The 225,446-nt window shown below is 43.4% G+C and overlaps 9 protein-coding genes and 3 long non-coding RNA genes across 47 annotated transcripts; 8 read left to right on the plus strand and 4 right to left on the minus strand.

The window, feature by feature from the left end:
• The first annotated feature begins 3,936 nt into the window (after positions 1-3,936).
• Positions 3,937-61,788, plus strand: nhsa (Nance-Horan syndrome a (congenital cataracts and dental anomalies)). 5 transcript variants are annotated; one of them, XM_004068399.5, is made up of 9 exons: positions 3,937-4,412; positions 47,696-47,848; positions 48,093-48,187; positions 50,240-50,302; positions 51,708-51,900; positions 53,306-53,437; positions 54,673-57,396; positions 58,396-58,519; positions 58,592-61,788. In XM_004068399.5, the coding sequence occupies exons 1-9, from the start codon at positions 4,133-4,135 to the stop codon at positions 59,190-59,192; spliced, it is 4,365 nt and encodes a 1,454-aa protein (XP_004068447.1). In that variant the 5' UTR covers positions 3,937-4,132; the 3' UTR covers positions 59,193-61,788. The 5 variants fall into 5 exon arrangements, with proteins under 5 accessions (XP_004068447.1, XP_020558327.1, XP_078802803.1 ...); XM_020702668.3 differs by lacking the exon at positions 50,240-50,302 and adding an exon at positions 50,006-50,041 and having other exon boundaries at positions 3,938-4,412; XM_078946677.1 differs by lacking the exon at positions 50,240-50,302 and having other exon boundaries at positions 3,938-4,412.
• Positions 61,789-63,178: 1,390 nt separating this feature from the next.
• On the plus strand, positions 63,179-75,065 carry rai2 (retinoic acid induced 2). Of its 2 annotated transcripts, XM_078946680.1 has the most exons (3): positions 63,179-63,374; positions 66,187-66,351; positions 72,250-75,065. In XM_078946680.1, the coding sequence occupies exon 3, from the start codon at positions 72,325-72,327 to the stop codon at positions 73,918-73,920; it is 1,596 nt and encodes a 531-aa protein (XP_078802806.1). In that variant the 5' UTR covers positions 63,179-63,374; positions 66,187-66,351; positions 72,250-72,324; the 3' UTR covers positions 73,921-75,065. The 2 variants fall into 2 exon arrangements, with proteins under 2 accessions (XP_078802806.1, XP_004068448.1); XM_004068400.5 differs by lacking the exon at positions 63,179-63,374 and having other exon boundaries at positions 65,965-66,351.
• Positions 75,066-76,521: 1,456 nt separating this feature from the next.
• LOC101171821 (Scm polycomb group protein like 2) lies at positions 76,522-89,697 on the minus strand. 4 transcript variants are annotated; one of them, XM_078946679.1, is made up of 13 exons: positions 89,627-89,697; positions 88,505-88,575; positions 86,100-86,334; positions 83,489-83,577; positions 83,161-83,404; positions 80,649-80,917; positions 79,976-80,069; positions 79,690-79,893; positions 79,449-79,610; positions 79,182-79,310; positions 78,092-78,295; positions 77,856-78,013; positions 76,522-77,778 (listed from the first exon to the last, which is right to left on the minus strand). In XM_078946679.1, exons 3-13 carry the CDS (start codon positions 86,296-86,298, stop codon positions 77,653-77,655), a joined length of 1,878 nt encoding a protein of 625 aa, XP_078802805.1. In that variant the 5' UTR covers positions 86,299-86,334; positions 88,505-88,575; positions 89,627-89,697; the 3' UTR covers positions 76,522-77,652. The 4 variants fall into 4 exon arrangements, with proteins under 4 accessions (XP_078802805.1, XP_023810281.2, XP_023810280.2 ...); XM_023954513.2 differs by having other exon boundaries at positions 77,856-78,016; XM_023954512.2 differs by having other exon boundaries at positions 78,092-78,298.
• Positions 78,187-80,116, plus strand: LOC144992055 (uncharacterized). Its single transcript, XR_013655805.1, has 3 exons — positions 78,187-78,324; positions 78,614-79,852; positions 79,991-80,116. It is a non-coding gene; the product is annotated as an uncharacterized LOC144992055 (long non-coding RNA).
• A 1,458-nt stretch (positions 89,698-91,155) lies between the features above and the next one.
• Positions 91,156-93,305, minus strand: LOC144992054 (uncharacterized). Its single transcript, XR_013655804.1, has 2 exons — positions 92,934-93,305; positions 91,156-91,385 (listed from the first exon to the last, which is right to left on the minus strand). It is a non-coding gene; the product is annotated as an uncharacterized LOC144992054 (long non-coding RNA).
• Positions 93,306-97,562: 4,257 nt separating this feature from the next.
• On the plus strand, positions 97,563-144,968 carry LOC101173854 (cyclin-dependent kinase-like 5). 9 transcript variants are annotated; one of them, XR_013655806.1, is made up of 18 exons: positions 97,563-97,706; positions 101,139-101,355; positions 106,991-107,025; positions 128,486-128,531; positions 128,619-128,755; positions 128,845-128,965; positions 130,025-130,084; positions 131,607-131,697; positions 131,773-131,962; positions 134,027-134,107; positions 134,902-135,068; positions 136,493-137,537; positions 137,859-138,022; positions 138,307-138,412; positions 138,999-139,122; positions 139,229-139,334; positions 141,884-142,045; positions 142,125-144,968. XR_013655806.1 is itself a non-coding variant. In XM_011474466.4 (18 exons), the coding sequence occupies exons 2-18, from the start codon at positions 101,292-101,294 to the stop codon at positions 142,476-142,478; spliced, it is 2,991 nt and encodes a 996-aa protein (XP_011472768.1). In that variant the 5' UTR covers positions 97,563-97,706; positions 101,139-101,291; the 3' UTR covers positions 142,479-144,968. The 9 variants fall into 9 exon arrangements, 8 of the variants coding, with proteins under 8 accessions (XP_011472768.1, XP_011472769.1, XP_020558329.1 ...); XM_011474466.4 differs by having other exon boundaries at positions 137,859-137,960; XM_011474467.4 differs by having other exon boundaries at positions 137,859-137,960; positions 139,017-139,122.
• Positions 110,585-113,228, plus strand: LOC144992056 (uncharacterized). Its single transcript, XR_013655808.1, has 2 exons — positions 110,585-112,877; positions 112,926-113,228. It is a non-coding gene; the product is annotated as an uncharacterized LOC144992056 (long non-coding RNA).
• Positions 144,906-151,447, minus strand: LOC101172068 (retinoschisin). The gene is made up of 7 exons (XM_011474468.4): positions 151,342-151,447; positions 147,719-147,811; positions 147,483-147,508; positions 147,208-147,403; positions 146,504-146,645; positions 146,225-146,420; positions 144,906-146,056 (listed from the first exon to the last, which is right to left on the minus strand). Exons 2-7 carry the CDS (start codon positions 147,765-147,767, stop codon positions 145,904-145,906), a joined length of 762 nt encoding a protein of 253 aa, XP_011472770.1. The 5' UTR covers positions 147,768-147,811; positions 151,342-151,447; the 3' UTR covers positions 144,906-145,903.
• On the plus strand, positions 149,097-164,756 carry LOC101174095 (AP-1 complex subunit sigma-2). Of its 10 annotated transcripts, none has more exons than XM_004068330.4 (7): positions 149,097-149,218; positions 149,710-149,888; positions 151,706-151,814; positions 151,902-152,039; positions 155,041-155,071; positions 157,042-157,103; positions 157,484-158,380. In XM_004068330.4, the coding sequence occupies exons 2-6, from the start codon at positions 149,710-149,712 to the stop codon at positions 157,092-157,094; spliced, it is 510 nt and encodes a 169-aa protein (XP_004068378.1). In that variant the 5' UTR covers positions 149,097-149,218; the 3' UTR covers positions 157,095-157,103; positions 157,484-158,380. The 10 variants fall into 10 exon arrangements, 9 of the variants coding, with proteins under 9 accessions (XP_004068378.1, XP_023810287.1, XP_023810291.1 ...); XM_023954519.2 differs by having other exon boundaries at positions 157,336-157,495; XR_013655807.1 differs by lacking the exon at positions 155,041-155,071 and having other exon boundaries at positions 157,484-157,554.
• Positions 164,757-169,177: 4,421 nt separating this feature from the next.
• shroom2a (shroom family member 2a) lies at positions 169,178-201,077 on the plus strand. Of its 11 annotated transcripts, XM_020702677.3 has the most exons (13): positions 169,239-169,499; positions 171,663-171,873; positions 180,991-181,139; positions 189,448-189,549; positions 189,802-189,819; positions 190,286-190,408; positions 190,601-192,908; positions 193,247-193,332; positions 197,684-198,256; positions 198,701-199,315; positions 199,393-199,561; positions 199,650-199,922; positions 200,008-201,077. In XM_020702677.3, exons 2-13 carry the CDS (start codon positions 171,667-171,669, stop codon positions 200,278-200,280), a joined length of 4,896 nt encoding a protein of 1,631 aa, XP_020558336.1. In that variant the 5' UTR covers positions 169,239-169,499; positions 171,663-171,666; the 3' UTR covers positions 200,281-201,077. The 11 variants fall into 11 exon arrangements, with proteins under 11 accessions (XP_011472783.1, XP_020558336.1, XP_020558337.1 ...); XM_020702678.3 differs by lacking the exon at positions 189,802-189,819; XM_078946300.1 differs by lacking the exons at positions 169,239-169,499; positions 171,663-171,873 and adding an exon at positions 172,835-172,912.
• A 115-nt stretch (positions 201,078-201,192) lies between these two features.
• LOC101172570 (claudin-34) lies at positions 201,193-203,878 on the plus strand. The gene is made up of 2 exons (XM_004068404.4): positions 201,193-201,331; positions 202,187-203,878. The coding sequence occupies exon 2, from the start codon at positions 202,222-202,224 to the stop codon at positions 202,969-202,971; it is 750 nt and encodes a 249-aa protein (XP_004068452.1). The 5' UTR covers positions 201,193-201,331; positions 202,187-202,221; the 3' UTR covers positions 202,972-203,878.
• Positions 203,879-210,191: 6,313 nt separating this feature from the next.
• LOC101172805 (claudin-24-like) lies at positions 210,192-211,662 on the minus strand. Its single transcript, XM_004068405.5, has one exon. It carries the CDS (start codon positions 211,177-211,179, stop codon positions 210,496-210,498), a length of 684 nt encoding a protein of 227 aa, XP_004068453.1. The 5' UTR covers positions 211,180-211,662; the 3' UTR covers positions 210,192-210,495.
• Between the last annotated feature and the right edge of the window lie 13,784 nt (positions 211,663-225,446).

Consider the following 225,446-nt stretch of genomic DNA (forward strand, 5'->3'; position numbering starts at 1 on the left):
GTTAATTAGTGACTCTAAATCACATGTGTCAAACTCAAACCCCGCAGGCCAAATGTGGCCCACGTTATCATTTTATGTGGCCCGCGAGAGCATAAAGGTTATTAATTTCCTAAAAGAAAAACATTTTTTTTTGTTGATTACATATTATTAATGTGTAGCTGCTGTTGTAATTATTCAGTGATTGCAGGTCTTATGTGTGTGTGCAGACCATCAGTTGGATGCAAGGCTGTGTGCAGCATTTTTTAGTAAAATGTTACACGTGTAATACATGCTCTTTCTAGCTCAGTTTTATGTTATTTTTCTTTATTCACTTGGACAGTTTGATCCATCATTAATGGAGTTATATGGGTTTTAATAAGAATTTAAAATAATTTATGCTAAAGTAACGAGCAAACATATGTGTTCTGTGCAACTGTTATTGTCACTTTAAATAGTTATAATCAATAAATAATGAGTTATTTAACATTAAGGAGTAGTTACATTTATTGTTCATTACATTTAGTTACCTGTATAAGTTATATCTGGCCCTTTGAGGACAGCCCCTATGCTCGGTGAAAACGAGTTTGACACCCCTGCTCTAAATTGTCCCTAAGTGTGCATTTGAGTGTGTGTCCCTGCAACAGACTGGCAACCTGTTTAAGGTGTAGCCTGCCTTCACCCAATAGTAGTTGAGATAGACTCCAGCAACCACACGCCCCCAAAAGGGATGCAGCAGGTGTTAAAGATGGATGTGTCGTGGGCTTCTCTCAAGAAGTCCAGGAAAAACAGGAAAACAAAAACTGGTAGGCACGCCAGGAGAGATTTCATTGGGCTTTTCCCCATTTTAGAAGAGTCTTTTGGACATACAAAAAAATAAAGCAGGGATGAGGGCAAAAACAACGTACATATTTGTCTGACTTCAGATCACTTCACCTTCCTTGATCATTGGCTTCAAACTATCACTCCTTCTGCCATTGTGAGAATAAGGTGCCTCCTTATATACCTCTTTTTACCACTCCTACCTAAATAGGCATTCTACTCAGAAGAAACAATTATTTGCATATTTCATTTAACAGTATATTTCACATTTATTTCAACCACAATTAATTCCCCTAAACTATACCGTGGAATTTCAAGAAACAAAACCAAACGGGTTTAATTGGAAACAGCACTTTCAAAGACTGACAACATTATATAAACAGAAAAAAAACACAAATCCTTCGCTTTGGGTGTCAATGAAGGGGGGCGTGGCTAAGACGCCGCTGCTGCCGTTTGTAAACTTTAGTATGTGCCTGTATGGTGAAAACTATTGATGGCCAAGTGTGTACCCGAGGTCTAAACTGTGAAAAAAGAAGGGAAATTCGTAAGAAATTATGGTTTCACAACAGAAAAGTTTTTTTAACCAAATTATAAAGTACAATCTGCTAAAGTTACATCAGACAAGGTAAAAAACAATTGAATTGTCATTAAAACAGGTGCGGTAGTGTTTGTCACAAGAAAAAGCATCACGTTATGAGCTTTAAATTATGTCAGAGAAAGATTCCCCACACCATGATAGTACCACCTAAATTCTGCTCCCTGAGAAACATTAAGAAAGCCGGCCTTCCTCTTAAGTCAGAGACAAGCTCCCAGACAACAGCTGCATATTTGTGATTCCTTGTTCCCACAAACCAATATTTGATGTAGTCCGGTGAGTTTTAGTGTCTGCCATGTCACCTCACAATCTCCTCCCACAATGGAGGTGCTGCTTCATCGTATACACGTGTGGAGTAGGGTTTGCTTTGATGAAATGAGGAGACTTATCCAAGAGTCTTTCCCCTCCAATCGTAAATAACACTTTAAAGTTGTTTTGCATTTCAGGATGACGGCTGCTCCTTATGTGGAAACGACTGCATGTGAGCCCCGAGTATCTCTAAGTACATGTCTGTTCAGTGTAATTGCCATCCAGCCTCTTCGTCTGTTATTATGTATGTAATTATTACTATTATTTATGAGTATTAAATCTGATATTAAGAGATCCAGGTCTCTTGGTTCAGAAATCCTTAGGAACAGAGATGCTGCAGTTTGTTGAAACAAACTTAATCAAACCTGCATAAAGAACTCCACAATGATGTCATCATTGCATTGCAAAGCCTTCACACAGCAAAGATCACCAGCTTGCATCTGTTCAAGTTTGTCTCTTTGTAGTAGCAGCATTACTCAAAGATGACGGCATACGGCGTCCCCCTTTTGTCCTCGGCACGGCTTTGCAAAGGTTGCACTTCTGCTGTGGACGTTGGATGGGCAACAGGATGAGCCGTCAGGCCGCTGCTGTGTCTGCTCTGGCTGCCGGGATTTAACTAAACACTCATTCAGCAAATGTGAATGAAGCGGAGTTCAGGCTGTCACACCCACGCCCAGACGGGACAGCAAACACTGACCGGAGCAGAGACACCACACAGTCAGAGAGGAAGCCTTTACACCGTGTTGAATAGAACTCTGCATTTGATCAGTTCATAAAAGCACCAGCATTTTCATCTTTTAACACCTCTTCTCCTAATTTGTGCTTGGAACACACAACAGTGTCAACTTCACCCAAATGAATACTAACTTTGGCTGGCAACCAGTCCAGAGTGTACTCTGCTTTTGCCCTAGAGGAGCTGGGGTAGACTCAGCAAAACTGTGACCTTTACAAAAAATAAACGGGTTTAGAAGATGGAGTGATGCTGGAATTTGTATTTCCTAAAAAGATTATCATTACTCTTAAGTACTGTTGGAAGAAGGATTCTGTGGCTGTTCGCTCAGATAATCAGTCTGTTAATGGCTTCTTTTTAAGAAACTAGCTTTGTTTAAGTCACAAAAGTTTTCTTCAGCCTACAACAGAAGAAAAAATGTTAAAAGTAGTGATATACAATAAAATAATTACCTTAAAGATTTTTATTCAATCATGCATTGATAAAACATCCACATATTGAAATACGGGCAATGTTATGCATTATTTGTGTGTTCTTACTGATCAATGTATTGTAGTTGTGAGTCTTTGTCATTCCAAGAGTTCCAATGACATGGAGACAAAGTGTTTGTGTTGGCTGATGTCAGTGTGGGCAAATGCTTGAAATTAGCTTTTGACAAAAGCACATTAATGCGGAAATTCCATGCAGCCTGTGAATGCACCTCATGGGACTATTCAATCTGTGCAATAAAGTCAAAGATGAATGTTTGGACCAACTCTGGGATGGATGGTAAATGGTAAATAGCGTATACTTATATAGCACTTTCTACCTACAAGACCCAAAGTGCTTTACAGTCACAGACACATTCACACACTGGTGGCGGCTCCAGTGCCAAACACTGGCGTCAACCTCCCACCAGAGACAAGGTGGGGTTCATGTCTTGCCCAAGGACACTTCGACTCATGGGCGTGCAAGGCCGGAATCGAACCTGCAATATTACAATCGTGGGTGGACCGCCCTACCACTGCCCCACAGCCGCCCCCCAGGATGTTTATGGTAGCCAAGTGTGGAGGGAGGGAGACACTGAAACGTCATGGTTGTGAGTTTGAGCCCCTTGTCAGAGATGATGAACAATGCCTCGTCTGCAGTTTGGAAAGTTAGTCAAATATTAACAGCAGTATTTTTGGTTATTTGACCTGTTTAAGTGCATTTCTGTGTTTATAGTGTTTCAACTTAAAGAAGTTCTCTTCTTTTTTACATTGATGTTTTTCTATTTTGAATGTTTGACTTTGGATTTAATCTTTACATTTTCACGTGCAGTTCCAATATTTTTATTTTCATTTTTTTCCTGTAAATATGTTTTTATATAAGAAATTAAAATTGTGTTTGTGGTTGGCCCCCCAACCCTTGGGGCCCTTCAGTCGTTGCTGGTGACCGGGAAGAGTCCAGATCCATGGAGTTCCTAGAAATCCACTCCGGGTCTTGCAGGAGTCGGATTTTTTAAAAACCACCTCTCCTTTGGAGCAGAGAAAAGCAGATCAGCAGCGGGGCGGCAGATGACCCGGCGCAGCAGCGAGGCGCACCACAGCCCTCTAACAAATGAAAGGATGGGGGGCTTCAGCAGCAGCTGAGCGCACGGAGCCACACGCTGGGGCCTGAGGGGACACTTTCTGCTCACTCCGGCGGACTTTCACTGGATTTATTCCTCACTTCACAACAACATGCCATTTGCCAAACGAGTGGTGGAGCCGCAGTTTCTGTGCCGGTATCAAGTCCCAAATGAAGAGGGTCTGGTTTTCGAGGATCTGGTCTCCATCAGTAACGTGGCTCTGTCTCGGACCCTGCGGCAGCTGTCTGACTTGGCCAAACATGCCTGCTCCATTTTCCAGGAGCTGGAGGTCGAGCTCACCTCCACCAGGCAGCGGCTGGGCGGGCTGCACGGCAGGCTCAGCCTGCTCCAGCAAACCTGCTCCGGGCTGGACCCCAAAGAGGAGGCAGTGCGTAAGTACCGGGACCTCACTTCCTCACAGACACGAGCCGCTGCGCGCGCGCAACTTTCTTCAAAAAGTGTATGAGAAGGTTTGGTATAATGGAAACTTTCTGTTGATGAGGGGTGGGACAGACTGTGTGTGCGCATCCAGCAGCTCAGCTGTTATAACACAACAACAAACTGCAGTTCAGGCTGTTTGTTTGGAGTAACGTTGCTATGACGCACTTTTAGGCGCACGAGGAGCGCGTTATCCAAGACTCATGAGGTCAAGCGTCCCCGCGTGAGCGCAGCTTTCCCAATTTACGAGTATGAGTAAGCTGCCCCCCTTCCCCAGTCCCAATTCACCCTGATTCACCTGGGTCTGCACGGACCAGGCTCCCTCTGGTCAGGTCCATGGGGAGGGTGGTGTCATCAGATGGGTGGAGCCTTTTTCCCCCATTGATGCAGCTGTCTTTATTCATCAAGCCGCTGTGCTTGATAATGCTGTGCTGAATTATGAATGAAGAAGCCTCTGATGCATGCAGAAATATGGTCGCACGAGGCAGCCCAGGACGTCCTGCATGCAGGGTCACCAGTTCAAACCCTTTTGTCTGAAAACCTTAATTGTTTTAAATTATGCTTTTGAAATGAATGGTGTCTCTCTCATCTGAATGACAATCTGTGTAAATGGAGCTGCCTGAGGCGTGGGGATCTGTGTGTGTGTCTGTGGGGGGGGGGGGGGGGGGCAGGACCACTGCAACTTTTTTTTTGTCATCTTAAAAAAATGCAGATGCAGATGCTGACCTTTGCTGAGGTATTACTAGGTCTGTCCCCTGTGTGCACCCTTCTGGTTCCAGTTTGAGTGCATCAGAGTTGGGATGTGAAATCTGCATGTAAGCAAGTTTTGAAAACCTGGGAGAATTGTGAATCAGTTTTATAGCAGCGCCTTTTTTTTTACAGCACGTTGGTGCGTTATAGTTGACACTCACACGTGTTCCTACCCTGAAGAGAACTAGATTTTGAGCGATCCAAAGACAAATGTAGTATCCTGAACTTCTGTGTTTCTCACACACTGCAGCTCAGAAGCAGGCAGGCGCCTGGCATATGTTCCTGGGCTCTGTGTTTGGACAGCTCTCTCCTGACACCCCATCAGTGCCGGCTCTGGCTGACCATCAGTGCCTTCCAGGCCGTGTGCTGCAGAGCCGTGCTCCAGCACTGGGTTTAGAATTACACAGGCCCAGTGTGGAAGGAGCGCTGCAATACTTGTGGCGGCAAGTGGCTCTCTGGCTTTTCTGGTCCAAGAGCACATGGCTGGCAGTTTGAGCGCATTCCTTAAAGCAGCAGACGGAGGGAAAACGGTGGTCTCGCAGCGCTGGGCGAGTCCATACCAGCAGCTACTGGGGTGGACAAATTTACTCACCTCTCCATGAAGGACAGCACAGCTTTTTACACCAGTTTAAATCCATAATTCAGTCTCTGTCGCTCTATAAACATTTAATAAAACAAGAAAACCAAAAATCACACTTTAATAATTGTCATACTTTTATTAAACGGTTAGTCAGCCTGATGTTAAAGACGCACTCCAATCATCTTTTGATCTATTTTCTGCTTAACAAATAGGATCTTTTTCAGGCTGCATTATTTTGTCTGCTTCTGCAAATTGAACAAAGAAATACTCAGAAATGCTATTTTAATTTTCTTAACATGTCCTTCGTCAGGAGAAAAAATGCCACAAGAACATGTTAAAAACACCATTTTCATTGGAGTGGATCTTTGCAGACAAGTCTGCATCAAAGTCTTATCTTTCAGATAATCCACTTCACAGATATTGCTGCTGGAGTAGACAAGTGATTCTATTTTATTCTGAAAGGTTAACAATAAACCACAAAGTTGCGCAACAATTCTCCAGGACAGAGAGGAGGTCGTCTCGTGCAGCGCTGTGACACGGTGGTTTGATCGGCGTGCATTCGGCCTCCCCGTTCTCCGGTCCAAACTGTCAGGAGTTACAGCAACAAATCCGGTTCAGCTGAAAAGCACATTAGCTTTTTCCCCGTCTGCATTTCATTGACCCACTCCGTCCATTACTGTGACTTTGATCTACTAAGTGAGACCCGCATTGACGAGCCAATGTGCACTCCATCGCAGGTCAATATATGTGTCAGCGTTGGGAGCTTCCAGTTGAATGTCTGCTGTCGTGCTTCTGTTTTGAAATGAGGAAAGATGGAGTGATTTTCACAGAAACTCTGGGCCAAGAGCCTCTGCCTCTCTTCTCTTTCATTAGCAGAACTATAGGCATGCTTCTGCAGGTCCAGACATCCTGCTGTGATATAGTGCCTCTGCTAATTATAGTGCAGATTTCAAAGATTCCTGCACCCACCCACCCACCCACCCACCCACCCCCTCTCCTCCCCATCCCCTCTCCAGACAACCTTGAAGCTGCACTGCTTTTCACACAGCTGAATCTTTCTGGTTCCAGTTTTTTTTCTGAGTCGGAGGCTGAAAGAACCGGCTCTCTCATTACCTGTTTTCATCTCGACACTTCACCCCCCGACCTGCATGTGAAGTGGTTTCCGCTCAAACTTTGTGTCAAGCCGAGCATTCCAGAGCGCCAGGAAACCACAGCGCTGGCTTGTTTCTGAGACCTTGCACCCCACACATGCTCCCTAACACAGGAGCACAGTGCTGATGTCATTAGACGGGATGGGGGAAGGAACCAGAGGCTTGCATTTTTTTATGAAAGGAAAAGTTTTTTTGCTCAAATGAAGGACACTTGTGAGTTAGTTTTGTGGAGGAACCCCAGCCCTGAATCTCTGCCTTCTCCAGCTTAGTCTTCTGTGAGGACTCACGAGTAAACGATCTGGAACTGACGGCGTTTTTCTCACATGTTGGGTATGAGCGCTCCACACAGACACACCCCCTTATTAAATACATTTCCACAGCAGTCATTACTCTTTATGGAGTCCTGGTTGCCAAACGGGAGGACAATTAAAACCTCTTCTGAAGGAGAGCTGGTGGGGGGGTGGGCAAAGTCATCCACCCGTGACCTGAAAAGCCTGCTGACCTCCCTGCACGCACCCACCCCTACACGGACCATCAACACGCACAAGAGCAAACACATCCGCCCACATTGTGTCTTGTTTTTGTTCAGAGTGTCCAGTTAGAGCTGATTTAACAGTTTTCATAAATTCCTTTATTCCTAACGGTTCTTAGATTCTGTTGACTCACTATGCTGCGCGAAAAAGAACCTGCAGACCGGTTAGTCAGCCTGATGTTAAAGACGCACTCCAAACAAAGCTGCATTTTCACACCAGAGTTCAGCATGAAGTCCCACGCCGATCATCCTTTTCATTTGTTTTCAAATCGTTCCCAGTGGTCGTTTAATTCTAATTATGCCGTTATTGGCAAATAAAGAAAAACTGTTGTTTTTTAGGACATAGTTCTGCAGAGCGGCAGTAGTTCATCAAAAAATTACCTCTGAACTGTGGGCGAGATGGTTGGGGTGGAGTAAACCCGCCAACCTAACATTATGGACCTAGTCGTCTGCAAGTGGATGTCTTAGAATGGAGCGGAGCAGCGTACTTTCAGCGCCACAAAAACGATCATTTTTCAAGCTGCATTCTTTTGTCTGCTCCTGATTCACAACAATTTCATCATCATCATCATCATCATCATTTATTTATTTATAAAGCACCTTCCACCACCAGCCAAGGAGGCCCAAAGTACTGGACACATGGAGAACGAAACATACAAGAATTAAAAGAAAAAACCCAAATTAAGCATCGTAGAGACATAAATAGAATAAAATAAAAAGCATAAAAGCATATTAAAACTTTGTAAAGAGAAAAAAAAGAAAAGAATAAAAAGCATTAAGCACATTTCTTTGATTAAAGAAATACTCAGAAATTCAATTTTAAGTTTAATTTACTTTATATAGTACAAACCAAAAGTTTGGACACACCTTCTCATTCAAATGAATGAGGTGAGTCCAAACTTTTGGTCTGTACTGCATGTGTCCCTCTATCATGAGAAAAATGCCACAAGAACATGTTAAAAAACCCATTTGCATCGGGGTCATTCTTTAATTTATTGCAACACACATTTTACAACTCTTTATTGCATTCTTTTCCATGGCGACCTGGAGAAATATTGACAACCCGGAGGCTGTAAAACCTTTGTCGGCTGCTTTCTGTGTCACAGCCAGAAGCTTTTCCGGCCCTCCACACATTCAGACCATCGTTCCGAAATAAGAGATTCCACTCTGCTTCCGCTGCCACCACAAACACTGAGATCTAAGTGTTACGCAACAGCGTCAAGCCTGAGGCAAATATCTGGATCTTTAGAGAAGAAGAGAACGTCAGAGTTCTGCTGAACTCTGCTGATTTTGGAGCGTGTGAAAGTCGGATCACTTTAAGATGACAGAGGAGGAAAAGGTTCTGCAGATTTAGATTTGGCAGATCTGCCTTTACATTAAAAAATACATAGAGAGTGATGGTCTTTCTGCAGCTTTGCCTGATAATAACAATAAGAAAAAATCATCCTTCTTAGAGTGGGTTAGTTAGACAGAGTTTAGCACAGCCTCTGCCATGCAGGTGTTTAGACTGGGATCTGACAGGAATGTGAACTCCTCTCACCTTACCCCCATATGTTCACGCAGACCAGCCAGGTCGAGCCTTTAAAGTTAGAGAAGCTGTTTCCATCAATCATTTTGCCAGCACCCAAGCGATGCCAAAATAGGAAGCACCTGTTGGACAAAAGGCTCCATGGAAATTGTTATTATTATTTTTTAAGAAAATGAGACTACAACAAAATTTCTAACAGACAGGAAATATTTCCAAGAGACAATTTTGATTTCAGACTATGTTTATTTAAAGTTAAAAAATTTGCATCTGCTGGCCTCCAGTCTCTCCTGCACTAACAAGTTCAATCCAAATTTACTTTCAGTTCAGCTCGTCTCCACTGAGCTCTTTCTCTTTAAAAGGTTTTCCAAGGATTTTTTTTTCAGAAAAAAACCAAATGCGTTCTCCTAAAATGAAAAAGAATTAAAGACCAGGAAAATATCCAATAAAATTTCTTAGATTAATCCAATAAAAAAAAATCCATTTCACAGTTTTTTTTGTTATTTTCCAGTGCCAAACAAAGCCTTGCTAGGAAGCCTGGGTGTTTCCAAACAGTCTCACCATGAGTGAGTCTTAAAGCTTTATATTTTACTTACATTTTTAGATTTAGAACTTTTCTAAATGGATGACAACTTTCTGAAGTTAAGTCAAGCAAAAATCTCCAATTGATATCTGAAGATCAAACTTGCACTGAGGATAAAAAAGAACCAAAGATTACATAATTTCAGATTTTTTTAAATAACTAATCTACCTTAGATAGTTCTTTCTTTGCTTCATAAAACGGGTTTCTATGTGTTCTCAAAGACCTGCATGTTGCTGCATATTTAACTCCTGATGGATCAGGCATGTTCTGCCGGATAAGCCGTCCTCTGCTCTCCTCTCAGAGCTTCTGTCATTTCGGGGTCAACTCCCTTTCATGCTCTTATCTGCTTCCTGTACCATCTTCTTTGGCTCCTCGTGTCTCCGTGATTTGTGCCTCCAGTTCAAGTGGAAGACAGCAGACCATAAACGCCTGCTGGAGACCTGTTGAACCAGCACCAGTGACCTGGATACAGAGGTCCACGAGTTAGACTTGCTTTGCTTTGTCCTGTGACGCCCAGACCTCTGAGTGAAGCGTTGCTTCCAGACATTCCTCAGAGTTAAATTATTGCGCTGGACTTGTTTCTTGTACACCAGCAGTCCTGCTGCACGCTGTAAATAAAACATTTAACAAACACCTTATAGATGAAAATCAATTAGATCCACTGACATTTAAACTTTAATATGTTTTTTAGGTAAACAAGTCTGCAATTAAGGAACTTACTTAGACAAACTGTAATAAAGCCACCCTAGGACAGACTGGCGACCTGTCCAGGATGTCCCCTGCCTTCGCCGACAAGTGGCCGGGATAGGCTCCAGCAGCCCCGTGACCCCGAAAGGGACAAAACGGGTTTAGAAGATGAATGAATGAATGTACGGTAATAAAGCCTAAAAAAAGTAAGTGAAAAAAACAAGTGAGAAAGTCACTAAATGTCATGTTTTTGTTACGAGGCTCTGCTTTAATCTGCCTCTGAGCTTCACTTGTTTACCTGAGCTAATGTCCCTGTGAGATCCACAAACAGTGGAGGTAAAACCCTGAGAACCCCCAAAAACCCTTTTTCAGAGGAGTGTCACTGAGGTCCACACTTTCCTCCATCTTCTAATGCTCTTGAAGGGGATTTCCGTTAGCAATCCGACATTTTAAATGAGTTTGTTTTAGTTGTTAACTTGTGAAAAAGTATCAAAACCAACACTGATGACACCCCCCACCCCCCACCCCCAAAAAAGGAGTGGAATTCCAGCGGACGCACCATTTTTCGTCGTCAGCAGTATAGTTTCAGAGATCCCAATGCATTATGGTACATAGATACCAATGATAAATTAAAGTCTTAAGGTATCACCGTAAATGGTTGTATTGATGGATTTAGTCGACATGTAATGTTGATGGAAGCTCACGCCAGCAACAAAAACATGGCTTTTATTTATAAATATATGTATGTATATATATATATATCTCAGATGATCTGTGATCAATTTAGATCCTGCTTTTGTTCAGGTGACATTCTGCTTCAGGAAAACCTGACTTCGGACTTTCCTGGAGGGGGTGTTCTGCCACTTTCCTACACTGAGATACAGCCAGTCCCAGCTCCCAGTAGCCCCTCAGGGAGAAGCTTTTCACTTCTCAGCTGTCTGAATTAAACATTTACCGACCATCAATCAACCCGGAAATCAATTCTTTGTACTCTGAGTAAATCTCTTTGCTTTAATAATTTATGTCATTTGTTCGCACAGACTGTGGATTCAGTATTTGTTCATGAGGGAGCAGCTCTTTTCTTTCCAGCACCTCCCTGCCGTCACATGAGTCACCAGATGTGCCTTCGGCTCAGTTTATATTATTCATCTGATTTTCTGTAAACTCCTTTTCTTTCGTTTTTACCAAGAGCTGCCAATCCCAGGAGGTGTTAGTGTCTGGTTTGCACAGCTTTTATACTATACATTGGAGGAAGCAGGAAATTCCAGTTGATCATTAATCCATTTACGGCTTTCCTAAGAAAAAAGAAAATCTGATTACTGATGCAAAGGTTTCCCGCTCTCCTGGGACTGGAAGGGGAACTTCCACTGAAATCTGAGTGCAGGCTGCATGGGCTGAACATATTGTTGTGATGTAGAAGGTTTGGAAACGGTTAAACCTCTAGACTGCTCAGATTTTTACCATGGCAGTGGATTCAGGCTCTCCAGAGCAGAGTAACTCTGCCATAACCAGCTCCAGTCAGTTTACCAAACACTGCACGAGCCAAGAAACAGTACAGTCCATCGGTTGCGCAGCATCCGGTGGGGATGTGCTCTGCAACCTTTGATGGTGGTAGATGACAGAGTTATACCCTCCATAAAGCTGCGGACGGGCCTCTGGTTCTTTGTCATGGCCGTCAACAGGAGACCCTGTCAGTTGCAGAGATGCTAACAATTATGCTCAGCAATATCTTTTGTCATTTCTTATTTTTGTTCAAGAAAATAAAAGGCGGGAAAAAAATCGATCGTAACCTGAAACTGAATGTGGTGTGAAAGGCATTTTATTTTTAAGCCATATCGTTCAGTTCTATCTTAGGTCAAATGGTGACTTTAAATTGTCCGTTGGTGTTTTTGGATTGGTGACCCGTGCAGGGTGTACCCCACCTTCACCCAACAGTGACAACAACCCTGTGACTCCAAAATCTGACTGTTTTACTTTACTGCTTCGATGGAATTTACCTGGTTGAATGAGAATCTACACAGACGCATATTTCCAAGAACATTTCTGGGTCTGTAGGATGAACTGGTTCCAAAGAAACATAACGTGCAAACCTTTTTTCAAAAAGATGAATACCAATGAGTAAGGTGTATAAAGCCTTAGGTGATTAGCGAGGGATTTTCTAAATGTCTAAAAACTGCACAGTCGAGTATTTCCCTGGTTGAAACAGGATTTGCTGTCTGGGGCTTCAGAGTTTGGCTTTGACATGTCTGTGCTGTCGGACCCAGAAGGAACAGATCTAGAAATAGCTTTTATGGCCAGTCGTTCATGGGAAAATGAGGCCTGTTGGGCGTTGCTCCATCGTAGGCTTTGTGGAGCCGATCGATCGTTCACGTTATTACTCGCTCCCTCGGGCTGAGCCTTCAAACTACAATGGGAAGAAAGAAACAAGGAAGTACCCCGAAGGTGTGTTGTTTCCACCTGAAAGCCCGATCTGTTGGTCGGACTGATAGAAAATGTCCTTTATTGGAGGCATGGAGTTTAGCATTCCTGCAGGAATACTTCTGAACTCGGTCCAAACTGCAGTGTTTGCTTGTGTTTTTCAGTGTCTGCATAACATTTTTCTATTCCTGCATGGGAAACTAAGATACGCCCATGTTCCCCAACATTAGTTCTTGGTTGAATATTTACTAAAGCCTCCTACAGAGTTCCAGGCAATTTATTCTCATGCGTTCTGAGAGCCATGTCCTGCTATGTTGGCATTGCAGATTCAACTACAGCCTTTCTAAAAGTTCCCCGGTTTGCATTTGCATTCAAACTATTCCACATGTGTGGTGACATGGGCCTCTGCTCAAATGCTCACACCACTAAGTCCTCCATGTATTTTGCATGCAGTCACGCCTGTTTTTAGAGCTGCCATCCCATGTGAGAGCACGACCGAACTTCAGAGTTCCCACCGGCCAACAGATGGGAGTGAAGGGGAGGCCTTCCCAGTAAAGAACATAAACACAAGCACAGAAAGATGTCAGGCTTGGATGAAGACATTGAAGTCCTCGTGTGAATGAAGCAAGCATCCGGTCATCAGTGGCTGTCGTTCCTGCACAAAGCCCCATTTGGGGAAAGACCCAGGCAGGTCTCTTTGTGCAGGCTGACTGCACGCCAGCTGGTACGCTGCTAGGTTACCTCATTGATGGGCATAACGTTGGGGCACACTTTTGAGTCTGGCAGACTCCCTTTTCACCCCAACGCAAGGCCGGCATCCCGGCTCTTCTGCAAGGAGTTTTGCTCAGCAGCCAATCAGCAGCAGACACCCGGTCACGAGGTCGGTTTAAACGAGCCTGTCAGGACAAAGTCTCCTCATTCTGTTGATGTCTGTTGCCTTGGCAACACTTTGTGTAAGGGGAGTAATGTCAGTGGGACCCCGAGGCACATTAGTGACTTTTGATTGAAATACTTGCACTACATGTGTCCCTAAAGTGTTCTACTTTGCCGCTCTGTTTCTTCTCTATCAGGTTACAGGCCCCTGCAGCACCGGCCTGTCACACAACCGCTGATTCTGCCGTTCCCATCGGAAAGACATTATTTTTTTTGGGTCGATGAAGAAGTCTTGTTAGTTTGAACAGGTTGGACTTTCAGGTGGGAGAGTTTTTCAGAAAGGTGGATCAAAGTCAACTTCATTTTGATAGAAAAACACGTTGTAATGAAGAGCATATGTTGCCTGTGTCCGCACAGATCCAGGTTGCAGACTTGGAGCTGGGATGAAGGAGGACATACACTGTGAAAAATAGCTGCTTTGTTATTCTGGGCTTTAAAACATAATAAATACCCAACTGCATACTCAAGCAGATTATGAAGACTTAGCAAAAGCAACAGCAATTTCTCTGGGGGTTTTTTTTCTGGACCTGCATGTGTTTTTTTTTTGTTTTTTTTCAGTGGACTAGCCTATATCAGGTTAACTCTTCATATGAATGTGGGAACCTGGAAAACATGGCCTGGGCCATCTGTGACTCTGCAGATGGCCCTGCTTGTTAAAGTGGGCCACGTTGGGTTCCTGTTGTCTACCCGGGACGGGACAATGGAGATTACGGGTGTCTGATCTGTTGCTTGGAACACAGCTCCGGGTCTGCAGGACACAGGGAGGGGCCCTGATCTTTGAATGCCTCTGTTTTTGGTGTCAACATCAAGGGATTATAAGATGCAAAGTCACACAGAGAGATGGTGATCTCCAGGGAGCTGGGTTTTAGTCTCAACCAGGCTTTCTGTGATCTTAGGACAGTTTTTCTCAACTTTAAAATGCTGTTCTCCATTTGGTTTTGTTAGCTTTTCAAATTAGAAGCATTGAATCAGTAGTGGTTCTTGGTTTTTATAGATGTCCTCAGCGTGTCACACCAGCGTTTTGTGCTTAAAGGCCCACTCCGATGAAAATTGCGTTTTTTGTGTATGGAACGTATTCTTGGGACATTTTCTGATGATCGAGGACGAAGATGGAGTAAATTAAATTCTGAGTATTTCTTTATTCAGCTCATTATGAATCAGAATCAACAGCAGATGAAAAGCTTGTACACAAGCTTCCTGCACTGCTCCGTTCTGATGCATCCACCTTCAGACAAATAGATCCATGAACGTCTTTGTTTTCCTCGTCTGAACTGGAATCTGGATCAGAACTAAGAGTGTAAACAAGGATGATGGAAAGTGGGGGCAGGCTTACTCCACACCAACAGTCATGTCCACAACTCAAGACAGAATTTTTTGTTAATGAACTGCTTTGCAGAAACTACTGTATATCCTAGCAAACAACACAGACTTTTTGATTTTGGCTAAAAAACTGTATAATTAAAAGACCACTAGAAACACTTAAAATAGATCAAAAGATGATCAGAGTGAGACTTTAACCGGATGCAGGTCTGTTCTGGCAGGTAAAGAAAGGATTTAACGTTAGCTTTTTGTGTTCCTCAGAGAATTCGAATTCACAGATTTACAATGCTGGAGTTTAGTTTTAAGTTTGTCATCTTTTGGTTTATTTTTTTCCTAATTAATAGATTTTCTTGCCGATGCAGGCAGGCTTAAGGGTGATCCTCTATCTGATCTTTTTTTTTCTTCTTCAGTTTCTGTTGTTGCATGATCGGGCAGCACAGGTTCAACAGATTGTGTGGTATTGCACAACGCTCCTCTGCACACAGCTTTTGTTTTTATGGCCTTTGCCGCAGAAACATTCTGGCAATATGAGAGGCTGGGAAGCATCCAGGGCTAAGGTGTCACAGAACGATTTATGCCTTTGTTACGACGTCCTTATCCGTGAAGCAGCCCGGGACTTATGACTTCACCCGAGAGAGTCAAGCAGCCCGGGAGGTTCTGTTCTTTTACCTGCACTTTTGTGTTCAAACAATGGGGTTCATGTTGTGGGTCCCTTGAGGCGGATCCTCAGGGTATGAATCACAGATTCACTAGATAATCATTCCTGATGGTTATATCTGTCCATGTCATGGTAACAACCTGTAATGTCTTAACTGTAAAATATGAGCAGCCATAATTTTCTCAAGATGTGGGGGAATAGCTAACATATTTGACCCTGGCCTTTTCTTTTTCCTTTTTGTTTAGATTATGTTACACTAAAGGCCAGGTCGACTCAGATTCCAGGCCGTATGTTAGGAAGCTTGACTATAATTCCTACTCAGAGTCATTAATATTCCAGAGATATCCAAGGGTCCAGACTTCCAGTCATCCTCTTTGCTTTCTTTATGTTTCATGCTCAAGGGCGTCGCCCTCTTCCCTGCATGCAACAGTGCATTTCTGCTGCAATAATTGCAGGAATGCATGCCTTCCTAGTGATGTCACACACAGCCGGTCATGCCAATAAGGACGAACCACGCCGAGCCTCTGCCCTGGAAGGCGACGGGCAGCTGCGTCCTTCGTCCTCCATCTGTGAAATCTATATGTTCAGCGCGGGGCCTTTGTTGCTCCGCGCTGATGGACTTGACCTCGGGTCAGGTCCATGATTTACCACTGTGGCTACCCATTGTGAAAATATACACATATGCAGGTTCTAAATGCAATCTAATTAGAAGCAGGCTCCATTGTCTTTCAGCAGCTTGTTGAAAGAGTCAATAGTTATCCAAGGAGAGAATGGAATGTAGGTGCAAAATGTAGACGTGAAGGAAGTAGCATCCACACAGCCATCTGTCTATGTGACAGGGTGGAGACAGGCGTGTTGGGCACACAATCCCTGTTTTCACACTGTCTGCCGTGCTCTTTCACAAAAGCGTGTTGGTCCTTTTTCACCCCTGAAGCAGTTTGTATCCAGGCAGGACTTTTGCACATCAGTCTTGATTGATGATTACGTTTATTTCAGAAAATGATATCGGACTTCCACCAAACCTCTTCGTCTAAGCAAACCTAAAAAAAAAAACATCGTTTGACTCAGCTACCACGGAAATACATGAAATGATAAATAATGTCAGAAGAAAATAAGAAGAAAATTTACTTGTAATTTGCTGCTTGTACCATTGACTGTAAATGAGAACTGGATTGAGTGAGTGTGGTGTCACCCATAGATAATCGTTGACTTCCAGCTCCAACCAAATAAAGTTGATTCAGTCTCCATTTTTTCCCGGTACGGACGTCGTCAAGTTTGAACCAGACGACGTCAGTGATAAGCAGTGATTGGTCGGAGTCGGTCTGAATCAACGTTTCTATGGAAACCAGTCTCATCGATCAGGAGTGAGCTTGTTGGAAGCCCACGCCTTAACCACTGAAAGCCGGCTCAAGAAAACCAAACGCTTTTGCTGAAACATCCTATTGCTCAGTTTATAACTTGAATAACTTGCACTACAGAGAAAAATATCATGAATTATTAAGAACATTAAAAAAGGATATCAAAGCAAGAAAGATTATTCTGACAAATAAAATGACTGAGTAACAGCTGTCTATTTCTCCATAGAAGTCTATGGGATGAAACCAGTAGGTACTTCCTGTTTGGAACGTCAGTCCAGTTCTCTTATATAGTCAATGTTTTGTACCTACGTTTAAAAGCTGGGAGGGGCTAGATTTGACCGTCACCATGGTAGCAGCAAACTCTTGCAGTGAGACTTGGATGTCCAGCCGCTCACAGATGGATCTTCATATCTTTTAATCTTCTGTCTTTTGGCGGCCTTTATTGTTGTATTTTTGTTTGTCGCTCCTCTTCTTGTTTCCTCGCGTTTGTGTAACGTATAACGACGGCTGTAAAAGTGCAGCAAATTGATTAACATGTGTTTTGTAGTTGCTGTGGATTTAACTGGGAAGAGGCGGCGGGAAGCAGGTCTGCGGCGTCGCTCAGAGAAAAACTCCTTTCAGCAGCTTTTCACGCTGCGCTGAAAGATTTATGGCGAGACGTTAAAACGACGTTTGATCTTCAGGCAGAAAAAATTCACATACTCGTTTTTAGAACTAGAAGGATGAGAGTTATTGGAACAACATTTTTTTAGGCTCATGTGGGGAATTTTTACATAATCCACTGAATTATAATTTCTCTATTCTAAACAAAAAACCTGTTTGCTATTTCTATCTTTTGATCATCTTAAATCAATCAGATAGCAATATCCCTTTAATCTTGACATTCCTGAACCTCTCAGGGTTTTAGGGCTTTAAGGGGGGGGGGGGGGGGGGGGGGGCAGACGATGCATTCCTCTGAGGACATGTGCGATCTCCCCATCTGGACTTTTACTTTCTTCAGAGCCACAGTGACACAGAGGAGGAAACTGGAAGTGCGATTCTGGGATTTCCCTCATGCTCCTTGTCAGAAACGGCACCCCAGATATGCACTTTTCACACCAAAGAAAGTGACAAGCCTAAAACCACAATCCACTGAGACCTCATTTCCTTCCACAAACAAACCGAGGAGGGCCTTTACACAAACACGGAGAGGCGACGGTGCCTGTGTGCTCTTCAGCGCTGGAGGCTCGCCGTACAAAAACGCACACATGTAGATCCGATCTGGCCTTGTGTCAGGGGTTAGGCTGCGTAAACGTCACCGTGACCTACACGCTGTTTTGTCATCTGAGGGCCGTCCCTCCAGGCTGCACACAGTCAGGAAGAAAAAAGAAGCCTGAACGTGTCTCGCTGCAGCAGCTCCAGTTTATGGTGCTGAGTTATAAAGAGGGGGAAAAAAAACGTGAATAACTGATCTATCACAGACAGATCTATTAATCTGGGACAACGCTCGCCCCTAATCTTGTGCTGAAAGGTGTTGGCACACTTTTGTCCCTGTGAAGTTTGCTGTTGACCCGCTCAAAGATAAATCATCTGTTTCTTCTCATTAGTATTCAGTCCTAATCTGGAGCTCCGCCCCCGCTGGTGCCGGTGACATCTGCTGCGTCTCTGTTGGGGGGGGGGGGGGGGGGGCAGCATTTGAAATGTATTTTTTCAAAAATCTGCAGACTCAGAGGAAGGCCTGTTCCGCTTCAGATACCAGGTTATCTGACCTTTTTGTTGGCAGTGAAAGCGAGGCGGCACGAAACTGCTTGACTTTGACAGAACTTTGACGATTGTTTGCTTTTTACATTTAATACGTTTTTGGATTCCATTTGTATGTTTACAACTGTCTCCAAATCTGCTCGGTCCTGGTGGGCTGCTTGCACACTGGAACGTTCCCACGCTCCGGGTTCAAATGGGCAGTAAATGCTGATGAATTTCACACCATGGTTTGGTTGGCTTTCACTCTCAGGAGAGAACCAAACGCCGAGATGGAACAGATTTCCCGGAGATCTGCCATTTCAAAAGCTGCTTTTTAGAGGGTGTCATTGCCTGAAATTGGCTTTAACCACGACAAGAAAAAGTTGACCATTTCTCGCCAGTCTGCTGCTTACAATGAATTAATGTCCTTCTCACAACCTCTCACATTAGCTGCGTTTACATGGACAAAAGGAATCAGCAAGAACGCCTGATCGGAAGAAAAATGCGTCATGTAAACACGCCGTTCGGAATACTCTGCCCCGATCAGACTCGTTCGGATCAAAATTTCTTTCCGATCGGGAGAGGTGGGTAATGCCGATTGTTGATCTGATCGTTGTTCATGTAAACGGTTCATTCCGATCGTGTGTCACTACTGCTCTGGTTTAACCTCATGCATAGACGGTGTTTCGCTCCAGAGACGGCTTTGGAGCTCAAACAGGGCCGACCGGCTGCTCTGCGGACGCCCGGTGCAAAGCGTCGCCTCGCCCCGCTGGCTCTTCGCCTCTCCCCTCTCTTACACCCCTCTCAAGGGGGGTGCCGGGGAGGAGCGCATCGTGCCCCGTGACGTCTGGACCCTGCGCGGTCCGGCCTCGGATGCCGGTGAACCGAGCGAACTGTGTCTCTGAAGAGAGCAGTCGGATTTATAACTTTGTGTTTGAGGGGAGGGGAGGATGCTTTGTTACGTGTGCGTTTTGTTGTTTTGTTATGTGTGGGAAACTTCGGATTGCAATCCGTCCCGCCGCTCTGGGTTAGCGGCTGCCGGACGCAGGAGAACCGTGTCTCCGAGCAGAGCTTGGGCCACCTGCTCACACAGCGGCTTTGGGGCGGTGTGTGAGCTTCTTAAAGCAGAAATGCTGCTCAGTCCTTAGAAACTATTCAATCACGTGGATTTGTTCGTTATTCCGACATATTTACGTGCAGCAAAGATACAGATTATGACATTTCCCGCATGGATTTTGTGTTCATCAAACAAGGCTAATGTTGTTAGCACGTGTTAGCCTTCACAATATTCATAACATTAATAAAAGCACGTTTAGAAGATCGTCTCGCATATTACCGAGCTGCTGCATGAATGTATGTGGCAACTCTGTTTACTGTGGGACGCATTTCCTCTTCCGGTATTTTCAACACTACTGCGCATGCCCAAATGATTTATTCCAACCGAAAGTGTGACCATGTGAACGTTCGTTCTAATCGCAAAAACGTTTTCTGATCCCATGTACACGGTTTGATTTTTAATCCGACCATTGATCCGATCAAGATATTCTGCGCATGTAACCACGGCTATTGTCTCACTCCGGAAAAAGGCTCAGCAGAGGTTGTACTTCCTGCGACAACTCAAGAAGTTCAACCTGCCTCAGGAGCTGCTGACCATCTTCTATACTGCAATAATCCAATCTGTCCTGACCACATCCACCACGGTCTGGTTTGGATCAGCAACCAGACACGACAGGAACAGACGACGGAGAATCATCAGATCTGCTGAGAGGGTTCCAGCCTTCCCTCCCTCCAGGACCTGTGCCGATCCAGGGTCAGGAAGGCCTAAAAAAAACCCACTCATCCCCGACACTGCCTTTTCAGCCTCCTCCCGTCAGGGCGGCGCTTTAGGACAATGCGCATCAAAACCACTCGCCACAAAGACAGCTTCTTCCCCTGAGCTGTCAGTCTAATGAACTCCTGACTCCTGACCACTCAAGAACACGGAACAAAACCACAGAAACTGTCACACCGGAACTACTGCTGCATTTTGACTTAGTCATTGTTCTTATTGAGTTATGTTTATTTATTGCTATATCTACCTTATATTACTTTATTTTTTGTTATTTGTCCTTGTTTTTGTCTTACCCCCTCACACTTTTTTATACCTTGCTAGTTTGCGCGAGAGCACAAGACGCCAAAGACAAATTCCTTGGACATGTGAAGCTGATTCTGATTCTGATTCTTCTGCATCACTAATGAGAATTTTTAACTTCCATAAATTAGAATCATCAGTTATACAGTCATACAATGACGTATCAAACTTAAGATAATTTGACATAAAATGAAATATTGCTTGAAAGGGAGTGGAAGGAAGCGAAGTTAAACAATCCCACCCCTGTTCTACTGTAACCATTTTATAACATTATTTTTCATTATCCGGTTCATAACTTTTATTAGACTGAATTTAGAATACTTAGGTATCAATAAAGCACATGACAAAGATGAATCGCTTAATCATTATGTAAAAATAGACATAACTATTTTAGAAATCAACATGTCAAATACAGATCAGTTACCTGAAATATATGCAGATTATGTTCATTATAAAAAATCATGTATATGATTCATAATAATACTATATCAGTAAAACAGACATAACACTTTCAAAAATCTTCACAGCATTATCACATTATGGGCTTGGCTGGTAAATGCAAAGGTCGTTGTAACGACCTTTAACTCAAGGGCTGACCTACGGGGTGGCAAGTGGTGCAAGGGAAAAAGTTGCCCCCCCCCAGCAAAAAGCTTTGCCCCACACTTGCCCCCCCCCCCATTTTTGAGTCAATATTAGGATCATTATTGACAAAGGTTAATAAATAGTAGATTCAAGCTTCATTTTCCGCATTGCAAAATTAACCTCTGGTGTGTTGGCACTCACCCAAAGTCCCCCCCCCTACAAAATGTTCTGGCTCCGCCCTCTGCTTTGCCTCATAGGGTTGTACATGCAGAAACACCTTCCATACCTCTGCCTCTTTTACTGTCTTTAAGGTCCCACTTCAGTGGAAATGGTGTTCTTGTGGTTTTTCTCTGATGAAAGAGGACATATATAAAGAAAATCAAGCTTAAAATTGCATTTTATTCATTAAAAAAGCTTGTGACTTTCATGTAGGGCTTACAATCAGTGATCCACAATCTCCCTGCTCCCCTCCATTCTGATGCATCCACTTGCAGACAAACAGATCCATGTACATCTTTGATAGCTCCAATATTGCTCACCAGTTTTGTTTCACTGGTAATGTTAGGTTGGGAGGATGACGGGCTGTAAGCAAGCAGGAGAGCGTGTAAACACAGAGCTTTCAGTTATGGATGGCGGGAAGTGGCGTTACTCTGTGCCCACAACTCAGAGAAGACTGTGTCCTAGAAAAATTACACAAGTTTTTCTATGTTGGCTAAAACAAAAACAAAGATCTGGATGGAGTTTCTGAGTGACAAATTTGAAAGTATTTTTCTTACGTTGGTTTTAGCTCTGGAAAAGTTCTCTGCATTCACATTGAAGTGAACCGCACCAGAGTTTACTTGGTTGGTTCTCAGCAAAGCTTTTAAGCCCAAACAAAGAGATGAAAACCTGTTTTTTTTAGTTCCCATCATCACATATGCTTTTTGTTTGGTAATTATGATATATTATATGTACTGGTACATTATGTATATACAAATCCATGGGTTTTTATGTATTTCCTTTATTAATCAGCTCACTTTAGCTCAGTCTGGCTAAGTTCTTCCACACTTGGATCCTTCTCAGCCTCTTTTCCTGACAGTTACAAAAGATTTTCAGAAAGAGGGAAGAAACTCCATCCAGGCGCTCACTCAAAATTTAATATTCTTACACAATAAATCCTACAACTTCCTGAATTTCCTCGCTGACAAATTCAGAAGGACTTATTCATGATGTCACCATTCCCGTCCAGGAAACTGACTCAAATAATCCCCTGAAAAACATTCCCATGTGTGCAGCTCAAGTTCAAGGAGCTTATTCTTGAAGTAACCTCAGTTCCTAATAACCAGGATGTTCATCAGCAGGAATCGTCTGATCCGTCAGCTGCTTTTTAACATCCCTGGCACATGGCTTCTCATCTCACAACCCTCTGGTTCTCAGTACTGCAGAAAAAAGGCTCTAGAGCCTTAATGCGGCTGCTCGGTTTCCAGTGAGGCCTGCCAGGGAAGGATAACCTCAGCGCTCGGAATGATGACGCTCTGCCTCGGCCACATCGTTGATGTGATTACCATCTCAGACATCATTGGCCAAATTACCACTCCGGTTCCCCGAGCTTCTCTCTCCCTGTCTGTCTCAGATGATCAACGGCGGGCCGCTCAGGTCTCAGAGCGTCTTCGTCAAACCGGTGGAGCCAGGCTCACCCTGATGTGATGCCCACTGGAGCCAGACTAATCACAGTCACTCCCAAGTTACATTCCCACACTGTGTGAGCCTCTCATTCAGACATGGATGAGTCTCCTTCAATGTCATGAAGGGTTTGCCTCTTTCCTCCTCACACAGCTCCTCTTTTAGCCTTCGCTTCCACTCTGATCGGAAACAAATGAAATCCCTCTTTTTACTGTATGTTTTCTTCAAGGATAGCCCATTGTGCTTTTATAGGGCCACAGGAACTACACAAGTGGCTAAGTGGCTTGTGCACCAACGTTTGGTGTCTCTAAAAGCATTGTTGGCTTTTCAATGCACTCACATTCCTGCAGCTCTCTTTAGCCGCCTCCTGACCACACAAGAAGGCTAATGCAGTGGAGCCCAGGAGGAAGAAGAAGAACTTTTCGGTGATCAAATATATACTGTTTGCTCAATTATTCTTTGGAGAGTGAAGATCTGAGGCATCAGGAACAATATTTATGAGCCTCTGATAATGTTTTGACTCTCTGAAGTTGAGGAATTAGATTTAAAATCACGATTGCAATTGGCCAAGCCGAGAGAAATTGTTTGGAGTCTCGAAGGCAAAACCCACACAAACAAACCAAAGGAGTCCTCTGCGAGATAAAAGCTCATTTATGGGCGGGGATCATGCATAGCTCAGTGGCGGCTGCTGAGTCTGGGGTCTTTCACATGGGGAGAAAGGACATCTTTCCACCCCCCAACCCTGCCCAGGCACACACAGAAATGCAGACGTTTCTCCTCTCATTAGGTTTGAAGGAAGCCAAATACTTGACTTTCCACAGGCTCTGAAAGCTGCCACTTAAAAAATCCCTTTAAAATAAAAGGCTACAACCTTTGATTGCACGAAAATGCATTTAAAACCTCAGAATCATTCATTCCTTATAGCTTGGAGCCCGTACAGTAACTTTTATTGTCAGCCTTAAATCATTTTGGATTTGCTTGGGTTGTATTTTCAGGTTCTCAGGCAGAAACTTCATCTGCATATCCTGTATGACTGCCAGTTATCAAGATTTACAGCACTTTTGGATATATTTGGTGACACTTGAGTATGGCACGGCCTGAAGGGTGAGCTGCACGCCTCACTGAACCCGAGGGGAGACGTTATAACTCATTCTTTCAGTGTTTAAGCTGAAGTTTAAACACTAGAATTTCAAGAGTAAACAGAGACGTTTGCAATCATATCAAGCTTTAGGGTCAGTCAAAATTACATCTGTCCCTAAAAGAAGAAAAAAAACATTCATTATGAAATTAAAGTGGGTGTAATTGTGCCCAGATTGTACTGGCTGCTCCTTTGGAGAACCTGGCTTTAGTTTAGTCTGAAAGGTTTGTCCCTTTTGGAGATTTCATGTGGACGAAGAGGGAGGGAAATTCCGGTCAGGATCAGCCCAGAATGGAGTCAACAAACCTCCAGAGCTGTGTTGCCGGGCAGCGTGGACTAAAGCTGGCTGCTTGGATTTTCTCTGAGCCGTGTTTTGCTGATGGAGATCGTCTGTAGCTGCACTCAGACGAGGCCTGAACACAGAAAGTGGTTCAATCGGACCTGTGGGTCTGCTCCAGGCCCAAAAAAATGAGAAGAATGTGCTGATTCTGAGTATTTTTATGTCAGATTGGATCTGTTTAGGGTGCACATGTGCAGGCTGATGGATGCTTGCAGGTCAGGTCGGTGGAGAAAGTGATCATGTGCTGCATAGGCTGTGCTTTTCACAGATAATGTCCATGCACGGACAGCGAGAAGACAATGAAATCATCTTGCTTGGTTGGCTTGGTTATTGAGGTCGGCCCTCTTCTCTACACCCCCACCCCCCGCTCACACCGCAACAGAGGGGCCAAACACACACAAAGAGGAGCCACGCCATTGGCTAACAGACCACGCACTTCTATCCAATGGCGGCACGCAGATGCAAAGCCTTTTGGTTCCCAAAAGTGCGTGGTTACCTTTTGAGGGCCTTATTGAAGCTAGTGAAAAGCAGGAGTCAGGGGGCACAAAGCGTGCACGTGCAGAGCTGCACTTTGGTCCGAAGAACCCATTCAAATGAGAAAAAGGCAGTTTTATCTAAAAGCAATCAGCTGCAGGTGATCGGTCAGCTGATAACGGCCTGTCGGCTTGTTATTGATAACCTGCTGACATTTCACAGGAGGTCAGGCGGAGTGCCGGCTGCTGCATGTTTAAACTGACTTCTGCTTACATAACGTGGGAAGGGGGTGCCAGCTCTGACTTCATGTTCTCTTGGCAAAAGAGTTTTCTGCTGTATTTCCAAGCAGTAATGTGCTCATTTGAAACATGAGAGCGTCACAGAAGAGCAACCTCCGTGAACCGAGAAAAAGCTGAAAATTCACATCCTGTGTAAAAAGTGAAGCACATGACGTCAGAGAAGATGAATTGAAACCAAGGGGGTCTTTTCTGTGCAAACCTTAAAACATTCCCTTGAAGGGATTCCAAAACTCTTCAGGTGCATTTTTACGGAGTGACATCATTCAAGGAGAAGAAAAATAGCACAAGATAATTGCATAAAATTCACCTCTCAATCTCTAAAAACGGGCTGATTTCAAACAAACTGAGTGAATCCTAAAATTGCAGAAGCTGAACTTCAGCTGCTTATCTTCTCTTTATGAAATGTGAAACTGTAAAATTTGTCTGCTGCAATGTCTGTCCAGAGCAGATACGTGAACATGTCTGCACACGTTTAAAGGTAAAAAAACAGATGGGTGAAACCCTGAACTCTGCTGTAAAGCTGCAGCTTATGGAGCTTCTTCACTGTTTGTTTCCCCGGATAGTCTCCTGTGTTGTGACCCTGACTCTGGTGTTGACAAAACAACTGAAGAATGAGCGTCTCTGTTCAGCTGCAAATGAACTCTGGTCTGTTTCATGCCAGTGTGAATGCATGGACTGTTCTGCAATGAGTAAAGTGAATCAAATAGGCTAAATGATAGTATCTCTGAGAATTTGTTGAAGCACAAATAAGTTTAAAAAGTGATCAAATGTCTTCAGTATCCATGATTGAATGTTATTTAAAGTTTCACGTTTCTACTCCTTTTATAGTATTTTTTTCTATTTGTCTTTTTTCTATCCTTTGTCTTTTTGTCTGTTTAAATATGCCCTACAAAAATATTTTCTAATTGATTGAAAGTGTTGAAGGGAGAAGTTGCAGGCGTTGATCAATTTATGATGTGGTATTCCTTTATCAGCTTCCTGGTTGTGGTTTTTAGGGAATACTGCCCTCTAAGGAGCAGTGATTGTACCTGTGTGATCTTTTCCGGACTGTTTGTTGTTTTTCAGTCTTTGGTTTCCTGTGTAAACACCATTGCACATAGTCTGTGGAAGAACTTTGGTGTGTAAGCAGCCTGTAGAACTCTGCAAGATGGTGAAGAAAATGGTAATCAAGGTTTCAGACAATTGTCAAACATTTAACAAAACAGAAGAAACCTTAAATGATAATGAAGTCTTGTTCTATTCCAACACTGGCAGATTCCTCATGAACCTCTTCTTTGTGCTGTAGACCTTATTCAGTGTGACAATAGAAATGCAAAGACACTAGCTGTGGTTACATGGACAAAAGTAATCATAATTAAATGCCTGATCAGAATAAAAATTCAGAAGAAAGAAAAATTGTTACACAATAAAGGCTGATGTTATTCCCACATATTAACGTTCAGTCAAGATTCACAAATTTATTTTTGTGCATAGAAAACTTTCCTTGCAATATCAGGATATTAAGAACTGTATTTTCTGGTCTATATGATACCACACAGAATAAAACATTTTGAGTGTAAATGAAATGGCATTGCAATTTTGGAAGAATACCAGAAGCAGAACGCATCCCAGAATGTTTTTATAATTCCACAGTTAAAGAATTTGCACTGCAGTTGTAACTTGACTTCACCAAGATGGCGGTGCTCTTCTCCCATGAGAAACCACGTGATGTCTCCTCTAGTGATATAACTCATTGGAAGGACCCCCGAAGGACCCCGAGAACATCCGGCGGCCTGAAGGGCCTGAATTTAGAAAATTATAAGCGAACAAGCACTTCATAATAATCATAACTTATAATGAAAGCACGTTTAGAAGATCGTCTTTATGCTTCACCTTTAATTTGTTCGCAACAGAATTTAACATTTCTTCTTCTATGGCCCCTTCCGGTATTTTAGGGAGTTCTGCGCATGTCCAAAGGATTTTTTCCGACTGAAAGTGTGGAGTATGTGAACGTGTGTTATAATTGGATAACGTTTTTCTGGGCCCATGTACACAGTTCAATTCTAATCCGATCGTTGGTCCAATCAAATACATTTTTGCACATGTAATCGCAGCCAGTGATAAATAGGCCTGGTGTGACATGTGCACCTGCCATCATCAGTCTCAATTAAGCTCATTCATCTCACCTGTGTCTTCTGTCTCTGTCGTGTCTCGGTTGCTTCTGCCTTTGACATATTTATCTGACCAAGTCTTGGTCCTCTAAAAAGTGGACCCCCCCCCCGGTGTACGGATCCAGTTCCTGTCAGGTTTCCTCACTGTCCAGCCAGCTTCTTCATGTTCACCGGCTCCCTGTGCACCGCTGCTGCATACCTGTTAGACCACAAACTCCATGTTGAGCTACAACTTCCTCCTTGCCACCCTCTATCACTAAGAAATCTTTCATAGGGACTTGCCTTGTCCTGAGCCTTTTGGGTTGTCTGTTTTCTTTGCCACAGACGCTACATGCTGTGGATTATTTTTGCATGAATGATGCTGGAATAAATGTTTAATTATCCTTGCACCCAATAATGATCAGTAATGGCAGTTGGTGCTCGACCCTGTTATTCTTCCATTCCTGCCTGCCTGTTAGGATCTCTAAGGAATCCATTTATGAGCCAAACAACCGTGACTGTAAAACTGATAAATGAGGAGGGCGGAGAAAAGCACTGTACGGACAAATAAAAGACTTCAGGGGAAAAAAACAAGATCAACTGTGAGGACTGATAAGTCCTGATTTCATTTGAAGTTCTTAGGTATGGAAAAACATTCATGCTTAGACTCATCCGGTCACACATAAGTAACATCTGGAATTGGACACATTTTGGAAGGAATTCAAACGTTGACGACACCTAACATATACAACCTCTGTAACATAAAAACGCACTGATGTGTACTGTGACAGGACTGAACATCACCTTTCATTTGGGATTGATTCAAACATAAACCATTGTCCTTTTGGAAATAAGCATCCAGCATCTTTTGCTGTACCGAGGAAAATATTTAAGGACACCCCCCCACCCTGCCGGTAAAAGTCTTGGGTCCAATCCAAGCCCCCTCATGGCCAAAGGTCCCGCCGGATGACAGCTCCCCTCAAAACCCAGGAGTTCTGAGCAACCACCAACTCCCCAAGCTGGTCTGGAGTGGCCTGCAGATACCCACTCAATGCTCCATAGTCCCCCCAGCCATTATGCCCTCTTCTCAAGAGGGTGCCAGCGACGGCCAGAGACATGCAAAGACGGGCCAAGCTGTTATATTCATGAATGACATTGATTAACCTCACAAAGACCCCTGATGACCTATGTGCAGAGTGTGGATGTGTATCTTCTGCCTGCTGGATTTGAGTGTTTGTACTAAAAGCTGTACATAGAATTTGGTGGGCATCAGGTTTTCTGGCCTCCTCTTGTTGGATGACAGTGGTGCCCAAGACCCCCCCCCCCCCATCAAAGACTCCATATGTCTAATGTGCAATTGAAAGCAGAAGGTAGGGTTGGGGGGAATTCATGCAGAAGCCCAAAGAAGGTTGCCAAGTAGCCCAAACCATAATGTGGACTCCCCCTTACATTTTTATTTCTGTCAGGTTGTGAGACCTGCTGTAGACACGAGGATCGCCTTCAATAAATGCATGTTTTTTTCTCCCCCCTCACTTTTACAGTTTTCTACTCCAAAGCTTCATGTCTGTTTACAAAAACTATTTCTGAGACAGAAAACAGTGCAGAAGTCCAGCTCAGCAGGCCTGTAACAGGCCTGACTCCACTCCTGACTGTCTCAGCTGACTGACTGTGGGGTGCATGAAGTGGATTAAGTGGCTGCATAGTTAAAGTGTGACGCAGGATGGGACATGAGTAAAATAACAGAGGAAGTTTCTGACGCATGCATGCACATGAAGCATTTCGTCAGACAGGTTGCGTTCTGGGTTCTGGGCTGCAACAGTTATTTTTCTATTCATGTAACACAACTGGAAAAGTCAAAGACCTTTTGTGGGACGAGGACACGACGGCCTGAGATGTTTACAACTCCACTCTCATCTGTCGTTAAGCAGCATTTGCTGAATTGGTTTGCTCATTTTGGGTTTCACACGGACTTCCTGAAAGCCGTTTGCACTGAAAACGTCTGAGTACCGCGACACCGCCTCCTTTTCTTCTCGCTTTGAGCGCTGACTGGGATTACGCCGCAGCAACCTGTGGTTATGCAGCTGCTGAGCTGTGCAGGCTCTGCCCAACCGCCGTTAAATCCCGAGCTGTGGGATTCATTAAAACCCAGCGTGTCTTTGGTGGAGAATTTAGCTGTTAGTCAACAGAATTCTATGCGGTTGAAACATGTAAATTTGATGTGGCGGTTCACACATTTGGGTTCATGTTTGAACCGCCACACAAAGCCGCAGGGGAAAAAAAAGAGCAAACAGAGCTTTAGAAAGCCTAGGAGAGTAATGAAGAAATTCCACTCTCCCTGCTGATCCCTCCTCAGTTTTGCCTTTTGTAGATGCCCTCCTTCTCCCTTCATTGGCCCCCGAGCAGCTCATCCTAATGCCTGTGTTATGGGAAAGGACAGGCAGCACTCCTGGGAGAGTCCTCCAAGCCCCGGATCATGTGAAGGCGTGCAGAGAGCGGGCCGGTGTCTTATCTATATAAGGTAAAAAGATCCTGAGATCATTGAGAGAGACCGAGCGGCTGATTGGCAGATGAAACAGAAATGAAATCTAAACAGGAGTTGTGGGACGAGCCTTTGATGCGCACGGACATCAGGCTGCTGTCTTTTCTGAGAGTGAAGCCATCTGTGGAGAAGGAAACCGTCGAACTCCTCGGGGCAGCTTCCATTTTTCATATCCTTTCTCGCACATGTTGATTCCCCTCACACAAACACACCCCCTTCCCCTCTTTTTCAAACTCTTTCTGATCTACCTGCTCAAGGAAATGTGGTTGATTACCGTGGTGATAAGACCAAAACATTTCACTGAGAGTATCCAGCCTCTCCACTGCAGATCTGCTGTAATTGGAAGTCCGAGCTTCAAACTTCCTGTCAGCAACCGTCCAGACGTGTCAATTATGTGATCGGGAAACGTTTTGATTTAGACGCACTTCTGTGATTGACTCAAGTTCAAAATGCCACAAGCGTGAAAAGTGGGAAAAACCTGAATGAAATGCTACACCTGTGAGAAAAACCAGCAGAGGAAACTGGATATCCTGACTCTGTAAAACACAAAGCAGCTGCTGGGACTGGCTTCAGGAGGAACCTCAGGTTTCTCCCTGACTTGTGATGTTTCGGCAGGCCGCTGTCATTACTGCATAGAAGCGTAATCAGTTGTTACTGGGTGTGTTCAGGCGTGTAGTTTAATGAAAGCGCCTGAAACACGTCGGTTTGAGACGCTGTGGGTGATCACAGGCGCCCGGCATCTTTTCTGGATCCTCATCTGTGATGCATTCACGTCTCTCTGGAGCATTTTACAGCATCATGAAGCAGCAGGTGGAAACTCATACTGTCAGCACACTGACACTGTAAACAGAGAAGACTTGGAAAGGGGGGACTTTTGGGTGTTTTGTGATTTATGTCTGACTCTATGGATGTTGATTTCTTTGTTTTGTTGTTGCACTGCTCAAAAGGAGGGGTTCAGTGGCCCCCAAAAGCCGAATTCTGGGTTTGAAAGAGCACATTCAAAAGATAAAAGTCATTTTAAAGTCAGCACTCTGTTTAATTTCTGTTAATTGTACTGTTGCACTGGATGAAGCTCCTGAAGAAGACTCAAGACATGCTGGAGACACTATGTCTCTGGAGTGGGCTGGGAATGCCTCAGAGTCCCCCCAGAGGAACTAGAGGAAATGGTTGGGGAGAGGGAAGTGTGGGCATCTTTGCTAAGACCGCTGACTCCACAACCTGGTCCCGGAAAAACAGAAGGCGATGAACGGATAGACACTTCTATTCTGTTATTTCCCTGAGACCTACTCCAACAAAAAGGGTGTTTTTCACCTCTTCTTTTGGCATTTTCCTGATGATAGAGGACATAAATAAAGACAATGAAGCTTAAAATGGCATTTCTGAGTATTTCTTGATTCAAATTGTTGTGAATCGGGAGCAGATGAGAACATGTCATTGGAAAAAGATCATATTTGTGAAATACTGGATGGGTCACAGGCTCCCTGCTCCGCTCCATTCTGATGCATCCACTGTCAGACAAATAGATCCATGCTTGTCTTTTTTTTCCTCGTCTGAGCTGGAATCTGGATCAAAACTGTACGGCTGGATACCTCTGATATTGCTCACCCTTTTTGTTGCACCGCTAATGTTAGGCTGGAGATGCACTGAAACGCTTTTACAAAGATGATCGATGTGGGTCTTTAAATGATATTTATTTTTATTAAAAATGCAATGCCCATGCATTTTTCAAAATATGTTTAAAATCTTTTTAAGGTTTACAAACAACAACTAATGCAAGACACTGCACGGTGAGGAACCCAGTGCATCATGGGACAGCTTTCATGGCATGGCTGAGGTCAGATCTGGTTAGAAACAAGTTGCAAGTTTACTTTAACTTTAAGAAAAAAAATATTTCTTAAGAGTAATTTTACCGCAACATGCATTTTACTGAGCAGATTCTGAGAGGGACACAGATTTGTTGGCAAGATTCTGGAGCTTCTCTGAATGTTGTTTTTCTTCTTTGGTCCACCATTTCCTCTGCGTGTGACCTTTTTTTTTTTTTTTAACCCACATCATCCTCAGCTGTTTGGTTCCCAACATGCCTGGCAGCGTAGCATCTCGCGTTCCGAGCCGTGACTCAGGTTTCCCTTTACATCTGAAGTGACACGGTCATTGTGCGTGGAGTGTGTGAACCTGCCGGTTCTTTTGTGGATCTGGCGCGCTAAAATGTAGAAGGTCAGGTTGAGGCTCACCCCTGTAAGCACCAACTCCTGCCTGTCAGACAGACACGCCCACCTGCAGCGGCGTGTGCTGTTTGTTCAGCTGTGGCGGGAGAGTCTCCTCTGGAGGAGCCTTCCTATGTCGGGGGCATCCATGGCCGCTAAGCAAACACATGTCACATGTTCTGGTATTGAGAACTGCAACCTCGGGAGCAAAGCAGAGCAGATTTAAGGGCTTGTGTGTTTTTATTACTTGGCTGCAGCTCCCTCAGGCGCTTTACTCGCTTGTTGTGAATATGGGCCTAATCATGGCCAGAAATGTTGGTGTTTTTTGTTTTTTTGGGCAAGCGGAGGCTCTGCGTTCAATTACAGGAAATGTAAGGAAGTATTTCCACTGGAGGCTCCGAAAATCCCTGATAACGGCTCAGGGTCATTTGTTATCTTTAGCGTGTTCGCTTTGCCTCACAGAAACTATTTCTGCTGCTGTGGAAAAATGTTTTTGTGAAGTTCAACATTTGTGCTGACATTTTCAGGCTGTGAATGGAAAATAGATAAAAACTTGGGTTCCTTATGCAGAGTTAACCTCATAGGGGTCTGCACTGTTCCCCCACCCCCCACCCCACTGTCATTTGTTGAGAGAAGCCATGAGGAGGCCTTATCATCAGAACGATAACGTTTTCTGCTGAACACCGGGGGTCCGACTGCAGACGACCGGAAAGGAAGAAAGGAAGTTTTCTTACTTTCAGAAAGTAAAATAAATCCCTCACCTCTACTGGATTCATCTTTCCTTTCAAAAGGCAATATTTATTCGTCAGGTGTACTAACTGATTGTCCTTTAAAAGTAAATTATTGTTTGTGTTTCAGGTAAAAAGTACTTTCATTTAGTTTTTAACTTAAAAATCAACAAATTAAGTCACCTTTTTTCACTTTATATCACTTGTTTTGTGAAATTTGCCGCTTAAATCCCCCAAAATTAGGCTAAAGAATTTGAAGAATTAAAATGTTTTGTGAAATCAAGCTGATACTCCCTTTTGGCACTAATATCCAGTTCTTAAAAATATTCATGAAGAAGATTTTTTTCAGGTTCACTAAATAAAAGAGGGGTTACTTCTGCACAAAGCAAAAATATTGCAGCAATCCTGTGTTACTTCACCTTTGTTTGTCCTCCACCCATAACACAACAAGCAGCATATAGATGTAACCTGTAATTTAGAGGTTATTTGCTCAGCTTCACTGTCAACACATTGAAAGAAAAGAAAGAGGTCTTTCAACTCACAGCTTTATACAACTTATTTTGACTGTAGAGGCAAAAAGGAAGAAACAGGAGACAAAAGACACGGTTGTGCAACAAAAGGCAAAACACAGATTCCTGAAACATATGGCGTCACAGCAACACAGAACCAAGAAGAGGGTCAGACTCCTCACCGTCAAAACATGAGACAAAGGAGGGAAACCTTGCAGCTTTAATGACAAAGGTAATGGTCAAGTGAAGGGGGGTTACAGTTTACATCATCCTTATATAGAACAGTAATTTTGATTTTCCCACCTTCAAAGATGTGAGGTCCTTTAGGTTAGCAGATGGGTGTACCCAACAGACTTGAACCCCCACTCAGAGGATCCTGTCTTTCTGCAGAATCTGCATTTGGTTCGTTTCCCCCAATAATCCAGGACAAATTTTCAGTCTGAATACACCCAAGCGGACCCTGATCCGGGACCAGGAACCGCTGCCGGACCCAGATTTCGCGGTGGTCTCGGTTAGTTTCCCATCAGGCTGAGATCCGGTTCCCTCTGAGTTTCTTCAGTCTGAAAAATCAATTTCATCATTTCCCAACGCCAGTATATCAGCTCTGTGTTCATCCAATCAGGACCAGGTTTCACGCTAAATAGTTAGAAATATGAAAGACCATAACTGACTTTTTTCTTTGTGTTTATGGGATTCTTATTCAATAATAATATTCAATAAAAAATAAATACATATTTTTAATACAGACTACAGGGTTTCTTCTTATTTTTTTTTTGACGTTTTCGGTTAGTGGTGGGCCTTGTAATTTTCTTTTGTCAGGGAAAAAGTGAACCGTGTCGTAAATAAGGTTGAAAAACGCTGCTTTTGAAGCACGCTGCTCTGTGTGGCACTGCAGGTCCAATGCCGTTAAAACTCCAAACAACTAGATCTAATCCTGTACGTTATTAAATTGGTGGCATTCTTCACCATCACAAAACACTTCTCTGCTGTGACGTCTGCCGATGCGTTGGTGTTTTCATTCAAATCCAGGTTCACGTCCAGACTTCAGTTATATATTGATGAGGGGTTTTTTTCTGCCTTTTCAGAAAGACTGAAGTGAGTAAAACAGTCCCCACATATCCAGCAGAGTGTGTCACGAGTGCCTTGTCTCCTGGAGCACCCACTAATTTGACATCCTGACATAACAGGACCTATCATTACTGAAGTGCTGCTGCTGCAGTTTAGCGGCTCAGTAGACGTCAGGCGAGAGGAGCTCAAACGTTCAAAGGAAGGGCAGGAGATCCAGAGGGCAGAGCTGCTCTTTAGCTTCCACCCCAAAATAATTTGCTCTTTCAGCTTCATGGCTCCAGTCTTTTGTTGCATGATGACTAGCGGCTGCTGCGATTTCAATGCTTATTGCCATCCGTTCTTTTGGCCTTGCTTTCACAAAGCACTTACAAGAACAAGCCCTGCAGGGGCGGCACGCTATTCAAGAGTCCGGCCTACTTTTCTCTTCTTAGCCATCGCCCAGGAACATTTCTTTATTTTCCCCATCAAATACCCCCCCCTCCCTCAGGACAGAGGCATTCAAAGCGGAGCTGACGGAGCGTGAGCCGTGACCTGTCAGAGCCCCAAGTCTGACATCTGTAAAGCTGTGTCAGAGTGGAGCTCTCCAGGAAAGTGTGTATGCTGAGATTAGAGGAGGTGGAGAGGTTTGGTTCCTGTTTGGGACGGCCTCCCGCGGCGGATGGTAAGATTTTATCTGGAAGCGGTGAAGTTTCGGAAAACAGCAGCGGGTCTCGGGACATTCCAGCTGTTTTCTGGAATCCTGCAGCAATCAGCTGATGAAGGGCTTCTCCCGCTGTTATCCCTGCTGATGACAAAGAGTGAAAGTTTGCAGCACATCTGGCACAAATCTTTTTGATTTGGATCTTACTATCAATTATTAATGCCATTTACTTCAGAACAGCAAAATAGTCACCCATACAGAAATCTAAAAAGAAAATACGGAGATTATTAACACATTTTTTTCCATATTTGCTATCCAGCTCAGTGGCCTTGTGATAGAGTGTCCGCCCTGTGACTGGAAGGTCATGAGTTCAAACCCAGGCAGAGTCATACCAAAGACTTTAAAAATGGGACCCTATGCCTCCCTGTTTGTCACTCAGCATTGGGGGGTTGAACCACCAAATGGTTCCTGAGCGTAGCTTGTCTGCAGCTCACCGCTACCCCAGGGGATGAGTCAAATGTGGAGAACAAATGTCACACACCTAGGTGTTTGACAGATAGTGGGACTTTTTATCTTTATCTGAGTTGTGTAGGTATAAGAAAAAATGGTGGTGCAGCGGTAGGGCAGTAGACCTCTGATTGGAAGATTGCAGGTTCGAATACCACCTTTCCCGCCCATGTGTCAAAGTGTCCTTGGCCAAGACACTGAACCCCACCAGCGGAAAAGCGGAACCACCACCAGTGTGTGAATGTGTGTGTGGGTGAATGGGAATTTGATTGTAAAAGCGCTATACAAGTATACACCGTTTACCTTTTGCATTTGGGCATTAATTGGCCTCAGACACAATCACAGATGCTGCATGGTTCACTGCTAGCCCCCCCCCCCCCCCCCCCCCCCATCTCCCCTCCTGCTGATGCCCTGATGCTAGCTTCCAGGAAGACGTGAAACTCGACAGACAGCCGTTCTTTCCTTTTTGTGTGGAGGTTTTGGATTCTGCCTGTGAAGACGGTCTGAAATGTGTTTTTCCATCAGGGATCTCGTCAAATTATGCCAGAACTTCTAATGAACAGCTTGGGCGTTGGAAGGCCATGTGGGTGTGGCGGGGAGGAGCCCCTAGGCGCTGTTCTTGGTCTGATCCTCCCCTTTGTTTCCCCTGAAAAGGCTGCTGGGTCGACTCCATCCTTTTCTCGCCAACTGTTGGTTTATGCTGGAGCAGCCCGGCAACCAGTTTACGCCACTGGGTCCCTCCAGACAGATGTGGGAGGAAAGCTCTGGCTCGGCCCAGATTGGTTCTGCTCTGTCTGCTCGGACTAATTCCATTTCCCACAGGTCACCTCCAAAGCTAACCTCAGGCCTGACCATGTTTGTTAATTAAAGAAAGGTTTAGCTTCCGAATCCTCTGTCACAAATTCTTCCCTCGCCCTCGCTGTCCAAACCACACCTTCCCCGTGTCTGGTCGCCCCTTGTGGTGTCCACTCCCCCCCCCCCCAATTCACAGTCTGTCATTCTGCTTGTTGTCTCCACGTGAGGCAGAGTGATGCCAGAAAACCGGAGAAACCAGAGTCTGGGGCTCACACGGCTCTTTGTTTACACAGAGAAACCTGTGGAGAAACCTCCTCCCCCCCCCCGCACTGAAGCACTCAGACTCTTATATAACAGTCTGCATATTCTTCAGCGAGCTAACCGGCCAGATGTGCTTGCGCTCTGGTGCCGCTCCGCCGTGGACAGACGCGTCTGTTTCCGTAACCTCTGCAGCCCCGTCCGTGACCCGGGACCGTTGTTCCACGCTCTCCTGTAGCGTCTGACCCCCCCCATCCTTTCACTGCCTGAATAACAAGTTGATGAATGAGTGGCTCCGTGAAACACAGTCATGCTCCTCTTGATAGGAGCTGGTTTTTGTTTAAAAAGGCAACAGGCTGCCACCCACATCAGACCAATCAGCTCTGCACAGACAGGCCTCTTTCTGAGGTCTGCCATTCCTTTCCGACAAACAAGTCAAAGGGTTATTTTAGGTCACAAAGGTGAAAACACAGCAGTTCCACTCCGTCTGTTTTCCTCTGGGTAATTAGCACTTTATTCAGCAAGGTGAAAATACGTCACAATGCAGGTTAGTCTAAATCTAAATCTAAATGTCATCATGTCGTCAATGCAAACTAACCTGGTTGGAACTAAAACAAAATAGTTTCCAGCCTGTCACAGGAGTTCATCTGCACGTTCCAAAAAAGGGTTGTTTTTGTCGTTATAGACTAAAAGTCCACATGGTGAATGACTGTTCCTTCTTTTTTAGGGTCCGTCTAAGCTGGAATTGCAGGCAAAGATTTGTATAATCTTGATTTTGATTCACACATTTTGTTTTTTTGAACGCATATTATTTCTCAAGTTTCTATTCCAAAACTTATTTGGTTTGGAAATCAGTTTTTAAAATCTGTATAATTATATTTCTTTACATAAATAAAAAAAAAAAGATTTTTTTCCAAGACCCACTCATTTGGATTAAAATGCGTGTCTGAGTATTTCCAATGCTTGTGGTTGTGACATAGAACCTAAAATGATCCACTTGCAGACAAATCTATGGACGTCTCTATTTTTGCTCGTCTAAACCGGAATCTGGATTAAAACTATACTGCTGGATAGCTTCGATATTTCCGGACATTTTGTTTGCACCACTAATGTTAGATTGGGGTTGTGGGGGCTGTAAACGAGTGGGAGAGAGTGTAAGCAGATGGATGATGGGATGTGGGGTTGGGCTTACTCTGTGCCAACGGTCCCACCCGCAACTCAGAGGTGAATTAAAAAAAAAAAAAAAACTCCAGTCGCTCTGCAGAAACTTTGTCCTTGAAAACGACACTGGTTTTTAGGTTTTTGGCTAGACACTTAATTAAAATATTAAAAGACCACTGGGAATATTTTCAAAAGAGATGATCAAAATGTGGGAGTGTCAGTAATCTTCTCCTTCACAGCTGCCTGGACTTTCTACCTTCTTAAATCCAGGATGATTTATCTCAAATTCTCTTGAATAGACCGCAGAGAAATATTTTACACTTTCATTGGGGGTGTCAAATTATCATCTTAATTGGGATTTATTAATTAGACACATTAGTAAGCGTTTGATGTTTTTTCAATATTGTTTATTAACAAATTTCATTTTTAATACATCACCTAAATGCATTTTAATTGACGTGTCTGTTTGATTTTAGATAAAAAATTTAATAAATTGATGCTCGATATCTGGATTATTATTTTTTTAATTGTTCGAGATTGAAAAAAATGTCCCTTGGCGGCATAAAAGTAAATGTTAGAAGTCTGTTATGAGAAGAAAACACTTTAAAAAGCCATTTTTTTATCATATTTTGATCTTTCACTGCACCAATATGTCATGAATTTAAATGAAAATACCTCAAAATGGGACTTTTCATAGCAATTTTTAGGTTAGAGAGATCAATTAGTCATAATTATTTAATCGCTCAAAAAGGTAATTTGCATTTCATTTCAATATTGTCATTTTTGTCATATTTATTTCATATTGCCTAACTGTTGTTTTCAAAAGTGCTAGTAAAACAAAAATGGACAAATATGAGTCATACTTGGGTCACTCTTGTCGACCCTTTTCTTGCTACCGTATTATTGTGAAGCTTTAACAGACACTTATAGTTAGGCAAACCTGCAGAAAGAAGATGCCTCTCTAAATGCATCCTGCAGTGTTGCAGCTAAAAAAAGACTCAGGAACAAAGGCAGGGACCAGAAACATCCTCCTTTTCTTTGTTTTCTGTGTCATAGAAAGGTAGATTTGCTCATCCTGTGTGGCCACAGCAAAAAAACCAACAACTTTTGTTTCACCTTTTAATGCTGCCACATTCCCGTAAGCTCTGCAGCTTTTGTTGACAGAGCTGACTGTGGTGAGCCCGCTCACATTACGCTCTCTTGTTCGTAGGTCGGGGTTTCTCCATCTGCTGCCATGTGGTTAACTCTACCTTTATTTCCAGTAAAGTCAGGAACTCGCTCTCTTTCTTTTCACTCCCGAAAATTCCCGCCTTTTCCTGAGGTGCCTGAGAAGGATGGGCGTGGCCAAGACGGGAGGAGGAGGAGGAGGAGGAGGAGGTCAAAGGACACTGGCTTTTTATTTGTGGGATTAAAAGGCTAGGTGTATCTGGAGGACATGGAGCTCCTGAGAGCCCAGCAGACACTCCCCTTCCTCCTGGAATGAGGCTGCCTGAAAAGCGAAGGAGAACTTCAAAGGTTTTTCAAAAGTAGGGACCCGGGCCAAGTTCGGTGGGAGAGCTATTACATCCCAAAAGGGTTCAGCAGTGACCTCCAATACAGCTAAACGCTGTGATATGAGAGGGGGGGCCACCAGAGGCCTCCGGGGCCAATCAGGACGGAGCCATAAAATAAGACACGTGTTGATTTAGGGGTTGCAGGAATTTTACGTTTTAACTGTTCCCTCATTTATTTTCATTAAGGTTCGCCCCCCTCCCTCCTCAAGGGACTGCCTGACGCTCTTCTTTTATGAAAGAAAATCAGCACCCAGTCATTTCCCCCCCTGATGATCTTTTTCACATTCAACACCTGCTAACTCAACACACTGCATGAGCTGATGATTTACACGCGTGTTTAAAGATGTGAGGCGACACCCCCCGGTCTAAATGCAGGTCCAATAATGAGGTCAAGAGGTAAAAGGTCACGCACGCTGGCCCTGCTGAGTGTGCACAGAAAAATGACATTGCTGTCTGTCTCTCAGTGCTGAGTGGCTATTCGGGTTTTCTGTTTTGCTGTTTCATTTGATCTCCCAGCAACGGCGAGTCAGAACAGCAAACTGGGACTAAGGGGGTGTTGGCTTTGGAGGGGGTCAGAGGAGATTCTAGGACCAATCAGAGAGCTTCTCTCTCCGGAGATCCAGCAGATTTGGTTTTTAGAATTAAATGTTTGAGCGTGGGGTTGGACATAGATGTCCATCCAGGCTGCTGTGTTGATCCATCACAAATACAGCAAAACCAAGGGCATTGAGTTTATTCTGAATATGACCAAAAAAAAAACAAAAGGAAATGAACTGCAAACATTTAGGACCCACTCCAATGAAAATCATGTTTTTGTGGCATTTTTTCTGACGACGGAGGACATATATAAAGGAAAGTAGGACTAAAGTTGCTTCTTTATTCTAAGTGTTGTGAATCAGGAGCAGACGCAAACATTTGGGATTAAATAAGGCGTACTCATGACATCGAAAAGACGCTGGGTGGGCTTCAAGCTCCACATTCTGATTCATCCACTTGCAGACAAATGGATACGTCTTCGTTTTCCACGTCTGAGCTTTGATTTGATTGATTTTTGATTGATTTATTTCAAACATTGTAGTCAAAGCAATAAAGAAATGTACACAGATTTGTCAAACTCATTACAGAAATGATAAAATGCATACATTGAAAAAAGCTGAAAATAAAACAAAAAAAACACTTAATCACATATGCTCAATTAAAAACAGTGATCATTACCTAAAGTAAAGCTTGATTCATTGCTTGGAAAGTGCTGGAATGTGTTTGTATAGCTCCGATATTGGTCGCCCTTTTTTGTTGCACAGCTAATGTTAGGTTGGGGTTGTCCTATTGGCAGATTTGTTTTTATTTTTGCTTATGAAAAAAAAATAACACTGCCAATGGGCTAAACATTTTTGACTTTTTTCAAAGCGGCTTGCTTTTGCTGTGCAAAAACCACATGCGTTTTAACGGAAAAGGGGAGCATGTTGTCTAATAATCGTTTCCTACCAAGATGGAGATGACCACAACGTTCAAACACAAGTTTGCTGTGAAGAACTGATCCCGGTTTTCCTTCACTTTTAATCAACATAAGGGGTTTGACCCTGGAAGGCCCAGTTCACAAAAAAAAACTATAAAGACATTTTTTTGTTCAAAAAAAAGTTTGTAACTGACTGATGTTGGGGATGTCGGTGTCTGTGACTTTCTACAAACCTTTAATCTGAACCCATGTCCAATCAGAAGACTGAGAACAGTGCACATTCCACGTCTCTGCTTTTGGTAACATTTCTATTGTTACACTGAAACTGTCAGGTTTAAAAAGAAAAAGATCCAAACAGATCAAGAGCTTTTCTGGTGAATGCATTCTGTTTTGAAGCAGATGGGAGACAAAACATCAGGAGTCGGGGGCGTTTGAATCAAACAGAGAAACATTTTCCCCTCATGCTGCAGCGCCACCATCCTACTGGACCTCAGATTATAGTCTCAGATAGCCAGGGATCCGCAAGCATCACCGCTTAAGCAGCCATTCGGGTCAATTTTCTCACTTTTAAAAATCTTCATTTTAAAAATCTTTAGAATGACTTGGCCTGGATTTGAACTCACAACCTCCAGTCTCAGGACCCTCTACCACACTCTGCCACTTCACCCTTTAGAAAAATAAAACACTGATTTGCATTTATGTTATTTTTACTACTATGAAAAGTATAAATGAACTGTTGTTTTTGGCACGAATAAAACATAAAGAGAAAATAGCTTCTTCTTTTTTCAAATTTGAAAGTTTTATATCTTTTGGCCAAGGTTCACGTGACTTCCTTTCAAAATAAAAGACATCCTGGGTCACAAAGGATCATTTCAATGTAGCATATGTAGTAATGTGTAGTGTAATGTCAGCAGTGATTTAAAAACACAGTTTATTTTACTGTTAGTGATGCATTTCAGTCAGAATTCCATAATCTAACAAACTCAAATTAATTCAGAGCTAAAGTGACCCTTGCCGTATTTTCATGAACGAGTTGTATAATTTAAGTATATTTGCTTAACTGTTTTTCTCTAAAAATAACCCTAACTTGTTATTTTTCTTTAATAGTAATCGAGCCACATGTGTCTCCAGAGCTCTGAACTCTCAAATCTGAGTTTGTCCACAAATTCTCCTATATCTCCTCTGTGTTCACCCCTCTCTCCGCCCCCCCAAGAGACTCTGTGAGACATGTAGCTCCTTCTCTTTTTCGTTTTTGCATTTAGTGCCAAAAACTTCAGTCAAAAGTCAACATTAATGTCTCATAAAACGCTTATGAAACCCTCACAAACTAGGCTGCTCATTACCGTGCCATAAACCCGCCACGCGCTCCTGTGAACATTACACAGTCTGGAAAACTTTTACGAGACAAATGCCCAGACGTGGAAACCTTCTTTTCACTCATCCTTTCTCTTCTCTTGAAAATCCTGCCTCCTCCTCCTCCTCATATGGGGAGATGTTCTGACTGGCATCGTGCCCTGCGATGTGGACCGAAAGTGAAGCTTCCAAATGAAAAGTTTTTTAAAGTTACCGCAGCTTACTGTCGGGCTCTGTAGCTGTAATATGAAGCAGCTGAGAAAGCAGGCCTCCTCCTCCTCCTCTTCATCTCTCAGCACTGGCATCTCTTCAGGAAGATTTCAGACTCAGGATTTATCCAAAATTGTTCTCCGTCAGAGTGTTATTAAACACTGCGTGTGTGTGTTTTAGAAATGTTTAAACATCTTTTAACTGTGTGTCTGTGAGTTCCTCCTCTGCTCGTTTGAACTTTTATGTGGTGGATATTTGTGAAGCAACAGCCGTCCTGTTCTTTGGCACAAACGTGCATGATGTTTATTGTGAGGTCATGCGTTCCCCTTGGTATTTTTAATGGAAAGTTGGATATCTGATGGGATTCCTGCCACGTCTCTTTGGTTTCCACCCTCCACCTCCCGGCACACGAGCAGTCAGACACTTGTGCGGTCCAGGCTGCGCTCCAGCCTTTGAGCTCCTGAAGCACACGCGTCATTTGCCCCCACCAGCAGATGCTCGTTCTTGTGTGGGCTTGCAGCTCTGCCAGGCGTCCTGACCTCAGCTTGGGAAATACAAGTCGACGTTGTGCGGATCAACAGGATCAAGGGCACACCTGCATTGTGTTGCAGCAGTGGTGCTATTCTTACTCCGTTTGAACGGCAAACCCAGAAAAACAGCTGAGTCCGTTTTTGGAAAAATGGAATGATGGGCCACTTCTTCACCTTTAATTAAGCGACTGCAGGTGGAGCACCTCAGGAAGTCTGATTACAGATCAGCAGACGTCTGCGGTGGGAGCTGCAGCGTCAGCCCAGGTGAGATGAGAGGCCTGATTGAAACGAGAAGACGAAGAGGAGAGGAGGCTTTTTTAGGAGCTCCCATAGTGAAGACACTCGACGATGTCAGAATGCAAACAAACCTTTTCCCTGTCATTTCTTTCACTTCACGTTGCAAGAAATTTAGCAATATTATGAAAACTGAAACAGGTAAATAACATAACAAAATTTTTTGTTATATTATTTATGAAGCTTATGTACTCAGAGTCAATCTACTAGCAATGTGTTCCACCGCAATGCGCAAAGACTGCATAAAAACTGGGCCAACGGCATCCACAAATCAGACCCCCCCCCCCAGGACAGAAGGTACCACATCCAGCTCAGTGGCCTTGTAGTAGAGTGTCCGCCCTGTGAATGGAAGGTTGTGAGTTCATACTGAGTCATACCAAAGACTCCCAAAACAGGACCCAATGCTTCCCTGCTTGACACTCAACATGAAGGGGTTGGATTGGGGGGGGTTCAACCACCAAATGGTTCCCGAGCACGGCTGTGTCTGCAGCTCACCGCTCCCCCAGGGGATGGGTCAAATGCGGAGAACAAATTTCACACCCCAGCTAATGGGACTTTGACTTTATATCCATTCAGTTTCACACTCAAGTGATTGCTCATTCATTTTCTAAACCTGTTTTTGTCCCTTTTCGGGGCTGCCGGACCCTAACCTGGCCACTCGTGGGCAAAGGCGGGGGACTTCCTGGACAGGTCACCAGTCTTTCACAAACCCATACACACACATTCACACCTATGAACAATTTAGAATAACCAATGAACCCATGAAACATGTTTTTGGATGGTGGGAGGAAGTCGGAGTCCCCGGAGAAAACCCACGCATGCACAGGGAGAATATGCAAACTCCACACAGGAAAAGGGTCCCCCACCCTGTATTTTTGTACCCTAAAATGACCAAAAATGGACATTAGAACCAAGCACTGAATGCACAAGCAGTAATGACACTACTGAAACTACTTCAGCAGCAGTGAGGCAAGTGCAGCCAGGCACCACGGCAACAAGCATAACAGCTCCAGATGACCTTGAAGTTGACAAACCCAAAGCAAGTCCGCCTGGAAAATTATCCAGCACAATATTTGTCTAGAATGCAACAGATTTTCTCTATTGGACCAACACAGACCTTATTATTCATGCAAAGTGACGCTGTTTTTTCTGCATCACAATTTGATTTGATCTCTGTGATGTTTGGGGAATTCTCCTGTAAGGTTTGATCAAGATTTGAGTTCCTATTGTGCCCCCCCCCCCAAAAAAAATAAATAAAAGAAAATTTAGAATAATATAAGAGCAACAGCTGCCCCAGCTAAACTCCCCTGGATACATTTCTTTACATTCAATATAAAGAAGAAAGAAAAAGGTTCTTGTTCAATTAGTCCAGAAAACAAGATAGTTATATTATATGGGATTAGTAGATAACAATGAAGCAGTACAGGAGAAAAATGAGGATCCGTGAGGCAGAGTTCATGTTTCTTTGGTTAAATCAGACAGCGGGTTGATTGTGCTGTATCCTTCCTCTAGCCGCATCATCAGTTGCGACTCCTCAGAGTTCTTGCTGAACGTAAATAATCTCACACTCCATCATCATCGTCATCATCATCATCTGGAGCGGCAGCCTCCATCAGCTGGGCGGATGAAGGCTCAGAGCGGATTACCAATCGGGAGTTATTGTGTGTTTACTGGACTCCTGTCTTTGTGCTTCTCTAGTCAGACGTCAGGGTCTCCAGCAGCCGGTGCTCGGCAGAGCGCCGCGGCTCTTTTTTTTCTTCTTCTCCGGACGCCGTTTCCTCTTTGACGGCAACATTTCCATCAGTGCCATCGGTTATGGTTTGTTTCTGTTTTGCTTCTTTGAGTTCTTTCCCCCTGGTGAAGAAAAAATCTGGATTTCTGCCTCTGAGTTGCTCACTGTGGAAATGAGTTGTAAATATTCCGAAGTGTGATTGTTCTCCAGCATTTTCTAGATGCTTTTATCGACGTTTGAATTTACTGTCAGCTGTTTTTGGCAGAAATGTGCATCCTCCCTCATCCTCCATTGTTGTGGCAGCAGTTGGGATTAGCGCTCTTCCTGTCCTGCAGCTCTCCGCGCACAGATTAGTGGTAGTCTGAGTCCGGTTCTGCCTGGACCATCTGTAAACTGGGTGTTGAGGGGGGGACTTAAGGGAGGATGTGAGCAGATGTTCCCGCTGAAGGGGCTGGGAGGAAGCCGAGGAGGCGTTTGTTAAGCTGGGGAGGGCGGATGATGAGAGAATGCTGCTTCAGTGGCATTTTAGGCTTCTCCACCTGCACCGACTGCCCTTAGGTGATGTTAGGTGAGCTGTGATCAACCCCCTCCAATGCTGCCTTCACCTCCGGTCTGAAGGTAACACGCCATCGAGCGGCTTAAAGACATTTTCCTAGACTCCTGTGTAATTGCAGCTGCAGCGGGGTTTGGACTGGACTCCTGTCTGGGACACCATCAGCTAAATTACAAGGCAGTGTGAGGAAACTCACCCCCCACCCCCCCATGGCTTCTACTGGCCTGCAGGGCTGATGACGGGGGGATATTCCTGTAATTCCTAAAGAGGGGGCTGCTGCTGATAAGTGATCTTCTGCTTCACCCCCTCCCGTAAAAGTCAGAGATTCCAGCAAAGAGAAGAAGTGTTTCTCTGAGCAGAAAAACAGAGAAAGTTGAATGAAAGTGCTGTCACAGAGCCCCCCCCCCCCACCTCCTGCTGTTGTTTTTAATGGATTTTAGTGTGCCGAAGACAACTCTGGGGGTGTCACGAGCAGGTCGAGAGTTCACGTCTCAGCAGGGAGCTGGAGAGGGGAGGCGAGGACAAACAGAGCGGCTGAGGGGCTCCTGAGGAGAAAAAAACATGTTAGTCACTGTTGAAATATGGTGGTTGGTTATTTGGGAGCGTGTCACTCCACACACACACACACACACAACACACACGACATCTGACAGAAGGAGGATCCTAAATAAAAGGCGTGCAGATGGATCTCCTCAGGAAACAGGGAGTTCCTGAAAGTCTTCATCAGCCTCACTGTAATAAGAATCATATGGATTGCACCACGTCGAAAGCCACTATTTCACAGGAAATGGTGATATATTGACAATAAAATAAGCGGTTGGAGGCATAAGTCAACCAAAGGGCTGAAATGAGTTAGACTGCAGGCTTAGTGTGACCGCAGGGAAGTCTGTTGTGAGTCAATTCTGATGCTTTTGTTCATTTGTGGGGACAAAAGTCGAGTTTCTCCCTAAAATGTCTGTTCAGATTTGCTTTTTCCATGTGATCAAACACCTTTCTGCAAAAAAATAAAAAAAAAATGCTATTGGTAGATAGATACTTTCACTTCTGTTGTCACTTTTCCACAAAAGTGGCTTCCTGTGCGTTCGATTAGTGTGCTCAGATCTTTAAAAACCGGGTCACTTATATGGCTGATGGATGATTCTGCACGGCGCTAGTCAAACAGCTGACGTGGAAACATCCACTCAACAAACTTTGCAGCATCTGCCCTGAGTTTTGTCAGCGTGACGGCACCCATAAAAAAAAAAAGGCTTTCTTCCAGCTCCAATGAAATGAAGTCAATTTAGTTGCCTTTGTTTCGCAATTTTGACCCCACCATATTGGATCCAGAAATCATTAGTGAGCAGTTGTTTGTTGGAATCAGTTTGGGTCGTCGTTTCCATGGAAACCCCTCTGACCAACGAGGAGTGAGCTTGTTGGAAGCTTGTTGGAAGTCCACATCGCTACTACTCTCAGACTCATCTCATCCACTGCTAAGCTACAGATGCAGGTCAGAGGTTTTGTGAGCTGGCGGGGTCACTTTTCTGGGCTTATGGCTCATTAAGGGTAAACTCAGGTTGTCTTTGGGGTAAATCCGTTCAGCAAGGTTGCTGTCCTTCCGCCGTTGCATCTGCAGACTCAGCTCCGGCTGCAGTCGGAGTCATGCCTGTCTTGACTGAATGAGACTAAAGTTAGCTCCTGGCTGCACTGCAATGGAAACTTGGAGCAGCTGAAGCTGCAGCCTGACAGGCATGGAGGCCAGACAGACAGTTTGGTCAAAGAGGTGCCCACTCTGCTAAAGACGAGTGACACAGGGGATGCAGACACATTTAATCCCTCACCTGCCAACCTCAGGTGTCATTTGAAATCTGTAACTCCAGGAGTCTTGATGGGGGGAGTGGGATTAGACTGGTCAGAATGACCCTCTCAGGTTGCATTAAGTCTATTGTTTGGCTGCAGCTGAAACCAGAGCTTTAGCGGATAGCATTGGTCGGTTGTCAGTTTAATACAGGTGTTCATTTATCTCCAGTTCACAATCTCACTTTCTATTCAATTCAGAGGCTCTTGAGTAAACCGAACACCCAGAGGCTGGGGTCTCCACGTCCATCACATCTGCAGCTCATTGCGTTTGCATGAAAGCCCTCATACCATGCTCTCCATCGGAGGATGGATGCTGAAGTCCTCTCTTCATTTCTCTGACAGCGGTGTCTAATCTGGACGTGGAGAGTAAGCTGACGGAACACTTCCGGTCTTCCTGGCTCCAGCAGAGGAACCTTCTCAACTCCTCCACGCGACCAGCATGCATAGAAGACCTCCACAGGCAAGCCAGCCTAAGCCTGTGGGCCCTAAACCGAGGTGAGCCCCCCTCCTGTTGTTGCAGCAAACCAACACATAAGGAAATTCTGGTGATTTTCCGCCCTCTAGTGGACGAATGATGCCAACACACCCTACCAGCATTAGAGCATTAGAATCATCTGGATGTTTTTGATTGTTTATTTATTTATTTTTCTATACATTTTCTGGGTTTCTTAATGCTCTTTTGTGGGTTTTGTCCTCATTTTTCCTAAATGTCTCTATAAATTCACTTTTTTTGCCCCAGATCGCCACAGAGCGTCAGGCAGCGGGGAGAGGCGAGTGACCATCTCGGCCTTGCCCCCCATGCCACTGCACCCCTCCCCCAGCACTGTCCGGACGGTGAGTCGAATCCCATTTCACCCCTTTGGGTTTGTCAAAAAGTTGCTCATGTCGCTAAACTGACCAAAAACATCAAGTTCTGCTCAATATTTAGTCACAGAAATGTTTGTCTGATTTCCTGTTTGTGTTACTTTGTGATGAAAAAACAAAAGTAGGTTGTAAAATCAGCTTTTTTCTGTTTCAGCCTTTCTGTTATATTTCTGTTATTACTCTGCTGGACTAAAAAAAAACTAAATCTTTTCTTAGGGTCAAAAACTGAAGTGTATTAGGATCACATCAGCTCTTTTTTTTACTTTTTATTGCTTTTTTTTACACTAAATGGTAAAAGTAATTTTCTGAACAATATTTGGTATTATATTTGTAATTTATTTTTTGCCTTTTTAGTCAGTGCATTATTTTTAGCCTTTAAATTTGTTGTCATTTGGTTCATTTCTGGGCATCCATGATAAAAATGTGTTTATTTAGCCTGGTTAGATTTGAGGACACCTCATATTAGCAGTTTTTGTGGTGTTAAACTCTTCCCAACAAATTAAGACTTTTGGTTATTTGAGTTTCTACCAGTTTAGCTTCTGGTGTTTTGCATAAATCATCTTTATTGGACTCTTTGGCTGTGATTACTTTAGTTAACTGAGTGAGTCACTTGAAAATAGTATTTCAACTGTTAATACAAACTTCAGCCTCTTCTGGGACAGTTTCAGTGTTCACACATTCTTTTTATTTTACAAAAAATGTACTTTTTTATGATGACATTTAAGATTAAACGAATTACCAGAATTCATCTCAAATTAAATGTTTTTTTTACATTTTATAAGTTTATTCCTTCTTTCTCTGGTTGATCATTTCTCTAAGATGTATTTCCACTGACTGAAATTGTTTAAATTCGATTTGCGATAAAAAATTTGCCTAATGGAAACCCAACAATTTCTAAAAACAAAAACAAAAACGCATTTATCGAAAAAAGTATTTCCGCTTGAAGGAGGTGGTTTTTGGGGGAAATTGACATATTTTGCAAAACTGCAATGGAAACACTTTTTGGAATTAAATGGGGCACGTGACCATAGCTAGCCAGTTCATGGCATTCCGCCTCTAGATAGGAATTGGTTGCTGGGCGCTGCCCAGCGGGCGCCACGAGAGGTCGGACAGCATCACACAAAAGTTGAGCGTGTCATTCAGAATTGTTGGATCCACGGCTCCTCTGTAAAATCACCAACATCGATTTCCCGAAATGCTTCATCTTTAGCTCCTCCCACGTGTTTGGAGCTCGCCGCTCCACGGCCTGAAGAAGATGCCGACGGCTCCTTTGACGGATGATGATGAGCTCTAGAGCCGCGGCAGAAATTTAAATGTATCTGCTGTCAATCAAAGTGTTGTTCACATCCGTCTCCGTGTTTTTGAATGACTACTCGCGTGAGTTGGTTGGTGTTTTATGATTTAATGGAAACAGAGTAATTGTAAAATTGTGTTTTTTTTTTTACATTTCTAGAATTTCAATAAGGTTTTTTGCATATGTGTAATGAAAACGCAGCTGTTGCATCCTTAATTCACTGTAACACACTTTTTGGACTACTTACTTTGCCTGTAAGATCTTTTTTTATTTTTATAAGCTAAGTCATTTCTTTGTTTTAAAGCTAAACCCGTAGTGTTATTTAGGGCTAATTCTCATAAAGCAATGTAACTACGTGAGAAATGAAGCCAGCCTTATCCTAACTTTGAGTTACAGAGCACCTTTGGAAGACTTCTTTTAGAGGGGAATGATGCTCTGAGTAATGTCTGACCTCTGAAGTGATGCTTGTGTCTCCTCTCACCCTGCATCCGCAGAGACTTTTTGCAGATGCAGCGACACAAATAACGCAGGTACAGAGGAAAATGTGTCTGTGTTCATGTGCAGGAAATGGAGGATTTCCCATCACACCACCATGAAATCATCTTTCACCAGGACGCGTTTAAATTTGTGGGGGGTTTTTTGGCCCAGAGTTGTTCCTACGTTGTTGTTTTCATGTGTGATTCTGTGTGTGTGTTCATTTGTTCCCTTGTCGTTTTGTCGCAACCCAGCTCCAACCCACACGCTCCTCCTCCCCCACCGAATGTTGCCGCCTCTCCCCCTGGAGCAGAAAGGTACCGGTCCTCCCCTCCCTCCCTCCCCGCCTCACCTGTCCTGTTTGCTTTCTGATCTGCATAATGAGGCTGTTTCAAATGCATGGCTGTGAGTTTCGCCCTGCTGGAGGAGCCGGGTCGCTGCAGGACGCTCCGTCCACGCCGGCCACGCCGGCTTCCTCCACGCCGCTGCAGACATGCGAGGAATGTTTGTGAGAAAGCCACGGTCTCAGCTGCCAGGGAGGTTTCTCTAATGACAGGGTGGACCTCTGGGAGCTCACGCCTGCAACTACCCATGATCCCTCCGTGCTGCGGTTGACTGACTGCACAGCCTCCTGTTCCCCCTTTCAGCTTCTTCTTCTGCAGACTAGCATGTCATTCTTGGGAGTGGACAGGAACAAACATGACTCCTTTCTTCTGCTTTCCATTCTTCTTCGTCTGGTCTCACTTTCAGCTTCTTCTGGTTCACCCCCCCCCCCCACACACACACACACACACACACACACCAGACACTCCTAAAACCGCTCCCCTGTCCTCAAAACAAATCAGCCTAAGTGCTCCCTCTTTGATTTTTTTTTCAACTAGTTGGGAGAAGTTTCCAAGGAAACAGGTTTCTTTTGTGGATGGGGTTTTGTCGGGGTCTCATTGGTCTGCCGGGAACAGAGAGCACAAAAGCTGGAGGGCTGCCTTTTCAGGGAGGGTGGGTGGGACAGGGTTCGGCGTGTTGTGGAAGGGGGGACACCAGTTCATCTTAAGTATCACTGCCAGCTTTCATGCGGAAAGATGAGGTAAGGTATGAGGTTTTGCCAGAAGAAGATGCAGCTTTAGTAGATTGTGGTGTGGGGGGGCTTTGGGTGCAGGGGGGGCTGTGAAGCTCTGAGGAACGCTGCGTGAAATTCCTTCATGAAGACATTTCCATGGAGTTGTCATTGCGAAGGGAATCGTAGGGTAAGCTGGGATTTCAGAGAGAAGGCGGGCTGGAGGTCCATCTCTCGCCGTTTTCTGGTTGTTTTTTCTTCCAAAACTGAATTATTGTTAGGCTGACAGTCCAGCCCAGATTAAAGCTCCAAAGTTTCTGCTGGTTTGGATGTTGATGTCTTCGAAACTCATTTCTGTCTTTGTGTTCTCTTTTGCATGACTTGATTCTTTCTGAAGCATGCTTTTCATTTCACTCAACATCAAACTCAGCAACTGCGAGCATTCATCTTTTGGTCTGCTTCTTTTTTCTGCAGCAGATTATAAAAAAGACAGTAATCTCTCTGTGTATTTAATCCGTTTCTTCTCAAACTCTGACAATCCCAGTTTAATCCCTGACTTCACTCAATTCCTCCATGAAGCAGAGTTTTTGCTGTCCCTTTCCACTCTCTTTCTGTTCACGTTCGCCTCACGTTAACCTTCTAACCATGCAAATATCCATCTGTTGCAGGCTGCACGCTCTGACCCCGACACCGACGGGGTGGCTCTAGGTCACCGGTCTAAGTTTCCCATCCCTAACACCCCCTCCACTCTGGACAAGCAGACTAACTGGTCTAGAGCTCTGCCGCTGCCCACCCCAGAGGAGAGAATGAAAAGCAGTTCCCAAGTCATCACCTCATGCATCATCCCTATTAATGTGACTGGTAAATGTCATGCTTTCCCTCTGATTCTCTTTACTGTAGATGTTTCAAGTTTTTTTTAGCTAAAATTGAGACACGTTGGAAAGATTCTGCCCTAACTTCTGCTGTGACTGTTTTCAAGAACTAAAGTCAAAATATAAGCACAACAAAAAAGATTTTGCAGGATTTCTGCAGCATATTAACAAGTCCAAAGCCTTGATTTTATCTATTTTTTGTGGTGTTGAGTAAACATGGAATCATTTCCACTCAAAAGATTTTCTATGCAAAAAGACTGAAAAATGATCGGATAATTTTCCAGAAGATTTTTAAAATGTGTTATCCTATAAAAAATTAGGATTTGATTAAAAAAATAATGTAGAATCTCTTTTTTTTATCTGAGGACAATTTAATAATTAAACACGTTTTCAGTTTGAAAAAGAGAAAGAGGTTATTTATGAGGTAGAAAATACGGCGGGCGGGCCAAAAGCTCCCTGCTCCGAGCTCTCAGCGACAGGGAGGGGAAGGGGGGGCGGGGTTGCTCTGGACCAACAGTCCTGCCCACAACTCCTGCCGCTCAGCAGAAAGTGTCCTAGAAACAGCTTTTTGGATTCTTGCTAAAAACGGCATAATAATTATTAAAGGAACACTTTTTAAATCGATCAGAAGGTGATCAGACTTTCAAAGTGAAGGTGGAAATGCTCCTTTCAGGAACAACTTAAAGCCACTTAGACCTGTTTCCGAGTTCATTTGTTTTGAAATAATTTAGATTTATTTCCAAAGTCAGATCATTATCATGTAAAACTGAGAATCTGTGGTTAAAAGTTTAAAAGTGAGAAGTGAGTGTGGTTTGTTAAAGAAAGAGTGATGCTGCTTCAAAGTGCAGCTCCAGTCAACTTTGTGTTTCACGCTGGGGAGCTGAGCTCCCGCGGCTGGGAAGAGGCCGAAGGACGCCGCAGGAATACCAATCAGCTGCGCTCACGACCCTGAATGGATCCGCTTGAAGTTATTTACTGTTGATGTGGCCGACTCGTGAGGAGAGAGGGACGCAGACGGAGCCAGCTGAGGATGAGGAGTGCACATTGTAGGAAAAGCCCTTCGAATGCTGTGGAGCTGGAAGCCCCGGCTTGCTGTCACATGATGGTCATGATGGGCTGGGGGAGCAGCAGAAGACCAAAGCAGGAACTTCACAGCAGCATTCATTTCTCAGAAAAAGTCATTCCTAGTAGCCAACGGTTTTCAGTTCCTGCTTTGTGTCTGCTTCATCACTTAACGCAGACGTTTCTCCTCATCCTCAGCGTCGTCTTCGTGCCGCCTCTCCTTCAGAGCTCTGACCACCTCTCCAGCTTTCGATTGGTCTTTGATGTTTTTACGTGACAGAGTTACAGAAAGAACCGCACAAAGATTCCTCACATGTCCGTCTCTGTGGCAGGGGTTGGCTTTGACAGAGATGCCAGTGTGCGCTGCTCGCTGGTCCACTCGCAGTCCGTGCTTCAGAGGAGACGGAAGCTGAGGAGACGCAGGACGGTGGCCGGCGTTCCCAGACAGCTGCAGCTGGATCCAGGTACGCCGTTTGAACCCTTTCTATGTGTCTGTCACAACGTCTGCGTGCCTCAACCTCCCTTTGAATGACTGCTGATGCAGAGGTAATGCTGGGAGTTTTCAGAAACATGTTTGGTACAGAGTCCTGCTTTCATGGGAGCGACTCACCTGCTCACTATCATGATGTGACATAGAAAACAGACGAAAGACCGAGGCTGAATAAATTAAGCTTGATTTTAAAAAATGTGCAAATATGCTCTGAGTTTGAACAGAAAAGTCTAAATTCTGTACAACCAAAAAGAAAGAAAGAAGGAAGAAAAACATTCAAGAATTCAAGTAAAGAAATGTGAGAATCAATGTCTTTACTGAAGTTCTGTCAATTATTTCATTCACTTGTTTCGTATGTTTCTTTCTTTTACTTCCAATCAGTTCCCAATTTCTTTCAGATGCTTTGAGTTTTCTTCTTTCTCAATTCAAATTTCAGTTTCTGACAGTTTCTAATAATTTCAATAATATACATTTTATTCTGTTCTATCATCTCCATCACGTCTCGGCTCCGCCTCATTTTCATCCTGCTGAACTTTTTTTAAGAATCTCGTAAACCTTAAAACTGCAGTGAGAAATCTCAGGAAAAAGTTCTGTCAGAACCAGACATTTATTTAGATTGATGTGTCTCGATTTACAGAAAATGTTCAGAAAAAGGATGAAATGCTATTAAAAAAAAATCCAAATAAATTGAATATTCTAACAGTAAGATGAGTTTGAAAGTAATGGAGAAGAAAACTTTGATGCAAATCTGTCAACAAAACAGGAATTTTGCAAATAAGGAAAGAAAACCAAAGCTCTTTTTTACAGTGCAAAAGTTATATAAACAAAACGTTCTAAAAAAAACAAAATCAGAGTTCTGTAGATAAATCTGATGCTCTGAAAACGAAGCCAGAATTCTGTAAACAAAATTTAGATTTATGTTAACAGAACCAAAAATTGTGTAAACAAAATCAAAGTAAATAAAAATGTATATCTGGGGAAAAACTCAAAACATTCTGAAAATAGACCCAGAAATTCTCCAGAGCAAAAAACCCCAGAGTTCTGAAATTCAAACTGGAATTCTGTCAACAGAACCAGGATTCTGTTGACAGAACAAAAGTTCAGCAAAACCAGAATTCTTGAATATGTAGGTGTTTGCATTCAAAGTCAAAGAGCTGTCACGCGTTCTCTCTGTCTCTGCTGTTGGTCTAAAATGGCGTTCTCTTACAGATTCTGACGAATCTCCTGGTTCCAGAGAGCGGACGGTGATCGTTCACGCCAGTCTGGGCCTCACTCCCTCCCGCGAGGAGTTTAGCACCCATCTAAGCACCAGAGACTCGGGCTGCCAGACAGAAGACTTCCTGATCTCAGGAGCGCCATCTCGGAGGAAGATCAGGAACCAGAGGGGTCCCGGAATCTCCCTATCGCTCTCCCACTCTGCAGGAAACATCTGCTCCCTGGCCGACGGCGGAGACGGCATGTTCCCTGCCTCTGGAGCTCAGCTGCGTTCTCGGAGTCTGCCCAGAGACTCCAGCCGGCTGACGGACGACGAGCAGAACAACAGCGACAACGAAGAGGAGCTCTCCCTGTTCAACACCGAGAGCTTCATGGCGGGACACCGGGAGAGGATTCTGAAGGAGGAAGAGGAGAGCACGGACGACCAGGCCGGACCGGAGCGCCGGACGTACAAGCAGCTGTCGGGCAGTCCGGAGCGCTGCTGGATGGAGCGAACCCAAAGCCAGCTGCCCCGGAGCAGCTGTGAGATCTCGTCCAGTTCGGACACCTTCAGCAGCCCGGTACACTCCGTCTCCGCCGCAGGGGGGCTGGGGGGGCAGATGGACCAAAAAGAGGACCACCAGTCCTCCAGTGGAAACTGGAGCGGGAGCAGCTCCACCTGCCCCTCCCAGACATCCGAAACGATCCCCCCCGCAGCCTCTCCGCCCCTAACGAGCTCCTCCCACTGTGACTCTGAGCTGTCTCTGAACGCCGCCCCTCACGCCACAGAGGATGGCGCCGGCTTCATGCTGGACCACTACCAGGGCCTCAGGACCCAGCGGGCGGGTTCCTTCTCCTCCACAGCCATGGACATTTTAGAGGAAGTGGGAGTTGGCACTCCCATCGAAGGGGAGTGGGGCTACCCCCACGCTGAGCTGCCCCATCCCCAGGGATTCAACCCCGAGCTGAGCAGGGAAGCCGACAGCAGCCTGGGCTGCCCCAGCTTCACCAGCATGGCCACCTGTGAGAGTAACCTCTCCGACAAACCCCCCTCCGAGAAAGCCGACACGGTCTCACACTACTCCGTGGACACGGAGGGCTACTACACCTCCATGCACTTTGACTGCGGCCTGAAGGGCAGCAGGAGCTTCACCTACAGCTATGCACCCTCCGGTTCAGACTGCGCCCTGTCTGACTCCAGCCCCCACCTGACCCTCGGGAGGCGCTGCCTGTCTCTACGGAAACCAAAGGTGAAGCCGTCTCCGCCAAAGAGGAGCTCCTCCTTAAGAAAAATATGCAGTGAGGGAAGCATCCCTGACCCGTCGGAACCAAAGATCCTCCAGAAACTCCCTCTGAGCTCAAAGGAGCGGAAGCTGCAGCTCCTGCTGTCTGGCTCCTACGAAAGCTCTTCACAAATCAAAGAGCCGCTTGAGGCCTGGGGGGCAGGGGGCTCACATCTAACCGGTTGCAGCCTCTATGGCTCCACTGATGCGCGTTTATTCAGAGATTGTGGGATGGCTCAGTCAGATGAGGTCGATCTGTGGCTCCTGAATGATTTCAAATCCAGCGATCCGTACCGGTCCCTGTCCAACTCCAGCACGGCGACCGGCACCACCGTCATCGAGTGTATGAAATCCCAGGAAGGCTCAGAGTCCCAGGCCTCCCAGTCTGGCTCCAGGTCCACCACACCCTCGCTTCCATCGGTGGAGGGGGAGTTCAAACTGACCTCTCCGGAGAAGCTGGCCGGCCTCGCCAGTCCATCAAGCGGCTACTCCAGCCAGTCCGAAACCCCCACCTCCTCTTTTCCCAATACCTTTTTTCCCGGTCCGCTGTCACCCGCAGGAGGAAAGAGGAAACCTAAAGTCCCAGAGAGGAAGTCCTCCCTGTCGTCTCTGTCTCTTCAGGCCCAATCCGGCAGGGAAGGAGCCAGCTCCAAGAGGGATCTGGAGCTGCCAGTGACGCCCCCCTCCCACCGCGACGTAAGTGCCCTTCACAGTGAAAACAAGGCCTTGGCCTGCAGGAGCATGGAGCAAAACCTTCATGAAAACAAACAAGACACTTCCAGTTCAGCAAAACCTCCAAACTCAGAGCAGATTAATGCCCACCCCCTGCTCATTACCCCCTCCGTGCTGAACTCAGTGCAGCTCCGAACCGTCAGCAAGGAGAACGAGGAGGGAGCGTTCATGAACTCCTCCAGTAAACTTTGCTCTAGTAGATCTTTTGAGCTCAAAAGTTCTTCACTAAACCACCCGCTTCATCCTTATTTACCCACAAAGACGTCATGTGAATCGACATTTACCTCAAATGAGGAGTTGCGGAACGAGACTCGCGTCAAATGGGACAAAGAGGTTCCTTTGGAGAGCAACGTCGCAGTCGGGCTGCAGCCAGAACCGAGCTTCGACCGGAGGGATGCAGAAATCCTTGAGGCATCCTGGAGCGATGAAGGAGAGATGTGCACAGAGTCTGCAGACACGTCCATCAGCTCTGCAGACTCCCACTCGGAGCCTCCACAGGAGCACGCCGAGCCCCCCGCAGGAGACCCGTGTCCATCTCCTCCGGTTCTGCACAGCTCCCCCAAGAGGTGCAGCAGTCTGGATAAAGTGCCTGCTGCAGACGGTCAGCTGGAGGCTTCACGGGACAGCGAAGCAGAAAACAGTTCATCGGGAGTTTCCGCCGAAAGTGCCTCACAGGACGGAGGAGAGGAGTCCACAGCCGAGAGAGAGGACTCTTTCAGTAAAGGTAACTCCACACACTCCTCGTTTTGATTTCTGTGCTGTTAATTTTCAACATTGCTTGATGTAGCTTCTCTAGTATTTTTAAACGGTTCAGGAGCCTGAATGGTGCTTCGAAAATAAAGAGGGGGGAAAAAAACACAAACTCTTTCCAAAAGCATTAAAGTGTGATGATGAGGCGACAAAGAAAGGGTGAAGGAGAGCGCTTTAATGTGGCTAAGATGCTTTATTTACATGCAGCTGCAGTTTTCTCACACGCGGAAGTAAACACATATTTCACCGCTCATCGTAATGACATTGGCCTTTTTTCAGAGCGTTGCACACATCACTCTGATCCGTCAGGTCGCTGTACTAGAAGTTATTGCTGTGAGGTTATGCAGAACTTTGGCCCGCTTTGCCGACAGTTTTTTGCTTGATGCGCCGAGTGAAGCACTGCAGCCGCTTGAGGGTTTTGTTGGTGGGATTTGAACTTCAGAGCCACCGTAGGAGACACAGCATGGAGGAGCTCGATTGACAATGCTCCACAGCCAATCGGGATGCAAAGCACAATGCCCTGTAACAATAAAAGCACAAAATAAATCTGCAACGCAACGAGACCACGAAAAGTGAGCGAGGGAGTCCTTACCTCTATTAGAGGGACGGAAAAAGGAAGTAAAAATGGCGTTAAGCCTGGTGCTTGAACTAAACACAGGCACTGAGCCTTTGATGAGGAGAGTTTATGATAAAAAAATTTTATTACCGGCACATTTTTAATAAAAAATACACAGAAGTATATATTGTAATTATGTATTCCTTAAGATTTAGAAACGACTCATTCAGTGATCATTAGACATTTGTTTTGGTTTCCCCTTATGTTTCAGAAAATTGATGGAAAAGCTCAAAATAGGATCTAAAAATGAGTGTTTTTTGGGTCCTATGAATTGTTTATTCTGTTTAAATCTCTTACGTTTGATGCTTGCTGAAGGTTTTCTACAGAAAAAAGACGCTTTTGTTGTTTTGTCTGCAGAGTTCTCCATCAGTGACAGCTCGGTGTCTCCACCACATGACGAGTCCAGACCTGAGGAGGACAGCGTGTTTGTGTCGCCCACCAAGTCCCGCACCACGGAGGACCTGTTTGCCATGATTCACAGGTGGGTGATGGGACAGCCGTCCGTGTGTGCCGGCGCCTACGGGGGTCCTCACCTGAGCTTCATCCTCCCCAGGTCCAAGAGGAAGGTGTTGGGGAAGAAGGACTCCTCCGAGCTGGGTGTGAGGGGCCGTCTCTGTGCCGCGTCGGGGAACACGCCACCCGGCAGCACTAGCGGCTCCTCACCCACTCTGGCATCGCCCCTTTCTGCTGTGACCCCACCAAGTCTCCATAAAGTGTCTAGTCCCATCTACAGGAGCGTCAAGAAGTCCAGCACCTCCAATGAGGAGTTCAAACTGCTGCTGCTGAGGAAGGGAAGTCGCTGCGATTCCAGCTACCGCATGTCGGCTGCGGAGATCCTCAAGAGCCCCGTGGCTCCTAAAGCCCCTGCAGATTTCCTCACAGAGTCCCCCAGGCAGGCAGAGGAGCCCGCCTCCCCGCTGCTGCCTCCTGCTCCGGATCAGGTCTCCAGCCCCTACCCCAAAGCCAACGCTGACAGCTTCTCCCCAAAACCCTTCTTCACGGCTGCCTCCTCCCGGCAGGGGCGCTCCAGGATCCCGCCGCCTGCCAGCAGCAGCCGCTACAGCGTGCGCAGCCGGATGTACTCCACCCCCATGCAGGCCATCTCCGAGGGCGAGGCGGAGAACTCCGACGGGAGCCCCCAGGGGTCCACGTAGAATTGGCAGCACGGCAGACATAGACAAACAGACCCGAGTGAAAGATGAAAGATTTCCGCGCTGCAGGCAGGAGGACTGAGAAACAACAACTAAAAAAGATTATTTAAAACCAAACAGAGGAATATTTTTGTTTTTTAAAGAGTTTTTGGCTTTTCCTAGTTGCCTTCCTACAACAGCACACTCACCTTTTTTCTGTAGATTCTTCCCAAAACAGAAAAGATTTCTTTCAGGACCTTCTCTTAGTTTATCAAATATATGTATTCTGTGAATACCTAAGACGAACACGTAGAGTCATACCAAATCTGTGATCCCTGCCTTCCCGGACGCCAGCACTGACTCGTTCATAGTTTTGGAAGATGGCGTTTCCGGCAGCGTGTTTCAGCGTCCCCCCTTTTTCAAAACAATTCCCCAATAGATCCCAAAAACGTCAAAATGGGGGAAGTACGTGAGATGCATTTTAGCTAAGGACTGCCTAACAAACACGACAACCTGTGGAGACAGAGAGGTGGCAGGTGTGGACATGGGGCTTTAGCAGGTGATCAAAGCAGACAAAAGGAACTCAGAAGGTCAGGTGTTTAAGGAACTTAGGTCATTTCCGGTTTGCTGACTTGGTGTGTTTGTGAGTTGTTGACAGAGGCGGGTGGAAAGTGCTCAGGAGGAGGTCTTACTTCACCAGCAGGAGACAAACTTGACAGTCAGGTTGTAAAAACTGAGCCAGGTCGTCACATCTGATGACAGTTTGGGCGTTTTATTTTTCAGTGCCAAACGCTTCTCCATGCTTTTCCCATCAAACACTTTCAAAGTTTTGATATTTATTTTTTTTATAACAAGCACAAACATTTGAGTATGCGAAAAACAAAAACATTATGCAATGAATTTCTGGTATTAATGATGAAATATTTTATACAGAAAATCCCACTTAAACTGTACAAAAGTATATTTGTCTAATTTTTAATCAGATCACATTCAATGCAATACTTTCACTGAGACAGAATGAATTATATCATTCTAAACGCTCTCTCTTATTCTATTTTCTGATTAATTTAGTCAACAGATTAAAATGTACCGTATCTCTGGAAAACCCACGGGGTCAAACACGGTCAAATTTGTGTTTTATTCCTATTTTAACTTTACATTTTTTGGCCGCTGTTACCCATCATGAACAAAGAAAACTTGTTAAATTAACTTTAAAAGCCCAGAAGGAAATTATTCTTGGGTTTTCCAAGAATATCTAAGGTTACTTTTGAAGATCTCTGTGAAATATGAGGTCAATTTAAGTGTAACAGTCATTTAAATAAGACTTTTGGGGGGGAGAATTTTTAAAAACAAAAACAAATGTTGTTTTCTTTGTAGGAAACACATTTTTGATCTTATCTTAGACGCTGTAGCTAAGACACAGAAGTAGACAAATGAGATGTGAATTATGAACAGCCATAAGCCACATGTGCGGGTTTGGTTATCACACGTGTGTGGGGTTTTTTTTTCCAGTCTTTTCACACATCTTTTTTGAAGACCGTATTCTTGTCATGTGGCCCAGCAGGATGCTAGAGAAACACTGCCAACAGAACTTTGTCCTTAACGGCTCTCCATAGGAACAGATAACAGGGTAGCGTCATTCCGGCTTTTTCTGTCCCGTTCGGTTGTGTTTGTGCAGTTTCGCCTGTTTCATTCTCATCATGATGACTTTTAGGAGTGGACCACATGGACACACGACTCGACTGAAATGTTCTGAAAAGCAGACAAAGCTGAACTCACGGTTCATGGTGGATTTGGTTTGAGCGTTGCGTCAACATTTACACAGTGGCTGTGGAAGAGCAACGTTTGGGCGGATGTTTGTTCCTCTGCTTATTGCAGGGCTGCTTCCTGAACCTTTTCTGAGGAACTTGCATGTGAAAGGAGAAACTGTTGACTTAAAATCTCATCACTTGAACAGCGAAATCCCATTTTTGAACAACTACATTGGTTTTCAATCATTAGAAGCAAGCACAATATAGGACAGACCGAAGACATTTCAGTCAGAATCCTTTGGATGAGTCTGTATTTATCCATACACTCCAGGTTAAGAGACAAATATTTCAGGTACGCTTTATTTGTAGCTGAAAGCGTGTTTGTTAAACATCAATTCACATTTTAGTGGAAATTTTCTTTATTGACAAAAACATATCATTGGTATGGCCAACAAGTTGCTAAGATTCTGGTTTTTTTCCTGCTTTTCTTAAGAAATCTGAGCTAGTTAGCTGGTCCGATTCTGAGTCTGATTCTTGTTTTTTTTTTTAACATGTTCGTCTGTTGCAGCATGCATCAATCACTGGGGGGGGGTACACCGTCAGCTATCATTTGCTCCTTCTTTTTTTGTACAAACCTGTAAATACACGAACTTCTCTGAAAATGCTGCAGAGGTTGTTGAATTGTTTCTAATGTAAAAAGAAATCATTTTTTGTTTTTTGTTTTTTTCCAAAGTTTACATTGATTTCACACCTTTGTACATTTCTGAGTTGTGGAACACGTTGTCTTGTATTTATTTTTCAGTAAACCTGGTGGAAATCCCATAATAAATCAAGCGTATGAACAGGTGAATAAATGTGACTGCTTTAAACATGGCTGCTTCTGTTCTTTCTCCTCTATAGTTTATTTCATTTTCAGGCATTTAAGCGTAATTATGCTTCTAATAATAATAATTAACCTGTTAGACATAAGTTCTTTGCTACAGCTAAACTAAATGAGCAGAGGAATAAATGAACTCACTGCACAATCTAAAATCTTTGAGTCATAATCTGTGTTGAAATGGAGAAAGTTTATCATAATCACAGCGGCTTCACAGATTGTGTGTCTGGATATCTCATAAGTCCAATCATATTTTGCTCTATTATAAAAATGTTCCCAGTGGTCCTTTGATTATAATTAAGATGTTGTTTTGTTTTACCTAAATCAATAAACATTTTCCAGGACATAGTTTCTGCAGAGCAGAAATTCCCCTCTGAGTTGTGGGGGGACTGTTGGCATGGGAGTAATCCCGCTCCCACTTCCCATCCGCCATCTGTTTGCACTCTCTCCCACTAGTTTACAGCCCCTCACACCTCTAATCTAACATCACCGGTGTATACTCAGAAATTCAATTTAGAACTTAATTTTCGTCGTACACGTCCTCCACCATCAGAAAAATGCCACACTATGATGTTAAAAACACCATTTTCAGTGGATCTTTCAGGCCGTTTTTTTTCCCCCTCAACTGCATGGTCAGAAAAAACGCATTTTAATCCTTGTTTAATTATTCTCTTTTACTTTCCTACATTTCCTGAATAAGCTTAATGTGTCTCTTAACGGTTTCTACTATCTTAGATGACCCCCCTCTTGCATTGACGTGTTCTCCCTACCATGACAAAGGTGGATAAAGGTGGAAAGATTTCATGTAATCCATGGACGCCAGTGAAGATCACAAATCATTGAAGAAAAAAGGTTCAGAGCACCGTCTAGTGGGTCTAGATGACCCAACTCCCAATGTTAAAGTGCCTAGGAGAGCACAAGGGCTAGTAAAATTCTGGGCTCATTTATTTATCTGCAGTTAGAGAAACATCTGAGCAAAGTGTACATTTGTTTGACTTTTTTCCCCTGTTAATTTTAGTTTCAATATAATAAAATGTGTAAAATTATTTTTCTACCTTCTGAAGCGTTTCATGTGCGATTCAGTAAAAAACACACAGGCACACACATGCACACCGTAACGGCACATTTGCCAAACCACCAAGGTCCAATGAAAACTGTCATTAATGCGTTCATAGAAATATCAAACGCTTGGAACATTTTAACTCCTTAAATGGGATTACCTTCAATCAAACAAAAAGGGGCCTTTGAGTTTTTGAAACACTCACTGACATGACATGAACACTAGAGGGAGCTGACAACTTTGGACTCACTGGATTCCAATGACAGAAAATGCAATATGGGCTATATGGGCAGGGCAAAAGGCCCTGGTTCAAATCCCAGCTGGGACCCCTGCAGAACATGCTTGGTCCTTCCATGCATGTGTGGGTTTTCTCCAGTCACCCCTCTTTCCCCCCACAGTCCCAAAACATGCTTCATGGGCTAATTGGTAACTGTGAATTGGCCCTATAGGTGTGTGTGTGGTCCAGCAACAGACTGCAAACCGGCTCAGGGTTTACCCTCCCCTCTCCCAGACTGCAGGTAAGTGGGCCCCAGCAACCCCATGACTCCAAAAGGGGCTCGGCACTTTCTGAAGATGCATGGAAGTGCAATATTTGGTTCAGGTGTGTCTTATTTTCTCTACTACTTGGTTGATGTTGATCTTCATGATGCACAAGTCACTTGGTGGATGTTTGTTCTCGGTCACGGGTCTTTCTATGATCACATTTAAAGGAATGTGTGAGCTTTTGTCCACTTTTGAGGGATTTAAACCAGAACAAACAGTAAGGAAGGATGTTTGCTGCTGATGAACTCAGAAGAACTGGATTTATCTTGGAGACAGAAAGTCTTGGCCTCAGGGCAGTGTTGTTGCTCTCAAACGTGTAGCCACTCAGAGTGTTCAGGCCCTCATGATGGCGGAAATCTCTTTCTGTCTTTGTGTTCTGCTCCCGGCTTTGTGTCAGTATTTGCCCTCCGACTGTGCCCTGTGAATACTGCATACGACCCTTTTGGCAGCCCAAAAGGACTTTGATCTGGATCGTGAAGCGGTAGGACAAAGGAGAGCAGACAGATTTTCAGATGTGAGGGAGTGGAGGCTGCTGAGCTGCTGCGAGTCAGAAAGCAGATGTGCTGCAGCGGAAGACGACATCGCTGTTTGCTTGGAGAGCGAAGACAAACAGAGCTGCGCAGCCTGCAGACTTTGCCTCATCATGGCTGTGGACGTCAGACTGAGACGTCCACTGCAGATGTGTTTCAACTGTTATTGTCACTGTTCACAACAAATTGTGTCAAACGCAGAAAAGTGTTCAGACTGTAAAAACCAGGTGTCACCTCATTCTCTTCTGTCTGAAGGAAAATCACATTTTATGGCATTTCACACTATTATTTTATAAAATGCCATCAGCTGTCTTTCACGGTGATTGTCAATCCCAAAAGGAGAGATTAGGGATCATTTTTTCCCATTTTATCCCCTTCCAACCACAGAGCAGCTTCTTGTCCAGTTTGTTTTTGTGACGGAGGAACTCTGCACGCAGATCCACAGAGCTGTGTTTTCTGGGTCGACCTTTGATCCATCTTCAGCTTTCAGATCTTTTTCTGGGCCTCCACTTCCATAACTACATGATGCCATAAGTGTAAAGTCCCTAAATGAGCTCATGAAATAAACATAAAAAGTGTAAATACCTGTCAGATATCAGCTGTTTAGAGACATTTTTCAACTCTGTTGGAGCCAAGGCATTGCTAAAAGTGGCTCTAAATGTTTTCTTTCAAATGTATGTGTGACGGCTGTATAGAAACATTTAACAAAAAACATTTGCATTTATGAATTTCCTTTAGTTTCATGATTTTAGGTCCAAGGAGTCAAAGCTCACATGTCCCATGTAGTGATAGTGGGTGAAGGCTAATCTCTAAAAACACGAAGAAGCATTGATTTTTTTTTGTGCTGCACATCATTTGCAGCTGTTTCTGTAATGAGAATGTTAGCAGAGAATAGTCCCAAAAAGATAAAAATAAAAAAAGAAACTGAAGAATTTTATCTAGACTTTAACAGCACAATCAGCCTTGAGCTCGCTGGATGGGGGGGGGGGGGGGGGGGCAGTGTGTGTGTATGGGAGGGGGTGCACTGTGGAGGTAACCACACCAAAGGTACAATCAAGCCATCAGGGTATAATGCAAGGCTCATTATGTAGCTTGAAACAGCATCCCTGAGGGACAATGAAAGGCCCTGAGGCAGAGCCGAGGCTGCCCGGGGCTGATACAGAGACCCTGGGGACTCCGCTCAGCCGGACCTGCCACCCTCCTCAGCTGCCAAACTCCATTCTCCTCTGCTTTTTTTCAACCACCAGCAAGGCCAGCCAAAAAGAAGCAAACTGCATCCAGATTCCCTTCTCCTTCACACAACCAAAACTCAGTCAGCTCCACCCACATTTGCTGTGTTCACCTTGATCTGTGTGGTTTAAAATCAAAGTTTATAAAACAGAAGCAGAATAAATCCCAAATTATTTCATTTCACAGTTCATAACCCCCTTAAATTTACTACCAGCTATGAAAAAAGAAAGTTCCTTTGTGTTTTTGTCTTCACGTATGCTAAATAAAGGTAATTTTGGAGTCATAGTGGTTTGGTGCATATTTGCATTTATAGACATTAGGGGGTTAATCCCCATAGGGATTGATTAATGTTAACCAAAAACAAAGCAAAAATGCTTAAAAAAAACAGACAAAACACAAACTCATCCTAATCAAAGCCTGGACTGGTTTGATTGTGTTCTGTCAAAATTCTGGATGCTCAAAAACATTGAAAAATTAAAAGACTGTCCAAATTAAAAGATAAACCATTAATAACAAAAAGATTTCTCATTTCATTTATTCATAACATTGCTCGAAAAATGTTTGAAGATCCATTTTGTCAGCAAAAGTCTAATATTAAATCCTAAATTAAGAGCAAAGGGATGTTTCTTTTTATTTAATTGAACCAAATTTTAATTGTAATACAGAACAGAAAATGTCAGAAATTCCACAAGTTTTTGAAATAAATATTTGCACCATTGATAACTGTTTTTTTACTTCTGCTTTTATATAACTTGAAGTGAAGATATTCTTAAAATTTTATATTCTCTAACCGTGAACATTCTCTAATATTCACAAGTATGTCCTCTTTCGGCTTCCATACCTTTAAACGGGGGTATAGATGAGTTAAAGATAATTCTCTGTACGACTCCTAAAAGTGAAGCAACGCTCAAACACGAATATGCAAAAATATTCAATTAAAAGTGAAGGTGTAGCTGTGTATAAATCCGGAAAAAAATGTCTTTTTGTTGAATTTTTCCATTGATCTCTGTTGTCTGTCTTTGTGGAGGAGGAGAGTCCCGCTGACGGAGCTGCGTGCGCAGCTTCGCTCCGAGCAGCTTCGACCGGACCGCAATGAGGAGATAAATAGCGACGGGATCCGTTTATGTCTGTCCTCCTCCGCTGCTCTGGTTTCGGTTTCATCTGGGAGGAAGGCGGCTTCTGTTGGAGAGGGGTGAGTTTATCCTGCGACCCCGGTGTTCCGGGTGAAACTGCTGCTTGACAGTTGTATTTTTTTCTGGCTAACACAGCTCGACGGAAGCGTTAATTGACGTGCGGGTTTAATGCCTCCTAAACCTCATTCTGAGTATGTCACGCGGGTTTTTCCCCCCCCCCACAGAGCTGGCTTATGGGCTAGTCTCTTTTTTTAGCTATCTCGTTTAACGCTAATAACACCGAGTGTTTGAGGCGACCTACCCCTGAACGTGTCATCAGAAAACACATTAAAAAATCGTTTTTATTATTATTTATTTATCTATAATATTTCTTCTTTTATTATTATTTTTTTCACAACGCGGACCCCCCCCCCCCTCCCCCCGGCCGTGTTTACTGCGCGTTTAGGGTCAGTCCTGGAGATGCGCGCATCCGCGGCGCGCAGCCTCCCTGTCTGTCTGCGGGCGCAGCAGCGACAGCCCCGGCCCTCAAACCCCGGCACATGCGCAGGAGAACGCAGCTCATATGCAATCCTGTAATTGCCTTGGTTACCACAGACAGGGGGCTCGGATGACAGGGACCCCCACCCCCCCCCAGACACACGCACTCACACCCGTTCGTGGGTCTTTCTGTGTGCGGACCGCTGGCTGTCCAAAGCTTCAGCAGCTGCTGGACCATCAGGACCGGATCAGCTGCTCCATGCGGTACATGGTCTCCATCAGCCGGGACTCCTCGTGGTTTCTATGGGATCAGCTGGCGGAGGCTCTGCTGAATAAAAGATGCGCATCATGAATGCAGCCTGATGGGAAGTAATTGTCTGGTGGAGCACGGGGGTGTCGATGGGGATGACCTTTAGATCCTCCTCTGGTGAAACTCCCTATCGTGGTTATGTTGGTCTGAAGAGAGAGTGTATTCCACCAATGAGGGAAGAAAAGAAGAGGAAATGTGGGAATGATTACAGACCCGTTTGGGTTCTGGTCCTGGCCCAGAACCCGGATCCCAGAAGATGAGGATTCTGGGAATTTGTTGAAGTCCTGCTTAGACCTGCAGAATATGTCTCAAAATCTATTGTTAGCACGACACCAAGCTGCGCAATGCTTTCCCGGTAGTTTACTGCCCCTCACACCCCCAACAATACGTGCAACAAAAATGGCGATCAATGTCGTAGCTAATCAGCCGTACAGTTCGGATCCAGATTCCAGCTCAGACAAGGAAAACAGAGACGCTCATGGATCCGTTTGTCTGCAAGTGGATGCATCAGAATGGAGCGGAGCAGGGAGCTTGCGGCCTGCCAATTGTAGTTTCTATGTAACAAGTACAAGCTTTTTCTAGCAGCATTTTTCTCGTCTGCTCCTGATTCTCAACGGTTTGAATGGAGAAATACTCCGAAATGTACGGAAGCCGAGAGCAACCAACCGTGCTTTTCTGCCTGTTTTCTTGTGATAAAGAGATAGTGGGTGTCTCTAATGTTCCTTTCCTTCTTTTACTACGAGCCACAGCAAAACAACACAGTTGATCAGAGATACATTTTAACATCAGAAGGACCGATCAATTTGTGATTGATGACTTTAATCGGGGTCTAACTATTGTGCTGATGCTGTTCATAAATAACGGCCAAATCAGTCATCGTCATTTAAGGAGAAGGTCGCCCGTCTACAGCTGTGAAGGCGGCTGCAGTTCACTTATTGTCTGGTTGTTGTTAATTGCGTCAGTGACCACATGAGATGACCATGACTGCCTGTATCGTTACGCAACGATGCATGAGAGGTGCAGGCTGGAAGGACCATGTGTCACTCGGGATTTGGTCTATAGACTTCACTCATCTCTTGTCCCAGAGGAAGCTCAGCAGCAGTTTAAAAAAAAAACTTGTTTTTGTGTGAAAACAAGAAAGTAGATGTCGTTATTACGAGAAAATGAGGGGGGAAAAAACGCATGGTAGGCTGGTGGTGGCTATCGTAGCTTAACTTTCTTTGTAGATGTCCTCCATCAAAAATATGCCACATGAACAAGTTTAAAAACACCAAAAACGCCATTTTCTTTGGAGTAGGTCTTGAAAGTAATCCGACTTCGGGTTTGTGAACACTTCTATCTGGTTCTGGACCTGCTGTTAGGGGTTTTGAGCATCCCATCCAACTGTAAATGAAGGTTCTCAGCTTTGGCTAGATCTTCTAGAATCCCAGGCTGTAGAGGCGATGCTGGTGGCCGTTTGACCTTCCCTCTCTGTGATAACACGGAGACAAAGCAAAGCCTCATGTTCCGATTGAGTAACAGGAACAAAAACACAGATGAGCCTTCTCTCTGTGTACTTTGGATCGCTCTGCGTGCGTGTGCTTCCTTTTTCTGCTCGTCTGCAGAGTTTGACATTGTTCTCACGTGATTCAAGCGAAGCGGTGACCTGTGAACTGCTGTCAGCCCAGCGGTGATTACCACTCAGCGCCGGGTCACCTGATCCGAGGGCCGCTTACGGTGTTTGAATTTTCTCCTGTAATGCGCTGGGAAGTGCAGTCGCCATGGCAGCCCCGACCATGAGCGTTATTGGACAACCGGCAGGACAAATTGAGAGTTTGTGACAACCAAGAAAGGCTTCTTTCATATTGGTCAGGGAGGCTTTATCAAGTTCTAGACCTCATGACCGTGTTATCAAGCAGGAAATATCTTGCCCCAAACTTCCTGGAATGCAAGTGAGACCACAACATCCAAAGAGGGAAAATCCAGATCTGTCATTCCGCCTTCCAGCCTCTTAAATTAGGTCGTCTGCACACTTTGGCCTTTGAGAGACCAAAACTTTGAAAACATGGAACCGGAAAAGAAATCCTCAAAACTGATGAGTGTACAGTCCATGACGATCTGTTGTTTGACTCATTGATCTGTCCGAGCCACTTCTGTGCTCCCGGGATCCCATGACTTCCAAAAGCACCCCTCTGTGTGCACAAAAGAGCAAGTGTGCCGCCAGGGCTCGCGTGTAGAGAGTCACAGCAAGCTGGTTCATCATTAATGGAGCTGTCGGCAGCGGTTTTGAACTCTTCAACACCAATCTGTAGAAGCAAGGAAGCTTGAAAAGCGCAGGGAAAGCTGTGAGGTCACATTCAGGACTGTTATCACGCAGGAGTCGTGTGCGCTCAGTCCCTGAATCTGCAGAGCCATGTGTGGCACATGACGTTGAAGGTACCATAACCGTTCGGCCTGGAACGTCCGTTCGGGGTCCTTCGGGGTCCTCAGACTAATGCTGACGTCACATCGTGTGATTGGCTGTACGTTGGTCCGATGACGTGTCAGATAGTGATTGGTCTGGACAAATTACGATACTACCATAGGAGAAGATATGATGAAGTCTGTTGTAAACAGACAGAGCTCTGTTACAGAGCGAGATTGTCTTCCAAACGTGCCTTTATTATTGTTATGATTATTATTGAATGCATGTTGGCTTATAGTTTTTTTTAATCCGTGCGCCCAGTGCTTTATTATTGGCAGAACGGACCCGGAAGAACAACATTTAGCCGTGCTGACAACATTTTTAGCCATGGCTGAACTTAAACTGGAATAACGAGCGGATTGTGGCAAAATCTCTTTATAAAAATTACAAAGAATATTGTCAGACACAATCTATGAGGGCAAATAACTTTAGGTTTCAATTCAATTCAGTTTTATAGCCCAAATTCACAACAAGTCGTCTCGATGGGCTTCCTATCGGTAATTGAAAAAGTTAAACATAAAATCAAAAGGATCATGAATACATAGAATCCAATAGGAAAATACTAAATTGAACTAACAAACTGACTAAGCTAAACTGGCATCCCAGCCCTTAGACCCCCCTCGCGGTAAGGAAAAACTCCGGAAAAAACGAAGAAACCTCAGGGGTGTCCACATGAAGGAGGGATCCTCCCCCTGGAAGGACAGGCGATGTACCAGAACTCTTAGAGAGAATTAGCTTATCTAACTCTACAACTACATATTTACAGTCCAGGTTACAAAAGGGAACGTGAAATGAAAATTTGTAGAGCCCAAGCAGATCTCAACGCTACGTAGTTTGTCCAAGTAGGGTTACCGTAGTGTGACGTTACCTTCAGTCGAAAGGACACAATGTGGACCCACCTGGGGTAGGTGGAGGTTTCCTCCTCACCGAAGCAACTAAACACCGTTTGAAAGCTGCTCCCAAATGCCTCCTGCTGTTTTTTTTTACAAATGAGTCAAAAGTGCCCCACCACTTCCAGGACATTGTTCTTATCGCGCAAGGCTGACACTATGAATAATTGACTGACTGATTGGATGTGTGTCTCCTGACACCCAAGGGGATGCTTTTATTGTGACGGGGTGGGCAGCCAGCGCAGGCAGGACATGTGTTGCGTGGAGGAGTCATATAGACTGCTGAACAGAAAGGAACTTTGTGGTCCTGATGGAAGGAGGAGCGCCAAACCTTCACCTGCATTTTCACCTTCTGATCACATCCAAAGGAATCTTCATAGAAGAATAAACTTTAAAAAAGTTAACTTTTAATTAAGGCTTCTTTTTGCAGTTACAAGGTCCAAATTTTGGCTTAAAGTCCCACTCCGATCATCTTTTGATCTGTTGTAAATAGTTACAAGTGGTCTTTTTTATCATTATTATAAAGTTTTTAGTAAATTTTTTTTAAGGCATTGTTTTTTTTAAAACTAGTTTCTGCAGAGCAGCAGTAGTTCATTAGAAATTCACCTCTGAGTTGTGAGTGGACTTTTTGACACGGAGCAATCCATTTGTGTACACACTCTCCTGCTAGCTTACAGCCCCTCACAACCCCAACCTAACAAAAATGGCGAGCATTATCGTAGCTATCCAGTCACAGAGTTTAGATCCAGGTTCCAGCTCAGACGAGGAAAACAAAGACGGATATGTTTTTCTGCAAGCGGATGCATCTGAATGGAGCGGAGCAGGGTATTTTCTACGTAATAATTATGCTCTCTTTCAAACAGCATTTTTTTCATCTGCTCCTGATTCACAATGATTTGAATAAAGACATACTCAGAATTTTAAGCTTAATTTTCCTAATATATGTCTTCCATCAGGGAAAAAAACACCAAAAATACAATTTTTATTGGATTGGGTCTTTAAATGGTTAAAGATGTTCAGGTTTCTTTGTGTTTGTTTATACAGAGAACGTTGTAGTTCAAACCGTGGACAGAAAGTGTGTGTGTGTGCTAGCCTGGGGGCGGGGCTGGCAGCACAGACTCTTCCTGGAAGGGGCGGTTCCTCACTTTGTGATGTTGCGATTGCGGTTTGGAGGGCCTGGTGCTCAGAGAGCAGGATTTTAGAGGATCAAAATACCACTTTTGGAGTTTTTCTTTTGAGGAATGAACATTATAAAACACTTAAAATCTCAAAAAGTTGATTTTGCGTTATATATCATTTCATGAAGATTTTTCCTGACAAGATGCAGTACAATCAACCCATCAAACCCATTTTCTTTCTATTTTTTATGGCCAACAGCTTTTCATTTGGCTTTTTATTTAAGAATTCATGAATGTATTCCTGAAAGTTACACTTCTGTTTCATTTTATTTGCTGGATCTGTGAACACGGGGCTGCATGGGGCGCAGTGGTTTGTGTTTTGGCCTCATAGCAAGAAGGTCCCAGTTCAAATAAAGTTTACATGTTCTCCCCGTACTCATGTCCTCCCACAGGCCAAAAAAGGCTTCATAGGTTGATTGATCTCTCCAAATTGTGCCTAGGAATGACTGAGTGTGTGGAATCTGCAGGGATTCAGCAGGTTTAGAAAATGAATGGATGGATGTAAACTCCGTTTTTTAACCAAACAAAATAGACTTTTGAAAAGAAATGTGCGAAAATGAATTCATATTTGATCCAATCCTGACTTTGACCGTGATGTCAGGGGCCACTTCTTAGTTTTGAGCTGCTTTCACCCTGAATCTCCGTCTCCTTGGTTTCAGGGCCTAACAGCAGGAGTGATGGATCAGCGGTCGCTCTGAAACCTGAGGTTCTGCGTTTCTTCGATGGTTTAAATCATGGACGACGACGCTCTGAACACAACGGCGGCGCAGGCCGAGGAAGTCGGTGAGCCACTTGGCAAAGCGGAGAACGGAGGAAACCCGCTGGCGGCGGATTCCTTCGACGACAGCATGGCGGGTCTCAACAAAGGGGGCCTCAGCAACAATGCCGACAACCCTGCACCGCCAGCCGGAAGCCCCAACCCAGAACCCCCAGGAGGAGTGGCGCTCAAAGTGGCAACAACTGTCATCCACCCCGTGTGTTTGGGAGACAGCCCACTGATGCTGCCCATCCACCTTCAGATGGCTGGAGCCTCCGCCCCTCAGCTCGGCCAGGTGGGGGGAGCGCCCTATCTGATCACAAGTCAAAGCCCAGTTTCACTTCCACTGGTTCTGGACCAGCAGGTCATCCAGCACATAAGTCACTCTGTGATCCCTCAGAGCCCCGGCTGTACGCAGTTGCCGCGCCAGAACAGCCTTCTGTGTCAGAACCCCTTGACCTTTGGCCTACCCGCAGCCGTGGACCCAAAGGCGGCGGGGCAGGCTCAGGACGCCAACCTTCTGTCCCTGCTGCAGAACCCGGCTTTCGCCTCCATCATCCAGGACCTCTTCCCTCCGCAGGTGGGTCCATCCACCTGTCAGTCGCCAGGCTCCTCCTTCTTCTCCCTGCCTCCCCTCACACCCCCCTATCCACCTGCTTTGGCCCCCCTGGTCCCACCAGCCACAATTTTAGTCCCTTACCCCGTCATCATTCCCCTGCCGGTGCCTCTACCCGTCCCTCTGCCCGTTCCCATTCCCATCCCGCAGACGGAGGACACAAAGGGGAACGTGCCAAAACCCGTTTGCACTGTGAATAAAAGCACCCAGACATCCGCCAAAGATGCTACCTCTCCTCCTCCACCCTCGAGGAAATGCCCGCCGTCCTTCCAGCCACAGAGCGCCACCGCCTCAGCTCAGGAAGAGGGCCAGGTTCTGGACCTTTCTGTCAGGCCTTGCCCTATTGAACCAAAACAGGAGTATCCCAGTCCACAACAGGAGAGCGTTCTGGACCTGTCAGTGCCAGGTCTGAGGAAAAAGTCTCTTCAAGCAGACCGGCAGGTGGGGTTGCAGGACCCAAGAGGAGCTGCTCTGTCTCTGGGTGTGGAATGCTCTCAGAGTTTAGACTCTAAACTCCTGGGGAGTCTGGCCTCCCTGGAGTTCAGCCGGCAGCACAAGTGGGTGGTAGACACCAGTGCCACCGGGTCCAGCTCCTTGGCGCAGGAGGCTTCTCTAAGCGGAGCCGGGAATCTCGAGATCGTCAGCGCCTCGCAGACGGCCAAGGTCATCGTCTCTGTGAAGGACGCCATCCCCGCCATCCTTTGCGGGAAAATCAAAGGCCTGTCCGGAGTCTCCACCAAAAACTTCTCCATCAAACGGGACGGCAGCCAGGGGCCGTCGCTGCAGCAGCTCTACGGGGTCCCGTCAGGGTCCCACAGGGAGCAGCAGGACCCAAACAACCCTCATAAAAAGGTTTCTAAAAGTCGAGCTATCAAACTGAAGAAGGTCAGCTCGCAGGAGATCCACTTCCTTCCCATCAAGAAGCAGAGACTGGCAGCTCTGCTTCCCAGAAAGTGATGCACTTCTGCTCCCAGCAGGAGATGTGGCACACATGGAGCCTTCAGCACTAAACCCGCGGACGTCCAGTCAGGTCTCCATTGTCAGTCAGAACACAAAGCTTCTCCTGGCTCAGTGTTTTTGAACCCAGGCCAAAGTTTTGAACCATCAGTGACGGTTCTGGACCATCATGGCAGCTTCTCTGGTTCTCCTGGTCTGAGGTTTGACTGTCCAGCATCAGCACAGACACGTAGGTTCTTCTCCTAATCCCCTTCCAGCTTCATGCACTGCACTGGAAACTGAAAATCAGAACTTCAAAGCTATGAAAATCGCTCTTTCCTTATTGGTAGCATGACTTAGCAAAACAGAAGCTGCAGCGTCCTCAAATATAAGTTGCTGCTGGCGTCCTGGCTGCTTCCTGTCTCATCAGGTGAATCCAGGCAGACGTCCCTGACGTCAGCCATGATCAGAAAATGAAGGGACCCGCTGTGGTGAAGAACTAAAGACTTTCTTTGCTTTATTGTGGAAAAAAAACGAGTGTTTTGTGTTTCGATTAGTGAGCTAGTAGAGTCCGTGTTGATCAGACTCCGCCCACTCCTGGGAGGCGGTTGTGGTTTCGTGTCTGTTCTGTTGAGCACTGAGTGTTGTTGTTATTTAATCCCATGGCGTGCACTTTTGTCTCTGTCCCAGAGTTTCCACGTCGGCTCCTGCCTCGGCCCCTCTGAGTGCAGCAGTCGTGTAAATCTGAGAGCTGCAGGCCAATAACTAACAGCAGCCACATACAGAGATGGAAAATAGTTTTTCCACTCCTTCCCGTGTGTTCTTAAGCAATCCCAGAACATCCCTGCTGTAAAAGGTCGCTCAGATTTGGACTGAAGCTCCTCTAATTTATTATCCGTACGGCTTTTATTTATGTTTCTGTTTTGGCTGAATGTGAGGACGGCTTCTTCATGTCGCTGATAAATCACCTGTTGAAGTGTGCTGCTGTTGGATATTTGCTTACTGTGCTGTGTGTGTGTTTTTTATACCTGTTAGCCTCTTTTTGACGCCGTTTTTGGAAACTCTGTGTTGTTTTTTGCCATGAAACTAAATGGGGGGGGAGATCCCTCAGTGAAGCAGGCGGATCTTTGTACTCATGCTTTGCATTAAAATGATTCAATCCCACAGCAACAAGACATTTCTTTAAGAACTAAAGTGTTCCAGATTTGTCTGCTTTTATTTTGAAAAGTTTGACTCTTTATAGCTGAAAAGTCACTGATATACTCAGAAACCATACAGATTTCTGCAGAGTTGTGTATCTTTCCCTCTCTCATGACATCATATGCATCTCAATACATTATTCATAAATCAATGCGATTCAATTAACTTTTTCTGCAACACCGTCCAATTCTTTTACCTAAATGGACACAATCTAGATATTTATCATTCACTTGGCATTTAAAGTCCCACTCCAATCCTTTTTTGATCTACTTTAAAAGTGTTCCCAGTGATCTTTAAATTATGATAATGCACATTTTTTTATCATTTTTTAGGACATAGGTTCTGCAGAGCAGCAGGAGTTCATTAAAAATTCACCTCCCAGTTGTGGGCGGGACCGTCGGCGCAGAGCAACCCCGTTACTACTTTCCCGCCCCATTGCAGAGAGTCCTGTTTTTGTGCTCTCCCTCTAGCTTACAGCCCCTCCCTAACACACCCGACCCAACATTAGCGGTGCAACAAAAACAGTGAGCAACATCGTAGCTATCCAGCCGTACAGTTCGGATCCAGATTCCAGCTCAGACGGGGACAAAAAAAAGACGTTCATGGATCGGTTTGTCTACAAGTGGATGCATCAGAATGGAGCAGAGCAAGGAGCTTAAGGCATTTTCTACGTCACAACTGAGAGCTAAAGAAATAAAATAATTTAAGCTTTAACTTTATAGACATATATATATATATATATATATATATATATATATACGGTATATATCTCCATCATCATAAGAAAACTGCTAAAAGAACATATTAAAATCATAATTTTTGAGGTGAGTCTTTAAAACAATATATGAAAGTGCCCTTTAACTATATTTTTTCTTTACATCAATTTTTTATTTTAATCAACAAAAAACAAAATGTCTTTCTGACAGCTTCAGTTCTAAAAGTTTTGGTTTTTTCAGACATCTTTGTTCTTTGTGGTTAAAACATGTCATTTTATTGTTTGCAGTACTGTGGGGAAGAAAAGGGTTATCCTGTATTTACTGTGGTTCACCTTCTGGCCATTGCAACTGACCCAGCTTAGTAGAAGCGAGCTTATGATTGGACGTCTTTTTGTTTGCATCACCTGTACATAAAAAGACAGACGGTAGAGACACAACAGAAAGAGAAACCGATTTTTATACCTTTTTACCAACAGAATCTGGTTTGAACTAGATCCAGTTTTCTAGACGTATCTGGACATCCCTGGATATTAAATGGTGTATACTTGTATACGACTTTCCTGCATTCACGGTCCCATTCACGCACAGCCGAACGCCGGCCCCGACCTGTAACCACCAGGAGCAACGTGGGGTTCAGTGTCCCCGGACACTGAGACACATGGGTGGCAACTGAACCTACGATCCTCCAATCAGAGGTCAACCGCTCTACCGTAGATGTCTTTTAATATTCTCCCTCAGATAAATGACAAGCAGACTGTTTTCCTTTAGTAGGTTATAGAAAAAAATACACATCATACCCACACCCTTTGTCGGGTGGGACTCCATGAACAAGGTACATTTTCCAACATAGTTTTCAAGTACTTTTTAAAAGGATGTATAAACAGCACTTCCATCCTGTGTCGAGTATAGTATGGCACATCTTAAGGTAAGGGGCGGGGTCACAGGACGATGCTGTGTTTTATATAAACATTATGCTACAAAAGCTTCTATCAACAAAGAGCACATCAACCTGAGAAATGTCAGAGGTGAAGCAAGGCAGGAGTCTAGTATTTCAACTAAAAGCACTGCGCGAATATTTAACAAAAAAACAAGAATGAAATACTTTCCCCTTGTCTTCACATTTCTATATGATTTTACCAAAAAAATATTCGTTTTTACAAAATGTACATTCTAGCGCAGGTGTTGATGGTTAAACCCATCAACACCTGCGCTTGTTGCTTACAGTGATTGTAAAAGTCAAAAGTGACAACACTCAGGCAGACCAACAAGGATCCAGAACTCAGAAGCCCTTAGAGATGTCACCTGGAGGCGGTGAAAGCGGGACTCCTGGCGTTTGATTCACCTTTGAGAGGCGATGTGAGGGCTGCGAAGACGGGACATCCTCCACGGCTCGCAGCGCTCGGTGGAATTTATAAAGTTCAGCTTTAGGAAGTCAGAATTCATGATTCCCGAACACATCGGAGGAACAGGAGCGTCCTGTGGGCAGGCGTTCCCAAAGAACACACACGTCCGTATCTCTTCAAGGAAGAAGGTTGAGGATCCTGGGGACTGGAGACTCAGCAGTCATTGATCAGAAGAAACCTTCTCCACCTTTGGGGATCCAGATCCCGGATCCCAACAACAGTGGCCACACGTGTTGCCATGCAGTGTAAACACTAGAGGGATTATTTTAGATTTGGGTGTTGTGAAATCGGAACAGCTTTTGTTTCGCCGATGCGGAGATGAGGTAATGCGCAGCCTCCACTCTGGAAGTTGTAACGTCTTGTGTGTCCCTCCAGGGGGAGTCCGGAGTAACATGTGGCTCCTGCGTGGCCCAGGTGGGCGTGGCAGGCTGCTGTTACAGCTTGCCTTGTTTGAGCCGCTCTATGTGGTGGCACAACTTGAGGGCCGGCCCCAGCTTCAGCCCCATGTACTTCATTATCATGTCGCTGCGCAGAAGCATCAAAGCTTTCCCGTCGATCTCCTGTGGAGGCAGAAGGCGAGGAGCTGTTAGAAGAAGCCGAGCTAGAAACAAACAGTTGTTTGTTTGTTTTTACGTACGTGTTTTCTAAACAGTTCTGCATGAGGCGCCAACGCCGTGGGGTCTGCATGTTTGACAAACTGCATCACTTCTTCGATGGTCCAGCAGGAGGGGTTTTTATTGGGCAGATGCAGAGGGTCGAGGTCTGACAGAGACTCGGGTCCTGTGGTGGAGCTTGCTGCTAAGCATGAAGCATCCGTGTGGTTAAATCTGTGGTGAGGAAAAGCTGAAATAACCTCCACAGTCTTATTCTTACCTTCTACTCGCCTCAGGGGCTGCGGCGAGCCGAGCTCTGCTGGGCTGGAGGAGAAGCTGCTGCTGTGGTGGTACAGGCTGCCGGTCTGGGAGTGGTACTCGGAAGAACTTCGCACAGTTTGGGGTCGAGGCGTCATGGAGTTGGAGGCAGAGTCCATGTATCGCTGCGCCTTCGTTAAACTATTCTCCTCATGAGGCAGAGTCTCTGCTGAAGACAACACAAGTCATGTCCAGGTGTTAGTCTGCAACTCCACAGGGAAACTGGAAATGAATCCTTGGTGCAGAAGCTCGCTGGTTCGATACCCAGCGCTGGCATTTTTCACAAAAATATATTTTTTGTTATTGTGCTGTTTTCACTTTATTTATGGTCAACTTTGATCATTTATTTATTTTTTTGCCAATTATTACCCTTTAAATGTAATTTTCATTCAGCAATACAGCATTCAACCCTGCATTTTCTTCTGGAAATGCAGCTCCTAGTTTTATTCTGATTTTTATTTTATCCTTCCTCTGACTAATGCAGGACAAGAAGCCGTCAAACTTGGTGACAGAGACGGAAGTAGCGCTGAAAGCGACCTTCATTCAGACGCAGCTCCTGCAGTCGACGTTGAAGCTCACCGTACTGGAAGAGTCCCTGAATGACGTCATGAACCCAGACGGGGAGCCGTGAAAACCAATGCTTTTGAAGAGCTCCTTAAAATACATAAAGCTGATCTCTCAACTTCATCCGTGTCTTTCATGATGTAGGGATGAGGCGGAAAACGTTCGACAGTGGCTCCTCCTTCACACAGTATTTATGCAGACTGGCAGTTTGATTGTTCAGACATCTTAACCCTTGTGCTATCTTGTGGGGTCCAAATGACCCGATCCTAACATTGACATGTTCTCCCTACCATGACAAAGGTGGAGAGCATTTCATGTAATCCATGGACACCAGTGAAGATCACCAATCATTGAAGAAAAAAGGTTCAGAGCACTGTCTAGTGGGTCCAGATGACCCAACTCCCAACGTTTAAGGGCCTTGGATAGCACAAGGGTTATTTGTGGGAGACTGCACAGCACTCCACCCACATCTGTGCAGTGAGAAGTACCTTCTGATGGGTGGGCTTCAGCGCGTAACTGTTTAGGAGACAGGGGGGCTGCGTACGGCGGGGAGACCCCAGACAGACTACGTTTACTGCCTCGGACCACAGAGGGGGCATCCATGGTCTCCTCCTTCACTGCAGCACAAAAACAGGAAAAAGAAAATGCTCCCAATCTTTACAACATAAAAGCATTGAGGACGCTTCAGATTCAGCTCTGGAGGGTTTCTGTTCAGTGTTTGTCCGTCCCTCTGACAGATATCAAGCAGGGTTCACCTGGTTTGTTCCTGTCGTAAGCAGTGCAGTGGCTGAACGGCTGGCTGCTGAACAGATTGTCACACTGAAGATGACGGCACATGCTTTCCAGGAAGCGCAGCACGAAGGAAGCACTGGAGGCTGACGGCAGTCTGATCACCCGGATGCCGCCGTCTGTTCTCACTGGAAAGACAGACGAGCGTTTTAAAGCCCGTTAAACCCGCTGGGCTCATTCTGAGCAGAACCAGACGACAGCTTGTACCTCTGACGATCTCTCCTCCTCCTGCGTCCGTCTGCAGGGCGCTGAGCAGGACTTTCGGCTGGTACGCGCAGTCGATGCACGACTGGACCACCTGCTGGAGCACGCGGTTCACCGGGCCCGGGCCAAAGTGGTCCGGCAAATGTTGCATCTCCTTCCTGTCCAGGTAGGGGCCACAGATTCCGTGCTTGTTCACATACACACACACTGAGGAGTTCCATTAAAAATCGCAGAAAGTCAGACGTGTCACTGCGGGACAGATCCCAAACCCAAATGACTCAACTTTTACCTGTTGACACCACAGAACCGTGACTGGGAGGGCTTTCTTGAGGAATCTGGATGCTGGGTAACGATCCCGGGCTTTGGAGAAACTTAGACTTTCTCTACCAACATAAAAGGTACATCAAGCATTCAGTTTGCTGTAAAGTCCCACTGTGATGGTAATGGTGGTTTTGGCATTTTTAACATTAACAAAAAGCTCTAAATAGTGATTAACAAGCTACAATTCCCTGCTCTGCTCCATTCCGATGCCCCGTGAGGGGGCTGTAACAGATGAGTGACATGAAGGGGGGCAGGGTTACTCGGCGTCAACAGTCCCGCCCACAACTCAGATTTTTTTTATTTTTCACCTTGTCCTGTCCAACGGCCAGGCACAGCCCCGAGCAGCCGGGGCACAGGCCGACCCCAGTCACACCCGGAGAACGAGGCAGCGCCCCTCCCCACCCCCCCCACCCCCAACCCAGAGACCCTAGAAGGACAACCCCCACCACATCCCAGGCAGTAACCCTGACCCGGATGATGGAGACCCAGGACCTCTGCCCCGGATAACCCCTGAGGCCAGAGGTGAATTTCTAATGAATTTCTAAAAATGACATAACTAAAAGACCACTGGAACAGTTTGAAAATAGATCAAGTGGGAATTTAAATCCTTCCTGGCTCGGGTCGGCTCTATTGAAGCTCACCTTGCTTCCAGGTTTGGGGCCCCTCTTCTTGTAGACCCGGGGCAGGACCTGTGTGTTTTCAGAGACGCCTCCGTTCTGGGCGGCGGCGGCGGCCTCTGCCACAGCTTTGAGCAGAGCCATGGTCTCGCTCTTGGGCCTCCGGCCCCGTACTCCTTTCCTGACGGGCAGAGCGGGCAGAGGCGTGGGGAATCTGTACGGGGACTGCATGGAACGTCTGCTGGGTTTGGAGGGCGATGATGGAAGAACCTGCAGGCTTTTGGGAAGAGTCACTGGAACAAGAAAACACAAAAACTGAATGAGAGGGACAAAGAACAACAGCAGCAGTAGTGCAAACTGGTTACTGTTAGTTTGTTTTATTTCTTTGGTCAAAAAACAACAGCATTGTGGTGCTTATACTTAAACCAAACAAAGCCCCTAAGCAGAACCTTCAGGCTTTTCCAAATTAAAGTAGCAGATAGAGACAGAAATGAGGAAGAACAAAATAAAATTGATGCTTGCTGAATAATGCAGATTTTGCTTATTTCAAGCTCGTAAAAAATAATTCTCCAAACAGTAAGTCATTCTGACAACAAGAGGGCAGATCCTGGCAAAGCAGAACTAAATCATGGCTAATTTTGCCCCCATTTTTGGCTGTCCTCGTTTCATTTTTGGTATCAAAGGTTACAGAGACAATCCGAAGCACAGCCTTGAGAGGATCAAATCTCACTCAACCAGAAGTCAAGGTTGTTCTGCAATTCTGATTATTTTGGAAAATGATAGAGAACAAAGTGAAGTTTAATCATGTGACACCATCCAACCAACCTCACCAAAGACTGGGCGGAGCCAAAACCCCAGTAGACTCTTTTCTGTCACTTTTCAATGTTTTCAAAAACATATTCTACTTTGAAAACGTTTTTTTCTGACGTTACATCTTGCAAAAAATCTGGACACTTTTGTGAAAGAAAAAAAAGAGTCACTTTTAATCGGAGAAACATTTACAACTGTCGGCTCAAATCTGCACGCTGCCTAGCAACCGCAGCGTTTTTGTCAACTGTCACCAGGACGACACACTTAATACATTACGCCTGATGACTGAGTTTGGTGCATCAAAGCACGGATGCCGATGAATAAAACAGCATTAACATACAGGCTAACAGTATATAATCTCCAATGCTGATGGGCGTCATGGCGACCTAGATGCAGACACAGTGCAAATCCCAGAACCTCCACATCTGTTAAACAGGTAAAGACATAACGGTGCTCTGCATTCTGGGTGAGGGTTGCTAGGTTACCTGGTGTGCTGCATTAATGAACGCAACACATGTGGGAAATAATATACCTACTTTAAATAAATCGAATATTTCCCATAGCATTCGTCTTTGTCGGTTATGTTTTTTATGTTTCAAAAGAGATGTTTTGGTTTTTTTTGTTTAAATAATTAAACAATACAAGTTCAAAAGAAATTGTAATAAAGTAAACGAAGATAAAATTACTTTATTTTTGCATTTTGTTTAAAGTACATAAATTGGTTTAATTTCTTAATCTTTTTAGGGATTTTAAAGGAAAAAATACTGCATTTTAGTTTTCCTGTCCTTCAAACTAGAGGGCTGCACCTACAGGACGAGATTTTCCAGCTGAGCATCTCCAGATTTATTTAAAACTCAGGATTTAACATCACAGAAAAGGTTTATTGATTGGAAAATAAAGTCAATATTTATAACCTAACAATTAACCTCTAAACTTTCAATTTCTAATGAATTATTTTACGTCAAAGAAGGAGTAACCGGTTTCAATAAAGGCTCATACATGCAGTCCTCACCTGTGGCAGAAAAAAACCCTATCAGGACAAAAAGGGAAACTAAATTAAGATCAATGAAAATGATAAACTATTGAGCTGCTCAAGATCAGTCCAGCTCAAAATGCTTCTCAATAATCAATCAGGAGCACCAAGTCCAAAGCTTCACCCTGTTACCTAGCAACCATTATCAGCAGTCCCGTGTGAGGCTTTACAATAACAAATGCATGCAGAGCATGCCAGCAGATCAATAGCAGCCCAAAATCAATACCATCTGATCAGAGGATTGTTAGAAGTCCTGCTTTCAGCCAAAGTCTGACTTAAGTTTGTTTCAGATAAAAGCATTTGCTAAATGACTGGATGGAAAAAATGCAGAGTGACTCGTTCCACAGGGCCAGACAAAATGAACATTGATGATCCGTACATTTTTTTCCGTACACGTTTTATGAAACTAAACAGCAAGAAGAACCAAGACCTTAAACCCAGACCCAGACCTCATATCTAAGTCATCACAGACTTCCAGCCTTTACTTGTTCAGGAAAACGTTGAATAAGACATTTTCACCCTAAAAAAAAAATCGATCAAATTTCCAAGGAAATCAAATTAAACACATGAACTTCCAGCACAAACGTAAGGAGACAATATTTGACACAAGCAGAACTAAATGTGTAAATGGATCAAGCTGGGGCTCAAACCTCCCACGGACAGCTCTGCTGCCACCTACAGCTTCCCACTTACCACTGTTTCCTGGGGGCTGCAGGCTGTGCTTGGTGAGGGAACACCAGCCCATGGGGAAGATGTCCCGGGAGTCATACTTGCACCAGTAGTCGAAGGCCCCCCGCCACCCATCGAACATGACAAACACCTCATCGCCCCTCACGTCTCCAATGGTGGCGGGGCAGATCAGGTAGGGGTTCTTCTTGTCCACGGCCTCCAGCTTCATGCCGGGCTTAAAAAGATTCTGGGGGGGTCTGAGAGGCTCCTGAAACGACACATCCAAACATTGGAATTAGGTCAAACGGAAAGACGGCAGTTGGAGGGAGACATTTGAAAGCGTAATGCAAACCTTTTTAAAGGCTGCGACTGGAGCCATCTCTGCTCCGTTCAAAGTTCTCAGGAGGAACATGGGCCAGGAGGAGGCGTTCATCCGGAACCCTAAAGAAGGAGGAGAGGAACGCGGATTCATATCTAAGGAACTGTTATCGCTTCTGATTAAACGGAGGCAGAATTTCCTGTTCCAGAACTCCTAGTTTGTTTTGATAACCTCAAGACTCCCTTTAGGAATTTCTGGAACATATTTTTCAAACATCTTCTCACAATCCAACATACTTACAACTACATGAGTCACAGTGAGAAGATGGGACAGCTATTAAATTCAATCCATTTACATAACCCCATTCTATTGTTTCATATGACCATGAAATGCTAAAGCCTCAGTCAGAACTGCCCTGGTGTCTGCAGGGTGAAACATGGGTAAATCTGTGCGGGGCACGCGGGTGGTCTGCAAGAAATAACGTCATAGATCGCTCGGTGAGCCTTTAGCGGGAAAACGTTGATCCACATTTTTTCTGTGGGCAACAGGTTGTGACGAACACTTATACAACACGTGTGGCTGCGTAGATGTGATGCAGGCCTGTCTGCCGATTTTTCATTCTTGAACTTTAGTAAGTTCAGCGTTTTAGTAAAACTGGCCTGCTGAGGAACAGCTTATGAGCCCTGAGTGCCATAGCAGGATGAAGCGCCGCTTTCGCACAGGCCTGTTAGCTGTTTAAAGAAGTCAAAAGCAAGAAACAGTCAGAAAACATCTTGTGAAAATGGCCCACAGAGGAGCAGCAACACCTATAAACTAGGGGGTTCTGCATTTACTGGCTGTTTCTCTTCATTTTGCTTCTGCTTCTATTTGAAGAAAAAGCCAAATGATGAGGGGTAGGAACATCTCTTATGGATCAGACCCCCACAGATGCTTCACTTTCTCAAAAACTGCAATGAAAAAGCAAATGAAGTCAGACATTTGTTATTCTCCACCCAATCAAACGAAGGGAGTCAGGCTGTGATGTGATGCTGGATTGCCCTTTTTTTGTCTTTTTTTTTTTTTACATTCATTGTAAAATTATATACCTTTTTACTGTGAAAATGAGTTGAATTTCCAACATTGGTATTTAAAATTGAATTTTTTTGATCACACTGTACAATCACAGAAACCCTTTTGTTTTTTTTTTACTTGTTTGCTTTCCAAAAGGATTCTGAGGTTTGAAGTAGAGCCCTGCGCGGGACTATTTTCTTCATCCCGCTCCCGCCCGCGCCCGCTGAATTTCTGACCAATCCCGCCCGCTCCCCCAACGTATGCGTTACACTCCCGCCCGCACCCGCAATACTCATAGAATTTATTCCCGCACAGTAATAGAGATGCTTTGATTTTGTATCGTCTCCCGTCCCGCAGGAAAAAAACACGTATTTGTATTGATATTATTAAAGAGATTCATGTCCCTCCTCCAGCCTCATCTTTTCATGCATTCCTCTTTTGTGTAATATGCAACTTAATTATTAAATATGTTTTCACAAATCCTGTTCGGTTAAAAGTGTGCGTGTGTGCGCGCGCAGACAGACGGCCTGAAGCGCGCACTTAGTAAGAGGTGGGGCGGGGCGTTGCACACCCCCAACAACAGGTTAGATGACAGAGGCCATTGGGCGTCTCTACCTGGTGCCTTCACGGAGCTTCAGTACATAAGAATCCAACAGCTGCACAGCCTAATGTAGTCCGCTAATATATATTCATGAGATATTCATGGCAGCACTGATCCCGCGGGGTTTTTTTTTGCCGCCCGCTCCCGCTGGGCGGTTTGAATTTGGCACAATTCAAACCGCCCAATCCCGCGAGATTTGTGTAGAGGGCTGCAATCCCAATGCAGCCCTCTAGTTTGAAGGACAGGAAAACTAAAGCTTTCAATTTAAAAGATGTTTACAGTTTTATACAGATACAAGGTCATTTCAAGGTTAGCCCATCACATTCAAACAAGTCTCCCTGCTGCAGAACAAAAATGAATGTACCTTAATTCATTTTTATTTAACAGACCTAATGCGCACGCTCACACACGGGGAAAACCACCACTGAATTGGCTTCATTTTGCTGGAGCCGGAGGTAAGGCCTTTTCTATGGCTGACGTCACCGCCGCCTTGTCCAGTGATGTCTATTTCTATATGTGGCAGCGCGTTTAAGCCCAAAACAGTCGTAAAAATGTGCGCAATGAGAGTTTTGAGGGCAGACGCCTGAAACCAACATTTACGTTGACTTTTCATTGGAAGTGACCATTTGAACAGCCGTTGCTAAGGGCGCTGTGAATGTAGCCTAACGTGTTTGTTTCTTCAAGAACCAGCTGGACTCTGAGGAGTTCAGGGACAGATGAAGATGAAAGACGTCAAGCTGTCCTACACTAACAAGAACAGAACCGGAGTAGAATTTAGCTGCGTGAAACTGAAAGATTCTTCGACAATCTTCTACTTTCATCTGCACACTTCCCTTTTTATCGTGTTTTAAAGAGAGTTTCTTGTATTGCTTTATTGTTTACACTGTAAGACTTGTAACTTCTGTATTTATTTTTTGTTTACAGTGCTTTGAATTCCCTTAGTGTGCAAAACAACTGAACATCCTGGCTTGGCTGTCTGTCTGTCGCTCTCACCCAGCGGCGGCTGCAGCATATCTCCATTCTTCTCGCAGGTGCCGATGGGTTGGATGTCAGACGAGTCGACCAGTCTCCAGAAGTCATTGCTGTTGTCGCTTCCATCCAGGCGCAGACGGAGACGAACTCCGGTCATCCCCATCACAGTGGCGATGCAAACTGAGGTGGAGTTACGGGGGTCGTGAGCTTCAAGCTTCATTCCCACTTTGAAGTCGTTGGACGGCGGGACTCTGGACTGTAGAAACAGATAAATGTGAAATACACGTTAAAGCTACAAATACATCAGCAGGTATCTAAGCTTATCAACACAAACTCCTTCTTTTACCATGTGCTAAAGTCTTTTTGTTATAAAATGTTTACAAAGAACCAATTTGCAAACAATATTAATAACAAGGAGTTTTCCCCTGTAGTATGTAACGACATGTTTCATTTCTCAAATGATGAGAACCTGAGGAAAAACTGTGAGTCCACTAATGAGGAATATATTCCAAGACCATAAAACCTCTCCTTGGAGATCTGATTCATGCATTTGAGGATCCAACTTCACCTAAAATGTCCCAGCGTGACCCAAAGCCCCCAAAAGGTCTGTTACTTCCCAAACGTATTTCCTTATGATGAAAACACTGGACAACGCCTATGGAGGGTTTACGGAAACAGGATTTGACCTAAAAGGTCTTCTAAGGACACTTTCTGTCAGCCTCCCTGCAGGAATCCTTTGGAATGTCAGGTTTATGTCATGGTTTATATAGGAAAACAAACAGCTAAAAAGTGGATTACGTTTCTTTAAACAATAGGTAATTGGAAAATCATTGTCACAAGAGTGAGCAGGGAGCCCAAGTGCCCCCTGGGTAACGTTCAGTTAGGAGTCCCTAAAAATGCTTTAAAAACAGCGATGTTAAGGGAATTCAACAGAAAAAACAGATACAGGGAAGCAATAAAATAAAAAGAAAACATTCACGTTTTTGGCCAAAAGCTGAAGTTTTAAAAGAGAAAGTTTAGTTGGTAAAAGTTTTTGGATTTTTCTGTAAGCAAAGAGTAGCAACCAGATGTAAACAGACACAAAGGTTTTGCTGTAAGAGTTGAGACTGAAGAAGTAATCTGTAATCTGAATGTGATCGAGTTTTGGGGTTTGTGGGAGATGAGGGTATTAGTAATGAAAGCCGTCAATGGTAAAAAACACAAACCGCCTTACACTCAGTCAAAGCACACATGCTTGTCAAAACCACATAATAGACAGCCAAAGCCACAGACAACCCCATAGATCAGTTGTGTTTGTTGTGATGTTGTGTGGCTTCGCAATCGTAACACTTACACAGCAACAAAGCTGACCCACTGCCCTTATAGAGAGAGCCCTTGTACATGACATCACAGCGGCGTGAACCGTTTTGGGAGTCAAACAAAGGGCCTTGCTGCCGTGGAACTTTGTTGTGTCGATCCTTTGTTGTGTCAACTCTGGTGTCTGTTTTTTGATCAGTGTTGTCAGCAAGACAAAATAAAGGGCTGCGAGGTTTGCTACCGATCAGAGCCACAACATCTGTGCCCCCCCCCCCACACACACACACACAACACAGAGCACCAAGGCCGTGAGAAAAGGCCTTCATATTCCAACAATGCAATAAGCATCAATAGCGTTAATATTACAATAATAATTGACTTTCCACATGGTGCGGGTGAGGTTAACTGAGACTGACAGAGAGAAACTAACAGCTCTGCAGGAACCTGTGATGGTGCTTCCTCACATTTACATGTTTTTGATCAAAGTTTGCGTGTTTTCCGTTTTTCGATCACCACGGCACCCTTTTCAAAACTAACGGATTGGCAGAGGCCCCGCATCAAACCCAAACAGTACCCATCCCTAAATATGTATCACTTTTAAGCCAAATAAAATCAGTAACCACACGCCAACCTGACGCAAAATGTTCCCTACAAAGTCAGCTGCGTTGGACTGCAGCGGTCCGTGGTTGATGCCTGTCTTCATCCCACAAAAATCGGTAAAATGAGATCCTTGAATGTAGAGTTTTTCTGTTGTAACAACCGACAGCAACCCATGTGCACCATGATGAGATTTGGTGGCAATTTCTCTACACCAAAGTTTCCAATGTTACCCATACCAAAATAATGTGTGCTTGAATCCTAAAATGACGGCAACGGTTCACACAAAACGTCACTGCAAGGGTTTATACTGCGCTTAAGCTCAGTGGGTCATGAATGTACTTTTATCTACAAGAAATACCTTCAAAAACAGTTTATCCTTCTACGGATGCTTCAAATAAAGATCAGCTTTAGTTTAGAAAAAATGTAAACCAACTGCATTGAGAATTCTGAGAAACTGCTGAAATACTGTACGAACAAAAGACATCACCAAACTAAGTGGCTGAGAGAAAGATGCTTAACTCTGAACGTACCTGCCGGAAGCAGCCGGGTGGAGCAGGTGTGGAAGATGTTTCTTTAAGGTACTGCTCCCAGCTGAAGGAGTCTAAACATCAGCAATAACAGAAAGTACCGACACACGTTATCAAACATAACATACTCTATAAAATCATATACATATCCAAAAGCAAAAAAAGTAGATTCTGAATATCCTGAGTCTAAACACTTGTAGTTAGAATACAGTAAGATGTATTCATGGATACAAACTCTTAATGGGATTATTTCTATTTAATTCCAATGATTTGATCAAAGTCATAACCTAAGAACTTCTAATTGAATTGGATTGGAATTGGTTGATTTCAGGCAATCAAAAGTAAAAATCTATCTATCTATCTATCTATCTATCTATCTATCTATCTATCTATCTATCTATCTATCTATCTATCTATCTATCTATCTATCTATCTATCTATCTATCTATCTATCTATCTATCTATCTATCTATCTATCTATCTATCTATCTATCTATCTATCTATCTATCTATCTATCTATCTATGACACAAAGAATCCATTATATGTGAGGTTTGTCGAAAAGGACAATGCCACAACTATTATGCTTTACTTCACTTTTTTATTTATGTTTTTACATAATTGTATCATAACCCGGTTTCTAACTTTTAATTTCAGTGATTTATTCTTTACCAGTCCAAATGCAGATCATTAATCAAATCCACGAGTATTAATAATAACAAATTACAAAGATGGAGAGCATGTTAATGACAACCTGATGTGTTTTATGTTCTTTTAAAAAAAAAAAGTTAACTGACCAGAACAAAATGTTTTAACATGCTCTCTACTTTTTTTGTATCTGAACTCCAGTTTCAACTTTGCTCCACTTGTACTTTCATAGCAAAACTCTCCCCCACAGCAGCCTAACCTTTATAAGGGGAATATCTGGGACAAAGCTGCTGCTACTGTGACACAGGTCAAGCCTCTTCTTATTACAGCAGACTGTTATTAAAGATCTGCAGACTGTCACATAAACACCCAGAGATAATTCAGATCATAATAACAGAAATATTCTTTTATTTTTTCATAAATCAGGTCAAAATCAAAAGCAAACCCATCATAAAGACAAACATAAATGAAGCATAACCTGTAGCAGTTGCAGGGCTGGCAGCAGGAGATGGAGCTGCTTTTCCCGCCTTTTCCTTTTTTTCATCCTTTTGATCTGAAAGGTAATGATAGAGAAAAATGTCAAGAATTTTCTCCAAAAACTCAGATAAATTAGTTTTTGTTGTTTACTATGTGTAAAATAAGACAAACAATCGGTCTTTTGTGTTTGTGTAACAACCCACTAGGCAACGACACCTCTGTTAGATATCTAAATCATGTCTATGTCAACATTTAAAGCTATAGATATGCGTTATGCATCTGATAGACATCAATTCATGAAGGGCTATTGCATATCAGGGTTTAGATCTTGGACTTCCCCGCAGCTAATTGAGTCACAGTCCCATCATGCCTTGCACTTTCTACAATATATAACTAATAGAAATAATGACATAATAGTAGACATCTACTGTAGATGTCTACTGGACATCTAAGACAACTGTATTTTGTTACTCTGCCAATAGTGTTCTGCACAAAGAAGCCAACTACACATCTAACTGTAGACATCTAATCTTTGGATATTGTTAGACGCCTATGAGAGTTCTATTTTAAACATTTACTAGATATTAAATAGAAAAGCCCAGGCAAACATGTTTCTATCAATGTAATTTTGGTGTGCTGTCTGTCATCCTTTTTCTCCATTTACTATCAAATATCAACATGACACCAACACTGGTGTAGAATCCACTTGTTTTCTTAATCTGTCCATGTAAATGCAAATCTATATTTATGGAACTTTGCCTCTGAACAGCTAATAGACTCCGTTGTGCGTCAGAAGACAAGAAAAAATGTGCCTTAAAGCCCATTCTAATAATATGAATCCACTCTACCATAATTGTGTTTACCTATATACATTGTTGTTTTGATGCAAGCTTCTGAGACCTTTAACCCCTGGTCAATTTCAGCAGAAATGGTTGCTACTTCTTGGAATGGAGAACTTTGTGATTACAAGTTGCCTGTCATCAAAAAGGCTGCACGGTGACGTTGTGGTTAGCTCTTTCACCTTACAGTCAAAGGAGTGAGGTTCAAATCCCAGCTGGGACCTTTCTGTGTGAAGTTTGCATGTTCTCCCTCTACAGCTGTCTACAGATGGCTCCTTAGTGACCTGATTAGGGTGTACTCCACCTTCAACAAACCTGTGACCCCCAAAAGGGATTCAGTGGGTTCGGAGGATGAATGGATGGATTTAAAAATGCAGTGTTTACCTTTTTTAAATAGTAAAGCTTTTTTTTTTTAAAGTATTCTAATAGGCGTCTAAAAATATCCCAAAGATGAGATGTCTGCAAATAGAGGACCTCTTTACACAGAAAACCTTCAGAACACTATTTGTAGACATCTAATAGAGTTGGTATCTAATAGACATCCTGTGCCTAGTGGGCAAAGCTAACTTAATTCAAATCACATTTAGATTACAGCCCAAAGTGGATGTACTTAATAAATGTTTCCTTTAAAACTGCATTTCAGATGGAACATTTGTGATGTCAAACAATCATTAAGTGAAGAAAGCTGTAAGAAAACCACAGCAGGTTTCATTTTCATAAAATGTCCTAACGATTCACACAGCATGTGTTTGTAACATCAACAGTCATTTCCATGAAAAATGTACTATCATACAGTAGTTTTCAACCAATCTGCTTGTAAAAGTGTCTTGCCTTTCAGTGGAGTTTTTCCCATGGCAACAGATAAGCTATGGTCCCACTTCAGGAGTGTAAAGAGACGCTAAGCCCGTATCTCTGTAGTCTCTGGGGAAAAAAACAAATAACTGAGTTTACATTTTATGCAAAATACAAGTCTTTATTCACTAGGCCCACACAATAAATCGTAAATTTATTGTTATCGCGATATCAAGCTCGCCTCCTATGTTGTAGACAAGGGTCATTAGGAGTTTCATTTAAGTTATGTTGACTCTTGTTTAAATTAAACTGTTGTAGTGAAATGGAAATGATATATTTAGTTGTTTGGGTATTTGTTTATGCATTGCAAGTTATATCGTCGACGCAATATTGATGACTAATATCGCAAATCGCAGGTTTTCTTCATACCTATAGTATTCAATCAAATGTAGGAGTTTCATAGTGTTTCTTTGTTTCAGTAATGCAGTGAAATGTAAGAAATACATCAGAATTTCAAAAGCAAGTGGGGGAAAACTGTATGGGAATTACACCCAAAACTCCTAGATGTCATCTGTTGACTATTTTTAATGAGGGGGGGGGGGTCTTTTAAAGGTTCTAATTATAACCACAAAAGCAGTTTTGTCTGCTTTGATGTTACTTGTTGTTAGAGCAGCATTTTAAGTTGTCATCCAACTCATTTGAAGCCAATCTGGCAGAAAAGAAAGTTCAAGAAACGAGAGGAAAAAACCGTCTGTAACATAAATGTAAGTGCCCCGTCACGTGTGGTGCGTGGTGTGATTTTTCCAGTAATCGCCTCCCACTGACTCAGACAAGAAGCCTGGGGGGTTTTGTTGTTTTTTGTTGTTTTGTTTTTTTTGGGGGGTTTTTTCGGGCACATGACACCATTCTTGATTCTAACTTTGTGTACATTTCCTCATCATGGCTTCAATATTTTTGGGTAGACTTTTAATATGAAAACCCCAAATCTGACAATTAAGCGGATGTTTTCGTAGATATTTTATCACTTTTGACGAAAACGTGATCACGTGCACTTTAGTAAAAAAATAAAGTAATCCTATAATAATTAGCAATAATACTAGACATAAACAATACGATGACGCTAACATTTGCAAAACAAAATACCGCTGATGGTTTCTTGAAGTCATTTTTGCTATAACTTCATGAACAAACTATTTATTTTTTATTTTTTAAGAGATATAAACTTACATCTTGTTTGTCGACTTTTTCATAATTTTTATCCGAATCGATGTTAGTCCGCGTTTACTGTTAGCTGGTTATAACACTTTACCCATCATCCCTTCACACTCACTCAGTACCTGCCAACGTAGCTAAATATCGAGGTAGATTTTCCTGTAAGTTCGAGGTTTTTCTAAACATTTTGAGGGGTATTAATGTTCATGCTAACCGTTTTTGAGGTTAACACGGATCACGTAAAGTAATAGTCGGGCCCAATGTTAACAACTGGAAGTGCGGGATTCGCTAGCCATCACTACTGGCTAATAACTAGGTTGGCTAACCTTAGCATTGACGTTACCCATCTGAGTTAGGTTTCTGTAGTACTACGAAGGACAAATAATATGCGCAACTACGGCGGACTACTTCAAACTGACATTTTTCCGTAACATTTTCTTATTAATTTTTTCAGACAGAACTTACGAGTGCGGTCGTTTTCCGAGCGAAGATCCACTTTTTTCTATTCGTCAGCTGCCATTTTTTTCACGAATGTAGTGAATGCTTACACGGATATAATATATGCCAAAGATCGTGCTCCGACTGTGAGCGAATACAAGTGAAGGCTGGCTGGATAGGCTGGATTCAGGAATGGAGGTCAGTTGGCCAACGAAATCGTGTGCTGGCCAAGTTTACAACCAATCAAAAGAGAGCTTAATCAAGTTAACCAATCAGGCTAACTACAAAGACTGCAATTTGTGACTTAAAAAAAAACAGTGGAGTGATCCATCTTTCTATTTTTGCTATCTCCGTTAGGTTTTCGGCGCATCGTTTGCTGTGGTTCAAAAACAGACGAATACTGGAAACGAGTTCATATAGAGGCGAGATGATTTAAGAGCTAAAAAAGAAAAGAATAAAAAACGATAACAAATCTGATTACAAAACGCTAATTAGCAAAACAGTGGAGACATGAGAAAGACAAATTTTTCAAAGTGTTCACATTTGAAGATAAGTTTAAAAAAACATATAAAAGTCAAAATAATCATTTAATAAAAATCAGTTCAAGTTCTGGTTAAGCACACTAAAAATGACTAAATATTAATATTAATAGTTATTATTATGACTACTAAATGGTTCTAAATCTTAAGCATTAACAATTGTATAATTATTATTGTAAATTATTATTGTTGTTGTTAATAATAACAATAATTATTATTATTATAGTACTAATATTATTATTATTACTGCTTAAGATTTACAACCATTTGCTGGTAGTTACAGTGACAGGATGAAAAATGCTTAGTGATAATGGAAACTCTACATACTAGTATTGTTTTTCTCTTTTACTGTAAAGTGCATTGGTACAGTAAATGTGCAGCACTAACATCAGGCTGTGCTATTAAAGCCTTTCTCTCAAGGGGGAAAGTTGGTTCTTCTAAATAGGTCATCATTCAGACAATTATAGAAGCTTTTTGTCCTGTTTTATCTGAAGTAAAGTCAGACCAGAGGAAATCTACATCATTTAAGTTATAAAAACACACACAATGTTTGCTTATCTGCCTCATTAACAGAAAAAGAGACTGAAAGGAAATTATTTGGGATCTCTGGGGGAATATTATGCCAGACTACACTTTTTTTTCCTTGCCGGGGATGAAAAGGCACAATTAACAACCATCTACCAGAACAGAAATGTTTTCGCCAGAAACTCAAAAAGATCACACTCAAATACGGCTGATTGAGACTTTTTGGACTGATAGATGTTGTAGACAATACAGCAGAGTTTTGAACATTTTTTAATCTTCTTTAAATTCTCCGCAGGGATGGGGTTCATGAAGTCCATCCTCACTGAAGCACTGTTGTTACAAAAGAATGTGATTCTAATAATTGAGACCAAGGTTTACGTCCTCCTCTTTTTAACAGCAGATAAAATTTTATGAACCAAATGTAAATTTACATCTGCAAATCTGCAATTACAACATTTTAAAAACAAGAATACAGTTGGCAAAAGTTACAATTTTTTCTTCCCAGTTCGTCCTCTCTGCTGTTTTAATGGGTCGTGTAAAATCAAATTTTTGAGCTTCAAAGTGTATTGTAAAGCCCCGTGGGACATGTTTAGTCGTAGTTTCTGTGATTTGGGCGTGTTCTCGACATGGTCTTGTCACATGCTTTGGACGTACAGAACCCACTCTCAATGCGTTGATTACTACAGTGGCGTTACCCGGCGGTGTTTTCACTTGAAGACATTTGTCATTTTTTAGCTGTGGACTTTTGTCACTGCAAAGTCTCACCATAGTAATTTATGGTAGTGATCAAGCATAGTGTTTAAATTGATTGGATCTATTACAACACTTTACACTTGTGTGATGTTCTGGATTGTATGACCTGTTTTCAGTTTTTATAAAAGTAAAAAAGTGAAACAATTATTTTAGCGTAAAATTCAGCGGCTTTGCTTCATTTCTTTCACATTTTCTGTGAAGAACATGAATAAAACCTCATTTTCAATGATTGTACACCCAGCATTGAAATGATAAAAGAACTGTGGAAAGCGTAGATCCTATCCTGTGTTTCCTATTTTCGGTTGTGGTGTTTTCTGCTGCCACACAAAGCACCAACACAATTGAAAACCCAACTCGCAACATTGTCTGCTCTTACATCATGTCTGAACATTTTAGCCTCTCCTCTGCGTGAACCAAACTTTGTATTCTCGTGCCCCGTCCCGCCTGCAAATGAAACAAAGTGGGTGAATTTCATGGTATCTGAAGGTTAGATAAATTAAGGGAAAAAAAAGTAACAAATGGTCAAACCATTGTTCAGATTAAACAAAAACAAGAGCACGGAAGCCACGTCTGAACATGTACCACAGGAATTTCCACATTCCTTACAAAAAACAACCCCAAAGCAGTGTTTTGATCCATTCGCACATTTCTGGGTTTTCTTCTAAAAACCTGCTTTCTGAGCCCCAGCACCTCCCAATCCACGAAAACAAGTTGGTCCTCACATTAGAGATGCCCCTGCAGGGGTAGTTGATGGGATTCAGTGCTGCCAGCCCCGCCCCCAGGCTAACGCACACACCCACTTTCTCCATGGAGCTAGCGGCGATCGGCTAAAATGCTTTCATTTTCCATGCACAATATGCAGATCCATCTTTGCAAAAGTTTGAATGTTGTTTGTTTTATGAGGGAGAAACCGAGGCCGACTATAGGTTGATGTCATGAAAGGGGCGGCACCCATGAGGAGAGAAAGGCGGAGCTTCCGAGATCGAGTCGTCTTACTTCCAGATGGGAAAATGAGCAGTGAAAATAACTGATATCACATTAAAAAAAAAACATTCTTTCGTGTGCCAAAGGTCATATGTTATCATATGTATGAATAAAGTTTACTCTGAAAGGATTAAGAATAGCAGGAAACAGGCCATTTAAACTCTCAGTGCATTTGTTTAGCCTCATCACCACTTTGTGAGGATGAAACTGCTCATAATTCTTATATAGTGTCATCAGAAGCAATGCAATTTTACTGCATGGATCATTAAGTCATTTGTTTGCTGACAATAAACTCTTTTATTCATCAAATAATGTTTTTAACTTAAGGTCAAGGAAAGAACTATCAAAATACAGTACGAAAAAACATTAAAAATTCACCAAATATATGCTTATTTAGGTTTACAGACAAAAACAATGAGTAAAAATAGTTTTTGATTGATAATTTTAACAGAGCAGTTCTAATGATCTGTGTTGACAAAGTGAAAACCGGTAGACGACATGTTTGAGAGTCGGAAGGCTGATTTGAACTCTCATACAGTTACATTTATGCTTTCTGTTGGGGCAGGTGAAATAGATGATCTACATTTTAATGAGTAATCTATTCTTCGAAACAATGTTTTTTTGTCCAAGGAGGACTTGCAAAACACAAAAGCTGAAAAAATAACAACCATTTTTAACCATTTTTCACCTAATTAAGTGTTTGAACTCACTCTTCCTTTCAAACAAAATCCTACGTTTTTGGAGAAATAAGGACAATCTAAAATGCAACAACCAGCAATTGAGTTCTGTTGAATTTCTTTAGTTTGGCCATCCCTCCTGGGGGTGGCAGCATTGGTAAGCAGATGTACTGAAGGTATTGCATCCTAGTTGGGACCATGGATAAATATATATGTGTATATATATATATATATATATATATATATATATATATATATATACATACATACATACATACATACATACATACATACATACATACATACATACATACATACATACATACATACATACATACATACATACATACATATATATATATATATATATATTTCACAGAAAATGTGAAAGAAATGAAGCAGGAATGTGGAAATTCCTGTGGTACATGTTCAGACGGGACTGTATATATATATATATATATATATATATATATATATATATATATATATATGTGTGTGTGTGCATCTGCAGACTACTGTCTGCAAAGGTAATAAACAAAGGTACATTTTACAAATAATCTGATTTTCTATGCAAATGTTTAAAAAAAATCATTGAAAACAATATTTTACGCTTACAGTAACACAATAAAAAATGTTTATCCTCTCTCCAAATATTTAGAAGACATTTACCAGTAAAATAATTTTAAAACGTAATAAAAGTTCTATAATAACTTTTGAACATAATATTCTGTCTTTGCACTTTCATAATATTGTTAACATTAAACAGTGAGGATGCAGGAGGGGTAAACTAGATGGAACAAGTGTTTAAAAGTCATTAATCCATTACTTTTACACCAACTCAATAACTGCATAGAACAGACAGAGCCCCTCTCCTTGCAGTCTTTTATTTAATAAAGTGGGTAGTTTTTCATTCTGATGCTTTTTTCCCACGGCCACACTCCCTTTGGATCGACCTTTAGATAAACTGTGTCAGCGTGCTGGAAACTGCGTGTGATTTTGTGAATTATGTAATTTGGGAAACTGGAAAAACAATATCCCACCTCACACGAAACACCCTTGGTCCGCAGCACAGTCCCCGCCCACTGGAAACTCAACTGATCTCTGATTGGTCCGAATGCCGGGGGGGCGTAGGCACCGACACGGGCCTGGAGGATTTTTGATTGGTCGCCGTTGCGTCACTCCAACTGTTGCCTGGTGATGCACTTGCAGCTTGTCAAGCGCACGATCCAGTTACTGGAGCTGCCTGCTGCAATGAAAACACCGTCGTCGGTGGGTCGATAAACGCGGGCCCACTTTCATCATTTCCCCCAAACACTGACTGAGTGAGTACTTTATTTATTCATTTTTCATTGGACTTGGCTAGAACGCTTCTGCTACAACACTAAATAGGGTTGTTTGGACACAATTTGCGGGCGTTTTCTGTCTAATGTTAGAAGAACATTAAAATCTCTATAAGGTTTATTTTTTTGGCTAACTTGGGGCTTTTTTTTTATGTAATGTGAATAGATGAACTGTAAATAGGGTTTGTTTTAGCTAATTTTGGGGATTGCTTTCTGTCTTGTGTGAATAAAAACACATTAAAATCTCTAAAAAGGGATTTTTTAAAGCTAATTTTTGGATTATTTTTCACTTTAATGTGAATAGAAACTCAGTTAAATCTCTAAAAAGGGATTTTTAAAGCTAATTTGGGGTATTTCTTTCTCTAATGTGAATAGCAACAAAGTAAAATCTCCAAATATGTTTTTTTAAAGCTAATTTTTGGGTTATTTTTCACTTTAATGTGAATAGAAACTCAGTTAAATCTCTAAAAAGGGATTTTTAAAGCTAATTTTTGGGGATTTCTTTCTCTAATGTGAATAGCAACAAAGTAAAATCTCCAAATATGTTTTTTTTAAAGCTAATTTTAGGAATTTGAATAGAACATAAATATTCTTATGGGGTTTCTTTTTTGCTAATCTGAGGGCTTTTTTTGGTCTAATATGAATAAAAGAAGCTGTACTTGATAAAAAAACAAAACAGCGTAGCTAAACAAGCGTTCAGAATTAAAACATTTCCTTCCAAGTTCAGTTAATGTGTGTTATTGCTGGATTTAATTCAATGCTTTTGCTAACATGCATACACATACAGCCACATGAACGGGTTTGGTTGCTGTCATGTGCAGAAAAGACTAAGGAAAAACAAACCAGCATCCATCTTCTTGGTAATGTGGTTCCTTGAAGGAGTGACAGAGAAAGCCCCCACGCCTGTGACGCTCCTGGCTGGGTTTCCAGCTCTGAAATTCCCTGTCTCCTGCTCAGTTTGGTGTAATCTGAAATCCATCTCAGCACCTCTAACTGTGGGCTGGTCACGTGACGAGCTTTTTCTTTTTCTCTGAGACTTCCACACCTTCAGCCCAACACCACCACGCATGAGTCACTCTGTTGATACAGACTAAATGCACGATCCGCAGTGGATCCCTGATCACATAAACCTTCAAGACGTGGGCCCTGCTGCCAGTGTTTGGCTGCAACAAAACAAAAGGCTGAAGATGTGCACAAGCACACTCCTGATACAAAGTCCCAGGCCGGTTCAGGTTCTTCTGGTTTCACTTCTGTGCTGGTTGGGGAAGATCAGACCACACAGCAGGTTTCAGTGTTCTGGGAGGCAGAGTTTATTCCAGTGCTGAGCTTTTGCATAGTGATGAGCGGCCCGCTATGCCCACTCCGCTGCAGTAAACTGGGAGTGTGAGTAGGCTACGCAAGTCCTTGATGTTCCCAGCTGGAGGAAATCGAGAAAATGGAATCTGGAGTCCTATCTAATTCAATAACGGTAAAGAGAGCGTAAATACCAGAGGACGTGCTTTCATCACGTTAACCATAAAAGTGGCGTTTTGGGATTCCAGAGAAAGAACATGAACAGTGTTCATGTTTGTTTGATAGAAAAATAATGTTTACATGGGGACTTTTCTTTTTTTTAGTTTGTGTTTAAGAGGTGGGCCTACTTTGCTGTATTTTTTGGTGAAGCAGAATAATTTCTGAAATCTGAAGAAGCTTTGTAAAAGCATAAATATGATGATGTAATGCTTGAGATTTAAAAGACCTATTGTGAAATTAAGCAAAGAAGAAATGCTGGATAAGAAAAACGGATACATAACAATGAGAAGACAAATGTTGATTTGAATGTTTTTTAATTGTTAGCTCCAGCTGCTCAACTTTGTTTTAACAATTTTTTCCACAGTCTTCACATAAAAATTACAAAAAAGTGATTTAAAACACACAAATAATTGACACGCAGACACGACTTATTTTATCTTTTCTTCTTCTTTCCTTTTTAATTACTGTATTACTTAAATCAGTGACCAGAGTAGGGGTGTGTATTGGCGATACGATACGTATCGCGATATTTCTACAGTGTCACTCGTTCTCATCTGGAGCCCACCACAAAGCACCACAGTCAGCGTTTTTTCGGGTCCTGGCAGCAAGTTTGGGTTCTGAAGGCATTGAGTTTGGCCGAATGAACATTTAGCATTTAACACAAGCCGATGCTCGCGGATCTTGTCGTCGTTTTGTGCGGCGTAGAGCTGCTCAAAGAGGCTCAGTGGGCGGTGCTGCCAACCAGGGGTCGGGTGTTTTAGTGGAAAACAAGAGTCAGATGCTGAAGGTCGCTCATAAATAATTAGATAAATGACTGATACAAGCACAAATGAAATATCGCGACATATCGCCAAATTGATTTTCCCTACACCCCCACTACAGTGCAGCTTATTCACTATTTGACTGACAACAGTTAAAGTGTGTTGTTTGAAGTTTTATTTCAACATTTTTCTTCTATTTTTACAAACTGCAGCATTGAAAAAGAATCACCTAAATTGCTATTATTGACTTACTTTTTCCTATAAAAGAAGTCTGTGCGCCGCTCCTTCTGAAGAAACACGTGGATAACCTGTTTGTAGACGTGTTCCCTTCTTATAAATCAGTTTTGAAAGTCTCTCTGTCTCATTGGAGATCACTGCCGGTGACATTTCTAAACAATCCTCCATTTAGAAAATGATGCCAAACAATTTATAAGAATAACTGGACGGCTGCACTTGACTTTCTATCGCTAATTCTATTCTCTTGGACGACCAGCGCCCTCTGCCTCGAGGCAGGGGTACTGCATGTCTCACCTAGAGTATTTCTAATGCGCATTTTTAGTGGATTAAAAAGACTAAATGGGTTACCAATGTAATCAGACAGTGGGCGAGAAATATAAAAACAGATATAATTAAAGATGAAGTGTCTTTTATGAAAGAAATACTGAAATAATAAAGTGCTTGCATCAGCTGCAGATCCAGTCAGTGTGTGCGGCGCAGGGAAGGCACGGGCGGCCGGTGCCTCACCTGCCGCTTTCTCGTGTAATTTAACAGGAAATTCATAAATTCTCTACATTTTCATCAAAGAAATGTTGAAAACAATCATTACTATCATTAACAAAACTATCATTAACAAAAAAGTAATGATAGAAAAGGCATGTTCAAAAAATGTTTTTGAAATATTATCCTTAAAACAAATATATGCATCCTATTTACTTCATGTATTTCTTAAGCCGTATTTTCCAGATGAGACAGCCTCACCTGCCTCCCTTGACTGCAGGTCACTGCTTGATACCTAAAAATGGGTTTGATAAATCTGTGTGTGTAGTACATTTTGGGAGCAATTATTCTGCATTATTAATGTTTGAAACGTCATACGTTTCGTTTTTAATGCAGAAGCATTCATTCTGGTGTTTTTCTGCAGGTGAAGACGCGTCACTGACGATCGGCATGTGGCGGATATTATGGCTCCCCGCAGACTTCTTGGAATCGGAGCGCTGGCTGCTCCTCGGCGTCCTGTAGCCGGAGCTCCACCTCTCGAGCTCCGTGCACAAAACACAGCTTACCTTTTAATTTCATGAAGATCTCTGGCCTCGGTGATGTAATGAATAAATTTGAAGTCCTTGGGATTGTGGGTGAAGGTAAGATTTTTTTCTTTTTCCCCCTCAGCTGTGTAACTTTGTTCTGCAAAATCTTTGCTCTCAAGCCTTTTTTCTGTTTCAATCTGTGAGAGGGCTTTTTAGTGAGCAATCATTTAATGGTTTTTACCCAATTTGCCTGCTGAGTAAAACCATTAAAAGCCTGATCAGAGCATCGCCACGAGACTGATGCTGTGACCTAAATTCATACTGTTTCAAATAAAGAGGAGTCAGTTTTTATAAAAGGAAAAAAAAACGTCTTGCTCTTAAGGGGTTTTAAACTAAAAATGCTGGAAAAAAGCATGTTTATAAAAAGAAAATCTATAAAAAAAACAATTCTGCACTTTTTGTATTTGTTTCAGTTATGATCAGAGCAAATTTCAGCTCCGCTCCTCCATGGTTAGTTCCCCTTTTCAAGAGAGGTTGTTGAAAGAATTGGGAAAGCTTCGGTTCAGAAAATGCTCTTAATTTTTTGTCCTGAAGCTAATTTATCTTCAGGACCACTACTGTCTCTGTTTGACACCTAAAACACAGAAAAGAGACATGTAATAAAAAAAAAGGCTAGAAAGAACTTATTTTATGCAATGAGGGTTCAAATGGTATAAACAGCCCAGAAGTAATACATTTAGAAAACTTCATTTTACAAGAATAAAATAAAAAAAGCAAAATATGAACAGCTGTTCTCCTTTCTGAATTAGGACATTTCTCCTTCACAGTCCTTTTTTCAAAGGTCTGTTTGTCTCTTCTGATACACCTTCACTCAAATGTGTTGAAGAAACTTCCTCAAAGTCAGAATCAAAGTCAGCTTTATTGTCAAAATCTTCAAACCAGTGAGAAGTCACCTTAAAAGTCAGATAGAAATGTTCTACATTTCTGCGTCCTGGGAGCTCATTCTTTTTCTGTAATGCTGCAAACACTCAGTTTTCATCCAGAACGCTCAGCAGGTCCTTTGATGCTAAGCTAGAGGAGCCAGTTTTGAATCCGGTTTACGTTGCTAAAAAACGAGCTAGATTTCCAGGAAAAGGCCTTTTGTTTTTGTTGCTCCTTTTTTAAATCTGTTTTTTTTAGATGATCTGTTTTGGTTTCTGTAGACACCTTCATTAAAAGAAACTTGACACCAAGATGATGTATCTGCAATAAAAAAATGACTATACTTTTCATAAGATGCTTATAATTGACGCTTTGTAAGAACTGGGTCTAAAACTGTGTACGCACAACAACTTATGTGGTCATTTTCATTTTATGGATGATCCATTTAGTCCTCAAATGATGTCAGACTTCACTGTATGACAGCTGTCCACTCTGGTGCTTCCTCAAAGAAAACAACACAGGTTCCTGGATTTGGGGTAAAAACGTCATCATCATAATTAAAAGACCACTGGGAACGCTTTGGAAACAGCAAACGATGACTGGAGTTAGACTTGAATGAAATCAGGCTCAGGGAAGGTGTCAACTTTTTTTCAAACTTCATGATGGAGAGATTTCATGAGGATTTATGGTGCATGATTCATTCCTTCACCGATTTCAAACACCAGTTGGAGTGAAGTGGTCGCATGAACATCACAGAACTCCAGTTTTTTCTTTCAGTCTTGTCTTTGGAGCCCAAAAATCCCATCATCCTCTTTTAACATCTTAAACTGGAGTAGAGGCGACGGACAGTTCGACTCTTCATCATTCTGAAATCGCTAGGATGCTTTTTTTTTTAAAGCCATACTCTGGTTCCTTAACAAACGTAAATACTTTTTGACCGTTTGCCGTCTTTCTGAAAGGTTATTTGTTCTTCTGTCAAACAATAGGTGACTTTTTTCTGAAAATCCAGTTTGTTGTAGCTTATTATGAAGTTCACTTTTCTTTGGCTTTGAGTCACTTGGTTAATGTAAATTAGCAGCAGCCCCAAGGTGAAGCCGCCCCCTTGTCCCAGTTTTTACACTCCCACATTTCTGCTGGCTGCGAGGAACAGGGGAACATCCAGCAGGTTTTTAAACGCTCGTCCAGTGCTGAGATGGCCTGGACGAAGGTCTGCCTTTTCAGGGGTAGAAACAAACCGAGTTTTATTTCCCCTTCATGCTCCTTCCAAATCCAGGCTCACATAATCCAGATTTATGGATTATTAGTCATCTTGAGGTTAGTTGTTAGAAAACATCTAGATTCACCCCAAGAATTAAACCACGTTATGTAATAATCCTTAGTCTCTTATTTGAATGTTGCATAAAATTGGGGGAAAAAAAGATCTGGAAGTACATTCTGTGCTAGTTCGATCCCTTTAATTTGAAAACATTTCACTTATCAAAGCTGCTGATTGACATCTGAATTTTAAGGATTATTTGTTTTTTAGTTTGGGGATTCAGTCAATGTTTTAAAGAGTCTAAAATAGATAGAAAGTGTTCTGCTTGCGGCGTCTGCAAAGCTATCTTTGCAACATTTATAACCTTTAGTGGCAATTTTGAATTCATGAGCACAGAAATAAGTGAAATGGTCCATGGCAACTTCAGAGAGCAGAGGAGCATCTGTGACGCCAAACACTAACTACTTACTGTGCACATGTAAGTCTAAACTCTTTCAAAGCCTTAGTCACATGCAGCCAACTGCCCTTACGGGTGGATAAAGGCTGTCTGTTGGTGAAAAATGGGTATGTATGTACGGGGCATGTGGGTAACTGGCAGGACATTTCAAAGTCATAGACTAAACATGTTTGACCACATAACACCTATCTTGGTCTCTTTGAACTGGCTGCCAGTGAAATATTTGTTTTTTTTTAATCAAAAATCTGGTCCTTACTTTTAAGTCCCTGGCAGGTACGGCTCCTTCTTACATCTCCAGTCCGCTTTCAAGATACTCTCCCCCTAAAGTCCTTAAGTTTCACCAACCAGCTTGTGTTAATGGTTCCCAGAACCAAACGTAGGGTAGGTTTCGGGGGGACCGTGTGTTTGCTGTGTCGGATCCTAAACTATGGAATCAGTTGCCACCAGCAATTAGAGAGGTCACACTCTTGGAAAGTTTAAAAAAAGAATTGTTCCTCCATTTCAGCGGTTTAGCATCAGCCTAGCCCTGGTTTTAATCTCTTTTAAATTGGTTTTATGCTTTTTATTCTTTTCTTTTGATGTCTCCACGATGTTTAATTTGGTTTTATGCTTGTAGTTAGTTCTTGTATGGTTTGTTCTCCATGTGTCCAGTACTTTGGGTCTTCTTGGCTGGTGGTGGAAGGTGCTTTATAAATAAATAAATAAATAAATGATGATGATGATGATGATGATGATGATGATGATGATGATGATGATGATGATGATGATGATGATGATAGACCACTCGGTTAGCCCGTAGAGCGAAAATGTTCATGCACATTTTTCTCTAATGTCATGCTGCGGGTGAGAGGTTGTAGCAAACACTTAAACAACACGTAAGGGTAAAGTTGGTGAGACGTGGCTTGTTGTGGCTTGTCATCTTTTTAACCCCTCCAACTCCTGAACACTATGTAAGGAGTTAGTGCTGAAAGGTGTGTGCTGTTTGTGTGTCCCTTAGTTGCTGTTAGTAATGACAACATTAGACAGAGTGTAGCTTGTGCAGACATCCTATTGGCATCCTGTGGGCACTTATGTATCACCTGCAGCGCACACTAAGGGGTTAAAGTCCTTTCTGTGGGTGTGACCCGTCCCCTGGGGGAGCGGTGAGCTGCAGACACAGCCGTGCTCGGGAGCCATTTGGTGGTTTAACCCCGCAATCCAATCCCTTAATGCTGAGTGTCAAGCAGGGAGGCATTGATTCCCAGTTTTAGTCTTTGGTTGACTTGGGCGGACAGTCGACCACAAGGCCACTGAGCTGCATGCAGCATTTGCGCGCGGTCAGTAAGGAGCCAGTGCACGCATTGAGTGGTGCATTAAGGCACGACAGTGGTATGTTTCATTTTCATGACGTCCCTTAAGGTGGCCATACGAGCCTGAAGGGAGCTATGAGACACACCTGCGCTCCCCTTAAGATGCAGCCATTCCTCTACAACCCCCATTGACATCCCAAAAATGGAAAGTACTATTGTCGTGTATGTGGTAAGTGTATGTAAAGTATATGTAAGGCGATTAGTAAATTGCACTTGCTTATGACGTACAGGTGATGCTGTGGTACGATCCCTTTACGCGGCACTCTTGTCAGAATTAAGGTGATGACTGTGGTCACACAGGACTAACATTAAGCGGTAGTGCACAGCTCCACTTGATGCGATTATTTGTGTATATTAATTGTTTGTTGTCGTGAGTTTTCATGTGGTGCTGTACCTGCCTGAGGTGGCCTAAGGATGGCGCCAAACTGAGAAGCTCTCAAAGAGGGTTTCACCACTACCTGGACTCCATGAATGGGTTTATCTGTTCTGCTTTTGTTGATGTTTTTTGTCAACCCTCCCCCCTCCCATTGTATCATTAGTAGTTCAACCCACTCAACTAAAAGTCCTCAGGTGTGTGGTAATGTTTGGTCAGTTATTTAAGTTCTTTCCTAAGTTATTTTGAGTTTATGAAGTTGACCTCTTTTATGGGCCCCTTTAAACTGTCTGTTCAGTTGGATTTTGTGAACTTTGACATTAAAAATGATTCATTTTTGGACTAAATACCTGCGCTCTTAGCCGTGATTGCCTGGTCCATCACAGTAAGGTACTGGCCCCTTACTGACCATGCATGAATGTGATATGTAAGAGTCCATGGGATGTCCACCAAACTGCGCTCAGATTGTCTAACTTCCTGATTTCTAACAGTCAGGCTGGACGCAAGGATTGGTCTATGCCCTGATCACACGAACAGAACTCATGGGGCTGTTGCACTTCACAGGATTTGGGAGGATTTGAAAAAAGAAAAACTACAGGTTTGCCCATGTTTCACCCACAGACAGCCTGTATCCACAGTTGTGACTAAGGCTTTCAGTTGTTTAATTGGTATTGCTTTCGAGTTTTCTGTATTTAGGTTTTGGATTTCTTCCTTTCATTCAGTTATGGTGAAGGTCACAGCAGCAACTTCACCCGCTTCACTCCGTGCATTTAAGATTATGGCCCGGTCAGATTCTCTGTCACCGTTTTCCTGTTGTTTTTGTCTCCTCAGGTATAGTTTTGGTTCAGTTCTTTGACTTTCACAGCCATGAGTTTGGTAGATCAATAAATGTGAGTGTCTCTGCTTTTCCTGGGTTGGGTGTTGGAGCAGCCTCTCATGGAGAAAACACAGCATTTTGTAACAGTGTTCTGCTTGTGCAGGAGCACAGAGAGGTTCATCATATGTCTTCCCGGTCCAAGAATTCCTCTGGAGCCCTCAGGGAATGTGTGTGTGTGTGTGCCCACGTGTGTGTGTGTGTGTGCCAGGGTCGATAACATCAGAGCTCCAGAAGCTCACCAGCTCCTCTGTCCTACTTTCTGAACCACCTGTCCTTTTATTGGGAGAGCAGCCTTTCTTTTCCTATTTTTTATAGCTCCTTTAAACAACTCAACATGTGTGTTTGTTTGCAGACTTGGTAAACTTGTTTTCAGTTTTTGTCACTCGTTTCGGATACTAAAAAAAAATAACACCGTACAGACAAAAAAAGTAAATGTAAAATTGAAGAACATTGTCATTTTCCATCTAGGAAGGAATGTGTCTTTTCTGCAGCTGATCTTGGTTTGTTTCTGTTGCAGGTGCTTACGGTGTTGTTCTGAAGTGTCGACATAAGGTAACCTTATTTTTGTTCCTATTTTTGTGTATTATTGTTGTTGAAAATTGGGTAAAAATCACCTCTGCTGAGTCCTTTCATCGTGTATCGTATCACTGAGAAAAGTCAGTGGATCATCACTGCAAAACCCTTGAAACTAATAAATAATTCTTACCCCATTAGCAGATTTTCTTTAAATAAGCAAAAAAAAAAATCTGCCAATGGGTTAAGAAAAATGGTCTGACCAAGAATTCTTAGTTCCAGAAAAAAAGTTCTGGTTGCAAAAATAAACGCAACGTGGGTCCCATTTATCATGAGATGAGCAAAAAGTTCAGTCTAAGGTCATTTTGCCACAGAAAACCTTCCTTTATAAAATGTTTTTTTGTTTTTATTTGCAAGACAGAAAAGAAGGCAATGTTTCTCAAATCAATTTTCTTTTTAATCTCTTCACTTTTTGCCACAATGAATGAGGGTTCAGAGCCAAGAAGAACCCATTCCTGCAATGATTATTCTTCAAAAAATATTGATGAGCTTCAGTCAAACCAAACTGTTCTTTGGATGGAAAACAAGACTTACAGAATTACTGTTCGCTTTTGAACAGTTTTATTAAAGGAGACTAAAGGCTTTTGGAAAAACGTCTACATTTTTGATATTTGACATGATTTCTAACTGCCTGTTGGATGAAAAAAGACCCAGCCAGCAAGGCCACGTGGTTTAAAAGTGGGCAGAAAATGTGGGCCCCGAATGGTGTTGTCCACAGTGTCCATGGTGGTGGGCACTCAGCGGGCTAACTCGCTACGCTAGCCGGGTTCCCGGTGTCCACCCGCTTTCCACCGGGCGGCTGGCTAGTGACTGCCCACTTAAGTCAATGTGGGCAAACAAAGGTGGACCACCAGACCCCCACATGTTCTGCCCACTCTCAAACCATATGGGACCCACTTGGCCTAGCTGGCTGGGGAAAATCTATAAAATCTACATCTCTCTCTTTCTAAATTGGTTCCTGTGCTATAATTAGTCTTTGTTGGGGTTTCTTTCTGCATCACTGCAATGCCTCTGATTGTAGCTTCCTGTGGTAAGAGAACAAGGGGAATAATGTAAACCTTTTTAGGTGTTTCCTAAAGATTCAAGGACACGTTTACTGACTCCTTTACCGTCTTTGTCAGCTAAAAGGACGTTTGCAGGCATTGCTTGCCGGAGTAGTTGCATAAAACTTAATACGGCACCTAATATCATGTCCCTAACTGCCTGTAAATGCTGCCCACTGACAAGCCAGCTCTGTGCTCAGATAATTATCAGCCTGCTACAGTGCTATAACAGCAGACTATACAAAGGTCTCTCATTCATGCACTGAACCCCACTGCGATGGTGGAGCCTTAAGATGTTCAAACGAAGCACTCGTGCAAACGAACAATGTTCATACGAGAATCCATGAAGCTGCAGTTACAAACACAATTCTTGTTGTAGTAGTTTTAAGCCTTTTGTTGGTGATTGTTGATCTTTCCGCTTGTTGTTGCTGTTAATGGTTCCACTTAAGAAAAACTTGTTATTTAGCAAATCTGTTAGGGCTTTCATGCATTGACTGTACATGAGAACTGGATTGAGTAGCTGCAGTTACATGGACAAAAGTAATCGGGATAAACGCCTGATCAGAGTAAAAATGTGTTGCGTTAACACAGAATAATCTGCCCCAATCAAACTCAAAATTTCTTTCCGATCGAGATAGGTGGGTTTGCCGAATGTTGATCTGATTGTGGTGAAAATAAACAGTTTATTCCGATTATGGGTCACTACTGCTCTGGTTTACGTCATGTGTAGACGGTTTGGTGCTCCAGAGAAAGCTTTGGGGCGCGAACAGTGTGGTTCTTTAAGTGGAGTAGTCGGACTTGTAGCTTTGTGTTTGCGGGCAGGGGAGGGTGCTTTGTTACGGCGTGCTTCAGACCGCAGTCCGTCCAGCCGCTCTGCGTGAGCGAGCTGCCGGACTCAGGACAACTGTGTCTCCAAGCAGAGGAGCGGCTTTGGGACGGTGTGTGAGCTGACGGCGGCGGCTTTTCAAAGCAGGAATGCCGCTCCGCACAGTCCTGGGAAACCGTGCAATCATGTGGATTTGTGTTTTCAGTCGTGTCCAGAAAAATAAAGGCTAATGTTATTCCCACATATTTACGTACAGCCAAGATGCAGATTGCAGCACAGACCACACAGATTATTTTAAATTCATCCACGACTAAATGTTGTCGTTGGCACGTATTAGCCTAATCCGAACCCTTCTTCTGGCTCTGTGCAGCCAAGAATAAAGCACTGGCCGCTCGGATTTAGAAAATTATGAGCAAACAGGCTTTAAATAATGATAATAACAAGATCATCTCTCTCTATGTCGCACCTCGGTTTGTTTACAACAAAACTCGATATTCCAAGAATCCAAAATCCCATAGACTTCTATTGAGAAATAAACAGCTTTTAATCTGTCATTCTATTGGTCAGAATAACCATTCTTGCTCTGATACCATTTTCTGCAGCCAAAGTTATTCAAGTTATAAACTGACCAATCAGAAGCCTTAATGAAAGAGTCTCACGTTGAGACGTTTGATTGACAGATTTCATGTAGCCCGCTTTCAATGATAGGGATTTGTTTAGAACCAAAGATATACCGGTAATGCAGCTAAAGTTTTTTGACAAAACTCTTTTAACAAGCGCTAACTGCCACTCGCCGCTATAGTTCTGCCTCAGTGTTCGTTAAAGTGTTTAAAGTAAAGCGATCCGTCCTTGTTGGTCCAGTGTGAAATGACCTCATCAGGCCGAACGGTTTCATCTTTATGGCTGTGCAAAAGTAGCTGCTCTTCGCTAAAGAAACCTAAGATTCAAACGTTTGCTTTTCACATAAACGTCAGGCGTGGATATAATTCAATATCAAGTCTGTACTTCATCTTTCTTATGCAGTTCAGCTTTTTTGGACCAAATGTGGCAAAACTGCTCTCCCACCCCCCAACACACTTGATGAAGAGCAACAGCACCTCTATTTTCCTCAAAGGTTTTGGTCATTTTTTAAAAATAAAAAAATGTATGTAAACTTGAGCCTAAGAACCGCATCCATTTAGCTAGACTCTTTTGAAGGAGGACTCATGAAACGTCTTTACGATCTTTATGACTTCTTGCTCTGGCTGGGTTCATCACCAGCCACAAACATCTGCCTTGAAAGTAGGAAAAACTGTCATCTTGATTTCCTCTTTCCTTTCTCTGATCCTTTCTCTGGTTTACTGCCTTGATACCATTCAGCTTACAGCACAAGAGAAAGCAAAGCAAAATGGCTACAAGAAAGAAAACAGCAGGACTGTGAAAAGTAGTCAGCCCACACTGCAGTCAAAGCCTTTCAGTCCACTGAAGGAACTGACAGAACTCCTGCGTGAATAGGAAAATCAAACTGCCTCCTACTTCCAGAACACGTCCTCGTCTTTAATCAAACTTCTTGGTGTTTATTCTTGTTGTGCATCTGCTGTCAGTACATTTTTCATTGCAGTAACCGTCAGAACACTCAGGTTTTTGATGCCAGGGGAGGATTTAACAGTGATTAAAAAAAAAACAAAAAAAAACGGGACTCTATTTTTCTGCAAACTCTCAGCAGTGGAGGACAGAAAAGCTGAAGAATAAAGAGGGTCGCCGCACTTTACAAGGGAAACACAGCCTGTAATGTTGGGCGTTATTATTCAAAGTGATTGATTACAGTGCTAAGCAGCTGCAAATGCCAATGTCTCAAGCTTAAACAACAGACTTTCATTTGCTTCAGATAAAAGAGTTTGTTTTGTGTCACGTTTTCCTTATTCATGCAAAAGTGACAATGTGTGAGCTTGAACCAGTCATTGGGCCTTGGGAAAGTAATAATATATGCTGCTGTGACGAAATGTCGTCAAGCGACCGCGGTGTGGGCGTGTGAAAGCACAGGACGATGAATTCTCTGGCCGCTGATCAATATGGAGCTCCGCCATCTGGAAAATCGTGCATTGTCGCCGTGAATGAACCTCTGCGTTTTTTTTCAAGGGCTAACAGCCGGATCTATGCCGCATAATTACGCGCGCATAAACAAGAGTGCTGGCACATTGTCAAGCACTGGCTCCATCCATGCAAACATGCACAATCAGCTGACACTTGCACTGCAGAGAAGGGTTACAAATGGTTTAATGGACAGGGAGGAGGCCATGGTTTGGAGCTCCTCGCAACTGCTGGCGTCTTTTCAAACATGGCTCATTTAATGCATACGTTAACCAGGACGATTAGATTTGATGAAACTTAAGACATGGATGCTAATCTGCACTTCACAACAACAGCTTCGGTGAAAACCATCATGCCTGCTGAGTTCTGGTATTTTTGCCCCTCTTTTAAACTATTGTTCTGCTTGGAAACACGTCAATCTTTTTAGGAGGAGGAGACTAAAAACCTAAGCGTTTTTTCCTACGAGTGTTAAAACACAAAAGAATTCACAAAAACGTTAAAATTCTAAAAATCAGACAATGTGATTTCCTGGATTTTTCCCCCCAATTTTGCTTCTCATAGTTGAGGTTTGGCCTGCACAATAAATCGCAAATTTATGGTTATCGTGTTATCAAGCTGTGCAAAATGCATATATTTGCAACTGATGGCAAAAATCGCAATAAATAGTTACTTTAAAAGTGCTAAAACAATCTTATGGTAGCTTGAAGTATTTAGCGAATCTGATGGAGCCCTTTTATGATGTTTGCCTCCTATGGAGACGAGGGTCATTTGGAGTATACCGTAATTTAAGTTGTGTTGACTCTTATTTAAATTAAACTGCAGTGAAATAAAAATTATGTATTTGGTTGTTTTGCTATTTGTTCATATATCGCAAATTATATCGTCATCGCAATATTGATCACTAATATTGCGTTTTCCTCATATCGTGCAGCCCTAGTTAAGGTATACATATGGTGAAAATGATAGGTCTCTCATCTTTTTAATTGGGAGAACTGGCACAATCGGTGGCTTTTTTTGCCCCACTGTGCGTGTAACTTACATTGCCTCTACAAATGCCTCACAATTCACTTACCACACACACTGAACGCTCCATTTCCACGACACCCATTGAAGTGGCCTTACAAGACATAGATGCAGCCCCTCATCTCTGCAACCCTACACGACCAGTAAAGTTCTGCAGACACTTTTCTTTCTTTGTGTTCTTGTGCATTAAAGCGACTCTTATCAAGCAAACTCCACTTTTTGAACTTTGAATTATAATATTCCATGAAAACGAGCCGGTTCTCACGAGCTGACGTAGACCAGGGAGAACAGCCCCTTCCAGGAAGAGTCTGCGCTGTCAGAACTGCTCCCAGGTTAGCACACACTTTCTCCACTGAGCTAGTGATGACTGGCTAAAAGCTTTCCTTTTCTATGCACAAGACGCAGTCACGATGCAGAGGCCATCGATGACGTCATGAAATGGGCGGCACCCACTAGGAGCAAAAGCCAGTGCCTCAGAGAACGAGTCGTTTTACTTATTGGTTGGAAAAAAGCTCAGGAAACTAACTAATATTTAAGAAAGAAAATTGTTCTGTGTGCCAAAGGTAATATATTATCATATACATGGATATTGTTTACTATCGGCCCTATCGGCCCTTAAAAGTATTCTAGTTTCTGCAGGAAACCTGGGTGTAGGAGAAATCCGTTTACAGGTTTATTCTGTTAAATGAGAAAAACATCACAGCAGACTCATTAAACAAAAAAAAAATTGCATGAAAAAAGCTTTTTCAGAACATAATGTTACTAAATAAGTCATAATACCTCCTCAACTCCCAATCACGCGAATGATTTTGGTCCTCCAGTTTTTGCTTCAGTCCTTTTTCATGTTAATGATAGATGGGTGAATGAACGTAGTTCGATTTTTTTCCTCTTTTTGTCAGCATGTCGACATCCTGTAGCTTAACATCCTGCGTGTAGTTTATGATAAAGAAACTACAAAAAATACATGTGAATAAGCAATTATTTACTGAGAGTTGCAGCAAAATTCTTGTTATTAAAGACATTAAAGCACAGGATGTTCAGACATTTGGCAAAAGCTTTTAACTCACTATGATTGCTTAAGAGGGGAAGTGCTTCATTTGCAAGCTCGGATCCTCTACCAGAGACCTGGGAGCTTGAGGGTCCTGCAGTATCTTAGCTGTTCCTGTTCTTTTCTGGACTGAGAGGTCTGAGGTCTTTCCAGGTATCTGTTGTAGCCACTCCTCCAGCTTGGGGGTTACTGCCCCGAGTGCTCCAATTACCACAGGCACCACTGTCACCTTCACTTTCCAGGCTTTCTCCAGTTCTTCTCTGAGTCCCTGGTATTTCTCCAGTTTCTCATGTTCCTTCTTCCTGATGTTCCCATCGCTTGGCACTGCCACATCCACCACAACGGCTTTCCTCTGTTCTTTGTCCACCACTACAATGTCTGGTTGGTTCGCCGTTATCATCCTATCAGTCTGGATCTGGAAGTCCCACAGGATCTTTGCCCTCTCATTCTCTACCACCCTCCAACTTGCTGTTGGAGTATCAATCATTTGTTTGAAATGTTGATGAAACTATTGAGAAAGGCTGAGAGTGAAACCCACCTTTCTGCTAGTTTCTGTTAACCCTGAGTTAATTGACTGAAGGTTTGTTTGCTTTGTGTGAGGAGGCCCTGTTCTGTCACAATGATCACCTTCTGCATGAACGTTCTGCTTCTCGTTTGTTTCAGTGTCCTGTTCCTGTGTCTCAACATCTTTAATCCAACATTTGTTTAATATCTTATGCAGCTAATCTAAATCCTGGGGGAAGTGGATCGTGGTGGCCCAGTGGTACGCAGATACCTTAAGCAGGGCTCCAGACTAACTTTTTTCACTAGGAGCACAGTGGCCCCTAACTGAAAATTTTAGGGGCACAACCAGAAAATTTAGGGGCGCATACCGTAAATCAACATGCTAACCAAATCTACTAATTTCCACTGTATTACTAATAAATACTTTAATAATAGATGCAGAAATTACAATGTGCTGTTTCTAATTCAGTGTCACATTTTAATCTCCACTTTTGAAAATGCAACAACAAGGTAAACTGACAGCAGCATCGCTGTCACGACAGTACAAATGAGTAAAGAAAACTGATGGAAATTTATCTTTGTGACACCAAATAGGTGCAGCCAAGATGCACAATAAGCGTGTTTGAGATCACCCAGGTGAACTCAACGCTGCGCAGATCACCTGGTGTGAGACATATATTTTTGTTTTTGCTCCAACATCAACTGTCAATCATCGTTGGTCTCCCCAACGATCCAGGCGAGGTGCTGGTTTTATCTCAAACACGTCTATCGTTGCATTTTCCCCACGTATTTTCAGTGTGTCTAAAACTAATGTCGTTTTTGCCCGCACGTGTTTAAAGTTCAATCCCCGTTAGCTGTCACGCATGTAGGTGTGGGACATTTATTCTCCTCAGCTGACCCGACTCCCGCGGGAGCGGTGTGCTGCCGTAACGGCCGTGCATAACTGTTTGATGCGCCGCCGTAACCGTAACCAAAACACTAAACCTTCCTCCGGGTCTGTGAGACCCAGAGAAAAGTTCAGCACGGACTGCATGTATTCAGAAAATTACGAGCAAATAGATACGTTCTAGAAAGGAAAGTAAGGAACTCCTTAGTGTGGTCCGGGGAGGGAGGGGGCTGTCAGGTGTCCTGCTTTCAAGCCCTGTCATTGTCCCGCCCCCAAGAGTAATTTACACCACTGTGATTGGTTGGTCATCTCCGTGCACGACAATGAAAAAGTGTCATTCATTAAAACTGGCGGGCTGCAGTTACATTAAATTTTCATATTAAGTCGGGGACCGCAAAATATCATCTTGGGGGCCGCAAATAGCCCGCGGGCCACGAATTTGAGACCCCTGCTTTACATTAGCCGCAGGTCGGAAGAATGAATCAATGGTTCGCTTGCTCATAGCTCAGACGCACATATCAGGTTGTGACTATATTTGTCTCCGTTTCCTTCCCACAGATGTTTACGCGCGCGCGAATATCTCTAGGCCCCGCCCCTCCACATATTTTAGCCACTTACAGTGACTTACTCTTCTCACACGCAGTGGCCGGCTCACAGACAGGTATCACGCGAGAGTGTGTCCTCGCGTTTCATGAGTATGTGCGCGAGTGTGTGTCTGCCTGCGTGTGTGTGCGCTCGCGTCTCAGATTATTTCATTGATCATTGACGTGCCCCTTCCACGTTTAATGTATAAAAAATATGGAGGGTGGGGGAGGCAAATTTACTGGTCGCACACTCTCAAATTTTGGTCGCAAAATGCGAGCAATTGGTCGCAGTCTGGAGCCCTGTTAAGTGTTTGTCATAGCCTGTGACAGCACTGGGGAAAGTGATCCAGACACAGATTCAACCCTGAATGGGTTTGTCATCCCATGAGCTGTTCTGCACACAGACAGGAAAACTCCTGACACCTTTAAAAATGGGAAGGTTTGACTTTCATTTTCTTATTAGGTAAAGGACATTTCCCAAAGCCAGAGGTATGGGTGCTGTATGTACGAGATACCATTAAATCCAAACTGAAAAAGTGAGAAAAATAAAACAACGAGAGATCAAAGGAACCAGAAAAGGGATGAGGAACATTAAGAACAAAGAAGGGACAAACCCCCATCTGCAAACCAACTTAAAGCAATAAAGAGAATAAAAAGAAAACAAAAAAAGAGATTAAAAAAAAAAGCCCTTCTTTAATGGTTGTGGATTAAAAAACTGTTTCACATTTCTAGTCACTTTAAAGTCTCCCTAAGTGTTGTGTGTATGTGGACTTTCTGCCTTTGTCCAGTGGAATTGCTTAAAAATGTTTTCCTTCACCAGCGGTGACGTAGCTTTGTCAATAGTCCAAATCTGAGTCGCCTGTTCTCAGAGGAAGAGAAAATTGCCTTAAAGGTTTGAGACTTTTTTTTTACCAAACACACGTTTTCCCAAACGAAATGGCAGGAATCACTGATATGGGTGGTTGCTAACAAATGAGACGCATAAAAGAGTGCATTTTTTTAATGATTCGGCACAAACCTGTCAGAGAAAATCCAAAATGTGGAGAATTTACAGAAATAGTTTTTGGTTGACTCATGGACATTAGTCAGTGAAAACTCATTTCATATTCCAGTACATTTGTGACAAAAGACTTCACATCAACCGAAAGAGATAAATCTGCAACTCACTTTCAAAGTCTAACTCCAAACATCTTTTGATCCATTGTAAAATAGTTTCCGGTGGTCTTTTAATGATGATTATATCGTTTATAGCCAAAATCTAAAAACCTGTGTCGTTTACTTTGGCATAGTTTCTGCAGAACGGCAGGAGTTCCTTAGACATTCACCTCTGACTATCGGTGCAATCTCAATTTTCTTTATATATGTCCTCCATCATGAGAAAAATGCCACTATTACACGTTAAAAACAGCATAAACACCCATTGGAGTCTTTAATCACTAAAGGGGAAGTTTGGACATTTAGAAGCTGAGCGGGGAAACCTGTTTGGTTTAAGTGGAATACATTTGGTTTTAAAAAGAAGTCAGTTTGATAGTATTCCAACCTACAAGCAGCAGACCGTGCATCAGCATGAGGCGTGTTTTGTGGGGGTCTCGCTTGATGAGTCCAAAGAAATAACAGGTTTGTTGCTAATACCAGGATGAGAAAACTGGGGGAGGAAGAGGCAGGCTGCTGCACGTGGTGTTCCTTCACGGCACAGGCCAACGATGTGCTGGCGTAGAAATCAGAAAGACAGACATTAGTTGTTGCTTATTTTAGACTTAAATGCCTTTTGACAGAGAAGTCTGTGCATAATTAGCATGCAAAAAAGGAAGTCCTTCACACAGGAAGTCGGCTCTTTAAGGTCCCCTCTCACTACCTACATTTTGCGCATTTTCCACAAATTTTATAAAGTTCATTCACAAAATATTATGTAAATCTTACGCAATTGTGCATGATTTTTGCGAGATGCATGCCCAAATTTGCGGCTTTCTTCGACCGTTCCACGTATGTCCACAAACGTCTAATGGACTTTTCACGCATGTACCTTAAATATATAACTTTTATGTTGCATGTACAGCCAGCGCACGTTAAAACTGACGCACAAATGACTAATAAATTGCATATAAACAGTGCAATAATCACGCACGGGTTGTGTTCTACGTTGATTTATGTTCTTTGCGTGGTTTATTTGTACTTCTTCCGTGGTTTTAACGTGGTTCATTTGTGATACATCTGGGAAAATTTCACTTAGAGAACCACAACTTTATGAGCAATTTTCATCCGTGCCATATGTGCAAAATGTACGTAGTGGCTGTGTTCTTGGGAATGGAACAAGAGCATATGTGGCGCACGCCAAAGCGCGTCCGCAGGCGCTCTGCTTGCTGCTCATGGTGCTGCTCCTGGCAGCGAGCAGCCTCCAACGTTTCTGACCCAGTTCAGACTCACAGAACAGAAAAATGTCTTCGTTTGAGAGCACCAATGGTGAGCCAGCTTTTTTCAGAAATATCCTCCTAGAGAGAAACCTTCCACACTCAAAGCTTAATCTGTAAAGGAGCAAATTACATCATGCTGGAGTTTTGGAATCATTTCTGTAATGAGATCAAGTCGCACCACTGTTTGCATAATTTCTCCCCATGATGTACTGCACTGAGCCTGAGGCATGTGACTAATCTACCCGCTAGCATCTTGAGTGCTCAAGCTATCAATCATGGCCTTTTTATCCTATTTATTGTATGTGTCTGCTCTACATTTTCTATTAAAGTGTACAATGGTCAGTAAAGGAAGACCATCTGGTTTTCTTCTTGACTTGCTAACAAGTTTCCAAGAAACAACCTTTCAAATCCTCATTTTTTTCCACAATTTTAGGAAATATGATCCGCGTTTTTGTAAAAGTTCTCCATTTCTTTGCTGAGGTCACGATTTTGCTTTTGCGTGGACTGAAAATGTTCCTAAAACAGAATCATTTGTCATTTTAACTGCTTTGGATTTGTCTGGCCCCATGACAGACCGGTCACCTGTCCAAGGTGCACCCCGCCTTCGCCCAACAGTAATCTAACATGGATAGATGCATGAATGGATGCAATTGTTCATGTTTACTTCTCATTCATCAAAAGGGAAGAAAAGCGGCAACAAAAACCAGAACCACAGTGGTCATACACCTCCACGGTCCAGTTGGATTCCAGCCAGCACTCAGAAGCACATGAAAAAAATGGCACTTGAAAAAGATCTTATTTGTGACAGAAAGTGAGAAAATACGCCACAACCTCCCTGCTCAGAGCTCTCAGCATAAGGGAGGGGAAAGGGGTGTGGGGGTTGCAACAGCAACAGTCAAAGGTGAATTTCTAACGAACTCCTGCTGCTCTGCAGAAACTATGTCCTAGAAAATGAAAGAAGTATAAGAAAGGGGCTTAATCATGATTTAAAGAGCACTGGGAACACTCAAAAAATGACGGAGAAGGACTTTAACTAAACTAAACATCAGTTTTATTGCACCTATAATGGCACTGAAAGGGCTCTGAAACAATTTAATAAAAAAATGTACAGACATTTTAAAATCTGAGTGGAACAAGTGAGTGAAATTGATAAGTGTGGCACTCTGCTTTTTCAAGGTGGTGACTGAGACTAAAGACTTAAGTACCTCTGTGCTTTTTTAATGCAGAAGCACCAAATGGCCCGATCCATAAAAAGTTGTTTCAAAGTTAAAAGACAATTTTTGACAAGAAATAACAAATTTTAAATACAGAAAAGGATTAAGAAATGAGGACAACCTGACCCATTCTTTCATTTAACCCTTGTGCTATCCTAGGCACTTTAACGTTGGGAGTTGGGTCAACTAGACCCACTAGTCAGTGCACTGAACCTTTTTTCTTCAATGATTTGTAAACCTCACTTTTGTCCATGGATTACATGAAATCTTTCTACCTTTATCCACCTTTGTCATCGTAGGGAGAACACGTCAATGTAAGGGTGGGGTCATCTAAGATAGCACAAGGGTTAAGTATACATCATTTATGTTGCCATGTCTCCCACAACTTTACATCTTTATCTCAGTCCAAAATATCCCATAATGTCTTTTCTTACAGCATTTATCAAACCTGTGGTTTTTTTTAAATTTTTCAACCAAATAGAAGTGGTGGAGTCTGCTGCGATATTATTTTTCCTAAATTAGCTGAGTGCCTGTTTATGAAAGCTACATTTATTTAGCAGAGGGGAAAAAATCATCTGCCCCCTTTGAAGGGAACAGTTATTTTTGCAGTCAGTGAACAGAAACTGGGACAGAAGAGGAAAAAAGGCCAGTGTTAAATAGGCCACCTTGATTTGAGCTCTGGAAGACGAGCTCCTATCAGGAGCCGCTGAGAGATAAATGAGAAAGGACGTTTGCTGTCATGAATTAGGAGTTTAGAGTGTTAAAGTTGTCCTCGTACCCTGAGGAATGACGGCTATTTCAAGCTCCAAATTAAAGCAGACTGTTAGCTGCAGCCCACTTGTTGATGAGGCCTTTGATAAAGCTTCACATGAGCTTTGTGCACGTCATTGACCGTCACTTCATAGACCCCTTGCAGTGACGTCTCGATGGCCGCCATTTTTACAGAGTGTGGTGTAGAAAAAAAGCCACTAAATCTCATAACGATAGATGGCTGATTCCAAATGCAGCTGGTTTATTAGTTTAGCTGAAAGTCCACAAAGCTAAATCAGGATCAGGCAGGCAGGAGTCGATAATGAGCATGGAAGCACAAGAGGCGTAGCAGGGGTAGTCAGGATCCAGGTGAGATTCGGGGGCAGCGGCAGGCAAACGGTATCAGAGACAAAACAGGGTCAGGAAATCAGAAGATCAGACGATAACGCTCTGTAAAGCAGGCAGAGTGGCACAAACAATACTTTGCACTGAGTGAGGCTCAGTACAGTGTTTAAGTAGACAGTGAGCGATTGCAAATGAAAGTCAGGTGTGTGGCATCCAGGAACTGTGCTCTGGGGTTGCTGGGAGATGAAGTGCACTCAAAACTCTGGAGACTGTTCCCGCTGGAGACCAGAGAGGGAGACAGAGCTTTGACTTCTGGAAGTTACAGATGGGTTGCTGGTAGTTGTCACAACATGAAAAACAAATGAATGCGTTTTACTTTACCAATTTCCACGGGATGAAGACAGAAAACAACTTGAATGTACTTGGAGCCTTGGACTTTGCATTGCAGCAGTCAAACGGGATGGATGGCCCTCTACAAATGCCAGCAGACTCCGTACTTCAAGAATTCAATGAGTTGATGCATTGTTTTTTAAATAGAAACTGTTTATTGAACAACAGAGAGCCATTTGACAAAAAAGCAAGGGCCATGAAACAAACCGAATACAGACCGGTCCTCAACGCCCCTCATCGATCCTTTTTCAATCACAAAAGGAAAAATGCAGCATCCCCACATTTCTGCAGATATGTCTCTCTGTCTTCAAGTTTCCCACGATGTCCAACAACTCCAGACTGTCTTCCTGTGACATCTTTGTGAGAACAGTTGACTGAACGCAACAAAGATAAAGTGACGCACCTTGTTTGACTCCCACAGTTAGACTCCCAATATGGCACTGTGATTTTGTCTTTGAAATGTCTTCTTCAAACCCCTTATTTTGACACTCTCGAAGCATTCCCTTCCCAGAAAATATGTGAGTCTTTGGACGAGGTTGAGGCGGCACTCTGATTCAAATCCCGGCTGCGATCTTTCATGTTCTCCCCGTGCATGCGTTGGTGCTCTCCAAGCACTCCGCCTTCCTCCCACAGTCTAAAGACAGGCTTCATCTGTTGATTGGAATCTCTAAATTGTCCCTTGGTGTGCATGTGAGTGTGTAGCTGGGTCGGCTCTAGCAATCCCGTGACCCTGAAAGGGATTCAGCTGGTTTAGAAAATGGATGGATGGATGGATGAACGAGGTTGAGAGGATTCAACTATACCATGGTTAAACTCACTTAGTCTAAAATTAGTCTCTGATAAATCAGCTTCACCATATTTTAACATCTGATAAATAGAATGTTGCATGTTGTTACAGTTAGAATACAATTTTTTTCACTTCTCTGCATTTCCCTTCAGGGGTCGCTACAGCAAATCAGCTTTCAGTGATTCACACAGGTGGTCTGGCAGAGATTTTTACGCCGGATGCTGTTTCTGACACAACCCTGTAGTTTATCCAGGCTAGGGACCAGCACAGGGGGACCTAGGTTGTGTCAGAATTCCTTCACTACTCACTATATAGGGCATTTGCCATTTTGCAGTGCTGTCTGAATCTACAATTCCAAAATCCAGTGCCCTAGAAATCTACCAGAAGTCTCTGTGAAAAACCAATGTGCATCGATGCTCACTAAATCGCCGAATATAGACCACAATGCATTGGGTCGTAACAAGTTTTGCCAAAAAATGTATTTAAATCTTTTTTTTTTATAAACCATCAACGTTTTCATCTCCAGAAGACAGTGGACTCATGTAATCGTTACAAAACGCTCGTATTAATTAGATTTTAACTTTGTGAAATCGATGACGCCATATCCGCTGTTTAAAAAATAAATAAAAGTAGTGAGCATGTTGTCCAAATTGCTTTTAAAATTCAGGGCACTACATAGTGCTGCACTATATAGTTTTTTAGTAGTTAGGGGTTAGGGTGGACACAGACCTGGCCTTGGGCCCCCCCTGTGGCTATATAGTTAGACAGTAGCTCAAAAGGTCTTACCCAAGGACCCACACTGGATGAAGCTCATCGTGCCCCCTGGGAATCGCACCCTCATTTCCTGCGCGCCAGTCCCGCACTTAACCAACCGAGCCTCCTGGCCACATATACAATTAGATTAAAATACAAAAAAAACCACACACGCAAAAAAGATGTGTATTTAAGGCAGAACTTTCTTTTCCTGGTTTCCTTCATTATGTTTTCATGTTCCACACTTTGACCTCAAAAGAAGAATCTTATTTTTCTGAAATAACAAGAATCATGAAACAATTTTATGGTTTCTATTACAGACTGTTATCATTGTGGCCTATTGTTCACTCCCTAAGTATAAGATGAAGCACATCAGAGAAGTCTTAATCCGTGGCCTACTGCTCTTTTTTACAAGACCTAATAATTGCACCCATTTGTTTTCACTCCCACATACAGCAGACGCACAGCTCATAGGAAAAATTCCAACAGAACATAAAGTTCAGCTAAACGCTCAAAGGTTCAGGAAATCTGGAATTCTGTACGCATGAATTAATGAATAAATAAATAAATACTTCTATTAGATAGTCGTAGGTTGAATCTAAGAAATGTGGGATGGGTGTGAATGCCACTTGTTCAACAGCATCTGCAGAGTATTTCACAGACTGCACTCAGAGCAGCCATGATGTAAAGGATGCATTCAGCTGGGAGTTCCAGCAAAGATCAGATGGAAAACATCTCCCTGTGAGGGTGGAGCCCCATGGAACATCTGAAGCTACCTATACACCATTGACAGTAAATGAGGACTGGACTGAAACAACCCCTCCCTGCGTTGCAAATAGGAAGTAGCCGCTGGTCCCAAAAAGACTTCTATTGAGAAATGAACAGCTCAGACATTATGTTCAAGTCTAAGTTTAAACCAGCTGCAAACATCTGAAAGAAAATGAAGATTCAATCAAAAGAGACACTGACTGCGTTTACAAGGACAAAAGTAATCGGAATAAACGCCTGCTCAGAATAAAGATACGTCATGTGAACACGCCGTTCGGAATACTCTACCCCCGATCAAACTCATCCCGCTTGTTGTTGCTGTTAATGATTCCACTTAAGAAAAACTTGTTATTTAGCAAATCTGTTAGGGCTTTCATCCATTGACTGTACATGAGAACTGGACTGAGTAGCTGCAGTTACATAGCCGCGTTTACATGGGCAAAAGTAATCGGAATGAACGCCTGATCGGAAAGAAAATGCGTCATGTAAACGCGCCATTCAGAATACTCTGCCCCGATCAGACTCGTTCGGATCAGAATTTCTTTCCGATCGAGATAGGTGGGTTATACCGATCGTTTATCCTATCGTGGAGCATGTAAACGGTCATTCCGATCGTGTGTCACTACTGCTCTGGTTTAAGTCACGCATAGACGGTGTTTCGCTGAGAGAAAAGCATTGGAGCGCATAGGGGACCGCTCTCGCCCCGCTGGCTCTCCCGTCTCTTTCACCCCTCACGAGGGAGGTACGGGGAAGGAGCTCTTCGTGCCCCCCGACGCTCACTCGGTCCACTGGCACCCGAGTGAGCAGAGGAGCTGGATTAATAACTCCGTGTCTGAGGGGAGGAGGATGCTTGTTCGGTGTGCGTTTTTTTTGTTTTGTTTTGTTATGTGTGGGAGAATTCAGACTGCGAGGCGTTCCGCCGCTCTGGGTTAGCGGCTGAAGGACTCAGGAGAGCCGCCAGCTCACGCAGCCAGTTTGGGGAAGCAGAAATAAATGTCGCTCAGTCCTTTTCAACACTACTGCGCATGCCCAAATGATTCATTCCGACCGAAAGTGTGAGCCATGGGAACGTTTGTTCTAATCGGAAAAAGGTTTTCTGATCCCATGTGAACGGGTGAATTTTAACCCGACCATTGATCCGATCAAGATATTCTCCCCATGTAACCGCGGCTATAGACAAAAGTAATCTGAATAAACCCCTGATCCGAATAAAAATGCGTCATGGAAACACAGAATATTTTGCCCCCATCAAACTCATTCATGTCAAAAGTTCTTTCTTGTCGAGATAGGTGGGTTTGCTGATTGTCGATCCGATCGTGGTGTAAATAAACAGCTTATTCCAATTGTAGGTCACTACTGCTCTGGTTTTACGTCATGCATAGACGGTGTGACGCTCCAGAGAAAGCTTTGGAGCGCGAACAGGTGCGGCCGGCTGTACGAGCGAGGCATGTCTCTGAGCAGAGCAGCTGGACTCGTAGCTTTGTGTTTGCTGGCAGGGGAGGGTGCTTTGTTACGGTGTCCGTCCGGCAGCTCGCTCACGCAGAGCGGCGGGATAACAAAGCACCCTCCACGCAGTCCTGAGAAACCGTGTAATCACGTGAAGTCGTGTTTCCAGTCGTGTCCAGACAAAATAAAGGCTGATGTTATTGTAACTTATTAACATGCAATCAGGATGCAGATTGCGGCATTGACCGCACGGATTTTTTAAGTACATCCACGCCTAAATGTTGTTGTTTGAACGTATTAGCCTAATCCTAATTATTATTACTTCTAAACCTAACCGTAATAACTATAAACATCCAGCAACTTGTTGCTCCTTGCTGCTACGGTACATGGTTTTACCCCCCCCCCCATTCTGTAATCACCCTCCTACCACCCCCCCCAACATCCCTCTCTCTTCTTACCTCCTTTTCTTTTCCGTCCGGAAAATATAATTAAGATGAATACATTTTGGCTTAATTTACAAAAGGGGTTTATTCAAATATACCTCTGCTGTGTCAGAAGATTCTTAACCCCTAATGTAACAGTAAAATATGTCCAACCCAAGAGGCCTTCAGCTCTTATCTGTTTGCTCAGCTGTTGGACAGGACTAGTAAAAAAAGCAAAACAAAAACATAACTATCAACATGCTGTCAATGGCCAGACGTTTGTAGAGCCCGTAAACAGTCACATGAACTAGCTATGCGTGAAATACGCGTTTACGAGCATTTCCATACACTTTTCATTGGAAGTGGTCGCTTGAATGCACATTGCCAAGGGCGGTGTGAAGGTATGTCCTTTATGTGTATTGCATCCACTTTTCTTTAGGTGAAGTAATTCAGGAAGAACTTCATGCAGCTAAGTCTATTTTTTGAACAGAAGCTGAGGATGTCAGTATGTAGATATTTGAAAAGGTTTACAAAATTTTTACAAATTTTGAAGCGTTTATTGGGTTAATTCAAATGTCATTTCAAATCTGGATAAACAATGTACAGAAAAAGACTGCTAAACAGATCTGCACACCTTTCCTCTAAATCCGGTTGTAAATTAACTCTTTTTTCCCCATTTCTTACAGTTTAATTGTTTAAAATGTTGCTTTTGTGCTTTTCTTTTGTATGTTTTCTCCAAAGCTCTTTGAATGGGCTTGTAGCATACAACAGAAGACCTGCTTTGTCCTTTGATCTGCCACAGTGGTCGGGGTGGAAGTGGACGGTGACACTAAAACAGCTCCATAAAAGCAGCCAAGAGCTGAGAACAGCATATTTGGAGATATGTCTGTAAAAACCTGTTAAAATAACTGACAGATCATTAGAAAACTCTGGGATCATGTCTTTGCTTAGAGCTTCTACAGGAGCTGCCCACTCTTTTCTTTGTAAAGACCAACACAATTTGTCCTTTTTATAGTCTTCTTTCATTTTGATGTATCATGATGACTCAGAAAACCCACATTCTGGCAGCATTCTTATAAAACGGTCACTTTTTTTTTTAGTGTTCACTTCATTTGCTTTATCAGACGTGCATAGTGGTGCAGTGGTTAACACTTTCACCTCATAGCAAGTAGGATTTGGTTTGATTCCCGGCTGTGTGGAGTTTGCATCGTCTCCCTGTGCATGAGTGGGTTTTTCAGTCGCTCCAGCTTCCTCTCAATGGTCAAAAAAACATGCTTCATAGGTTGACACGGTGACTCTAAGCTACACCTCAGGTAGGGTGTGACCTCAGGTAGGGTGTGACCTCAGGTACGGTGTGACCTCAGGTACGGTGTGACCTCAGGTAGGGTGTGACCTCAGGTAGGGTGTGACCTCAGGTACGGTGTGACCTCAGGTAGGGTGTGACCTCAGGTACGGTGTGACCTCAGGTAGGGTGTGACCTCAGGTACGGTGTGACCTCAGGTACGGTGTGACCTCAGGTAGGGTGTGACCTCAGGTAGGGTGTGACCTCAGGTACGGTGTGACCTCAGGTAGGGTGTGACCTCAGGTACGGTGTGACCTCAGGTAGGGTGTGACCTCAGGTACGGTGTGACCATGTGATGGACTGGTCAGTCAGAGGTGTTGCCCACCTTCACTCTGACGATGGCAGGATCCAGTGGAAAAAAAAATGATGGAGAAATGACTAAAATACATCAAAAATGATAAGAACACACAGTTTTTTGGTTGTGTTGTGCGCTCCATGATGGTGCCCCCACCACCATCACCACCCAGAGTGCAGTATATAAGCTGAGGTCTGGTAGCATCTGCTGGACGTCAGTGTCAGGGCTGATTGTAGATCAAATGTGGTCGTTTTAGATCAGGGGTCTGCAACGCCAGACTCTGGAGGCACATGCAGCTCTTTCATCTCTTTATTGTGACTCTGGCTTTGAGGAAAAATGCAAAGGGTTTCAATAAACAATGCATTTGTAGTTTGGGTTAACTTCTTTTTGTTAATGATGTTTTGTCATCTATGTTAAGAATTTTAAAGTGTCAGATAACTGAGCAAAACGATGGTAAAAGGTTAAAAAAAGCGCTTTCAACTGTCTTTGTACACGAAACGTGCTATACTAATAGACTTGCCTCATATATTTGTCACAGCATTTTATTATTAGAATAAGTCTACGGCACATATAAAAGTGTCCATTTGCTAATAATAATAATAACAAAATGTTAAGTTTGACCTTCTTGCATTTTTATTTCAAGTAAATCTGCTGCAACAGGAGGATTTATTTGACACAGGATGTGTTTTATTTTGAAAAAAAAAAACTTGTACGTGCTACAGTCAAAAGTTAAAGAATTTAAATGTGTTTGATGTAGAAAAATAAAACGCTGTCTTATTTCAATTATTGTAACTATTTCAAAGCTACATTAAAATGTCTTAACGGCCACAAACAAACAAACCCATCGTGCAGACTTTAAGGGTTTTCTCTGACTGACAGATGCCATGTCCATCCTATGGGATTTGGGATCTCCATCAGATGTCTGATGTGTAGCATTTGACTTGTAAAGCTGTTTTTCATTTTTTCCCTAGTAAGTTTGTTAAGGATTTCATCAAAGGGATGTTCTAAGTCAAAGAAAGTTAAAGGTAAAATGGTTTTGGAGGACTCAGAGAAGAAGGAGAATTGGTACAAGAAATATAAATAAATGGATAACCTGAAACACGACTAGAAAAGCAAAGGGTAGAACTGAAACAGGATAAAGGGCAAAAACATGTAAGCCTGACCCGAATCAGACCTGATTCCAGGTTTGAAATCCTCTTGAGACCTGACATTTACATATGAGGACATAACATTGTGGGTTTTATTTTATCTGTAGTTCATTCTGATTACCTGGGGCCTATGAAATTTAAAAAAGCATATCAAACAAGAGTTCAGGTCTAAAGAGGTTAAAAAATTTAAACTTTATGACTGAGGAAAGTTAAACACAGGAAATGGATGAATGAAATAAAAGAGGGGGGCCAAAAATCTCAACAAACTGAAGCCGAATACAAAGACCCTCTAAGGAAGTGTATGAATACCAGAAGAAGATCATCATCTGAAAATTGATGGACTACCTTAACTCATATTTGTAATATGGAATAAACAAATGAATCAAATATTTCCTGTGTGGCCCTGTGAAGGACTGGCAACCTGTTCAGCCTGCCTTCACCCAACAGTAGGAATAGGCTCCAGCAACTCCATGACCCATGGGCAGTCCAAAAACATGATTCACTGCTTAATTGGTATTTCTAAATTGTCCCTGTGTGTCCCTATGAGAGTGGATATTTACTGTAGCTCTGCAATGGGCTAGTAACCTGTTCAGGGTGTACCCCGCCTTCCCACAGTGGCTGGGATAGGCTCCAGCAATCCTGTGACCTCAAAAGGGATGGATGGATTAAGGGATTGAAAATGTGATTTATAAAATACATTTATTTTCCTTTTTAGTTGACTGTTGGCTGATTATGGATTAAGAGGTCAATATTTTTGTCAAGATTAGGATTGGGTTTATTTGGTCAACACTCAGTCTTAATTTATGCTGTCTGACATAAGAACCTGACTGTATGTCACCTTATGTCTGTTAGATGGTAGGAGGGCTCCATGCCGCCGTTGGCTGTCTACGGCGAGGGCTGGGGGGGGGGGGGGGGGTTGCAGGGTGGGGGCGGTGATTGAACTGGAGCACAGCTCTGAGCCATAAGCAGAAGTACAAGGCCTAAGTAGGACATGTAGAGAAACGGGGTTAGTGCTGGCCGAGCAACTCTCTCAGGAAACTTTGTGAAGAGATGACGGCACTGCTGACTTCTTAGTTTGGTCCGTAATATTCCTTCACGCCTGTCAAACCTTTAGGGAACTGACATTCGAAGTGAGCTCATGATTTGGAAAAATCATTTTCTGTTTTCCTGGACCTTCAATTTATTTTACGATTGTTGTATCAAGATAAATAGTTCTGGTTTTGTCTGCTTTTGTGGTTCAAAGATGTTTCTTGGTGGGTTTTTTAGAAAGTAAGTTGCATCTGTTTGCCCATTTGATAAATATTTTCAGTGGAATTTGTCACAATTTATGTTTTTGTCTTGTATTTTTCTTTGACAAATGCAATAAAAAGTGTTTTTGTTGCAGGATACCAATGAAATTGTGGCCATTAAGAAATTCAAGGACAGTGAAGGTAGGCAGAGTCTCTGTTGCCGTCAGGCTTTCTCCTCAGTGGACTTGTGTTTTATTGTTTTGTCGCTTTGGCCATCACCGTGTGCAGAAAATGAGGAGGTCAAAGAAACAACCCTGCGGGAGCTCAAAATGCTCCGCACCCTCAAGCAGGAGAACATCGTTGAACTGAAGGAGGCCTTTCGCAGAAGAGGCAAGCTGTACCTCGTCTTTGAGTATGTGGAGAAGGTAGGTCCCCTTTAAAGAGCATTGAGGCAAATCTAGTTTGCTCTCCTGGTTTATTTTTTTACTTGTGGATGACTTTGTTCCTTTATTAGAATATGCTGGAACTGCTTGAGGAGTTACCCACCGGTGTGCCGACGGAGAAAGTGCGCAGCTACATCTTCCAGTTGATTAAAGCTATTCACTGGTGCCACAAGCACGACATCGTACACAGAGGTAATAACTATTTCTCTTTGTTTCATGATTTAAAACAAAGAGAGGCATCGAAATTTGAGGAGGGAGGACCAACCGCAGCACAGAACCTGAGAAAGAGCTGCACATTATAAGTTTTTTTGTTATTCATATTCACGTTATAACTTGTATTTATTTGAACCAGTGGTCTCCAGCCCCCGGCCGGGCCACGAACCAGTACCAGTTTTTTGGCACTGTTGGCACTGGGCTGCAGAGAAAAGAAAACACGACCTACATTTTTTCCGTTTTATTTATAATCTACTTCCGAAGGAAGTTTTATTTTGGAAAACTCCTGGCTTCTCCCCACCACATCCGACTCATTCTTGATTCATTCTTGTCAAGGCGCTCGGTCGCATGTCCAAAACCCTACTTTCCTACAGTGGCTGTGCCGACCGCTAATTGAAACCTCGGAGCTAGCAAAGTTAACAAAAAAAAACTACAAGTTTGTATGTTTGTTTTTGCAGAAAAGAGCCGGCTGTCTATTGCTATAAGGATGCTGCAAATTGGGTGGATTCCCTTTTATGATTATATTTAACATACACCCGATTTAGTGACCTTTTATTTTTATGTATTTGTTAAATTAACTGTCACACTTCCTCTTTTGACAGTTTTGGTTGAAAACGGTTGGGGAGCACTCATTTAAAGTGCATTTAAGGTGTTTTAAAAGCTGTCCAGTGCGTAACGTCATAGCCTCGTATTGTTTGCATGAAAGGCCTTTGGTGAATCACTGGCAGCCAGTCAGGAGCCCAGATGGCCCATGTGAGCTTTTGGCACAATAGAAGCAGCAGAACAAGCAACCAAATGGCCTGTAGTATACCCGGGCACACACATGACACCACCTGCTGAAGAGTTTTTAGGTTTCTCTGGATCAATCTGTCAGCTTTTCCAAATGGATCTTGGATTTCTCCATTTTTGTGTCATTTCATAAGGAATAATGCCCCGATGAGATTAGCTCTTGGGGACGCAAGCTCTTGATGATGCAGCATTGATGTTATGACGCCGCCTCTGCTGAGCTTTCTTCTCATCTGTGTGCCTCCTCTCCAGACATAAAGCCAGAAAATCTTCTCATCAGTTCCGCTGACGTCCTGAAACTCTGCGACTTTGGTGAGCGCCATCGGTTGAACCCTTGATGTGTGACGTGCCTTTAGGGAAGAGTTTGGAAATGGAGACTATATTTAGCTGAAACCGGTGTTTCGGAGAGCAGCAGGGAATGGTTATTGAAATCCTCTCCACCACACTGTACCCTCACCTCAAAGATCAACTCTTGTTGGGGAAACACGAGTATAATCAGGCTTTGTTTCACTCTTGTGGCGCTCAAAACAGCGTAAAACGTGGCAGCAGCATGCAGACAATCTGTCCTGAGAGACTAAAGACCTGCTGCTCGTTCCGTGTCAGCCAAAGGCATTGAGACAACAGTCTCTGCTGCACAAATCTCCGTTTGGGGCGAGCAGCATTGGGAAACAGCAGTATTTAAGAACTTCTAAGATGTTCCTCATCACCTGTATGAGACGGGCGGGAGCTGCTGTGTAACCGATTAGAGCGTCTGTTAGGAACAATTACCTTTTATTTTTGAAAAGTTATTTTCAAAGTATTTTTGAAAGTTAATGAAATTTAAAAAACACATTTAGCTTTGAAAGTTGGCATATTTCTCGAAAAATGTGTGTCAATTAGTCATCTGTTTAATTATTAAACGTCTTATAGTTGTTAGTTTTCTGGTTTCTACATTTATTAACAGATGCCCACTGTTTTCACAAGTGTCATGCAAAAGTTTAGGCTTAGCTGGCTAACCTGTATTAAAAAAAAAATCAATTCACATAAACAAAACTCAGTTTTTGGCTGAGAATATCTAATTCAGTCTTTATAACTTTAAGTTAGGACTTTTTAATGACTTGATTGTTTTTCTTTTTTCTTTTAAACAACCACTGTGCAGTCTGAAAAAAACAAACAGTACAGGTGAGAGTGATGCAAACTGTTTTAATGAAGAAATACATTAAAATTAGAAAACAAATACTCCAAAAGGCAATTTTTAACTTAATTTTCTTTATATATGTTCTCCATCCAGAGAAAAATGCCACAAGAACATGTTCAAAACACCAAAAACACAATTTTTAACTGAGTGGGTCTTTAAATATCTTGGTTGACTTTTTGTATTATTTAATTTATGCTAAAATGTTGATATTCTCACATTACAAAACTGTCATTATTGCTTCAGTTTACAAATACAGGAATACAAAAATTAAACATTCTATTCACCCCATTTAAAAAAATTATAAAGACGTAGATAAAGTTGTCGGGGATTTCCCAAAATAAACCGTGAAAAGTACGATTATTTTTTGGTTCAAAAAAAGTATGACGTTTTGTTAAGTCGGCTTTCTCCTGCCTGCAGCAGATGCTGTTAATTTGCTTTTTGAATTATGGATTTGCTGCTGTGCTGGCCGTGTTCAATTAAATGTTTCCATTATCATAATTTAGTTCTAGTAATAAAATCATTTCATTAGGTCTGCGACAAGTGCAGCCTTGACGCAACTTATTCACTTTGTAACTAACACCCTGATGCCTAATGAGCTTCCTCAGATGTGTCTGTGCTCCTCATTATATCAAAATGCTCTCTGTCTTCTTTTGCCAGGTTTTGCTCGTAATCTCTCCGAGGGAACTGATGCCAATTACACGGAGTATGTGGCCACTAGGTGGTACCGCTCTCCGGAGCTGCTGCTCGGGTTCGTTTTGAGCTTTTTTCTGGACGGCAGTCATTAAACTGTGACGTTTCCTTCAAAGTTGACGTGTGACTGCAGGGCCCCCTACGGGAAGGCGGTGGACATGTGGTCAGTGGGCTGCATCTTAGGAGAGCTGAGTGATGGACAGCCTCTGTTCCCAGGAGAGAGTGAGCTGGACCAGCTCTTCACCATCCAGAAAGTGTTGGGACCACTGCCCCCGGAGCAGATGAAGCTCTTCTACAACAACCCCCGCTTCCATGGACTGAGGGTAGTGCCACTCCTTAAGTCCTCAGTCTGCCAGGCCTCTGCCTCCACCCTGGTTGATTTTTTCCCATCAATCTCCACTTCATCCTTCCTCGACATCTCTCCTCCTCCTCCTCTTCTTCTCCTCTCTTGTTTATTTTCTCTCCCTGCCATGTCTCCTCTCTCTGTGCTTTATTTATTTTTTTCCTGGCTGAGCTTTCTGTGCCGTGACTGATTGGATCACTCTGACTCATCGTGTATTATGTATCCTGTATGCATTATGAAGGAAGGTTGTGAGGCTGTAAGTCTTCCGTGAAAGGCTGGCAGTACATCAGACCTGCTTTATCCTTCCTTCCCTCCTTTATAACCTCCGACGTAAATATGGGTTTGAAAACTGCCTCTCTGACACAAAGTTCTCTTTAACAAACATCTTTTTTTTCTAAAGCAGAAACAGTTTATTTGTTAACTGGTTGAATAAACACTTTTCTCATTCAGCCTTCAATGGCAGAATTTCAGCTACTAAATGCACAAGTGTGTTTGTTAGACTGCAAAGGTGTCACCAGCAAAGCAGGCGTCTGTTGGACATTGAGGGCTATGATTAGGAAAATAAAAACTACCTCCACCGCATCTCTGTTTCTTTCTCCTATTAGAGCAGGTGAGCTTTAAACCAAAATGGACATTTGAACTTCTGTCACCATTAAGTTATTTCAGATCCTAACGAGAGGAGTTTAAATCGATAATTCCAGACGTAAGGAGCATATGAATACCGGATAAAAACAGAGGGTTGTGTTAGGAAGGGCATCCAACATAAAACCTTTGCCAAAACACACATGCGAATCAGACCTAAGATAGCCATACCAGATCGGTAGGTGAGAGTGTTTCCAGACAGCATAGGATGGTTGGTGTGTAGAACGACTGTGGTGATAAAGAAGATGAAGAAAGAAAGGCAGAGAAGAGGACAAACTGGTGAGCTGAAAAAGAAGGAACATGGATGACTTTTTAAGAAGCAGTGGAAACAAGCTCTGAGATCAGGAGGTACTTCCAGATGACTGTACAACTACGGCTAATGTTATCAGGAAGACGGATAGGAGCAGGGCTAATATCAAAATTAAATGGAGTGTAAGTTTAACCAGGAGCTGTTTATCAGAGTGTATGAATAAAGGTTTGGTGCAATAGATAAAAAACAATTCTACGGTAGGTTTGATCTTTGCTACTACAGATGGAGGCATTTGAGAGGGTGATTGACCTTTTTCCTCTCTACAGCTGTTCAGTTGGCTTATCAGCTGTAGTCTGACATCAAGGGTGGGGTCCAGATGACCCCACCCTTGCATTGACGTGTTCTCCCTACCATGATAAAGGTGGATAAAGGTGGAAAGATTTCATGTAATCCATGGACACCAGTGAAGATCACAAATCACTGAAGAAAAAGAAGAAGGCATTCAAGAACGCGCTGATCGCAGATTCTAGAATGCACTTTGGCATGTGGTGTTCACGCTGGACTGTCGATACCCAATACTAGTGCAAGTACTAACAGTTAGAGGATGCTCAACTTAAAAGGGACGTAATCCATACATTACTACCAAATTTACCTCCCTAATTGATCAAACTTGCAATGCATGGTCAATGGCCACACGTTTTGTACGTAGAGCCTGAAAACTGACTTAAAAAGTTGCGTAGCGATGCGTGAATTAAAGAGTTTTGTACGCTGAAGCCTGAATCACGTATATACATGCGTTTACATTGACTTTTTATTGGAAGTGGTCGCTTGAACGCCCGTCTCTGAGGGTTTTGTCTGAGTTTTGTCTTAAATGTTTTGTGTGCTGTGTGAAAGGATTGGACCCTTAACTCAGAGATTAATGTCTAATGAACTACTGCCGCTCTGCAGAAACTATGTCCTAGAAAACTATGTTTTAACTAAAAGAACACTTTTACAACAGATCAAAAAATAATCGGAGTGGTTCCACTTCCATTGACCCAAATGCATTTGATTGTCTGTTCTAATAGAGAGGGGTTGCTCATTTCTCTTGAAAAAATATTTATTCAGTCACACAGGCAATCCTAACATTATAATTATGTCTCAATGCTTCAGTTCCCTGCTGTGAATCATCCACAAACTTTGGAGCGGAGGTACCTGGGCATCATCGGTGTAGGCCTGCTCGATCTGCTGAAGGTAGGGATTGCAGCTCTGGCAGGGATAGAGGCTCCTTTGCAGGGAAGGATTATTTAGTATTTACTCGTTTGAAGTTGTCCCTGCACAGCATGTCACTTAATATAAAAAAGAAACAAATGTTCCCGACATTCAGAGCTAATTATGCATCTGTACCTAAGAAGTGTGTCCTCATTATGACATTTGTGACTTGATGATGCCTGTGACTCGCTGTGACTGCTTCAGCATCACTCAGCTCCTAGCAGCCACCCAGCACTGCTGTTATTTCTCCATCTGCAGTGCAAACAAGAGCTCCGTGTCAGGAATGTGGGCTATACTTGTGCTCTTGCACTTTTCACTGCAGATAATGACTCACTGCTGGCAAATGTCACCCTGGGACTCTTTTCAGAGATGACAAGCTTCACTCTTATTAATGGTCACGGTTGCTTAAGACCAGGCAGAGATTTGCCAAAATGTGTTTGTTAATTTCTGTTGCAATTCGGTATTCAGCCCATAAACCGATGTGACAGACGGATGACCCCTTCCCAGAGTGCACTGGGAGGCCTGAACAGGATGTAAGGAGTATACTCAAAGAAGGCAGAAATGTTGGTTATAATGAAGATTTATCCGACATTCGCATGTGGGAGAGGGGAAAAAATCAAATAACATCAATCACAATTCAGCTCATAATGAGCCTTGTTGAATTAACTGCAGCAGGAGCCTGACTTTCAGGATAATGGCGATTACTCATAAAAGCAGGGTTTGTCCCTGGCTGGTCTGCAGAGCTCATGGGTTCTGCTTGTGTGTTTGCGCCCCAGAACCTGCTGCTGCTCAACCCCACCGAGCGATTCCTCACAGAGCAGTGCCTGAACCACCACACCTTCCAGACCCTGCGGCTGGTGGAGCGGGCCGGCCCACCCACCCCCACACCGGCGCGCTCCTCCAAGAGAAAGCCTCACCATGGAGACAACAACACCCCCAGCAGGTCAGCACTTGGTTTGGAGCATGTCTGCGTTTCTCTTTTGTTTAGTCATGTGCCACTGTGATTATGATGCTTTTTCTTATGCAAATGTTGACCAGTGGAGTTCGGCTGAACGTCTGCTGTAACAACACCCGAGGATCATTATCCACATTATCTGCAGGAGTCACGGTCTCCTGACATTTTTGCAGAATGCCCTGCCCTTTGGTGGAACATTCCGGCTTTTACTCTTTGGTTTGTCACGACTCACAGTTTTGAGGATTTGAAATGTCACACAGTTTATTGCCGCTTTCTTTAAAAGTTTATAGTCATGTGAAGCCTGCAGTTCTCGTCTTTTAAAAGTTCTGTACAATGTTAAAATGAGATAGAAAGATTTTTTTTAAAAACTGGATGGTTTGAAAAACAGATATAGAAATTGATAATTGATGAGAATTCTCTCCATGATTTGTGTTTTGAAAGGTTTTGTGATTCAATTCTCCCCAATTTTTTTTATTTGGCTAAACAAAACACCTAATAATTTACTACAATACGTTGTGATCAACTATAACGATAATTAAATTATAATAATCAAATTGTGTTTTTGTTTTGAAGATTAAAAGAAAGTGCCCAAATTATGGCCTCGCCTCTGCTGTGCTCGACAGTCCGCACAAATAGTCTCTCCTGAAAAGCCGTTTTTCTTTTCTCTAAATATCATTCTACACTTTTTTCACAAGTTGTAATTTGTTCATCCTCACAACTTCACCAAACAAACTGAACCTTTTCCTCCTCCTGATACTGAACCATCTCTGATCGTAATATTCTGTCATGTTCATGTCAGGGTTGAATATTTGTGTTTTCCTGCAGAATTTTGAAACTAGACTTTAGATCAATGTTCCTGCTGAGTTTTATAAGGAAAAATTCTGGGAACAGCTGGTGCAATTTCTTTTTTACAAACGGTTACATTTAAGAAGAAAGGTCAATTAGGCGATTTCCAATATCTTGGTATTTATTTCCCCCAAACTTTCAGAGCTGGTGCAGCTAAACCAGTATTTTGTATTGGTTTTGAGATGAAAGCATGAACCTGTCTCTCTGGGTTTAGTTTAGACAGTATAACAGATTTTATAATAATAATAACCATCACCGGGATCATTCATGCCCATTCATGCTGGTAGGCAGCAGCGTTAAGGGTTATTGCCCCCAGCACCATTGTTGATTCCCCTCGAACCCTGGATTCCTGCGTTGCAGCATTTCACCTTACCAACCGAGCTACCCAGCTGTTTGTGTGACTTAAATTAACACAGCGAAAACATGATGTGATGCATTTAAAGTTGTATTTTCCACTACTGTCTGAAGTTTGCACACACAGGATTGAAGGAGTAAGTTCTGTCATCTGCACAGGAGTGTCCGCTTTGACATTGGCTAAAAAAGTTAAAGATGCTGTTTTCCTGCAGGAGCCATGGAGGGAAAAGCTCAGGAGGCCACCGCTCCAGCAGCAGAGAGTGCTCCAGCCTACCCAGACATGAAGACGTCCACTCCAGCAATGACGCCTTCCTCAACGGCAACATGTCTGCAGTCATGAACCTCAGCCCCACCCTGCATCCCAAGAACTACCAGCCTCAGATTTTCAACCACTCCACTGCGTGCAGCATGGACCTGGCCAGCAGCAACCTGCCGCATCTGCACAGCTCCAGTGAGGCCAAGAGCAAAGGCGACTTTGAGATGAACCTGGGGTCCAAGGTGTCCGATGGCCCTGGAGCCAAGTACCTGAAGTCCAACTTCCGCTCGCAGCAAAACAGGCACTCATTTGTTGAAGGGAAAACCAGCACGCTTCAGTCGGGGGAGAAGCACAGTCGACACAACTACATGGAGTCCCACAGCTCCATGCCTTCCTCCTCCAAGTTTGCGTACCTGAACTTGTCAAAGAGCTATGGCACGCTGAGTGATGCCAAGTCTGTGGGGAACCTAAACGATTTGCATCTGTATGCAGATGAGCCAACATCACGTTATTTTCCCTCCAGCTGTCTAGACCTCACCGCTCCGAGCAGCCCAGCATCCCGGAGAGTGGAAAGGCTGGGACTCGGCACAGGGGGTCGAGGCAGCATGCGCTCCGACAGGGAGAGCAACACGCTGGACTCCTCCTACAGGCGCTCCTCCACCCGCCACAAGAGCTCAGAGGAGGCAAAGTCACCAGACAGCCTGGATGCAGGGGAAGGTAGCACGGAGAGGAGCCACGCCCACTCTCTATCCGCCCCACACGACCCGCAGGTGTACGGCCAGGGGTACACCAGCCCTTTCTCCTCCCAGCAGCGGCCGCACCGCCACTCCATGTACGTACGGAGGGATCACCAGAGGACACACGGGGCGGACGACGGGCTGTCGGTCGGGCAGGGCCTGGCCACCAGAGCCAGCAGCCTGCAGCTCCTGTCTCCACAGCTGCAGCACCGCACGCTGCCGCGCCACTCCGGCAGCTCGTCCAGAGAAGAAGACATGAGCAGGGTCAGTGACCAGCCCACATCGAAGCTTGCATCACATGCCACACACCAAATCCTGTTTAAGAACTGCATTTGTGCTGCAGTGCAGCAGAGTTTGATTTGGAGTCCCACTTTAATAGAAATGCAGGATTAGTATCTGTGTAACTATTAAAACTGCATGTACTGAGATCCTGCTTTTCCTGCAGAAATGATGAATCATGCTATCTGTGTAAATACACACATATATATTCTATTTGTAGGTCAAATGGTGTGTGTTTGTGCCTATATGTATCTCTGTGCTGCGGTGCTGAGCTCTCTTCATGCTTCATCATGTCTTCATTAACAGAGTGAGCAGGCATCCACTGAGGTCACCCACAGCAGACCCGCAATAAGGGACTCCACAAGGGACAACACTGCATCTTTTCACACACAGCGGCAAAAAAGCGAGGTCCGACATTCTGCCTGCACCCACCATTCCCCGCCCACATACAGTCTTCCGAGAGAGCGGATGTGGGTGGATACTGCTGTCAGGAACTGCTTTCTGTCTCCCTGCATCAGATGCCTCTTCATTTTCTCTATGTGCTTTGCTTCCCTCTAATGTGACTTGTTATGATAGCACAGTGAAGCTCGCCATCACAGCAGATGTTAAAGTCTGCACAGTAGATAAGACATTAGTGATCAGCTGTTTTTTTCTTGTTCTAGTAGGAAAATGAAGGTAACATTTCAGACAGAGATGCATGCAAAGCATCCATCATCTGAACTGCTGTGTGATAAGATCTTTTACTGTGACTCAGGTTGGCTTATATCATGACCAGCAGGCTGAAGATGGGGGCTCCTCCAAGGAAAACCGCAACATCTACAGTGAATCCATGCCGAGGCGGGTGGGCAGCTTCTACAGAGGTTTGTTTAGTGTCTCTATGCCACTGCACTCAGACCAGGAGCTTAGAACAGTTCTGAAAACTCCAGTTTAGTCCCACTTAAATTCAAAATTCATGAATAAATCGTTTTGTTCTGATAAAGTCAAACAGGAAAAAGCTTCCTGTAACTGTTTTTGCACATTTTTCATAAAAATGTCAAGGGAAGCCAAAAACAAAAATTTTTTTACTTTACTCAAAGGAAAAGAAGACTAAGAATATGTAAACTTGACTTTTGTGGTGTGTTTTGGGCTTTTTTATTTATTTTTAATTTTTTGCAATACAGTATTACAATGACACGCAAAACAGTCATTGTTTTAGAAACATTAAAAAAAATCATCTGTAATGGCTGACTTTATTTCAATTTTGATTTGTTTTTTTTAAATATATAAACAGTCTCTCTTGCATCACCGTCAGTTTGTAACTAAGTGAAAAGGCAACAATACCAAAAACGTTTGGTAAGCGATGCCCAGTCGCTGCACAGAAAGAGCTCTCCCAAGCATGCCGGGTTTGACGCAGTCACTTTGTGAATGTAAACACAAGTGGACGGTATTTTTGTCTTTGTTGAACAGTCCCTTCTCCCCGGCCAGACAACGCCTTCCATGAGAGCAGGGCTCAGAGCCGACCCTCTGCTCTGTCCGGGGACGGCAGCAGTCTGACCAATCACACCAAACGTCAGCCTGCATTCGACCCCTGGTAAATACCACATTGAACGACCCAAAACATTTGTGTTTTTTACCCCAACGATGCCAGTAAAATGTCAACGGGACATCACACTGTGTCCCCTGTGCTCAATCGCCAGGACCGGTCCGGATACTGTCGTCCTGAACGCCTCTGAACCTTCCAAAGAAAAGGGGAAGCAGGGTTTCTTCAGAGCAATAAAAAAGAAAAAGAAAAAACCTCAAATGGTGAGTCCAAACTGAGAAGTAACTTACTTGTGTTGCTTTTATCTGTCCCACTGGGTCATAGCGACATCTTTACAGCAACAGAAGCACCTGATGCTGCTGCATCACACCTACATTCTCCAGCTGTCATGTGCCTTCTTAATATGGATTGCGATGAAGAGCCGTCCGTCAGCAATAAATGTTGTTTCCCCGTGTGTAGTCCAGGGGACACCATAAGAATTGTTCTTCTGTGAGAGTCCAACCTGTTCTGCCTGTTTTTCCGATCATTTTTTGACTTATGTTCCAAGCGTTCCCATTGATTATGCCGTTTTAGCCACAATCAGAAAACCCTGTCGTTTTGTAGAACATAGTTTCTGCAGAGAAGCAGTAGTTCATTAGAAATTCACCTCTAAGACTGTTTCTGCAGAGTAAGCCCTCCGCTTTCCCATCATCCCTTTGTTCACACTTTCTCCTGCTTGCTTACAGCCCCTCACACCCCCAACCTAATATTAGCGGTGCAACAAAAATGGCGAGCAATGTTGGAGGTATCCAGCTGTAAAGTTTGAGCTAGATTCCAGCTCAGATGAGGAAAACAGGCGTATATGGATCTATTTGTCTGCAAGGTTTATTTATTTACTTATCTGGTTATTGATCAGTTTTGTTATTTTATTCCTTTTACATTTTAACTGGAACTCCAGTGTTTTCCTCAGAGGGATCCTCCACATCAGTGACTGACCCTTCTCCAGGTCTGACTCTATGTTTACATCTGGGGGGTCCTGTGGTAGTGTATTCTGTGAACCTGAGTGGGGGGGGGGGGGGGGTCACTGATGTGGACAATGTCCCCAAAATATTGTATTGTTTCTACATTGAATTATTTTTCTTACCATGGTGTGTGTGTGTTTGGCGGTGGTGCTGGGAGGCATTGTATGGGTTTTAAACAAAATATTTGTTTAATGTTTGTGTTTAAAAACTTATAATGTATTTATGTAAAGCATTTTGAGCACCACAAGTAAAAAAGGTGCTTTACAAATAAAGTTTGATTTGATTTGATTTGATTTGATTTGATTTGATTTGAAGTGGGCGTATCAGATGCATTGTGGCTTGCCATGGTAGTTTCTACATCACAGCAATTTTTTTTGCCAGCTCCAGATCCACAACAATTTGAATGAAGAAATACTCAGAAATGCAAGCTCAATTTTCTTTATAGATTTCCTCCATCTTGAGGAAAAATGCCACAACAACGTGTTAAAAACAACAAAATACAATTTTTTAAAGTGGGTCTTTTGGCCCTTCACACCTGAGCATGTTTTAACAGCAACAATCTGTTCTTTTAGACAATAACTAACCAATGAAATTAGTTTGGACCATTGACTGTATAAGAGAACTTATAAAACAGGAAGTACTGTTTTGTGGAAAAATAAACAGCTGTGCTCAGTCATTGTATTTGTCAGAATAACCATTCTTACTCTGATACCTTTTCAAACATGTTTTTGTTTCATATTTTTTTTGTAGTGCAAGTTATCGAAGTTATAAACTGATCAATTAGATGGATCAATAAAAAAAGGCCTTATGTTGCGCAATCAAAACGTTTGATTCTCCCAAGCCCGCTTTCAGTGGAAGGGTTATGGCCTTCCAACAAGCTCACTCCTGATTGGCGATAGTGGTTGCCATTGAAATATAGACTCAGACTGACTCGGACCAGTTGCTGCTCCCTGACGTCATCTGACTCCAACATGGCGATGTTTGTGTTGCAAAAAAATGGAATTGACTTCATTTGGTTGAACCAGAAGTGAGGCATTTTCTTTGGGTGACGTCACACTCACTCAATCCAGTTCTCTTATAAAGTCAGTAGTTTGATGCACCTCTGTAGGACCTTTAAATATATAATTTTCCTCCAAATAAATTATTTGTTTTCCATTTTGTGCTTTAAACAGCATCGTCGTCTTCATTTTGCACATAAAGAGACGTTGCAGTGGGGTTCATGGACCTGACTGGTGACTGCAGATTGCAGGTTGCAGATTGATGTGAATGGAGTAAAGACGAAGGATAGGCTAATCATGTGACATTTGCTGCACATTCAATTTGATGTTCAGTGTCTTTAAAGCCTGGAGCTGACCACACTGTGAGAGTTAGCTGCAAAAACGTCTCCTGAACTGAGAAGCCACACACTCAGAAGTGTTGAACTGACTGTCATCTCTGTGCCTCAATGGCTCCTCACAAAGCTGGTGTCTGAGGCTATATTCATGTTTCTATTTATAAATGGCAGTTTGCTCAGATGCTGGGGGTGGGAGTAACTGCCAATGACGGCGCTCACACAGAAAACAATGTGGATGGGGCTGGAGAAAGCAGAGCTGTGGGTAGTTTGAAGAAAATGAACCGAGAGACTTCTCAGATAAGCAAATGTTGGGGTTTTGGCTTCCTTTTTTCAGGAGCACGGAGATCAGTTCTCTTTGTGAGGTTACAGGGAGAAGAGATAAAGAAGGTGGCGGATTTGAGGTGATTTGAGGTAGCTGGTGTTAGAGGCCAGGTTGTAGAAGAAGGGTTTAATTGAACTTTCTTCTCTTATGTGACAGGCTGCTAATGAAGGCATGGATTCAGCCATCCAGAAGTCCTCCAGGTCCTCCGGACACCAAAGCAGCCGCCACAGATCCCGGGACAAGAGCAGAGACCGGAACCAAGATAGAGACAGGGACAAGGACTGGCCACCCGAGAAGCCATCCGATTCACACTCTCCGGTGAGTTTCCTCTCTAATGTCCACCTTCTGGTTTGGTTTGATCAGCTTGATGATTCGGGATGTGCCACGTCTGCTGCAGAGTCAGCCGCTGAAGTCACTGCGGAAGCTCCTGCACCTCTCTTCCTCATCCTCCAATCAGACTGCGTCCTCTGACATGCGCTACCAGCCACTGACTAACTCCACTCAAGGCGGTTTCGCTGAAAACCGAGGTCACTCAGGGGTCAGCACCCCCCAGCTTAAGAGTCGACAGACAGGCTACCCTCTACCGGGACAGCTGGAGTCCGGCTGGCACTCGTCCGCACTGGGCCGCCCTGAGGGCAACCCGTACCCTGAGCAAATGGGCATCAAAGGAGGTCAGAACGGGCACGGCTTTGGACGCCCCTCCAGATCCCGGATGCCTAACCTCAACGACCTGAAAGAGACTGCTCTGTAATCTGGACCCTCACTCCGGCATCCTGCTTTCCTTCTGTGGCCCCCACATCCCCTCTGTGAACCTGTGCACCTGCTGAACACACACTCACACCAATTCCTGTCCTTCTATTGTAAACTCGGCTCGCAAAGAGGCCCAAGGCCTTTTCTGTCCGGATTTTTTAAAAGCTTCCATGTTTGATAGAGTTTCTATGGTGTAATTCTGATTTTATTTGTATTATAAAGTAAATATACGACAGATTCAGCACATATATATATATATAAATATGGATAGACAAAATGTAGATTTAAGTGTAAGTATTTTTTTGTTTTTATTAAATATAGAAATATAGTACATTTTACTGTGTAGTATTACCTTAAGAGTACTTTAAGGCATTTTCAACAAATAAAGTTCAATCCCTTGTTGCAATAGAGACTGGTAATGTCAGTAACGTGTGTCCATCACACCCCTCGATGGTAACTCTGTCCAAGCTGTCTTGCTTTTTGGGCGTCATTCTGCTCCAAACAGTCCAATGTGCCACACAATCATCAGAGCAGCCATGTTCTGCTTCTGCTGCTTGGGCCACTGACTACTAAACAGGTAAGCCTGACCCTTTTGTCTGTTTAGATAAGTGTCTCTTGATGAAATTCAGCCATGTTACAATGTGAGGTGGCATAAATTAGCAGATTCTCTGACCCACAGTGCCGTCTGTGGGGCACAGTGAAGCATTGCACATATTCTTTCCTGACAGAAACCTGTCACACATGCAGCCATGTGCAGAAAGCATCTGCTACACAAAAACTGCTAATGTACAATAGAAAAAAAGGATTACACTTTTATTTTAAAGTGCTTCTCTTAGTGTCCCAGTTGTTGCACCTTATTAAGAAAACTTCAATAATGTCCACGAATGCAGAATGTGGTGAGCAGCTTCTCCCCACTCTAACAAGCCGAACTGTCCCTCTATTGCACACAAGCTGCTTCCAAGTGGTTCTGCTTACCTCAGTCGCTGAAATGCACAAACGCTGCATAAACGTTTGCCGCTGCAAAAGAATTGGATCCACAGAACATTGTCGCTTCTCGCAGTCTAGCTTAGAATGTAATGTTTTTATTAGAGCCAGAGGAACATAAAAGCCATTCTGGGTGTTCTGGTGTAAAGACTCCAGCACCTTACCTTTCCCCCTTTATTAGACGCTCTTCTCTGTTTCCACCAACCTCTCTTTAGTTCTTGTGAGTTTAAAGCCAAATTTAAAAAAAAGAATCTTGTAGTGATCGTGATTCTTGGTTATTATTTTCAAAACTGAAGTCCTTTTGGACAACGTATTGTAGTTTTTTAAAATCACTCATGGTAGTTTACTAAATGCCATATTGTTAAATGTCCTTTTGTTCGCTTGTCCTTCCTTCTTCAGTCGCAAATTACGATTTCTTTTTAGGTCTGTCTGCAGAATGCAAATCTTACTAAAACGTTTTCCACTCAGACTTCTGCTAACATTTCCCTGCAAACAGTCTTAACTTTTTTTGTTTATTCAGATCCAAAACACTCTTTATTTCTGACTTTAATTGTTTTAAATTCGTCAATCTTATTTTATTTTTTTCATTATTCATCAGTTAGCCTGCTTAAGTTTCCACCAATTTATGTTTATGTTTAACCACTGATTTCTGCTACAGTTTTAGCTGTTAGATGCCTTTCTTTAAGTAGTCTCTTGCCTAATATTTTCACACATTACTCATGTTATATTACTATGATTTTGTTTTTATGCCTTTTCTTTGGTAATGTCTCAGCCTTTTACTTATTTTATTGGTTGTATTTTCATTCCAATGCCGGTTTGTCTTTGTGACATTTAGCGGGTCGGCCTGTCGGGCCTCACCGCACATCTGTGTTTGAACTGTTTGCTTGTAATGAACCACTTGGGAAGAGCTTAACAAAAACTCCCAGAGTGGAAAAAACTCATTTCTCTTCTGTTAAAAATAAAGTGCCATCAGAGCAGCTTGGCAAAAAAAAAAGAAGAAAAAATAAATACTATTTTCGTGCACTTTGAAGAGACTTGAGTCTTGGCAATATGTCCCTGATTGTAAATTCTTCTCCTCCTTTTGCTTGTGAGGTGTGTGAAACTGAGACTAAAAAACACTGAACCCAGACGTGACCAAACGTGTGTTTATGTCCATCGACGAGGACGCTGCATACTCTGTACTCGCCACAGTTTGTATTTCCGTTTGGATTCTTGTTTCTGGAGGAGCACTGTGTATTATATTAATACTGATGTGTGACTACTTGTTTGGTAATATTTATAACAGGAAATGTTTAAAACAATTGTTTAAATTGAACCAAGTATTAGGTTTGTGCTTTTGTAATACAGACACAAATGAGTAGCATAGTCCGTATTTATCAGCTTTTCTCCCAGCAGAGCATTTTCATGACAATATAAAACCCATCAATCAATGAATGCTTTACAGTTTAGAGTATACTTGTTTATTTGTGAAAGTTAATCTCCAATAAAACAGCCCATTTGATTTAAACGTTTAAACTGTTACTTCTTTTATATCGGCGCAGCAAAAACAAACCAATCTGCGGTCTGCCACAGATCTCTTGATGGTGATTTGGGCGATTTTTGGTGCAAAAATCTCCAAAGCACATGAGAAATTTAAGCCAATTGTTAATGGCGTTGTGCTGACATGTATATATGTTTAGCTTTAAGTCTCCCCAAAGACGTCCAGGCAGGTTTAAAGGGCCTATATCATGCTTTTCTTAAGCCTTTCAGAGTAAACTATATCCATATACAGTACGGACCAAAAGTTTGGACACACCTTCCCATTCATTTAAATGAATGGGAAGGTGTGTCCAAACTTTTCGTCTGTACTGTATATAATAGTAAATCACCTGTGGCACACTAAAGAACACATTCTGTATGAATAGTTATTTTTTCAGCTCATTTATCTACTGGGAAGTGATACGACTCGATCTTGGAGGCACCGGCTTTAGCTCCGCGTGTGTGCCGCCCATTTCATGACATCGACCTAGAGCTAACCATCTATCCTACCACGTGACGTTTTCCTGGCACAAAATGAAAGATATAGCTATCCAAATGTCCTACCTTGTCAGATAGTCCTACCTACTGGATATAAGAGCTGCAGCAGATCCATGCCTACAGTGCGGTTCAGCTCCAACGTAAATTGGTAGTCCAGACGCTTCCTGGAAGGGGCGGGTCCTCACTTTGTGACATCACAATGTGAGGTCCCGCTCATTTTCGTGGATTGGGAGGGACTGGTGCTCAGCTGGTTTTTAAGAGGAATACTCATCAAAACACTGCTTTGGGGTTGTTTTTTTAGAGGGATTAACATTATAATACGCTGAATAGCTCAAAATGTCGATTTTGCATGATGTAGGCCCTTTAAAGTAATCCTCTCCAGCCAAGCAAGTATCGGGGAGGCAGGAGTTGGATGGCTTTTGCTCTTCATGGGCACTTGTTCGTGCACATCAGCAGCTCCATCCTCATGGCAATGCGGGTGTGCCAGCCCAGCGGCAGCAGGCGGATGTAGCGAGCTATGATGGGAGGTCGGAGCAGGTTCTGCACCGTAGAGGAGCGATCAGAGTTCCCATAAAAGACCTGCGGAATGGAGATGCATGTGAAGGTGCTATACTTTTATTAATATGTTTCTCCATGAGCACTATACATTATTTTTAGGAGGGGTCGGTGGGGATAGAGGATGCATTAGCACTGATAAGAAGACCCAAACCCAGATGTAAAGGTTTGAGATTTAACTACGGTACCAACCCTGTTGTTTCCTGTCTGGTCTTTGTAGTAGACCCAGTTGAGAGATTCCACAGAGCGATACTGGATGCTGTATTTAGTAATCCACTCATCTGCATCGCAGCGGCCCTGCATGAGGATGCCGGACACCACGCTCACTTCCTTTAGGTCAACTTGGATCCACTGGTGCAGATCGTTGAACTTGGATAGCCACGCACACCTGCGAAAAACGAATGTGCCCCAACTGAAGCATGTGGAGAGCGTGGCATGAAACGCAAATACAAAAGGGTTGCTTGAACAAACCCAAATCCTTGATTGTTAAGGCGAGCCTTGTTGGGGATCCAGGAGGAGTACCAACCGGTGTACTGGTCCTGATTGGAGCAGCTGATCTGGTCGGAGTTCACAGATCCTGATTCGAAGCCGAGGGCTCTGTGGTACGGGCACTCTGGGAAAGATGAGGCGCATCTTTAGAAATGACTACAAATCAGTAGATCTACTCATTGAAATGGAAGCGGTCTTTTTCCGACACTGCTGGGAGTGATCTCCTGTGTCTTACAGTGAGCTTTGATGCTCCTGCGACTGACGTGATTAGATGAGGGAGCATGATCTGAGTATTAACTGATGTGTGCTATCATGCCAGACAGGGAAGGGCACACCCTATTTTCAGATTGCTAATCTTCTTGTCACCTCCCTGCACAGGTAATGAGATTTACCCAAACACTTCCAGGCTTCTTCAGCACAGAAGCTCATTTCCAAACCCCAAGCTGACATGCACTGCCAGGTTAAGGGTAGGTTGTGCTGCTCCTCCCCGCATATTTTGAACATACGATCATCAGCTGCGAGACCCACCGGATCCCGATCCAAATTGGATGACAAAAATCCATTTGCCCGTTTTCTATTCCTGCTTTGTTCAAACTGAAGTCCACCCCAGCTGTTGGGCAGTTTATAACCTCCAGAACAAGTGCAGCTTTCACCATTTGAGCGGACACAGCAGATGGAGTCCTCACCTGGCATGCAGCTCCACGGGTGACCTTGAGGCGGGGAGGGCGTTATCAGGAGCGGTGAGGCGGCAGTCGGGATGCGAGTGGTTGCATCCGCGGATTCACAGTCACAAGTGCAGGCTTTCACATTCTGCGTCCATGTCTCGATCACCTGCTGCTCCTCCTGGAGCTCCTCGTCATGGGCAACCTCCTCCTCCTCCTCCTGATGACCACGCACAGAGGACAGAGTCTGAGATTGCACCTGGAGTCCGTTAAAGTAATGATTAAACCCGTGTCCTCACCTCCTGTGAATGGACTGTGATCAGGGCTAAACCACAGCAATCGATGCAAAAAAATAAACATGTAAAGATTGAGTAACTTCACATACAACACAGTTTTCCCGTGGTTTACATCAATCAAGAAGTTGCCTCATGCTGCATATCATCAGCAACACAGTCACGAACATTCATGCTGGAGCTTTTTCCATTCCAAACACATCTTACTGTCTTTGCGTTCTGTATAAAAGGATCATATTTACCCAGAAGCAGGAGAAGCAGCACAGCAGCACGATGAGCTGGAACCTCCATCTCCTTCTTCAGCTGTACTGAAGTGACACGTGTGTGACACCCAACTGTAGTGGACAGGATTACTGTAATCCACTGCGATGGCCTTGTCTAATACTCTTTACAGGTCCTTACATACCTCACTTAGGCAGCTCTATTTTACTGCAGCTGCACCTCTGTGAATACCTTCACCTCAACGGTCAGTTACATGTTGAGGTCGTTCCAGCAGGAAGCTCACACTAACTTTAGAAACAAGGCAAAGTGAGGACAGCCCTTTTTCAGTCAGTCGTTCTTTTTTTGTGACACTTACGGGGTTTGGCTGGTTCAGGTTCACAGAGTTGGAGCACTGGTAAAATAAACTATGCTTCGAAACAACAAATGATGCTTTGCTGTGACCTACATTTGGGAAAGGAACGGACTCCACTCCTCCTCGTCATCTGCACTTGTCGCAATGTGCACAAAGCTAAGCTGGTTCGATTCTTTCCTCTTCATCCTCGACATAAATCATTATCCAACTAACTGATAATGCAAAAAGAGACTTTAGACATCTAGAAGCGGCTCCACAACCACCTGAGAGAATCTTCTCTTAAACAGAGCCGATTCTTACTCACGGAAGAAACCAGATCAGCCTCTCAAAGCTGAGACCCTTAGTATTTTTGAATGTCAACATTTGCTGTGATGAAAATCACAAACAGTGGGCGTTTGGATCTGCAGAGTGCAACTTGGGGCTTCTCTAAAAAAAAAAAAGAAATGGCAACATGATTACTGGCAACAACTACAAGCTTCTTCAACCAGTATTTTTTTGTCTGCTCCTGATTCACGGCGATTTCAATAAAAAACAAATACTCAGAAATGCAGTTTGAAGCTGAATTTTCTTTATCTTCTCCATCATCAAAAAAAATGCTACAAGAACATGTTAAAAAACAGAAAAAACACACGTTGGGGTGAGAGTTTTAATTCAAACTGTCTTGCAATGTGACAGTTCTACAAAATGAGTAAAAACATTACACAATGACTGGAAGGGAATATGAATATTCATGGGGAACGACGTCTTCTAAGGTCAATTGTCCAATAATGAATAGATTTATGAATCTAAAACATAAGCTTGATCTGTACCATGTCACTTCTGAATGAAACGATTATTAAATTGTACATTTTTATCATTTCTAAACGCAGTCAGAGGACAGCTTTCCTGTCTGCTTTCTGCCGCTATGGAACAGGTGCTCCGAGTCTTCCGGCTCTTCATTCGCTCCTCGGGCTCATCGTTTGATTGATTTCTAAAGTAACCAATGAGCTTTGAGATATTGAGTTGAAGCGTGAAAAGGGGCGGAGACCCGCTCGACCTGTCCAGCAATCACATTGAGTCGCGAGCGCCTCGGCAGCCAATCAAGAGCCAGACTTCAGCCGCCCGTCTACACGGTCGGTGTCGCTGACTGGGCAGCTCATTTCTGATCAGGGTGTCGGCGGGTTTAAAGGTTAGTACATTGATTTTTTATTCTTATTTATCGTTTACGTTCGAGGCTCTTCATTCGCTGGTTTAAAAAAAAAGATGTCTTTAAAGATAGCAGGTGCTAATGCTACTATTCGAGTAACGGTACTTTGTGGTACTTCCGCTGTCTTGTTGGGAACAGATTAGGGATTATTTAATTTTTGGGTCTAAATTTACTGTAAATTAAACCGTTTATAAATATTATTAAGGTGTTGTGTTCCTAATTAGCTTGTAATTGTTTGTTACAGATTGATTGTTCCTCCCAGAATTAAACCTGGAGTGAAGTATTGATGCACTTATCGCATAAAACAACTTATTCCCACACTCCCTACAGAAACCTAGCTTCCTAAGAACCATGTTATTATTATTGTTTGCTAACTTGAATACCCCTGCATCATATGTTCACCTCCTGTTTGGATGAATCTGCCCAGGATGCTGCTTCTCCTCCTGACCATCAGCATCACCTCCTCATTTCAGATGCAGTTCATGCTCCTGTTCAGTCGACAGGGCAAGCTCCGGCTCCAGAAGTGGTACGTGCCGCTGTCCGACAAGGAGAAGAAGAAGATCACCAGGGAGCTGGTGCAGACGGTCCTGGCTCGGAAGCCCAAAATGTGCAGCTTCCTGGAGTGGAGAGACCTGAAGATCGTTTATAAGAGGTGGGCGCCTGTTTGCGAAGAGTTCATAACCCACTCGGGTGAATTCTTCAACACAGAACCCCTTCGTAGATGTGTTCCCCTTCCACGGTAACACCAGGGGACAAAAAAAAAAAAAAGATCATTAGCTTTTCCTCATTTAAACCCTGTTGCCGTGCCAACAGACTAGCAGGCAGACTATGGGTGAACCCAGGTAACCCAGCAGGCTCAGGCAAACACAATCTGTGCAGCGGAAACAGAGGAAGGCTTGTTTAAAGGGAGGCAACGTAAAGTTATTCTTTGATCGGGCATTTATTTGGATCCTGCAGGAGATGTTAGGACCCAATGTGTTTTAAACATGTTCTTGTGGTGTTTCTCACATGAAGAAAAATTAAACTTAAAATTGCATATCTCAGTATTTTTTAGCCAAATATTTGTGAGCAGACGGAAAAACGAAGTTTAAAAAATAACATGTGTGACGTAGACAATACGGTGGGCGGGGCCACAAGCTCCCTGGTCCGCTCCATTCTGATGCATCCACTTCCGGACATTTAGATCCATGTTGGTCTTTGTTTTCCTCGTCTGAGCTGGATTCTGGATCAGAACTGTACGGCTGGATAGCTACGATATCTCTCATTGGTTTTGTTGCACCGCTCCTGTAACCTTGGGGTTCTGAGGGGCTGTAAGCTAGTGGGAGTCAGGGGGTGGCTTACACCACTCCAATGGTCCTGCCCAAAACTTAGAGGCGATTTTCTAATGAACTCCTGCCGCTCTACAGAAACTATGTCCTGGATAAAGATACAGGTTTTTAGATTTTGTCTGAGAACAACAACAAAAATTATAATGAAATGACCACTGGGAACCCTTTTACAACAGATCAAAAGATGATGGAAGTGAGTCTTTAAATAAAAGGCTTTTATCTTATTTTATTCATACAAAGAAATTTACATTCATCAGTAGAGTGAGGCTAATATGGCTTTCTGTGTACCAATGTGTACATGTATTGCTTGTGGCCAATATGAATTTCCATCTGTTTTTGTGTTTGGTTGCATGTAAATGCCTGCAAACAGCATCAACTTTGTTTGATCTAATGTCAAAATGACAATTATTTGTTTTTTTTTCTTCTTTTTGTTTACTGTAATGAGCGTACCGCCTCCACACAAATGGATACACCGTTGACAAAGCAAAGCTTGATGTTCCCATGATTCTTTACAGAGAAAGAAAAAAGGAAATTTTTATTTTAGCCCTTCACTTGATCTTTACAGAAATGATTAGCTGTTCCTTTCAGTATAACATAATATTAATGTTGCAGTTCTTTGCTTCCCTTTTCCACAACAATCCCTCGTTCTTCCTGCCTGCTTCGCTGCTAAGCAGCTGAACAGAACCCTTTGTGTTCCCTCAGCTTGGCTCCGGATCGCATCATTAGCACATTCAGCAGACAGCTATGAAGTGAACCATGAAAAATGTCACTATTTACCAGTTCCATCAGTGACACAGCGTGGATGCCGTCGCTGGCGCTCAGTTTGGTGCTGCCGTGCCTCGGATCCGCGCTCCACCTGCGAGGGACCGCCTTCCTTATTAACCAATCATCACATGCTTAAAGAATGCCTTTGGGATTATCGGGGATAAGTACGGGGCTTAACTGATTCAGCATTCTTCATCTGCTTTCAAGCTTTTAAACTAATACTTCCACACGGTAAACAGCGGCCTCCAATAATAACCGAGATGATAACCCTTTCTGCACCAGCACATAAAGAGTCATGGTCATTGTCTTTGTTTTCGCTGAGAGACGTGCGTTTTCTGCTGCGTCTTGATTGGAAGTGTGTGTTGTCTTGTTGCAGATATGCCAGTCTGTACTTCTGCTGTGCCATAGAGGACCAAGACAACGAGCTCATCACTCTGGAGATCATCCACAGATACGTGGAGCTGCTGGACAAATACTTCGGCAGCGTATGTGTGTGCTTTTCCGCCTCTGCGGGTTCGTCCGCTCACGCTGCGTCCGCATTGAGCAGAGGTGTTTTGGCTTCTGTTCCGTAGGTTTGCGAGTTAGATATTATTTTCAACTTTGAGAAAGCCTACTTCATCCTGGACGAGTTCTTGCTGGGCGGAGAGGCTCAGGAAACCTCCAAAAAGAATGTGCTGAAAGCCATCGAGCAGGCGGACCTGTTACAGGAGGTAAGATGGCAAACGGGTTCCTTTTTCCATCTGGTTTTTCAGCCTAAACATTCAAGAAAACATATTGATACTTAGGTGGAGGAGAAAGTTTTACATTTTCCTGTATTCTTCGGAGTATAAGTCACATTTTTTTGCATAGTTTGGGCTGGGGTGAGACTTATACTCAGGAGCAATTAATGCGTGATTTTTTTTTTCTTAACATAAGTGGGCTCATTATTAATTTTCCCACTAAGACCCTATCTATCTATCTATCTATCTATCTATCTATCTATCTATCTATCTATCTATCTATCTATCTATCTATCTATCTATCTATCTATCTATCTATCTATCTATCTATCTATCTATCTATCTATCTATCTATCCATCCATCCATCCATCCATCCATCCATCCATCCATCCATCCATCCATCCATCCATCCATCCATCCATCCATCCATCCATCCATCCATCCATCCATCCATCCATCCATCCATCCATCCATCCATCCATCCATCCATCCATCCATCCATCCATCCATCCATCCATCCATCCATCCATCCATCCATCCATCCATCCATCTATCTATCTATCTATCTATCTATCTATCTATCTATCTATCTATCTATCTATCTATCTATCTATCTATCTATCTATCTATCTATCTATCTATCTATCTATCTATCTATCTATCTATGTGTACACCTTTGGGAGAATCTCTGAATGATCTCATAAAACCCACACATGGAGACATGCTTACTGATTTTTTTCTAGAGCTCTGCAAAAAAACAAACCTGATCTCTCAACATCATCCGGGTCTTGCATTGACTGTAAATTCAGGAGGATTCGGGATACCTTTATTGTCATATTGTCATTCCACCACAGGGTTAAAACTAAATTTGTGCCTCTGGTCCCGGGCCAGCTGTTTACAATGCGATTATGACAGGAAGATAGAGACGCATCAGTGTGATTTTATTACGATTTCTATGGATTCTTTCACCGTTTCTATGATTATTGCACAGAAATTTAGTATAGAAGGAAAATAAACAACATAGCACAGAGCTCAGCAGTCTTGCTTCTGGGAATATGATATGAAATTCCCGCCATAACCCCTAACTACTAAAAAACTAGTGCGGGACTATGTAGTGCTATGAATTTTAAAAGCAATTCGGACTCAACGCTCACTACTTTTTTTTTTTTTTAAACGACGGATAAGACGTCTTCGATTGAACGAAGTTAAAAACTCACTGATTTGAGCGTATTGCAACGATTATTTATGAGTCCACTGTCTTCCGAAGATAAAAACGTTGATGGTTTATCAAAAAAAATACATTTAAACGCATTTTTGGCAGAAATTGTTCAGACGCATTGCATTGTGGTTTTGTGCTTTTTGCAGAGACTTCTGGGAAATTTCCAAGGCACTGGATTTTGAAATTGTAGATTTGGACAGCAATACAAAATGGCTAACGCCCTATATAGTACACTATATAGCGAGCAGTGAAGGAACCATACAGTCAATGCTTCCCTGTTAGCAATGAGGCTAAAACCTTTTAACAGTAGTTTCTGCCTTACACATCTGGAGGGTTTAGTTTATGAACAATTTTTTTAACCAGCGTCAAGCAGTAAATTTGACGCACGTCGACGTGAATGCGTACACACCGGGACGAATATTCGCCAGGCGTTATTTGCCAGCGTTTTTCGCCACGTTTTTTGTGTTCACACCCAGGCGATTTTTGCTGACGATGAGCCGAGCGAACATGCAATTTCATTCCCTGCCATTAGATGGCGCTTAATGTAAAACAGAAATGCTCCTGTACACAAGGTGGCGCTGCGCAACTTTACGCTTCTTAAAGTCGCTTTTCCCTCAGAAGAAGAGAGCAAGTATTTACGCGCTTGTCAGAATCAAACAAAGAAAACATGAATATTTCAAGCACCAGTAGCTCCAACTGGTGCTTGGTTCGGGGATATTTTAGAATGTCCGTCATTATTTCTTTGCAGCAGTGTAGACGCTACTTGGCGTCTATCTTCTTCGCTGGTATGTGTGCTCAGCAAGGCAGTTTTGTGTTTGAGCGCCCCCAAGTTGTGTTTCACTGTAACTTCAGAAGCTCCAGACACGTGTGCAAAAGCGCCATTCTCATTGGTCGTATAGTTTTTGACGCGGCGCGTCAAACCAAAAAAACGAACCCGAGGCGTTTTTTAAAAAGTGACGCTTTGACGCGTGGCATTTTTTCGCGTCGGTGTGCACACTCACATTGGTGCCCCTTTGTTTAGTCACGAGGCGTTAAACGTCGGTGAATATCGCGCGCGAAATTCTTCCCGGTGTGAACAGGCCTTGAATCGTGCTCTGTGTGAGCGTAAACACACGCCTGACTTAGCGGAGTCACGCTTTTCTCCCAAACGTGCGACTTATGTATGATTTTTTTTCTCCTCTTCTTTGTTATGCATTTTGTTTGCTGCTGCGACTTATACTCCAGAGTGACTTATACTCCGAAAAATACAGTTTCTTTGCTTTCTCAGGAAATGAAGGTAAGTTGGGAGAAAGTAGCAGAAAGGCCAGAGCATCACAACAAAGATGAGATGCTTCCGTGATGAGAGCAACAAAAGAGATACCTTAAATACAAAACAAACCTAAATGAGACAATTTAAGTTGACTTGGGGGGAGCGGTGAGCTGCAGACGAGCTGCACTTGGGCACCATTTGGTGGTTCAATCCCCCAATCCAACCCCCTTAATTAAGGGATCACATTGGGTCCCATTTTTAAGGTCTTTGGGATGACTCGGTCTGAATTAGAACCCAGGACCTTCCAGTTACAGGGGGGGACACTCTAACCACAAGGCCACTGAGCTGGTGTCAGCTGGGACTTCTCAGGGGAAGCCACAGCAATGACCAGCATAACATTTACGTCTATGCTTTCCCTGCTGTAAAGAGAAGGCTTTTCTCTTGGCTTTGGGTGGAGGATTGAATGCAATAGCTGACTCTTTTCCTGTCTCTCTCTCTTTTTCTTTACTGTTGTTCTCTGCAGAACATAGACTATCAGACGCGTCTGTTTGCAGGTACAGTCTGGACGCTGTAGATTCACTTCTGTAATTTTAGAAAATAGATTCCCCAAAAGTTGCTGTGCTTTTTCCCCACCATAACAATCCTCACAGCCCCTACCCCGACCCCCTAACCAGTAATTCACTCAAAGTTACCTCTACACTCAGGTTCCATGAGCTTAGCATTCAGTTGTAACTTAAGAGAAAGTTGCATAACGGTCATTAATGTCCCAGTAGACCTGCTGAAACAAAGAGTCGCTTGTCTTCTCGCATTGAGCTGCTTTTCTTTATTTGCATTTCAGGTCAAATTAAGGCTGTTTTTAAGCGGGTGTCATCTAAAAAGTCCTTTCATATGTTCGAAGAATGAATTGTACCTTTGAGTGTTCTTTACTTTGTGTTTTTTTTAACTAAACATCTGCAGATTTTACTGCATCAGAGGATCAGTCCAGGTCACAAAGAGAAAACAGCCCCATTCTGTTGATTATGTGAAAGACATAATTGCATACTTTGTACGATAAAGCAGTCAAACATACTTTAGATCTTTGCCGTTTGATCTAATCAGTCGGTTGACTCTACTTTTAGTTAGATGGAGCTCCTGGGGAAGAAGGAATCAGGGCGCCACTGAAAACCCACCAGAGGAGAAAGCAGTTATGCACAGAGTAGAAAGAAACCAGAGCACTATAGGAACAGTTTTCTTTATCATAAAAGGACGAGATATTGAATAATGTTAAGTAAATACCTTCTTCACATGGGACAAAAAGGTTTATCGTAGAAAACAATCTTCAGGAACAGTTTTCCATCAGCTGCTGTCCATCTGCATCCATAACAAACTGAAGGCCTGAAGGGCCTTTGGTTTGGAGCATCCGGTTTTCTGACACAAGGGAAGTGAAAACCACCAAACACAACCCAGGTTAGAGAGCAGTTGGGTCTCTGATTGGCCCACTCCCTGGAGTGAAGACCGGGGAGGTCTGTCAAATGAGGAGGAGTTGTGACTGCTAAGTAACTGCTGGTCATTACCGGCAGGCGTTCAGACCGGACAGCATGGGGTTGCAGCTCTGAACTCCAGCCTGCATGAACGTCGGTCTTTGTGACTTCCTGTTCCTGAGTGGAACAGACGCTCTGTGAGGCTGAGAGCAGCATGAACGCTGCCGCGGAGCACCTCACCGTTCTTCTGCAGCTATTTGTCACCTTCACTCAGTGGACTTTTAGGAAATTCCTCAACATACAAACAGATTTCTTTCGCCAGTGATGATGTTTTGCTGAATTTCACGAGAAAATCCGACCTTGAAATTCAGTTTCAGTCCATCTATAATGATAACGATAAATATTGTTAATCAATTGTTTGACTCTTTGTGATCCCAAAAAGCTGTTGCACAGGAATAGGTCCTGTCTGGTTTTGGTTAAGCTGCTGCTGCTGGTTCTTGGATCGTTGCAACGCAATACTTTGCATGGGTTAGTAGATCGGACAACAGCACCAACCAAACAGAAAAAGAAAGACGCCAGAGATAGGAATTATTCAAAACGTTGTCTTTATGATGGTTGCTTTCATAAATTGTGTTTTATACGCTCCGTTTGACAGACAGAGAGAGGTGCAGTAATGACACAGAGGTGGTACTGTAGACACTTAAGTATCCGTATCAGAAAATACCGGCTATCGGTCACAGTTGCAGGGTAAAAATTGGTTATCGGTATCAGCCGTAAAAATGAAATCGGCCCATCCCTAGCTGTAATTACAGCAGAGAGGCGTTCTGGACTGGATTCCTTTTTATAAGCCTTTCTAATGAAATTCCTGCTGGCCAGGCTGCCGCTGTGGCGGAGGCGGCAGCACGCAGGAAGAACAAAGCGTCCTCAGAAGGTTTGCGGCTCCGCTTCACGTCAGGGACGAGTTCAGGCGCTGCTCACCCGATTCTAAATGACCGTAGGTTGAGGGTTCGGTCTTCCATGTGCTGCATCATTCTGTTTGTTTTATGGAAATGTTTGCCTCACAGGTGTGATGGTCCCAAGTATGGCCTCAGAGTCCTCTGGTCTTTTCCAGAGTTAGGCCTCGAAGGTGAATACTCTGTGTGGAATTAGGCTGTTTGTGCCTGTAGAACCCAGTCGTGTCCGTCTCATCGTCTTTGTGTTTGCATTGTTTCATCCTGCTGACGGTCAAACACCACACTTTCCTGGTAGTCGGTCTTTGTTTTCCCGTGTTTGTTTGTGCTTGTGTGATCATGTTCAGGCTTTGTTTTACACCCCAGAAAGCCACTCCTGTTTAGTTTATGTCGTGTTTTCCTCCTTAGGTCACCTCTTCTATTTCTCAGGACTTTTCTGTGTCATTCAGTCTTACGGTTCAACCTGAAGAACCGCGGCATGTTAGCCTCCCGCCTGCTGCTCCTGCGTCCTGCATGACCCGAGGATGAAGTGGCTGTTCTGTTTTCTCTCCCCCAGCCCCGTCATGAATACTTTAATGTGCCTGTGTACTGATTGGCTGCCGCGGCCTCCGTCACTGCCTCCTCCGCTGCCGCCGCCGCTGTCCCCGCTGCCGCGGTCCGCCCTGCATGCTGAGCTGCTCAGTGCCTGGCACCTTTCTTTCCCTGAGCACCTGCCGCTGTCATTGGGCTTAAGCATGGCAGTCACGAGACGATTTTCTGCACTGTCAAGCTCCACGAGTGAAAGAGGCTCCAGCGGCTTCCTTCCTTCTGCCAACATCGTCACCTGTCTGCCATGAGTCGTGTCGTTTTTCCACAGTTTGTTTTTTAAGTGAAAATTATGAAGCAGAACGTTTGCACGTGTCTAAAAGCTGAAGCTCCAGTTTCACCTCTTGGATCTGCAGAATATTTGGTTGCATCCACTAAATCCTTGGAGGAAAAGTGTGAGGATATTTCCTGGTTTGTGTTGCTGTCAGGCTCAAAACGACAAATTGTTCAAATCCACTATTTCAAAACTCTGATTTCTGACAAATAGGACAATTCAGAGTTTATTTCTCCATTTTTGTGTATCTTATGGAGTGGGGAAAGTCTGCCCCCTGCTGTGGAGGAGGGAGTACAACATCCTGCAGCTACAACTCTGTTATATTTACCAGCCCACTCCTTCAAATCTATCACTTTTATAAGTATTTTATTGTAGTGTCATGGGTTAAATAAATATGTACACTTTTACTTATAAATGCAATAGATTTTAGCTTATTTTCACATGAAGAAAGTTTGGCATTTGTGGCTCTTTCTTTTCAAACTTCAATCATAAAAAAACTTTAATCAGTTATTATCTTTTGTAGTGTATTGAAGCATGTGATTAAAATAAAATCAGGAGTAATTCAAAGTCAATTATTAAAGAAATTGAACACGTGTTTTTGTATGACCTCATGTTCTGCCACATAAAAATGCATAATTTTCTGTTTCTCACCTGGGATGTCTTAACCTCCGATAATAATAATAATAGAGTCATATCAAACTAAATTTGTTTAAATTTCTGTGCAGGTTTTTTTTTTAAAACTTGGACACTGAGGAAAACCAAATTTATGTCAAGAAGTTGATCAAAAGTTTTTTTTGTTTAAGAAATTTCAACTAAAATGTGATTTAAAAGCACCTTTCCGTAAATTTTCAGAAAGCTCTTATTCTGAAAAATATTTAGAGGGTTATCACCCTCTACTAAAAATCAGAAACTAATGTCACATTTGAGGTGCTTTGGTCTGACGTGCTGGACGGTTATCTCCAGCTCAGTTTGAGGAAAGCAGGGAAAATCCCTGCGGAGCAGAAGTAAAGTGACGCCTGCAGTCTGCCTGAAAGCCCACCAGCAGCCTCCAGATAAGTAAATGTTCTGCAGAGATGGATGGATGCCAGCCACTCCATCATTCCTCGGAGGCTCTTTTGTTTGTGAACGTCCATCTGATCCTCTAATCGGAGCGTTTCCAGCCACAGAACATACCTGCTATCAACCAGCAGAATGCTTCAAAGAAGAAGCAGGAGGAAGTCTGGCAGTCCCACCACAGCAGCTCCGCCCTCTTTATTTCTTTGTCCCTCCACTTTATTTGGTGTAACCTCACTGTTGCTTCATGCTGTTTGTGTTGAGTTCAGGGTTACGCCTCCCTTTGTGCTCTCACAGCAAGGAGGAGGTCGAACTGAGGAGCAATGATTTTAAATGCAAATATATTCTGGCTCTTCATATTAATCATTGTTTTATCTTTAAAGGTTTATTTCATTGTTACATTTGTAGCTTCTAAAGTATCATATTTTACTAAAAAGAATCAGTCTTGTACATAAAATAACTTCCATCTAAAGGTATTTAACCTGAAATGAATACAATTGGCAATTACAAATCAATGTTGCGCTGCGTTTACGCCGAACATGATTCGTTTGCCAAATTCATGTCGACCGCCTCTCATTCGCCACGCTGCGAACTTGGTGCTTGACGCCTGTCCAAAAATGTGTTCATAGCTTGACGCCCCTGCCGCATGTGGGAGGAGCTTCCACCAGAAATTGCTAGCCTGATTGCTACATGTTGCATGGTCTGTGTTCTGCTCTTTTACAATCTATGGAAGTCCCAAAGGGACAAAAGATGAGAAACATAAGCAGTAGATCACTGGACAGCTAGACTCCTCCAAACTCACATTCCAAACAGGAAGTAGAGGTAAGGCATTTTCTATGGATGACGTCTCACCCGTTTTGTCCAGTGAAGAATGTCTATGGTACTCTTTTGTGTGTGTTTTTACTGATTACTAGCGCTTGTCCGCCACCTACAGTGAGATAAAACTTGATATGAAGAGTCAAAGTGGTGCACGGCCTGCAAATCTTGCTCCATAAATGCTCATCTTGGTGTCATATTAATCTGGCCGGGAATAAAACACAATTATTTGTTTGTCCATCATGATCATGTTTACAACGGTGGGTACTTCCGTGTTTTGAAACGCTGCATACACGAAATCCGAATCCCTGATTGATCACAACGCCACGTTGCCCTGATAAAGCATCAAAAAGGTAAATCCGTTGAACTTCCAGCGTGTGATCAATGAACGCCATAGTTGTATATGGAGTCCGCGCCCAAGCATGAAAATTGGCGTAGAGGTGCGCGATCACGAGTTTCCCCGATGCGGAAGTCCAAAATTCTGGTCTATTTGCATTTGCATGGGTTTTTCATTGAAAGTGGCCACTTGAACACGAGTCAACGCAGCCGGTGTGAACGCAGCATCAGGGCCGGTTTATACTTCAAAGCGATTTGGAATCGCTTAAGTCGCTCCAATGGACTCTTAATGCAACTCAAGTAATTTGCAATCGTAGGGCCAGACATTTTTTTGGCTGATGATGAAAACTTCAATGAAGAAGTTAAGAAATACCCAACTTCACACAGAGACAGAGAGAGCGGACATTTAGATCAGTTGCAGATCAACTTGAAGACCCTCTAGACTAGAGAGGCTAACAGGTTTGAAATCTGTGATAGGTTCTTATCAGTGTGCTGTCCTTTCATTCATTTAATGGGGCTTACTCACCCTAGTTTAACCCTTGTGCTATCTTAGATGACCCCACTCTTACATTGACATGTTCTCCCTACCATGACAAAGGGGGATAAAGGTGGAAAGATTTCATGTAATCCATGGACACCAGTGAAGATCACAAAACATTGAAGAAAAAAGGTTCAGAGTACTGTCTAGTGGGTCTAGATGACCCAACTCCCAATAGTAAAGTGCCTAGGATAGCACAAGGGTTACAAGGCAATTTACCCAGCAAGAATTTGCTGTTTGCACAGACAAGACAACATCATTTTGCCTTTATGCAAAGATTAAAAAAAATCATAAAACAATCAATATTTATGAGTAAAAAAAATTAGATTAGGCTCTGAAAGAAAATCCAAATAATCTGCCAGTTCCTCTGCTGTAAGGATGATCTGCATCAGAGAATCCTGTTGTTGTACTAAGGTTTGAGGTCATGATTGTATAAAATGAAGACATTCGTTATCGTGTGATTGCTGTAGAGAGCTGGTGTCTCACCTTAACACATTTTTTTGTGTTTTTCCTTCATATTTGATGCTTTTGAAGACAATTTACTGAGTTGAAATGTGTTAATTTCTTTCTGACTTTGTGCATTCAGATGTTTGAACCTCTCAAACCTCAACTTGGTTTTAATGTTTTCCTATATAAATCTGAAGGGGTGTTAGCTTCCTGGTTTATTCTTTTTTGTTTAATGATGTGTTTAACAGAAGAACATCATTTCAACAGCATACCTCTCTGATACAGGATGATAATTTACCTTTTTAAGGTTTTAGTCATGTTGAGATTCACATGACTATTGTTTTTTTTTCTTCTCTATAGTAGAACTAAAGATTTGTGTCTGCTTGCTCTGATCAATCCCATCTCTTTGTTTTTGTGCTGAACCTTTTCCCAGGATACCAAAGTAAGTTTTTCTCCTTCTTTTTTGATGGTGTGGTCTAGAAATGCAGCTGAAGTGAGAGACTCCTGTGGAGGATCTGAGCAGGCCAGTTGGGTTAAGACTGCATTTCTGCTGCTTGTTTCAACTGAAAGAAAATTCTGGATAACACTTAATAAAGACATGTTAAGGAAAATAAAGATGCAGGCGCCACTATAGACAGTTTATATATAAAAAGATCACACTTTGATTTTTTAAAATTAGCTTTAATTATTGTAAACATGATACTCGTAATGTTATGAATCAGATTTGTCAATAACTTATCCCTCCACGTGAAAATGAAAGCTCCCATGGGTAAACTGAGTGGACTCTACTGAGGTGACTCATAACACTGAAGCACAGAGGTGGCAGGATGATAATGTGGGACAGGATTAGTGCAAGAAAAGTCCCACTCCAATGAAAATTGTCATAGGTGTTTAACATGGTTTTTTGCGTCATTCTTTGGATGGTTAAGGACATCTATAAAGAAAATTAAGCTTAAAATTGTATTTCTAAGTATTTCTTAATATAAATGGTTGTGAATCAGGAGCAGATGAAAACATGAGAATGCTTTGACAATACATTAACAGAGTAAGTCTTTAAGTAGTTACATTTAAAATGTCATGTTTGTAAATGAATCAATAGTGGTTTCATCGTTGGACCGCAAAAAGAATACACATGAAAAATGAGTATCCACCTTAAAAAATAGTTTTTAATGAACAAAAGACAGATTAGGACAAACCAATTAGCAGATGTACACTAAATTTGAACATTTGAATCTGAACAGGAAACAACAGTCATTTAGATCAAAGAAATGCAGTCAATGATTTGAACAAAACTGAATAAAAATGTCCTCACTTCTGTTGTATTTCATAAGTGTTGTCTGTGTGGAATGTCTTTAAATTGTGCGTTTCACCTTGTTGGTGTTTGTGTGACACTTGAACAAATAGTTCTGCATCGGTTTTACATCAACTGATGAGGAGCCGGTTCTTCAGCACGTCCGTCAGCATGGAAGGTGCTGGTGACCCTGAAAGTGTTCAGGAGTCCTTGAACGTGTCACGATAAAGAGTGTGAACCCTGAGGAAGTCTTGTTTCCAAGCTGCACAGTTGTGAGCGTGTTGCCGTCATCGTTTGAGCCAAGCTGCGGGTCTGAGGAGTTTCACTGCGACTGTGGTTCCTCTTCCTGCAGGAAGCAGAGACTCCACGCAGTGTCCTGGAGGAAATCGGACTCACATAAGAATTAAAAGCCCCCCTGCCCTCCTCTTCTGCCTCATGGGTCTTCACTCGCGAGCTAGAAACATCACAGTCACTGTTTCCATCAGAGTTCCAGTGTTTATGTACAGCCATGTAGCACTTTTTACCTGCTTATGCTTCTATTGTTGAATCGCTTGCTAAAGCAAATGCAGCAGCGTTTTGAGCTGGTGGAGCTCTCTGGCTGAATCTGTATTGGATACATTTTTTTATGGAGTAAAGTCCGGATTTTAAAAGATCTTTGTCCAGGTCACTAAAAGGTCGTGTTTTAAGGTTAAAGCGAAAGTATGACATGATAAAAGCCAAAGAGTATTGTCTTATCTGCTGAATTCTTGATCATGTTTCAGGTGTTTACACACCTCTGCTGCAAAGTGGTTCTTAAGGTGGAATTTTCTATGTCTGTCATTCTGACAGCTGAACTTAACTGGATGCTGAACGCCTTAAACCGCCAATTGGTTCTAAAAAAAAACACGGTTGCATCGTCACACTGAAGCCAGTAAATAAATGCACCTTAATGATTTTATTGTTGTGATTATAGAAGCCGAGGAAACTGTTCATTAAAACTGTGATTTGTATTCATTTGTCTTAAAATCCTTTTAATTTAAAACCATTTTGTGACTGATAATAATCAAACATAAAAGCTACCTTTGAACACAAAACTCTCAGATTACAGACTGGAATCAATTTTCTTTTTTTTTTTTGTAAAATCTTTTGGTCAGGTTAATAAACAAGGTTTTCCTTCTTCCTATTCCTTTTATTATTATTTTCTTTAAATGAAGATTCAATAGAGTACAAAACTCTAAACAGACAGGAAGTTGATCACAGTTTTTTGTGAAGCAGATTTCACAATACCTTAAAGGATTCAAATTAAGAGACAAAACAAAAACATATTTTAATGTAATTTTATTTATTGTATTTTTATTTTATTTTGAAGATTTACAGGTACATATAGTACACTTAGCTTAGTAACTACACTATACAATGTTGGAAGTTTTGACTGTGACATGAGGTCCACTGTGATTCCTTAAAGTCTACATTTGATCAGACATAAAATCATATTTTCACATTAATATATGGAAGAAGACATAGATAAAGGGGATCCCCTGTACGATAAAAAAATGACCCCCAGTACTTCTCATGCATCAAACAGCATAGTCAGGGATAGATCTCCTCTTTTTGCAATGATGTTTAGAAGAAGGAAATGCTGTAAACAAAGAGAAAACTCCAAAAATAAAGTTACAAATCATTTATTTTCCCTAATAAACAAAATGCAAAAGAGAAATCTGAATACTTGGTCTTTCCACCCTTTGCCTTCAATACAGCATCAGTTCTTCTAGGTTCACTTGAACACAGTTTTTGAAGGGACTCAGCTGGTAGGTTGTTCCAAACATCTCGGAGAACTAAACTCAGATCTTCTGTGGAAGTAGGCGTCCTCACGTTCTTCTGTCTCTCCATGAAGTCCCAGAAACCCTCCATGATCCTTGGATTAGGGCTCGGTGGTCCATGCCGTCCCCTCCAGAACTTCTTCTTCACCTTTACACTGAAAACAGTCCTTAATGTCTTTGGCTTTATGTTTGGGGTTTCTGTCCCGCTGAATAATAAATATAGGGCCAGTTATACAAATCGCATGATGGGTAAGTATCTGCCTGGATCTCTCAGCATGGAAAACCTCATTAGTCCGGACCAAATTTCCAACTCAATTTGCTGAAGTGCAGCTCCAAAAAGTCCAAGAAACCTCCACCTTGTTTCACTGTTGTCTGATGACACTCAGTATTGTTCTCTGCCATTATTTCTCCACTTTCGTTTCTACATTTTCCTCCATATTTGAGTCGCTTGGTCTTGTTTCCATGTCAGAGGTTTGGTGTTTTGGCTGCGTCTCTTCCCTGAAGATCACTTCTAGCTGTGACGTGAGACCGTCTTGCTCAGCTCCATCTTGGTGAGGTTGAGAAAGTTTCTGTTTCACTTCATGACTGGATTTGAATGTATATGCCAGACAAAGGCAAAAGTAATAAACATTGAGAACTTTTGTTTGCTCGCTTTGCATTTTGTAAATGAATAAAAACAAACATTCTTTACATTTTGGAACAATTTTTCTGTTTCTGTGACAGCATGACAGAAGTATATGACATTGTATACAGTGTATACATTAGTTATACATGTCTTATAATCTGTTGATTAGTTTGTGAACAGTTAGTGGAAACACCATTATGGCCATATTTAGTTGTTATTTTGGTTTTTAAAAAAAAGATGATTCACTGAGATGAAGGTCCTGAGCTGTTTCCTGTTGTTCTGTCATCACTGTTTGACACTGAATCCCTCTTTTAGGATTCTTAAACTGGAGAATTAGGACACAGAAAACTTCTTGTTCCTTTGGTCAAAAATAAAAATAAACAAAAAAGAATTACAGACAATGCTCTTTTAGAATAAGGTCTTACATGCTGCAAAGTGGTTATTCTGACCTAACAACACAGAAACCCAGGTATACCTGACTTCAGCGAATCTTAATAAAAAACACACACAGATCTGAAGACATACCACATCCATCCATTCAGTTTTAAAACCCATTTTGTCCCTTTCGGGGTCACTTGGGTGCCGGAGCCTAACCACTCGTGGGCAAAGGCAGGGTACACCTTGGACAGGTCGCCAGTCTGTCGCAGTGCCACGATGACACACCCACACACACCAAGAGACAAAAACATCAGGTCCCCTGTTGGTGATTCCGTATCAGGTTCCCCAGCCAGCACCTGAAACAGGGCCCTCTTGATGTGAGGTACGAGCGCTAACCACTGCACCACTGCACCAAGACAAACCAGTCTTCTGAAAATGCAAACGCAGTGGGTTGGGGTTCACACTGGACAAGCAGGGAGGGACTTCTTTTCTTTCTTCTTCAACTGTGTACTAGCGCATGTACGCCACCTACAGTTGGAAATGTGAAATGATGACTTGGTGTAAATCTCGTGATTTTTCAGGTTTTTCTTTAACAGCTCTATACCGATTTATGAAAGGCTTGGTGTTGTATAATTCCAGCCGGACAGAAACCACAATTATTAATTTCTCCTCCATTTTTCATTTTCAAATGGTTGGCATTCTGTGATTTAAAAGGTACGTCATCCATTCATCACTGCTAAATCTGAGTCCCTGATTGGTCAACGGTGGAGGGTGGTGCTGACAAGAGGGTTTCAATGGCAACACCTGTGGGGGTCGTCTCCCTGGCGGATCTCCCAAGCCTGCCACCATCTTTCACACCCTTCCGACAGTTGACCTGGTTTTACATGCAACATGCGTGAATGTGAAAGTTTTTAATGCCAAAGCCCAAATTGCGCTTTTATGCACGTTTAAATAGAGTTTTCATTGGACGTGGCAGCATCTTATATCATGCAAAATGAACTTTTTGAGCTTTTAAGTGTATTATGATGTTTATTCCTCACAAAAACCAACCCCAAAGGGGTATTTTGATCCGTTCATGCATTTCTAAAAAATATGGTCTCTGAGTCCCAGCCCCTTCCAATCCACAACACCAGGTGGGTTCTCACATTGTGACATCACAAGGTGAAGAACCAATGAGTTATGTCGCTAGAGGAGACATCACGTAATTCCTCATTGGATGAGAGCACCGCCATCTTGGTGAGGTCAAGTCACTGCTGCAGTGCATGCATGTGAACACATTCTTTGCAAAATGCCAGTTCATTGTACAGGTTTCAAGAGGTCTAAAACTTCTAAATGTTTATAAATTATTTTTAACAATTCTTTGTAATGATTTTTTTATTTGTTAGGAGTCCTGCATCTATGCATGTTTCATTAAAGTTTGAGCTTTTAAGGCTGACAGTTTCTCTTATTTAATAACAGTAAATGATGTGTATACACAGTGGTGGACAAAATTGTTGGTACCCCTCAGTTAAAGAAAGAAAGTCCACAATGCTCACTGAAATGACTTGAAACGTCCAAAAGTAACGATAAATTTAAATTTATTGAAAATTAAATAATCAAAATCAGCCATTACTTTTGAGTTATTGAGTAACAGAATTATTTAAAAAACAAACTAATGAAATAGGGCTGGACAAAAATGATGTTACTCATAACTTAATATTTTGTTGCACAACCTTTTGAGGCAATCACTGCAAATCAACGGTTTGAAGCGATACAATATCGCTTCAATCTCAAGTTGTGATAGGTGTGATATATATATATATATATATATATATATATATATATATATATATATATATATATATATATATATATATATAAATTATATAATCATTCGTTTGAATGAGAAGGGATGTCCAAACTTTTGGTCTGTGCTGTGTATAGTTTACTCTGAAAGGCTTAGGAATGGCATAACATAATGGCCCTTTAACCAATAGCGGTGTGAACGTATACCTTCACACTAAACCAGTAAATGCAAAGGTTCACTGTCCACACGTGAGACTTGATGTAAATCAAAAACATCAGTTCTCCATGCATATCCAAGTGAACTGTTGTCAATTTGAAAAAACAAGATAGTTTTGCTCATCTTTGAATGAATTTAAAAAAGAAACTTAACATATCCATGAGTAAATGCACCTCACGCAAGCACCATCAGTGCTGCTTTTGTCCAAACATCACAGCTGTCTCCATCACTTTTTTCTTCTTCTGATCCGTCAAATTCTGCAGCTTCACAAATAAAAACTCACAGGGAGAAATCTAAAAAATGACCACGTTAAAATGAACTCAAAGGCTGATGTCAAACAAAGCATGAGGAAGAAGTAAGCTGGAATGTTCCCTCTGATCCAGAACCATCTGATCTTCTTTTCTGGAGTTTGTATATTTTGTACGAGTTTCACTCATAACCCTTTTGCTATCTTAGATGACCCCACCCTCACATTGACGTGTTCTCCCTACCATGACAAAGGTGGATAAAGGTGGAAAGATTTCATGTAATCCATGGACACCAGTGAGGTTCACAAATCATTGAAGAAAAAAGGTTCAGCACACTGTCTAGTGGGTCTAGATGACCCAACTCCCAATGGTAAAGTGCCTAGGATAGCACAAGGGTTAAATTCAGAGATCTGGGTGACCCAGTGTATCAGCAGCCAAAGCTGCACTAAATACAGAGTAAATAACCTCTTTTTTTCCTTAAATTACTAATCAATATGTTAATTCTTCATAAACATATTGTATGTTTCCCACCACTGCAATTATTAAGAATTCCAAAATGTTAGTTTGCCAAACTTTGAATAGAAATATAGAAACTATTTTTTATACCTGGTCTAAGAAGAAACAAAACTAAACAGCATGCGTTATTTTTGTGAAGGCTGAGGCTCTCCATTTTTCTTAGGTAATATTTCCACAGAGGAAATTTGCTCCAGAAGGTTTCATCTTTCACCCTAAAAGAAGAAATAAAAGAAGAGGTGAATTCTTAATAAGTACATGATGAAACCACAGAGCCACAATGGAAATATCAGAAGGAAACCACCCCACTGCAGGGACCAGATAGAAGCCATCTACCTCCAGCATCGCCATGGCAACTGTATACTTGGTCCAGATTTAAGTGAAAGTGCAAGCAGGAGGATGTTCATAAAAATGTTATTTTGTCCTGCCAGCAAATTAGATTTATCAGTAAAGTCATGATAGTGCCTTGTACAAAAAATGACCATCTAGTTGAGATTTTGTTTTCTTTTATATGTGATTTTGATGAAGGAGTTTTCCTGAAAGACAAATCTCAGGTTATGACTCTTAAAAATCAGAAATGACTGAGGCTCAAATGAAACCGGGACTTCTGTTCCCACCCAGTCCTGTGCGGGGTCACAATGGTCTCCTGTCCAAGCTGCTACTTAGAATTTCATTTCAAACTTTTCGTATAAAGTAAAAACAGACAAACAAACCGATCAGAAACATGTTTTAAACCATCATATCATGCCAGATGAGGAGTCTTCCCCCACACAATCATGTTTATACAGTTTATATTTGCTTTCAAATTTTTTTTATTTTTTATTTTTACAGTTTTAATACATAAATGTGCACTCAAAAATCTGGGGCTTACAAAAATAACTATTAGTTATCAAGAACATTGACAGTTAAAATGACAAAATAAAATAAAAAAAAGCAAATTTGACTTTTGAGATTTTCAAACAATGAACAAGTGTTTAAAAAGAGCACTTAACAAATGAATGAAGTTTTAAGTGTTCAATCAAATGTGGTTGGTTAAATGAATGTATTTTATACTTTGTCGAATAAAAACAAGGAAGAAATGCTTAACATAAATACATTTAGGAAATAGCATTTGAGTAAATATTTACTTGTATGAAAGAAAACTTCAAAAAAGCCTTTTTTACCATTTTTGAACATGGTATATTTCTATGGAGTCTTGATTGCACAAGGTCCTTTTTATTTATTTGATTGTGAACAGTTTGGGACTCCATCTATTTTTTTTAATGAGTTTTTAAAATACAGATAAGACAACTATCATTGTTGTTGAGTTTTACCGTTCCTTCATTTCCGCAAACCGGTTTATTTTGTTCCCTGCGCTGACCCGTATGTTGTCAAGGCAACGCACGCCAGCCTGCTAATCCCAAACTGAGGGTGGCGCTCGCGGAGCACTTGTTGCCCCTAACATCCAGGGATGGGGCTAGTTTAGCTTAGCTCATTTAAAGTGTCCGGGCTGAGGTGAGCTCCCGTTCCCGGTGTGGATCCTGACGGACGGCGGCTCGCTCGGAGCGGAAGCGAGTTTCCCAAAATAACGAACCTTTTCAGGAGAAACTAGCCTTTCCGAAAAATGGGATAAAAACTGCGCGACGAAGCCGGTGCTTATTTATTTAGAAGTTGAAATAAATTTCGAGGTAAGTTTTCCCCCCACCCCCCCTGATCTTTGAGGCGAAACATCTGACTTTTACGACAGAAAATGAGTAACTTATTCCAGTTTGCGGCTTGTTTGAGTGCGCTGTGTGAGTTACGACAGCCGGACGCGGCTTCTATTGTGCTGCTCGACGGTGATTTGTTTAATTCTTCCCACTAAGAGCATTAAACGAGTCATCCCGACTGAAGAACGGCGGCATGCGTTCACTTTGCCTTTCAGCTCGATTGTTAAGTCTCTGAAGTCATTTTTATTCGGTACAAACGTGGAAAGTCGGTGTCAGACCACATAGTCACTTTGTGTATTTAAGAGCTTTTCAAAGTAAAAGCTTCTGAAAGTGTTGAACTGCTAAATCACAAAAAAACAACCCTGAAATCTTTCAGTTTAAAACAGGATATGGTTTTAAAACCGAGCTCCTGAAGGCTTGAGTAGTAGTTTTGCTACCCTAAACCCATAGAAAGGGCCTTGTCATGCTTATTTGTATCTATTAGAAAAAGATCACTAACATCTAAAAGGCTGATGTAATTCGCATGTGTTTATGTGCCACCAAGCACAAGAAGGGATGGAAATTCATGTTGGCCACACGCATTACGTGCGGGCAAGATACACATTTGCGTGCACGTATTTAAAGTGGGTCAGAGGCTGAATGTTGTTGTTTGTCGCACGTGATTTAAAGTTCAAATTTAAGTGCCATCAGCTGTCACTCACCTAGGTGTGGGAAATCTGTTCTCTCAAGTTGACCTATCCCCTAAGGGGGGGCGGTGAGCTACAAACACAACAGCGTAATCATTTGGTGTTTTAACCCTAATCCTACAACCTAACCCCTAACCCTAACCCCTATTCATAATCCTTAAACCTAACCCATAACCCTAATTCTGACCCTAACCCTATCCCCTAACCCTAATTCTGACCCTAACCCCTATTCATTATCCTTACCTCAACCCCTAACCCTATCCCTTAATCCTAAAACTTAACCCCTATGCCTAATCCTAACCCTACGTTGGCCCTTCCTCCGAGTCCATTCGTTCGATAAAAAAGTTCTGCACTAGCTGCACGTATTTAGAAAATTATGTGCAAATGGTTAATTTCTTCCTAAAGAGGACATTTTCGTAAATAAAAATACTTTTTAAAGCTTTGATCGTTGGAATCCCTATTAAAAACGAGTTAATGTGAGGTTTTCTTTTGTGGTTCAAAACATTGTCATCTCCTTTTTTTAAACATTTTTACAATTTGACGGCAGAATTGAACATTTTGCCTACATCAAATGCATCCCAGATGCATGTTTATGGTATTACGTTGGAGCTTGACCTTTATATCTAAAGAAAATCTGCTAAAAAAATTCCCAAATCAGACCCTGTGGGGTGCAAAGGCATTAAATAATGTGTCTAATCTCCCTGTCACAAGGATATATCTTTCTTCTATAGTTTGAAGCCCCTCAAAACATTTTCTATTTGATATTATACGGATTCTCCTCTTCTATGCCCTAATTTATAGGATACAGAGAATTCCTGATGATTCCTCTTCCATTTTCCGTGCTCTTTATGGGTTAAATGGCTCTCCTGGAGTAAAGCATCTCTTCTTTTTTCTTTTTGTTTAGTATCTTGCTCCTTTTGATTGGACTGAGGACCCCGTTCACATTATATGAAGCTACCTTTATTTGACTGTTTTGTGTAACCGTACTGTACATCGCAAAGCTCTGCTCCGACCTCGCCGACCTACAACACAAGAACTCACTGAACAAGAACAGAAGAAAAAAACAAAGACAACCTGTACAAGGAGACTTAAAACCATGAGGTCTGAAACAGTCCATCACTCCAAGGGACAGACCCTTATCCCTAAGGTCAGGGGACCCTTTGGGCCTTTGTTGGCCCAAAAAAAAAAAAAAAAGGTGCCATCTAAACAGGATGAACAGATTACACTGAAAAATAATGTTATTTTAAAAACAAGAAATCTCTAAAATAAGAGCTTTTTGCCCCCTTTGTTCTGATAGAGCTCTGTCTGTTTCCGGTCTCTCCCACTGGCTGCTCGGCTGATCCTTTTGGGGTTTTAGGTTGAAGGCCAACACCATCCCCTCGCCTGGTTGGGGTGTCGGCAGAGTATCTGGGGAGCATATGGTGTCTAACTGCCCTCTCTGTCCTTGTGTCGGCAGTGAAATGGAGGCCGAGGCGTACGAGAGCGACGTTCACTCTGCAGACGCCGTGAGGTTTTGGCCGGTGATGCCCAAACACGGAGATCTGAATCAGAGGAGCAGAGAAGCTGAAGGCTGGAAGCTGGTCAACGTTTGTCTTTTAGGGGGCGCGCCATGGGGGTTCACCCTCAGAGGAGGACTGGAGCATCAGGAGCCGCTCGTCATAACCAAGGTAGACCAGTAATGAATGTTTGGGTCAAAGACGGCTGAGAACCTGGGTGCAGACCTTTGGTGACTGTTTAGAAATGCTTTCATGAAACCGCTTTGTTGTTTGGAGCGGATTCCTTTCTCCTGCTGCATTTGCTGTGACGAAGGCGTCATCTTGTCTCCTCGCCACCTGCGCCTTGCTTGGTTGAAGATGAGTCCACACAGTCAGATCTTATCTGAACTTCCAGCTGTGAGTTTTTTAAAGAGATAACTGCAATCAGTTTTATCTTTTACTACATTTATAATTGTTTTTTTTAATCTTAGAAGTAAAAACGAAAGTTTGACTTTCACTGAGATGGTTATAAAAGCCGTAAATGGTCCGATAAGAGCTCACAGGCCAAGCATGAAAAGGCCATCTTTCTTTTTTGTAGTAGCAGGAGGGCAGAAATGGTAGTTTTTCCTTCTCATGTTGTGTAACTGAGAGAAAACTCCTTACATGACACACTCTGAGTGACAGCCCCCCTCCTTACCTGGAAAATGAAGCTTGAACATAAACAGAAAGTCAGTTTCAGGCGAGACATCCTGAAGCTTCACAGAACTGCTCGTGTTTGGCTTTTAGCTCTTTTTATTTTAATAAAACAGCAAAAACACACGCATGAAGGAATCTCCTGGCAACATGAGCTGGATTTTAGCTCCGCCTTTTAATGTGGTTGAGTATTGAAGGTGCGGTGAATTAAGAGCATGCGGTCGGTCCACGTTCCTGTTTTCGTGCAGGCAGCACTTTAAAGCTCATGCGAGTCGTCCGTCTCCTCCGTCCCCTCAGCCCGTGTAATCATTCACTCCACCAGACCTTGATTAGTAAAGTGGCACAAGGCGACATGATCCCCCACTAGCTGGAGGCAGGTTCCCCTTCCTGCTTTTTGTGCGTTTTCCTTTTTGTGTACACAGGAGAGCGTCCAAAGTTCAGCCTTGCTATTCGGATCATTTTTAGGAGTTGTCAGGGTCACACAGGGGTGAGTCACCTCCCCAGCTTGGTGCGATCACAACAGAAGAATAATCAAATGGTGAGAGATTTAGCTTTTCTATTGGAAATTGACAGATTTGAAATAATAACGGAGTTCATTTCTGACTTTCGGGCTGTTTTGACCTGACGTGGACGCATGCCGTAGGTCTGAAGGGTTAGCCAGCAGTACCAGGAACCGCGCAGGAATGCAGTAAGATCTTTGTTTGATTCCTCTGCATGTAGGGAATTATCCATGACAGCCTGAAGCTTGCGGGAACAGCACCGTGAGATGGAGTACGTGAGGGACGGTGTTCTCAGGTTCTACCACTCCATCCGGCCCTGTTTGTCGAGTTCTTCTCTTCTGTATTTATCTGGCACATGAATATATTTCCATAATGTGGTCGGAGCAGCAGCCTGCTTTGAAAAAGTCGTGGGAACGGCCTGTAGGCTTTGTTTGCACTGTCCATTTAGGTGTGAAAAGAAAACCCAGAAAGTTCTGGACAGCAGCTGATGTCTGTTGGTGAGGTCTGATGAAGTTAATCATACGCAGCTTCAGCTTTGACAGTCATTTCTTTTTAAAAGAGTCATATTTGGGAACTCCAGTTTCAGTTTGAAATGTTGGCCCACCGTTTTTCTCCAGGCAACAACCTCCGATCCGTCTGCTTCAGTCCCCAACGCTGCTCTTCCCTCCTGGTAATCAAAAAGGAGCCACACTCTGATGACAGACTGGAGATATTTGCTTAAGAAATATCCTGGATCTTATTAAAATGCTTAGCATTCCTCTCGTGGCTCGGGTTCTGCTCACAGTGCTCTCGGGTTTGAAGTCTCAAGAAACTGAAATAATCCTGTTTTACATGAGACATCTGGGTATGAAGCACGTACATATGTTCCCTCTGCCAGGATCAAGCTTTTTATGGAGAAACATATTTTTAGCTCCTCGTGGGCCAGAACCAGACTCCCCGCTCAAACATCTCTGTTCTGGCTCGCCGCCACAGATCGCCTGTAGGTAAACGTGTTCTTAAAGGTTTATTTCTCCTTTGTGGGGCATCTGACGATGATTAGGTTTACTTCAGCGGGGTTGCTCAACCTGAACGAGCCAGGGAGTGCAGGATGCGGCAGGATGGCTCAAGCAAAGGATTGTGGGCTGTTTGGGTTTGGAATGACGTGGAGCCTGGGAGGATACGGCTGACGGGTGTCTGCATGAGGGTTGTGCACTTTTCCCCCATTATTGTGAGCCGAGGCCAAAAGGCAGGAGTAACCACAGCCTTGAGCGTCCACGAACGCAGAATCCCACGCAGCTCCAAGCCTCCAATTCCCGCTAAGACATCCACGGATGTGAACAGTTTTCATGTTCTGTGGATGAAACCATGCAAAGGAAGAAGCAGATGAGAGTGAGGCACCCGGACTGGAGAAGGCCAGAAAGGGGAGACCAGTTTACCATCAGTCTGCTTGTCTTTGAAGGAAGATGAATCTTTTCTAACTACTAAAAGAAGGCAAAATGACTGAACAATGAGCTAAAAAAAAAAAATAAGATAAGTGAACCTTGAAGGACATGATTAGAACAAAACAGTCTGTAGTTGGGTCATTGACATGGTTTCTGCTGGATCTTTTAGCATTAAAAGGCCGTAGACCCCTGGTCTAAAGTCTAAAGTCAGTCATGAGTTTGTTAAGAATAGCCGCAGGCTTTCCTCGCGTTGTGGTTGAGTGTTTTCTCTCGTTCATTTGATGTTGCTATCATTGCTGGTGTTTTTTGGGGAGGTGGGCTTTAAAGAGCTGCATACCACAGAAGGCAAAGTCAGCTGAACGCAGAGCTCAAGAACAACAAACCTATAAAACAAACAGGTTTGAAAGGCTTTAATGGCTGCTTGTTTGGGACTTTTCTTCCCCTAAATGGACTACAGATTCCTGACAGAAGCTGCCCAAAGCGTAGTCTGACTGAATATTATCAGTGGTGTGCAGGCGGGAGGCAAAACCCCACACACAGGCTGAATGCCCTGTCAACAGGCCGCACAGGACATCTGTCAGCAGAAAAGAGGCATTCTTTACCCCCACAGCCACCACATCCCCCCCCCCCCCCCCCCCCCATGACCCACACGGGGGACGTCAGGCTATTTTCTGGATGCTCAGGAATCCAGAGAGGCTGCAGATGAACTGATTACAGCCTGGAGGAAAGTGGAGAGGAGAGGACGTGGTATGGCTTCAGCCGATTAAGCCCAGAGTGTTGTGATGCAATGTTGCTTAAGCAGCAGCAGCAGTTTTACTGGGGCTTTTTGTGCAGCAGCACAGCAGCAGCAGCAGTCATTATTTACTGTCTTCACATGCAACAGGCTGTTCAGACACCTTGAGAGAAATGGGAGAGTTTTTCATGAGTCTTTCTGCTTCTCTGAACGGCTCGTGTTGATCTTGGAAACAGCAGCTGCTTGTGAGAACAGCCGGTGCGTCTCTGTCCTGTGAATGACACCTTTAGGGAACCTGAGTCACCGTAGCACGCTCTTTGTGACGCAGACGGGACGATTCGTGACTGCGCTTTCTGTCACCAACAACACTGGAAGGACATTTGATGTGCAGGTCTACCTCTAGGTTGGAAATCTCAAATCCAGTCCAAAATTCAATCTTAAAGTCCCGCTTCGATCATCGTTTGATGTATTGTAAAGTCTTCCCAGTGGTCTTTTAATTATAATAATGTCGCTTTTTTTTTTTTTTAGCCAAAATCAAAGCACTTGTGTTATTTCCTAGGACATAGTTTCTGCAGAGCGGCAGGAGTTCTTCAGAAATTCCCCTCCGGGACTGTTGGCATGGCTTAAGCCTGCCCCCATTTCCCATCATCCCTCTGTATTCACACTCTATCGTACAGCCCTTTACACCCCCAACTTAACATTAGCGGTGCAACTTTTAACCCGAGCAAGAACAGATATCCAGCCTTACGGTTCTGATCCAGACTCCAGCTCACACGAGCAAAACAAAGACCTTCATGGGTCTATTTGTCTGTAAGGAGACGCATCAGAATGGAGAGGAGCAGGAAGCTTGTGGCCCCCGCAGACTGTAGCACCTACGTTACTACTACAGGTGATTTTTTTCTGCTCTGCTTGATTAACAGCAATTTTGATAAAGAAAAACCCAGAAATAAAATTCTAAGCTTCACTTTCTTTATACAAAAAATGTCACAAGGACATTTTAAAAACACCAAGGACATCATTTTTCATTTGAATGGGTCTTTAAAAACCCAACCTTTTCATGGGGACTTCATAAGCTTTCATTAGAACAAACTAGAGCAAATTGGAGGCATGCTGCCGCAGAAATCCAGCACAAGCTCCTCAGACGGAGGAAGAGTGATGATTTGGGTTGACGTCATCTGTAGCAGTGCATTAAATCTGCAGCAATATGGACCGAAAAGTGAAGGAAATTATGAAGCTCCCAGTGTTGAAAAGAATATGTAAAAATCAGGATTAGAAATAAAAATAAACTTTAAATATCAAATGTTTGATGTAAAAACATTTTAAATATGTACATCAGGAACGAAGGCATAAATAATTTCATTTAGAAAAAGAATATTTCAGGTTCCTACTGCCAAAGAGTTTAATATGCTAGATTTTTACAAAGTCATTCATTCATTCCAGTCATTTATCGATCATCTGATGTGGTGAGGTGATCAAACCTCCTGATGAACTTTTATTAAAGTAGTTGTCTGCAGTGTTTATTTTATTCAAATAAAAGCACAGGTCAGGTTTTTGTTCCTTAAAAAGGTTTAAATCCGTCTAGATGATTTATTATTTATGGATCAAACAATTCAACGATTCTCAGAGGGCGTACTTTCATCGAGTTAGATGAGCTCATCTTTTTTACAATTTTGTTACATCTTACTGACTGTTTTGTTTTCTCGTGTCCCTTTCATTACTAATGTTTGCGCCGTGACTGACTGTAGGTGCCTCCTCTTCATCAGCTGCTCTCTCATCTGTCTTCGGCGCTCGCCACTTGCGCTCATCGTCACCCTTGTCCTGCAAGTTTAAAACATTTCTTTTCATCTTCCCCTGAAAGTATTTTCATCACATTCACCTCATTATTTAACACAGTTCCTTCAATCTTCTGAAGCCGCTGATTCCCTTGTAAGCCGTGTTCACACTGGACACGTGATGCACGTGTCAAAATATGCCATAAGAAAATTCTTAAACTCATGTTTAGCCTATGGTGTTCACAGTGCACAAGCAGGGAGGGGCTACTTCTTCTTTTTTTTTATTGTTTACTAGCTCATGTCCACCACCCACAGTTGGCTGACGCTTGATGCAAAATGTCAAAGTGAGGTAAATCAGGCTTTTTCTTTCACAGTTCTCTTCCAATATATAAAAGACGATATAATTCCAGCCCGGCACAAACGGCAGTTATTCACTTTCAATTTTTTCCTCTATGATCAATATTCAAACGGTTGAATTCCATGAATTAAAGGGGACGTCATCCATACGTCACAACCAAATCTGGATCCCTGATTGGTCAAAGCTCCACTGGTTTAACTTTCAACTCGTTTTGTGTGTAGAGGCTGAAAACGGTCGTAGAAACTTGTGTAAAAGCTTGAGTAGCGCTGTGTGAATGTGAGAGTTTGGAACGCGGAAGCCCGAAACGTATGTGCACGCGCCTTTACATGGTTTTCATGGAAAGTGGGCGCTTGAATGCGCATTGCAAACGGCGGTGAACGGGGATGCTGGAGCCTATCCCATACTCTTGGGCAGAGGTGGGGTCCAGTCTGTTGCAGGTCTATACAATCCCCCACATGTAGACTCTCCAACTGACCAATGAAGCATGATTTTGGACTGTGGGAGGGAACCAGAGAGAACCCACACATGCACAGGGCCTCCCAATGTGAGGCAAGAGTGCTAACCACTACACCACCATGCCGCCCTTTAAGCGCAGTAAAGAATATATAAAAATCCACCTAAAGGTGTATTCCTTAATGTTTCAATTGTTTTAGCAAGCTAGTACTCTAATGGTATGATTTATTTTCAGGTCCTTTCAGTCTTAATCTGTTTCAACATGAAGGTTTAAAGTTTGTATTAGTGTCATTTTTCATCCACATTTGTCCATTTGTCATAGAAAAATGCAGAGTAAGTCAGAACATGCTTGTAGACGGATCCGCTTTCCTTTTTTTGCAAACATGTTTTTAGGAACACTTATGATCGTAACTCCCAGAAGAGCAACAGTTCTGCTCAGTGCCCCCCCATATCAGGACGGCTTCAGGAATCCCGGCAGCCATCCTGAAAAAAAAAAATCTTTTTTATCTTCCATCACTGAGGAACAAAAAGAGGCTGGAGTGTTGTTCAGCTTCAGTTTCCAGCGCTGAAGGTAACACCCATACAAGACATAATAGTCTGTAAACGTACACATGCCTCTGCGGTTGAGTCACCCCCCCCAACCCCCCCGTCCCAGGTGGAACACAGAGCTGATAATCAGCTTCAGAGCCGGGCTTTAGGAAGCTAATGTATGGGCTGGCAGGACGCCTCCCACTGCTTGTCTTTCCATCATATCTGTCCTCCTCCACCAGCGCCGACCTGCACGGGCGACCTGCATGGGCCACCTGCACGGGCGACCTACACGCCTGCACGGGCGACCTGCACGGGCGACCTGCACGCCTGCACGGGCGACCTGCACGCCTGCACGGGCGACCTGCACGCCTGCACGGGCGACCTGCACGCCTGCACGGGCGACCTGCACGCCTGCACGGGCGACCTGCACGGGCGACCTGCACGCCTGCACGCCTGCACGGGCGACCTGCACGCCTGCACGGGCGACCTGCACGCCTGCATGGGCGACCTGCGCGGGCGGCCTGCACGGTGAATCCACCGTCACCTGAGCGTGTTTGCAGCAGCAGGAGCCGTCCCGACCCCACGCCTGTGTCCTTATCAGCAGCGAGTGTGGTTCCAGGTGTCTGCACTCAGACACAAACAGCAGCAACATTTCTGCTGCCTTTGATTTACGGCTCCCCGCTTTACTGAATGAACTGACGCGTGTTTCTGGTACAATATAACGCCGACTGCTGCATTTGTAGTAAACACTAAATGCATGAAAGGCAAAAGACTTGGATGACAAACTTCTTTGTTCAAAACGGTTCAGGCAAGATGGGAAAACGTTGAGTTTGTTTTTATTTATGAAGACTTTTTAAAGGTTCTTTGAAACATCATTTCTGACCTTTTTACGCTTTTTACAGTAACTTCTGTAGAGATCTTGATGTTGTTTATTTATTTGAAGTTGATCTTGTCCTCAGTCTGTCAGTTCATGCAGCCCCTCAGGGAAAAAGGCTTTAACAGTCACTTTGGGGAACAACAGTCCATCTGTCTACCATCAAACTGGTTTTTCTGCCTTGCCCAAAATCTTAAGACCCTTTCTCATCTTCATTCAAACTCCTTTTGAAACACTGAAGGTCTTAGTTTTTACAAAAAATGTCACATTATTGTGTAGAATTACAAAATGACAGAACATGTGAAAATGCTGTCAGGGAAACGATGCAGAGGAACACTTTCTTTCATCCTTTTTTGATCATTTTTTTACTAGCTCCTCTGGGATTTTTAGTATTCTGGGGCATTTTTGAGTTGTCTTTACTTTATAATTTGCCTTATTAATTTGTCTTTATAACATTGCTTTTTAGTACAACACCCAATAGAGCTGTACCATCTGAGGAAAACTAGTGATATGCAATAGTAGTGATCAGTGTTGCGATGACAATATAACTAAAACAACCAAATACATAATTTCCATTTCAATGCAACAGTTTAATTTAAATTGGAGTCAACATAACTTAAATTAGACTCCAAATGATCCTCGTCTACATAGGAGGCAAGCATCTAACATGAAAGGGTTCCATCCGATTGGTCAACATCATGAAGAGCTCCATCCGATTGGTCAACATCATGAAGAGCTCCATCCGATTGGTCAAATGCATAAATGGATTTCTTTAATTCGTTAAATACTTCAAGCTTCCATGAGAGTATTTTAGCACATTTAAGGTAACCATTTATTGTAATTTTTGCCGACTTTTGTGATATTGGTATTGCACAGCTTCATATCGCAATAAAGATAAATTTGCGATTTATTATGCAGGCCTAACGCCCAGTATATTATTGATTATATTGCACAATAATTCCACAATGAACCTGAAACTTTTTTAATTTTGTATTTTTCTTTACTGATGAAATCCCAATAATTGAGATCAAGCTGTATTTATGTTCTCTAACAAAGACCAAACATGTAGAGACAAAATAAAAATGTATAAATAGATAAACAAAGATAAAGTCAGAACAATTGTTAAAAATTTCTAAAAATAGCAGACGAAGCTCCACTAAACTATACAAAGATTTAGTTCAATATGCATCACAATTATCTGTCTTAAGTCTTGTTACGTTTGTTTTAACCAAAAATCTTGGAAGTTGAATTTTTATGAAACCTAAACGTTAAATTTTGATTGAAAATGTGATTGATGGGGGGTTGTTGTCATTCCTATGTCATGTGATTGGCTAATTCCCTGGTGAGGTCAGAGACTGCTGAGGGTTAATCCATGATGGTCTTCAGGGACCCCCTGTTGACATGGGAGCTTCCCAGTTCAACCAGAGATGGCATCTCAGAGCCACTGAGATGCATTATGGGTATTAGACTATATGGGGGGGGCTGCTCTGAAGCAATCTGAGTGCTTCCACTTGATGTTGCAGGAAAAAAATAACATTGTTTCAGTTTTTAGATCTTAAAAGTAAAAAAATAAGCAATCTGGAGGACAAAAGAACTACTTTTGACAGTTTCAAGTATAGAAATTGCCCCAAAAGGTCTTGTTGTGCGGTTACATTTTTTTAAAAATTCATTTTTACACTGTACCTCACGTTGATCTTATGTCGGTTTGTTTTGCAGCCTTGTTTTTTTTCTGGGTCATTGTGAGGTAAAAACAGCGACTGCCCTTCTTTGTGTACTGAACCTTCAGCAAGAATGCTTTGAGGGCAATAGCCCACCTTTGCGGAGGATAATTATGGTGTCGCGTTTCCTCCATTCATGAAGGGGCTTTTTAGCGGACGCTGGGACGTTTTCGAGGAAACGGGTCTGATGGAGCGCTCTGTGTGCCAACCAGAATCCCGTTTTCATGTATTTTCTTAAACCTGGTTTCTCTTGCAGGTGGAGGAGGGCAGCAAAGCAGCAGCCGTGAGTCTCCAAGTGGGAGACGAGCTCGTCAACATAAACCAGATTCCCCTGAGCGGCTACCGGCAGGAGGCCATCTGCCTGGTGAAGGGCTCCCACAAGACCCTGACTCTGGTAGTGAGAAGGTACGCCCCGCCCCCCTTTTCTCTTGTGTTGCCGCCATGGCTCGTCATGTCAAGCTCCCCGTGGTAACACTTCCAAACAAACCCCGCCGACGAGGGAGAAGAAGCCGAGATCCAGGTGTTATGTCTGCGTCCTTGTTGTTTGGGAGATTCTGTGTTCGTAGGGAAGCTGGACGGTCCTGTTTTTCCAGGTCGTAGCGTTTCACGCCCGACTTCCTGCTGCGTAGCAGTTAAAGAGGGAGCAGTGACATCACTACATCTGTCACAACCCACGCCGGCATGTGTTTGTACAAAAAAGAGGAAGTTATTATGCAAAGGAGGATTTTTTTTTCCTTCCCTCCTAGAGGTGCGTTTGTCTTCAAGCCCTTTGTGATCAGAAGTTTCTGATTTGTTTGGATGAGACATTTTCCCCCTAAACCAAACCACTAACCGCCTCAAAGCCTCTCTGGGACTAATTGGAACTAGCAGAAATTGTTTAGGTTTCAAATCTGGTTTGGCTACAAGTGATTCATCAGTCAGACAGAGTCACCCTCCTGTGAATGTCCTTGTGTGAAACACTGCTCCCATTGTTGGCATTTGCTGTTTGCACTTCTTTCTGCGTTGTGTCATATCACAGCATAAGCCCTGAACAATGCTATCGCACAAGGAAGGCCGCTCGCCATTTATCTCATCACAAGAGCTCACAATCTCACTTATTGTTTTTCTCTGCACAAATGTTTATTTAGGCAAGAAGCTGTCCATGTTTTAACCTGTACTGGGACACAGGTTTCTCTTGGTGGAACAGCTATAGTTTTATTTTTATTTTTTATTGAACAGAAAGCAAAATGGTGAAACCACAAATCTAAGTAAACTTCAAAATTAAAAATTATTTGTATTTGATATCATTTGAAGTCTTAAAAACCATCATTCTTAGCTTTATTGTAATTTTCATAGTTTAGTTTTGCATATTAATAATTTTCTGATCGTGTTATAAAATCAGTTTTAGGTCATGTGATGAAACTATCTATTCTGGAGCTCCTTCATCAATGTGAACCACCTAACTCCACCCACGCTTCCCAACAGAAAGGGAAGCTGTTTTAGGTTTATGACACCTCATTAACATTCTTTGTAAATCCAAATACAGAGATTTGCACCCTGAATCCTCTTAGAGGATCAACATTTTCAGAATTTTTAAAAATACAGCAAGTTTGAAACTCAGAAGCAGAAAAACTTTTGTCATCTCTGGATGCTTCTATACTGCAAAAAGACAGACCACCTAGAAATATGTAAAAAGCTCTTTAAATTTGAAAACAATTCTGTAAATTAGCCAGAAAATCTGCCAATAGAGTAAGAAAGGTTCTCTTGCAAATAAGCCTTTATATTTTAAGAAAAAAGTTCTAACCACAGAACGTATAAACATTTGTATCATAATTGATACATTTTTGAGACCCCTATCTATTTAGGATGATCCAAACCTTTCAAAAAAAAAACCAATGATAATAATGAAAATGTTAAAAATGTGTGGATTAAATTTGAGACAGCAGATAATAAAGTGCTTTTTTCCTGAACACTCATGTCAATATTTTTGCATCTAAAACTAATATTGTTCTGACCCAAAAAACTTTTCAAATCACCCAACATACCATGATTGACCCCATCGATATCTCTAGAAAAAAATTATAATGCAAAATTATAATTTTTTATTTCCTCAAAGGGTTAAATAATATTTTAGTTTTTAAAATATCAATTCTGTCAATTCTTTGATGTAGTGGGCTTTACAGCGTTAAAATTAAGATCATTTTGCACTTGAATAACTTTAAAATGTTTTTCTTAAAACAACCCCCCCCCCCCCCATACATTCATCCAACATACATTCACATGTGATGCAGATTCCAGAATGTTCTACATGCGCATTGTGGAATCTGCGTTTAGCACATGATGTTCACACTGGACGAGCAGGGAGGGGCTTCTTCTTCTGTTTACGGTTTACTAGTTCACGTCCGCCACCTACAGTTGGAAGAGGCTCAGTGCAAAATGTCACGGCAGCACAAATCTTGCTAATCTCGCTCCGGGCTGTTTCTTTCACAGCTCTATTCCGATATACGAAAGTATTTGGTGTCATAATTCCAGCCGGACACCTCCCATAATTATTGATTTCTTGCTTTATGATTAATTTCAAAAGGTTGAGGCTTCCATGAATTGAAAGAAACGCCATCCGTACGTCACTACCACCTCTGTCTCTGATTAGTCAAACTTTGACCAGGTTTAACTTGCAACACAAATGTAATGGACGCGCGTTTTGTACGTGGAGCCCGAACACGCTATTAGAAACTTGTGCACCGATGTGTGAACTCAAGAGTTTTAAACATGGAAGCCTGAAATGCGCATTTACACACGTTTACTTAGACTTTTCATTGGAAGTAGTCGTTTGAAAGCGCTTTGGCGAGGGTTAATGCAGGAAAACATCCGATTTTCTGTGGTTTTTATATTTATTACGTCAGCTAATACTGAGACTTAAAGAAACGTTGTTTTCTCCTTGCTGACTCGGTGCAGCATTTTTCTTGAGAAACTGAGCCCGTTGGTGAAAGTTTCCCAGCAAAGAAGCCAGGTACAGGATCTGGTTAAAGTCACTGCCGAGTTCTCATCCCTCTAAAGGAAGAAAGAGGCTTTTGCCCAAGAAGCAGGCTTGTTGTTTTTCCACGGCAGAGAATCCCCCAGGACTCTGAGCTGAGTCTGCTTTCCTGCGCCGAAGAATTTGCTTTGTTCTGCCGTCAAGACCAACGTCAGGTCCGTCATTTCCCAAGGCCACAATAACAGGTCTGTGTTTGTTTAAGAAGACAGTGGGAGCATCAAAGCGTCAGTTCTTTTCTTCCACCCTCTGGATGTTGGTTTGGAGTACAGCTCTCCCCTCTCACCTCCAAGGCAGGTGGAGCTGTGGTGTGGGGGTTTTCTCTTTGGGCTTCAGCCCCGCCTGTGCATGTGGAGGGTTATTTGCGAGGCACCTTGCTGTTTATCTAAGGGATCATGTTGGATGGCTGAAAAGCTGTCAGAACCCGTTCCGGTCAGAAGGTGTGGCACCGCCTCTTCCCGCCGCAGACGGGCAGAGCTTGAGTTGTGGTGACTAACATCGAAAGTGGGAGCAGTGGAGGAGCGTGTCGCACATAAGGGCGTGGTCCTGTGTGGGAAAACGGCCGGCGCGTTGCACATACCTCTCCAGCACGGGACGCGCTGTGATGCAACTTCAGCTCTGAAGAAAATGCATTGAAGATTAGTCAGCAAATTTCCGATTTTCTCTTTCAATAAAACATGATCAAGGCTTGAGTTGCGTCTAAATGCCGTTTGATCATCTCTCCAGTGATGACTGACAAACATGAATACTTCCTCAAATTGCATGTACATGCTCTTGTAATTGAGCATTTCTGTCTGATCCAGTCACCCTTAGGCTGTCAGCAGTGATCCTGCAGAAACTTTAGTGAATGTACTCAACTGTAGTTTTATTTTAGATGACGTCTTTCGGTGGTAGTGGGCGGGGTCAGCAGCTTGGTTTACATTCGGGATTGTTGTGTTCAAATTAGTCCATGCAACACATTATGAATGCGCTGCGCCTAATTCGTTCAGTAAGCAGATTTCTTAACATTTTTTGGAGTATCAAGCAAATACTGGAATATCTTCTAGTCTTAACGTCAGATTAATCTGGATTTTTGGAATTTTTCTTTATTTTCAAAAAACTATGTACATAATTGGTGGATTTTATTCAATTTATTGTTGTAAAAAACTGGCTTTTGAGAAGTATTTAAGTTTACAGAACGGTTTATAAAATTAGATTCCTTTATACTAAAATCATACGTTAACTGGACCATCTCTGTCATGGGACGGCTACATTGACTGGAATACTCCTAAAAACGGGTATTGAACAGGACAGGGTAAATGGGGAATTTAGATAAATTGAACACCGGGATGCACCCATCTTCCAGTAAACACATCTGAAACTATTCCTCTATTCAAGCTCTAAAATATTGTTGAAAAGTGAAAAATGTTTATGAAGCCAAACTGTACATTAGCTTGTTTTTGGTGTAAAATGCTTTAACCCTGGAACCCAACAACGGTATTTTTTTCTGGGATTTTCAAGTTAAATTGACCTTTTTTTGTGTGTTTGTTTTTTGTTTATTCTGGGTGGCAGCAATTAACAATGCTCAAAAGAATAAATAAAAAAACACTGGACAAATTTGGCCCGTGAGGTGCAAACCAGCCCCCAGTGGTTATTTTAGGAACTACAGCATTTGGTTGTTTGTAACTCAATTTAGAATCGGCATTGTTTGGTTTAAATAAAACAAACAGTATTGTTTAATGTAGATGGCTGGACATACTCCTCTATGTATGACAACAATTCTTTTTTTTTTTTAAGTTTAGCTGCTGGAATTGATCTTTTTTTTTTTGTCTTTTCATTCACGAACGATAAAACCATTTAGTCATCCTTAGGGGTGGGTGGGTGTAATCACGCAGTTCAGTTCATGGCTTTAACCATAAAAGTTATCTACTTAAAAGTCGCTTTATTGTATAGAAAGTTTTGCAGGTGTGAATTGGCCGGGTGCCAGCAACTCAGCTGCAGTTTTTGCATCTTTATCCTCAGTATTTTTCTCCAGTAAAATTGTTCACCTTGTGTCACTCTACCCTGCAGACCGACTCAACTGTTCAAATCTAATGTGTGCTCAAGAATGCACCCCTGTTTGCACTTGTGTCAATCACAGAGGGCCATAAGGGTGGGGAAAAGGACAAAATACCCGAGTCATGCTGAAGTCAAATCTCTGGACTTGGATGCTTCATTGGGCCACATGGTTCACGGTTTTGATGCGACGTCCACTTCCCACAGAAATGTATGGTGTCATAATCCAAAGCAAGAAGTGAGTTATTGCAAATGTGCCACCCATCACTAGTGAGCTGTCGTCAATGATTTAAACTCCAAATGTTTCCGCTCAGCTTGAACTCTTTAAGACAATTGTATTAATAAAACAGATTTAACCTCTTGACACCAACTGATGCAAATATGCATCAAACCACTTTGGCTCCAAATTTTCCTTAATTTAGCAAAAACGTACTCAAATTTATTTTTTCATGGCTGTAAAAACTTTTAGTACTACCCGTATTTTCCGGACTATAAGTCGCCCTTTTTTTCATAGTTTGGCAAGGGGTGCGACTTATACTCCGCAGCGACTTATATTAGAAACAAATGGAAATAAATACATTGTTAACCCTCCTGTTATGTTCATTTGTGAGGAACAGAGATGATGTTCCTGGGTCAATTTGATGTATGGGGTATGTTAAGTGTTAAGAGGATGTTAAGTGACTCAGAGAATCAGCAAACTTTTTCTTACAGTAAGATCTTGAAGGCTAACAACATAATATTCTATTTTCCAATGATTTCATAGATTCAGAAATGCAATAAAAATGACAACTGTTTCTACAAATACAGGATGAAAACAGAGTATTAGTTGGCCAATGATGCTTCATGAAAGGAATAAATAAATAAGTATGAGAAAGAATTACTGTGAAATTATGAGATAAACAGTCTGCTATGATTGTGTCATATGAGGTTGTGGAACTTATTAGTTCCACAACCTAATAAGTTCCAATTTATTTGACAGATTTTGTCAAATAAATTTCCCGTCAAAATGCGACTTATAGTCCAGTGCGACTTATCTGTGTTTTTTTCTACTTTATAATGCATTTTTGGGCTGGTGCGACTTATACTCCGCAGTCCGGAAAATACGGTATGTGTATTTGGGAAATCAGACCTAATTTGCTGTGAAAAGTCTTCTTTGCAGTTATTATCAAGTATAAGTGAGTTTGTTTCCATTTCTATCAGCCTATCTGTCAGCAGACCTCTAACAGAAGCCAGCTCTTATTCCCCCAAAAAAAATGATTTAAAAAAGGCAGCTTGGCTTTTATTGAGACATTTTTAGTAAATATTAACAACATGGATAAAGGCCGGTTTAGCTCATGCTGGTTTGCGGCGCCTTCCGTCCGTGAAACCAGGGTTCGACTCCGGGCTGCTCCCTGTTCCCTTCTCTACCTCTGTGCCGGTTCCAAGCCCGGCTTGAGAAGGTTGCGTCAGGAAGGGCATCCGGCGTAAAACATTGCCGAGTTTACCATGCGACTTGTTCGCTGTGGCAACCCCTGATGGGAGAAGCCGAAAGAGGAAGAAGATTAACAACATGGATAAAGGAGGTGCACTTTTAAACAAACCTGAATATGTTTTTCTCTGAAATAACTGTTGTCTTTACATAATGTTTGGAAATGTGTAAAAGAAACTGTCCATAAGACTTTTATAATCATGAATGAATTCTTGGTAATAAGCCTTCAAATACGATATGAAATTTTCTCAAGCAACAGGTCCGTCTTTTATGGACCCCAAACCCCCCTAAAGTGAGGGGTGGGGTGGGGCTTGTGCCTCTCAGAAATCAACTTGTTGGAATGTCAGACTTCCCGGTCCGGCTTTTCATCTCATCATTAGCATATTAGCTCCTTGGAGCCAATGAGGCGATACGAGAGCGCGGGAATCCAGGAGGTGGGCTGGCTGTGGCATGAGCCCTCCTCCTTGTTGGTGCACTTTTCTGCCGCCCCCCCTCCGTAATCCTGAAGGAAATCTCCGTCCTGTTCAGGTTCATTCAGGAACCCTTGCAGTGGTGGTTCTGCGTTGAGGGTCATGTAGACTTGGGTTGAGGTTGCTGGTCCTGAACGATGATGCTCCGGCCTCGGAGGCTGGCTGCTCCTTCATCCCGGCCTTTGGGGAAAGTGACGCCTGCCGGCAAACTCAGCTGAATATTAACGGATTGTGTCGAGGAGACCTGTTGCCTTTTTCTGCGCTCCTCCTTCATTCATATGTTTGGTGAGTTGGGCTGAACTCATAAACACATGAAACCCTCCACGTCGGTAGGATTTGTTTGGTCTCTTCAGTGAGCGATTGTGCGACAAATGAAGGTCTCTTGATTGTTTTTTGACCTTAATACTTTGTTGTTGTGAACATTTTTGCCCCATGATTCAGTCTGAGGTCCCCTTTCATTTAGGTTAAGCCACGATCAGCAAGGTTTAACATTTCTTTTAAACATTGTTAGAGTTCAGCTTTAAGGGGTTTGAGGATAAACAAAATTATTTGTGCACAAAGTTACCTGTTTTCTTTTAATTCTCTTGGATTTGAACGGGTTCCTCGGTTTTCTGCGCTCTGGATTTGATGAATCTGAACACATTTGGAGTGAAATAAGGCTCTGAAGCGATGGCCTCTCCCCCGCCCCCACTGCAGCCAAGTGTTTCCCCCTCCCGACATATCTGCGTCGGCCCAGCTGTAGCCCTGACGATAGGCCTAATAAAAGCAGCCTCATTTGCATCCCAATAGCCGGCGCCATGTGTGGTTGGCCGCTCCTGCCCCAGAAAAGGGCCTGCATGGAGGCAATGAAGACTGAGCTCAGTTCAGGCTTTGTCCTCTGAAACATACTTATGACATTAATCCATTATTTGTCCCATTTTACAGAGTTTAATCAGATCTCTGTCTCCGTCTGGGTAAATAATCGGATATGTGGATACCATTTTTTTTTTTACATGTTTTGCTCTTGGAGCTTCCACCTGAAGGAGTTTCTGTTGGGTTGTCATTAAAGGCACGTGATTGGTCAAATCTGTTGCTCAGAGTGCATGAATATAGCCACGCTTCAATGTTTTCACGGCTGCAGGAAAAAACATCATTTCAGCAGCGCTCAGCACATTACATTCTTTAAAAGTCCTTTTTTTTCTGTCAAAACCAGATTTGATTTCATCAGAAACACTGACTCCCACAGTGAAAAGATCCCACGCAGCAACATTTACAGTCAGCTGCAGGGAACAGCTTTGCGCCACAGTAATGTAAAGCTGTCCTGCGTCCCTCTCGGAGCTGTCTGGGAGGATTTCTGGGAGGCAGACGACAGCTTGGACAGAGCGCCGAGGTGACTAATCTGATTGTGAAAGATGTTCCCTAAATGCCAGTGGCCTCACGCTGGCCTCGTACCCCCCACCCCACCCCACCACGACCAAACAGGAAAGCAGAGCCAGCACGCCTGATGCTGCAAAGCTTTAGTTTTGCTGATTTTCTTTGAACCCTCTTTACCAGCAACTTTCCAAACTTTCCCGTGTTTCTGTCATTTGTGAATATTATTTCTGAACAGGAGGGGGAGCTCTAACACTGGAGTTTGGTCTCATCTTCTTTCTGCATCCCCACAGCGTCCACATGACAAATGCAACACTTTGACATGTAAAGTTTTTCCTGTCTGATGTCGCTGATCTCTTGGTGTGTGTTTGTGCTGCTCAGGAATTTGAAAATGGTGGATATTGTAGCTCTCAAAATGCCCTCAGAGAATGACGTTCACGTGGCGAGAAGCTTTCTCACCAAGATTTTGCGCAGTTCCATGAGGTACGCGTCCCACGCCGAATGCCGTCCTCTCCTCGCCCTCCCCTCCCGCTTAGCCTCCACCTGTAGACACCCAGCTCTCAGGTTCATGTCATTCCTCTGCCTCCATCAGCATGTCCGGCTCCGTCATCCTGTGGTTCACGTCAGTAGATGTTCTAGATGTGCAGCATGCAGTGTGTTGTCGTTCATGTTGTGTGTTCATCTCAATGGGAAAATAAAGTCACAAATATTTTTTTCTCTTCCATGCCGCCTCAGGAAGAACCGCTTTAAAGGGTACGTTTCCTCTGCTGTACTAAAAACTGTCACACGATCTGATTTGGGGGTGGGGTTGGGGGGACCAAAAGCTTACAAAATAAACTCCATTAAAGGCAAAGTTTTCTGTTTCTTCATCATTTTTAAAGTGGAGTGTGCAGCTTGGCACGTCTCCTGGTTCCTCAGGTTTCAGCCACAAGTGAACTGTGACTGCCATCACGACTGTTTGTCTCTGTGTGGTCCGGCGTGAACCCCACCTCCTTCCTAAACCTCAGAACCCCACAACGGGAGAGGAGCTGTTCAAAATAACACTCATCCACGTTTGTCTTCCTGTACCAGCTGTAGTTTCATCCCCATACATGGATGCGCACACACACACACACACACACACACCCACACACACACACACACACACACACACACACAGGTTTTCATCTGCTTCTGGGGTTTTTTGGATCTAGTCTGTGTTTTCTGCCCGTCTCTGCAGGAGGAACGAACCCGTAAGCAGGCCTCACTCCTGGCATTCAACCAAGTTTAATGAAAACCAATCGGAGTCCAGCAAGACGCAGTCTCCGCCCACAGCTGTCTGGCACTGCAAATATGATGCAAGGTAATTCTGGGGTCGGGAGGTTTCCGGACCTCCAGTCTGAATGTTTGGGCGAGAAGAACTTTTGCCCTTCATGTGAACACAAAATGTAAATTAAATCAAAGTTGACATTCCAGCTGGACTGTCCTTTGCCTTCAACCTAAAAGCAAGCTTTAGTTTGTGTTTGCTTGATTCTTCATTTTCCTCGTCCCGCAGCTCGTCCGATAATGATCTCTCTGGAGGCTGGGAGCAGACGAACCTGTGCAGAGCGTCCGACCAGTTCAGCTCTCTGGGGAGCATGGACAGTCTAGAGCATGTTTCTCAGTCTAACAACAGCATGGAGCACCTCGGAGGAGGAAAACGGGACTCGGCCTACAGCTCCTTCTCCACCAGCTCCAGCACGCCGGACTACACGCTGTCGAAAAGCAACGCCGCCTCCACCGAGAACATGCTTTACAAAGTGACTCAGTGGGATGCGGGAGGAAGGCGGGGCCAGGGAGCGGCTGCTGATGGAGTCAAACTTGAGGACAGGCTCCCGTACTTCCAGATGCCAGGGGTTGGTCCGGGTCACGACGGTCTGCCAACCGAGGACCCGGCCGGCTCCCGACATTCCACCTCGAGCAGAATCAGCTTTGGGCCGGTGTGGAACGTGCCTGAGAAAAAGAAGGCGGCGTCCACGTCTCCCCCGCCGCCTCCTCCGCCTGCACGCAGCAACAGCTTTGCAGCAGCTAAAGCTCACGAAAGGGGACTTGTCACAGCTCCCCCCGAAGGACTCGAGTCACACTGCAGGGCTCTGAAAAATCTGCGCAGCCACAGCATTTCCCTGAAGAACGATAGCAGAAACATTCTCACCTCCACCGATAAAAGCACCCACGCCGCGTTCAGCCCAAACAAGCCGTCTTCGCTCTCCGGCAGTGATGCTCACCATGGTCACGGGGCCAGCCAGCCCTTCCAGCAACCGCACCACAGTGACAAAAGCGCCTACTTCCCCCAGCCCTGGACCCCACCCGCCTCAAAGACGCAGAGTGTCGGCGGTTACCACAGCAGCCTGCAGGACCTGCCCACACACAGCTCCGCACAGCATCTAAGCCAGAACCAGAGATGGAGCCTGAGCAGCAACCTTTCCTCTGCAGCCACCGACCACGAGAGCGGAGGGCCGAGCCGCTACTACTGCATCACCACAAGCCACGGCACACATCCTAACCACCCGTCTCTGTCTGGAATACCGGAAGTCAGAGGAAGCGCCGCAGGTCTGCCACAGGAGCGGCGCTCCACCAGCCCGCAGGCAGCCCCCAAAGCCAGGCATCATCTGCCCCAACACTCCCCACGCTCTGAAGACAATGCTGCGCACGGAAAGCATCAGGTAACCGCTGCACCAGAACCCTCTGGACGGAAAATGAGCTGGGGGGATGGGGGGGTCCAAAGAGGGCCAAACACACAGACTGCAGAGCCGCAATATGCCCCTGAGCAGAGGAGGTCTCTCCCTCCTCAGCTCAGAGAAACGTCCCAGGAGGTCAGACAGCCCATCCCCGCCACCAACAAGATCTCCCCTCAGACGACCCCGATGCTTCACTCACTTTCCGTGTGCGCCACGGCCCGCCAGGACCACGCCGTGGGTGGCAGCTCTGAGGAGGCCCTTGAGACCCAGCAGATGGCGCGCAGCAACCGCTTCGCCACCACTTTGAGAAACGAAATACAGACAAGGAGGGCGAGGATGCAGAAGAGCCGGAGTGCGGCTGCCCTGCCGGATGCTGAACCGAAGGCCGAGCCTGAACCGCGGGCGGATCCAGAAGAGTGGAGGTCTGCGCAAAGCTCTACCTCTGCAGAGGGGTCCTTCTCTAACACATACAAGGATCATCTCAAGGAAGTACAAGAAAAGGTCCTTAAAGCCACCTCCTTCAGGAGGAGAGACCTGGAGCCTGTTTTACTGGAGCTCTCTAAAGAAGCCAACCATCCCTCCTCAGTGCATAAGAATGTCGACCCCGTTCTGAACCAGCAAGGAACCGGTAATTCTGGACTTTCCAGTGGTCAGGTCTCACGCATTGGAGGCCGGAAACGTTTCACTGCAGAAAAGAAGGTCCGATGTTTCTCTGAACCAGACAAAATCCATGAAGTTGGTGTTGACCAAGACCCCTCAGGAAACACAAGCTCTCCAGGGAACCAACAGGAGCTGACAAGCGCAGAACCCTTCTGCAAGCAGGTGCCCGTTCAAAGCCACGACAAGATCCGGGGCAGGAATGTTGCCCCTCACAGTGCAGCGGAGGACACTCTGAGAGGTGGAGCGCGCTCTGAAACGGCTGAAGGAGCTCCTCACCACGCACCGTCCGCCTACGACAATCAGAGACTGGGCACGTTTGCGGAGTACGAGGCCAGGTGGAGCAAACAGAGGAAAGCTCCAGAAAAGAAACCTTCTGGACGGTACCACTCAGCCGATAACATCGTAGATTCGACACCTGAGGACAGCGACAAGACATGCTTCCATGAGAGATCCCGATCGTCTCCTTCAGCACACATCTACGGTCAGGTGAGGCCCAAACTTTGTCTAACTTTTATCAACAAAGAAAACCAAAAAGCACTTTTTTTTTTGTTGGTAACTTTTGCCACTGCCTGTGGCTCCTCCTTTCATTAAGGAGTGCAATTAGAGTAACAAAGGGAATTGCCAAGACAAATATTAATCTAAATGTGTACATAAGGACACACCCTCAGCTTAACAAAGAGGGCAGCATCTTTTCAGCAGAGAGAAGAAACCAGGAAGCTGCCACCTGAGTCGGGCGGTGGAGACTCAGAGGCACTTTAGCTCCGGTCTCCGGCTGGAACCTTTTCACTTAAGTGCTTCTGTGTTTGCTCAACCTTGTTTTGCAGAAGATTCCAGTTCCTGCAGGACAGTCGGACGCAAGATATTATCAGACGGAAGGCGGAGCGGCCGAGGCGCTTCCTGCTGAGTCGGGGTGAGTGTTTCTGTGATGGGACAGACTGGAATAATAACAGGGACACGTCTTCCATTCAATACAAACGTCTTGTTTTTCTCTCTATTGAGTTTTTGTAATTTGATGAGAGGGCAGAAAGCAGTTATTAAATACAGTTTTTGGTCTTAATTGGTGCTCTCGCACCAACATCCTGGTCATGGACTCATTATGAGCTCTGGATGTGCTGTCAGGCGGCTCCTGCTCTGTAAGCGGAGCCTGCTGTGAGCCGGCGGAGGAACGCCGGGCACAGCGGCAGCTTCGTGTGGCCTGTTGCCGTGGGCGATGCCTCTGAACATGCGCTGCTCTGGGGAAGTGTTTCTCTCTTGGAATTCTGTGCACTCCCCCTCCCCGAGGTCATGAGGGCATCCTGTAGGCAGACAGTCTCCCCAATCAAATGTTTGTGTTTCTCACAGTTCCTCTCACATCTCTCCCTGACATTTGTATAAAATGTCTGAGGATGACCCTAAAATCTTACGCAGACATTCACGTCATCAGAGTTTAAACCGAAGTTTCTGTAGCTTCTGTTTTGCTTTTTTGTTTTGGGCACATTCCTCAAAAGGTAGGGGTGAGGCTTCACCTTCCTAAACATGCTGATGACTTCCCACATATACAGTAACAAGGCCCACAGTGTCTCCAAGAGCTGGGCTGATTTTGTCTTTGTGTGTGGAAAATGCCTGAAAGCATTCGTGAAACACTCGGCAGATCGCTCTAAGCCTAAATGACTGTTTGGGAGACGTTTGTTTTGGGTGTTTAAACGATCCGTCTTCAGGTGTGGGCTCCAACAGGTAAAAGAGGACTTCCCTGCCTCTGGAGCCCGCAAATCAAGAGAGCCAAAGGGTTTCAATGAAAGGATCTGATTCAAACATCCCTAGCAGCGAGTTGATAAAACCCCTCACCTCTTTGTAACATTTTAGAGAAGAATGAAGTTGTAGTTTGACGGATTTCTGAAGGTTTTTTAGAATCAGAATCAGAAGCTTTTTTTGTCACATGTGCAGCTTTTACACTGACACACGAAATCACATCCCAGTCCAACCCGAACAAGATCAGACAGCAGAAACTTTGTTGGCGACTAAAAAAAGTCCATACATTTAAACCATTTAAACACAAAAGCACATATTCACACGACAACACGGTACATGAGGTTCAGTGGGGGGGGGGGGTACACTCGGGACGCAGCTGATTTTAAGCAGATTTACTTTCTATTTTTTGCTCTTGAAAATGTTTACAATCTCATACTTACAGCCTAAATAATTGAAGCATAAATGGAGTCTCGCTGAAGCGTCAAAGCAGTCACGTCTGCTTCCTTTTCTGCATAGAACCACTGTGGGGTCGCTCTAATCAGAAGGTCAAAGGTCTTTCCATTCACATCCCGTGTTAAAGACCGTAGACACACATGGATCAAACCTCAAACATCTGACCTCTAATAGCTGCTAAACTCTGGCAACGTTTGAGATTTTTTTTGTTTCTTTCACTTCCAAAATGTACATGTTCAAAAAACAACAAAATGCTTTTATTATAAACATATTAAAAGCTAAACAATATAACTAATTAAAGGAAGTACAAAAACAATCGTTTTCTCTCATGATTTGCATGAATAAATGATCAGAAACTTTCAAATTAACTCCACATTGACAACATTTGTAAAATAAAAAAACAATCAAACGTGCACACGCCACGGCCAAACACATTTTGACGTCAAAGTGAGGCGTTGTCCATGGATTGGTAGATGATGGGTGGATCTTCAGTCTTACTGGGCGTGCTCCAACAGCTGTCAGGCTGGTCTGCTCATTTTTAAAGTGGGCAGGTTTAGGTGATGTCATATGCAGCCAGGAAGAGGTCGACCACGAGGCTGAAATTCAGATCCGCCCATTTCAGCCCCATGAGTCACGTCGGCCTCTTTCGCAGTCGCTGGTCTGGACTCTGACAGGAAGAGCCCAGGGCTGCCTGAAGCTCCGGGTTCGAATCCCGGTCGTCTTGTCGTGGCGTACGCCTGAAGCATTGCCGTTGATGGAAAAACCTGCTCCTTCAGAGCTTCCATGAAGCCAAATGACCTAATTATCTGTCGCTGAAACAGTTGGATCAGTGTGGTACTTTTCCAGCTCTGTTAGACTTATTTGACTTCCAGTAACACACAACTCACTCTCCATTCAACAGCTGATGTGTGTGCGTGTGAGCGTGGTGTGTGTCTTTGTGTGGCGTTTGTGGGTGCATGAGAGTAGGCATGCGTATGTTTGTGTCAGGGTGTTGGTTTATGTATGTGTATGTACGTATGTGCTTAGTTTTGTGTGTCCGGGGACGTGTGTGTTTATATATGTGTGAATGTGTGTGTTTTTATACCCTTGTGGGATCCATAATCTCAAATTTCACCCACCTTGAGTGTGTGTGTGTGAGAATGTTGGTGTGGGTGTGTATGCTTGTGTTCAGGTGAGTGTGCGTGGACGTTGGTGTGTGAGTGTGTGTTTATGCTCGTGTTTAGGTGTGTGTGCATGTTTAGGTGTGTGTGTGTATGCTTGTGTTTAGGTGTGTGCTTGGGTTTAAGTGTGTGTACATGTTTAGGTGTGTGTGCGTGCGTGTATGTTGGTGTGTGTGCGTGTGTGTATGTTTGTGTTTAGGTGTGTGCTTGTGTTTGGGTGTGTGTGTGCGTGTATGTTGGTGTGTGTGTGCGTGTGTGTATGTTTGTGTTTAGGTGTGTGCTTGTGTTTGGGTGTGTGTGTGCGTGTATGTTGGTGTGTGAGTGTGTGTGTGTGTATGTTTGTGTTTAGGTGTGTGCTTGTGTTTGGGTGTGTGTGCCTGTATGTTGGTGTGTGAGTGTGTGTGTATGTTTGTGGTTAGATGTGTGCTTGTGTTTAGGTGTGTGTGTGCGTGTATGCTGGTGTGTGAGTGTGTGTGTATGTTTGTGTTTAGGTGTGTGCTTGTGTTTGGGTGTGTGTGTGCGTGTATGTTGGTGAGTGAGTGTGTGTGTATGTTTGTGTTTAGGTGTGTGCTTGTGTTTGGGTGTGTGTGCGTGTATGTTGGTGAGTGAGTGTGTGTGTATGTTTGTGTTTAGGTGTGTGCTTGTGTTTGGGTGTGTGTGCCTGTATGTTGGTGTGTGAGTGTGTGTGTATGTTTGTGGTTAGATGTGTGCTTGTGTTTAGGTGTGTGTGTGCGTGTATGCTGGTGTGTGAGTGTGTGTGTATGTTTGTGTTTAGGTGTGTGCTTGTGTTTGGGTGTGTGTGTGCGTGTATGTTGGTGAGTGAGTGTGTGTGTGTATGTTTGTGTTTAGGTGTGTGCTTGTGTTTGGGTGTGTGTGTGCGTGTATGTTGGTGAGTGAGTGTGTGTGTGTATGTTTGTGTTTAGGTGTGTGCTTGTGTTTGGGTGTGTGTGTGCGTGTATGTTGGTGAGTGAGTGTGTGTGTATGTTTGTGTTTAGGTGTGTGCTTGTGTTTGGGTGTGTGTGCCTGTATGTTGGTGTGTGAGTGTGTGTGTATGTTTGTGGTTAGATGTGTGCTTGTGTTTAGGTGTGTGTGTGCGTGTATGCTGGTGTGTGAGTGTGTGTGTATGTTTGTGTTTAGGTGTGTGCTTGTGTTTGGGTGTGTGCGTGCGTGTATGTTGGTGAGTGAGTGTGTGTGTATGTTTGTGTTTAGGTGTGTGCTTGTGTTTGGGTGTGTGTGCCTGTATGTTGGTGTGTGAGTGTGTGTGTATGTTTGTGGTTAGATGTGTGCTTGTGTTTGGGTGTGTGTGCCTGTATGTTGGTGTGTGAGTGTGTGTGTATGTTTGTGGTTAGATGTGTGATTGTGTTTAAGTGTGTGTGCATGTTTAGGTGTGTCAGGTGTGTGCGTGTGGGGCATTCGAGCGTTTGCTTGTTTGTGTGTGTGTGTGTGTTGACTCTGCAAAGCGCATTAGTGCAGTGTGTGTCGTGCGTTGAGCATCATGGATCCTCCGCTGAGGAGCCGCTTGGCGGCTGGAGGTGTGAGTGTCGCTGCGTCTGCATCTCTTCGGCTGCAGCAGCGTTAAGCGAAGCTGCGTGACCTCTAAGTGAGTTAGGATCAGAGGATTCATGGACGCCCTCACAGGCTCCGCCTCCAGCAGCTCCTCATGACTCCTCTCCTCCAGACCTCCTCGTCTAACTTTGCAGTGAAAGAGTTCAGGCGGCTTCCCCCTCCCTTCAGACGGCCAGCCGAGCGCTGAGCAGGAGGGAGAGCCGCGGCAGACGTGGGTCTCGCCGAAGTGGCATAATCACAGTGGCTGCTGGGAAATGAAGGAGCCGCTGTGCTGCAGCGTGTTATTGGAGGAGCTGCAGATGATAGCCCCCGCTGCCCGGCCGTGTCATTAAAAGATTCTGTTGTCTTCCTCAGGTTTTCAGGTGACGGCGAAGAAAACCCAGCCGAGTTCAAAAACGACTCGCCGCCACTGGCCCCGCCCATGACAGGAGCCAATCTGGACAGCAGACAGGGAGCTGCTCCTGCCGCCCTCAGCCACAGACCCACGTCTTTCTCCCACAGCGCCGCCGAGTCCGGCCCCTCCCAGTCTGATGAGCGCAGCCACACAGCCGGGAGGAAGCCCTCTGCGCCGGAGACGCTCCCCCCTGCTGCAAGCCCAGAGCCGGCCTCCTGCGAGTCCCTCACAGGTTCTCTGAGTGAGGTCTCCTTCTGCCGATCTCCCACCGCCCAGCCCAGCTCCTCCCTCCACCCCACCCACGCTGTAAGGGGAGATTCTGAGCAGGGCAGAGGACTCGTGGACAAAGGACAAGGGGCAGTACATCATCCATCAAAACCCAGTCCCCCGCCCGCCTCCTCTCCTCCGGCTTCCTCCTACAGATCTTCGGGGCTGTCCGGCATGGAGAGGCGGCGCACTCCTTCTCCACAGTTCTCCCCGCAGAGACTCAGTGACAAGCCTCCCGTCCCGTTTCCCCAGGAGGACTCAGACAGGTAAAGCCTTTGTGTCTTCAGAGATTTGTTTGGGGTTTTTCTTGCTTCGTATTTGTGTCACATGGACAGAGGAGCTTATTGAGTCAGCGGCTCGGTGGAATCAACATGTGAGCGTTATCAAGCCTCTGTAATTTAGAGATCTTCTGCATTTCTAAACCACCAGCACCTCAGAGTTCTTCCAAATGTTTAAAAATGTGACTCAGAAAGGCCCGGCTCCTTTTTTTTCTCCACTGAAAAGGAATGGATATCATCTGTGAACTCTAGACGCTTCAGGAGGATTGTTACAGCTGGTCCAAACCAAAGGGTGGGAGGAGTCCAGATGGCTCTGATATTCCAGAAGACCGGGCATGGAAAAACTCTCCGCTGCCACCATGGAATGAAAAGGGAATTCTGCCTGGAAGGATCTATTCTGAACTGGATTTTCTGTGTTTTCTGCCGTTTCAGGTCGGTCCCCGTGATCCAGAACCAGAGCTCCGCGGCCAGACGAGTTCCCATCAGGATCGTCCACTCGGAGGGAACCGCGGAGAAGGAGCACTCCCCGTTTTTGCAGCAGAGTGAGCTCGTGCACGTCGAAGCTGGGGGGCCCGGCGCGGGCAGAGTTGGCAGCTTCGGAGCTCTGGCGGAGGACTCGGACTTCTGCGCTTTTAGCCGGCACTGCAATAAAACCCCGGAGACCCAGGTTCAGCAGAGACCCGAGACAGACGGATACATGACGACCATCGGAGATGACGTCCAGCTGCCGCCGCCGCCACCGATGGTCGCATACATGATGACCATCGGAGATGACGTTCAGCTGCCGCTGCCGCCGCCGCCGCCACCCGCAGATGAGCCAGTCGGAACCACAGCAGGAATCCAGGAGGAGCAGAAGAGAGAGGAGCTGGCCCGGGACATCATGGGGAAGGACAAATCCCTTGCTGAAATTCTGGATCAGAGCAAGATGAGGACTACCATGGACCTGATGGAGGGGCTCTTTCCCGAAGGCGAGCAGCTGGTGGAAGAAGCTCACATGCGCAGGAAGGTGCACAGCAAGCAGACAAACCCTCGACCCGCCGAGGAGAGGTAAGGTTTCCCCTCGAGGTCTGACGTGCGTCTACGCATACTTTCAGCTGAAGGACGCGCTCCAACTCTCATTTCAGGGAGAAGAAGGACGACGTGGCGGCAGCCGTCACCATGGTGACCAGCTCCACCTATTACAGCACATCTGCTCCCAAAGCCGAGCTCCTTATTAAGATGAAGGACATGCAGCAGCACGAGGAAGAGGAGGACTCCGAGGACGAGCTGGACATCGATTTAGCCAACAAGAAGGCACTGAAAACTTCTATCTTCCTCCTGCATCTCCAACAGACTGTTTTTTTGCCGCTTTCCTTTAACGGTTTTCCTGTTTGTCGCGCAGCAAGAGCTCATTGACAGCCTAAGCAAGAAGCTGCAGGTGCTGCGAGAAGCCAGGGAGAGCCTTCAGGAGGACATCCTGGACAACAACGCCCTGGGAGAGGAGGTGGAGGTCAGAGTCCAGCAGGTCTGCAAGCCCAACGAGCTGGACAAATTCCGGATGTTTGTCGGAGACTTGGACAAGGTGGTGAGCCTGCTGCTGTCACTGTCTGGGCGCCTAGCCAGAGTGGAAAACGCCCTCAACAGCCTGGAAGAGGACGCCACTGCGGAGGAGAGGGTGAGTGAGGAGCTCTCAGAACGCCCACAAATAACCTCCCTCGGGGGGGGTTCCTGTCAAACTGACGTTCTCCTCCTTCCCCCAGCGTACACTGATAGAGAAAAGGAAGCTGTTGATCCGGCAGCACGAGGATGCAAAGGAGCTGAAGGAGAACCTGGACCGCAGAGAGCGTGTGGTTTATGAGATCCTGGCGAATTACCTCGAGGACGACGGCCTCATGGACTATGAGCACTTTGTGAAGATGAAGTCCGCCCTGATCATCGAGCAGCGCAAACTGGAGGACAAGATCAAACTGGGGGAGGAGCAGCTGAAGTGCCTGATTGACAGCCTTCCCATCGAGCAGAGGCTGGCTTTGTGAAGACGCACCTGAGCTCTGTGACCAGCAGGGGGAGGCAGAGGGCCAGTGGAGGCGTTTTGTTTACTTGAACTGCCATCAAACACACTTTTCTAAACAGCATTTTTGAAGAAAAAAAACTCCCTTTTTCGTAAAAGAAAAAAGCAACCACTTTTTATTTTGTTCCACGTTTGTTTTCTAGTAATTTATTTTAGCCTTCTGAGTCCACTCAGAGGTGGACGGCGTGCGGACATGCGGCCTGACGTGCATCACGTGCCAACAGGCACAGCTATTTATCACTATTTTGCTTAATGATATCAACATTTATCATGTGGTCTGTAAAAATATTTCTTTGAGGAACGTAGAACCCGGTGGCCTTTTTCTGAGCGCGCTCTTGTCCTCGCCTCCTCACTGAAGAAACATTTTCTCTGCACTGAGGACTTAAAGGAGGCGTGCGGCCGCTCCAGCTGGGTGAGCATTTCTGTGGGCAGAGGAGGTGCAGGCTCCTTTTAAGAGCCCTTGATCAGCTTGACCGAACAGGAGGAGCTCTCCTCGTTCAGACCTGGAGGTCCAGGGGGATCTGAGGAGCTTCAGGAACCGCCCACACGACCAGCCTCGGCTCTCGCCCGTGTAGTTTCTCTTCAACGTCTTTGCTCGACTTTGCTCTCGTCATGTTTGACACAAAAACATTTCTGTACTTCAACTTGGGATCATTTCAACATTTTTGTTAGAAAGGCTGCAACTTTTATTTTCATTTTAAGCCCAAAAACGGTTTATTTTTGCTGCCAAATGTGATAATAAAACAAACAAATTGGATGAAATGGTGGCGTTCAGTTGGACTTCTTCCACTCCTCCTTCCCTTCCTGTTTACCACTCGAATGCAGTAAAGTTTGAAGGACTTTTCCTCGGGTTTGATCATTAACCCCGCCACACCCCCGATAACACAGCAGGTATGGACACCAGAAGAGGCAGGTACAGGTACAGGTGAGTTATGAAGAAAAGTCCACTGCTGCGCAAACATGCGTGAAGGAGCCGCTACTTTCTGAGGGAATCTGTGAATTCTACAAGTATTAAGGTCAGTCAAGCCTTTTAGTTATTCATTCAATTTTTCACACACGAAAAGATGGAAAAAAATAATCAGTTTAGAAGTGATTTGTAGGAAGTTCCTGCTTGAAATGAAAATGTATTTCCTGAAAAAAGCTTCCAACATTTAAACAAGAGCTCAACAGGAGTCCAGGTCCTGTTTCATGAAAGCAGATGAATCCATTTCATATTGTACTTTAAAAATCACATAAATAACATTTTGGGAAGATTTGTCAAACCTGATTTGTTGATAATATGCAGATCTAGATTTATATCAGATGATGAAAGCATTAGTTATACTTGAGAATGCGACATAATCACAGGACAGGAAGGATGATGACTCCTTCAGCCGTTGTGTTGTTGTTTCTGTACTCTAAAAGGAGATGATCTGTTGTACACTGAGGTCCAGCTTTGTACAAATCCCACTGTGATAAAAGAAAAAACCTGGTTCTCAAATATGTGTATTTATGTCAGAACAGCATGAAAAAATACCTCAGTTAACCCTTGTGCTATCCTATGGGGTAGAGATGACCATTCACGAGTTCTCCCTACCATGACAAAGGTGGATAAAGGTGGAAAGATTTCATGTAATCCATGGACACCAGTGAAGATCACAAATCATTGAAGAAAAAAGGTTCAGCTCACTGTCTAGTGGGTCTAGATGACCCAACTCCCAATGTTAAGTGCCTAGAATAGCACAAGGGTTATTAATGAATGTTCTGTTTGGAAGACAAACGTTAAAGCATTATTTCAATTGTAAGGCACGGGGGTGGCAGCATCATGCTGTGGGGCTGCTTTGCGAGAAACAACAATGTCGGTCTCTTTCCCGCTCCTGTGTCTCCTGCAGGGGGAGGGATGGCTCACTGCTGAGGGTTGACGGGAATGTTTCACCTCACACACACGGCTCACTGGCAGTTTCTGGGCCTGCTCACCGGGGTGGTGGCATGGATCCTCACCATGGCAACAGCCGGCCTGAACGAGTGGCGGCTCTGGTACGTGTCCGACACCTCCATCATCAACTCGGGTGTGGCCTGGGTGGGCATCTGGAGGGCGTGTTTCTACAGCCACGTCCTCTCCAGCACCGAGACCTGTCAGAGCATCCGCTTCTCCGACGGCTTCGTTCCCGCCGAGATCCCCGCGGCTCAGGTCCTCATGATCCTGGCTGCCATCTTCGGCCTGGCGGGGAACATAAGTGCTGCCGTGGCCATGAGGCGGGCCTACTTCTCTGTGGAGGAACCAGGCAACATCCGAGCCGTCTTTGTCCTAGCGGGGGCCTTGTATCTGCTCACAGCAACCACGTCCATGGTGCCACTGATGTGGAACATGAGCTCCGTGCTCAGAAACGACACCATAGAGTTCCCCCCTGACTTCTACCTCCCCGCTGCTCCCGTCAAGCAGAGCGTGGGTGCAGCCATCGGCGTGGGCATCATCGGCTCCGTCATGATGCTTTTAAGCGGGGTGCTGTTCCTCTGCTACCGGTATGCGTGGCAGGCCCCTGAGAAAGCCACAGACCCCCTTCATGGACCCTGGACGATGACCACACTCTCCCAAAGTCCGGGGTCATCAAGGGCGGTCAGCGAGGGCACAGACAATCCTGCTTTCATCACCGAAGAGGCCGATGAAGCCCTGTGATGCCTCTCTGCAGAACTCTTCATGGACGCCCCAACAGAAACTGGAGTTAGGAGCAAATTTAGGAAATGTCCGTTCCCTAATCCAAACTGTCTCAACGTAAGCAGAATGATGCTCTCTATCTGAAAAATAAAAATGATTCAAACCAGGATTTAAAAAATTGATTTATTTATTTTACGCTTTTAATTTTAAAAGCTTTTGTTCCTCAGGGCTAAAGACGAAAAAGTCCCACTCTGATCATCCCTTGATCTATTTTCAAAGCGTTCCCAGTGGTCTTTGAATGATGATTAACCCTTGAGCTATCTTAGATGACCCCACCTTTCCATTGACGTGTTATTCCTACCATGACAAAGGTGGATAAAGGTGGAAAGATTTCATGTAATCCATGGACACCAGTGAAGATCACAAATCATTGAAGAAAAAAGGTTCAGAGCACTGTCTAGTGGGTCTAGATGACCCAATTCCCAACGTTAAAGTACCTAGGATAGCACAAGGGTTATACCAGTTTTAGCCAAATTTGGAAGAAAAATAAACTACTGTTTTCTAGGACATAGTTTCTGCAGAGCGACAGTAAATCATGAGAAATCACCTCTGAGTTGTGGGCAGAACTATTGGTTCCCACCCTGTTGCTGAAAGCTCTCTGTTCACTTGCTCTCCTGCTAGCTTCCAGCCGCTCACACCACGCTAACGGTGGCGAGGAATGTCGGCGCCATCCAGCCGAACAGCTTAGATCCAGATTTCTGTTTGTCTGACAGTGGATGCATCAGAATGGAGCAGAGCAGGGAGCTTGTGGTCCACATGTTTTCTGCATCACAAATGTGTTTTTTTCTTGTTTTTTGTTTTTCAAACAGAATTTTTCGTCTGCTCCTGATTCACAATAATTTGAATAAAGAAATACTCAGAAATGCAATTTTAAGATTACTTTTCCTTATTTTCTCTATCATCAGAAAAACTTCACAAAAAGATGTTAAAAACACACAAAAAACTTTTTTTTTTAATCGGAGGGAGTCTGTAAAGAAACCTGTTGCTCAAAATCCACACTTTTACCTGGTCCGACCTTTATTGCCACGTGGGGGCGCCAGAAATACCCATGCGTGGAAAATGATGTTTGGCAGAAAAGGTCTAGTCTTACTAAAGTACGGTTGCCGAGAGGTGCAAGACACGCTTACATTTAAGATACAGCAACAGCAAATCCCAGTACAAATGAACAAATCACAAAACACAACAGCAAATCATGAAACACAACAGCAAATCACGAAACACAACTGCAAATCACGAAACACAACAGCAAATCATGAAACACAACAGCAAATCACGAAACACAACAGCAAATACTGAAACACAACAGCAAATACTGAAACACAACAGCAAATCATGAAACACAACAGCAAATACTGAAACACAACAGCAAATCATGAAACACAACAGCAAATACTGAAACACAACAGCAAATCATGAAACAGATCAACAAATACGGAAACACAACTGCAAATCACGAAACACAACAGCAAATCATGAAACAGATCAACAAATATGGAAACACAACAGCAAATCACGAAACACAACAGCAAATCATGAAACAGATCAACAAATATGGAAACACAACAGCAAATCACGAAACACAACAGCAAATCATGAAACAGATCAACAAATACGGAAACACAACAGCAAATCACGAAATACAACAGCAAATACTGAAACACAACAGCAAATACTGAAACACAACAGCAAATCATGAAACACAACAGCAAATACTGAAACACAACAGCAAATACTGAAACACAACAGCAAATCATGAAACAGATCAACAAATACGGAAACACAACTGCAAATCACGAAACACAACAGCAAATACTGAAACACAACAGCAAATCATGAAACAGATCAATAAATACGGAAACACAACTGCAAATCACGAAACACAACAGCAAATACTGAAACACAACAGCATATCATGAAACACAACAGCAAATACTGAAACACAACTGCAAATCACGAAACACAACAGCAAATACTGAAACACAACAGCAAATCACGAAACACAACAGCAAATCAAGAAACACAATAGCAAATACTGAAACACAACTGCAAATCACGAAACACAACAGCAAATCATGAAACAGATCAACACATACAGAAACACAACAGCAAATCACGAAACACAACAGCAAATCACGAAACACAACAGCAAATCATGAAACAGATCAACACATACTGAAACACAACAGCAAATCACGAAACACAACAGCAAATCAAGAAACACAATAGCAAATACTGAAACACAACTGCAAATCACGAAACACAACAGCAAATCATGAAACAGATCAACACATACAGAAACACAACTGCAAATCACGAAACACAACAGCAAATCATGAAACAGATCAACACATACAGAAACACAACTGCAAATCACGAAACACAACAGCAAATCATGAAACAGATCAACAAATCATGAAACAAATCAACAAATACGGAAACACAACAGCAAATCACGAAACACAACAGCAAATACTGAAACACAACAGCAAATCATGAAACACAACAGCAAATACTGAAACACAACAGCAAATCACGAAACACAACAGCAAATCAAGAAACACAATAGCAAATACTGAAACACAACAGCAAACCACGGAACAAATGACAGAGTCCTGAAACACAAAAGCAATTACGCGTGAAAACTAACAAATACTGAATTACAAAAACAATCTCGATACAAATGAACAAATCCAGAAACACAACAAGGAAAGCGGAGAAACGGCGTCTAACTGAAACGGAATGTCCTGAATCCCGGAAGTGACGTAATATAAAACTAATTGTGTATTATTTTTTACATTTACTTATTACTGTCTTTTTTATGTGGACATTTTCAATAAATGAGACAGTCCAAAAGCATTTCTTCAATTGTATTACTACAATAGAAATTACAACAACGTTTATCAAGGTAAAGTTTTTGCTTTTCCGGTATTAAGGGTATTCCCTCTCCGTTAAGACCACTCTAGCTCTCTCAGTATTTGCTGTTGTGTTTCGTGATTTGCTGTTGTGTCTCGTGATTTGCTGTTGTGTTTCAGTATTTGCTGTTGTGTTTCGTGATTTGCTGTTGTGTTTCATGATTTGCTGTTGTCTTTCAGTATTTGCTGTTGTGTTTCGTGATTTGTTGATCTGTTTCATGATTTGCTGTTGTGTTTCGTGATTTGATGTTGTGTTTCGTGATTTGTTGTTGTGTTTCAGTATTTGCTGTTGTGTTTCGTGATTTGCTGTTGTGTTTCATGATTTGATGTTGTGTTTCGTGATTTGATGTTGTGTTTCGTGATTTGCTGTTGTGTTTCATGATTTGATGTTGTGTTTCATGATTTGATGTTGTGTTTCATGATTTGATGTTGTGTTTCGTGATTTGTTCATTTGTACTGGGATTTGCTGTTGCTGTATCTTAAATGTAAGCATGTCTTGCACCTCTCGGCCACCGTACTAAAGCCTGTCAACCCTTGACATGGAGTCACAGTTCTGCTCTCCAGATTCAGCTGATGCTCCCTGAGGTTTTCACTGAAGGCCTTTTATTCTGAAGTTTCACTTTTATTCTCTGTAACTTCGGTTTTGGATAGATTTCCCCTTGAGAATAAAAGCTTTGCCACAAAGACACATTGTTACTTTTTTATGTTGTTTCTTAACAGCAATCGGTGGATGCAAAGTCTTTTTTCTTTAATGTTGATTCAGGGCATTTGACGTCTTTGTTTATGTGTCTTTGGGCTGTATTGGACTGAGGCTGTTTGGAAACAAATCTGCTGAAACTGTCTGCATGATCGTCATGAAAGGTGCCGAGGTGTGGCCTTCTGACGGGCTCATGTGTGGCGGGTGGGAGTGAGTCAGGTTCACCGAACATGTGACCAACGTAGGAGGCTGCAGAGAGCAGGCATGTGAGCATGGAGAGGGGGCCGCCTGCGCTGATTGTTGCTGAGGAAGGCATGCGCACACACACACGTTCTGCACCTCTCTGGAGGCGGCATGCAAAAACAAAAGGCCCTCAATGGAGTGTGCCCCTTTGCAAACACTCAGGTGTTTTCTCACATTCGTGAACAGAGCGTTGCCGTCACGCTGGGACGAGTCAACGTGAGCTTTGAGACAAAAGTGAACCGAAGTGCGTCTTGTGTTTTCATAGCTCAACTCAAGTCGTGCCCTGTTGTGCTCTGCACAATCTCTGGAACCGAGTCCCTTATCAGTTCTGAGTGCAGCACTGTTGATAAAGATAGCGCCACTTCCCAACAAAGCATTTCCAGTTTTCCTAACTTTCATCAAACCACACAGTTTATTTAACTCAATACATTTTAAACACGTTGAAAGAGGTTTGAAAAACCCAGGATCCCATGAGCCTTTGCACATGAAATGGTCCACTTTCATTTGCAGAGCTTAATGCCGTCATCATCATCCTCTGCAGTTATCAAGATCAGATAAGCTTCAGGACATGTGAGGCTCTCTCTGCATGTGCAGCCTTTCTGAAAACAGGAAGAAGTTTTTTCACATCTGCACCTAAACAGAAACGTTAATGTTCTTCCTGAAGTTTATGAACATTTCTGCAGGTGATGCAGCAGAGTAGTCAGTCCTCCAGTTTTAAAAATAGCTGTTTTTAACACCTACTTGTGGCATTCTTCTGATGATGGTGGACACATATTGACCACTTTACGCCTAAATGTTTTTCCGGCATTAAATGAAAAGATCCTTTGTTTGTTTTCCCTTTCATGTAGATGCCAAATTAGGGTAATTTAAGAGCAGAAGTGGTTTAATGCTCTTTTGGGCGTCAAGAGGGTTAAAAAAAATTAACCTCAAGATTACATTTCTGAGTATTTCTGTATTCAAATCGTTGTGAATCAGGAGCAGATGGAAACAAATGCTGCTTGAAAAAGATCCTGTTTGTGACATCACAGGCTCCCTGCTCTGCTCCATTCTGATGCATCCACTCGCAGATCAATGGATCCACGTGCGTCTTTGTTTTCCTCGTCTGAGCTGGAATCTGGCATTTTTGCTGCACCACTAGCTGGAGAGCATGGAAACACATGGGCGACAGGAAGTGGGCGGAGGCTTACTCCACACCAAGAGTCCCGCCCACAAGCAACCCACAACTTAACTCCTGCCGCACTGCAGAAACTATGTCCTAGAAAATGAAAGGTTTTTATTTTCATTTTGGCTAAAACGGCACAATCAAAACTGAAAGACCACCAGGAAGACTTTTGTAATGATGATCAGAGCGGGACCTTAACAATAAAAAGTGCTTAATTTTTAATTTTTTCAGTGAAGTTATGAGATAACGATCTGACATGTCAGAAAAGCTATAGAGGGAGTATTATTGTAGACATTTGAATCAGCCTTTTGGACTGAAAAAAGGAACAGTTCAGCAAATAATCCAGGCGTTAGCATCACCTACTAACTCAAAGACAAACCTCTATCGTTCTAACTACCTTAAAAACTTTGTGTCGGAATCCAGGAAAACCCTTTCTGCTTTCGTCTGTGTGTTTACACAAAATGAATATTGTTTTTTGGAGGGAAAATGTAACAAAGAGTAGTTTTTAATTGTTCGGTTGGCTGGTTTGTACTCTGGTTCCCATTCTGCATCCTAAAACTGTAAACAAAGCAGCCCAACCAAACACAAACAGAGGACATAAAACTGAAGCAGGAGCTTATCGAGTGACTCTCCTGTCTTCAGCTGTTAAAGTATGGCGGGAATCCTCTGTGGCCTTCTGACACCTGATCTCAGTGCTCAAAATGAAGACATCCACATTCCCCACATGCAAATGTCAGACTATGAAACACAGTGCTGACGGGTAATGAGGTTTTTCAGGCTTATCATCACTGCTGTCAGATCCCATAGAGAAATAAAAAAGATGACCCAGTTGTTCTTTTTGTCAGAATAAACATGATTGCTCTTTTTTTTTGATGATATTTGTTCTGTAGCACACGTTACTCAAGTTATAAACTGACCAATCAGATGCTTCAAACATTTGATTGACAGATTTCGTGTAGCCCACTTTCCATCAAGCTCTCTCCTGATATGTGGGACTGGTTGCCATAGAAATGTTGACTCAGAGCGACTCGGCTCAGTCGCCGCTTACCGACAATTTCTGGCCCCAACATGGCGACGGCTGTACAGCGGAAATAAATCATTTTCTGTGGGTGACGTCACGCTCTCTCAGTCCAGTTCTCATCTACAGTCAATGTGCCAAACGTGCAGTTTTACTGTCCATCATGTCTTCTTGCATGTCCTGACGCTTCACACTGTGTTTACCTGTCATCATTTGGTGGGATGTCAACAAAAAAAAAAGACAAAGCAAATGATTTCCCCTAAGGTATTTTTTTGTGTTTAACCCTTGTGCTATCTTAGATGACCCCCCCCTTCCATTGACCTGTTCTCCCTACCATGACAAAGGTGGATAAAGGTGGAAAGATTTCATGTAATCCATGGACACCAGTGAAGATCACAAATCATTGAAGAAAAAAGGCTCAGAGCTCTGTCTAGTGGGTCTAGATGACCCAACTCCCAATGTTAAAGTGCCTAGGATAGCACACGGGTTAAAGTAGATGCAGGGGGCCTCATTCCTCCTGCTGAGGACTTCTCGTTTCCGTCCTCCTACAGCTCCACCCAGTTGTTTCTTGCATCTTCTGGGACTTCAGCTCATTTCCTGCTGATAGCTGCCCTCAGTCTGGGACGGGAGTCTCCCTGCTGCCTGTGGCGGCGCCTCTCAATCTGATCTGTGCTCCTCTGGATCTGGGAGGCCCAAACAGAACCACGGTGAGGTCCGGCATGTCTCAGGGCCCCTTCGGGATGACATGTGACAACATCATTATCTCTCATTAACTTCACTCTGCAGCAGCTGGGAAGCGTCTCAAATCATCCTCCTCTTGTCCATCGCCATACCTGTGCGCGCGGATGACGCCCACAGTTATGGAGGGAGGTGACACGCTCCGACCTTGACAAATTGGTGTGATTATGTCAGCTGGTTCTGCATTCTTCACAGAACCCACTGCCCATTAAAGCGTTCATTAAACACAGCTTAGCTCAGCGAGCGACCAGGAAATCTGATGGAGATTAGCTTCAAGCTGTGTTTCCACCGCCGCAGACACACCAAAAAACCAGAAGCTCTGTTTTCCACAGCAGTTCACCAACACCATCAGAAATGACATTTACCAGCAAAGGAGGATTGTTCTTTTAATAAAAAACACCAACACTGCTCTGTGCTTCATGCTTTAGTATTGAGAACCATTTACAGCATTTTAAAAGCCTAACAGGAAACACTGTTCTCCGCTGAAAGGTCTTGATGTTCTCCTAGAATGTGTGACGCCACGAATCAACAGGAACCTGTCCTCCCCTGAACACAGCAGGTCTTTGCTGCACAGGTGATCAAAGCCATCCATCTCTACAGCAGCCACTATGCTAAATCTGGATGAAGAAAAGTCATTCGTTGCCAAAGCAGCTTGAGGTGCGCTCCTACAGGTGGCGGTGCTGTGCGGTGGGTGTCTGTGCAGGCGATTCCTCCTCTAAACGTACTCTGAGCGCTTCCCGGCTGCCTCCCCGGCGCTCATCATCTGGTATCTCTGTGGCGGCGCCGGCTGCCGCTCCCCATGGGAGAACGAGCAGGAGGTGACCATGAGCAGCCCGGCCACCACGAGGAGGAACCCTGCCACCCAGCCACAGAACAAGGCGTCTCCAAACTCCCACCGAGGAACAACGTCAGGCACTTTATCGTCAAAGAAATGGACGACGGCTAGATGGGCCATGTAGGAGACAGGGATGAGACACATCACCCCGGAGATCATTCCTAGCACTCCCCCGGTGATGGTGAGAGTCCTCTTGGTTCGTGAGGCGCCCAGTTCCTCACAGCTGCTGAAGAAGTTGAGTCCAGGTATGGCCACCAGAATTCCCAGGAGGCCCACACAAAGGGTGGTGCACATGAGGATGCGGGCCATCTTGATGTCAGTGGAGAGCCCCAGCAGGCTGTCATAAGTTCGGCACTCCAAGCTTCCGATGTCCTGGACCACGCAGGTCTCCCACAGGCCGAGCTCGTAGCTCTCCACCGGCAGCAGGGAGGTGGACATGGTCAGCCACTGCGGCGAGATGGTGGTGGCCAGAGCACAAAGCCAGGCTCCGATGTAGACCAGCATCCCCAGCAGCTCCAAGGCGCAGGCGCCTCTGCTCAGCTGTCGCTCTCCTCCGGCCTGCATGCTCAAGGGCTCTTCTCCGATTGCTCTGCAGGTGGAGGGGCCCCTCCACGTCCGGCCGGGACAAAGCAGCTGATAATTGGAAGTGACCGCTCTGGCTCAGGACCCGGACGGAGCTCACAGACGCTTCCCACACGGAGCAGCACACATCTTCTGAGGCGGGAAGGAGAGGGGGCCCGCCCCTTTGTGATCCTCCTGCTGCTGTGCCAATGGGCAAGAAACACTGATGACTTCAAATTCGACAAGTTCAAAGAACATCCCAAATCACAGGCCACAGGGGACGTCATCAACCCAGACAGGATGGTTGCCTGTTATAAAATGGAAAAGTGACCTGATGTCTGCGGCAGGGTCATCCGGAGGATTTAGTTGGAGAGATTGCTGCACAATATGAAAAAATTAAAGAACTAATATGACATGAACTCGTGAAGCGACTAATTCCAGCTGCAAAATCCTCACAGATGTTTATTACAAATCCCTTTACTACCAAACGCATCCACCGGCAGCCGAATCCCATACCTCCAGATGATGTTTGCTGTTTTAAATCCTTCATCTGTTTGTGCTGACTGCTCCTACAGTCACACTTTCTCAGCTTGTGACTGAACCCTGACAACAGAGCGGCTTATTGTGTGCCCTCACAAGAACTCTGCGAAGCATGTGGGAAATGATCGTAGGAGGCCTCGGATCAAAGCCGTGATATGATTAAATGTTTTCCAGTCTTAAATACACTGAAATTACACACAAAAAACACAAACAAAAATGCACAGATAAAACCCCCAGCGTGCCAGAACTCCTCCTCCTCTGCAGAGAAAAGCTCTCAGCTGACCTGCTCTGACGTCTGAGTGGCAATTTATGCGAATCGTGTGGAATCTAAGAGCCTCTTTTGGTGAGCGTACAGTCTGAGAAGCACGGATTCTTGTGAAACTCTCTAAAATGAAAGAGAAATATAAACATTTATGCCAGAAAAAATGAAGTTTTAGGACTTTTGTCAGGAAGTAAAGGACCTATGAGGAACCACAGCCGTGGTAGTTCCTTTAGCTACCACAAGATGGCGGCAAAACCCGCTTTTAAAACATGAATTTCTACCTGACTTCAGTTCAAGTTTTGGGAACTTGTCAATGTGATGAAAACACTGTTAAACACTGACAAAAATAACTACCAGTACTTATTAAGTTGTTTTATTAAAAACAATTATGTACATGCTTTCCTACTCCCACTTCTTCAGTACTTCAGTATTTCCTCTCTGCGGCACAAGACTTTTTAATAAAGCAAGATATAATATAAAGGTGGTTTATTTCCCTAATTCAGCTCAAAAAGTAAAATGGATATATTCTACGCCCTGCAAAAGACTGGCGACATGTCCAGGGTTTACCATGCCTTTGCCTGACATGAGCGAGGATAGGCTCCAGCAACCCTGTGGTTGCTCGAACTTGCTGTAAGGGATCCAGGGGCTTCAAAAGATGGATGTCTTTATTTTATTTTACACACACGCTGATCAAATGTTTACATTTTTTTCATTTTGATGATTCACAGAGAATGAAACCCCAGAATTTAGTATCTGGCAAAACTTGATTTTTACTCAAGACCCTTTAAACAAAATGCACATCTGCAACAAAAAAGGATATTAAATACATTCAAATTCATTATTAACTAACATTTGATAGGGCTTTTTTCTGTAATACAGTAATCATTGTTACTGTTAAGAAAAATCTTTTGAAAAGCACACGAACACCTTTGTACGTATGAGAAAGCGAAAATTGCCGTGAAAGGGAAAATAAAGGGAGAGCTTTGGAGAAAAATTGAAGCTGCATTCAAGGAGATACAAAGGAAATGGGGAACAAAAGGAGAGCTTTATGGATGTGGCAGCGTTCTGGTGTTATGACCCACAGATCTTTGACGTCGACAAACAGTCCAGACATTTGTCTTCATTGTTAGGGGAGCCAAATACAAGAGTGTTCTCTTATGTGTTGTCCTGGATATACTGTTTGATGAAAAGAGGATGACATAATTCAACATTACAAACACGTTTTCAATTATTTTTGACCCCAAAAAAATCCCATTTGGAAAAATTTGGGCACATTTGTTCTGAACAGAATAATGATCATCCCGACCTCCTATGCCAGCAGAATTAGACGGCGTGTTTGAATGGATAGCCTTTAATGCATCGGACACAAACTACGACACTTGTAAATGGATCTCACCGCAGTAGCTGACTATCCCGGCCATTTATTGGCGAAGGCAGGAGACACCCTGGACAGGTTGCCAGTCTGTTGCAGGGTCACACATCACACCGCCATGCACACTCACATTCACACCTCTGGACAATTTAGAGTGACCGATTAACCTATGAAGCATTTTTTTGGATGGTGGGAGGAACGCACAGAGAGAACCTACGCATGCACAGGGAGAACATGCAAACTCCACACAGAAAGGTCCCCCATTGATGTTCTGTTTCAGGTCCCCCAGCTGGGACTTGAACCAGGGGCCTGCTTGCTGTGAGGCAAGAGCGCTAACCACTGCACCACCGTGCAGGACCACAAGACATTAAATAAGGGCACATTCATATGCAAAGTTTGTTTTCCAACTAAACTTTGTGGGTCCTGAATAATCCCCACTTCCTGTTCAGCCCAAACCTGCTGGTTTTCTTCAGCAGCGTGTGTAAATGTTGTGAAATATCACAACATTTGACAGTATGACTGATGGTAAACGTCCAGCAACTTGTTGCTTTATAATTTATAATGCTTTATGATTTTAAACCCCACCCCCTCTAACATCCATCCAACTCGTTAATGATAAAATAAATAATGTCTCAATTGAAAGTGTTACAGAAATCAAATTCTTATGGGTTTTTATTGATGACAAACTAAGTTGGAAGCCTCACATCAGACACATATAAAGTAAATTCTCGAAAAGTATTTCAATCATAAATAAAGCTAAACATGTATTAGAATACAACGGTAGATATTTATTGCACTGCTCCTTACTATTACCACATTTCACCTACTGTATAGAAATTTGGGGAAATAATCTCACTTATGTCAGGGGAGCCGGTTTAGCTCATGCTGGTTTGCGGCACCTTCCGTCCGTGAAACCAGGGTTCGACTCCAGGCTGCTCCCTGTTCCCTTCTCTACCTCTGTGCCTGTTCCAAGCCCAGTTTGAGAAGGTTGCATCAGGAAGGGCACCCAGCATAAAACATTGCCAAGTTTACCATGCGACTTGTTCACTGTGGCGACCCCTGATGGGAGAAGCCAAAAGAGGAAGAATCTCACTTATGTCAAAAAGATCTCACTGCATCCTCTCTCTTTACTTCAAAATCCAGCCATCAGAATTGGACATAAAGCCGGGTGTCTTGATCATACAAACAATTTATTCTATCAATCCAGACTTTTAAAACTTCATGACCTTGTGGATTTTTACACTGCACAACTTCTACACAGAGCCAGTGGGAAGTCGTTACCATTCAAAATCCAAAAGCAGTTCTTGGAAAATGAAGGAGGAACAAACTGAGGGGATGCAGGAACTTCAATATCAAACTGATAAGAACCACAAAGAAAAGTTTTAGTGTGTCTGTGTGTGGCACTAAACTTTGGTTAAGTAGTGAGCTCAAACGATGTTCAAATATCCAAATATTCAAGCAAATGTATAAAGAAACTCTGATTTCATGATATAAATATAAGGGGTGTTAGGATCAACAGGTGTTTGAATAATTTCAAATAAATGAAATTAATCAATCATTACTATACACTGGATTTTGTAACTTGAAAAGAATCTATCTGATCAGAACAGGATAACAAAAACTATGTAAAACTATAAAGTGAATGAACTCAGTAGGGGTGGGATTATATAAACTTGCTTCTTCCCACTCCTTTTCAAGCAATAAATCAAGCTCTACCTGACTTTAGTTAATGATCACTGTTATAATTAAGCATATGTGATTTAAGTGTCTTTTTTGGTTTTGTTTTCTGCTTTTTTATCTATGCATTTTCTCATTTCTGAAATGAGTTTGACAAATCTGTGTGCATTCTTTATTGCTTTAACAACAATGCATGAAATAAATCAAAATAAATCAACTATTCATTTCCAACAAAAACGGTTAAAAATGTAATCAATATAAATAAATATTGGCCTACATTACAAAAGGGGTTTATCCAAATATACACCTCGCGTGTCAGAAGATCCATAAGCCCCTGTTGTAACAGTAAAATCAGTCCAACACAAGAGGACTTCAGCTCTGTCATGAAAAAGAAAACTGATGCTACCAAAATAATACACAATATGTCATTACAGCATCTTAAATAAAAGGGACGTTCCTTTTATTTTTCTCTTGTCCTGTCCAACACAACACACCATTGTCATGCGTTGTCATGCGTGATAAGTGTACATGCAGTTTTCATACTTCAGACTTTCTGTGGAGCCGTATAGTGAGTATTGATTTAGTTGTTTATGACTGTCCATCTTCCAAACCTCAATCAATCAATCAATTGATCAATTGCTTGTTTTTTGAGTGATTGTTTGATTGACTGGACAGCTGATTGATTTATTGATTAATTGATAAGGCTTTAAGTGAGAGGGTAGAGCCATACAATTGAGTCTTAATCTAGGCGTTTATGATCCTATTTTGGGTCACAGAATTGCTGGAGCCTATCCTAATCTCTGTTTAGTAAAGGGGGTGTTTACCCTGGATGGGTCCACCATCACAGGGCTGTTTATGATTGTAATCTCCACAGAGTACACACAGCATGTTGTGCGTGTCACGCAAAGGCAGAGGTTTGTTTTTTTCATTTCAATAACTGCATCCATCCCTGCAGAGATTAAACAAATGTTAGTCGCGCGTGTCTCATACGGTGAGACAAAAACCCATTAGCCTCAAGATTTCATTGCTGTTTGTATTCAAGATGTTTGTTACATCCTGCCTACAGTATTGGCTCAGGGTGCAGCTGCACACTCTGTTGACTTGCCAATTAGGCCTACACATTTTGTCACTTACCCTGCTGATTTTCCAATTACACCTACACCACCACAAACACTGCTGGCTGTGATTAAGCCCATGCACTCTCTGTAACCCATAGATGCACAGACCATAAACAGCAGCTGAGCTTAACCCTTGTGCTATCCTAGGCACTTTAACATTGGGAGTTGGGTCATCTAGACCCCACTAGACAGTGCCCTGAACCTTTTGTCTTCAATGATTTGTGATCTTCACTAATGACATGAAATCCTCTTCACCTTTATCCACCTTTGTCATGGTAGGGAGAACACGTCAATGGACATCTTGACCCCATAGGATAGCACAAGGGTTACAAGCTGCTGGTTAAAAAGTTGGAAAGATTTTTATGATCTGGCCGCTGATGCTCTCTGGTTGGAACCTTCTTTGTTTCTGATGCTGCTCTGTTCTCAATGATAAGAGGACTTTACAGCGCCTCGGCTTCACCTCAATAGACACATATCTACCAGATTTCTCTGGTAGATGAGTCCAATAGAAAGCCTCTCTGGTCTTCGTCGTGATCAGGGTTCATCAGGGTTCTGCCCTCTGACTTCCTTCAACCTTTTATCTCCTCCCATTTGGTCAAAGAGTCCAATAATTCAATTTTCAAATCCACATTTATAGCACCCAGCTTTATTTCTCCACCAACTTTGACCACATTATCACCCAAACTCCAGTTTTTATCAAATCTCCCCCACTTTGAAAAACTTTGTGTTTTTTTCTTAAATCTAGTTGAAAGACGTTTCGGTTTATCGAACATTTTGACAAATACCATCCGCATTCCTCTTTTATTCACTTCACCTTTTGTCCTCCTCAGCAGAACCATCAGCTCCCAAAATCTGGAACTCCTCCTCCTCCTCCTCACATCCACAACACCACAAACTCCTCCTTCAAGAACTGAAGAAACGGATGAAGAGAAAATCCTCTTTCATTGTTGTTTGTGTACTTTGTTTTATGTCAAACCACTATCATATCTAAAATGCATCATTGTTATTTTTCCTCTTTAACTATAAAGTGTCTCTCATTTAAAACATCTTAATAAGAATCTGTACAGGTCAGATCCTATCTGACCAAATGATTTCCTTCAGGTTGTTGTTGTTTTCTAGTCTTAATCATAGTAAACTATTTCATCTTTTATTCTTCCCCATTTAAATTACTGAGCTGTTTGAGGGAAAGCATATGTTTAAAGAGAGCTCACATTAGGGTCACTATTGCAAAAGAGAGTTAAAAACTCCCACAAAGGCTATTATTGATGTTTAGAAAAAAACATTTTAAAGCCTTAGAAATAAAACATAAAGAAACTCAGAAAAACACACAAAAAAGGAAAATTAGATGACAAATGCAGAATGACATCAAAATCTCTAAATAAATAAAAAATAGAATGTCTTTAAAAAAAGGGGGGGGGGGTTAGACAGACTGACGCTGACTCCAGGAGAACAGGTTTTAATTGAACGTTTCTGCTGATGTCTAGCAACTTTCCAGAGTGGAGAGACAGGTTTTACCTTTAAAGTTGACTCTTTCTTCCAGCCCTTCAGCCCAGTTTTCCCTTTTATTGTCATGAGTCCCCCCCCTCCCCCCTCCACTGAACGTCCACCAGGGGGCTCTGCACTCCCAGCAAAAATGCTCAAATCAGACCCAATGGGTGAAGTTCCCTCCATCAACTATAGTTTCAGGGGTGGATAATCTGTTTTTAACCTCCTAATGAAAAGTCTTATATCAAAAAATATGTATTTTTAATAGATCCTTTTAATTTGTATTGTTTAATAAGAGATTACCAGAAAGATTTGGGGGGAATTAATTTTGAGAGAACAGCCTTTTCTTTTCCACTTAACCCCTTTTGTTCTTTGATTTGATCATGTATTTATATTTTAAATATTTAAGATAAATTAAATTTTGAGGCTTTCCATTATGAATGAGTAGAAAACGTATCTACCACAACTGTGACTTAGTTACACACAACCCAGTGACAGTGCTATTGCCTGAGAATGGCGGCTGTGTAGACGGAGCATTAGAGCCTAAAAATAATAATAATATTGTGTGTATCAGGGTTGCATGTGAGCAAAAAACACATTTTTGCAAAAACCTGTAGGTTTAAGGCCAAATGAATTCCATTTAACCCTTGTGCTGTCTTAGATGACCCCACCCTTACATTGATGTGTTCTCCCTACCATGACAAAGGTGGATAAAGGTGGAAAGATTTCATGTAATCCATGGACACCAGTGAGGATCACAAATCATTGAAGAAAAAAGGTTCAGAGCACTGTCTAGTGGGTCTATGTGACCCAACTCCCAATGTTAAAGTGCCTAGGATAGCACAAGGGTTAAGGACATTTCCCCTCATGTATTTCCCTTTCCTCCCCATGGGGTTGACCAATATGGGTGGTGCAGGCCCGTTGTAGAGAAGAGCAGTCGCATTTTAACCTTTTAAAGCCCATCAGTGCAAACATGCAACAAACCACTTGAGCTCCTAAATTACGTTGGTTTAGCATCTGCATTGAAGCAAAAACACGTGTGAAATGTTTTTTTTCATGGCTGGAGAGAAATTCTTGGGTTGGGGGGGGGGGGGGGGGGGGCAGGTGTGTCTCTCAGCTCTCCTGAGGCTCGTACGACCACCTCAAGGGACGTCATAAAAATAAGGACGTACAAAAAAACTGAATGATCTTAATGCTACTGGTTCACTGAGTGGTCTACAACATTAATGCCCCGTACAGGTTTGCCCCTTTTCTGCCCCCGGACAGCCCGTACGGGGCAGTTGGGACTAAGCCTTTAAAAAAAGAGCGGTTTTGTTGTGTGAAGGCAATCAATTCATTCCACTCAAAAACTTTCCAAACTGACCAATCGCCTGGCACCCTAGGCATGCTGGGTAATGTAGTCATTTGTTATCTGACTGTTTTGCTTCTCTTCTCTTTGTGGGTCATTAGGATTCCACCTTTGTGTGTTTGCAGATGCCTTTAAAACACTTTATCTTCTCTGACCTGCTCCTCCTGCCATCTTTCCTTTTCTGAGCTTCCTTTGAAGTCCCTTTTTTGTTTAGATATAAAATTATAAAAAAATAAATTCATGTATCATCTCAATTTCAATGATCAAGTGTTGTCTTTTCTGATGGTCTTTAAGCTTTTCTCGCCTTTCATCTTTCAGTTGTTTTTCTTTGCCATGACAGCAGCTCTCTGCTCTGAAAAGTGTTTCTACCTGAAATCTGTTGTTGAGGGGAACAACAGCAAACCTGTTGTGCTCTCTGACCCAGTTTCTACAGATCCACTGCCTCTAGCTGCCTCACAGCTCTTTGTTGTTTGTTTTTATCATGCAGCTACTTTTCCTTACAAACTAAAAATATTCTAATAACAGAATACAAATACTGGCTAGCTCTAGTACGCATCACAGCACTAGATATATAAAGTCAGATCATTTTTAAGCATTGAAAACACAGGAGTCTCCATTATTTGACTCGTTCAACAGTATATGCTATTCTCTTATTGATCTGTTGATCTCTGAGAGGTTTAGTGGTCAATAACTGCTCTGAGGCTTTGCACCTTTTTTAAACTAATATTTTGCTTGTTTGAAGCCAATGTCACCAGGTGTATACTGCCACCTAATGCAGAAGGGAGTTACTACATTGGGCGCAAAAGTGTTTCCATGGAGGGACAACCTAGCAAACTGCAGCAGAATTTGGGAAAGGGGTTGTGCGCCCAACAGGTTTTGGAAGAAAAAAAACACAGGCGGGGGCAGGTGTTCTCCAGTTCCGTAAGTCCTGACTGCTCTTATGGGTGGGTACGGGTCGTCTGGAGGGACCTAGACCGCTTGGTGAAACCACAGAAAGAAAATGTTCACGCACATTTTTTTTATGCTGCTGGCGACTCCGGCAAGAGAAAAGATATCATCTGGATGTTTATGATAACTTCTGCTTGCCACAGACAATTGGTCCCACAGGGACTTATGTATCACGTGCACATCTCGTTGCGTGGAGTATTCGTGCACAGTCAGTAAGGAGCCAGTACTCGCACCTAGGAGTGTGGTACCGTACGACAGCACCCGTACGTCATAAGTAGATGCACTTAGACTCATGGATACTTCACGCCACAATGACCACATGGAAGACAACGGTATGTTCATTTTCATGACATCTCTTAAAGTGGCCGTACGGGTTTTAAGGGCACTGTAAAACACACTAGCACTTCCTTAACCCTTTAACACACTGATAACAGTAAATTAACACACACTCTTTAACTACCATAACTCCTTAACCGTCTATGCCAAGGGTGTCAAACTCATTTTGGTTCGGGGGCCACATTCAACCCGTCTGATCTCAAGTGGGCCGGACCAGCAACATAAAAGCAAAATAACAGCTTAGTTTTTGTTTTTTTACTCAATTGGAAAACATGCCTCAACCAACATGGTAGCCTAATCATTTCTTATTACACATCCATTCACAGAGGCCAAAGGATCTTAAATAAAATTAATTTAAAAAATTTTAAATATCTGCAACAGACTGGCGACCTGTCCAGGGTGTCCCCCTGCCTTCGCCCATAAGTGGCCGGGATTGGCTGCGGCAGCCCCGTGACCCCGAAAGGGACAAAAACGGAATAGAAAATGAATGAAGGAAATTTTAAATATTGGTTTATTCAATTTTATACAGAATGAATATTTTAAATCTGACACTGAAGCAATCCTGATAATAAATTCAAGAGGGGCTACAGAAAGAAATGAAACATCTTCCTAAAATCTAAACGTCCAAACGATGACAAAATTACACTAAATTAAACTTGCAAACATTTGTGAACACAGCAGTTTGGAGTTAACCTCCTTTCTCTCCTGAAACTGGAGAGAAAGGAATCCTGATATTGACCAGACCGTCAATATCCGGATTTAAATCCTGTGCAGAAACAGATTTACTGTCATTCAAGTGTACGAAACACAATGAAATGTCCATTATTATCATTCATTATTATAAGAATCTTTTCCTGGTTTGCTGCCTGACCTTTGATGGGGCACCATCAGTGACCAAAATTACTTCATGTGACCAGTTCACTTCAGCATCGTCCAGCGCAGTAACTACAGAGCTGACTATGTCATCGGCTGTTGTTGTGTCCATCAATTCAAGAAACTCCACTGTGACGGTCTCTTTAAAACCTCTAATAAATATGCACAGTTATATGTGATGTTGGTGTTTTCATCAATAGTGACTGAAAATACAATAAATGACTGGATTCCTTCATATAGCTGCCCATGTTTCCTCAGAGATGTTGGATCTGGAGTCATAATTCTTGACAGACTAATGCTAGCGAAGGTCGACTGTTTTTTGGAGTACAAGACTTCTGCAGCCTTCAGCGTTTTTCAGCATCCATCAGAAAATGAATTTGATGTTTGCTCCAACTTTTTTGCAGTAAGGTAGCTAGGTGTCACTGCTCCATCACTGACATCACGGCTTCAGTAAATGCAGTGATTAATCAGTCCAGCTAATAGCTGATAAATCTTATTTTTTCTTAACTGTAAATAGTGAAACTTTTCTTTGTGGAGAGTCTCATAGTGGAGCTGAATGTTATATTCTTTCAGCACTGCAACCTGTTGATGACATAAGCATGCAGGTTTGCATTCAGCTCCATGAACAAATAAAACGCTTTCCATTTTCCTGGAAAGCTCAGCACTTCACTTCAACTTTTTTTTCTTTTTGACAACATTTTGGTCATTGGGGTGACAGTACTGATCATTCTAATAGCAATGAAACAATGGTGAGGGACAGGGAACCAAACTACTGCCTACCCAGACACAGAGCTGTTAGGTGTCGCTTTTGGCACATGCAGAGTTATGTTGTTTCACCTGTTTAGCTTTTCCTTTGCTCCCCCTAGTGGCGGAATTGCGCCAAATCCTTATGATTTTTACTCTTCATGTGTGGGCCGGACTAAACCACCTAGCGGGCTGGATAGGGCCCGCGGGCCGTATGTTTGACACCCCTGGTCTTTGCCTATAAAGTAATTCCATAATTATTTTATGATTGCATAAACACTTTATTACTGGCATAGATGCACAAAGCTGTTTTTCTCCTTATCAGAATCCATTTTTTGTTAACGTCAATACCAAAGCTCCAATGTGAAAGGGTTAAAATGAGACTGCCCCTTTCTGCAACCCTTCATGGGCTCAGACAACCCAAAAACCTGTGGCACCCCTACGGTGGTTGACCCGTACGACAGTTGACCCGTTTGGTGGATGACCCGTCCGACGGTTGACCCGTACGAAGGTTGACCCGTCCGACGGTTGACCAGTGCGGTGGTTGACCAGTACGAAGGTTGACCCGTCCGACGGTTGACCAGTACGGTGGTTGACCCGTCCGACGGTTGACCCGTACGAAGGTTGACCCGTCCGACGGTTGACCAGTACGGTGGTTGACCCGTACGAAGGTTGACCCGTCCGACGGTTGACCAGTACGGTGGTTGACCCGTCCGACGGTTGACCAGTGCGGTGGTTGACTCGTACGAAGGTTGACCCGTCCGACGGTTGACCCGTACGATGGTTGACCCGTACGGTGGTTGACCCGTACGACGGTTGACCAGTACGGTGGTTGACCCCTACGACGGTTTACCCGTCCGACAGTTGACCCGTACGACGGTTGACCAGTACGGTGGTTGACCCGTCCGACGGTTGACCCGTACGAAGGTTGACCCGTTTGGTGGATGACCCGTCCGACGGTTGACCCGTACGAAGGTTGACCCGTCCGACGGTTGACCAGTGCGGTGGTTGACCAGTACGAAGGTTGACCCGTCCGACGGTTGACCAGTACGGTGGTTGACCCGTCCGACGGTTGACCCGTACGAAGGTTGACCCGTCCGACGGTTGACCAGTACGGTGGTTGACCCGTACGAAGGTTGACCCGTCCGACGGTTGACCAGTACGGTGGTTGACCCGTCCGACGGTTGACCAGTGCGGTGGTTGACTCGTACGAAGGTTGACCCGTCCGACGGTTGACCCGTACGATGGTTGACCCGTACGGTGGTTGACCCGTACGACGGTTGACCAGTACGGTGGTTGACCCCTACGACGGTTTACCCGTCCGACAGTTGACCCGTACGACGGTTGACCAGTACGGTGGTTGACCCGTCCGACGGTTGACCAGTACGGTGGTTGACCCGTACGAAGGTTGACCCGTCCGACGGTTGACCAGTACGGTGGTTGACCCGTCCGACGGTTGACCAGTGCGGTGGTTGACTCGTACGAAGGTTGACCCGTCCGACGGTTGACCCGTACGATGGTTGACCCGTACGGTGGTTGACCCGTACGACGGTTGACCAGTACGGTGGTTGACCCCTACGACGGTTTACCCGTCCGACAGTTGACCCGTACGACGGTTGACCAGTACGGTGGTTGACCCCTACGACGGTTTACCCGTCCGACGGTTGACCCGTACGGTGGTTGACCCGTCCGACGGTTGACCCGTCCGGTGGTTGACCCCTACGACGGTTTACCCGTCCGACGGTTGACCCGTACGGTGGTTGACCCGTCCGACGGTTGACCCGTCCGGTGGTTGACCCGTACGACGGTTTACCCGTCCGAGGATTGACCAGTACGGTGGTTGACCCGTACGACGGTTGACCAGTGCGGTGGTTGACCCGTACGACGGTTTACCCGTCCGATGGTTGACCAGTGCGGTGGTTGACCCGTACGAAGGTTGACCCGTCTGACGGTTGACCCGTACGATGGTTGATACGTACGGTGGTTGACCCGTACAACGGTTGACCAGTACGGTGGTTGACCCCTACGGTGATTGATCCGTATGGGTCAGTGTGACGAAGGCTTAAACGTGAATTTACAGCCAATGTGTTTATTTTCAATTCCAGCAAGAGTTGCTACTGAAAACAAGTGGGACTTTTTAAGTGAAGAAATTTAAAGGCCGTGTCACACAGACACGATAGGTAGATTTTCCACCTATAAAATATTCGGTCTTTCGTGATGCATGTGTGATTACGTAATTCTTCTTGCGTTCCTCATTTGTCAATGAGTACGGATGTCCGTTGAGGGTTTCAGCCGACGAATCTTTACGTGAATTCGGTTTTTAGCTGCAGTTAATGCGTATTTTAAGTACTTTATATGCAATTATTACATAAATCATACACGATTATGTGTGATTTTTGCAAGATGCATGTGTAAATTTCATGTAAAGACCACAACTTTTCTCACTTTTTCCCAATATATTCACGTATGACCAATTTTTATCCGTGCAACGTGTGCAAAATGTACATTTTGGCATTTTTCCCTATTTTCCTCAAACATAAATCATGAGACTTCTCAAAGACAGATCTTTCTAAATTTGTAAAAGAAAAGAATGTCACTTCCTTTGGATAATGTGTGCGGAAGATGACGAATCAAAGTGTTAAGATTATGACATGGATGAGAGCTGGCATGATGTGGAGCTCAGCTGTGGAGAAGGGAGTCAAATCAAGGAGAGTACCCATTGGCACTGTTTCAGCCTCTTCATTAATCAGATTCATCATAATGAGTGTGTCCCTGCAGGGCAGGGGAACGTGGGGATGGAGGACTATGAGCGGGAAGATGGATGGATGCTTACACTGAAAGATAGATAGATGTTACAGGGAGACACAGACCTAATGCGGAGTGCTCTCCTCTCTCAACCCTGGCAGGACACGGACCGGGCGTAAACAAGCTGTAAATTATCCGCTGCAGTCACTCCCTCCTATCATTCAAACACTGCAGCACCGAAGGGCTTCACTCCTATAAAAAATCAGTGAATGAGTCCCTGACGGATCCTGGTGCCCGAGCAGCCCTCAACAGATGTGGAAGGGGCTGATAGGCTCCTCCAGAGATCAAGAACTGTAAGGAAGACGGGAGCAAGGGTGACAAAAAAAAACCCATAGCAATGTTAACTGACACCAACAGCAAATGACTGTTTCTGTCTTTGATTTACAGTCATTTAAAGGATTGTTTTATGATTGTGTTAGTGGAAGTACAGCAGCCTCGCCTCTGGGTTTTTGGCATTTAAGGAAACAATAAAAGAGCCTAATGGAGCCGCTGTAACCTGACGACAAGGATCTCTGTGCAGCTCAGCAGTGGGCAGCATTCATGTCTCACTTCTAACCTTTTCACTAAAAATGGCGTGCAGCTCATAAAACCAGAAAAACTGATCAAAACCAAAAAAAATCTCCAGTCGAGGAGTAAAATGACTTAGTCTTTCATTCCCACGTGAAAACGTCCCGAGCTGCTCAGCTGCTTGTGACTGAGAACTCAGGTCTGGAAATAAAAGCGTTAAATAACACCCAAAACTTCAGCATTTCATTAAGTTCC

Source organism: Oryzias latipes, chromosome 4, assembly GCF_053564925.1.
Source record: "Oryzias latipes strain Hd-rR chromosome 4, Olatipes_Hd-rR_3.1".
In the NCBI taxonomy this organism is placed as follows: domain Eukaryota; kingdom Metazoa; phylum Chordata; class Actinopteri; order Beloniformes; family Adrianichthyidae; genus Oryzias; species Oryzias latipes.

Bases quoted from the DNA above. Each gene is read 5' to 3' on its own strand.
- LOC101174095 (XM_023954516.2), top strand. From the start codon at position 149,710: ATGCAGTTCATGCTCCTGTTCAGTCGACAGGGCAAGCTCCGGCTCCAG. The intron at 149,889-151,705 runs GTGGGCGCCTGT...GTCTTGTTGCAG, and splicing joins CTGAAGATCGTTTATAAGAG to ATATGCCAGTCTGTACTTCT. The intron at 151,815-151,901 runs GTATGTGTGTGC...TCTGTTCCGTAG, and splicing joins TGGACAAATACTTCGGCAGC to GTTTGCGAGTTAGATATTAT.
- LOC101172068 (XM_011474468.4), bottom strand. From the start codon at position 147,767: ATGGAGGTTCCAGCTCATCGTGCTGCTGTGCTGCTTCTCCTGCTTCTG. The intron at 147,404-147,482 runs GTGAGGACACGG...CGTGGTCATCAG, and splicing joins TCACAGTCCATTCACAGGAG to GAGGAGGAGGAGGAGGTTGC. The intron at 146,421-146,503 runs GTTTGTTCAAGC...CGTTTTTCGCAG, and splicing joins CTTAACAATCAAGGATTTGG to GTGTGCGTGGCTATCCAAGT.
- LOC101171821 (XM_023954511.2), bottom strand. From the start codon at position 86,298: ATGAAGCTTGAAGCTCACGACCCCCGTAACTCCACCTCAGTTTGCATC. The intron at 80,918-83,160 runs GTAAGTGGGAAG...TTCTTGTTCCAG, and splicing joins GCAGCCCCCAGGAAACAGTG to TGACTCTTCCCAAAAGCCTG. The intron at 78,017-78,091 runs GTAAGAATAAGA...CTTCATGCTTAG, and splicing joins GCCCCTGAGGCGAGTAGAAG to CAGCAAGCTCCACCACAGGA.
- nhsa (XM_004068399.5), top strand. From the start codon at position 4,133: ATGCCATTTGCCAAACGAGTGGTGGAGCCGCAGTTTCTGTGCCGGTAT. The intron at 50,303-51,707 runs GTACCGGTCCTC...CATCTGTTGCAG, and splicing joins TCTCCCCCTGGAGCAGAAAG to GCTGCACGCTCTGACCCCGA. The intron at 51,901-53,305 runs GTAAATGTCATG...TCTCTGTGGCAG, and splicing joins CATCCCTATTAATGTGACTG to GGGTTGGCTTTGACAGAGAT.
- LOC101172570 (XM_004068404.4), top strand. From the start codon at position 202,222: ATGTTTCACCTCACACACACGGCTCACTGGCAGTTTCTGGGCCTGCTC.
- shroom2a (XM_020702677.3), top strand. From the start codon at position 171,667: ATGGAGGCCGAGGCGTACGAGAGCGACGTTCACTCTGCAGACGCCGTG. The intron at 192,909-193,246 runs GTGAGGCCCAAA...CTTGTTTTGCAG, and splicing joins CAGCACACATCTACGGTCAG to AAGATTCCAGTTCCTGCAGG. The intron at 198,257-198,700 runs GTAAAGCCTTTG...CTGCCGTTTCAG, and splicing joins CCCCAGGAGGACTCAGACAG to GTCGGTCCCCGTGATCCAGA.
- LOC101173854 (XM_011474466.4), top strand. From the start codon at position 101,292: ATGAAGATCTCTGGCCTCGGTGATGTAATGAATAAATTTGAAGTCCTT. The intron at 131,698-131,772 runs GTTCGTTTTGAG...GTGTGACTGCAG, and splicing joins TCTCCGGAGCTGCTGCTCGG to GGCCCCCTACGGGAAGGCGG. The intron at 137,961-138,306 runs GTCCGACATTCT...ACTGTGACTCAG, and splicing joins CACAGCGGCAAAAAAGCGAG to GTTGGCTTATATCATGACCA.
- rai2 (XM_078946680.1), top strand. From the start codon at position 72,325: ATGGACGACGACGCTCTGAACACAACGGCGGCGCAGGCCGAGGAAGTC.
- LOC101172805 (XM_004068405.5), bottom strand. From the start codon at position 211,179: ATGCAGGCCGGAGGAGAGCGACAGCTGAGCAGAGGCGCCTGCGCCTTG.